At 52.6% G+C, this 282,600-nt stretch overlaps 10 protein-coding genes and 1 long non-coding RNA gene across 19 annotated transcripts; 4 read left to right on the forward strand and 7 right to left on the reverse strand.

Moving 5' to 3' along the window:
* Positions 1-46,947: 46,947 nt before the first annotated feature.
* On the reverse strand, positions 46,948-55,825 carry LOC130682121 (acetylserotonin O-methyltransferase-like). Its single transcript, XM_057496252.1, is given in 3 exon segments — positions 46,948-47,515; positions 54,050-54,214; positions 55,645-55,825. Coding segments are annotated over 3 exon segments (609 nt in total). The 3' UTR covers positions 46,948-47,252.
* Positions 55,826-63,084: 7,259 nt separating this feature from the next.
* On the reverse strand, positions 63,085-71,956 carry LOC118935925 (A-kinase anchor protein 17A). Its single transcript, XM_036932569.2, has 5 exons — positions 71,799-71,956; positions 69,578-70,355; positions 68,668-68,816; positions 65,821-66,061; positions 63,085-64,768 (listed from the first exon to the last, which is right to left on the reverse strand). The coding sequence occupies exons 2-5, from the start codon at positions 70,337-70,339 to the stop codon at positions 63,854-63,856; spliced, it is 2,067 nt and encodes a 688-aa protein (XP_036788464.2). The 5' UTR covers positions 70,340-70,355; positions 71,799-71,956; the 3' UTR covers positions 63,085-63,853.
* A 19,732-nt stretch (positions 71,957-91,688) lies between these two features.
* On the forward strand, positions 91,689-131,408 carry LOC118935926 (P2Y purinoceptor 8). 2 transcript variants are annotated; one of them, XM_036932572.2, is made up of 2 exons: positions 91,689-92,222; positions 125,243-131,408. In XM_036932572.2, exon 2 carries the CDS (start codon positions 125,277-125,279, stop codon positions 126,348-126,350), a length of 1,074 nt encoding a protein of 357 aa, XP_036788467.1. In that variant the 5' UTR covers positions 91,689-92,222; positions 125,243-125,276; the 3' UTR covers positions 126,351-131,408. The 2 variants fall into 2 exon arrangements, with proteins under 2 accessions (XP_036788467.1, XP_036788469.1); XM_036932574.2 differs by lacking the exon at positions 91,689-92,222 and adding an exon at positions 109,979-110,152.
* On the reverse strand, positions 129,572-133,451 carry LOC130682096 (uncharacterized). Its single transcript, XR_008995400.1, has 4 exons — positions 133,358-133,451; positions 132,675-132,786; positions 132,391-132,450; positions 129,572-129,700 (listed from the first exon to the last, which is right to left on the reverse strand). It is a non-coding gene; the product is annotated as an uncharacterized LOC130682096 (long non-coding RNA).
* A 179-nt stretch (positions 133,452-133,630) lies between these two features.
* On the forward strand, positions 133,631-150,827 carry LOC118935952 (probable bifunctional dTTP/UTP pyrophosphatase/methyltransferase protein). Of its 3 annotated transcripts, none has more exons than XR_008995399.1 (13): positions 133,631-133,822; positions 135,026-135,157; positions 136,355-136,402; positions 137,666-137,730; positions 138,048-138,109; positions 139,332-139,440; positions 139,982-140,336; positions 142,433-142,595; positions 144,299-144,483; positions 146,203-146,360; positions 147,122-147,265; positions 149,661-149,783; positions 150,476-150,558. XR_008995399.1 is itself a non-coding variant. In XM_057496221.1 (13 exons), the coding sequence occupies exons 1-13, from the start codon at positions 133,730-133,732 to the stop codon at positions 150,748-150,750; spliced, it is 1,887 nt and encodes a 628-aa protein (XP_057352204.1). In that variant the 5' UTR covers positions 133,631-133,729; the 3' UTR covers positions 150,751-150,827. The 3 variants fall into 3 exon arrangements, 2 of the variants coding, with proteins under 2 accessions (XP_057352204.1, XP_057352205.1); XM_057496221.1 differs by having other exon boundaries at positions 146,203-146,335; positions 150,476-150,827; XM_057496222.1 differs by lacking the exons at positions 133,631-133,822; positions 135,026-135,157 and having other exon boundaries at positions 136,374-136,402; positions 137,607-137,730; positions 146,203-146,335; positions 150,476-150,827.
* A 3,748-nt stretch (positions 150,828-154,575) lies between these two features.
* LOC118935944 (ADP/ATP translocase 3) lies at positions 154,576-157,686 on the forward strand. Its single transcript, XM_036932610.2, has 4 exons — positions 154,576-154,802; positions 155,423-155,909; positions 156,483-156,623; positions 157,123-157,686. Exons 1-4 carry the CDS (start codon positions 154,692-154,694, stop codon positions 157,278-157,280), a joined length of 897 nt encoding a protein of 298 aa, XP_036788505.1. The 5' UTR covers positions 154,576-154,691; the 3' UTR covers positions 157,281-157,686.
* Positions 157,687-158,738: 1,052 nt separating this feature from the next.
* On the reverse strand, positions 158,739-178,324 carry IL3RA (interleukin 3 receptor subunit alpha). 3 transcript variants are annotated; one of them, XM_036932612.2, is made up of 12 exons: positions 177,740-178,320; positions 175,022-175,112; positions 170,228-170,346; positions 169,112-169,235; positions 168,497-168,629; positions 168,113-168,285; positions 165,900-166,015; positions 164,030-164,056; positions 162,820-162,934; positions 160,011-160,116; positions 159,144-159,225; positions 158,739-158,952 (listed from the first exon to the last, which is right to left on the reverse strand). In XM_036932612.2, exons 2-12 carry the CDS (start codon positions 175,083-175,085, stop codon positions 158,878-158,880), a joined length of 1,134 nt encoding a protein of 377 aa, XP_036788507.2. In that variant the 5' UTR covers positions 175,086-175,112; positions 177,740-178,320; the 3' UTR covers positions 158,739-158,877. The 3 variants fall into 3 exon arrangements, with proteins under 3 accessions (XP_036788507.2, XP_036788506.2, XP_036788509.2); XM_036932611.2 differs by having other exon boundaries at positions 175,022-175,117; positions 177,740-178,319; XM_036932614.2 differs by lacking the exons at positions 158,739-158,952; positions 159,144-159,225; positions 160,011-160,116 and adding an exon at positions 161,309-162,177 and having other exon boundaries at positions 175,022-175,117; positions 177,740-178,324.
* A 3,503-nt stretch (positions 178,325-181,827) lies between these two features.
* On the reverse strand, positions 181,828-195,768 carry LOC130678835 (granulocyte-macrophage colony-stimulating factor receptor subunit alpha-like). 3 transcript variants are annotated; one of them, XM_057496231.1, is made up of 10 exons: positions 195,239-195,768; positions 194,994-195,123; positions 194,263-194,447; positions 193,061-193,200; positions 189,536-189,559; positions 187,541-187,676; positions 186,034-186,133; positions 184,920-185,001; positions 183,033-183,113; positions 181,828-182,865 (listed from the first exon to the last, which is right to left on the reverse strand). In XM_057496231.1, exons 1-9 carry the CDS (start codon positions 195,414-195,416, stop codon positions 183,036-183,038), a joined length of 1,053 nt encoding a protein of 350 aa, XP_057352214.1. In that variant the 5' UTR covers positions 195,417-195,768; the 3' UTR covers positions 181,828-182,865; positions 183,033-183,035. The 3 variants fall into 3 exon arrangements, with proteins under 3 accessions (XP_057352214.1, XP_057352213.1, XP_057352215.1); XM_057496230.1 differs by having other exon boundaries at positions 181,828-183,113; positions 195,239-195,767; XM_057496232.1 differs by lacking the exon at positions 189,536-189,559 and having other exon boundaries at positions 181,828-183,113; positions 195,239-195,767.
* An 11,660-nt stretch (positions 195,769-207,428) lies between these two features.
* Positions 207,429-218,733, reverse strand: LOC130678895 (granulocyte-macrophage colony-stimulating factor receptor subunit alpha-like). Its single transcript, XM_057496245.1, has 9 exons — positions 218,304-218,733; positions 215,322-215,451; positions 215,052-215,224; positions 212,108-212,241; positions 211,793-211,822; positions 211,005-211,140; positions 209,480-209,576; positions 208,554-208,635; positions 207,429-208,291 (listed from the first exon to the last, which is right to left on the reverse strand). The coding sequence occupies exons 1-9, from the start codon at positions 218,362-218,364 to the stop codon at positions 208,196-208,198; spliced, it is 939 nt and encodes a 312-aa protein (XP_057352228.1). The 5' UTR covers positions 218,365-218,733; the 3' UTR covers positions 207,429-208,195.
* A 676-nt stretch (positions 218,734-219,409) lies between these two features.
* Positions 219,410-227,143, reverse strand: LOC130682122 (granulocyte-macrophage colony-stimulating factor receptor subunit alpha-like). Its single transcript, XM_057496253.1, has 3 exons — positions 227,042-227,143; positions 221,851-221,952; positions 219,410-219,561 (listed from the first exon to the last, which is right to left on the reverse strand). The coding sequence occupies exons 1-3, from the start codon at positions 227,100-227,102 to the stop codon at positions 219,410-219,412; spliced, it is 315 nt and encodes a 104-aa protein (XP_057352236.1). The 5' UTR covers positions 227,103-227,143.
* Positions 227,144-250,184: 23,041 nt separating this feature from the next.
* Positions 250,185-269,570, forward strand: LOC118935961 (cytokine receptor-like factor 2). Of its 2 annotated transcripts, none has more exons than XM_057496283.1 (8): positions 250,185-250,389; positions 258,177-258,276; positions 259,599-259,762; positions 260,847-260,980; positions 262,630-262,792; positions 263,556-263,661; positions 265,253-265,337; positions 268,271-269,570. In XM_057496283.1, exons 1-8 carry the CDS (start codon positions 250,278-250,280, stop codon positions 268,544-268,546), a joined length of 1,140 nt encoding a protein of 379 aa, XP_057352266.1. In that variant the 5' UTR covers positions 250,185-250,277; the 3' UTR covers positions 268,547-269,570. The 2 variants fall into 2 exon arrangements, with proteins under 2 accessions (XP_057352266.1, XP_036788555.2); XM_036932660.2 differs by having other exon boundaries at positions 250,187-250,389; positions 258,174-258,276; positions 268,271-269,569.
* The last annotated feature ends 13,030 nt before the right edge of the window (positions 269,571-282,600 follow it).

Below are 282,600 nucleotides of genomic sequence, written 5' to 3' on the forward strand. Positions count from 1 at the left end.
GGGTTCAAAACGGGGACATCCCCTCCACAACTGCTATTTCAGAAAAATGCAAAAAGGGACGTTTCTCTCAGAGTCTGTATAAATAAACATCTACCCACTAGTTAACAGGGTGGGGGGGGGTATATCTCTATTCTGTACAAACACTCCCAGAAAGCAGAAACGGCAGAAATAATTTTCACCTCCTGGTCTCTTTCAGGGTGAGGACCTCTTGCCAATTCCCACAAGGTTTTTAGTTTAGGTTCTTAGCATGTGTGTTTGTTTTTGTAATCTGGGTAATAGTGGTTCATAATATGTTTGCCATCTTAAACTGTCCATATAAAGACAGTAATTTTCGTCAATAGGATGGAAGGAAACATTGGGTCCCAGAAATGGGGAGTTGCTTCCCCATTTGAAGTAAATCGAAGTCGTTCACCTGGACTACAGAACAAGAAGTAGAAATCACATCATGTCCAGAAAGACATTTGACAGATGTCAACATTCATTTATGTTAAAAACCAAAACAACCTCTTCTCAATGTAGGGATAGAGCTGAAGGACGGAGCGTTTCCTGATAGGCTCAGGGGCAAGGCCAGGAGACCCGCTCGTGTGCCTAAACATCCCAGCCGGCGCAGTCAGGGGAGGAAAAGAAAACGCTGCCGATTGGCAAAGAAGAAAGTGAACCAATTTTGGATTGCATGGATCATTGCTGTTGCTTTTCCATGTTCAATTTCAAGGATTTATGCTATTATTTCCTTCCTTCTATTTGCATTATTAAGCCGATTGTCTACAGAGAAAATCTAAAAGTACCTTTAAAAAGCTATTAAATGTAACATGGGAGTTTAGCAAGGATGTAGCATGGAACAAAATCAGTTTACGAAAGTCCATTGTATTTTTTCTATACCACCAGTGAACAATTAGAAATTATGGTTTAAATACCATTTATAATCCCATCATAGATCTAAGCATTTATTATTAGTGTTAACCTCTGAAAAAGGGTGTGTAAATTTTATTCACAAAAGACCAGAAAGCACTGATTAAAAATAAAAAAAGAAGAAAGCATAGGTCTATGGAAAAGTGTGCTATATTGGCAGATGGGGCAAGTCAATATTCCCTCAAATCACCTGTAAATTCCATAGAACCACAGTCAAAGTCCCAGCCGATGTATTTGAAGAAATAAATAAACTGACTGTAAAGTTAATAAGGAAACTCAAAAGGTGTAGACTAGCCCAAAGAGTTCTATAAAAGAACCCATTGCAGAATTGAAGCTATAAGAACATCACCACAACAAAGCTACAGTCATGCAAACAGAGTGGGACCCCCCCCCCCACCAAATCATAATCACACAGCAATTGGATTTTCCACAAATGCCAAAGCAATTCAACTGAGGAAATAAAATCTCTTTAACTAATGGTCTTAGACCACGGGCCATCCACATGTCCAAAATTGGAACATTGGTCTGTACCTCACAACGTAAAAGAAGTGAACTCACAACAGGTTATAGACCAACATGTACATCCTAAACATAAAATCCTAAATACATAAAATCTACACAAGAAACAAACACGCACAAAAAGAGGAGAAAATCTTTGCGATGTTGCACTGGCCAGAGATTTATTAGATAGGACCCAAAAAGTCCCCTCCGTCCAAGGCATCGTGCACGTGGCCTCGGCCTGAGCTTTCTAGAATACTCTGATCTGGGCAGGTCCCTCCTGTTTGAAAGCCCCTGAGGAATTCCCATTATCTGCAGCCTGAAGCCTCAGCAACGAGCCTGGTGACCAAGACCCTTTTGCAGGAGGGTCCAGCTGGCCTCTGGGGGTCACCTGCTGGCTCTTCTCTGCTGCAAGCCTACGCCGTCCCCCGCTAACCTGCTGTCTACCAGCCTGTCCTGCACCTCAAAGGCGTTGCCCACCCCTCCTCCCTCCCCGCTCCGAGCTGTCGCCCACCACACTCAGCTGGACCTCTCCTGGTCCCTCTGGCCATCCCTCTTCCATCTTTCTCACGGGTTTCATGTTCTCCAGCCCCTTGGTGGGAGTCCAGGTTCCCCCTCAACCCCCTCCCCGTTGCACGGCAGGTTCCCTCCGTGGCTGATGGCACCCGTGCTCAGGTCTCGAGCACCCATGCACCGACCCCCTCATCCTCACTGCCGACCTCTCATGGGTTCTGGCCCCACGTATGGCGGTGGACAGTGACGCATCAGATCGCACACACACAACGTTTGCATGTCCAAAACAGAATTCACCTTCCCCACCCCAGTTAGATCAGCCGTCACCAGGAACTGGGGGTGGGCACAGTGGGGCTGGCGATAAAGGAACAGAGGGGCACATTTTGGGATGAGGGAGGTACGCTGTATTTTAACAATGGTGAAGATTTGCAGAATTGTCTACATTTGCTGTCAGAACTCCCAGAACTCTGTTCCCTAGAATGGCAAATTTTACCATTCCTCCGTAAACCTCAGAAACTTTGGAAAAACCTTATGCAAATGTAGAGGTACAGAGATTTGAGCTGAACATTTAGACCAGCAAATATTTGCATTTGCACCCCTCGCCAGGTGAAGGACTAATTCAGTGTGGGTCCGGAAGACACCACCACCCCAAACTCAGCACAGGACCACCCAGACTGGGGTGATGTCAAAGCAATTACCCTACTCCCTTCCAGAACAGGAAGCCCCAATAGAAAAATAAATGAACAGGTGATGGGATGATTCACTGCAAATCTATAATTAAAAAGACCAAAATGTATCTGTGACTCTCTTCAAACACGTTTGTTGAAAGTATGAAGCAGGGAGGGAAATAAGTATCTATTTAATCCACAGATGAAAAGGTTTCCAAAACCAGTTTTACATGATAATAGGCAAGAAATATCAGTTGCTCCAAGCAAGGACCTTCATAAATGGAAAGTCACTTTGAATAATGCCCCATATGAATAAGGCAAAAGTTCCAGACCCTTAAAAAGGTTGCACTGAAATGGTTAGTTTTCACATCCAAATAAACATGATACCGGCACGATTCTGGGTCACTGTCATGACTGGATGTGCGTGTGGTCAACAGTGTTTGATCCGCTGTGCCAAGTCCTTGCTGTTTTTAAATATTTTAAACAGAAATTGGCCACTGAGAAACCTCTCTCTGAATTCCCCACCTTCCTTCACACCTGTGTCACTTTAAATTCTGAACCCATCTATTTTTAAATAAAGGAAAAAGGTAGTTAGTGAAGAGCAACAATTAGCATACATCCCACATTTTATATGTACCAGGGACATATTTTATATCTGCAAATGTTCCGTATCAGCAGGACAGGAAATCCAGTTTCCTTTAGGGGGCACAGCGGCTCCAACCCCTTAAACATAAGCCCTCAGGATTCCCGGGTCCTGGGGATATGTTCATCGCTTATGGGATGACCTATAGCAAGGGAATGCGATGCTGTTATTGCCATTTCCACATATTCTCTGGCAGAGAAAGCCCTTTGTCATTTGGGGCAAATCATCTTTGGTGTCCCTTAAGAAAAAGCAATGTTGCATGCTTAAGATTAGGAACAGAATTTCCAGTTTTGTCTTTCACGTGTGTGTGTGTATGTATAACCTGCCACCACACACACACACACACACACACACATTTCTCATCTATAAACAGAGCCATATATACTTTTACAAATGGATATAAATGTATCATCTATCTGTTCGTCGTATTAATGTAGCTATCATCTATCCATTATGTCTACCAATCAATAAGTCTATTATCTGTCAATTAATCCCCTATTATCTATCTACCTATCATCTACCTGTGTATCAATCAACCATCTATTTCTATCCATCTACGTATCTATCATCTATGTCTTTCCATCTATGTGATCTACCTGCTGCCACATGACCACACATCAAAGCATTCGATTCACAGTCCCTGTGCAGGGGGTGTCTTCCATGGACCCCTGAGTGCATCCTCAGAGGACAGACCATGTAAAAGGTCACAGTGAACTCAAGAACAGCCCGAGTGTCATGAGTATCTAGGAAGGAGAGAGGTCTCAGGTTTGGGGAGAAAGGGTTTGGAAATGATTACCTAATGGGTCTGGGGTTTCCATCTGGCTGATGGAACTAGTTAGTGGGGTGGTTGCACAGGATCACAAACATGCTTAATGTCACTCATGAAAATGCTGTTATGTGTTTTTTACCATAATTTAAAAGTAAATAAAATCATGAATTAAACAAAACACATACTCTGTATGTCCCATTTAATATAATAATGTAATTGCTTAAAAGCCTCCACAAAGCTCCTATTTGGAAAGTTACCCTGACTTCTCAGCTCTACACCTGTCCTCCTTGACAGGTGAACCCAAAAGAACATCTGTGCACGTAGCACCTCCTGGTGGCAGGAGGCCCTAATTGCAGGCACATACCCACATTCAGACCAACAGCAAAGCTGTCCTTACCAACCAACCCCCTCTCTTGTAAAACGACGCCTCTCTCCTTTTGCAATGGGGGTGGGATAGAAGAGGGACTTGAAAAAGGGGTGACATTTTTTGAGCAGCTTAGGAACGAATCAAAGCTTTCCAAAGAATTGCTTGGCGCATCCCGCTATTTGAAGCATGCCTGACACCTAATAGAAACTCCAGGCTCCCCCACCATACAGAAGCCACGGTTTGCACCCATGGCACACGAAAGGAAATGTGCCATTAAGCCAGACTGAAGTACCGTCAACATGTCATATAAAGGGGTGCTCTCTTTGTGCATGCGTTCTACCCATCGACGCATCCCATCCTGAACATACTTAGGGAAAAGGAGATAAAGTTTCCCTTTTTTCTGCCAAATAGCAATATCTCACATATGAAGAGATCAGGAATTGCACCGAGAGTAAGACACCTCGCTAGCTGTTTTCATTTACATGACCATAATGAAGACTGTGACCGTACGCCCAGACCTAATAGAGTTCTTATCTTACAAAAACAGGCACCTTCGAGGGTTTCAATTTTACTTTCTTTTTATAATCTCTCTCTCTCACCATCAATAAGCTATCATAGCACAGAAAACAGAAACGCCTTTGCAAAAAGCCAGTGCAGAGAGATGCAACACTTCTGTAAACCTGTCTTCCAGATCACCTACTGCACATAAATTGCGACTAATTCTGACACATTGTGCAGTTCCTTTTCAAACCTACCTATCGCTTGGCTCTGATTGCATTAAGGCCCCAACCTCCCTTTGAACTCATGACTGAAGTAAGCCTTAGGTCAGAGGTACTTGAAACCCCTTGGGATGCAGCGACTCTGATAAGAAGTCACAGGATGGCATAAACCATATTAGTAAGTGCATTAAAGTTGACAGAGCCTGGTGTAAGCTTTGCCTCATTGGGACTGTCCAGTAGGCAAGGGCGGACCATTATCCATTCCCATTTTACAGGCGAGAAATTAGGGCTCGACAGAATGCAAGCCTTCACCCAAGCTGGCTCAATGCCATGTGCCCTTCAGGGAAATCATAGCACTGCACTTCACCTGATTTACTGACCCCCGTGCTTTTCCTGGGAGTCAATGCATGTTCAATGAGTCTGGCGAGGCACTAACCACCACTCTGCCTAGACAGAGTTAAAGAACCAGCCCCTCCTGACATCAGCCCGGCCACCAGTCCTCTATGAATCACACTGCCCAGGGGAGAACTTCACTGTACCCCATGGACGCCATCCCAAGGAACAGCTAAGGCCAACTTCCACTGAGGCCATTTTTCTTTCTCCCTGCAAGTTTTTTTCTCTGGGCTCAAAAACTCATTCTGCCTCAGGTGGTTAGCTAACCTCCTGAGGGTTTACGTGGTGATCTTTCAGTCAGTCTCTCTTGAGGTGACACTTCACGCCCAGCCTTCAAGAATGCCAGTGCAGGGCCAGCCTGGCGGTGTGATGCGTCTCTGTCCCATCAGATGACACATTGGCACTGACCGGTATGCAAATATGGGGCCTAGAAGAACCGCAGAGTCCGAGCCCAAATTCCCATTGTCTCCCTTTGTCGTCTGATAGATACAAGAAGGGTGCCTCTGGGTGGTCAAAGCTATCACCCCATCCAGCTTCAGGGGGCTCCAGGCAATCGTGAATGTTACCCTGACTTATAGATGCCACACTCCAGTCTCTGCCTCCATCATCGCATCTGTGCCCAAATGTCCCCCTTTTTTTATGGGCACCAGTGATGTTGGATTAGGGACCCACCACCCTCCAGGATGACCTCGTCTCAGCTAATTACATCCACACTGACTGCATTTCCAAATAAGGCCACATTCAGAGGTATGGGGGTTAGGACTTCTGTGTCTTTCGGGGTGACTCAATTTAGCCCATAACTGCAAACTGCATCCCCTTTCACCAGGGCCTGCCATGGGCATCCCACCTTTCTCATCAGGAGGCGCTGGTTCGGAGCACATCTTTTTGAGCTTCATCTGCACATTCCTGGACAATCCTCAGTATTAGGCTTAGAAGGTCTGAAACAGGGATGTACACTAAAGGGTTGATTTGGCGTTTAGCCTCGATCCCCACCTTGGGAGGCCACCTCTGAGCCCTTAGGATGTCCTGTCTGATAAGGGTGTCTGTGTACCTGGGGGCCTTCAGCCACTCCAGAGAGTCCATGTGATTGATGGTGGGGCCTTTGAGGCATGGGATCTCAGTCTGAGTTCTGGAGGGTCTGGACACTAAGGTCAGCAATGTGGGTGGTCAGCCATCTCCACAGGACCAACCTTCCAGTAAAAATGCAAAACACCAAGGCTTGGTGAGCTTCTATGGTGGACGGTTCTCCATGAATACTGGCACAGTTCATTGCTGGGCAGATTAACTGGGCGCATTTCCATGCCTCCCCTGAGACAGAACAACAGGAGCCCACGTTCGTCTCCCCTGGGCCCTGCCCCATGCATCTCTTCCTGTTTTGATGTTCTCATGTGCATCCTTTCACGGTGATAACCCAGAACCGTAGTGAACCACGGAGCCTGAGGGGGGTCATGAGGACCTCCCCACACTTCAGCACAAGGGGCATTTCTGCAGCCTGGGGCTTCCAGCCTTCTCTCTTCCCCCCATCTGTAGACACCTGCCCTTCCAGTGACTACGTCCTACTGCTGAGACAGGAGACATCCCTGTCCCAACAAAGGATGACTTACGTCCAGAAGAAAGCTAGACTGGAAACTCTTCAAGGTCACGAAAGCCGTGAAGTGGTTAGTTGGCCACATGGAATATCGTAACAGCTTTTGAAGACAGGAAACATCCTTCTATGGCCAACGTCAGCTGGAGATCAATGATAGGACCAGGGGTCAAAAAGAATCTCAGGGGTCTCCTGATACAAACCCCACCTGAAAGCCATAAGTGATCCCATCCATGTCTGTGAATCTGTTTGCAGGGGAGTCTATGTGCTGTGAGCTTGCATGCCTTCACGCCACTCATTATGGGTCTAAATTGATTGTAAAATGGAAAACATGGTACTGTATCACTTAGAAAATATCTGTCCTGATCTGTGAAGGCAAAGTAATTTGCTTCACCCAAGTGAGATACAAGAACAAAAATACACATAAAAGAACCCTTGGTGAGTCCAGCGGCCCCATCATCTGTGTAGATAGGACACTTTGTCACACATTTGCTATTTTGTGAGCTTTATATTTTGAGCTCTTAGCCGGGTCTCTCTGGAACTGTTCCCCTGCATAATGCAGGCGCCATGACGGGGATGGGAATCAAATTGTGAACGACACTGACCTTCATTATGCTCAGTACAGAACCAGCTGGATATATTGGAAGCTCTCCTATGGATTCCAAAGGATGTCAAGCTGACCCACACAGGCATAAAGGTTTACCAAAATGTCCTTAAGATGGGACCCTTCACATGAGCTTTTATAACCAGTGTCAGGTAGTTAAATACGTTCGCACACAGTCATGCAGTGGCGTCCCTGTTTCCCGTACAGCAAACGTGTTCCTCCAGGCCGGTTCTTTCACTGTTTCCACAAGTAATTAAAGAAACGCAGGGGCTACCTCATGACCTGCCATCAGCGCTGTGATGATCGACAATTGTTTTGGGGCAAACAGGGAGTCATTACATAAAGCAGACGTGCGCGTGTGTGGTCAGCCCTATTGATCAGATAACAACCTCCTTTCCCAAAACCTCTGTTCTCCCAAAGCGTCCACAGCCTCACAGGGCTGCTCAAGACCTCCAGCCGTGATCGGGTTCCACTCTCAGCCTCAGCACCTCTGAATACGTTCACCGGAGGTAGTCGCTTCAGTAACAATGTTCAGAAAGGGCCGACCAGTACTAAGAACCCATGTGCAGCTGAATGAAGGTGAGTGTCCCTGTGCCACCTACTTCTCGCCTGGGCTTCCCTCTGTGGTCAGGCCACTCTCCACAGACGTCGCATCAAGCCCCCTCTTTTCTCTAAAGCAAGTCTTGAAGACCTTCCACTCTGTCTAATGACCCCACAAGACCTCCGCCCTGTCTTCCCATGGCTTCCCCTCTGTGTGTCTGTGTATCCTGTCTTCCTTTGGGGACACCAGTCCTTGGGTTACAACCACCGTACTCCGTGATACGACTTCACCTTGACTCCTTTACTAAATCTGCCAAGACCCTATCGGTCAATAAGGTCCCAGTGACCGTATGGAGAGTTAACACTAAGCACAGCATTTTGGGGAACACAGCTGTCTCCAGGACAGTCCCTGGCTGACACCTACATTCATCCTATTGCTTCCGTACCATTCACTGGTTTCCAGGATCTGATCAAAGGCCAGTCACAAAAACAGAGTTTAAAGCAACCCACGCCTGCTCAGGTTACCCTTTCCCGTGAGCCTGCGCAAAACTTCATGCCTCTCCCATGACCTTCCTCCTTCTACGTCCAGCCACATTCAGAGGAGAAGCGAGACCCCGGGGCCACACACAGTCATGGAGACCCTCATCGTCACAATGCGGTGGTTTCTGGAGCTTTTAGACCGACAAGGTATTGTGGGTGATGGCTAAGCCTCTGTGCATCTGGGATGTCCTATGACTCTGCACTTCCCAGAGGACCATGCTAGGCCAAACACTTACTCTTTGGTGCTCTTATCTATGCCCCTGCCCTTGAGGAGAAGTGTCATCCAGGGTAATTTATGTAACTGGCAGCCTGCCCTACGTTCCTGATATTGCATTAATTTTGGCAAATGCACGTAGAATCCCATCAGGGTAAGGCTCCTTCCTACTTGTCTGTTTTGTTTTGTTCTGTGTTTTGTTTCGTTTTGTTTCTTTTCCTTGAGACATATCCTGACCGGAAAGGACATTTCTTGGATCATTGCGTACCACAGTTTTCTCCTAAATCGGCAAAGACCGGTCAGACAGCCTGAGTAGTTCTTACCAGCGGGAACATGGTATTCTTACTGCGTCAGCCCCAAATGGAAGCTCCTGTTCTGTTATTTCAAAGTCATTTCATAAATGAGTAAAGGAAGGACACAGATGTTAAAATTGCTTGAAACCATTATGATATTACCGGGGAGATTCACCATCTTGGGCCTCTGGTTCAGGAAATCAAACAGAAGACTGATATTCAGGAAACAATCATATTTGTCTGTAGGTCTACAGAGATCAGAACACCACATTTTATGAGATTTCAGGTCAAGAACTACTTTCAGCAAAGCAGGTCCCATTGGCTAATTTGGTCACTGGTCGGTTCCCTTTGGCCCTGCGTTTTATCATCCGGTGGATGGTCCTTGAGAAGGTGAGAGGTTCAAGTGTATTCAGAGATGCTTATCTAGGGATGTGCAGGGGCTGGTTCTGTATTTCCCACAGGAGCGTTAAAAACACAAGCATCCCATGAGCCACAGGGCAGTGATTAGCACTCAAAAATCATCATAATTCCAGAGCATGTATTAGATTCTGATGCTTCTATAGAAATGGCCACACATGTGCGGTTTAAAACCCCAGGAGTTAAAACTTCTCCCGGCTCTGGAAGCCAGATGTGTGAGGTCCAGGTGGGACAGGGCTGAGCTCCCTCCCCAGGGTCTAGGGGAGACTCCTTCCTGCCTCTTCCAGTGTCTGGGGGCTCCAGGCAGCCCTGGGTGTGTGGCGGTGTCCCCCCCCCCGTCTCTGCCTCCATCTCCATGTGGCTTCTGTTTCTTATGAGGACACCTGTCATTGGCGTTAGGGCCACCCTCAGCCAGGAGGACCTCAGCTCAGACCCTGCACTTAACCTCACCTGCAAACACCGTGTTTCCTAATAAGGCCCCATTGACAGGCTCCTACGATCGTGACGTGCAGAAGGGCGCACAGCACAACCACGTACAGTGCCCCTTCCTGCCCATGCTGCTGGCAAAGTGAACTTTGCTGCTTTCCACGTCCGTAGGGCTAGCATCGTGGCCTCCTGGGGAAGGGCTCCCACGTATAGGATGAGGTCCAGATGCTAAGCATGCAGATCATGGGGAGTACTAAGTGTGCTGCCTCACCTGGCACAAACCCTGGCTTTTCCAGATTCCCATATGGCTGTGCATGTGGGTCCCTTTCCCCCCATTCTCAGAAGCACATGTGTCTTCATTCTGGCTCCAGCGTCCTTGAAATCGGTATGGCTGGGGGGAATGCGCGCACGCAGGTGAGCTCTTCGGCTGCGGGTGGGTGGGAGCCCAAGACCACTCCCAGAAATTAGGGGCTATCAGTAAAAGAAGCAGGTGGTCCCTTCCAGCACTGTGGGGCTTCCCTGGCATTTCTGCAGCCTCTTTGCAGACAAAAATCCCACAATATCGTGAACATAGGACAAGCTGCGATTTTTCTGAGTTAGCAGGATGGGGACACGCGGCCCACAAGCCCAGGAGCAGAGGTCCTGAGACCCCATCTGCCTGCCCTCCTCCTTCTCCCAGACCTGGGTGGGATTGGGGCATCCCGGCACAGGGCCAGCCTCTCTCACACTCCCTGTGTGGCCACGAGCATCTCCTGCGTCCAGCTAACAGAAGGCTGAGCTGGAAACAGGACATTTCAGCACAACTTGGAAACGTGTTGATGACACCAGTGAAAATAAGCCTTATGATCGGTACCTTGGACAGGTACCTTCTTTGGAGATGTGTGTACCGAAGAACTGAATAAATTCAGTTTTGTTTTAAAGGAAGAGGATGCAAAAAACAGGTAAAGATGAGTCAGGAAGTCCAGTGGCATCGCTCGGACCTTGATGAGCAAATCGTCACCGAAATCATTCCAGCTGTCGGAGCTGAGAATGTGCACAGCACGGTGGCAAATGAGCCCCGTCAGTTTGAAGTGTATCGAGACATGTGCATGAAAAGTGTAAAAAAGGGAATGTTCTGAAATCTTACAGTTCTTATGTAAGAGAAAGTGGATGGAGACGTCCCCCCAGGGTGTTGGTAGTCCTAAAGCCTTCTATAACATTATCCATAAGGAGTTGGGGCACTCAGAGAAATAAAGACTTCTTACCCCATCAATAATAAACAGATCACCAGCCAGGATGGATTATCTTCCTGGCACCTGCGTCAATCAGACACATTCGTGTTCACAGGAAGCTAAGATCAGAGAGCATACTGCCAGAAATTGTAAGGAAAAACAGACAGTAGCAGGCAAGGGAATTAATAAAAAAACATTACTTCCCTGCATCCTGCCATGTTGGGATATTTCTCGGCTTTTCAACATTGGCCATTTGTTATTTTCTCCTAAAGAAAGAAAATGATGTTCGTACATTTCTTTGCATAATTTTATTTCTCTTTTCTAATAAGGACCCTGAATGATGTGTGTGTTGTTGACGCTTGCCCGAGCCCAGCGCCCTAGAAACAGTGAGGTTTGGAACCTTCCCACCTTGTTCTGTTCTGAGAAACAGCTTCCCACTAAGAACCCCCCATCCCATGACTCAGATAAGACTCTGGGATGCAGCCAAGAACCAGACTCGATCCTTAATCACCGCCCTATAAATGGGGTTCTCGCTGGTTGCCAGTCAATTGCAAACAAATGTTTTTTGCAGTGAATTCCCTAGTCTTTTTTTTTTTTTTGGTGAACAGGGGTGCTGCAGGCGAGACCCCTGGAAATGGACTTGCTGTTTCAGGGGATTTGTGCATTTTTAATTTCACAGAAAAGCGTCAAGTGGGCTTCAGCAGCTTACGTCCCTGACACACACACTTCTTGACCCTTATTCCCGGGAACCGGCAATATCACCAGTTTTCTTTTCATGCTTGCCAAGTTTGTGGGTGAATATGGCCTCTTTAAATCTCATATTTCTCTGATTGTCTGGCACACGACCACCGTTTTACCAACACATTGACCATTTTTCTTATTCTTCTTTTGATATTAGGTAGGGAAAACGTGTTTTTTAACAAAAGAAGCAAAAGAGTTATTTTCAAAAGAAAAGCTGGCCCAGCGTGGATGCCCTCAAAGATGCTTCCCGATCTCAGAACGGTGGGAGGGGGGTTACCGCATGCAGACGGCCCAGCTGCCCCTCTGAAGTCCACCGCTGACCTGTCCCCCAGCACCCAGACCAACACACAAATATTTAAAAATGCTATTGTGCCAATTGTTCTGAAGCATAGGAAATCATAGTAATTGAACAGAGACACGGCTCAGCCAGACTGGGGTTTGGAGAACTTTGAGAAGATGAGCCCAGTCCAGAAGTGAAAGCTTCGTGTGCCCACAAAACCACCCACGTTCAAGATGGCAGGCCCTTGGCAAGGGTCCGAGATGCCACAGTGGGTTCCATTTTATTTTCAAAGCGTACCCTTTGCACATTTTCAAGATGGTCCTGACGGAATTGCCTGACAAGGACTGACCCCCCCACCCCGGGCAAGTCTTGACATTCACGAATCATGTCAAAGTAGATTTCAATCACTTTGAAATACTTTACTGAGCTTCTGTTAGAAGACATGGCACTGGGGGAAGAGGTGGGGTCTCAGGGGCTCTCTCCCTTTCTGCCCTCCCCCAGTGTCCCGTAAGTTCAGCAACGCTGGAGTGGGGGGAGTTTCTCAGTAGAAGGCACCCCTCACTTGCCCCCCTGAATGTTTCTGATTGACCATTTCATCTTTCCAATGAAAGGAAACATCCTCAAGTCCCCACCTAGAGATGCACGACCCCGAAACCGAGCCATCCCACCTCTGGGTAGGTACACACCCCACAGAAACACCCACAAAGGTGCCCCAAAGGGCGTGAGGGGCTGTGCACAGATTCTGTACCTGCCGCATGCCCAGGCAGGAAGCTGCCCAAATGCCCGTCGACATCGGAGGGATAAACACTCTGGGGATGTGCATCGTGAGCGTCCGAACAGGGATCTCAAAGCCTGAAACTGGGCAGAAGAACCCAACTCCCCACCCCAGAAAAAGCACATTCTCTCTAATTTATTTATGTAAATAGGGAAAGGGTGAAAACCGTCTGCAGGGTTGGAAGTCAGAGTAGTGGTGGTGGGCATGGGGACTGTCTTCAAGCATGAGTGGGAATTCCGAGGCCACTGGTGACATCACTGTGGGTAATGTCCAACTGCCGAAATAATATGGAAAATGATATTGCCTCTTGCAGGAGCTGCACCGTTTAAAATAGTACTATTTTATTTTGATTAGAACAAGTGACACAGTAGAACTTTGAACAGAATTGGTGTGTTCATGTACCTCCTCCAAAATGCAGACATGGAGATGGGATATTTTGTCCCATATTTTCCAGATAGTTTCCACAAATAGCCTTCTGTGCTCTGAAGACCTAAGAACGTTTTCTGCAGGCGTGTGCTCTGATAAGGTATAAAAGAGTTCTCTCCGTGCATTCCCACCGAGGGGTTATCACTGGTTTGCATGAAATAGAGAACAATTCCTGTAACCAAGGATAAGGTGACCCTGTTGGGCAGTTAAGTGAATTAAACCAGACACCAGTGTCCTCTTCCAAGCAAGGGGGGGCGGGGGGCATGCTCCCAGCTCTGCCTTCTCCATCTGCACACAAAGGGTAGTAAATCAGATACCCCAGCAAGATATTAGCCTCAGAAGTACATGATCCTGAGAAGAAAGTCCACGGAAGCTACATTGCCACGAGCATCTGGTCGAACTGGCATTCTGTGCAGGACCCGCTTGAGGAAAAAGGCAGACTGGCTGGGCTTGGGGGGCAACAGAGCAAAGACAGATGAGGCTAGAGCCTCATCTCCCCTCCCCACGCCCCACCCACACGGTGCTCAGCAAGCTCTCCGTTTGGAACTTACGTTTTCTCTCTTAGGAAGTCAACAATAGCATTTATCCTCAGGGAAAAACACACACACCCGCATATGCACACACACAGCAGGTGCTGGAGTGGGTTCATTCTATATTCTTAAGGATACGTTAATACAGTTGGGGGCTCCCCCCACCCACCCAAAAGATGCTTCAGGAGACTGTGTCGTTTGCAAGACTAAATTTATACCTGCCACACATGTCAGCGTGTTACTCTTGCCTGAAGTCATAATTAAAACATGACAGAACTAAATTTGCGGCTTCCATCTGCTGTGACCTTAAAATTTGGCAAAGCTTGGATCCTCCCTTGGCACACGGAGTGGATGTGTCTCTGCAAGCCGGGTCCCTCCCCTGACACGGGCAGGCAGCCTGTCTGCTGAAATGAAGAAGTGACCCCTTGTCTGGCTCTCTGAGGCCCTCAGATCCAGCGGGGCCATCCAACGGAGACACGTAGCTTCTCCTGATAAATGCGCTGAACCTCCCAATCTGACATTTCCAGGAGGTAAACAAAATCAGCCGAGCTGTCTGCGCTCCCCAGAGCAGCTTGGAAGGTCTCTGCTACCTGCCTGAGAGATGGTGACTCAATGGTTCGTACAACTCGATCTATTCCAAGGGCGGCCGAGACGCAGCGAAAAAGCTGACCCTACAAGCAACATTAAAGCTGCACCTCGGCCCGAGGTGTGTTTCATTGCCTCTGAACACAGCAGATGAAGATTATTGTGAAGCCCAGTCTGTTGTCTCCCTGCATTCTGCTCCAGATGGGCACAGCTCTCTGCCAAGCAGACCGAAGCTGGAATTCCAGCCGTGTTGTTCAGTTTTCCAGGGCGGCATGGTGGCGGAGTCTGCACACTAGCAACCTTGGGTAATAATGCTGGGTGTATGATGGGGACGCTGTAAAATTAAACAAGCCAATACACTTAAATGAAACGCTTGGGATGGCCCCTTAGGCCGGGCAAGAGCTCCATAAATGTCAGCTACCGCTGTTACTCTTTTTGTTATTCATGGGAAGATGCTGCGCAGCCCACCGAGTCACTCTGAGCTGTAAAACCCATCTGAGCTGTTCCTGCCGCAAAGAGAGTCAGCACCTCAGACTGATGGTTGTTAGAATTGGAGGGTGCCTGCCCTTGCTTCTTCTCCCCACCCTGTCTTCCTCTGCCTCCCTTCTCCCCGGTTCTTGCAACGTCAGGGTCCTGCCACCCAGACCCATCGCCATGACGCCCAGCAAGGCCTGCTCCCTAGTGGCCGCCCCTGGGAACTTCTTCCTTTACCCACCATGTCCGTGCAACCTTCCCACTGAAAGTCTTCCATACAAACAGCCAGCATGAAAGCGTGTTGGAATGAGTTGTTTAACTCAATCCCCCCTGAAAGCAGATGCATTTTAGCTCATGGGGCAAGACCCTGGGTCCCTTTGTGGATGTTTTCGGTCTGGAATTGTTTGAAGGGCCCTCGAGGCCCAGCAGTTTTCAGCTCTGGTCTCTCTCTTGCCTTCTAGACCTAAGCAATGCTCACACCAGTGCAGCACACACAGAAACATGCCCTTGAGCATCGCCTCCTAGGGGTTTTGGCCTCGTTGTGTCCACTCTGATTCTAGACCACCTTGAGCAGGCTGCCTGGGAAGCAAAAGTAAAATGGAGCTGTGGCCTCCTTGCATAATATGATTGGGCAAAACACTGCACAGGGATAGGAAGGCAGAAAGAGCAATGAAACCTAAGGGTCTATCTTCTTGGCTAGTATTTCTGCACAAAGGGGACATGTTCATCTTGTTAACAGATAGCTGAGCCAAGCAACTCAGTGGAAAGCAAGCCACTAAAGAGTGTATTGGTCAGGACAGACCAGGTGGCACGGTTGTAACAAACATCCCCGAAATGTCACTGGGCCACCTATGACCGAAATCTCACGCTACCTGGCCATCAAAGGGAGCTCCACACCATGACATCTTAGGACCAGGACACAGGTGATGGAGCAGCCTAGTTCTGGAACACGGCCAGTCCCAGAGGAGTAAGAATAAGACACATGGAGAACCAGGCACCAGCTCTTTGAACCACAGATAGGATGTGACACACCTCACTTGCACTCAAGCTGTGCTTCATGGTGGCACCTGAGGTCAGTGCCGTGTGAAAATGTGATCTTTCTCAGCTAAGGCCACCATACTGGTAATTGATTAAAGAATCTCCTGTAAGGACATAACCAAAAAATGAGAAACACCCTCCTACTCACTATATCCTATTAGCAGAAGGAAAGGATGGAAGCCCCAGGATAAATCCAGCAATACAAGAAAAAATGCCATCAGAAATGAATGGGCTCTTGACTGAGAATTTTCAAGGGGAGCTTTGTGCCAGGAAAGGGCTATGAAAATTCAGTATCTGTCTTTTATGGGATTTGGGGGAATAAAAACATTCCGCTCTATGACATAAAATCCAAGTAATAAATGTGCTCTGGAAGAATCCCCCATCACACTTCAGGGATTAAAAAAGAAAAAAATAGCTAAGCCGAACAGACGTCAATCGTATAGCCAAACAGCCCTCCTCAAAACACCACGCTCTTACAAATTTTAATGCCCCATATTTTAGTGCCGTTATACTAAAGATGTCAGGGGGACGTGAATTTTTAGTTAAATGAGCCTCGTAAAAATGCCGTGCAGCTTATTAATCCTTGTCTTGAAATGGAATCTAGCTTGAAGATGCATGCTTGAGGGTGACCTTTCTTTAAGGGACAGTAGGTTCCCTGCAAACCAGCAGTCTCCACTTTTCTTTAAGTGAAGATACAAAGAAGTGGGGTCCTGATTTCCAAATGCACCCGCAAAATCTCCAGCTGAGTACTGGTGGAGTGTTTATTAAAGGAGTGTATTAGTTTGATTAAGCTGCCATAACAAAGGACCCCAGACTGGGGGGATTCAGCAACACACATGTATGTCCCCTGTCCTGGAGGCTGGACCCCAAGATCCAGGTGTGGCCAGGGCTGATTCTCCTGAACCTCCATCCTAGGCATGTGGACACCGTCCTCTCCCTGTGTCCTCACAGGGTCGTCCCTCTGTGCGTGTCTGTGTCCTCATCTCTTATAGGGACACCACTCCTGTGTGACCAGGGCTCATCCTATGACCTCCTTTACTCCCCTACTTAAGAACTCCATCTCCAAATACAGTCCCATTGGGAGGTCCTGGAGTTTGGATGTCAGCTTATGAATTTGGGAGACACAACTCAGGCCATACTGGGCAGCAAGCAGCCCCAGGGGCCCCACAGTGGGATCAGGCGACCTCAGGAAACCTGAAAAATGTGCACAGCCATCCCTACTCCTCTCCTTCTACGGCGTGGCCTGCTGTCCTCATTACTGTCTCCTGTTGGTCCAGTTTTTCTCTTCCAGTCTGCAACCCTTTACAGGGTGCTTGGGGAGAACACAACTGTGAGCCCTTGTCTGAAAAGGCAATGTCTGGGATATTTGCACCCTCAGAGGGAGAGGGGTGGTTCCTGCAGACTTAGAAAAGGGAAAAGCAAGCCTTCCCAGTCTCTGGGACCAACATGTAAGGATTTTGTGTGATGCCCGGCAGAGCTCCAGACACACGGTCAGCTTGCATGAAAGGGAGCTGTGATCATGGACTCCCAAAGGGTAAAACTGTATGAATAAATACTGAATTTTCTCCTAGCCACCACCCACCGTCACCTCTGGCTCCGTGCATGGGACGCCGAAACACAACATCGACACAGCCCTTGTTAAGCCTCTGCACACACAGGGGTGGCGCCGATGAGCAAGAAACAGGAGAGGGAAGGGCCTCAGGGGTGGCTCTGCCGACTCTGGCGAGGAAAGAAACCCGAAGAAGAACCAGGAGGCGGGAAGGAGGGCTTTCACCTTGGAACGCGAGAGGAGTGGCTTTTCTCTGGTCTTTTCTTACCGTAATGAGATGAGTGGTGCCCCCCACCCCCCCCACCAAATATGTGTACGTTCTGATGACCTTGTTAGGAAATAGGGTGTTTGCAGATGGGGTTCAGTGCAGGATCTGAGATGAGGTCGTCCTGGACGAGGGTGGCCCTAAATGCAATGACGGGTGTCCTCGTAAGAGACAGGAGAGGAGAGACATAGACACAGAGGAGAAGCCTTCTGGAGATGGAGACAGAGATGGGAGGGATGTGGCCACACACCCAGGGCCACCTGGAGCCCCCAGATGCCGGAAGAGGCAGGAAGGAGCCTCCCCTGGAGCCTGTGGAGGGAGCTAGCCCTGCGGCAGCCTGAACCTCAGGCGTCTGGTCTGCAGAGCTGAAGAGCTCACATGTCTTGTGTTAAGCTGTGTAGTTTGTGGTCATATGAAACAACCACCCCAGGACACCCCCGCACTTACCTCACCTGTGCTCTTACTCGGCTCCGTCTCCCAAGAGAACTTAGTCCCTGGAAGTAACCATGGTTATTACCAATCTAAGGACTTTTGATGGGATGCAGGGTCTGCATCTGCTCAAATCTGCAGCAAGCCGCATTAGTAGCCATTTTTGCAACGATGTTCTCAAATGTCACCCTTTGGTACCTTCACGGAAGGTTTTTTATGGGCTCTGATTTTTCCCGTGTATCAGCACATAGTTTCCTGCCATGATGACCTACTACAGGCTTGGTGGCTTCAAACACACGTGTGTATGATGTCACACGTGTAGAAGTCAGCTGTCCCATGCCAGTCTCCCTGGGGCAAATCAAGGTCTGAACAGGGCTGGTTCTCTCTGAAGCCCAGTGGAGAAATGGTTCCTGGCTTTCTCCAGCTTTTAGAGGACACCTGTGTTCTTTGGCTTGTGGACACATCCCTGTGACCTCTGCCCCCATTGTCCTGTCTCCTTCTCTGACCCTGACTCCCTGCCTCCTTTTATAAGGACCTTTGTGATGACATTGCACCCACCTAGACCATGCAAGACCATCTCCCGTGTCCAGAGCCTTAACTTAATCACATCTACAAAGTCCCTTTTTCCTCTTAAGGTAACAAACATACTTGGGTGCTCCAAGCATTGGAATAGGAGGCATCATCGCACCTAGCATGACATCTTCAAATCATTTTTTTGCAACGGAGTAATTTCTGGTCTTCAGTATAACAATATCAAGCTTTTATAGGGCCACTTAACCTGAACAGTTTTCTTAAGACCCTGCCCTTTCTTCAGTGTAATCAATACATCATCCTTAGGCATGAGAAGAGAGGATTCATTTGAAATCATTTTTCTTTCTTTGACTGTATTTGCATTTACTATTGTGATATTTTGTATAGTCAAGTCATCCATTACTAGAGCATTTTGTTTATTTGTACATCAAAAACACCATGCATTCGTAAAAGAAAAAACAAATGACTGCAAATAATTAAAAATTATATGTCTCCCTTTGTTTTAATTCTTAAAGAAATTAGACGTTTTCTTCCTGTTTGAGGTTTCTGGATGTATCTTGAACATGTTCCCCTCAATATGTCAGTTGATTCTTTCAAATAAACATACGCATGTGTGTTCCTAGAAATCAGAAAAGAGACAGCGCCTCATTGGTGAAGGACTTCTTCGGAAAGAGAATGCCGTGGTGGACAGCTTCCTGTTTTTCTCTGATGCAGATGTAGGGTGCTTTTTGGGATCCCCCTGCATTCCGGAGCAGCAAGCTTGTGTCTGCCCTACTATCTCAGTCCCAGGGCACCCCTATGGGCTGCAGCCCCTGTCCAGGTCTTTCAGGATCAATTATTCATCAAACAAGCTCCCGGAACATTTCCCAACAGGAGGCTGGAAGCCCTGAGCCACCCAGGCATCCTGCAGGGGGAAGGATCACACCTTGACCTAAGGATTTGCTGATGCAGTGGAGAAAAGCGGAGAATCCTATTTTCCTTCCTGTGCTGTTATCTGTAATGAGCTGGGATTTGCGGGGGTCCCCAAAAGCTCTATGCCATTGAGATGACCTTGAAGGAGGAGGATGCTGTCACGGGAATTCCCCATATGCTCCACAACCTCCTTTTCTGCCAGGCTGGAACCCCTTCCAGGAATATAAACGTTACCATAATCACCATAAAGCTTCATGTTTGGCACATTTGCATTTTAACGGTGCACCTCAAGGCCGACCTGAGAAATTATGGGAAGTCAGGCTCTCAGCAAGGACGTCGCTTGGGGTTCAGGGAGCTTTTAAATGGTCACAGTGTGAGCAATTATGTTTCTTTCTTTTTTTTTTAACAACAGGAACACTTGATGTATAACAAAAGTCTCTTTAATCACATCCAAGTTCTTCTGGCTGCAGGTCAATGTTAGTGATGCGTGAGCAGAAGCTGAAGGAGTAAATATTTTTTTGCTTTTATATTTTTGTTAGGATTCTTGTCCCCTGGAAGGTGACTTGGGTCAAATAGCCAAGGGTCTTTGCAGCACATTTCATTTGAAAATATTACCTGGAATTTCGCTGAGGACTGAAGAGCTTTGGGGGGCACGTAAGGGCAGGCAAAGCATGAGAGACCCCCAGGAGCTGAGCATAAGCCATCTGAGGATAACACAGGGTCCGTCACTGGCAGCAAATAACTGTCGCCATCTCTGGCCTCAGGATCGCTGTGTACCTGCCTCCTTAAAAGAAGGTTCTGAATACATTTTCCCACTGGCAGACCCGGACACCCCAGAATTCACCCTTTTTCTGATGCCCGAGCACTGCAGAAACAAATGTCCCATCCAACAGGAACGACCTTCTGATAGAGACGACGTGGGATTATGCGTTCACGCATCGAGGGCCCCGTTCTGTCTGGACGCGAGAAACGGCAGAAGCAATAGGTACCAAGAGCCGACGCTTGGTCCCATCTCTTGCGAGTGTCACTTTATTCTCAGTACCCCTGGCTGCCAAGCCTGCAGGGCCTTTCCCTGCCCCAACCGGTGTCCTGTGTCTGGACACCAGCTGAGCAACCTGCTCTTTATAACTCAGTCCAGATGCTGTTGGCTTGATGACAATGTCCAATCCACAGGCTCAGGGCTCAGTCCTACAAAACTGCCCCATTTCAGGTGACAGGCCCCAGTCCTGGGCTGTCCCCTGTGCCCGGTGGCTCCTAGAACTCAGCAAAACCCTGTACTTATTCAATGGTCAGTTTATCATAAAAGCACACAACCTGGGAACAACATAGTCACAGCTGATTCAGCCTCCGGAAGCTCCCCTCTCCCTGGAGGTCAGAGGAGGAGCTGGAAGTTGCCAGCCTCCAATCGCACGGTGGCCCCCTTGGCCACCAGCTGCACCTGAAGGCCAAGCAGCAGCCACTGGGCATCTTGTTAGTGACAAAAAGATGCTATCACGAAATCCTGAGGGTTTTAGGACCTCCATGCCAGAACTCAGGGCAGAGAATAAAACATGTTTCTTCTGGTGTCACTGGAGGGGAAGGCCGTGGGACACAGGGAGGCCCCACAATTAATGAAGGCTGCCCTGTGGGCATCTTCAGGGGCCACCTCACCAAATCCCAGTGCTCTGGAAGAAACCTCACTCTTAAACCTCACACCCCAAAACTAAATCTGCCAAAGGAGAGTTCCCTGGGTGTCAGGCTACCAGAAGAGAGAGCCTATCATCGTGCGTAAGACTAAATCCCATGCAAACACCCGGGGGACTTTGCACAAAATACACTCGCCTGCGGCAGCCGCTGACTACACCCAAAAGCAGGGAGCAGGCAGAGGAAGGGGGTCCTCTGGAGACGGAATCACAGGTGTGAGCTGCGTATGTGTCTGCGTGTGGTCAGGGCAGGCCCCTATGTGGCCCACACAGCCTCTGGGGACAGAGGTCAAGAGGGCCGTGGTGGACTTGCTCTGCTGATCAGCCCAAAGTCAGATTGCACAACTTGTGCGTGGGTGGAAATAGGAGGTATGTTGTGACCAGGGAGGAACCGTGGCTCAGTGAAATATGCAGGCAAACGACTCCCCGCGGTGGCTGACTCCCTATTGCACACATTTTGGTGGCAAGTCTCCAAAGACAGGCAGCCCAGGAGCTGGGTGTCTACGATGGCAGCCACCCACTGCTGGGGACACAGAATTTGCTGTGAATTAGCAGGGACGTCCCCAAAGACTGTCACCCTAGGTCCTCTCCTCTGCTGCCCCCAAAACCTCAAAAGCCACATCTGGGTCTAAGAATCAGGAGGAAGTGCTGTTCAGCAGAGGCTGTGCGAGGTCTGTGTCCACATCTCTCTGGGAGAAGCACTCCCAGCCTTACACCATGCCTTTGCTGGCTCAGCCGTCTGGGTGTGCTGGCCCAGATGAAGGCCAGGTGCAGGCTTGGCAGCCAGCAGGGCTCCGTAACCCAGAAGGCTCAGCTTGGCTCCTGCGGGTGAGAGCAGGGGGCTCCCCATCACAGGCAAATGCAGCAGGAGGACGCACATCTGAGTGTCCAGTTGTTCCACCCAGTGGAGGGGTGAGTCAGACCTGCTTCTCAGGGACTCGAGAGGGAAGCCGCCCACCATGTGTCAGACAGAAGCTGCAGAGCCGTAAACCTGCATGTAGCCCGTCGACCACACAGAGGAGGAACTGGCGTGTCGGGCCCTCTGGTGTCTCCCTGATAAGTCCTCACAGCTCATCTGAGCATCCCCAGAAGGTCTCCTTACCCCGTGCTCTGTGACCATGTAATTCCTGTCGCTTTGCATACACATCAGAGCGCAAACAGGTCCTGCTCCAGCCCGCCGGAAGCGATGCTCTCTCCAGACTCAGGGCCTTTGCAGATTCCAGGCGTCCCCTCTCCCTTGCACTTCCCAGGTGAGCCGTAGCAAATCAGATGGGTGAGGGCCAGACTTTGGCTGGGTGGGTGCAAACCCTGAACCTCAAAACAGAAGGTGCGTTGGGTCCATGTTGCAGACTTACATCAATGGGCTTAAATCAGTTGTGCACGAGGACATGCTCAAATTGTGGCTTGCATCAGCCACCTCATCGGTGAGGGAATGGGCCGGTTCACATCACGGATGGAGGCCAGCAGCCTGGCCCCGTGAGCAGTGGGGCTAAGCCATGTTAACCTGCCCGCACGAGCCCCCTCAGCCCTTACTGCCCGGAAGGGAGTGGTCGGCCTTTGGAACGTGCAATACCCCCAAACGTTGGAACCTATTTCTGGAGCTGCTCAGGGCCAGCCCAGATGCCTGCCACTCTGGGCCAGGTGGACCCCCAACTCTCCAGGAAGAAGGGATACGTCAAATCATTAGAGCGTTTGGTTTCTGCATCTTGCATCGGAGTGACGGGCACCTGTCTTCCTTTCCATAGCCCTGAGCATCCCCCCTTCTCTGCTCTGGTGTTAAGAGTATTATTAGTAGAACCCTAAGCACATGATCAGGGATTGAGTTTCTTCTGTGGCCACATGTTTACTGGGCACGCCACTTCGGGTCGGGCTTCAGCCGAGGAATGCCCTGCAGTGAGAGCGTCAGCATCCCATTAGAAGAGCAACAGTGAGTTACCCACTGCTAAGAAACACCAGGATTCAGGCGCGGCCAGGCGAGGCACCACCCTCAGACAGAACATGAAACAGGATACCTCCCCTGCCCCCCCAAAAAAACAGTGATCAAGATAAATAATGCATAGTGTGATATCTTTCAAAATTGCATGAATCCCAGCATTCTATAAAACGTCAACAATGTGAATAACGGCAGGGACTCCCCAACCCTGGCCCCACGGACCCCCCGCCCCAGTCTGGGAGAACTGGGGTGTCCTACTATGGGAGCATGCTGACCTGCTTTATCTTATGCAACATGGGGTGGAGCCTGCCACAGTTGTAAGGTCTGAAAATGGTATCTGGGGATGACAAGCTGGTGATCTACCTCCCCTATCCTGAGACAAGCAGCAACAGCACATCCCTGCCTCCGAGCAGCAGAAAAAATGGTAACAGGAGAAAGAAATGGTGCCTCTGCTCCCCGTGGGGCTGGCATGGGGGTGCTGGGTCAACCCGAAGGCCCCTCTGGGAACTGGCTCTCATGCCTGGCAGGTGCAGCCAGCATGGACACTGGACTTGAGGGCAATCCCTGCAGCCATCTGCTCGCCTCCACCCTCGGGCAGGCGTCTGGGATGAGGACCGACGGGGATGCACTGCATCCTCAGACTGTGTGAGGATGCACCGTCCCCGTCAATCCACAATTAGATGGGATGAACAACCCATGTCCCCAGCCCTCTGCTCAGCCTTCCCAGCCGCCTGGTGCTGAAATCTGGGTTCAGAAGCACCCCTCCAACCGGCTTCCGCCACATTTATATTCATAAGGAATTATCTCATTTGACTGTGGAGGCTGCCACGTCCAAATGTGGGAGGCTGGCGGGCTGCAGACCCAGGGGGAGCAGACGCTGCCATTTGAGTCTGAGGACCGTCTGGATGCAGAATTCGTGCTTTGTCAGAGAAAACTACTGTTTTCACCCAAAGGCCTTCAACGGCTTGCGTGAGGCCCACCCACATCGTGGTGGTTTCTTCTTTTCTCACCATCTACTGACTGTAAAGCTTTGTCATTTGAAGGACATTAAATTGCTGGTGATCAAACATGAAATGGGTTCCACTCTGTGCAGAAAACTCTCTTTCTCGATGGATAAGACCATTTCCAGACACACTGGGCATGAGACATTTCCCCATGGCCTCCTTGGCATGATGTATGTCGACACAGAGGTCTGAGGTCACAGGAAGCAAGCTCACATACGTGCCCAGGCCTGTAGCCCTGTGATTCTCCGCCCACATGCTTCCCCCGGTGTCCCTGCAGAAGAGGCTTCTCTGGAGCCCTTAGAAAGCCTGTTGCTGCTTCTCCTCTGCAAGGATCCGGGTCTTTTCTGCATGGAACAGCATGCAAGCTCTCCACTAGAACCCCACCCTTCCATCTGCCCAGAGCCCCCCTCAGGCAGAGCAAAAGCCAGTCTGTCAAACCAGCACCACCACCCGGGGCCCCTGTGCAGCGTCTGTGGCTTGTCTGAAGTCCCCGGGCTCACAGTTGCGCTGCAGAGGTAGAAAAGGATATGCAAAAATGGAAAAAATGCCCAATGTAGTGCAATGGACCGTGCCTTCGGGATCGAGCTGTGTGGAGAGCTGGGCTTGGGGGACAGACCTCGACACTGTATGAGCTTCCTGTAGAGACTGTAACAAATGACCAGCTGCTGAGGAGCTTAAAGCAACAGAAGGTGCTCGGGAATCGGAGTCAAAGGTCTGAAATGAGTCTCAGGGGCTCAGACTCCGCGGCGGACAGGGCATGGCACTGGAGAATCCATTTCTCCTGCCATTTCTAGAGACGCCGACCTTCCTTGGTTGTGCCCCCCCTCCGCCTGCAGAGCCAGCAGTGGGCAGCAGGCATGTCCCCTCCCTTCTGCGGAGGGACATAACAGTCCCATGCTCTGGGGCACAGGACATGGGCATCTTTCCCTGGGGGAGGCAGGGGGCTGGTTCTGTCGACCACATGCAGTAACAGACACGACTCTCTTGGATGCCCCATTGTACGCCTTCCAGCCATGCATGGGAAGATGTACAGGAATGTATCGATCTTGGCTACATTTTCTAAGCTAAGGAATCATTTTGCTAAGATGTTTTTTAAAGCCCCAAACTTTGGAAATAAAGTAACACCCTCAGAACTACACCTCGTGTCCTTGTACCCTAAAGCAAAGCGTTCCCCCTGTTCTGACGGAGACACGCTGCATTCACACTGAGCGGGCGCGAGAGCAGCCAGCTTTCAACCGCAGGTCGACCTCTGCAGTCGTTAACTAACGGTAACCTTCATAGACCCACCATGAGCCAAAATGAGAGAGAATAAAATTCCTGTGTGAGTCGTTTTGCAAAATCGAAGAACTCACATGGAGGAAGGTGTGGGCGCCGCAGAAGCGATCCCGCGTCCTGATGGAGGAACCGGTCCTCGCCTCCCAGAATTTAGGAGCATATATGTGTTTAGAGACCCATCTGCAGGTTTTATTTCCATGCAGGGGCAGAATCCAATGTAGTGAATAAGCATTTTCCCAAAAAATTATAATCATACATTTAACATTGAAAAGATGTGATAAAAGCACTGTTAATATTTTAAAGCAGGATCAGTATTAACATTCTGTTTCCGGGGCTGTTAGCTAACAGAATAACCCTCGTCTTTGACAGAAGCCCGGGCTTCTGTGTGTGACACTGTGGTAACTCGCGAACGTCTGCAAACATAAATCCTTTAGAGACAAGACAATGACCGCAGGGCAATGACAATAACGTGCCGCACCCGGACCCCGACCCACTTGGGGCTCGTAAATTCTCCCTGCCTTGTGCGCTGGACCGTCCCTCGCCTTCTGCAGCTGATGGCTGTTTTCATGGGCATTGTGCTTTTTAGGCAGGTGCTGTTTATAAGGTCTTTTTCTCTTAGGAGGTAATGATTTTGCCAACATTGTCCTAATTAATCTCTGCCAAATCTCAGCCACTAGGTGACTCGTGTTAGCATACTCTCTGAAATATGTGGACCCTGAGGGTAGTAAACAGCTTACAGGCCTAGACTAATGCATAGTTGCCCCTAAATCAAGCTTTACAGCACAGGCCTGCCTGGCCACGGAGAGACGGCCATTCGCAGGCAATGCGGCTGCACCAGGCTCGGGGCAAATGATGAGAAGGTGCAGTGGATGGCCCTGTGTGAGCTCACAGGTGCATGCATGCACATGCAAAGACAAAGAGACAGACACACAGACACGGATGCATAAACGCAGTCACACAAATACAGACATATAAACATAGACATAGATGCACACACAGACTTGGAAACATACAGATGCACACACACAGATAGAAACACAGACACACAGATATAAACACGGGTGCATGGACACAGACACATTGACCTGATGATCATACACAGATTCACAGACATAGACACACAGACACAAACACAGACACACAGATGCATGCACACAGACACAGATAGAAACAGACACACAGATGCATGCACAGACAGGCACATAGACATAAACATGCATACACAGATGCACAGAGGCATAAAAACACAGGCACACAGATGCACATATACAGACACACATAGACATACAGACACACACAAATATAAGCATAGGCACAGTCAGACACCCACATAAATGCAGGCACATGTACACACACACACACGTACACACAAATGTGGACATGGACACACAGCATCCGGGACCACCCCATCCTCACATGCTTCCATGACATGGAGGGGACTTTATCCTTCCAAGGTGATAGGAAGTTGGTCAGAAGCCCAGAGCCTCTGCTGTGCTTTGGGGTGACCAGTAGGTAATAGACCCACCTAGCCCCTCCCCAAGCAATTTCCTCACAGGCACATAGCTGCATTTTCCAGGGTCCACAGCAGAATGTGTGCACCATGCATACAGTAAATGCTCAACTGTGTCTGGTGAAACAAAGACACCAAGCTAATGAGAACATAATAGTGGGTGCGTTTGGGGCTGAGCAAACCACAAGTGACAGGAATGTCAGTTACTGAACTACGGGCTGCCCATCAAGAAGTCCCTGGATATCCAAATGTCACAGTGTGGCTGTAGTAGCCAAGACTGTCCCCAGAGGGCCTCTAATGAGATAAAAGAAGGCAAATGAGAGGCCAGAGGAGCAGGATTCTAGCTTTATGAATGTCAGTGAGCTCCACAATCCTTGGGGAAGCCAGGAACTCTGCAGGGAGGGGACGCCAGGGACTCTGCCGGAAGAGGCCCCCGGAGCCCGGCTTTCTCATTTCCTCAAACTCACAATGCCCATGGCTTCGCTTGGATCCTGTTCACATCCTTACACTCATAAAATTTTTCACTTTTCTTCACATCAAAAGTGTCCTCATGCCTGCTAGCAGCTGCTCGCACATCCTGCCTTCACTTTCTCAGGGTCCCCTTGACCCCATTCCTTCAGGGGACCCAGTGCAAAGGGGAGGTGGGCTGGGGGAGTGCCTGGAGGGCAGACACCTCAGGATGAGGGGATCGTCCCCAAGCCGTCCCCAGAGAGTTAACCTAATGTCCCAATCTCAGCGTCCCGTGGGAGCTCGGCCACTGAAAGTGGGAGACTGTCTCATGGGCGCTGAATGAATGGCTCAGACACCCACCATCCCTTTCCAAGGAGAACCCCAGGTTTTAGGGGGGAAAGTTTCTACATGTGTTGGTGCACTAATTGCATGTGAATCATGGGAATTCACCCAAATACAATGTGTGTTCACGTACTACTCAGAGGAGGGAGTTCGGAGTGGACCTGCAGCCCCTCAGAGTGATGTGTCCAGTCCTGGCCCCTGCAGCCAGAGAGCAGGGCTTTGTTTGGAAACAGGGTCTCTGCAGATGGGCCTAACTGTGGGATCTGAGATGAGGTCCTCCTGAGACGAGGGTGGCCCTAAACCCAGGGATGGGCGTCCTCATCAGAGACAGGAGAGGAGAGACACAGACACAGGGGAGAAGCCACATGGAGATGGAGATACAGACGGGGGGGACACAGCCACACGCCCAGGGCCGCCTGGAGCCCCCAAAAGCTAGAAGAAGCAGGAAGGAGCCGCCCCTGGAGCCTGGGGAGGGAGCAGGCCTTGCCCCACGTGGACCTCAGAGCCCCATGTGGACCTCAGAACCCCACCTGGACCTGAGAGCCCCACCTGGACCTGAGAGACCCACCTGGACCTCAGAGCCCCACCTGGACCTGAGAGACCCACCTGGACCTGAGAGACCCACCTGGACCTGAGAGACCCACCTGGACCTGAGAGCCCCACCTGGACCTCAGAGCCCCACCTGGACCTGAGAGACCCGCCTGGACCTCAGAGCCCCACCTGGACCTGAGAGACCCGCCTGGACCTCAGATTCTGGTCTCCAGAGCTGAAGAGAATGATTCCTGTGGTTTAAAACTCCATGTTTGTGGCACTGTGTTATGGTCACCCCAGGGCATTTATAAAGAGAATATAATCTTTGAAAAAATAAATAATGTAAACTGCTAGTTAACAAGCAGAAAGAAAAGCTTGTTGGCACACAAGACATTCTTCCCCTTGAGTTTTTTGAGGGCCAAGTTATGTCACACACCTTTCCTATTCTCTGCAAACAAAGAGAAAAAGAGGCGCCCATTTAGCACAAAATATGCCAGGAAGCCACTTTGTTGCTGTTCGCTGACAGTCACCTCAGCCATTTACAACTCCTACAATGTAATTGCAACGGAGGAAAAAAGTACTTTTTCCTGTACTCTCTTAGGTTCTGTCCTGAGCCATGTGAATTAACCTGACAAAGGACAGATTAATGGGAAAAAAGGGTCTTTGCAGAGGTGATTAAGTGAGGGAACTGAGATGTCCTCCTAGATGCAGGTGCCCTAAACCCGTGACCGGGGTCCTCACAGGAGGCAGAAGAGGGGAGACCAATAGCGGAAAAGCCACGTGGAGACGGAGGCAGAGCTGGGAGGGATGCGGCCACATGACAGGGATGATGGGAGCCCCCAGAAGCCTACGCTATGTTCCAGATGCATACAGGGCTTCCCAGAAAACCAGAAATGACCTCAAAGCAGTGGTTACACCTGGGGGCTTATATCCCGTTTAAAGAAGTGACAGTAAGTGTGAGGAGAAGTGACAAGACAAAGGAAAAGGGGGTTGAGGGGCTTCCAGGGGAGTTAAACTACAGGAAGACACATACTTGGGGGCAGCTAAGGATGGATGGGGGTTATTTCCGTCAAGCCTGCTGTGCAGACCCCTCTTTCCCTTCGTTTGCTGTAATGATTCTTGTCTCCTCTTCCTGGTGTCAGGAGGGGTGGGGACGCCTTTGCCAAGGACAGGAACGCCTGCGTTTGGGCAGATGGGGGGAGGGCAGAGAGCTCTTTGCGCATTGGCCGCTTCTCCGCCCTTGGCCCCAAATAACCCTCGTGCACCCTGGGCTGATGCTCCTCATAACAGTGTCTGAACTAAAAGCACATCGGGGTGTATATGTGGGGACAGTGTGAGGTCCCCGTATGCCACAACCTCCGAAGACCGTGTTCCTAAAATCCAATGATAAGAACAAACAAACAAGGCCAGAAAAGGAAGGTGGATTCTAGCTGCAAAACAAGGCCGCTGGGCCCCTGTGGGAAGTCACTCTGGCTCTCGTAGAGCCTCCCTCTGGGCATCTCCCCATGGGTTCTCACTCTGACCTTCAGAGCCACAAATCCTTCCTCTTCGTGCATTTACTCACTTGATCGATAACTCCCCACTCCACCTCCATCTTTCTGCAAAGATCCGCCGCCAGGAGGCAGCCAGTAGACACCTCCAAAGTACGATGCAAACAAAGCCATCCCGGGACTGAGAACTCTCGTGGGTGAGCGTGAGAGCCGAGCCCTGGGCCCCCAGCCGAGGGGAGGCGGCTCGTGCACGGAGAGCGGACGTGCTGATGTCGGGATCCGGGTTGGCCCAGGGCTTGCGTGCTGATCGCTATGATGTGGACGTCTGAAGGAGGCAGGTCCATGTTTCCCTCCATGTTTCTTTCTCAGAAATGACCTGTCGTCCCTGCCATGGGCGCTGAGTGGGTTGGCGGGCAGGGCCCTCTCAGCAGAGGAACTGACGCATCTCGGGGGGTCTATGAACCCCGCTTTCTCCAGCTGGTTCTGTATGTGTCTGCGGAGAAGAAACTGGGACAGAACCCCACTGGGCTCTGGGGCGAACTGGGGCTTGGATGGAGGGTCCTGAAGGGCAGGCAGGCTGTCTGGCTGGAGCCAGGGGTTACCTGCTGGCCAGCATGCGGGCGCAGTTCCAGCAGGTGTGGACTCACCTATCCGGGAACTTGGAGGTGGTGTCAGGGTCTCTGACGGCTGGTGCTAAGAAGGCCTGAGCTGCCCTCTCCAGGCCCTTCGGGCTTTCGTCCCCACCACGGCCTTGGAGAGCGGGCAAGGGACACCTGGGAGGGGTCAGAGGCCCACGGCTGGCTGGCAGGACCTCCCTGTGGTGGCAAGCCACCCCTCACAGAGAAGGTCCGGATTGGCCCCGATTCCTAGGAGCCCCGAGGCCAGCTGCTAGCTTGTAGGAGGAACTAAATGCAGCAGGCGAGCCCCATGGAAGGAGGGGATTTGCACATGCAATCGCAGGGGTCCGCAAAGGCCAGGAGACCAGTTGCCAAATGTGTGTCCAGCCAGGCCACTGGGGTCCCACTAGGACCCCCTGCAGTGCAGGGTCAGACCGGCTGCCGTGGTTATAATTATGTATCTCTATTTATCGCTATAAATTATAACATAACTGTATATGACTTATTATTATAATCATAACCATGACTATGATATACTGTATACATAATTATATATTATAAATATATTGTACGTTTTATACAATATTGTGTATATATATATATATATGGGGTATTTGTAGTAATACATTACAACTATATGATGTATTCTATATTATAACTATTTAATCACATAATAACAATGTTATCATCTACAATTACATTATATATTTATATTTTAATCTATACAGTATGTTACCATTGTGTATGACGTATATTATTATACAGTTACATAGAATTTGAATGTATAATGTTATATATATTATTCTGTACAACATACCACATTATATTACAGAATAGAACATATGATAGAACAACATAAGGGTATAATATATTTTTTACATATTTATTTTGATATGATTTATCCGCAAATCATATTACGTTATGCATTTCCTATGTTATATGATTCATAATTAACAAGTCACGAACACAATAAAAAGGGCAAAAATGTTACTTGAGACCCTGATGCATCCATTTTTAACTCTGTGGACTTTCCACCAAGGTACGTTACAGGGTTGAAAACTCGGGGTGAGATAGTTGCTCCCTCCCTGAAGGCTTTGGAGCCTCGACGGCCGCCTAGGATGAAAGGACACGGCTGCGGGGGTGCCCGGGTGGGTCCGCGCAGAGGGGGTGAGGTCTGGAGGGTGGGGGAATCTGTGGCCTCAGCGCTCCCCGAGCACCTCCAGCAGCGGGGGCCTCACCCCTGTGTTCTGTCCCCGCCAGCCTTCTCCCCGCCTGACGCCTGCACAGGCTGCTCCCCCCGACGCCCAGGCTCCTTCCTTCTCCCACCGACCCCACTCCTCCTGGGCTGACTAGCTCTGCTCTGCTCATCCTGGAGCCAGCCAGGGACAGTGCCGTCCTGCCCTCCTTTCTACCTAGATAGAAAGATGATAGACACATGATGGATGGGTGGATGGATGGGTGGATGGGTGGATGGGTGGATGGATGGATGAGTGGGTGGGTGGATGGGTGGGTGGATGGGTGGATGGGTGGGTGGATGGGTGGGTGGGTGGATGGATGGATGAGTGGGTGGGTGGATGGGTAGATGATAGATAGATAGATGATAGATAGATGATGGATAGATAGATAGATAGATTGATAGATGATAGATAGATAGATAGATAGATGTTAGATAGATAGATAGATTGATAGATGATAGATGATGGATAGATAGATGTTAGATAGATAGATAGACAGATAGATGATAGATGATGGATGGATAGATAGATAGATTGATAGATACATAGACAGATAGATACATGCATAGATGATAGATACATAGATAGATAGATAGATAGGTGATAGATATAGATAGATGATAGATAAATAGATGATAATGTAGATAGATATAAATGATAGTAAAGTAAATGGATAAATGGATAGATGGATACATAGTCAATAGATAGATGATAGATTAGATGATAGATACATAGAGAGGTAGGTGGACAGATGATGGATATAAAGAGAAAATACATAGTTAGACAAATAATTGCTTCAAACTAGATACATAGAGCTGATAGCTAAACAGATTGATAGATATAAAGACAATTAATATATAGGCAGATTAGAGAGAGATGATGGGACATAGTGTCCCTCCCGCCCTTTTGGGCTAGCCAGCCCCTCCCCTGACTGCACGAGGCCCACTCACGCTGGGGAAGGCCGCCTGCTGCCCCCAGCCCACTGGTCCCAGTGCCCATCTCGTCCTGACAGCCCCACAGATACACAGTCACGTTTGAGCAGGTATCTGGGCCTTGCGTGGTACAATGAACAAGCTGACACATGAACCATCAGCACGAAGCACCCACAGCAGGCACATGGAGGGGGAAGCACAGAGGGGACACTTCGGGTCTCTCGCTGGTGGAGAGCTCGTGGCTCTGGAAGCATCAGCCCGCATGCAGACGTCCACGGGGCTGCGCAGTCCTGCCCCCAGGGATGGCGTCTGAGAGCGCATGACCCCAACATTATCCAGCGTCTCCGTCTTTCTGATTTCTGGAGCCTGTTCAAAACACCTGTGGTCGTGAATCCCTATCGAAAGGTGACATGACATTTTCAACCAAGCACTTTGATGGCAAATTGTTTTGCTTACGGAAAAACTCCCCCCAATATGTCAACATGCAAAATTCCATACAAAACCCTCTCTTTTCCATCAGGCAGAGTCACCCATGGAAACAGATGCATCACAGATGGACTGTGAGCGACTCACTATTCTCTCTGCTCCACCGAAGCCCTTAGAAACCCTACATATTAGAAGGGGCTGAGGGCTCAGCACATTGGCAGGTCAGCTGGGAATATCTTGCCAACTGACAGGCGTTCCTAGGGGAATGGGTATTTCCTTCCTGGGAAATAAAGCACATTTAAAGCAAACAAATCCATCACTCTGAGCTTTCTGAAACCCAGACTGTATTTACAGGCAGGACCTGAAGGGAAAATGATAAATCTTCCTGTCTGCTGCTGGGCTGAAGGGCCCCGTGGTCCCTGGAGGGACATCAAATTCATTGTTGGGAAAGAAGAGAGAGAAGGTTCTGCATTCTCAAGGGCGATAGGGTTGTTATTAAATGAAAGGCTGGAAAATATGTTCCCCCAAGTTTTGGCAAACCTGAAAATCTCTGGAGCAAGAATCCCCAAGTCGTTTCCCAAAGCATCACGTGTCGTGGTCTCTCCACAGGAGAAATCCCAAATGCTTTGAAATAAAACAGGGAGAAAGAAGGTGGCCACGTGCAAATGGAGCTTAAAAAAAGAAGGTGGACTTTGGTGAACGGGTCCTGAGTCGGAGGGAGACGGTGCAAAATGCAGCAGCCCGTTTGGGAAGGATTCCTGGAGCAGCTGAAACGGGATCACAAGCCAGGCGGCTTTTTATTTTTAAAACCACAGGAATGATCACCCCCCACCTCTGGGTCAGCACGCTGCAGCCATAACCCAAAGCCGAGGATAAGCCACACAGACGTCCGTAAAGAACCCCACAGAGCATGTGTTGTCCACACCCCGGGTGTGGGGCGGGGGGGTCCAAATTCTCTTATTTTTAGGAATGCTTTCTCAGTTTCCAAGTTTCATAGGATGAGCATTAATCTCATTCGTCATCGGAAAAATACTGTGCGAGCTTTTATTTTAGGAAGCGTAAACGGACATCAGGCGAGCAGGGTGGAAGGCTGGAAATAGGACAGAGTTGATTCTTGGATACAAGGAAGAGTCAGGATCAAAAGCAGACAGTGAATGGGAAATTCCTCCAAGAAAACCACACATCGGGGAGCCAACATGGCGGCGTGAGTAGGACAGTGGGAATCTCCTCCCAAAAACATATATACTTTTGAAAATACAACAAACACAACTAGCCCTAAAAGAGAGACCAGAAGACGCAGGACAGTGGCCAGACTGCAGCTACACCAGCGAGAACCCAGCGCCTGGTGAAAGGGGTGAGATACAAGCCCCGGCCCGGCGGGACCCGAGCGCCCCTCCCCCCAGCTCCCGGCGGGAGAAGAGCAGGCAGAGCGGGAGGGAGACGGAGCCCAGGACTGCCGAACACCCAGCCCCAGCCATCCGGGCCAGAGCGCAGACACAGTATATGCCCAGGGGGCCCTGGATACTGGGAGAACAGGGGGTAGACCTCAGAGCGGGTGCTGAAGCTGATGCCCCTGTGACAAAGAAAAGCGGGGGCTTTTTTGAAAGTCTTAAAGGGACAGGGACTTAACAGCTTGACGGAAACAACCCAGGTCACAGTACAGCAGCTGGAAATTACAGGGAAAACCGGGTGCACTAACCCCCTGGGCAACAGCTCTGAGACCCCTCACGGAGGCAAACAGTCAAGCAGCCCCCCCATCCATCACCCCACCGGGCGCTGCAAAAGCAGAGAAGCAGCCTGAGACAAATTCCGCCCACAGAAAGGGAAATTTCTCCCTCCCGGCCAGGCAAGACACAAAGACCCACTGTACACGCAATTACCCAACACAAGCCACTAGGGGTCGCAGTTGCCCCAGTAAAGAAAGGCCAGTAGTAAGTGAAAATTTTGGCCCTCCCAGCTGACAGTCAATAGCACCTGTCAACATGAAAAGGCAAAAAAATATGATTCAGACAAGACTAACCCAGACAGCTTCGGCATCTGCTACATCTTCCCCTGAGAAGGAATCTGGGGAGATAGATTTAGCCAGTCTACCTGAAAAAGAATTCAAAACAAAAGTCATAACCATGCTGATGGACTTGCAGAGAAATATGCAAGAACTAAGGAAGGAGAATTCAGAAATAAAACAAGCTCTGGAAGGACTTCAAAACAGAATGGACGAGATGCAAGAGACCATTAATGGACTAGAAAACAGAGAACAGGAACGCAGAGAAGCTGATGCAGAGAGAGATAAAAGGATCTCCAGGAATGAAAGAATTTTAAGAGAGCTGAGTGATCAATATAAAAGAAATAATTTAAGAATCATAGGCATTCCAGAAGAAGTAGAGAGAGAAAAGGGGATAGAAAATGTCTTTGAAGAAATAATTGCTGAAAATTTCCCCAAACTAGGGGAAGAAATGGCCTCTCAGACCACAGAGGCACACAGAACTCCCATGACAAGGGATCCAAGGAGGGCAACACCAAGACACATAATAATTAAAATGGCAAAGATCAAAGACAAGGACAAAGTATTACAAGCAGCCAGAGAGAAAAAAAAGGTTACCTACAAAGGAAAACCCATCAGGCTATCATCAGACTTCTCAACAGAAACCCTACAGGCCAGAAGAGAATGGCATGATATACTTAATGCAATGAAACAGAAGGGCCTCGAACCAAGACTACTGTATCCAGCACGAATATCATTTAAATATGAAGGAGGGATTAAACAATTCCCAGACAAGCAAAAGTTGAGGGAATTTGCCTCCCACAAACCACCTCTACAGGGCATCCTACAGGGACTGCTCTAGATGGGAGCACTCCTAAAAAGAGCACACAACAAAACACCCAACATATGAAGAAGGGAGGAGGAGGAATAAGAAGGGAGAGAAATAAAGAATCATCAGATTGTGTTTATAATAGCTCAACAAGCGAGTTAAGTTAGACAGTAAGACAGTAAAGAAGCTAACCCTAAACCTTTGGTAACCACAAACTTAAAGCCTGCAATGGCAATAAATTCATACCTTTCAATAATCACCCTAAATGTAAATGGACTGAATGCACCAATCAAAAGACACAGAGTAATAGAATGGATAAAAAAGCAAGATCCATCCATATGCTGCTTACAAGAGACTCACCTCAAACCCAAAGACGCGCACAGACTTAAAGTCAAGGGATGGAAAAAGATATTTCAAGCAAACAACAGAGAGAAGAAAGCAGGTGTTGCAATTCTGGTATCAGACAAAACAGACTTCAAAATAAAGAAAGTAACAAAAGACAAAGAAGGACATTACATAATGATAAAGGGCTCAGTCCATCAAGAGGATATAACCATTATAAATATATATGCACCCAATACAGGAGCACCAACATACCTGAAACAAATATTAACAGAACTAAAGGAGGAAATAGAATGCAATGCATTCATTCTAGGAGACTTCAACACACCACTCACTCCAAAGGACAGATCCACCAGACAGAAAATAAGTAAGGACACAGAGGCACTGAACAACACACTAGAACAGATGGACCTAATAGACATCTACAGAACTCTACATCCAAAAGCAACAGGATACACGTTCTTCTCAAGTGCACATGGAACATTCTCCAGAATAGACCACATACTAGGACACAAAAAGAGCCTCAGTAAATTCCAAAAGATTGAAATCCTACCAACCAACTTTTCAGACCACAAAGGCATTAAACTAGAAATAAACTGTTCAAAGAAAGCAAAAAGGCTCACAAACACATGGAGGCTAAACAACACGCTCCTAAATAATCAATGGATCAATGACCAAATCAAAATGGAGATCCAGCAATATATGGAAACAAATGACAACAACAACACTAAGCCCCAACTTCTGTGGGACGCAGCAAAAGCAGTCTTAAGAGGAAAGTATATAGCACTCCAAGCATATTTAAAAAAGGAAGAGCAATCCCAAATGAACGGTCTAATGTCACAACTATCAAAATTGGAAAAAGAAGAACAAATGAGGCCTAAGGTCAGCAGAAGGAGGGACATAATAAAGATCAGAGAAGAAATAAATAAAATTGAGAAGAATAAAACAATAGCAAAAATCAATGAAACCAAGAGCTGGTTCTTCGAGAAAATAAACAAAATAGATAAGCCTCTAGCCAGACTTATTAAGAGGAAAAGAGAGTCAACACAAATCAACAGTATCAGAAATGAGAAAGGAAAAATCACAACAGATCCCGCAGAAATACAAAGAATTATTAGAGACTACTATGAAAACCTATATGCTAACAAGCTGGGAAACCTAGGAGAAATGGACAACTTCCTAGAAAAATACAACCTTCCAAGACTGACCCAAAAAGAAACAGAAAATCTAAACAGACCAATTACCAGCAACGAAATTGAAGCGGTAATCAAAAAACTACCAAAGAACAAAACCCCCGGGCCAGATGGATTTACCTCGGAATTTTATCAGACATACAGGGAAGACATAATACCCATTCTCCTTAAAGTTTTCCAAGAAATAGAAGAGGAGGGGATACTCCCAAACTCATTCTATGAAGCTAACATCACCCTAATACCAAAACCAGGCAAAGACACCACCAAAAAAGAAAACTATAGACCAATATCCCTGATGAACGTAGACGCAAAAATACTCAACAAAATTTTAGCAAACCGAATTCAAAAATACATCAAAACCATCGTACACCATGACCAAGTGGGATTCATCCCAGGGATGCAAGGATGGCACAACATTCGAAAGTCCATCAATATCATCCACCACATCAACAAAAAGAAAGACAAAAACCACATGATCATCTCCATAGATGCTGAAAAAGCATTTGACAAAGTTCAACATCCATTCATGATAAAAACTCTCAGCAAAATGGGAATAGAGGGCAAGTACCTCAACATAATAAAGGCCATCTATGAAAAACCCACAGCCAACATTATATTGAATAGCGAGAAGCTGAAAGCATTTCCGCTGAGATCGGGAACTAGACAGGGATGCCCACTCTCCCCACTGTTATTTAACATTGTACTAGAGGTCCTAGCCACGGCAATCAGACAAAACAAAAAAATACAAGGAATCCAGATTGGCAAAGAAGAAGTCAAACTGTCACTATTTGCAGATGACATGATACTGTACATAAAAAACCCTAAAGACTCCACCCCAGAACTACTAGAACTGATATCGGAATACAGCAAAGTTGCAGGATACAAAATCAACACACAGAAATCTGTGGCTTTCCTATATACCAACAATGAACCAACAGAAAGAGAAATCAGGAAAACAACTCCATTCACAATTGCATCAAAAAAAATAAAATACCTAGGAATAAACCTAACCAAAGAAGTGAAAGACTTATATTCTGAAAACTACAAGTCACTCTTAAAAGAAATTAAAGGGGACACTAACAGATGGAAACGCATCCCATGCTCATGGCTAGGAAGAATTAATATCGTCAAAATGGCCATCCTGCCCAAAGCAATATACAGATTTGATGCAATCCCTATGAAACTACCAGCAACATTCTTCAATGAACTGGATCAAATAATTCAAAAATTCATATGGAACCTCCAAAGACCCCGAATAGCCAAAGCAATCCTGAGAAAGAAGAATAAAGTAGGGGGGATCTCACTCCCCAACTTCAAGCTCTATTATAAAGCCATAGTAATCAAGACAATTTGGTACTGGCACAAGAACAGAGCCACAGACCAATGGAACAGACTAGAGAATCCAGACATTAACCCAGACATATATGGTCAATTAATATTTGATAAAGGAGCCATGGACATACAATGGCGAAATGACAGTCTCTTCAACAGATGGTGCTGGCAAAACTGGACAGCTACATGTAGGAGAATGAAACTGGACCATTGTCTAACCCCATATACAAAAGTAAACTCAAAATGGATCAAAGACCTGAATGTAAGCCATGAAACCATTAAACTCTTGGAAGAAAACATAGGCACAAACCTCTTAGACATAAACATGAGTGACCTCTTCTTGAACATATCTCCCCGGGCAAGGAAAACAACAGCAAAAATGAACAAGTGGGACTATATTAAGCTGAAAAGCTTCTGTACAGCAAAAGACACCATCAATAGAACAAAAAGAAACCCTACAGTATGGGAGAATATCTTTGAAAATGACACATCCGATAAAGGCTTGACGTCCAGAATATATAAAGAGCTCACACGCCTCAACAAACAAAAAACAAATAACCCAATTAAAAAATGGGCAAAGGAACTGAACAGACGGTTCTCCAAAAAAGAAATACAGATGGCCAACAGACACATGAAAAGATGCTCCACATCGCTAATTATCAGAGAAATGCAAATTAAAACTACAATGAGGTATCACCTCACACCAGTAAGGATGGCTGCCATCCAAAAGACAAACAACAACAAATGTTGGCGAGGCTGTGGAGAAAGGGGAACCCTCCTACACTGCTGGTGGGAATGTAAACTTGTTCAACCATTGTGGAAAGCAGTATGGAGGTACATCAAAATGCTCAAAACAGACTTACCATTTGACCCAGGAATTGCACTCCTAGGAATTTACCCTAAGAATGCAGCAATCAAGTATGAGAAAGATCAGTGCACCCCTATGTTTATCGCAGCACTATTTACAATAGCCAAGAATTGGAAGCAACCTAAATGTCCATCGATAGATGAATGGATAAAGAAGATGTGGTACATATACACAATGGAATATTACTCAGCCATAAGAAAAGGGCAAATCCAACCATTTGCAGCAACATGGATGGAGCTGGAGGGTATTTTGCTCAGTGAAACAAGCCAAGCAGAGAAAGAGAAATACCAAATGATTTCACTCATCTGTGGAATATAAGAACAAAGGAAAAACTGAAGGAACAAAACAGCAGCAGAATCACAGAACTCAAGAATGGACTAACAGGTACCAAAGGGAAAGGGACTGGGGAGGATGGGTGGGTAGGGAGGGATAAGGGGGGGAGAAGTAGGGGGGTATTAAGATTAGCATCCATAGCGGGGTGGGAGAAAGGGGAGGGCTGTACAACACAGAGAAGACAAGTAGTGATTCTACAACAGGTTGCTACGCTGATGGACAGTGACTGTAAAGGAGTATATAGGGGGGACCTGGTATAGGGGAGAGCCTAGTAAACAAAGTATTCGTAAGTATTCGTCATGTAAGTGTAGATTAATGATTAAAAAAAAAAAATGCAGTTCCTATGTGGTGACCTCTAATGAGTTCTACACAATAATATAAAGGACATATAAAAGTGTAGGCAAAGGGTCTGTTTGTGTTTATACAGAGGATCAAAGCCTAATTGGGCTACCCCGAAAATGAACTAAGAAACGATATGAAAGAGAACTTCCAACATCAGCACTCTCGGGAAGACTCATGCCAGAAGAAGATCATCAAAAAACCCCAACAAAGATCCACGCACTGCTACAGCTGTAGATGCACTCATCCCACCAGCTCCTGGACTTGCCATGGGAATGAAGGAGATATCTAAGCTGGCCTGTGCATACAGTAAAACAACAAATTTGACTGGATCTATACTGTTGGAACTCAACCAAGAATTAGGAGAAGTGCAAATTGTAGCGCTCCAAAATCTTACAACTACAGACTATTTACTGTTAAAAGAACATATGGGATGTGAACAGTGCCCAGGAATGGGTTGTTTTAATTTGTCTGATTTTTCTCAAACTATTCAAATTCAGTTAGATAATAACCATCATATCATTGATAAGTTTTCACAAATGCCTAGGGTGCCTAACTGGTTTTCTTGGTTTCACTGGAGATGGCTGGTAATTACAGGTATGCCTTGGTTATGTAACTATACTCCTATTATGTTAATGTGTGTGCGCAATTTAAGTAGTAGCTTAAAATATATACATGCTGAAGTTACTCTACAAGAAGATATGTCAAAGAAATAATCAATCTTCCCATGTTTTCTCCCGCCTGCTACTTCTATAGCTTTTCTTCTTCCTTCCTAATTACAACGAATTCTTAAATAGAATTCGTGCCTCATATCAAATTTACCGAGTATCATAACTCCTCCAAGTGGTAAAGATACCTCAAGACAAATGCTGGGCATAGAAGCCACAGGGCATAAATATGCAAAGAAATAAAAAGCTAACCATTTCAAACAATAAGGCTTCTCTCTCACTTACCAACTTAACATTTCCCTGTGTGGCCCCGGAAGATGACTGGTTAGCCAGAGACGGGTAAGATTCCTCAAGGGAGGAACAACCTAAGACAGGCACAGTCGCAGGGGGGCCATCAGGTGAGAAACTGGGGATCAACAGAGGTGAGGCTTAGAACCTCACCCCCCCTGTTCTGAGAGAAATCTTCTGCATATGTGGATGTTTTATTGCCCTTGTCTAGCTTGGATTAACACATAGTCTACAGGCACACACCTGATCATATACATTTGCTCTCTTACAACACTAAACTATGTTTTCTACCTTTATGTTGTATCTACCTACCACTTCAGCATCTTATTAAAAATAATAAAGAGAGAAATGTGGTATCCACATATAAATCAAGTATAAAAATCAAATGTGTATTCATATTTGAACTGACTGTTTATAGTTCATAATGCATGAGCAAAACCAAAAGTTTCTGTGATGACTGCCCTTGTACTGTTCACCATGTAACTTATTCACTATGTAAGAATTTGTTCTCCATGTAAGAACTTGTTCGTTATGCTTCAGAAGATTGGAGACTGACGAAAATTAGGCTTGGGGTGGATTAATGATTGTGCATTGAGCATTGACTCCCCTATACAGAATTTTATTGTTGTTAACAACCATTTGATCAATAAAAATGAGAGATGCCCTAACAACAACAACCAAGAAAAAGTACACACTTCCAATTGTAAAATAAATAAGCAACCGGGATGTAATGTATAGCATAAGGAATATAGTCAAAATATTGTAACAACTTGGTATGGTGATAGCTGGTACTTAGAATTATCATGTATATAAATGTTGAATCACTGTGTTGTACACCTGAAACTAATGTAATGTAATACTGTGTGTCAACTACCCTTCAATAAAAAAAAAAAAAAAATCGTAAAAAAAAAAAAAAAAAAAAAAAAAAGAAAACCACACATCGGGCCAGGCATGCCATGGAGAACCGCCTTCCCTACGAAGGGAGGAAAGACAAATGAAAACAGTGCTCACCTGTCACGCCGAGGTGTTTCTGGGGGACGATGCCGCAGAATGGACTCTCTGAAATGACCCGCAGAAAGCTTCTGGGGGGATGTTTGTCCAGATACGGGATTTCACAAAGCCCTCTGCCCCTCAGATCTGACTAGGAGGTGAGTTTTCCATGAGGGTTTCTTGACCCCGTCAGGGGGAAACCAGTCCCAGTGTGGGGAGCTTCCTGGGGGTTACGTCCATGTGGGATGAGCAGGCCATTCCCTTGACCACCCTGAGGTCCCCACTCTGTACCCCAGCCTGCATCTGGCTTGTAACCGGTTTCCTGACTAAATGAATCGGTGAATCAGGGAATGAGGACATCCCCGTGTTATTTATATTACCAAAACGTCAGAAATATCCTACAAAAAGGGAAAACGATTCAATATCTTGACAAACCAACTAAAAATCACATTTAAGGAAATTTTCAGAAGGTGTAGAGAACCATAATAAAACAGTACTACATCAATGTGACCGTTCTGTTTTCTTTTTAACCCGGTGCCTAATAAATAAATAGACCAATGATAACTGGAGGCTGCCTCCAAGTGCTGCAATTTTTAAATTGAGTATCTTTGCACTAACTTCTGATAATCTTCAATTTTTGTTTTAAATTGTAAAGGAAAAAAAAATCCTACATTCTTCCAAACTGCGATTTTGGTTTCTTTCCCTTAGGTTATTGATAAATGTATCTGACACCTACTTTATTTTTTTTTATTAAGGTATCATTGATATACAATTTTATGAAGGTTTCACATAAGCAACATTGTGGTTACTACATTCACCCATATTATCGATGCCCCCCATACCCCATTGCAGTCACTGTCCATCAGCGTAGTAAGATGCCACAGAGTCACTACTTGTCTTCTCTGTGCTACACTGTCTTCCCTGTGCACCCCCAAACCATGTGTAGTAATCATAATGCCCCTCAATCCCCTTCTCCCTCCCTCCCCACCCACCCTCCCCCACCCCTCCCCTTTGGTAACCACTAGTTCCTTCTAGAAGTTTGTGAGTCTGCTGCTGTTTTGTTCCTTCAGATTTGCTTTGTTCTTATGCTCCACAGATGAGTGAAATCATTTGGTATTTGTCTTTCTCCACCTGGCTTATTTCACTGAGCATAATACCCTCCAGCTCCATCCATGTTGTTGCAGATGGTAGGATTTGTTTTCTTCTTATGGCTGAGTAATATTCCATTGTGTATATGTACCACATCTTCTTTATCCATTCATCTACTGATGGACACTTAGGTTGCTTCCATTTCTTGGCTATTGTAAACAGTGCAGCGATAACCATAGGGGTGCATATGTCTTTTTCAAACTGGGCTGCTGCATTCTTAGGGTAAATTCCTAGAAGTGGAATTCCTGGCTCAAATGGTATTTCTATTTTGAGCTTTTTAAGGTACCTCCATACTGCTTTCCACAATGGTTGAACTAATTTACATTCCCACCAGCAGTGTAGGAGGGTTCCCCTTTCTCTGCATCCTCCCCAACATTTGTTGTTCTTATTTTTTTCCATGCTGGCCATCCTAACTGGTGTGAGGTGATATCTCATTGTGGTTTTAATTTGCATTTCTCTGATGATTAGTGATGTGCAGCATCTTTTCATGTGCCTGTTGGCCATCTGAATTTCTTCTTTGCGGAAGTGTCTGTTCAGATCCTCTGCCCATTTTTTAATTGGGTTATTTGCTTTTTGGGTGTTGAGGCGTGTGAGTTCTTTATATATTTTGGATGTTAACCCCTTATTGGATATGTCATTTCTGAATATATTCTCCCATACTGTGGGATGCCTTTTGTTCTGCTGATGGTGTCCTTTGCTGTACAGAAGCTTTTTAGTTTGATGTAGTCCCATTTATTCTTTTTTGCTTTAGTTTCGTTTGCCTGAAGAGATGGGTTTGGGAAACAGTTGCCCGCTGACACCTACTTTATATGAGAGCTGGACTTGATACCCCCAGGTGTGCCTGGGTGTGTCTACCTGGCCATCTGTGTGCACCCAGGCCCTTTGAAGGGTCCCAGACTCTGCACATTGTTAAACTGTGTCCCTTCACGAGGCAACCCAGCTCCATGGACTTGAACTCAAGTCTCTCTTTCCATATTTTTTAAGTCCTTTGGATGGATTTACATTCGATATTGTGATTTGGGGTCCTGTAGAGTTTAGATAAAAGCTGGGATTCCCCATTTTGGCCACGGAATGCTTACCCCACAGCATGTCAACACTCAAATGCAGACACGGAGCCCGGGGTGTCTTCACCTGGAAAAACAGAGAAATGTGGTGTGCCTTTGGAGACAAGTCACACCTCGTTTCTCTTCCACATAGAAATCGGGCAACTCCTGGAGGGGTCACGCGACTGTCAGACCCCACACCCCACCTCTGTCACCACCAGACTCATAGCCCAGCTCTGCCACTCACCTCCAGGAAGTCAGCCACTCTGTGCCTCAGTTTCTGTAAGTTGGAAGTGAGGATGCCCACCTGCCCAGGGAAGCCGTAGAAAACAGCGAATCTTTCAGGACATGGAGGGCTTGAGCACCGTGCCCAGCAGAGCAGGCACCTTATGGCTGTGAGCCCTTCAATTATTATTTGTATTAATTCCATCATTCCTAGGGGAAGTGCTTTCTGAGCTTAAGAACCTTAGTACGTTCTTAGGACACGCAGGTGGCATATGTTTACAGACAAGCCAGAGCATTAGCAAAACCTCAACACAGCAATGAGCGTACCACCTCTCTCTGCGAGGCGTTTTTGTAAGTTGAGACACACATGCACGGTCGTAAATACAGATGGAGAGAGACATCCAGACCCACATGTGGGTGTTAGAAACAGGTGTTAGGGATCATAGAATCATGCCCAAACACGTCATATAAACATACGTAACACGGGGTGTTAGCACCCTGCTCCTGTCTCCACCGCCTACCTCCTCAAAGATAGGAGGATGGTTTGAGATGCTCCGTGGTTATCCCATGGGGTGCCCCCCCAGGGCAGCTGCCTTCTGTGTAAGGCGATGACATGTCCCCCCTTGATCCCCAGTGCCCATGTGAGGGAATCGCTCCGCATCCTGGAGGGGACACCGGTGGGGCACACAGGACCCGCGGTGATGGGACATCATCTGACCATCACAACACCGAGGGGCAACAGGGCAGGGTGGGGTGGGGGTCCCGACAGCAGCTGCAGGGCCCAGACGGATGAGAATCTAAGATAAACAGCAAGTTACAGGGGAGGGAAATGAAAGGAAGGGCGGGGGAGATGGACGGGTCACCGTGGCGACTTGGGGTTGTAAAAGCTACGCATAGGCGTTTTGAGAGGATGGGGAGGCTGCCTGGGCAGCAGGTGTCTTTAGGGCAGCATTTGCTTACAAAAGACCATCTCCCACCCCCTCCCCATCCTCATGGATTTCTGGAGACACACGGGTGGACCTGCAGGCCGGCGAGACAGCGAGGTGAGGGCGACCCCTGCTGTCCACTGTGACAACAGCTGGCTCACACCCGGTCACTCCCGCGGGAGGTGGCTTCCTGGAGGCGACACCCTCTCCCCAGGGACCCCCATCCCATCTGCTGAGGCCAGGCCCACCTGCCTTCAGTGCTCTGAGGGGGCTGAGATTTTCAGAAGGACCTCACAGACGTCCCCATTGCCCAGCACTGTGACCCCGTTACCGGGTGCTGTGGCCCATCCCCCTCTCCCAGGTGCCCTGTCCTTGGGGCCCTGAGCCAGCTCCCTGGGGGACTTTGCTTGGCATGCACTGGCCCACCCCTCTTGCTCTGCTCCCATTTGCAGGTGTGCCCACCTGGCACCCACCTCACACCGTGCTGGGGGAAGTCTGAGGCCACATGGGCGCACTGGCCCACGTGCCACCCTTCCACCCTCCTGCTGCCCTGGATTGAGAAGCAGGAACTCCACCTGCGGCTCACGGGGGAGGGCGGAGGTGCCCTGTGCGTGCAGCCAGCGCTCACTCTGGCCGGCCGGGACATGAGGGCCATCTGTCCCCCGTTCCCATTGGTCTCCCACAGTGACCGCCTGCCCATCCTGCAGAGCCCGCACACCGCCTGTGTGGCACCGCCTCTGTGCCGAGGGGAACCTGCTGGCACTTGTGGTGGATTTGTCTTAATTACCGAAAATCCTACATAACGTACAATTTGCCACATTCACCTTTCGGTTTACTGGGGAGGATGTTAGGTATCTGGGGAATGGTCTTACTATTAATGACATGTTTTGGTAAAGCAGAATTTCCACCCACCTTTCTCTGGGGTGCGCGGCTTGGGCACTGCAGGGCGCTGAGTGACATCCCTGACCTCCACCCTGCGTGCCAGGAGCCCCACATGCCCGTGCGTCCCCACAAGATGAGATGACTGACACGGCCAGTGTCTGCAGGACCCAAGCTCAGCCCAGCAAGAACAGCAGTGTGGATGGGTTCCGAGCATCATGGGGACTGAGGACGGACCAGGCTTTAGAGACCACCCAGTCCCCTCCCGTGGCTTCTGCATTTATGTACAGGTCTACCTGCCATGCTGTGGCCGCGAAAACAAACGTCCACCCCGGCACATGCAGTGGCTGCATCTAAGACAAGCGTGGGAGGCTGAGTGACCCTGGTGCATGTCAACCTGCCGCCTCCCCTCCCTGGCCGAGGCTGCGCCCAGGAAGGATTTGGCTTTAAGCAGCCTGGCGGGCCCTACGCATGATGCACATCGATGTCACGGGTTGCATGCATGTTATACAGGACAAAGTCCACCAGGTGACAGGCAGGGGGTAACGGTCAGCAAACACCCCGAGCCACCGGCTGGGCGCCCAAACCAAGAAGCATCAGCATGACCACCTCTTCGCACCTGGGTGGGAGCTGCAGCCACGGGGGGCTAACTTCCTGGCCAGGATGGCCCCATAGATGCCCAGGGGGCCCCTGCTCTGGGGGTTCCAGAAGCCAGCGGATGCCAGGAAGGAGGGGAACTGGGCGAACGTCCTCTCCCGGCCCCCCATGTGCACCAGCATGTTGAGCTAGTACAGCTGTGTGGTGGGGGGTCCCCACACTTCCACGTCCAGGAGGCTTCCGATTACAAGGACGTCACCGCCTGGGATGGGGCGAGGCAGGCAGACGTGAGGACGGATGGCCGGGCCTGAGGACCTGCGCCCCTACTCCGGTCCCTTACAGAACCCTGGCCCCACCTCTCCCTCCACCCAGGCACCTTCCATCCTTATCTGCAGGATAGACACAAACCGAACACCCTTGTCCCTTCCAGGAAGGTGGCCTTGGGGGCCGGCCAGCTCTACCCGGTGACCAGGGGCATTGTGCAAAGCGCCCCCACGCCACCATGCTGGCCATTCAGGGCCTAACCAGGGATGGAGGAGGCAGTGGCCCTGCACGCACAGGGCTGGCCAGCCATGCTGCCTTCACCTTCAGGGGAGTATGAGCCACTCCCACGTTGAGATGGGCTGGACACGGCTTCACAAGCCCCGGGGGTGTCGGCTAAGAGCCATGTGACCATCATTCCCAGATTTCAAACAGGAAAAATTCATTTTCCCCACAAAGACCTAATGTCCGGGGAGTGTGGAGGTGTGGACATGGGGTCAGGGTCTGGGGGAATCGTCTCTCACTGGACCACTTGCCTACATGGTGTTCTTGACCACTATGTAGTCTCAGGTGTGAACCTTCATGTACTGTTTAGTGTAGCGGGAATTTGCAGAAACACGGATGCATAAAGCATAAAGCAGCTGCCGGCGCGGCCAGGAAGAGAGCAGGTGGCAGACGTTCCATGGGCCAACTGCTTTATGCGCTGATGGGATGCAAGTTAAAGGAAGTCTTATCAGCATTCTCAGTACAGGCAAGCAAGATGCCCCAACCCTTCGAAAGTCAGCATGGAAGGGAGGATGTGAGGCCTTGGCAGGCCTGCTGGGGAGTTTCCTGTTTGGGCAGAATAATGTACAGCTGAACACCCAACGTTCACAATTTGAAAAGCAGATGTGGAACTTTGTGGTTTCTCTTATTTCTTCCTCCCTTGTTTGGAAACAAATCCTCAAAATTATTTAACATTCCATTTTCTCTGAAATCTCAAATGCAAGCATCCTGACCAAATATGAAGATGATTTTCATATAAATCTCAACCCATTTTACTGGGCACTCGATCCTCTAACAAAACACAATGAAATATGCCTTTAAAAAAATTGTCTCAAACAAGATCCTGTATTATTGGTAGTGATTTGCAATGATACAGTGACTCTAATAGAGTTTCCATCAATAGGGGGCTGGTGGTGTGAATGTGGGGATGGCCGTGGGCAGAGCATGGGGGGCACAGGAGCGGCAAGGAGGCTCCTTACATGCAGATCTGGGGGGTTCTCTTGGCTGCTTGTCCACGAAAAAAGCCATGTGCAAGGTGACAAGTAGAGCATGTGACATTGCTGTACCAAAATTTATCCATATATGTGTACACATGTATACATGCACACATGCTGGCATGTCCATGTATGTGACACACGTGTGTTACACATATGTGCACATGCATGTTGCAAATATACACATATACACACAGAACATACAGGTGTGCATACATATGTACATATAATCCATATAGACACGCATACATGCATATACATTATGCACATATATTGCACATAAACACACACAATGCACACCCATGTGTGCGAATACATTGTGCATGTTTACACATGCATGTGCATGCACACATTTGCACACATATGTGTGGGGGGTGAATGCATGCACATGCATTATGCATGTGTATATACACAGACACAGAACATATACATATATACACACATGTATATACACATGTACATATACACATAGGTGTATGCATATATATATATACACATATACACAGACATATATATATACACATCCGTATATACAGATGTATGCATATACACAAATATAAACAGGCAGATATGTGCATGCATACACATACCCACAGATGTATACACGTTTGCTGTTTTTTATAATGGTTTAAGTTTTATTGCATATAATTCACATACTATAAAATTCACCCATTTTAAGCATACATTTCCATGATTATAATTTATCCACATGGTTATGCAACTATCACCACAATACTGTTTTGAATCATTTCATAACCACAAAAAGAAAACTCATGCCCATTTGCACTCAATCTCCAGCTCAAGGTGACCACTAACACACTATCTCTGTAGATTTGCATTTCCTTGACATTTCATATAAATGAAATTGTACAACATGTGGTCTTCTCTGTCAGGCTTCTTTTACTTAGCCTAATATTTTTGTTGTTGTTTTCTTTTTTTTTCCTTTTTTTAAATTTTGGTATCATTAATATACAATCCCATGAGCAACATTATGGTTACTAGATTCCCCCCATTATCAAGTCCCCCCCACATACCCCATTACAGTCACTGTCCATCAGTGTAGTAAGATGCTATAGAGTCACTACTTGTCTTCTCTGTGCTATACTGCCTTCCCTGTGCCCCCCTACATTATGAGTGCTAATCATAATGCCCCTTATTCCCCTTCTCCCTCCCTTCCTACCCACCCTCTCTAGTCTCTTTCCCTTCGGTAAATATTAGTCCATTCTTGGGTTCTGTGATTCTGCTGCTGTTTTGTTCCTTCAGTTTTGCTTTGTTCTTATACTCCACAAATGAGTGAAATCATCTGATACTTGTCTTTCTCCGCCTGGCTTATTTCACTGAGCATAACAGCCTCCAGCTCCATCCATGTTGTTGCAGATGGTAGGATTTGTTTTCTTCTTATGGCTGAATAATATTCCATTGTGCATATGTACCACCTCTTCTTTATCCATTCATCTACTGATGGACACTTAGGTTGCTTCCATTTCTTGGCTATTGTAAATAGTGCTGTGATAAACATAGGGGTGCATCTGTCTTTTTCAAACTGGGCTGCTGCATTCTTAGGGTAAATTCCTAGGAGTGGAATTCCTGGATCAAATGGTATTTTAATTTTTAGTTTTTTGAGGAACCTCCATGCTGCTTTCCACAATGGTTGAACTAATTTACACTCCCACCAGCAGTGTAGGAGGGTTCCCCTTTCTCCACATCCTCACCAGCATTTGTTGTCGTCTGTCTTTTGGATGGTGGCCATCCTTACTGGTGTGAGGTGATACCTCATTGTGGTTTTAATTTGCATTTCTCTGATGACTAGCGATGTGGAGCATCTTTTCATGTGCCTGTTGGCCATCTGAATTTCTTCTTTGCGGAAGTGTCTGTTCAGCTCCTCTGCCCATTTTTTAATTGGATTATTTGCTTTTTGTTTGTTGAAGCATGTGAGCTCTTTATATATTTTGGATGTCAACCCCTTAACAGATCTGTCATCTATGAATATATTCTCCCATACTGTAGGATGTCTTTTTGTTCCACTGATGGTGTCCTTTGCTGTACAGAAGCTTTTCAGCTTGATATAGTCCCACTTGTTCATTTTTGCTTTTGTTTCCCTTGCCCAGGGAGACATGTTCATGAAAAAGTTCCTCATGTTTATATTCATGAGATTTTTGCCTTTGTTTTCTTCTAAGAGTTTAATGGTTTCATGACTTACATTCAGGTCTTTGATCCATTTCGAGTTTACTTTTGTGTATGGGGTTAGATAGTGATCCAGTTTCATTCTCTTACATGTAGCTGTCCAGTTTTGCCAACATCAGCTGTTGAGGAGGCTGTCATTTCCCCAATGTATATCCATGGCTCCTTTATCATATATTAATTGACCACATATACTTGGGTTTATATCTGAGCTCTCTAGTCTGTTCCACTGGTCTGTGGCTCTGTTCTTATGCCACTACCAAATTGTCTTGATTACTGTGGCTTTGTAGTAGAGCTTGAAGTCAGGGAGCATAATTCATTCCCCCTGCTTTATTCTTCCTTCTCAGGATTGCTCTGGCTATTTGGGGTCTTTTGTCATTCCATATGAATTTTAGAACTATTTGCTCCAGTTCATTGAAGAATGCTTTCTGTATTTTGAATCTGTAGATTGCTTTAGGTAGATAGCCATTTTGACAATATTAATTCTTCCTACCCAAGAGCATGGGATGAATTTCCAACGTTTGCTGTTCTTACAAAGTCAGCACTGGAAGCACAAACCCAACACCCAGGATGAAACAGCTCACCTACAAGACCCAGAGAGGAAGCAAATCAAGGGGTCAGGATACAAAGCTAGACTCTTCCTCATAGGCCTTTTCAGGCGGCTTTTAGCTTTTGAATTACATGCATATTTTGCTCCTTCAAACATTAAAATGCAAGCAAAAAGAGAAGAAAGAAGCTCTAACAAAGGGAAAGCCAGCCAAGGCTGACAAGCCAGTCTGGGAGGCGAGTGAAGATCACTGTTTTAGGGAGTGACCCCGGAGCACAGACCCTTAACCCACACTCATGGACACGTCTCAACAAAAGTGTGCAGAGAATTTGCAGGCCCTGTGGGGCAGTTACGGTGTGTAGGAACGTTGGTTTGGGTATTTATCTGAAACAGCTTCCTGGATCTTGCAGGATAAGACCCACATGTAACACTGATGGGATTAGGACCCAAGGCTCTTGCCAGAGCTCAACAAACAATTATAAAGTGAAGAGCTTAACGGTCCCTCTACAAACTGAGCATGAATCGGACAGGCAGCAAGAATCACTTACTACTGAACCACTTCTGAGCACTTGACTATATAAATAATGCATGATTCCACCCTCGTAGGAAGGGGTCTAGACACACCAATGCCCCAGCACTGGGACCTGGATTCCACAATGTCTGAAAACACTTGCTCATGAACAGGACCACAATGTCCAGGGAAGGGGAAGGCAGGGAGCCTGGACAGGGTGCTGTTCACCAGCTGTCCACCCAGAAAGCAGGAGGCCCCTGGAGGTGGCTGGGCAGGGGTGATGGAGCAAAGACCCAGACCCCAGCTGGCATGGGCATGTCACAAAGCTAAAGGGAACTTCAGGGTAACTGTGCCCCAAGGACACCTGCAGATGCCACCACCATCCCTGTGTGCTTGTCAGAAACGCAGGCTCCATTCCACCCAGATGCCCTGGGTCCGAACCTCAGAGGGTGGGGACCCAATAACTGAGTCTCGGCAGGTGCCCCAGGGACCTGGAGAACCACGGCTCCACCCACCCACTCCCTCCTCTGCGCCTTTGCTAGTTGGCTGCATATGGGGAGGTGCTGGGAGGGCTTCAGCCTTCAGGATGCGGAAGGAAGCCCTTCTCCACCGCCCCACGTGGGATTTCCATTTTCTGCCTTCACTTGCTTACAGGGCACTATTGAAACAAGGATTAATACTCTTGGAAGCCCAGCAGCAAAGTCTAGGGGCACCTGCTCACCCCCAAGGTCACAGATGACACGGAACAGTGATGGGTCAGAGGCGGTGAGCACACATCTCCCGTGGACGCTCCAGGCCTCCTGCAGGTCTCACATGCACTTTGTACTGAGCCACTCACCCTCCAACCTGGTGTGTGAAAGTATGCTTGTCAAAACTATGAAAACCCAGAGAGGTCGTCAGAAACCATCACACAGGTCACCCCCTGCCGAGCCAAGAGCTGTATCCTTCGGTCAGCCGCCAACGTGCGCCCAGCTGCGGGAGCCGTGGAGCATGGCTGGAAGGCATCGTCTTCCTCTGGAAGCCCATTTCCACTGGAAGGGAGGGCTGGGAGCGCCGAGCAGCCCCAGGAACACCGCATCCCTCCCCATTCTCTTCCTACACCAGCCCACAGCCAGATGGAAACTGAAAATAGCCCCTGATTCCTCACCACCTCGGGACTTTCATGGCAGAACTCCAGGCACCCCCAGATCTCTGTGCATGTGTGCAAAGAAGAGCAACCACCTGACCTATTACCCGGGCAACCGGCCGGATTGCAAACTGCACCTCATCTTGTACTCAAATGGTGGGTTTGCACATCATCACCCAGAGGGAGGATTGACATGAGTAGAACCACAAACTCTGGTTTTTTAAACTATCGATTCTTTCTGTGTTTGCTCTATGCACACACAGATTCATCCGTGGAAGTATCTCAAAGATCAGCACATTGCGGTCCGAGGGGTGCGGATGTTACGTGCAGACGGCATGGGAACCTGTGCGGAAGCCCAGGGCAGAGCCTGTAGGAGGACGACCCTCTCCATTGCACCGACAGTACCATCTCTCTGCCCCTGGGGTGAGGCTCTGAAGCCACTAGGACCAGCCTGAGGGTCCAGCAAGGCCCCGAGAGATCCGGGGGGCCTTCTGTGACTTGCACCCTTGGGCAGAGATCCAGCAGGCAGCCCCGGGCTGTGTCTCACATCTATGGGATCTTGGAATATAAATATGAAGTCAAATGATGCTTATAAACATGAATACATGTCGTATCGATCGTATCCTTTCAAATTAAACTGGCCCCCGTGTTTCCCGGTGGACGTACTGTCGGCTCACAGTGTGGCTGGGCTGAAATAACTAAGAAGGACAGTGTAGAGCATTGGTTCCCAACTGGAGGCCATTTTGCCACCCCCTGGTACCCTGGAGACCACTGACCCGCAGGACTTCCTATCAGGATACATGTACACTGAGCGAATTCATCTGGGGAAGGAGAACAGGACCTGGGGGCCCAAGCGTAGCCGTGTCGGGTCTGGTTCTGTGGGAAAACTGGCCCTCCGGGTGCTCAGAAGCCTGGAAGGCAGCCCAGGGAGCCTGCCGACCCGCACAGCCCACAGCCCATGAGGTGCCTCCAGCACCCGTAGGTGGTCCCCGCCGTGGACAGAAGCACGTCGCACTGGCAGGTGGGGCTGGCCCTGGCCGGGTAGGTGCTGGACAGCTCGGTGTTGGGATACAAACCTGAAAGCAGATGAAAACAACAGAAAAGGAGCCGTCAGACTGCTTATCTGTGCCGCGTGGACGCTGCCACCAGCACCATGGAAACGTGGTTCTGACCAGCGAGGAACTCCCCACAGCTGGGGGCTTATCCTGAGTGAGCAGAGAGGGACCTTCTGGGCAGACCCCCAACAGCAACTGCCCTGGCTGGGGGTTCTCTCCACACCCACCTGGGGGCCTTGTCCTGACCCCAAACAGCGGGTGTCCTGGCTGGGGCTCCCACCCCTCCACCCCCACCTGGGGTAATTCATCGTGACCCCCAACACCAGGTGCCCTGGCTGGGAGCCTTCAACCCCCCATCCCCACCTGGGGGGCCTCATCCTGACCAAGGATGCCCCTCGGCAGGTCCGAGCCATGTCTCCAAATGGCCACCCCAGTCGCCAAGCCTATGTCCCTCCTCCCCACTCGGGACCAGCGCCCACAGCTCCCATTGTCCCACAGGGGATCCCACTGCAGTCCTGTGCCTGGAGTGGGCCGTCCCTCCTAGGACAGGCGCATGGCTTGCCCTGCTCAGAAGAAGAAGGCCTCCTGTCACCTCTGAACAATCAGGGCCACTCCTTGGGGCCCCAGAGGCAGAGCTCACAGAACCAACCGGATCCTCTCCAGTCATCTGCCTCCAAGCTGAGCATCCCAGGGCCTCCCGGCCTGGACACCTACGTGTCCCCTCACCCGGGCTGGGCATCAACAAGAACCAAAGGCTCCAGACCCAGAGGGGGAGCCGCCAAGGAGAAACATCAGGGTCAGTGACGGTGAGCCGGCTGCTGGCTCCGGAAGCCTCTGCCCGGATGTGGCACACCTGCCCCTGTCATGCCGGGCACACACTTCCCCTCTTCGTGCACTGTTTCTGGACTTTGCCAATCCCCAGGGCTACAAAATTCTAAATACACCCTGACCCATCATCACAGCACTCACAATTTAAATTTCACAAAGTAAGGACATTTCAGAGAAAAGAAAAGCTAACATCACCCTACTTCGTAGGAGAAAAGCCACTTCAACACCCACATCGCAGTATAATCTCAAAACGAACGGCAGCCCTTCCGTCGGACAAATTTGGCTTAATGGGAAAATGACTCCCCTGCCTGTTTTCCCAATGGGGACTGGTTCACGGCGTCTGTGTGCACAGCAGCACGTGAAAATCCCTAGAACCGGGGTCAGCATGCTGCAGCCCAGGTGCCAACTCCGGCCCACCGCTTGTCTCTGTAAATGAAGTTTTATAGGAACCCAGCCATGCACACTCATTTACATCAGGTCTCCGAGCTCCAAGGCCCCCAGAGCAGCTGCTGCTAAGACCACATGGCCCACATTCTGCAAACACTGACTCTCTGGCCCTTTGCAGAAAAGGCATCTGAGTGCAAACTTCAAACGCCTCCTGTAAAATGCCAAACAACACCTACCTTCTCCTCTCCGCATTTCTTCTTGGTGCAACTTCAGGGATGCACAGGCGTCCAACAGAAGCTCCGTCCCGTGGGAGCCGGTGGCCAGACGTGCAGCCATCGCCGCTGAGCCAGGCGGCTCCGGGGCCTTGGGGAGCAGGTCGAACACCCCCAACTCACAGGCAGCAAAAAGCACGTCCATCCAAGAGAGAAGCGCACGCACGCAGCACCAGCAGCAGGAGCTTGGAATGCGCTTTCCGAGAACCTATCCTGCTAGCGGGAAACGGGATGGACGTGCTTCAAAACATCAAACAGAATGACCACAGGAACCAGAAATTCTACTTCTGGCTATACACCCCCCAAGACTGAGACTAGAGGTTTGAGCAAATGTTTGCACCCTGGTGTATCTTTAAAATGTGGAATAGGACATCGACTTTGCTCCTAATATAAATGCACCACCTGGCTCTTAGTGTGTTAGTAGGTTATTGCTCTACCAGAAAATGTTTTCACGGCTTTAATTCTTATCTTTGCATAAACTTTGTCTGCTTTGTAATGAATGTTTTATCGTAAGCTTTGAAAACATTGTTCTGAGATGCTGGGTGTCAGTTGGCCCCGTGCCCCAGGTGACCAAGCCTGTCCCCATTCCTGGACTCCGTCCTGTGCCATCCAAGCATGTCCGATGTACTGTTCTCGCCAGCCTCCTACCTGGGAGACCGTGAAGCCGTTTTGAATATTCGGTCAGGAGCTGGTGGGCCTCTTCTTCCGGGGAACTTTTGTTTCTTCACAACAGGCTGGCTTGGAGGGCCCCCCGATCTCCTAGCTTCACGGAGTGTGGGTCTGTTAGCAAGCGGGGGACGGCTAGCTGCTCAAGGCCACTACCAGAAGGTCCTTGCAGGAGGCCAGTGGTGAGCCAGAGACAGATCACTCCAGAAAATCCCATTGGCCTAATTAATGGGGTGACAAAGCTTATGGGCGCTTTCTGGTGTTCTGCTCAGTCCATCTGTCCCTGATGGCACACAGCCCTAAAAATGCCTGAGACCCCTAGCTGTCACCGTTACTTTGTCAGCTGCTGAGCTGATCCAAAGCCAGTAGGCTCACCATCACCAGCGCTGGTGACCCCCTCCATGGATGGAGCCATCTCTGCGCCCCTTCAAACGGGGAGAGAAGGGCATGTGTGCGTTAACTTCCTGGGGCAGCGTAACAAATGACCCCAAGTCAGGGGCCTTAAAACCACAGCAACCGGCCTCTCCCAGCCCTGGAGAGCAGCCGTCTGAGGTCCAGGCAGGACAGGGCTGTGCTCCCTCCACAGGCCCCCAGGGGAGGCTCCTTCCTGCCTCTGCCAGCCTCTGGGGGCTCCAGGCAGCCTTGGGAGTGTGGCCACATCCCTCCTGTCTCTGCCTTCATCTCCATGTGGCTTCTCCTCTGTGCCTGTGTCTCTCCTCTTATTTCTTATGAGGACACCTGTCATTGGGTGGAGGGCCACCCTCATCTAGAAAGACCTCAGCTCAGATATTCTTCATTTCACCCCATCTGGGGTCAGGACCTCGACATGTCTTTTGGGGGGGCACCATTCAGCCCACCGCAGAGGGGGACAGTTTGCCAGATATTCGTGACTTAGGATCTTTAAACACTGTCTGAAATGATGCCCTTCTGTGCTTTCCATACCAGCAAATGCTATCCAGCCTCTGCTTGGGCCAACCCACTGGGACACAGGTGGCCAACCAGGGCAGGAAGGTCCCTAGGGGTGCAAGTCGGTTATTCACACAGCTCACGAAAGGAAGAAATGTGTTTCTGCAGGGCTGGTGGCTGGAGCCCCGAGGAGGGGGGCTCTGAGACAGGAGTGGTTCCCCAAGAGCATGTGCAGGGCCAAAGTTCACGTAGTGTCACCCGGCTTCAGGAGGGCCTTGCCCCGGATCTGATTTCATGCGATGTATTTTATTACTGCGTTCTCCTTTTACATTTATTTTTATTTTTAAAGTATTTTTTCATTTTATTTTTAATTCATTTATTTTTTTCACTTCATTTACCCTTTTTAAATCATCTTAGAATTCAGTTTAATTTGATTTCGTCTCTGCGGGACGGCAGCCACCTCGGCGCTGTCCAGGACACGGTGACCGGCCGTCGATGGCATTTGCCTGGTGGGGCTGCAGGTAGCCCCTCTCAGACGCTGATCTACAGGGCTGTCGGATCACCGGGGTCTTGCTCGAGCCGACGACTTCAGGAGTCAGGTGGAGGGTGGAGATGGGGGCCTCATGGATGCCATTCCAGGCAGGCACCAGGGCTCTGCTTTCAGAAACAGTCTTTCTTGAAAACAAGTTAAAAAAAAAAACAAGGAATTTAGATGTTGGGCGAGCGAGCACCACCGAGTGGACCTGCTTTCAGGAACAGCATCTCCCTGGCCAGCCAGGCCCTCTATGGTCGGCTTTGTGCCAGAAGAAGGCAGAGGCCAGACACAGAAGAACCCAGTCGGCGGGGCTGAACGGGGACACCAATGCACGCTGACCGGAGTTTTTAAAAGGCGAACCTACCTCATGGCTTTCTCCTGGGGGAGGCCAAACGTTCTTGAGCCCGACCGTGGCGATGGTGGCCTAGCTCTCAATATCCTAAAACACACCAGATGGTATGCTTGAAGCAGGTGGGCTTTAGGGCATGTGGGTTACAGCTCACACGTGTGGGAGGCGAACAGGGAGATCCCAGTTTTTCCTCGGCTTCTGAGTACACAGGAGGTGAGGGCACTTTGGTTGCATTCACATTGGTAAATTCTCAGCCACTGGCATGAGCGCATGGGCAAAGTCTCCAAGGGTCGCGGTGCTGCATGCCCGCAGGACGCAAAAGTAGGGGATCCCAGATGAGGAAAACCGTGGTTCCCACAGAACAACGCCCTCCGGGGTGAGTGCCTTCCCCACCGTGCACGTGGGACCAGCACATGTCCTGGGAAAAGGTTTAGGAACAGTTGGGGTGAGCTGGGTCAGTCTGATACCTCCAAGATCCACCCTGGCAGGCCCGGGTGCCCTGCATCAGGGAGATGGGCTGTTAAACACAATGGGGCTGAGGCTCAAGTGAGCAGAACCCCAGGGCTGGTGGAAGTGGAGCAACGTAAACAGTGTTGCTGGACTGCCTGCCTCAATTCCAAAACGCACCTTCGCCCATTTGCCTTACATGTGAACGTTTCTGATGGGGCTGGCGCATGGGGTCATACAGTGTCCCCTGGAAAATGCCCACAGCCTAGGAAGGCCAGATGCATCAGGAATTGGTTCTTTGCAGGTGGGAAAAAGTAAAGATCTTGAGGTGAGCAGAACACGCCAAGCAGAGATGAGGCAGCCGCCCCCCACCCTCCCACCCCACCGAGCTGGACAGCCATGCACACTGGCCATGGGGGTCCCAGATGGCGGGAGGGGAGGCGTGTCCTCCGACTTCTCCCCAGAGCAGCCTCGGGGCTCCACATGGTAGCCCCCTGAACCAGGCAAGGCTTATCAAAGACCGAGGCGGACAGGGAATTGGAGTGAGTCACCTCCAGAAACCAAGAAAAGAGAAATTACTGAAAAAGCCAGAACACTACACACTGAGGTTGTTCTCAGGGTGAACTTCCCATTTTACCCATTTTAGAGTGAACAATTCAGGGCCTTTTAGCACAATCACAAGGTTGCACAATCATTCCCCTCTCTCTGGTTCCAGAACAGTCCACCCCACAAGAAGGCCTCCCCAGCTCTCCCAGCTGCCGACAGCTACGAATCCTTGTTCTCTCTGTGGATCTGCCTGTTCTGGGCGTTTCCTATAAATGGACCCCCCCACCATGTGTCCCTGTGTGTATGCGTCTCTACCTGAGCACTGCAAGCTCAGGTCCATCAATGCTGTGTGCCTTTCAGGGCTGCCCTCCTCTTCAGGGCTGAGTAATGTTCCCTTGTGTGCATGGACCACATGTGCATCCGTGACACCGGTTCCCCGTTTATGGCCATTGTGAACGATGCTGCTGTCAACGTCTGTGCACACATTTTCATCTGAACACATTCTCAACTCTTGTGGGTATAAACGTAGGGGTGAAAAAGCTAGGCCACAGGGTAATTCTGTTTAACTTCCTCAAGAACTGCCAGCCGATTTTCCACAGCGGCTGCACCACTTTACATTCCCACCACCAGTGCCCAGGGGTCCCATCTCTGCACGCCCTCGCCTGCACCTCTTTCCTATTATGAATAGGGTTTGTAGGGCCATTCCAGTGGCCGTGTGTTAGAAACAATTCTAACATCAGTTTCACACATTCTATTTTCAAACTGATTTGTTGCTAACACACATTAAAACTGCAGAAAGGCTGATGTTTTTGGCTGAAGAATGTGCTTTTCTTCTTTTTCCTCATTGGAAAACACATATGGACTTTCCTCACTGAGCCTGCCAGTCGTGGGCCAGGAGGGTCCCAGCAGGGGCCAGAACCCTCTGCCTGGGAGTTAAATTTTTTTTTTTTTGGTATGATTAATCTACAATTACAGAAAGAACATTATGTTTACTAGGCTCTCCCCTTCACCAAGTCCCCCCCACATACCCCTTCACAGTCACTGTCCATCTGCGTAGTAAGATGCTGTAAAATCACTACTTGTCTTCTCTGTGTTGCACAGCCCTCCCTGTGTCCCCCACGCACTATACATGCTAATAGTAAGGCCCTCTTTCTTTTTTCCCGCCCTTCTCCCTCCCTTCCCACCCATCCTCCCCAGTCCCTTTCCCTTTGGTAACTGTAGGTCCATTCTTCGGTTCTGTGATTCTGCTGCTGTTTTGTTCCTTCAGTTTTCCTTTGTTCTTATGCTCCACATATGAGTGAAATCATTTGGTACTTGTCCTTCTCCGCTTGGCTTATTTCACTGAGCATAATACCCTCCAGCTCCATCCATGTTGTTGCGAATGGTAGGATTTGTTTTCTTCTTATGGCTGAGTAATATTCCATTGTGTGTATGTACCACATCTTCTTTATCCATTCATCTACTGATGGACACTTAGGTTGCTTCCATATCTTGGCTATTGTAAACAGTGCTGCGATAAACATAGGGGTGCATCTGTCTTTTTCAAACTGGAGTGCTGCATTCTTAGGGTAAATTCCTAGAAGTGGAATTCCTGGGTCAAATGGTATTTCTATTTTGAGCATTCTGAGGAACCTCCATACTGCTTTCCACAATGGTTGAACTAGTTTACATTCCCACCAGCAGTGCAGGAGGGTTCCCCTTTCCCGGGAGTTAAATTTTAACCAAGAGGAAGAGCCACAGGCAGATAAGAAGCCACATGTAGACATGAGAGGGAACGACGGTCATGACGGTGACCCAGTGCTTGTGGAGGAGGCTGGGGCTGCACTGGGGGAGGGGTGCTGTTGTTTCTGACTGTGTCAGGGAGACCTCCACACCTCTCTGCCGGGAGAGCATGCGGTGACCCAGGGAAGAGCAGCCCCAGGGGATGGGTGGTAGGTGCCAAGGCCCTGGGGCTGGAGAGAGGCTGCGAGCCAGGCTGTGCCTACAGGGGTGCAGTCTCTGCCACACTGAGCAGCTTCATCCTGCTGCTGTTTGGGGATAAAACTTGGGGGCCTGAAGAGGCAGAGAGCCCAGGGGTGCCTCAGCAGGCAGGGGAGAGAGGGTGCAGCCCGGGCAGGAGAGCAGAGAATAGGGTGGGGAGAACAGTGCTGCCATCAGCTCCAGATGGACTAGACTGAGTGACCCTGTGATACCCGGCTCATGAGAGAATCCCACAGGCTGGGGGCAAGTCCCACGGGCTGGGGGCAACTTGTACAAGCTGGGGGCTTATGCAGAACACACTTGGATCTCTCATGGCTCTGGGGCCAGGAGGCCCAGGTCAAGGCGCCAGCAGGTGGGTGTGTGGTGAGGCCTCCTGCTCAGGGACGGCATCTCCTCACTGTGTCCTCATGTGGACAAGGGACTGGGGCTCTGTGGGGGTCTCCCTGTAAGGGCCCTCATCCATCGTGAGAGTTGCACCCCGTAACCTCACCACATCTGAGAGGGCCCATCCTGACCCCACCCCGTTGGGGGGGTCACGATCCACACGTGGATTCTGGGACACACTCAGCCCATGGCCCCCCCACACCAGGATGCAGCCGGTAGCTGTCTGTTGTGGGCTGATGGGAGTGACATCCTTAGGTGCAGATGGGCTGCACGCCGGCCCAGGAAGGGCTGCCTGGAGGAAGAGGCTGTGCACACAGGGAAGAAACAGGCAGGCACTAGTCCTCCAGGAAGGCGTGACAGCCCTGATGGGCACACCCTGGTGGCTGTCACACAGGCAAAGCCTGTAGACCCCAGGAGAAAAGCGTTACACTCAGGCTTCCGCAGACACAGCCACCCGCAGCTGGGCCGGGCAGCAGAGGGCAGAGCTGAGGGTATGCACGGGGAAGCTCGGCGAATGACGCCCAGGGACACCAGAGAACCTCAGGGCATGACCCTGACTCCGTCCACCAGACTCTGTGCCGTAGGTCAGGGTGGCGTCCTCAGCTTTCCGGGACCCCACAGCCAACGACCCACAAGGCCATGCACCCCTCCTCCCCGCTGGGCGCTACCCCAGCATGGGGATCCACCTGCCCCATCTCCACCCCCGGCCAGAAGCCCCCTGGCTGTGGAGTCTGAGCTGTGTGGTCTGCGTACCCCTTTGCTCCCCTGGGCACAGATCCCAGCTGCCCACTTGCCATCACGCTGACCCCCTCGGTCCCGGGACATGTGTCCATCACGGGACACGTGTCCACCACACGTCTCCAGCTCAGGCACACTCGGGCTGTGCCCGAGCTAGAGACTCCCTGACGGCACAGACCCCGACCTCAGAGATCCTCTGACCTCGGAGACAACATCACCTGAGGTCACCTGACCTCAGACCCCCGGACCCCGGGTGACACCTGGTCCCAGGGTCCTTGTGCGCTGCCAACAGCTCAGACGCTCAGGGCTGGGCAGCGGGTACCCTGGTGTGGCTGCACAGGAGGACTGAGGGCCTTTCCTAACCCCGGGGGTCAGAGCACACGCAGGGGCCCACAGCTCAGCTGGGGGCGGGAAAGAAGCCATCCACAGCGAGGTGGGCCCTGGGCCCCGTGGTGCTGCGAGTCGGGTGGGAGGCCCCAGACTGGCCCCCATACACCGACAGGTCAGGAAGCCTAGATGGACAGGAGGTCACACACCTGGGTCCGGCGGGGCCACGGACCATGGCCACCCCATCCCCAGGCAGGAAAGAACAAGTAATTCCCCTTTAAGTTGGCCTTTTAGGTTTGGATGGACTAGTAACCTTGTGACCTTGCTAAGAGGGGTGCCCCATGAACACATGGGACGCCTCTGGGGAGCCACATCTCCTCCTCGGGTCCCCAGCCTGAAACACGCCGTGCGAAGCAGCAGTTCTGGGGGAAGTGAATCATTTCCACCCGCTCCAAATCCTCTCAGCCAGGCTCCAATCGCTGACGCAGCCCCAAAACTGTAAGACACACAACTATGGGAAAGTGTGTTCACTGGAAAAGGGTTTTATTTCACCATAAAAATGCAACCTGGAATGAACACCACCTTTCCTAACGTGAACGTTACAACTACTCTTAAGGACTTCTGAGCTTTGCTTGGAAAAGCAATTAATTATAAAATTTAACAAGTGTGCAGCCTTAAATCCCTTTTGAAACGTTCCAAGTAAAAATAACTTAGCAAAACAGCTCTTTAAAAAAACCACACACACGCTACCCTTGACTAGGAACCAAAGCTTTTCACCCGTTTTTAGACCCAATTACTTGAATTCGTGAGAAGTGAACGTTTCTGAAGGTGAGGGGGCGTCCAGCCCTGCACCCTGAGCCCAGTGGCAGCGCCTTGGGTCGCTCCCGGCGGGATGTGGGCCTCCTTCACTGAGGACGCAACGGGCCTGACCCCTCCGTTCCTTCCGCGTCCCAGACCAGAACTGCTTCCCAACCGGTGCCAGAACGGGGAGAGCAAAGCGCCAGGAACAGGGCCTCCCCCGCCGCTGTGGGCACGTGCAGCCAGGCTGGTGGCAGGGGAGCGCCTCGGCGTTCAGATGCTCGGCTGCGGCGCGGGGTGGCCTGGATGCGCCACCGCCTGCGCGGCCTCCTGACTTACAGGGCGGTGCGAGTAAAGCTCTCCGTCAACAGTTTTCTGGGTAAAGTAAAGCTAGCGGCCGCGGCCCCCGGAGGGCGGCAGCGCGCAGGTTCCTGGCGCCGGCGGCTGGGCCTGCAGGATCCAGATCTGCGCAGGCCCCGGCCTGGGGCGCGCCGGCATTACCTGTTCCAGGTGCTGCGGTGGCGGCCGGTGGACCCCGAGCGCGACCGCTCGCTGCGCCGCTGGCGGCTACGCTTGCGGCCCGAGCCGCCTCTGCGGCCCCGGCTCCGGTCCCTCCGGCCGTGCCGGTCTCCACTGCGCGACCTCCGCGAGCGCGAGCGATCCGGGCTGCCGCTGCGCCGGCGGGGGCTGGCGTCCTCGTGCGCGCGCTTCCTGTGCGCGCGCCGCTCCCGCCGCCCGCGCTCCGCACTGCCCGCCCGCGGCCGGCTCGCCTCCCGGGGCCTGTCATCGGCGCTGCGCTCCCCGCTGGCGCGGCCGCGACCCCCGCTGGGCTCCCGGTTGCACTTGTCTTGCTCGGAACGCGCGTCCTTCCTGGGCGCGCTCTGCTCGCTGGTGGCGGGCGGGCCCGCGGGCTGCTGCTGGTTGTCCGGAATGCAGGCGAGCACAGCCGGGCACCGCTTCTCGGGGGAGCCGGCCCGGCGCGGGTCCTGCGCCTGCGTGCCCGGGGCCTCCTCGGCCACACGCCCGTTCACGCCGCTGGGTGCGCGGCTGCCCTCCGGCTGGGGCGGCGTGTCCTCGGGCGTCCCGGGGCGCGGCGGGCCCGCGACAGATGGCAGCACGGCGGCGCCCACGCAGCCGGCCGACACGGTCTGCAGGATGTCCAGCACGGGCTGCAGGAGGCCTGCGTGCGCCGCTGCGAGCTCGTCGTGCGTGCGGGGGTCGTCGGCCCTCTTGCTCAGCAGGATGCTCAGCAGCCGGGCGCGCAGCTCCTTCTCCTTGCGCTGCAGCCCCAGCGCCCGTTCCTTCTCCTCCTCCACGCGCCGCAGCTCCGCCTCCTGCAGCCGCCGCCGCTCCTCCAGCTGCTGCAGGCGCAGCGACGCCTCCTTCTGCTCCTGCTCCTGGGCCTTGGCCGCCTGCAGGACAAAGGGGCGCACATCTGAGCCCCACCTGCGCCCCACCAGACACTCCGAGGCGGCGCCGGGGTCTGCGGTGCCCCGCGGCCGGGGCTATGGCCAGAGGTCCTGGCCAGACCCGGCCCGCCCGGCCCTGCACGCCCGGGGCCGCCACGCATCAGAGCGAGCGAGGAGCCCCCGCACAAAGCTGCCAGGCCAGGCCTGGGCGGGCGTCCCAGGCGGGCCGGGCCCTCCAGGTGCCGCGGGGCCTGCGGGAGGGTCCCAAGCAGTCACCAGCGGCAGGGAGCTGAGATTACGGCGCGGACACACGCTGCCGCGGCCGCCGCAGGACGTGGTGGCCTAGCCTGGGTTAGTGTCTTCAATATTCACCATGGAACAAGAGCTGAGCGGCCACCTGTCTCAGCACGCCTGCCATTCTCCTTCCCGGGACTTATCACAACTGTAAGTAGACAACAGGTTATGGGGTCACCCCGCGCCAGATGCCGGGGCGCGCGGCCCCCTGAGCAGGAGCTCCGGCCATGTCCATCCACGTGTCCTCGACCCGGCTGGCGGGAGTGCCAGTGGCCTCCGGGAGGAGCACCGGGGCGCATGCCGCACGGCCGACAATGCCTGTGGCTGCGGAGGCGGCGCTCCCGGCTCTGTGGCGCACGGGCTTTCCCTGGGCCACCCCTGTACCCGCCAGGCTCGGCCCTCGTCCTGCTGCCGCGGCCGCTGGCTGGCAAGGGTCAGAGCAAGGCTGGCTGTCCAGGCCACGCATCTGCGGCGGGAGTCGAGTCCCGGGCCTGGGCCCCCTGGCGAGCTCGCCCTCGTGGCTCCGGGACTGGCAGCCCCGATCCCGGTCCCTGGAAGGCTGAGGGCAGCCCTGGGCACGTCTGCGCAGTTACCCGGCCCCTACGTGCTGGAGAGGTGCGCGCAGAGCCCCGGACGCGGACGCGCAACACCCCGCCGGGAGGCAGTCCCGCCCTGGGCTCCGGCAGCAAGTGGCGGCGGACGGACGGGACCGCCGGGCAGAGCGCGCGCGGGGCCACCGGGGCGCGCGGCGCGGCAGGTACCTTGGCCCGGCTCAGCAGCTCCGCCACGAGCCGGATGGACTGCAGGTTGCGCTGCGACAGCACCAGCTTCCGCTCCTCCAGCCGGATCTTCCGGTGCAGCTGCTTCTGCTCCTCGGCCTGCAGCCGCTCCAGCTTCCGCTGGCTCCGCCGCTGCGCGCGGTCCCGCTGCTTCTGCTCCCTCCGGCGCAGCTTCTCCTCGCGCTTCCGCTCCCGCTCCCGCTCCTCCAGCTCCTTCTGCTTCCTGCACAAAACGCGCGCAGGGCGCCGTGAGGCCGAGGCGCCGGGGCCCGGTACGTGGGGGGTGGGCGGCAGGCCTGCCCGCGCCTGGCACTTTAGCTCATCCCCAAGCAGACTTCGCTGGAACCCGAGGAGCGCGTGTCCGCGAGGGTGAGGGTTTCTGCATCTTTCCGGGGGTGCCCGCCAAGGGGTATCCCGAACCCGAGCCCCTGGAGGAGCCTGGCTGACGGCAGCAGGCTGGGTTCTGAACCGGGTTCCACCTACTGGTGCCCCACAGCCATGGGATGCCAGTCGCACAGAGCTCTGCCCGCCCAGGAGGCAAAGCCTGTCTCGGGGGACCCCGCGTGGTGACAGGGGCAGCCCAAGACCTCCCCCTGCAGCCTGGGCAGGGGCCCACAGGGCACACCGGGCAGAGCGCAGGGACCCCCAGACAGGCTTCAGTGCTGAGACGACTCCCAAAGCCCCCAGGGGGTCAGCGGGCTGCGGAGAGCCCGGGCCTCCCTGCAGAGGCACTAGGAGCCCAGAGCAGGGACTCGGAAACCCAGCGCCCCCAGAGGCCAAACAGGACCACGCAGAGGGGGCCGGGCTGACCAAGCCACAAGGAGCCACAGGCCACAAAGCGGCGCACCAACAGGCCCCTGGCAGGCGTCCAGGCCCCAGGCTTCCAGATATGCACATCTCAAGGGACCGCAGCCCAGCAGGACCCGCAGGAGCAGCTGACCATCCCGCGGACATGAAGTCCACGTGCAAGCTGTTCCCTACTGCAGCCCAAGGCCCGAGGCTCACGCTCCAGCCTCGGGGACGCTGGGCTGGCTCACTGCAGGCAGACTCAGGCCACCAAGGGCAGCGGGCTCTGGGGCCAGCCTGGCTCCCACCACAGGCAGCATCTGTCACAGGCCTGCCCCTCAACACTCTGGGGCCCCTGCCCAGGTCAGGGAGCCCATCCTTCCCACGCCTCCCGGCCTCAAAGGCCACAGGCATGGTCTTCCTACCCCAAGGAACAAGGACACTTGACCTTTCCTGCGTCCATGAACAAAGCCTAGAGCTGCTCCGATGTTCTGTGGGGACACCTCTGCAAGACTGACGCTGGGACTGCGGGTCACAAGGCAGGACAGGGCCCCAGACAAGGGCCAGCTGGGCTGCACACAGCACAGGGTCCACAGACTGAGCCTCCAGCCACTGCTCGTCCTGGGTGGGCTGGGAGCTGCCAACATGGGCACGTTCCACGTGGCATTAAGCCTCAGGGGCCCTCCCAAGCCCACTGGCGAACCCCCATGTCCACACAGGGCCTGAGTCCACAAGGGGGACCTCCTGAGTCCTCACAGGCTCCTCCTGAACCTGCAGACCACGTGGGCCCCCGAGTCATCACAGCACGCCTCCAGCCCAAACACACTGCCCCCAAGTCCTCACAGACCCCACCTGAACCCCGGAGCCCACAGACAGCCCCCCAGGAAGTCCTCCAGCTCCTGCCATGCCTGTATGGAATCCCTGGAACCTACACCAGCCCCTTCTGAGCCCCTCAGGAGTCATCACCACCCCCCTTCGCCCACCTGGAGCCCTCCAAAGTCCACAAGGGCCCGGGCCCTGCCGAGTCCACATGGGCCTCCCATGTGCTGCCCCATCAGAGGGCGGCTCTGTGCCCAGCACCTGCCACGTCCTGGCGCTCCTGCGGGCTCCTCTCCCCCAACTACATCCACCTGTACACACATTACTGCCCGGTCCTCTCCCAGTCAGCAAGCAGACTCCGGGAGCGATGTGGGGCTAGGCCAAGCGTGGTTGGGACCACTGCCCGGGCATCGGCCCATGGAGCGGAGATCCAGGCCACCAGCTGCCAACACAGCTGCATGGGGCCATTACTGCAGTGGTGAATTGGGCCAAGCAGACAAGTGCCCCCAGCAGGGGACATGGTTACACCCATACACAGGACAGAGACTGCATGGGGCAAATCCACTAACTCCAATACGTCTAACGTTCACAAGATGGCAGGACGGAAATGCGTGTGGGACACAGGCACATGCCAGCAGGACGCCCCGACCGCAGCAGTACGTGGAACACAGGCAGTTTCTCACTTGCTAAAACTTTGGTCGTGTCGTTGCCTAAGTCATATTTGCAACACCAAAAGACCGACTATGATAAAGGAAAAAACCACGGCTGGGTCAGCCTCTGGGGTCTGTGCCGCCACGGAAGGCGGCCCGAGCACCACCCTTTCACATAAAGCCTGGTTGCCATCTGCGCTCTGCTTCCCTGTCAGCATGGCCTCTGCCTCAGTGCCAACCCGCAGGATGGCCAGACGCCCGCTGTGTGTGCAGGACACAAGGACAGTGCCCACGGGGAGGCTCGGCAGGAAGGCAGGCCAGGCCCCCTGCACACGCCACATGCAAAGCGGGCTCCCCGGGACCAGCAGGGTGCACGCAGATGACACATGTGGATGCACAAGAACAAGCACACGCAGACACAGAGATGCACACACGCACACACGTGCACAGCCACAGGCAGATGCAGACACGCACACAGACATATGCACACACACACACCAATGCAGACACCCTCAGATGCATGCACGTGCAGACACTGATGTGTGCAAACGCACACGCGCACGCACAGGCGCACCTCTCCTCTGCACGCTGCCGCTCCTCGGCCTCCTTCTCCCGCCGCTTCTGCATCTCTCTTTGCTGCTCCAGCTCCTGCAGTTTCTGCCTCTCCAGCTGCCGCTTCTTAATTGAGGCATCACTCAGGTGTTTGGTCGCATCAAAAGACACCTTCAAGAGCAAAGCGGAGCAACAGACGTTACCTGGGCACCGTCCCACACACAGCAGGCTCCCCACCCGCCTCACAGGCATTCTGGGGACTGTCCACTGGCCGGGACCCACCCTGCAGACCCACGGAGGCCCCGGCACTCAGGTGCTTGGCACTGAGCGTCCTCCCCTCCCCTGCCACCCCTGCAGGAGTGCCAGTGCCTCCCCAGGGAGCAGGAACCGCCACCAGGCTTAATTGGCCTCACCCTTTATTTCAAGGAAGCAAGCCAGCCCTCTCAGAAGACACGTTCCCTCCTGCAAGCAGGGGCACCCCCATTCCATGACCCACCCCCTCAACCTTGCCGCACAGGGCATCTGCCTGCCCTACACTAACCAGAGCTGCAAGCGGGTCCTGCCACAAAAACCTGGCTCCCCTACCAGGCTGGCTTCCTTGTCACCGCAAAGCCACCCCAAATCAGAGCCCACCCCAGCCAGACAGACTGAGCCCTCACGGAAGGACGTTCTCTTGGCCTGAACACAGCTGAAGTTCACATGGAAGTGGCCCTGGCCATCACCTTCCCCACTATATTAAAATACTTGGGTCCTTTGATGTGTCCCTAAGAAACAGATTTTGTAAAAGCCAAAGGGTGGCCTGATTCTCTACCTCTGCACCTGAAATCCTGGGCACAGGCCTGTTGCAACTGCAGCCGTGGGCGGCTGCCAGAGCCTGGGAGGTGGGGGGGGGGGGGGGAGGCGACGCCGACACAGGCCGGGCCCGGGCTCACCTTGATGTTGCAGGCCACCGCCTTGCCGTCCTCGCCCTTGTACAGGAGCTTCATGCCCCGCAGGGCGCTCATGGCCTGGATGAAGCCCGCGTACTCGCAGTACTGCACATACGCTTCGAAGTTCAGGTGCCCGCCGAAGCTGAAGGTGTGGAAGTTGCGCCCGGTCATCTCCTCACGGTAGGGGTCCAGCATGGGGATGTCCACATTCCGGATCTCACCGAACTTCTCGAACACCTTGAGCAGGACCTCCTCGCTGGGCTTCTCGGAGCCCGACTCCCGGAGCGCGAACCACTTGCAGGGCAGCCCCTCCAGATGGATGGTGTCCGGCCGCTCCCCGGGCAGCGTCTCGTTCATGTCCTTGGCGTCGCGGAAGAAGGAGTCCCAGTCGTGCCGCGTGGGGAAGTCGATCTTGAACTCGGCGGCGCGCACCTTGAGGATGTCGGAGAAGCCGCTCAGCTTGATGGTCTTGCCGTCCAGGCAGGCCAGGAAGGACTTGACGAGGCTCTTGTTCTCCACCTCGCCCTCGAAGCGGATGAAGTCCATGGTGCTCTTGGAGATGCGCAGCGTGGAGAACTGGTGGTTGTGCACCATGCCCTTGAGCCGCTCCATCACCTCCCAGTTGGAGATGGACTTGCCCGGCTGCTTCAGCTGCGGGAGGGCCACGCTGATGGTCATCTTGGTGATGGGCTTCAGGTAGAGGCCGTAGGGCCGGCACAGCTCCACCGCCTCAGACGTGTCGTGGACTATGGTGGCCGCGGCCATAGCCGGCACGTGGGGCCTGCAACAAAGGCACACAGTCGGGGTCAGGAGGAGGCCAGGGATGGGAAACGAGGCTGCCTCTCTGCCACGTCACAGAAGCTAGAAGCTGCTCTCTACCTCATGAGAAGCCATCATCACCTGAGAGTTTGTTTTTCTTCTTAATCACAGGAAAGGGGGAAAAACGGGGCTGACAAAAACTTTTAAGAACAGCTTAAGGCCAAGCCTGTGTCAGCTCAGATCTACACCCAGTGCCCAGCAGCAGCTCTCCCCTGGCCCTGCAGCACGAGCAGGGCTGGGCTGGCTTCCTACCCCGGTAGGTACAGTGGGGAGAGGCGAGGCAGCCCGCACAGCTCCCGGGAGGCTGTGGAGGCCCCGCTGGGGAAGGGACAGGGCAGGAAAGGGCTTCTGTGACGGGCTGAGGAGGAGGCCCTGAAAAAAAAAACAGGAAGGACGTCTGGGCTGAAAACAACCAATAACCCAGGGTGATCCACGTTAAACATACAAGGGCCTTCCCTCGACGGGGGCTCCAGCCCCTTGGCGCTGTTCCTCCCCCACCCGCTCTAATGCAGGCAGGTCTTCCTGGTCTGAGAAGCCGGAACTTCCAGAAAGCCAAGCTCCTGAGAAGAACCTGACCCACAGAAGCCCAAATAACCCGCCCCCAGCTCTGCTCACAGGCTTTTCCTGCCAGAAGACAGACAGGGGAGGGGCCCCAGGGCAGGACGGTCCCAGCAGGATGCAGGAGCCACCTGTGCGGGTCCAGGGTGCTTGCGAGGGGCTCCCGCCCGGCTGAGACCACAGCCCTGCCCCCAGGACGCTAAGGGCCGCGAGGGGAGCCCGAGCCAGAGACCTGGCTGCCCACCCTGGTCACCTGGCTACCCCCGTTTCCACAGCACTTCCCCCATCCCTTCGGCTGCCCTGATACCCCAGGCAGCACCTTCGGCCTCCCTACCTCCCCCAACCACCCACTTCACCTGGGTAGGTCTGTGCACCTCCGGGCACCTACGGCCTCCCTCTCCCAGTTTCCTGGAATAGCCGCCCCTTTACCTCCCGTTCCTGCACCCCGGCCTCCCTGGCACCGCCCAGTATGAGGCCACCCTGGGTCGCCAAGGCTGTGCCCCCAGCCTCCGCCACCCCACACCCTGGCAGGCCCTGGCTTCCAGGAACCCCCATCCCAGTATCCCCCGGGCCCTAGTCCCTGCAGTTCCCTGGACCTTGCAACTCCTCTACTCCCCAGTACCCCAGTCCTTGCAGCCCCCCCGGGCCTGAGTACCCCCGGCCTTTACAGCCCCGGGCCCCGGTATCTCCGGGCTTCCCGGTTTCCCCAGCCCTTGCGACCCCCGGCCCCAGGGGTCCTCGGGCTCCCAGACACTCCAGCCCTTGCAACTTCTGGCCCCCAATCCCCCAGCCCCGCGCCCCCCGGAAGCCACGGCTCGCGGAGGGACGCGGTCGCGTGTCGGCTCACCGGCGCGGGGCTCCTCCTGCGCCCCCCGGCCGCCGCCGCCGCCCTGGCCCGAGCTGGCCGCCCTCCTCCGACGACCCCGGCAGGTGCGGCCTCCCAGTCCGGCGCCAACACCGTCCGCGGGAGGGGCCCCAGACACTACCCGCCGCCGCCCGTCCCTATGACGTATTTCCGCTTCCGGCGCCCGGGCTCGCGAAAGCCGCCGCGCGGCGGCCTCAGGTTTCTCCGGCCGGCTAGGACCCGCCCTCGAAGGCGGGACTTCCGGGGGGCCGGGGTTTGTACTGCGCGTGCGCTGGCGTTCACCTTACCCCGCACCCCGCGCTGTGCCCGGGGCCTGCGGAGGCCCCACCTGGGGCTGTTGGTGCGCAGCCCCGCCTACGACCACGGAGGGGCCGGGCGGCTTTTGCGCCTGCAGTTACCATAACTACTGCCCGCAAAATAATAAGACCTAATTATACGTTATCTGTGATCTAATAGCACATCTATGATTTGGTTATTTTTATTTATCTTGCATAGTGATTAGCTGTGGAATATAGCTGTCTTATACCTATATGCAAATACACAATGCATACACTGCTTTTATATGTTTTAAATGGCACATTGATGAAACTTGTTCTTATAGAATTGGCAAAATTTAAATGTAACGATATAATACATTTTACATATGATGCATACTACAGTTTCTGTACAATTGCATAGTTGGGAGCAAACAAATTTCAATTGATTAAGCTCCCACATTATGCCATGTGCGGCACAAGGCATGTTCCGCTGCCCCAAATATGCCAGAAGCCCCCCAAACCGAGAAGCTGGAGTCGGAACAAGAGCACAGACCTTCTGTTGTTCAACACGGGGTGAAGGTGGGTGAAGGGACCCTGATGTCAGGTGGAGTTTTAAAAACAAAGGTGTTTTGTGGGGTATCTGGTAGGTACGAGTCACGTTCCTTTAATACACGGCCCATAGAGCAAACATGGTCAAGATCACCACCTGGCAAGGAGGAAGCAGAGATTCCAGGGTCTCCAAGGAAGGGGAGCACTCGGAACCCAGACAGGTTTCTCTGTGGCTGTGTACACACCTTGGCTGTCTTTGCTTCCCTTCTCGTGCCTTGGGGGAACACGGAGATGGGTGTTTGGTGTTTTCAAAGCTGATTGCATATGAATGGTGGGTTTGCGTCCCTGCAGAACTGTCTAATTTAGAAACTTTTTTCACTCTGCTCCCCAAAGCATTTGCAAAGCAAATTAAGACTTGAGATAGTGGCTCCTCTAGAAACAGTGAGACTAAGAGGGGAGTATGATACTTTGGGAAATGGTCAAGGAAAATCCTTTTACCTTTTTGAGCAAGACACCCCTCCTCTGATTGCACTGCAGAAATAGAAAAAGCAAAGCCCCCCGTAGATCCGCAGCCCTAATCCTTTGTCTTAGGGTGGTGTGCGCATGGCTATCCAATCACTCTCACTGGGTGTTAACAGAGCTGTGAATATGACAGAATGTGATTCCCAGGGTTAAACGGCAAAGGAGAGGGAATTTTGCAGTTGTAATGAAAGACCTGAGCAATTGACTCAAGCTAATTAAAAGGGAGATGCTCTGGGTGGGCCTGACCTAAGTGCATGTACACAGCAGAGAGATTTGTAGCTGCCTGGTTGCGTCACAAAGTGAACAGCCTTCTGGAAAAGAACCACTTTGCCAAGATGAAAGGGTGGCCCCCAGGAGATGAAGGTCTCCATGCTCCAGCCACAGAGAACTGGGAATTCTCTGAGATTGGAAGACAGCCTGGAGTCTCAACTGAGACCTTCACCCCTGGCTGGCACCTTAAAAGGGGCCTGGTGAGTTCTTGAGCAGAAGACCCAATTGGTACATCCTGGACTCCTAACTTAACGCAAACTGTGAGATGATAAATGTGTGCTGTTCACAGCCACCAAGTTTGTAGTACTTTGTTACATAGCAGCCAAGAACTCATTCATCTGGAATAGACATACGGATCCTAGATCCCCCACTAACCGTGCAAAACTCCTCGATCCCGTACAGAAAATTATTTCATCTCTTCGGGTAAATAAGCACCGACCTTCCGATGATCACTCTTTATTTCCTGGGGCTGCCATAATAAAGTTCCACAGTGGGGTGATTTAAACAACAAAAATTTATCCTCTCACCCTTCTGGGGGCCAGAAATCTGAGAGCACGGCGGTGGCAGGGTTGATGCCTTCCTAGGCTGTCAGGGAGGACGTCCTCCTGGCCTCCCTCCCAGCTTCCAGTGGCTGCCTACCTTCCTGGGGCACCCTGGTTCATCACAACATCACCCCTGTCTCTGCCTCATTTCAGCTCCACCACCTGTAACACATCCGACTTACCTCCGCATGTCTCTGTCTTCCTCTTCTAAGGGCACCTGTCATGTTGGACTAGATCCCTACATACATCACCACGACCTCATCTCACTGTGACTGATCATGGCTGACACAGGTCGCCAGCTCCACGCAGGCATGCAATGAGCTGGTACAGCCGGAGAGACCAGCAAATGGCATGTTGTTTCTGAACGCAGAGCCAGTCCAGTTCTGGCTTCCGTCCGTATTGGACACTTCTGTCCAGGTCAGACAATTCGCTGCTTTTTATCACTTTGACCCAGATTCAGAGACTCCATTAACCTAATCATACAAGAAAAATGCCTGGCGATGCATGTGGATTTATAAATGCATGCCTATATGGACGCATGTATCTACCTACCTGTGTATTTATCCATCCATCCATCATCCGTCTACATCTATCATCTTCTATGTATCTATCCATCCCCCTACTTATCCACTCAGCCACCCACCCACCCACCCACCCATCCATCCACTCATCTGCCCACCCAGCTATCCACCCATCCCTCCATCCATCCACCCCTCATCCATCCATCTACCCACCCCCATCTCCACCCACCTTTCCATCCACTTACCACCCAGCCATCATCCTTCCATCTTCCTCACAAATCGATGCCTCTCCAGCCTTTGTCCAAAACAGCTCTTTCCCACCAGGTGGCGTGCACACCACTTGAAAGCCTACGGTGGGGAGCTCTGCCCTGTTAACCCCCTAAGTCTAGCCTTGAAGCCAGTGGCTTGAGCATCATCAGTTCCCAGAACAATCATGAGCCCAGTGCTTTTCCAAGAACATTATCCTGTTTATGAAATGCACCCTATGCCACTCGTTGTCTTACTAGAAAATTATCCCAGAACTTGAAATGCAACAGGTACCTGTGAACTCAACAGCATGATTAAAAAAAAGAAAAAGCTCTTATCTTTGAAGTAGCCACATTGAGTTGGAGACAGTGAAGGAGGGACAGACTCCCCCCTACAGGTCTGGGGTATGTTAATTAGTCTGAGTTTCAGGAGGAAATTCCACATGACCTATTAATTACCATTTTTAATATGCCCCCATTCTCTGTGGACTCAACCATACCACCGCTGGCAATTGATCCTATGGAATGATTCCACAAAGGAATATATGAAGCTATATTATTTATGCATATATATATATATATATATATATATAGTTGTATGTATGTGTGTGTAGCAACATACACAGACACATAATATATATACACTACACATATATGTATTCCCTGCAGGCTTATGTGTGATTAATGATTCTGGCAGCATTTTAGACCTGAAAATTGGAAACAGCCCCGGTGCCCACGTAGAGGAGCTGCATCAGCTGTCATGACACACCTACGCTGAGTCAGGTGAGTGCGTGCTCATCCCACAGGATGCGTCACGTAAAGACAGTGCATTTCACACGCGTTGTATGTTCCGAGTGTGGTGGTGGTGTGATACTTGGCAGTGACCTCGGACTATGGGGCCCGCAGTGTGGAGCAAGGGGGTGCAGCACTACGAAGATGGAGAGAGGGGGTGACGGACATTAAAGGACTAGGAGCTAAATCCAGGATGTCTGGTTGGATCGCAGGGGTCGGGGCTGGGGGATAAGAGAGACCATGAGGTCCCAGGCTCCAGCTATGGGTGAGGTCAGTGGCATGAACTGGATGGGAAAATCAACTGGGATAAGGGAATAGTTGGGGGTAGGAAGGAGGCAGGTGGGTTGAGTTGGGCTGACACTGGCTTGCAGGCATCTGCAGCCTTGATGAAGCTTCCCAGTAAGGGCAGGAGCCAGGGCTGGTCTGAGAGCAGGACAAACCATGACATGGGAGCCACCACCCTAGGACAGAAGAAGAAGAAACTGTGCACAATCCACCCACCCACCCATCCACCCACCAATTAAGTTATCCTTCCTTCCTTCCTTCCATCCATCCATCCTTCCATCCACCCATCCATGGAATACTGCCAAGCAGGGAACCTCACCTGGCCCTTGACCTTCAGTTATCGCTGCTACTCAATCACATACTATCTACACAGCTAAACTTTAGCCTTTAGCCCCTCCCAGAGGTTCAGGATAACATCTTCAGTCTCCATTTCTTCCTGGAGGTTGGAACCCACAGGGCATGTCCCAAAGCCCTCATCATAAATCACATCATTAAACAGTCCAGTGGCCGAAGCCCGCAGGCAAGCACAGACAGGACAGCACCTCGCAGGGCCTGGAGATCACGCCCTAGGAGCCAGGGACAGAGACCAGACCACCCTGTGTCCTGTGAAGTCTTCATCACACAAAAACAAAGCTCAGGATGCTGCAGTTTTTGGTAAGCGGTTCGAAGGAAGATGTGAAAGGGTGATACCAACCTTAGCAAGGGCAGGGGTGAAGGTGGCAGCACAGCTTGTGCAAGGAAGTTGAGGGAAGCCTGGCCTCTTGGTACCGAGCAGCGTCCCCCACACACAGCCAGGTCCTGGGAACCAGGCTGAATATGGCCAAGGACTTCCCATGGGGGAGATCATAGAAACCTCCTGCAGAATCCCCAGGAGAATGGAGTCCTGGGTCGGATCTAAGCGAGGCTGAACAGTACCATCCGGTCTTGGCATCCTAGGTGGGGGCTGTGCTTGCCTGTTGCCGGATTAAGATCAGTTTCACCTTTTACTTCCCTGCGTGTTCATGGCCTGTCACGCAATCCTACAGAGAGACATGGTGTTTCCTGGTGTTGAGTGTTTACCTAGTGTACTTTTCAGCCCATTCCAAGATAGACCCTGTATTTCCACACGGTTTGCTCCTGAGACGCTTCCGTGAGTAACGTGTCTTCACGCTGCGGTGGCTTCTCCGCGATTTCTCACCGAGAAGAGTGGAAAATCAGATGCTGTGAAGATCACATCAAAGGGAGGCCCAGGAACAGGAGATAAAGACACAAAACTGAGATTACAGAAGTGTCCTTCCTCTTAAGAGAAATGATGCCGTCATGTTTCCCACCAACGTTCCGGTGTTCCCTTTGCTCGAGAGGGCAATTGGGGTGTAATTCAGAATAGGGTGTAATTGTGCCAGGCCAGGGTGAACCACACCAAGGAGGAACGTAGCTTCTAGAGCAAACTGCAGAAATGGACCATCTGGAAGTTTCCAGTGGCAGGTGACAGCAGGGGGAGACGCAGGAGACTGGTCCTAAGAGGAGGCTTCTAACGGATGAGGCCAACCAGAGTGACTCATGGGCAGCACCCAGTCCTGAGAGGTCACTGAGAATCCCAGTGACTAGTTCACTAAACTAGGACCCAGTGTTAGATTACTGGGCACCTTTGATGTCTCCACCCACCCATCCTTCCATCCACCATCCATTCACCCATCCATCCAACCACCCACCCATCCAGCCATCCATCCACCCACTCACCCATCAAACCTGTTTATATTTCTGCTCTCTTAACCTCAACGAAGGCACACTCATCAAAAATAATCTCAGACTTCCCTTCTTCGCTCACCTTATTTTCAATCAATTGCCACATTGCACAATTTCCCTTGATAAGGTGACCATCAGCCCCCACAATATTTAATTCATGTCACCTCCCTTGTCCTGTCCTTATTTAAAATAGTAATGTTCCATTCACTGCGGACATTTGCATGATGTGTGTTGTTTTTAAATATTGCACGACCTCGTCACCGTTACGGGGAACAGCGTCCGGAGGGCTTATTTGGGGCGCTGCCCAGGACACGTGACGAGCTCACAGGGAAGTTGCCTCTCATCTAGGATTTCTGGTATTTTTTTTAACCCCAGAAGCTGGAATGCCCCACCTGGCTGGCAAGTCACCCAGCGTTCCGGGACTCTAGGCCCCCACATCCTGAGGGCCCTGCTCATACGTGCAGTGTCTATGGGCATACAGTTCCCCAGTGGTGAGGGGGGTTGGGTGTGGCTGGCTGTTTATTTCCTGCCTTCTGATTCCGTTTCACCTTATCACTCACCAGGCACCGTGCATGCACAGTGACAAACCTGACATGCAGAATCCCAGGGACATGTAGAGCTGGAAGACATGCTGGCTTCCACATCCCCCTTCCTTCCTGCTACATGGAGGGGCTACACACCCACTGTGCCCCGGGTCTCTCCACAAGCCAGCCCGTTTCTGAGTGTTCACCGGACCTCCCTCCTGCCCCGGACCTCTGGAGAAATGCAAGCTGACCTTGTGACTTTTGTCTCTCCCCTGGAAAGCTGGCAGAGACTTTCCCCAGCAGGCTAGGTCAGCTTGCACAGAGGGACAGTAGTGCTTGCTGCATCTGCTGGTCAGCGAAGCCAAACATGAGCATGACCTCCATACCGGGAGGCTTGTCCACAGACACATGGCCTCCTCCTCAAGCTCAGGAGGGCAAGCGCTTTTCCCAGTGAACACTCCCAGCCTTGGTGCTAACACCCGCAGGCCTGCTGTCTCTTCGTGAAGGCAGTGAAAGGAATTTATCAATCTGTCCTGTTGCAGTTGGCCACGTTAGCCAAGTCCATCGTGTTTCCCATACACCTTGTAGTGGTGACTTTGTGCCTGGACACATGACCTTGGTTGGCCTCTGTGGGTAAAATTGCAATATTTCCAGAATCTCTCTCCTGGCCTTAGAGCATCTCCATGTCCATAGGTGTTTCCAAAGGGTGGGGTGGAGAGAAGTAGTCCATCTCCATATCAGTAGGTGATTACAATGGGGAGCAAGGGCATATTTGGACAGGAGAGGTTCAGTGGGGTCCCTTTTTGCACCTGGGTTTCAAGAGACACAGGCGAGCAGAAGTGGACAACTGCTTGTAAGCAATAAATGGGTTTCTCCCACTTTATTTCTCCCTTTCACTGATTTCGACTTCAAAGGTCATTGGCCCCAGGCTGGGAATATATTTAGCCCCCTACCGGAGTTACATCCTCCCAAACGACATCTGGCTGCAACACGGAACCCTCCCATGGGACCACCAGGGTGTCCCAGGGGACCCCATGCTGCTTTGTCCTCCACGCCCTGTACACGCAAACACAACAACACGGGTGCATAAACAGACAAGACTCCAGCTTATCAGGGCGTAGACTCACTCGTGGTGTGTTGACTAAATGACAGGACTGTGTTTCGGGTGCCTCACGGAAATGAAAAACAGTGACTGGCTACATAAAACTCCACACGAGCCATTTCATACCATCTGTTAGGTTTTTGTCAATAAGAGCAAGCACGCCAAGGGTTGGGACTGGGGGTCCTATCACGTGGACCGCCTGCAATGGTTTCCACACTGTCCCCATTTTGGGGAAGGCTCAATTGCAGAAGGTATATGAGGTAGGCAACGGGGAGCCCCCCTCCCCAGCTCTGGTCCCAAAGAAGTCAGCTTGGTGGTTGAAAACCAGGTCTTTTTCTTTATTGAGGTGAAAGTCACATCACAAAAAACTGACCATTTTAAAGCAAACAACACAGGGACATTTGCACAATGTCTGGTTCTGGAACATTATCCCCCAAAGGAGAACCTGCCCCCACAAACAGGCACTCCCCACCCCTCCCAGCCCCTGACAACAATGAATCGACATTCTGTCTGTGCATCTGCTCGTTCTGGGTATTTCCTGTGAACAGATCCCACACCACGTGTCCCTGTGCATCTGTGTCTCTTCCTGAGCACCGTGGGGTCAGGACCATCCACACTGTGCGTGCGTCAGGGCTTCTCTCCTTTTCAGGGCTGAGTAATATTCCATTACAAGACACCCCAAGGAAAGAAAAACAGTTATTTTAACTTTAAAGTGGGGGGCATCTGCTAATTTTTTAAAAGCTGGATCTGTTTTGAGTAAATGTCCTGGGGACACAGGGGCCAATAGCATCCCTTCACATCCTTCTAACTAGTTCGTTTTTGTCTGTGTACCTGTCAGATAGGAGGCACAGATAGGGTTTGTTCTTTGCCTTGTGTCTGCATTTCTCTTGGTTATTCTCATGGTCCGTTCCTTCCACACAGGGTTTTTCTGCTGTCATGCATAATAGGAGCAAAGATGTGTCGACTTCACCTCTCAGCTTATGCGATGGTCCACTTGGCTGGGCCACAGTGCCCAGTTACGTGGCCAAATGTTATTCTGGATGTTTCTGTGACGTTATTTGGTGGATGAGATTAACATTTGAATCAGTGGACTTTGAGGAAAGCGGATTGCTTTCTGTAGTGTGGGTTCCACTTGTCCAATGAGTGGAAGGACTTATGAGCACAGAGATAGATGGACCTCCCCCAGACAAGAGGGAATCTGCCAGCAAATGGCCTTTAGGTTCAAACTGCAAGTCCTCTCTGGGCTTCCAGCCTGCCGGTCACCTGCAGATTTTGGACATGCACCTCCACCATTACGTGAGCCAAGTCCTGAAGATAAATCTGTCTGTATATCTCTCCATCTGGTTGGCCCAGCTCCAGTCAGGTGTCTGCATGCAGTGTCCACGTGGTGCTATCAGCAAATCTGCCAAAGGTCAGACTCCAGACTGGGGCTGGGGTTTTCTTGGAGAAAGGTGCTGTTGTGGGGTGAGAGGGCACCTCCACCGTTTCTGCTGTTGGGGCAGGGGGCCGATCCCTGTGCCATCCTGTTTACTAGAGCAGCAACCCCAGAGGGGTTTGCAGGCATGTCTGACCCTATAAACCCTAGTCCTGCAGGCCTGTGAGGAGAGACCTCCGTCTGAAAGACATGGGGAAGCTGGAGACCTTGGAAATACCCCATAGGCAGAACAGGGGTCACTCAGAACAACCTTATCCTTTCACCATAAATGCACCACGAGGAATGGAGGACAAACTGTGACAAGTCACCACCTCGGGCTCACATTAAAACCCATGGTGAAGGCAGTAAAACAAGGATGGGATGCCACCTAATATTAAATCCACCAGGAAGAACCAAGCTCTGGGAGAATACAGAGGTAAAGAATAAAGGGATAAAAGATGGGGCAGGAGAGCTGTGTGGACGTGTACATGGATAGCATATATAAACATGGTACCACATCTGTGCATGTCCATATGCACAACTCATGTACACATAGGGTATCAAATCCATGCATGTCCATCATATGCACAGATATATACACATATCAAATATGTATAAGTACATTATCACATCACATGCATGTCTATCATATTACTTATGTGATATATATCATATCTATGCACGTCTCTCATATGTATGTGGGTAATATATACATATATTCCTATGCATGCCTATCATAGCTACTATATCATATACACACTGATGTATGATATTTGCAGCATGAATTCCATGAAGGAGACAAATAGATCAGAAATAATAATGAGAGAAATAATAGAACAAAATATGCCTGTACTGGTAAAGCTGTGAGGAGCAAGATGCCCCCACCCTGAATGTATGAATGGAAAGACACACACAGAAGTTCTAGGAATTTTTTTTTCTGATACTGTAGATAAAGAACATCCTCTGCTACCCTAGAGAAATAAGCAGACAATTTTACAAAGCAATATATCCTCCGTCATCCCCAGAACAAAATACCCAAAGACCCGAACAGAGAGGGCGGCGCAGTTCTGACAGGGAAAACGTTTGCAGCCCCAAATCCTAGGCTGGAGGCCTCTCACCTCCTCTCAGATACACAAGATTAAAGAGCTAAAGATTCAAAATAGGTTCTTTATATTTCCTTTTCCAAAAAAAAAAAAAAATCACTTAACTCTAGCCAGACAAGAGAAGACTTTGAAATCTAGAATTTTAACATGGGACGCTATGGAACAAAATAATTGGTAGTTAACCATAAACACTAAAAGGTTGATTAAAATGTTTTTAAATGTGCAACAGACAATACACATATGAATATATGTATTAGTTAGTCTAGACTCATATAAATACAGTATGTTTAGAAATACAATATAGAGAAGACCAAGGTTAAAATACAAGACCCCTAATGGCCTTGCAGAACCAATCTTGGGTTCAACCCCACATGCCTCGCCGCTTGACAGCCCCAGGCTTCCTCACCCATCCCCACCCCACCGCATGTCTGGGGTCTCCTCACAGAGATCAGAGCACCCGAGACACAGAGCCACGTTAGCCTAACAACTAAGTGTATTCACCTGCCCTACAGACAGTGTGCGGAAGAGTGGCCCCCAAAACCAGGGGCAGTGAGTACATTGATTGCTGGATGAAAGGACCACGGTGGCCAGCTTCTCATCCACACAGGGCTGCAAACGGGGGACGGGGTGTGTGAACCCCTGCAGATGCCTGTCTGGTCCGTGGTGAGCAGCCTCTTCTCATACGGGCATGGTAAGGGTGTAGAGATGCATGCATGACCGCCCCAGAAGCCAGGTGTGACCAGGTGCCACCAGGGCGGCTCCCCCATGGCCATGTGTGCCCGCCAGGTCCCAGGATAGAGGGGCCGCCAGGAGCTCAGAGCGCTGCAGCAAATGTGCCGTCCCTGGGTTCACACTCCCTGGCTGGCCTCCATTGCCTTCCTCAGCTCGTTGCCTAAGGAGGGAGAGGATGGGGAGTGACGGCAGTGAGCCCAGCAAGAACAATCCAGTGAGAGTTCAGCCAGAGACGACCCAGGAGGGACCCCCTGGGCAGGCTGCTTTAGGGCGGGGCTGCCGGCCTTGGGGCTGACGCCTGGGCTACAGGGCTGTCCCAGTGGAGTCCTGCGCCCTGCAGGTGTGATAGAAGATAGACAGATGATAGATAGATAGATGATAGATACATAGATACATAGATACATAGATAGATGATATAGTTTGATAGATGATAGATATAGATAGACAGATACATAGACAGATACATAGATACATAGATATATAGATAGATGATACAGATTGATAGATGATAGAGAGATAGATAGATGATATAGATTGACAGATGATAGACAGAGGATTAATATAGATTGATAGATGATAGATGATTGATAGATATAGATAGATAGATGATGGATAGAGATTGATAAATGATAGGTATAGATACATGGATAGTTTGGCTATATGATATATAATTAAGTTAGATAGATGATAAATAGATTAGGTAAAGGTAGATTAGAGGTCATAGATTGATATTAATGACTGATTGATAGGTAGAGATGATAAACTGAGACTTGGGGCAGATGGCAGGTACATGGTGACTCGACTGGCAGACAGGCACAGCCAGGCTCCCCGCCTGGGTTTGGAGCTGGGGAACAGAGGTCTGATAGGCAGCAGGAGGCCCATCTGCCTGGTGTGTTTACCTTGACAAACAGGCATGAGAGGTGAGCTGGCCCAGGACTGACCCCAGAGGGAAACCCCAAACCACACAGGGCGTGGGTGCTCTCTGCGGGTGGGCCGGCAGCCCCAGGATGCCTCAGGATCAACCTGCTCATGGCCCTAAAGCCAGCCTATCCAGGGCAGACCTGGGGTGGGGGTGGGGTACAGGCCTGCAGATGTTGGGGAGCCCTGGGTCCCCCCCCCAGTGCTGGGTGCCTCACTTGGGGGCACACAGGGGCCCCGTGGTCAGTCCCGGGACCCGTGTCAAGGAGTCAGGATAGGGGTGAGCACAGAGAAGGCACAGCCAGCACCCAGCTGCATGGGCCCCAAACCCTGTTTTCCTGATTTTCACTGTGCGTTGGATGGACGCATGTTACCACTGATGGACCAACACAGATACACCGTTACGAACGCAAGTCCTCTGTCACTCACATCTCCACCGTCCCCTAACGCCCTCTTTCTATCCCTGGACACCACCCAGGACCTGCATGACATTTATTCACTTGATTCCCAACCAACACAAGAATAGACCCAGGATAAGAGCCGAGACCCAATAGCAAAGGCAGAGGTGTGAGGTGAACACCAGTCCTCACGTCCCGCCTTGGAGAGTTTAGTAAACTGGCAACCCCACTGCCCAACTTCTCTGGGATGCCCTGCCCTCTCTCTCTCCCCACTGTTTCATACAGACTGCCTCTTCCCAGGCCCCCCTCTCCATCCTCAGGTCATCGGATGATGCAACTCGTGCCCAAGTGTGGAAGTGTCCAGAATTCTTTCTGCAGTCCGGGGGGATAAGCCATTGTTAGGGGGCCGGCGCTGAGGAAATCCCGTTCATAAAGGGCCTTAGGAATGTTGATTTCTGTTGTTGCCAAGTCCACCAACGCTCGCTGCTGCTGTCTCCCTGTCTGCTTTCTCTCTTAAATCGTGACTATGGCCCAAATCTCTCTATGGCAATCACGGGACCACAGCTATCTCTAATTGTCTCAAGGGCTCTAAGATTTAAGGGGTCTGGGAAAAAAATCCTGTGTTTGGGGACTGACCAAGGTTACAGTAAGCCTAGAAATGTAGATGTGATTTATGCCTCTCCTCACCTGGTGAGGGGAATAGGGCCCAAAGGAACTCTTGGGCTTCTCCTAAAACCTCAATGCCCGTTAGCCTCACAATAATGGCAGATTATTAAGATCCTACTCATGAAACATGTATCTGCGGTGCTAATTGATAGCCAAGAGATGTCAACAACCTGAGTGTCCATGAACAGACGGGTGCATAAAGAAACTGTGGGGGTGTCTAGACCTGGATATACTATTCAGCCTTGAAAAATATGGCAGTCATGCCATTGGTGAGAACACGAGGGACCTCAAGGGTGTTATGCTCAGGGACGTACGTCAAAGAAAGGCAAATTCTGCATGCTCTGATATATATGTGGAATCTAAAATAGTCAGACTCGCAGAAGGTGAGAGTAGATTGGTGGTGGCCAGGGATAGGCAGGCGGGGGAGATGGAAAGATGTCTCCCCAGATTCACTCATTAGAGTGGCCCTAAATGCAGTGATAGGTGCCCATGTAAGAGACAACAGAGAACTACAGACACAGAGAAGCCATGAGGAGACGGAGGCAGAGACGGGAGGGATGCGGCCACACGCCCAGGGCTGCCTGGAACCCCCAGAAGCTGGAAGGGGCAGGAAGGAGCCTCCCCTGCAGCCTGGGGAGGGGGCACAGCCCTGCCCCGCCTGGGACCTCAGATGTGTGCTCTGCAGAGCTGGGGAGGATGGTTCTCGTGGTCTAAACTCCCTATTTTGGGTCATTTATGAAGGCCAGCCTGGGATGTTCACACTGCCAGGTATTTAAAATGTGCAAGCTTTCAAGTTTCTGTGCATGGGGAGGAATCAGGAATCTGGAGACCCTGAGTGGGTGAGCTACAGGAAACAGCCAGGCCTGTTCATTGCTGTCTGTGCATCTGACTTTGCTTTGTGTCTGCACCTCTCCCTGAGCACCGCATGCTCAGGTCCATCCCCGTGGCCCACGTGTTAGGGTTTCCCTCCTTTTCACAGATCAGTGATGGTCCAGGTGTGGGGGACCACGTTGTGCACATCCATCCATCCGTCCACAGACCTGCGTTTTCTCCTCCCTTCAGCCACTGTGGACACCCTGTATTGCCCCATTTCTTGACAGATTTAGCAAAGAGGGGAAAACAGAGCAAGCCGGTCCCTCCTGGGGGGCATATAACGGGCATGCATGATTCCCTCTGAGGCTGGAGATTATTTACACGCCGACACCTCACAGCATGGCTCCGAGCGGGTGCCATGGAGAACTGAAACTACTTGCCTGACCCTTCTGTACCCACGACCTTGTTTTTTTCTTTCTTGAGGTTTCATCACTGCCAACCTCTGGAGGCAAACGGCAGCCCCCAGATGGGGAGGGCCAGATAGGCTGCGGCGGGAGGCGCAGGGTGTGTCTCTTCTGTTTCTCCTGCATCTGCCCGCCCAGCAATAGGCCGCCCAGGGCTGCAGAGCACCCACAGACATTGCTCCCACAGATCACGGGCCTGCGCCTGCTGTCGCCACCTCTCGGGGAGTCAAGTCTGCTCTGAAAGGCAACAAGTCGAGGCGAGCGTACTGGGCACGGGGCTCTGGACCCGCTGTGCGTCTCATCTTTATGGCATCTCCATTCCCCCACCACACTTGGGGTGACCCACCTGCCTCCAAATGGCACCAGTGTCTACCCTGAGGTGGGCTCCTCAGTGACAGACGGACTCCCCTTTGTCCTGTCTCCTGGGGCTGGGACCCCCATGTGCCCGAGTGGACAGCAGATGCTCCACTGTCCACGAGCCTGGGGGCTGTGCTGAGCCTGACTGGCTGGGCTGGTCACCATGGACCCATCATGCATCCTAAAGTGATCTTCAGCCCCGGGTCTGCCCAAACCCCACAGAGAGCTGTCTTCTCCCTTCTCCTGGTTGGGTATGACATGCGTGGACAAGAGACTGCTGCCCACATACTTCCCCCTCCAGATGCTCACAGAACAAATGGCCCCTTGCTTCCCAGTCACACATTGCAGGACGGAGTCTGTGGAGCACCTGGGGTGCTGTTTCCGTATCCCATATGCAGAACCCCTTTCCACTCTGCACTCACCCGTCCGTACCACATGCCATTGGGCGACTATCCCAGGAAAGGCTGGTGGTTAAGAGAAACTGGATGCATGCAGGTGCCTGCCTTCCCAAGATGGCATGTGTCTGTGTTGACTCCACTGGCTGGAGGGTCAATCACGGCACAGGACCTCTGGACCCTTGGGGCTGAGAAGATCTTTGCATCCAATTGTCATCATTCCTGATGGTGGTCTTCTACAAGGTCACAGCAAACGCTGAGTGAACAAATTCTGAACCGTCGCCCCTTGGGACCACACAGGGTCAGGTTCCTGCAAGCCTCCAGTCCCCACGTTTACATCAACCCATCAGTACAAAACCTTGTTTTATGGTGTCTCATTGAAAGATGCATCTTTGAATGCGCAGTGTTGATCCACCCCCAGTGGCTCGTGGCCAGCAGTGCTGGAACTTGGGTCTGGACCAAGTTCATCCGATGCAAGTATTCTCTCCATTATGCACACGCCAGCTTTCTCAGGACACCAGACAGCATTTCAGCTCTATGCTTCGGGGGGCATTTAACCCAGAAAAGTCACCCATCCAAAGCAGAGAAATGCAACAGCAATATGGTGCTACCTGAACTGCAGAATGGACAGTCACTGACCGTCTGAGCGCAAACAAAAATATCCCACCCCACCTGGGAACGTATCCAGCTGGCAATCCACGTATTTCGCTGCTCTGTGCATGTCCACAGATGGCCAGAAATCACCACAAGTATTCATGTTGGGGTTGAAAATACATGTTCACAAGCCCACAGGTCTGCCAACGGTGAGGATGGATGTACCTGCCCACAGCTGGGAGGGGCCGTGCGGGGTCTAGGCCAGCTCTTGAGTGGCAGGGACAGGAGGCTGAACAGTAGATTCCAGACCCGGCTTCTTGGAGGAAAGAGGTGGTCACAGGAACTTTGTGCGTGGGGTGACATCAGGCCGTTCCTGCCCAGGGACCTCACAGCAAGCCCTGACCCCAGGAAGACCCACTACAACCTGCTCTAGGGACTGTGACCTTCCATACCAGAGCTGAGAAGGGACGTGTCCCTGAGACAAGGCCCTAGAAAACTGGGGCCATCAAGAGCAGATCCATCCACAAGCAGGCCTCAGGGGCTGGTGCCCTGTGCCCTTCTACTCCCTCTCCTGTGGGAATAGAGGGGCACCAGCATCTGCTTCTGATGGAGCCCGTGAGCTTCCTGGGGCCCATGAATCTTCCACACCACACCCAGTCATGAGGTTCGCCAGTGTCGACGGCAAACAAGCACCACTGCTGATGATGTGGAGAAATCCGAACACTCATGTCCAGCTGGTGGGAAGGCAAAATGGGGCGGCTGCTTGGGAAAAACCTGGCAGTTCCTCAAATGGTAAACATAGAGTTACCACATGACCAGCAATTTCACTTCTGGGTATATGCCCAAGAAGATGGGAGAAATCTTCACACAAAAGCTCATAAATGTGTGTTCGGGGCAGCACTGTGACCAGCAGCCAACCGGTGAAAACAACCCAAGATTCCATGGATGGATGATGGAAGGGTAGGCAGAGGGTGGTCCATGTGCACAGGGGAATATTACTCAGCCCTGAAAAGGAGGGAGACCCTGACACGTGCACAGCGTGGACGGACCTGAACACACGGTGCTTGGGGACAGACACAGACACACGGGGACACACAAGGTGGGATCTGTTCACAGGAAACGCCCAGAACAGGCAGATCCACAGACAGACGTGGATTTGTGGCTGTCAGAGGCTGGGAGGGGTAGGGAGGCCTGTTCGTGGACGTGGGTCTCCTTTGGGGGGTGGAATGTTCTGGAACCAGATAGAGGTTGTTTTTGCACAAAATGAGAATGTGCTAAACGCCTCTGAATTTTACACCTTAAAAGGGTGAATTTCATGCTGTGTAAATCTGACCTCAAGACACACACATGAGTGCACCCCCACTCCCAGGGAGAAGACCCCTCGTCCACGCTGTCCCATGGGCTCATCCTCAGCGTGGGGCTCCCTGGGGTCTGAGGTGGTCCCACCCCTTCTTCCCCATCTGCCTCTGAGTCCCTGGGATCTTGGATCCCACAGTCGGGCCCACTGAGAGGACAGAAGTCTTAGCAAGCCAGGGCTCCCAGAGGACCTGTGTCTCTGCCACCTGCCCACGTCCTTCCCTTGCCTGCATCTCCTCCCGGGCGGCCGAGTGGGCAGGAAGCCTGGGCCCCTTGGCACGCCTGGCAACCAGCCACCGCAGGCAGGAAGCCTCAGGAAGGTGCAAACGTCTGCTCCATGTCCAGGCCCCATGGGGCTCACCCTCTCTGCCTCTGACAAACAAGACGAGCAGGAAGACTGCGTTTAGCATGTGGCATCTCAGAGGGGTGGGGTGCCAGGGGGTGCGGAAATGTCCCAGCAACTGGGTACCCAGACAGGCATCGTGGGGGCAGCCCCTGTGTGTGAGCATCCCAGGGCGGCCATCACAGATGACCCCAAACTGGGGGCTTAAGCCACAAACGTCATCTCTCCAGTCCTGGAGACCAGACGTCTGAGGGCCAGGCGGGGCAGGGCTGCACTCCCTCCACAGGTTCCAGGGGAGGCCACTTCCTGCCTTTTCTGGCTTCTGGGGGCTCTGGGAGGCCCCGGGTGTGTGGCCGGCTCACTCCTGTCTCTGCCTGCTTCTCCATGTGGCTTCTCCTTTGTGTCTCTGACCCTCCTGTTCTGTGTCTAATGAGGACACCTGTCACTGCATTTAGGGTCACCCTCATCCGGCACAACCTCATCTCAGATCCTTCCCTTAACCCCATTTGCAGAGACCCTGTTTCCCATTCCCAGGCTCTAGGCCCAGGATTCGGGGTTCACCATTCAGCCCACCACACTGTCCTTTGAGCAGAGATATTTCCCATGAACCAACCGCAGATCGTCCTGCCAGATGAGAGGACGTAGTTTGGGGGTGCGGAGAACTGCCTGGAGCCTCAAGGACAGGCAGGCAGTTGAGAAGAGGGGGCGACTGACTGAAGTCAGGGCAGCTGACATGGAGAATGTCCAGGAAGTGCTGGGAAGCCTCTGACCACACAGTCATGGCTATGATTATGGTCATCTTCCTCCCAGCTTGCCAAATGCTGACCGGAGGAGAAACAGGTCAGCTCAGGTGTCTCAGGGTGCATCCATGCCCAGGAGAAGCGAACACATTCTGGACAAGTGAAGTCCCCTCTGTGTCCAGTGTTCATCCTCAGCAGACCCTCCAGAACCCCATCCAGCCCTGGCCACACTCTCTGTGATCTAACAGAAGCCAGGTCTGATCACTGCTGCTTGCACCCAGCCCCCGTCACTGAACATGCATCTTTGAATGTGCATCTGGTAGACACTTACTTCCCCGACATTCCTAGCCGTTGGAGGTTGCTGTGAACCCGGTTCTGACTTATATAATAACAGGCAGTTGTCAGGAGGGATACTGAGAAAGATACTGGTTCCCAGACTCAGAGGAGAGCAGGTGGACAGACCTCTTTTCCTTTCCCTGCTCCAGACATGTATGTGATGTCTGGTACTGTGGCAGCCTCTTTGGGCCATGAGGCAAAACAAAACAAAACCAACCAACAAACAAAAACAGTAGGTGGTGGAGAAAGATAAAAAGAGACAAGGTCCTTGGTGGCATCATGGAGCTGTCAGCCACACCCTGGAAGGCTCATTCATGCATTTCCTGATAAGAAAAAAATCTACAGAGTTAAACCAATGTCTGTGTTTGTTTGTTTTTGTTTTTTAATCTCTTGCTGTCAAAAGCCTTGTTAAGGAATCAGTGTTTGGGACATGCTTCTACAGCTCTCAGTCCTATGTCTGGATATGAAGACTCCCCCCAGTTGCCCAGGAGAAGGGGGTCCCTCTGCCTCCATTTAGGATCTGGGATACAATACACATCCAAGATGATCTTGCCTTTCTGAAGGCACCTCACTGTTCCTGCTTGTCCCGGAGACCCATCAGGACTGTGGGTCCTGTCCTTTTTGCCTGGGATCCCAGTGATTGAAAAGATTAATTCTCAACAAGGGGAAGTACCCCCGAGGAAGCCTCAGTCACCAGGTAACACTTCCCCATGGTCTGTCTAGACATCCTGAAACCTGCCTTCAAGCTGGCTCTGTTAGGGGTTGGCCTGCCTCCCTCTTCCCCACAAAATTATCTCAGATTGCTCAGCCCTGACTTAGAGGGGATCCTCTTGAAAATGCAAACTGTGTGTAACCTGATCAGGTGGAGCATGTGAACATCATGTGGGATGGGAAAAATTGTGTGCCCACCTCCTGCCAGACTTTTATATTGGGGTTCTGAGCGCCAGGGTCCTGGAAACAGGACGTTGTTTGGAAACAGGCCCCATTTGCAGATGGGATTAAGTGCAGGGTCTGAGAGGAGGTCGTCCTGGATGAGGGTGGCCCTAAATCCAGGGACAGGTGTCCTCATGAGAGACGGAAGAGGAGAGACACAGACACAGAGGAGAAGCCACATGGAGATGGAGGCAGAGACGGGAGGGACCCAGCCACATGCCCAGGGCCACCTGCAGCCCCCTGAGCAGGAAGAGGCAGGAAGGAGCCTCCCCTGGAGCCTGTGGAGGGAGCAGGCCCTGCCCCACCTGGTCCTCAGATGTCAGAGCTTAAGAAGACACATTCCTGTTGTTTACACCACTGTGTTTGTGGCTTTTGTTACATCAGTCCTCGAAAACCAATACTGTCCTCGATAAGATCACTGTCTACCTGTCAGGATGTGAGTCCCACGGGTGTGGACACGCAGCAACGTGGGACAGAGAGGAGGGAGGTGCCTTCCCATACAGGCATGTCCGTCTGTCCGTCTATGGCGTGGGCTTAGGCAATCTGCTCACTGTGGGTGATTTTCTTTCGTCCCATACCTGCCCTGATGACGTGTAGGATGGTGGGTCTTAAACGCAGCTAGTGGTGGAGGCGTTGGCGCCACACAGAGGACGCGGCCCTGGTCACTGTAGAAGGTCTGGGACGCTGACCCCAAAGGGCCAAAGGGCCTGCGTCAGCCTGGAGCCTTCAGCCTGGGCTCTCGACTGTCAAGCATCCCTGACAGGTCCTCAGGGGCACCGAGCAAGTGAACCAGGAGCCCCCGGGGGGGACATGAGTCACCCCCGCCCAGCGGGCTGCTCGCGTCTGTCCTTGTCCCAAAAGATGCCGCTGTGCACACGGCTTTAGAATGTAAACGGAAAAGATGTTACATTAGCATTTTTTTTAATTAAAAAAAAAACAGGAATTGGTTCTGTCTGGGACCTCCCGCTTCAGCTCACCTCCCGCTGTCCCACTGGGAAGATGGTCCTTCCTCCTTGCCCAGCTCTTAGGGTTTGCCCCGTACAGGACACTTTTGGGGGCTGCAAGCTGTCCCCAGAGTCTTCGGGAAGTCACCCCGTGGTCTGAGGCTCTCCATCTGGCACCCCGCCCCAGACAGGACCGCGTGAGCCTAGTGGAAGGCGGGGACCCCACGGGTCTGGCCCTGCACAACAGCCAACAGACAGTTACACAGGAAATTTCATAACGGGTTTCCTCTTACCTTTGCAGAGTCCCAACCGTGGCCACGGGCAGCTTGGAGGTGGACCTTCAAGAATTTGCATCTGGCAACAGCACAGCCATCTCCTGCCATGCCCCACTCGACCACACTCCAGAGACACGGAAGGGCCGGGGTGACAACTGCCATTTGCTGACACGGGCAGACGCGGAGGCCCGGCACATGCCAGGGCTTCTGCAAAATACGCCGACTTCCTGAGACCCTCTGGGAGGCGCCGTGCAGTTGGCCTTGTGACCCCATCGGTGCAGCCTGCTCTGGGTGAGTCCTCTGCTCTTTACTCAGGTGCACTGTCAGGAGTGGGGCAGGGGTCCGAGCAGTGCAAAGGTTGCAAAGGTTGCAAAGGTTGGCGGGGGTGGTTGCAGACAGAGAAAAACCTCCAGTGAGTTTACAGCCACTGAGCAGGAAAACGCTCCAATATCCCAGCCAATGAAGACACCCTGGTGCAAAAACTCATTCCGGAAAACAGCTGTGCACAGTGTAGCCTGCACTGGGTGGGCGGACGGGAGCCTGTGTGCTCAAAGCCACCATGGGGCCCAAGCTGAGCAGGGGGCCGCTGGGTGCCCTGAGAGACTGCAGCCGCGTGCGTGGGCAAGAGTCTGCAGAGACACCCAGGGCTTGGCGCATTTGCAAACCCACCCAAAACAGTCTCAGAGAAGGTGAGCCCCATGCTGTCTGGGGGCCGCTTTGGGAATTCCCAGCCGGCCATGCAAAGGAGGCCACCTGGTGTGCTCGGTCGCCCTCGGTGGAGAGGAACTTCACCGCGTGGTTGTGCTCCCACCCCGAGCGGAGGCTCCTCTGTCCTTGCTGCCCGTGGTCCGTGTGTGGTCGGAGGCACGAGCCTGATGCAGGGACGCAGAGGCCCCCAGGCCGGGCACAGCTTCGAGCCGGTCGCCACGCTGAGCATGTGTGCATCACCCACTAGAGGTGGGCTAGCCGCCCAAGGAAGGAGATATTTTTCTTTGGAGATGTTTCCATGCTGGAAGAATGGTGTTTTCATCGGGGCATTCCCCACCCCGGCGTGTGTGGAAGGAGGGGGCTGTGCCCGTGGGACGTTGGCCCCGGTATCCTGGCTGATAAATGGGACCCACGCCTGGCCCTCCAGGCTGCTTGGGGGCTAAGCTGCTGTTCTCGTTTCTGAAACATCCCGGCTTCACCACGTGAGCAGAGGGAGGAGGCTGGGCAGCTGGACTCTGACCCGGAACCCCTCCCCAAGCACACCTAAGGGCTGTGTTTCCATCTTAGGTGAAAGCAGGGGGTGGGGGGTAAGCCATGGGTTAGCGACAAGGCTCCTGGGGACAGTGGGTAAACACCAGCGCTCACCCACCTGGAGACGCTGCCCCTGGGCCTGGCAGGTGAGCCCAGCCTCCCACATCCGGTGCCACTTCCCCCAGCCAGCCCTCCTCCTTGTCCGTGAGCATCGGTGCTGGCCGGCCTTTTGTGGGCTTGGGGCCTCGTCCTGCATCCCTGGGGCAGCAGGTGCATGAGTGAACCCAAGAGCACCTGCAGGTGGGGTCCCCCAGAGTGAGCCCGGCCGGAGCCCCAGGCAGGAAGCAGCACAGAACTGGGGTCTGGGGCTTGCTGACCGACGGCAGGGCTGCACGAGGGGCAGGGTCCGCGGTGCCTCTCGATGGCTGGAGGCAGGTGGCATGGCCCCAGGTGGGCCGGGCTGTGTTGACTATGGTGCTGTGCGTGGCGCTGGCCAGACCCCCAGACAGACCCCTGTGTGGGTGGTAGGCTGAGAGTGGGCACCCCAGGCATCGAGCAGCCCTGGAGGGGGGCCTGCATGCTTCTGTAGTGGGGTGGCATAAGCAGGAGACCCCTGATGGGGTGGGGATGCAGGAAGTGTGGGGGTGAGGGGCTCTCGGGGCAGAATCCAGGGTCAGATACACGGGACCACTGCTTGGCCCGCAATGTGGCACTGGTGACGTTCGGTCCGGGTCCCTGTGTCACACGCCATAAAGTAGGGTGAAACCCTGGTCACACCCACCGCATGCCAGCAGCACCCCTCCCCCAACAGGGGGACAACCAAAGGTGTCCACAGACATTGACCAGTGTCCCCCAGGGGGAGGGGCAAAGTCAGCCCTGGTCGTGAGCCACACTGCTAGGTGATGGGTAAATGACAGGTAGATCATAGGTAGATGCATAGACAAAGGATAGACGATAATGATACTTGATAAACACAGAATAGATCAACAGATAAGTGATATAGGGTGGATGATCGATACGTCCAGATGGACGGATAGATAATAGCTGGATGATGGACAGAGCCTCTCACGTCGGCTCAGGGCATCTCAGCGTCTCGGCACTCCTGACACGGGGTCCGGGTGACCCTGGGGTGGGTGTCCTTTTCACTGTGGGGTGCTGAGCGGCCTCCCTGGTCTGCACCCCCAGAAGCCGGGAGCAGCCCCTCCAGGCCATGACCCCAAATGTGCCCAGACTGTGCCACGTTCCCTGGGTGGGGCAGAATCGCCCCCAGTTCAGAGGCACTGGAGGAACACATTAGGATGAACCACACACAGTGTGGCACCCAGCTGGGTGGAGAAGCAGGGCCATGTCCCCTTGCCCAGGTCTCAGGAGGAGGAGATCTGGGCTGGGCCCGGACGCTCGGGGCCGCCTCCTCCTGTTTCCCAACCTTTTGCTGTACATTCTCGCCGCCATCATAAAACGATTAAAATGAAAGACACAGTGATAGGGTGTGAATAAGCTTATGTGAGGGTCAGCAGACGGAGGCCACATCCTGAGAAATGGGCCGGGACTGACGCCCCACTGTCCTGCACTAAGGGCCCTGTGGTGTCTGTGCTATCCCACAGCACCCGATTCTCTGCCCAGAACTAAGCGCTTGTTCCAATAAAGGGCATTTTTCCTAACAAAATGGGAACACTGGGAAGACTCTTTTATAATGTCTTGTGCAGCAGGGATGTGGCTCCTGGCTGGCTGGGTCACTCGCTGCCAGGACATGACCCATCTGCCAGGATGTCATGCCCTCTGAGCACCCTGAGGTCGGAGCCCTGGGGGTCCGTGTGTTCATTTCCCATGTGCATGTGCTGGGGGTGGGACAGGACAAGGCCGCCCCTACAGTCAGGATGGGGACAGGCCAGCAGGCAGGCATGTGGAATAAGATGGGAGGTCACCCATCAGGCATGGCCACAGCGGATGCATGGGAAGGTGCCTGCGTGGACTGGGACCCTGCAGATGAGAGACCGCAGGAAGTCACCATAGGCTCAGTAACTGGGCGGATGGATGGGTGGGTGGGTGGATGAATAGATGATGGTTGGGTGGATGGATGGATGGATGGATGGATGGATGGATGGATGGATAAAACAGGGAAGAGGCTGGTTTCAGTTAATCCCTCCGAATGTGTTTCTTAGGTAACAAATTACCACAAAGCGGGGAGCTTAAAAACACCGGAATTCATCCTCTCTCAGTTTTGAGGCCAGACATCTGAGATACAGGCAGGGCTCTGGGGTCCAGGCAGGCAGGGCTGCACTCCTTCTGCAGGCTCTGGGGACACTCCTTCCTGCCTCTCCTGGTTCCTGGGGGCTCCAGGCATCCCTTGGCCTGTGGCCATGTCCCTCTTACCTCTGCCTCTGTCATCACTTGGATCTCCTGTCGGTGTGTTTCTGTGTCTCTGTGCATCTTCTCCTCCTCTTATAAGGACACTTCTCACATTGGATTAGGGCCACCCGAATGGACTCATCCTGACTTATATCTGAATCACATCTTCAAAGATCTTATTTCCAAACTACAGCCACCCTCACAGGTACCGTGCTTTAGGTCTTCAACATATCTTTTTGGGGGACACAATTCAGCCCACAAGATCCCCACAAATTCTTTGCAAAACCCTGCCCTCTCCATCCTAATCAGCACAGGAGAGAAGGTATGTTGGACAGGTCAGTGCCTGGGGTTCCCCACTCAGATGCCCCACGCTGTGGCTCATCCCAAGTCTCTCACTAGATCACAGATGCCCCTATAGGGCCCCTGGAGAGTAGAGCTGTCCCCTCGGCCTACCACGTCCTTGAGCACCTGCACAGGGTCCACCCATGTCCCTGCTCTGCAGAAGGGACAGGGGAAGACAGCTAACATATACGGCAAGCCTGCTACATGCACTGGGAACTCGGGGTACTCTCCAGGGCTGTCGTGGGACCCTCAAATCAACACTGCAAGACCCAACTCTACATTGTCAGCCTGGTGCAGATGATGGAATTAAGTAGGGCAGTGATAAGGATATGATGAGTAAGGGATTCAAATGCCAAAATCTCAGTCATCAAAATAAATACTGATGTCTTATCTTTTTTAATGTCTGAAAGAGAGACCCACATAACATAAAATTTGCTATAGTACAATCCAATGGCATTTATCACATTCACAGAGTTGTGCAAGCCCCTCTATCTAGTTCCAAGACACATTCATCACCCAAAGGAGACCCCGTACCTATTAACCATCATCCCCAGTACCCCTCCTGAAGCCCCTGGCAAACAGCAACTTACAATATTTTTTAGCATAAAAAGGAAGGAAGTGTTGATAACACTCTACAATGTGGATGAACCTTGAAAACATGATGCTGAGCGACAGAGGCCAGACCCAAAAAGTCACATGGCATATGATGATTTCACTCATATGAAAGTCCAGAATAAACAAGGCAATAAATAGGATTTTCCTGCAGCATTTTAATGTATGCAGATTACTGCTAAAATCTCATGATGAACCAAACATTAACATTTTAGGTAAAGAACAGGGCTACCCAGAGCCCTATTAGACACGGAAGCAAAAAGGAAAAAAATGTACTCCTCCCCACTAGACATCATCCTATGAGTTATTTTCATGGTATATTTTTGGTAGAACAGTTAAGAGTTGGGAGAAGATTAGAACATTAAACAGTAGGTATATTGAAGCTCACAGTATTGTGTTAAGTTTAAACAGTTTATTGATACCCAAACTAAAATTTACAGTAACAGTTTTTCTGGATTTTGTGGGGGTAAATGCATCAATAATATTTTAAAACCTCTCTACTTTAATATTTTTGGGGAAATTAATTGTTGAAATACATAAGAGCAGGTATGTAGGGTGTCATTTTCCCCATGCCTCAGGCAAGTCCTACATGGCTCCACATGGAGCTGAAGCAAATTCCTGCTGCCAAACAGAGCCTGGAAAGCATCTGGCCAAGTCTGGGGCATTCCCTTCCCAGCATGGACCTCCAGGCAAGTAGAGATCAGCAGAGGCTCCACACAGAATTAATCTGTGATACTTTGTTACAACAGTCACAGGAAACTTATACCGATGATAGTGAAGATACAAGTGAAGGCATGTGGGGTGAAACCAAAGCAGCCAAAACAGGGAAATTCATAGCCTTAAAAACATTCAGTGGAAAAGAAGACAGACTGCAATTCTATGGCCCAAGAGCCCATCTCAAGGCAGAAAAAGAGTTTATTTTTTTAAATCCAGCCAAAAGAAAAGACAGGGAAGGAAATGATGAAGAACAGAGATTAGTAGAACAGAAAAAAAATTAATGTGCCATAGAGAAAAATCCACAAAAATAATATGTACCTCATGGGGTCATTTTAAGCTTTGAAATAACATGGACCTGTTCTGTTCAGGATAAATGCCATTCTCTTTGGAGGTTCACCTCAAATCAGATGGGATCCCCAGTTCTAGGTTCTGAACTCAGGTGGACTCACAGAACCCTCACAATGCCCCCAGAGAAAGCTGTCAACATCACCATTCACATAGGGAAACTGAAGCCAAGTGACATTCCCAACATCACCCAGCCAGCTGTGGTCTACACTGCCTGCTATTATTATTAGCCTTGCTCCGTGCATGCATATTCTGAGTCATCTGTCTGATGACTATTTAAAGCTAAATCCCCGTCCATGTAGGGGGAGATGGCAATGTGCTAGGACTGCATAGAAGTGGCACTTGCACAACACAGTGAAGCCACCAAACATCCCTGTACCATTTATTTTAAAATGGTGAATTGTGTGTATCTCAGTTTTTTAAAAGAGAGACAGGAAAACGTAACCGATGGCCGGGCACTTACTTCCTCATCCTGGGCTACAAACCGTCTTTGCAGGACTTGTCATGAGCCAGCCGTGCTGGGTCTGACACATGCTGAGTCACGCTCGCAGGAAGCCGGCAAAGGGGCATTCCTGAAAGTCGCACCACAGGATGCCCACCCAGGGCTACAGCTGGCCGACTTCCTGCACCAAACACAAATCCCTTCTAAATAAGCATTGCCATTGTCCATGGGTAAATCACGGGCAAGCAGGGTTCTGCACCTGGGGCCGAGTGCAGCCTATGTGTGCGCCCTGTGGCAGTGTCTTCTGGCTCCAGCTTTGATTCCTCGTTCAAGCCAGCACCAGGAAGAGATTCCTCACCCTCGGTCACATGCTGGCTGTTCTGCAATAGCAGCAGGCTTTGTCTACACCACCGTGGATTAAAAATGCATGCATGACAGAGAATATTAGGGACCATAGGTATTATCAGGGACACATGCCTCATTCCCCACCCCTCAGGGCTCTCATTCACATCACAGTGACTGGCTGAGCACGCTCCTCCCCTGAGAATGTTAATGGGCTGTGTGCACCCAGTTGAATGACCCTACTGTAGAGGATTTGGTCCATGTGCAAGCTTGGCACCCAAGGGTCCACGTCCCCTTTGCCTTGAAAGTGGTTTCCTTTTCTCTGAGAACATCAGACAACTTCTCTAGAGCCTTATCCTGTGTCCTCAAACCCTGGGCGTGGAAGCCTGGCTCAAGGCTGTGTGCAGGGGCTTCCTGCAGGGCACAGGGTGGCTTACACAACACCCATTGATTCTCACAGTTCTGGGGGCTGGAGGCTTGAGAAGGTGCTGGCTGGTTCTGTGTCTGCTGCGGACCCACTTCCTGGTCACTGCTTTGGACGAAGCAGGAGTCCATGGAAAGTGGTGGCCAGTGGCCAGTGAGTCAAACAGAAAGGTGCTCACTCTCCAGGCATTGGGTTTAGGGTTGACCAGCCACCGTGATGGACCCAGGAAGCAGACTCACACAAGGCAGGACTTTTGGAGCTAAATGGGGACAGCCCTGGGAAAGGGGTTACAAGTGATCACGCTGGGGTAGAGGGTTTAAATATTGTCCCCCCCAAAATTACTTCCACATCCTGGCCCCAAAGAACCTGCGAATGGGACCTTCTTAGGAAACAGGGTGTTTGTGTGCAGGTGGGATGAAGTGCAGGATCTGAGATGAGGTCGTCCTGGGTGAGGGTGGCCTAAATCCCACGACAGGAGTTCTTATAAGAGACAGAAGAGAAGAGACATAGACAGAGAGGAGAAGCCACGTGGAGATGGAGGCAGAGACGGGAGGGATGCAGCCACACACCCAGGGCTGCCTGGAGCCCCCAGAAGCTGGAAGAGGCAGGAAGGAGCCTCCCCTGGAGCCTGTGGAGGGAGCTCAGCCCTATCCCTCCTGGACCTCAGACTTCTGGTCTTCAGGGCTCGTAGAGGACACATTCCTGTTGCTTTAAGAACCCTGGTGTGTGGTCCTTTGTGAGGACACCTCAGGACACACATGTACGACATTGTTCCCTGGACAGAAGGCCTACAAACCCTGTGACTTCAAGCAGCCTCCACGTGCCTGTTACTGTTTCTCTTGGTTTATCTGCAGTGATGGACCCCGGGTGAGGGGCCATGAGGAAGGCAGGTGGAGCAAACAGGCCCTGATAGACTCAGCTGACCTTGGGAGAGTCCCTTTGTCACTCTGTGCCTCAGTTTCCCCCCTTGTGCAGTGGTCCCTTTGAATGGCCCAGGCATGTCCAGGGACCCCACTCAGGGGTGCTATGTGACTGCAGCTTAAGAAACCCACCTGGTTCAGCAGTGACCAGGACTGCATCTCATCAGCTCAGCATCCCTGACATGCAGGGTGCTAGGGCTCCATCAGGTTTCTGGAAACATGCAATGGTGTTATCATGGAAAATCAATCTGTTGTATCAATCAAGGGGGTTATGACCTCGGATCTCCCCACCCCACCCCAAAGTGTGACAACCAGCGACAGCTCCAGACATTGCTGAGTGCCCCTGGGGGCCCCAGTTGCCCTTAGCCAGCACTCACCCAGCTTGAGCATCTCATCAGTTGACCTTCCACAGCCCTGAGGGACACGGGGGCTTCTTGTGGTCTCAGAGAATCATACTGACCCAATCATCTTGGCCAGAAAAATCATCATATGTTGTGTGGAATGGAATGCATCACAACCTGATAACCATCAGCCCTGGGCTCTTCCCCCAAACCCACAGGGTGTTTGTTCAGGGGTCATGTGGACAGTAAACCTGGCATAACCCCTTTGTAGGAGTGGGTGGCCAGGAACCCCGGGGCCACCATCTAGGATCACGACCTGGGCCAGGCACGGTCCGGCCTCACGGTAGGAGGTGGGTGCGTGGTACGGCCCGGCAAGGCTATGCTTCTTCCTTGCAGACCTTAAACTTCGCCAGCTGTGTATCTGACTCTGGTCACACAGTGGCCTCATGACCTAACCTCAGGTTCCACTTCCATCAAAGATGAGCACCACCACTTTCTCTCCATTCCTCGCAGAGATGCTGTGATGAACGGGAGCCGGTAAGCCATGAGGCTACACAGATATGAGGCGTCAGCCTGGGAAGTGAGATCGTGGTGCACCGTGAGCATCAGCCGTGGGAGGGAACTCAACCGGGCTGTTTCCAGCGTCCGCCTGGCTCTAGATGGGGCACTGCCACCTGCTCCGAGCCTCCGTTACGGGCATGTCTCTGCTCCAGGCCTGCTGGGTTACATCAGCTCTGAGCCTCTGTGACAGCACATGGTAAATTAGGAAACATCAACTATTAGCCCAAAGATTTTCCAGTATCAAAGCTTGGTGGGGTCCCGGATCTGGTCCAAAAGGAATGGGGGTTTAATTTCTCCAGGACTCAGAAGGCCGAGTCCTATCAGGTGAGCTCTGGCATGGCCTCTAGGACATGCCCAGAGCCCCCATCTAGGATCCTGCCTCCCTTTCTCCACTTTTGAGTCCTTCTGGCTCTGCTCAGAGGCGGGTGGTGGGCTGCACAAGAGCAGGGGCCTTCTGCAGCTTTTTGGTGCTGGGACAGGGATGTCTGGGCCCGCATGGCTTCTGACTTGAACACCAAGGGACTCACTCCCTTAAACCTTGCCCAGGACCAAGCTGTCCTTCTCCTGGGCATTTTCCAGCTCCTGGCACCCCCAAATCTCCATCATTTCCAGCAAAATTGCATCTTGCTGTCCTCCAACCCCAGTTACGATCTGCTGCCCCATTCACGCTGTGTGTTTGTTCTGGAAAGGCATGTCACCTAGGTTCTGGGGGCCTGGTGGCAGGACAGTCAGTTGGTTCTGATGTGAGATGGGATGTGTCTTGGGAATGCAAGCCAGAGGTCAAGCTGCGCTCTCTCTGCATCGGAAAGAATAAGCAGCACCACCCAGGGTGGCTTCTCTGCAGGTCTGTGCATTCGTCAGCGTCTCCGGAGGAACAGACTGTGGAAGTGCGTGTGTGTGTCAATGTGGCTGGGCCACTGGGGCCCAGGAATTTAGTGCATTGTGATTCTGGGTGTGCCTGTGAGACTGTTTCTGGAAGAGTGGACTCAGGAAAGTAGGTGGCCCTCCCCGGTGTGTGTGCACGCGAAGGGCATCCATGCTCGGATCCCTTGAAGGCTTGACTGAATGACGTGGGGTCATGGAGAAGGTAGCTCTCGCTGCCTCCCTGAGTCTCAGTTGAGACAAACGTCTTCCACCCTCAGGAACTTATGACACTGGCTTTCTTGAGTCTCTGGCTTGCAGACGGCAGGTGGCGGGACTTCTCAGCCTCCATAAGTACGTGAGCCAAGTGCTTACAGTAAATCTCCTTAGGTATATGCAGCTCCCATTGGTTCTGTTTCTCTGAAGAATTCTGACTAGCACAAGGGCCAAAAGGAGATACAGATGGTTGGTAGATAGATAGTATAGGTAGGTGGGTAGATAGGTGGGTGACAGATAGATAATAGATAGATTGATAATAAATAGATAGATAGATAGATAGATAGATAGATAGATAGATAGATAGATAGATAATAGATAGATGGATAGAGATAAATAGATAGATGATGATGATGATAGATAAATAGATGATAGATATAGATAGATAGATAGACAGACAGACAGATAGATAGATAGATAGATAGATAGATAGATAGATAGATAATAGATAGATGGATAGAGATAAATAGATAGATGATGATGATGATAGATAAATAGATGATAGATATAGATAGATAGATAGACAGACAGACAGACAGACAGATAGATAGACAGATAGATAGATAGTATAGGTAAGTAGGTAGGTAGGTAGGTGATAGATGATGATAGTATAAGAAGGTAGGTAGGTGATAGATAGATAGATGGTAGGTAGATAAAGATAAAGTTGTAGGTGGATGGATACATGTATATCTGCATAAGATAGATGAATAGATGTTTATCTATCTAGGATTAGATAGATCATTATATAGACAGGGGATAGATTGATAAGGAGAGAGAGACAGAGGGATGTGTTTTAAGGAGTTGAGTCACAATGGAGGAGGCTGCCAAGTCCCACTTTTGCAGGGTAGATCAGCAGGCTGAGACCAGAGAAGCGCTGAGCCTGCAGCTGGAGTCTGAAGACCATCTGGAAGCAGAATCCCTCTCCCTTGGGGGAGGCCAGTCTGTTTTCTCTCAAGGCCTTCGACTGATTGGATGAGGCCCACCCACACTATGGAGGGCCACCTGCTTTACTCAAATTCCACCAGCTGAAATGTTAATCCCACCTAAAATTAAAATACCTTCACAACAGTGCCAGATTGGTGTTTAACTGCATATCTGGATACTGTGGCCCTGCTAACTTGACATGTGACACTCACCATCATAGTTTGATAGAAACCTACTTGGCTGACATCTGGCTCCCTGGCCACCTTATCATGCTCAGGGCTGACTCTGCCTCTCGGTTGGTCTTGGGTGGTTTCCAGGGTCCAAGCAGCCCCCTGAGGCTCTGCTCTATTATCCATTGGCCCTGCCGTCCAATGTCCAAGTCTTTGCATGAACAAATCTTTTCATTTCTTTTTGCCCCCAGTGTTTTTGAGCTATAATTGACATATAACATTGTATGAGCCCCAGGTATACAAACTAATCATGTGACACAGGTATAGAGGGATATGGCTGAAGAAGGAAATTGAGATGCTCTGTTGAATCTTGATAACATAGTTTTCTGTTCAAAAGGTTAGAAATGAGAAACAGCAAAATCATGCAATGCTTAAGAAGTCTTATCAGTGGAAGAAATGAAAAATTACAACTGCTTGTTTTGCAAACCTCTTCTCTAAAAATAAAAAATCTAACTGATAATCCTTTGCATGTCATGGTCATAAGCCAAAATGACATCTTTAGCTTTGTCTGCAGAGATTCAACAAATGTTTCAGGACAGAGTGGCTCAGTTTTTCAATCCCCTCCCCTTGGCAAATGATACAAAATCCAGCAAGTAGATATTGGACATGGTCCTTAACACCCCAAGATATACATAAATACCCATCATGGGATCTTTGCCCTTTTCTTCACAGAAAAATAAATATCTGCTTTGCATAATCTTATCGGTTTCACAAAGATCAGCCCACTGACGTCCACATCACCAGGAAACAAGCCCTACTTCTCGAGACGCAGGCAGAGCTCATGCAGATCCCCTTCTGAAACTGCAGAAAGGTCATGCTCTCTCACAAGGCTGTTCCATGTTTCCCATGCATTTACCACCACACGCCAATCAAAGCAATTTCATTGAGGACTCTTTTTGCACATTACCCCTTCCCCTTGAGTCCTGGATTATCTCCTCCCTCTCTCTCCCAGAAGCTGTAGGACAGCAAGGTCTTCAAACTGGGATGCTCAATGCAGCAAACGCCATCCAGGAGTCCCCGTGCACACTGGGCTGTAGAACGACCACCGTTCAGATTTTGTACCATTCAAAAGGATCCTAGCACCATTTGGGTTCATATTTAAAAGTCTTTTATTTTTCACCCCATCCAACTCATGACCACAAAAATGGAATTTTTTTTTTCAATCAATGTTTAGATCCTCTGCATATTGAATGTAAGCATAAGAAAGTTAAAGAATCCTGGGTGAACAGGAGAAAAGCGAGCCCTCTTCCAGGAGAAACCTTGCTATGGTACATCTCTCCGCAAACAAAGGGACACCCACCTTCTTAATATTCAGCTCCGGTATTCCCAAACCCCCAGGATCCCACGTCCCTGTCCAGGAGGCACCTGTTGGGGGCAAGAGGGGCTGAATCAGAAATCAGGTACTTGAGGCCCGTGCAGGTGAAGCACCATATTCAGTAGAGTGGTGGCAATACTGATGTTTCCAGCTTCTCACCTTCCTCTTCTCCACCCCCAAAAGAAGGAAGAGATGCCAGGTGGACATGTCGATCATCGATGCTCTCCCACATGGTGAGATCTCTTCCTGCTATTTTTAAGATTCATTGGTGAATCCCACAGATGAAACTCTTCTACTTGTTTTCTTCACATGGGCTATGGATTCCTCCATGAACTGACAACCACTTCATTGGACAAATCATAGCATATTTGCTCCAGTGATAGTGAGTCCTCATCCTTTATGACCCTGGAAAAGGTGGGAAAGAGTCAATGCCCACTAACAAAAATGAAAATAACATGCTGACTGCAGGGCCGCTGCACATTCAGTCATAGGGGATGTTCCTTCGTGTGAAAGGCGTGGGAATCTCTGGACCATGATTCCCCTTGTTCAGGAAGTAATGTCCAATGAGTGTGGTACGTTTATGTTTAATAATTTTGTATCAAAGTATTTAAGATAATTCTGTTACTTGGATCAACTTTGATCACCATGACTACTTAGAAGAAATGTTTTAGCAGGTAGAATCTGAGGGTGCAGGAAGTGAAACACATCCTTACATTTTACATTTCAACACACACACCTGTGTTTGTCATTGGGCCTTGGTTGGGGGTGCTAACCAAAAAAACATCCCAACATAGGTGCATGTGATGTACCATTAGGATCTGTGGAAATGGTGGAAATGAAATGCAAGGTCAAGGAGAGACAGCAACCATGTGAAATTCTCCAGTATTTCAAAGGAGTTCCTTCGTGGGTCCATTGAGTGGAGATGGGGTCTATAAAACCGATAAGAGTTCCCTGAATACCTTCAAAATGGTCACCCAGCAGCTGTCTGTTTAAATAGCAATGTTCACGGTGGGTTGGCAATTGTTTGCATCTTTTGAAATGTAAAGTAGTAGCTGTCAGTGTCAAAATCCTTTTCAAGGACACAGGAAAGCCATTTGTACTAGTTCCTTGGGTGGTGGAGACAAATTCCCATAAGCCAGGGACCTTAAAACTACAGAAATCATCCTCCCCCAGCTCTGGAAATGAGACATCTGAGGTCCAGGTGGGTCTCTAAGGTGCAAGGGGGCTCTGAGGTCCAGGTGGGGCAGGGCTGAGCTCCCTTCACAGGCTCAGGGGAGGCTCCTTCCTGCCTCTGCCAGTGTCTGGGGGCTCCAGGCGGTGTGGACTGCAGCCACGTCCCTCCTGTCCCTGCCTCCGTCTCCATGTGGCTTCTCTGTGTCTGTGTGTCTGCCCTTTTGTCTCTTATGAGGACACCTGGCATTGGGTTTAGGGTGGACCAGGATGGTCCTCATCTCAGATGCTTGACTAATTACATCTACAAAGACCTGGTTTGTAAATAAAGTCACATTCCGAGATTCTGGGGGTCAGAATGTGGACATCTTTTAGGGACCACCTTTCCACCCATCACTTCATTGGAGGCCATGCATCAGGGTTTACTGGGTAAAAGCTTTGAGTGGGAGCTCACTGCTGTAGGGCCAATGGAGGGAGGGCTGTCCCACAAAGGGGTGCCAGGTTGGGACACGGGGGTGGGTATGGCAGCAGACACGCAGGACACACAGCCCTCTAGCAGGGCATGTGACAGGGACGCAGGCAGAGCTCATGAAGTTTAGTGAAAGAGGAAGCAGCCGCTAGCAGGCTGGCGCTGGCTGATTGTCACCAACACAAAGTCCATGTGAGAGGTGGGGGAGGGGCAGGCTGAGGGACCCAGAAGAGGAGAAATAAAGCCATTCTCTTTGCAAGTTTCAGTTGGCGATGGTGATGTATTTCCACCTGCGACAAGCCCGAGACTGACCTTTCCACCACTTGCTGTCCAGTCACGGGAATCACCGTGCAAACTGAGACAAGGCGTCTGGGAAGAGGTGGCCCCCACCCCACACTCAGCCAGCCCAGGACACTTACACTGTGGTCCAAGCACAGCCCCATGGCCACATTAAAGGTCAGGGTTAAAAATCCCCTCCTCCCACAGGACAAAACCGAGATTCAGCCTCCCCCACGCTGGACAACAGCCTAGAGCCTCACCAGGGCTGCACTGGGGGACCACTTCCCTCCAGGGGGGCGCTGTCCCGTGCACTCTGCCTGCCTTGGTGCCTGCTGCCAAGAAGGGTGACCTGCTTATCACTGCTGGGGACTCTCCCAGTTTGTCCCTGAAAGTCCCTTCTCCTGGGAAGCCCCTGGGTCCCTGCAAACCGGGCTAGTTGGTGCCCACAGCTGAGAGCCACACTGGTGTCCCAGGTGACTCTGACGTGCCACGGGTGTGGAGCAAAGTGGTGGCCAGGCTGACAGCACAGGGAGGTCAGGGGCTCAGGCACATAGCTGGGGTCCTCACTATGCACACGGGGAGGGGAATCCTCGCCATGCACAGGAGCATCCTCGCCGTGCACATGGGGTGGGGGGTGTTCTCATGCACACAGAGGTGGCTTCCTTGCCGGGCATGTGGGGAGTGGAGCTGAACCTGAGAGAGGCATGGCCGAGCACTGGGAGACGGGTGGCCTCAGACCCCCAGAACCCCGTCTGCTGATTGACACCATGGTTCCCACAGATGGGAGCCTGTTTCAATCTGTAGACTCCAAGCTGCCCCTAAGTTAAAACTGCACCAACAGCATTTAGGGTCCCTCCCTCCTGCCTCCCTCTTATACCTGCTGGACCCTGCGATTCCGCGGACCCCTCCCAACATGCCCCCAGGATCCTCTCCCATCTCAACAGGCAGCGATCTCTTTATCAAGCTGTGCACAGCAAACAAACAGATCACACTGCAGCCAATGTACCAATTCCCCATTCCCCGCCAAGGGTAATTAGCTTTCTTTTATCTTATTTTGGTTTTGTGTTTTTTCTGGTAAGAATATTTGAGATCTGCCTTCTTCACAAAGTTTTAAGTGCACAATCCATTGGCACGATGTTGTACGGAATATCTCTAGAAATTTTCATCTTCCCACACTGAAACTTGGTCCCCATGCAAGCGTCCTTCCCCACCCCCTGGACCCCTGTCCGCTGTCAGTCTCTACGGATGTGACAACGCTAGGCATCCCCTAGGAGTGGGATCCCATGGTGTTTGTCCTTTGCGGTCTGCTTATGTCGCCGAGCAGCGTGCCCTCAAGGGTCACCCATGTAACATCTGCCGGGATCGCCTTCCTTTCTAAGGCTGAAAACTATCCCGTTGTACGACAGACCACATTTTGGTTATCGCCTCATCACATGATTAGATAAGAGCCACCTTATGCTCTAGTGATCCCAGTTCTGGGTGGATAGCCAAAAGGGTTGAAATTGGGACCCAAGAATCAGGGCACCCCCACCCCCCCACCCCAGGCCCCAGCAAGACGGAAGCAGCCACCATGTGTGCACCCACAACGCTTCGGTGCCCAAATCCTGCACCGTCTGTGTGAGCTCCTACCTACCCCAGGCACAAAACCATAAGCCCTACTTGTGGCCCTACAGACTTTAGGGGACAGAACCAGGCCCATGGGACATAGCACCCGACAGGGGCACCAGCACCCTTGCTGGGCCCAAGTTCCCTAAGTCGTGTCAGCTTGCCACACCCTGTGTGCCTCCCTGCCTCACCCGTGAGCCCAAGACCCCACCCTGTGCCGGCCACCCCATGCCGGCCCCGCCAGACCCCTCCTCTTCGTGCACTCCCTCACCAGGGCCTCTGAGAAGCCTGCAGGGACCCAGGAGGTGTGGGGTGGGGGGACCTCCCTGCTCCTGGCACCCTCCCCAGGCTAGACAACCCCCCACCATCCTCTTATAGCCCTTATTTCCCTCCCCTCCTCACCCACCCTGCCCACACATTCCCTGGGTGGTCATCTCTGCCGGGGGTCCTGCATAGCCATGGAAGTCTAGGAGCCACGCCCTGCCCCTGGGAGGCCCCCCTCTCCACAAGATGTCCAGGTACTAGTGCACAGAACCGGGGCAGATGTTTTGTTCCTTGGCAAAGGGGAAATGACGTGGAGAGGGTCAAGGCTGCTCATGGGCAGGCCTTGGGACAGGCAGACAAGGCTGGGTTATGCAGGGGACCCAGTGCCATGCAAACACCCCTTGCATGAGGAAGAGGAAGGTGGGATGGAGAGAATCAGGAGGAACACTGTGGGGCTGGCTTCGCAGGTGGGCGGAGGGTGGAAGGAACCCAGCTCGGCCCTGGATGGAGCCCAGGGGGGTCCCGTGGGGCTCAGCACCTCACAGCTGCTGGGCAACCAGGGCAGCGTCCCGCTGGTTTGGCACAGGTCTCGCAGGCACCCGGCTGGACGTGCCCGTGGGCGATGGGAACAGCATACGTTTCAAGTAGGAAAGGACCGTGGGTGGCTGTGCTTTTAAAACTGGGACTTGCATCTCTGAGGACTTCTCTCCGCAAACGCGGATGTTAGAATTCCACGAGGGAAGTTGTGCTGAATTTCACAGCCTTCTCGTGAAGGCCATCCACGTACCGCGTTGCTCATCCTGGGCTCGACCTCAGAGCCTCAGGCAGCTGCCTGCTGACCACACTCGGGTGAGGTGGGTCCTGCCGCGGGGCCCTCCCCTTCTAGGGGTGCAGCCGGCCGGGGACAACGGCCCCAGGAGGCGGGTTTCGGAACCGAGCAGGGCCTGCGTAGGAGATGGAACAATTCTCAGAGGGCAAATAATCATGCCCGGGGGCTGCTTCAGGGGCTCCCCAAATCCAACGTGGAGAATCGTCTCTTATTAGCATTTTGCACGCTGTATATGCTCACATCTCACCTTAAAACCAAGGCAGGGAGGCAAAAAGGAAGGCAAACCACTTGCTTGTGGACCCAGCTGTCTTGCAAGGAAGGTTACTCTAAAAATGTTGCTCTGTCCTCCGCCTGACCCGTGGTAAGGTGCATCTTAGTGTGCAGGCCCCAGAATAAAGCACCCTGGACGGGAAGCTTGAACAACAGACATTTACGTCCCCCGTCTGGAGGCTGGACCCTGAGGTCCAGGTGTGGGCAGGGCTGGCCCTCCTGAACCTCCCCCCTGGGCGTGTGGACCCCGTCCTCTCCCTGTGTCCTCAGGGGGTCGTCCCATTGTGCATGTCTCTGTCCTCATCTCCTCTTATAAGGACGCCAGCCCTAAAGGATCTCTCTATGACCTCATTTACCTCAATCCCCCCATTATAGACCTGTCTCCAAACACAGCCCCATTCTGAGGTCCTGGGGTGGATGGACCTCATGTGGATTTGGGGGGACATAATCCAGCCCATAACAGAAGGAAACCTCAGAGAATCTGTCACCATCCAGCTGTTTCTGTGAGCATAAGGAATGCTCCTATCACCCTCTAAATGAGGAAGCTTTTAAAGAGTTAATATTAACATAGCTGGTTTTTAATGTATCTTGAAAACTTAACTAATGCTTCGTATATTCAAAGGAAGCTATGCTTCAACTGGCTGTCTTTTCTTGTCATCGGCTAAACCCTCATGAACTGGTGTCCTGCTTTTATGGAGATGAAACATTTTTATAACATGTTTTTTAAAAATGCATGTAAGAAAATATGTGAAATCCCCTCCAGGGACCTGCCTGGGGCCCCCCTTCAAAAGAGGAACCTGTTCCATCCATTGTGGCCCAGCTGGGACTCCGCCTCCCTAACCTTTGTGCATTTAATTAAATCGGCACATGACAGGTTACCGTTATAAGCCGCCCACTGGGTCCCTGGAGGGTTGGGGACTGTGTCAGACACGGGTCCGGTGCGGGGACAGACTGTGGGGTCCCCCGGAGAGTGGGCACCGCCCCACAGCTCGGAAGCTTCTTCCAGAGGAGGCAGCCCCCTCAGCACCAGGGGGAGGGTCCCCACCGCCCGGCTCAGACCAGCTCCACGGGTCCAGCTCACCTAGGACCGCCACTGTAAGTCCCGGGACCCAGAGCTGGGCAGGAAGCCCAGAGGCCCCCAGAGATCCCGAGGGTGGCAGGGCAGACCCAGGCGATGGGCACAAGTCTGCACCTTGCAAATGCCGTTCCACAGCTGGGAAAGGGGTCAGCTCACCTTTCCCGGTGGTGATGTTTTAATGGGCGTGCCAAGATCCCACACAGTATGGGATATGCACGGGGGTGCTGAGGCTGCACAGAAATGAGGGCACTCGGGTGGCAGACCTGGCCGTGGCTGAGCTCTTCAGCCCAACTCATGTCAAGACACTCGGTAGGGGACATGGCAAATCATCCTGTGCTGCAAGCCTGCCTGCCTCAGTTTACCAACTGAGAACACCCTCAATACCCGCCTTCCGCTTCTCCGGTTCTTGTTGGTCGGGGTGGGACGATGTTGTTTTCGTTTCATGAATAATCATTGTTAACTGGACAAAGTGCTGACTCTGCGCCAGTCACCCTCATGAGGGTTTTGTCGTGCGGGACTTTCTGCACCCCGAGGTAGGTGCTGCGTCTCTCGTTCCTGTTTACTGAGAGGGAAACTGAGGCCTGAGCTCAGGAAGTTGCCCACGATCCACACGCAGAGGCGGGCAGAGGTGGGTGGGTGCAGGATGGCCCATGCATGTGGCTGCCGTCGAGGGGCCGCATGCTGGTCAAGGCAGGACGTGGGGGCTCAGAGGGGGCACTTGGGCTCCTAGCAGGTGAATCCTAAGTCCTTGGGTGACAAGTCATAGGAAGGAATTGTGCAGGCTTAGGTCAACGTGGAAATTGTCAAATTAGATAATGAGAAATTCTAGAGATTCAGGCATGGCTGGATCCAGGCACTTGGATGGTTGTCAGAGCCTAGACTCTCTCTTGTTCTTTGTTTCAGGTCCACCTTCCTCTGCCTCCCTGAATTGTAGGCTTTAGTGTCTCTTGAGGATGGCTGCTCATTCTGTGTGGAGGGAAAGAGGGTCCCTGGGAGACTTGGTCCCCCTTTTGACAGATCAGAACTCAAAGGGAGAAAGAACACCCTCTCTCTCCCAGCACCTCTTGAGGGTTCTGATTGGCCCTTCCAGGGTCAGATGACCACCCTTTGGACCAATCCCTATGGACAGAGTGATGGCACTCTGTGATTGGCCTGCTTGGGCCTTACTTTTGTGTGATTGGCAGTCCGGTGGACCACAAAGCTCAGAGAGCAGCCGGGGAACTGGGCTGCAGGCCACCTGGATCCCCTGTGCAGGGGAGGTGGATGCTAAGATCTCCGTGCAGGGGGATGTCAGGAGAGGTGCACACCAGGGTCCCCTGTGCAGGGCAACCTCAGGGGAGGTGGACAGCACGGTCCCCTGCACAGGGGGACATGAGGGGAGGTGCATGCCAGGGAATCCTTGCAGGGGGCAGCAGTTAGAGCAAGAGCACCTAGGCATGTCCTGTCCAGCTCTAAGCTCAGGACACCTGTCTGAGACCCATGCTGGGCCTGCAGGAGAGGGTCCTCACCTAGGCCCGAGCCAGCTCTGATCAGTGTACATGCCCACAGGTGCCTGGCAGGGTGTGGGGTGCGTGCTGCCTCGTGGGAACAGAGTAGGCAGGCACCCCCAGGACCATGGTGGATGGCTGAGGGGCTGTATGGGACGGGGAGCCAGCAGGAACACAGCTGGTCCCACAGGTGTGGCACAGCCCGTCTGGTGCCAGGTGGAGTACCATCCGAGCTGGGCACGGCCAACAGATTGTCTGTGTCCTAGACGCCACCAGGGAAAATCCAGCCAGACTTCATATTCACAGCCGCTTTGCAGGGGCGGGTCTCTGCTTCCCACCTGGGTTAGTAAGCATGGGGGCCATTCTGCTCTACCAGGTAGCGACCCAGGTGGGTGGGGGGGCTCCTGGGGTCTCGCTGTCCAGCCTGGATGTGGGGACCCTGGTGCCCCCTGTACCTCATATGTCTCTGCTTTTGATGTGTCTTCAGGCCTGCTGTTCACACCCTTCCAAGAGCAGGTGTGAACTCACCTGGCTGACGAGTGAGGTCAGTTTCCCAATCAGGGAAAGCCAGGCCTGACTTTATCAGTGGGTGGGTGCAGGTCAGGGTCCGGACCTGACCCCTTCCCCTTCTCAGGGGCACATACGGTGGCCCCAGAAATCCCCACTGGGACAGCCGGTGATGAACCCCATAGCTGGACTCGGCCTGGGGCACGGGCCTCAGCGAGGTAGGCGTGTTGGGCTCCTGTGTGATGGCAGAGGAGGTGTGGCATCTTCCATCCCTGGTCAAACAGCTCTGGGCCTGGGTCCCGACCTCTCAGTCACCCTGCAAGCTCCTGAAGCCCGCTGTGCCACGGTTTCCCCGTTTGCACAGTATGTCTTCGGTGGGAGGTGCTAGGAGACACCATCTGCATTCGTTAATGGTGCTGCGCCCGCAGGGGTGGATGGGGTCGAGAAAGCTGGCTGGCCTTCTGCGTCATCCCCAGGACGCAGGGCCTGGAAGGAGGCCGTCTGTGACCTTGGAAAAGGAGGAAGCCAGAACAATCACAGCCTCCCGGGAACCTTGAACCAGTAAACAGCGGCTTCCTGGATGAAAGGGTTATGCAACAGGCACCCGTTACCAGCCCTTCCTCTTGACCCGGGCCTGCAGGAGATTAGCTCGGCCGTGGAGACCACAGGGCAGAGGACGTGGGCGGAGGCTCCAGACACCCCTGCCGTGACCCCAAGCGTGAGGACTCTGGAACAAAGGGCTGAACGTGTGATGACTACGTGGGGTGAGCAGGCAGCGGAGGATGCCGCTGGTAAGGCCGGCTGGGACAAGGGCCTCCAAGACAAATGCTTGCACGCTTCTCCCTGCAGTCACCATTGTTTTTTCAAGACACAATTCGCAGAGCAAACGATTAACCCTTTAAAAGGAAACGACTCAAGGGTATTTAGCACATGCACCGTGTTGTGCAAACACCAGCTCCATCTGCTTGCAGATCATCCTCATCCCCATCAGCAGGCATGCCCCACCCCTCCCAGCCCCTGACAGCCACGCATCCACGTTCTGTCTGTGCATCTGCCTGTTCTGGGCGTTTCCTCTAAACAGGTCCCCACCCCGGGGTGTCCCTGCGTGTCCGCGTATCTCCCTGAGCACCGTGGGTTCAGGTCCATCCACACTCTGTGTGTGTCTGGGCCGCCCCCCCTTTTCAGGGCTGTGTAATACTCCCATGTGTGCACAGACCCCATTGTGTGCATCATCCATCCGTCTACGGACGCCAGGTCGTTTCCACCTTTTGGCCATTGTGAATAATGCTGCTGTGAACACACGTGTCCATGTGCATACATGTGTCTGTGTGGACAAACGTTTCAATTTCTCTTGGGGTCATACCTCATAGCAGGATTGCTGCGTCCTATCATGAGAGACAAGTCACCTTAAGTGATAAGTCGCCAGTTTCCATGACGTAATTTGCAAACAGCAAGAGTGAATCCTAGTCTTTGCTCAGGGAGCGCCTACCGGCTTCCCACTTTGTATGGCGTCACCACATCACATCTGGAATGGTGGGGCCTCACCCAGGGCCACCAAGAGCTGCTGTCAGCCCCAGTCCCCAGACTCCTATTGAAACAGTGACCATCACATTCAGTGGATTCAGGACTTTCTCCTGTGAAGCCCCCACAAAGTGATGTGTGTCGATGAATCCGTTCAGTCTCAGAACAGTCCTCTGGGAAAACTCCTTTCCTCAGTTGCATAGTGTCCCCCTAAAATTCACATCTGCCCACAACCTCCCACTGGGACCCTATTGGAAATAGGCTCTTTGCAGGTGTGATTGGGTTAAAAATCTCAAGATGTTGTTGCCCTGGATGACGGTGACCCTAAACCCAATGACAGATGTCCTCATAAGGGACAGAAGAGGAGAGACAGGGTCACAGAGGAGATGCCACGTGGAGATGGAGGCAGAGATGGGGAAGTCAAATAGAGAATAAGGTTAGATAGATAACCACAAATAGATAATAGATGGATGATAATGATGAATGATGGATAGATGATAGATAATAGATAGATAGATAGATAGATAGATAGATAGATAGATAGATAGATACAAAGACAGTAATGCTAGATAGGTGATAGATTAGAAAGATACATAGATAGTTATGCTACATGAGAAATAGATGCACAGATACATAGATACATAGATAGTAATGATAGATGATAGACAGATAGATAGATAGACAGACAGACAGACAGACAGATAGATAGATAGATAGATAGACACAGAATATAGATGATAGATAGATAGATAGATAGATAGATAGATAGATAGATAGATAGATAGATAGATACAAAGACAGTAATGCTAGATACGTGATAGATTAGAATGATACATAGATAGTAATGTTAGATGATAATAGATACACAAATATGTAGATACATAGTGATGAGAGACGATAGATAAATAGATAGATACATAGATGATAGATAGATAAATGTTTAAATAATAGGAAAAGATGGACAGATGGGTGGGCAGTCAGGACAGATAGGAAGCAAGGTTAAGCACATCTCCCTCAATTGTTACCCCCGATGGCCTCATGTCAACACACCGTTTATCGTCTTATTTTAAAAAGACCTCACCTGTGGATCAAACCTCCCTTCAGAAGGAAGCAGCCCCGCTGACACCCTGACTTCCGGTCTGCAGAACCCCGAGAGAGAAAGTTTCCATTGTTTTAAGCCCCTGACTCAGGGCGATGGGTTCCAGCAGCCACAGTTCCAAGGTGGCACCTGGATGTCCAGGAGGAGGACCCTGCTCCAGGTCACCCGGCCTTACCAGGGACCGAGCTGGGCCTCAAAGCGGGGTCTTGCTGATCACGTCTCCGACCCGGCCTGGGGTCCTCACCAGCAGGCCATCCTGCCTCCGTGGGCACCCTGTGGGGCTGGCACTCTGTTTCACATGGAAAATAAGTGTAAATGGGTCCGTTTAGGGGATTTTCCACTGCCCCCACCCCCAGGTCACCACCTCCAGTTTTTCCTCCATTCATCTGATGACACTGTTTTTTGGATTAAACACATTGAATTGTGTCTGTCCCTCAAAAAGATGTGTCAAAGTCCTGAGCCCTGGCACCTACGGTGGGATCTTATTTGGAAATAGGGTGTTTGCAGATATACATTAAGTGAAGGACCTGAGATGAGGTCGTCCTGGGTGAGGGTGGACAATAATCCAGTGACAGGTGCCCTTACAGAAGTCAGAGAGACACAGACACAGAGGAGAAGCCACGTGGAGACAGAGGCAGAGATGGCAGGGATGCACCACACGCCTAGGGCCACCTGGAGCCCCAGAAGCTGGAAGAGGCAGGAAGGAGCCCCCCTGGAGCCTGTGGCGGGAGCTCAGCCCTGCCCTGCCTGGACCTCAGAGCCCTACTGGACCTCAGACATCTGGTTTCTGGGGCCAGGGCAGGACGATTCCTGTTGCTTTCAGCCCCTCAGTTTGAGGGCGTTAGCTGTGGCAGGCCTAGCAGCCTGATGCACACATTGGCAACCTCCCATTCTCTTGGTGGGCACAGTTATGCACTGGCACTCAGCAATCTAATAGAAACCGGATCCTTCCTCAGCACCGATCGATGTATCTATTGCTCTCTGGTATCCACTCATGAATCCCTCATTTTTCCCCATGGCTTATAATTCATGATGTGTTTTCAGGGGGTTTGAAGCTCGGCTGCCCAAAGTTGCCTGTGGGAGCCCCTGCAAGCTGCCTCCAGCGTCCCTGTGACATGTCCACCCCCATCCTTACTTCCTGGCCTCGTATGAAACCCAAGGCCCTTGGGCAGCCCCCAGACGCAGCCCTGGAAGCAGCAATTTCTCTGACTCTGAGCCGTTTCCCCTAAGCCCTGCATTCCCCTTCCTGTGGGGGGCCAGGATTCCCTACAGAAGGGTGGCACCCCACTTACCCAGCTCATCTCCACTGAAGAGTTTCCAGTCTCTCCACTTGTGGGGATGACTCATCTATGCACCCGTCCAGTTGTTAGGGGGTCAGTGTTTGAGTTTGTATCTCAAAACGCGTGTTCGTCTCATTGGTAAACCAGACAACATGCATGACGGTCAACACCTCAACCACTAGCAAACGGCAGGATCTTTCTCACATTTCAGATGAAAAACGGAGTCACAGATACGAGACCCACAAGGCTCCTGTCATGTTGCTGTGGGTCATCTTGCACCGTCTATACGGGGTATGCTCCGCAGCAGAGACCCTTGTTTGAGGCTGTGTCCCATGGCTGAGGGGGGGGACCCTCCTTAATGTTGATGTGTGCTCGGCCCAGCCTGGAAAAAGCCCGTCTCTGACCTTTTCCACTTGAGCCTGGAGGCGGTGGGGGGTGGGGGGAGCGTTGCTCTCACATTTCACCTGTGGCACTTGGTGGTGTCCCAGAGGGCTGGCTGTCGTGCCTTCTTTGAAAACATCCTTTTCTGGGTTCCTGAGCTCTTCCTAATCTCACAGAGTCTAGGTTTCACCCAAGTCTGTCTTCATGGGCTCAATGGGGAACTTTCCACTTGAACAACAGACATGTTCAAACACCCTCTCAAAAGCACGGACATGTGCATAGGACCAACAGTGGGTCATACCTAAGGGTTCTGGCCACCGGGGGTCTCAGTCTCAAGGACGAGGAAAGAAGCCTGTCTTTGTTTGCTGGCAGGAGTTGCCTGGCTGAGATTCCGTGGCTCCTTCTCAAGGAGAAGGGACTGGGGTGGGTGGGCGGAAGGACGATACAGGGGCACAAAGATCCTCAATCATAATATAAATGGGTCACAGGGTTGGTAGCACAGCATGGAGAATATAGCCAATGACTCTTCAACGTCTCCCTATGTTGACACATAGTAACGGCACTCGTGGGGCTGAGGATTTAATCATGAGTGTTGAAACAATGTGTTGTATACTTGAAACTATTATACTGTTGTATCTCAATGATGCTTTAATTCTTTTTTTAAAAAAAGGGGTTCCCTGAAGCGGTTTTCTGCTTGGCAGCTTTACCGGACACGTTGTTTGGAATTGCATAAGTAAAATCATCGTGATTGTGGTTCAATGTGTCCGTGGCAGGTCCATCCATGCCCAGTAATGTGGAGAAGAAATCTGAGTGGCTGACTTTAGAGAACAGATACTGGTAAATGGAGCATGCATACCACCCTCAACCTTTCTCTCGTCAATCTGTTAAGCAAATTTCCCCAATTTGTTAAGAACCATTGGCACGCAGGTTCCGTCACGGTCAACGTGCTATAATCTCCCTCAATGGCTTGCTTGCAAATTCCTCTTTCCTGGCACGCCCTCAGTCCCTGGGTCCGCTCAGTTTTCTTTCCCAGAAGGGTGCTTCCCGTGAACTAATGCATCCACACAGCACAGCTTCCTGGTGCACAGAGACTACGGCTGCAGCTGTGCTTTGCTCGTGGCTGAGAGGATCGTGTGCGTGGGGTGCCGTGTGAAAATGGAACGCAGCCCCCAATCATGCAAGAAAAAAAAAGTTGGGGGCTTCTTGCTCTTTCCCAGAAGCAGGTATCTGGCTAGCTAGGAAGTGGTGGGGGTGGCAGGGGGGGGTGCCTCCGTCTGAGAAAAGGGTGCAGATGGCAAAGAACATTGAACACGGCTTCTGTCTTACAGGAGGCAGAGATCAAAATCTGTAGCATCTACCCGCGTGTGGACGGATGACGGCATGCAAATCACCCGTAACTGACAGGGCACCTTGATTGTGCAACAGAGAGGAAAGTAAAGCCGGCAGATAGACGGCCGTTTGTGCTATGGTGCTCAGGGGGTGGGATTTTCACCTGTGATCTGAGCAGAGAGACGCCTCCTCCATGCCCGCCTGCACCAGCGGCTCTATCCTCACTTTGAAGTGGGTAGAAGGGAGTGTTCGTTCACCCAGAGGCGGTGCGGCCGTAGTGGGACTCTCGGGTCTCCAGTGAGAGGGAATGCTCAGGAGAGGCGTGCAGGCATCGAAGCCATCCTGTCACACTTAAGATGATGGCAGCCTCCAACGTGACCGGGAGGCCACCGAGTGTGCAAGGGCCGTCTTGTAATGCCCAGGGTTGGATGCGAACCGCCGTTCCACATCCTCACCTGTGTTCAGTGTTGCTGGTGTTTTTAGATCTCAGGCATTCTGTTCCCAGTGCAGGGGGCATCTCACCGAGGTGCTGATTTGCAATTCCCTGAGGACTTGTGATGTGGAGCATGTTTTCATGTGCTTCTTGGCCACCTGTGTGTCTTCTTTGGTGAGGTGTCTGCTCAGGTCATTTGCTCATTTTTAAGTTAAGTCTTTTCTTTCTGTGTTGTTGAGTTTTAAGAGTTCTTTGTATATTTTGAATACTGAGTTATTTTTCTTTTTCTCCAGCTGTGTCTTTTTGCAAACATTATCTCCCCATCCGCACCTGCTCTTCTTATCGTCTCACCGGTGCTGTTCGCAGAGCAGCAGTTTTAAATTGTGATGAGGTAGCTTTATCCATTATTTCCTTCAGGGATCATGTGTTTGGTGTTCCCTCCAAACAGGCCTCATCGTAACCCAAGATCATCTGGGTTTCCTCCTAAGTCATCCTGGAGGGGCTTTATATGTTTGCATTGTACATGCATGTGTGTGAGCCACTGGCAGTTAATTCTCCGTGATGGGTGTAGGGTCTGTATCTAGATTCAGTCCTTTGCATGTGGATGTCCAGTGTTTTAGCACCATTGGTGAAGACACCGTCTTTGCTCCATGACATCGCCTTCGCTTTTTTGGCAAAGATCAATTGACTCTATGTAGGTAGGTCTATTTCCGGGCTCTCTCTCCATCGACCTCCTATATTGTTTAGCTTTGTGGTAAGTCTTGAGGGCCTGTAGCGTCAGCCCTCCAGTCTCCTTCAATATGGTGTGCATGTGTCTTGTCAATGGGTTTCAGCCCCGGGCAAGTTCACTATGGATTCAATGTGACCAAAGAAAATGACAGCAAAACGTTCTTGGGGTGTGAAAAGGTTATACCCAACTTTATTTCCAGGTGGCAGGTCAGTCACTAAAATCCCGTTCACTCAGAGCAAGTCTGCATGCAGCAAGCCGGTCTCTCCCCTTGCCTCTCAGCCCCTCTGTCCTCACAGCCATCCTCTGGGCCCCTCTGCCTGCACAGTCATCAAGCACAGCCGTCCTCTGGGCCTCCGTCCTTGGCGCTGCCACCATTCCAGCCTCTGCTCTGCTCTCCTGCAGCCTTGCAGCCCTGCCACCGTGTCGCCCCCAGAGAGATATAACAGATATGGATGGATGGATGGATGGATGGATGGATGATAGGTATCATAGATGGATGGATGAATGGAAAGACATATAGATAATAGTAGACAAATGATAGAGATGGATGGATGGATGGATGGAAGATGGATGGACCCGGGTCTGTGTGCAAATATACCCTTTTTTTTTAGGACACTAGTTCCATAGGTCCGTGTCCCATCCTATTCCATCTTAATTGAAATGGCACTTGCAAAGACACTATCTCTAACCGTGTCATTCTGAGGTACACAGAGTTAGGACTGCAGCTTACGAATTTGGGGGATCCCCACAGCGATATCAGGACATGACATGGTAGCACAGCTTCCAGTGCTGCCTGTGAGTTGCCCACAGTTGTCCAGATAACCCAACGCACCTTCCTCTCTGGGGGGGGGGTGCACCTCAACCATCGGCCACATCTTCGGGCCCTGAGCATGGAGGGGGTCCCCCAGACGAGGCTGCTGGTGAGGGTGCATAGCTTCTCCGGGGTCCAGATGCTAGAATTTCTAGGTGTAATAGTCACATGCCAAACCAGTGGGGTGCTGTCTATACCTCTGGAGGCCGGGCCTCCTTGGGGGGAGGGGTCTTCCTCCAAGAACGTCCTCAGTCCAGGCGGGTTCGTGGCTAAAGCCAGGAGCCTCACCCCGGGACATGTTGAGGGTCAGCAGCTGCTCGCTGGAGGCAGGGTCTCAGAGGGCTGCCCTGCTGGCGGTGTGAACTTGCAGACCCACAGGCAAGTCTCTTGTGATTGATGCTTCTGGTCAATGCAGTTCTATCTGCTAAGGGGCAGGCAGGAGCCCAGGACATACTGCAAACAGCGCTTAGGAATATTCTCCTCCCTGACCTGTGCAGTGGGCTGAATGCAGGCTTCTGGAAGACATGTCCACGTCCTGGCCCCAAAACCTGGAAAGGGGACCTTATTTGGAATTAGGGTGTTTGCAGGTAGGATTAGGTGCAAGATCTGAGATGAGGTCCTCTTGAATGAGGGTGGCCCTAAATGCAATGTCAGGTGCCCTCACAGGCACAGAAGAGAGACACAGACACTGAGAAGCCATGTGGACATGGAGGCAGAGACGGGAGGGACTAGCCACAAGCCCAGCGGGTGAGCTCGGTTCACCGAGTCCATCACTGCACGTCTGCAGGCCATGCCTGTAGGCTGGTGGTTGTCCCAGAGGCAGGAGAAGTGGAGCCGGCTCTGGGCTGCGCTTAGCTAGGCAGAGCCGCTGGGAGGTCAGCCCACGTGTGTTGAATGAATGCCTGAACGTTCTTCCAGCTGATGAAAGGCACCATGCACTTGGATGCTCTGGCATCGCCTGGTGTCCAAACAGGACACCTGTAGGACTGAGTCCCCCGGGGCTGCCTAACAAAGCGCACCAAATAGCGTCATGCAAAAACCCGCGGAGCCCAGAGGGGACACCAGCCCGTGCTGCATAGAGTGGGCCCATGGCTTCCTGGGCTGGGGACCCCCTTGTCCCCACAGCGATATCAGACCTGGGACAGCCGCCAGTGCTTAGGAAGCAGCAGCACAGCAGGTCCAAAAGGAGTGGTCTCCAGTCTGAGTCACCGCTGCTGTGCAGGGGCTGCCTGCCGCCTTATTGATGCCCTTAATTAAGACTCACCTCCACCGAGAAGAAAGGACCACCCCACTCAGCCTGTGGGCCTCCAGATGGTGGGGGGGTGCCGGGGCTGCACACAAGAGATACACAGCACTATTCCCAGTGGCCAAAAAACGGGGACAACCCCAATATCCATCAACGCACAAATGGATAAACAAAATGCAAACCAACCTTCAAAATGGAATATCACTCAGCCCTGAAAAGGAGGGGAGCCCTGACACACGCATAGCGTGGATGGACCTGAATCTACGGTGCTCAGGGGGAGACACAGACACACAGGGACACACGGTGTACGGATCCACTCACAGGAAACTCCCAGAACAGGCAGATCTACAGACAGATGTGGATTCGTAGTCGTCAGGGGCTGGGAGGGGGTGGGGGTGATGGCAATGGTGGGCAGGATTTCTTTTAGGGGAAACTAAAATGTTCTGTGTTTGCATTCAGCTGAGGGTGGCACATGTGTGAATATATTAAAAACCACTGAATCGTACACTTTCAACAGGGGAATTTTATGCAGTATGCAAATGATACCTCAATAAAGCTAAGTATTAAAAAAAAGATGCATGTACTCACAGGCCCATGGACAGGTGAGTGGGTGGGCGCCCTCAGAGCTGCACGCATCTTACAATGGGCATCACCAGTCAGGCCTTCCCACTGCGGGCGCGCCTGGTGGCCGGTCCCCTTGCTCCGGGCAGCTGCATGGCCATCTTTTGCAAGAGCCGCGCCTGCTCCCCCCTGTGCCTCGCTGGGCTGCTTTATACATTTTCCGTCCTGCCGCCCACCCCACCACCCTCCACCTGCCGGGTCCAAACCGCAGGTGCCCGCATTTCGGCAAAGCTGGGTCTGTTAGGGGTGATTTCTGTATTAATCACTCGTGACGCTTAGCAGCTGTCTGTCCTCTGGGCTTCTGACACCCTGAGGCTACGTGCCAGGGCCCTAGAGGGCAGAGGAGGCTGCCTGCCAGGTCCCCAAATGCCACAAATGAAAACGAGAGCCAGCACTCATGGGGCTCCTGCAGGGGTGCATTTCTTCCTCACCGGGCATGGCACCTCCAGTGGTGCATGGTGTGCAGATGCCTGCCATGGACCCATCCCCACTGTGGACACGACCCCACCATGGAAGTGCCCCCGCCATAGACAAGTTCCTAAGGCACGGAGCCGTGTCCTGACTCCCTGTATGTCTTCCTACGTCATCAGTGTCCCTCCCTTCAGTGTGTCCGTCTGCATCACCAGTGGGGGCCTGAGAAGCACACATCTGCTGCACCCCTGAAGCCATGGGTGGGCTCCTAGGGCCCGGGAAGCAGGCCCACCCCACAGATAACTATAGGAGTCACACTTGAGTGTGCTCTACCAGAGCAGAAAGCGCAACACACTCAGAGCGAAACTCAGGACTGTTTTTAAACCTGCTTGAGGAAGCTCTTTCCACAGATGTTGGTGACAGACGGACATCTACAGTGGAAGAAACATCAGCTCAGGCCAACGGGCTGAAATGTGAGTTTAAATCTAGATGTGTGCAGGCCTCTGTGGCACGTGGACCACGTGTTTCCTGCTGACATCCTGGGAGCAATGTCCTCATAATGAAATGCCAGTACCCAGACCGGCTGCCCTTGGGGCAAGTCACCAGCTGCCTGCACAGCCCTGGGAGCAGAGGGCATCTCTGGGGCTCCCATCCATGGTGGACAATGAGCCAGACACGATGCCTGTCCCATAGTGTGGCTACCTGATGCCCCAGTGAGCCCCCAGCCCCACGCCCTGGTACCAGGAGCCCAGGCATCCTGCATACACCCAGATCAAAAGCAGAAGGAAAACCTCAGCCACCTGAAAATAGAGCCGTAACCACCCACCACCAGGCCTCAAGCGAGAAGCAAGGTGGGAAAAACTGGCCTTGGCACGGCCAAGCAGATCCCCAGGGTTCCTTCCATGTGGCATTCGCTGGACTCCGCCAGAGGAAGCCCACCCCGGGCTCACTCACACCCTGCTGACTGTTCCTCTAATGCTATTTGCACAGCTTGCACGTCTGGCTCCTGAGCCATGCCCACGGTCCCCAGTGAGCCTGGCAGCAGAGCATGGAGCCACACCCATGCCAGGCCCCCTCTGCAAATATGGACCTAACCCACTTGTGGACCGATGCTGTGGACCCGCTCAGGAACGCGTCTGCTCCGGGATATGTCTGTCCTCCGGGGCTGAGACTTGAGGTGGTCTCCTGTCCCCATCTGCATTTGCCTGGTGCTCCAAGGGACTGGTGCTACGATGGAATTAGCCAAGTAGGGCTTGAATCAGAGCGAATGTGGGTGAGAGAGAGCACACGGGAGTCTGTGGGGGAAGGCGGGAGACGTCCCACCCGGATGCAGTGAAGAACAGAGGTGAGGGAGGGTGGGGTGGGCGCTTGCCCGCTGAGGCCCCAGGAGCCTCTGCAGGGCATTGGGGGGGAGGGTGCTGGGCCACGGGCACCCTCAGGGGAGGTCCTGTCCCACTGCTTCTGTCCTGACAGAGAGCAGCTGACGGCCTGGCCTCCACACAGACCTTTGGGAGGGTGGTCAGACGCTGGAGCAGGGGCCACATAACGTCGCCGCCCTGTGGCTGCCCCATGGGCCCTTAATATGAGAGTCAGCCCAGACTTATTGAGCATCTAGTTACTGTCCCCCAGCACCCACAAGGCCCCCTGACAGATGGTCCCCTCTGTATTAGGGCCTCCAGAGAAACAGACATGGGAGAATGGAGCTATATATGTACAGATATAAATGCAATGGGGTATATATGCCATAGGGTGTGTATGTGTGCATACAAACATGCACGTATACACATAGGCAGCATGTGTGTGCGTATACACATACATGTACACCTATGCCACGAGATGGACATGTATATATCCATATATATGCCATAGGACATGAGTGTGTATGTATACATATATGCACAGAAATGTGTGCGGTAGGACAGATAAGTAACATATATGGGTACATATGGGTGCATATGCATGTATATAAGCACACACGAATCTCTATAGGCACACGTGCATATAAATATAAAATATGTACACATAAAGAAATTTATTTCAAGTCATTGGCATTGTGAAGTCCGCAGGGCAGGCGGACAGCTGGAAACCCAGGCGGCGGCTGACGTGGCCCTCTGGAGGCAGGGTTCCTTCTCTGGGAAACCTCTGTGTCTGCCGGCCATGCTCGCAGCTGATCGGACGCGGCCCACTTCGCAGCCAGCCCCCGTGCCCGTCTGAGTGGGTAACTGGGGGCCACAGCCACACTGCGTGGACATGCTGTCTTCCACCCCGGGGGGACTCAGCCTGCTCAAGGGCGTGGTCTTCCCCCTCCTTCTGTGGCATCTGCAGGGCATCCCAGGGGTGGCACCTGTGGGCCATTGGCACAGAGCAGAGCGCTTTCCCCAGGGCCTGAGTGGACCCTCCCCCACCAGGGCAGGCTGTGCAGGTGCTCTGCCCCCTCTGGGTGCTGGAAACACCCAGCAGCCCACCTCCGTGCTCCCCTTTCTGGGGTTTTCTCGTCCTGCCTGCGCTCTATGATGTCTGCAACAGGAGGATCCACGTCGATCATTGAAAAACCCACCTTTGGGGGAAGTTCAGAGCTGCCCTGGTGGTAGGAAAGACCCAGACTTCGTAGAGAGCAAATGAGCAAAGCAGGGCTCAGAGTCGTCATGGAGAAATTCAGCTGTAGCTGCAAACAGGTCAGCTTGCAGGATTAGTTACCTGGTAACTTTGTGACCTTGAGCTGTTGCCCGCCCCCAGCAACCTCATGGCCCCAGCATGGAAGCCCCTGCACCGTACCTCACAGCACATTCCCTGTGCTTCCAAGCTGCTGGGGCTGTCGGCAGTTATAGAAAGAGTCCCACGTCCTCTGGCCCTGACAGTGTGATGACTGTATATGCCTGAGGGGATCCGACAGACCGGAGGCCTCTTCCGCACACCCCCGGTGGACCGGCAGGTCTGCGAGCCCTCAAAGGCCCAGCATGCACGGTGCGGGGCCCAGGGCAGCCTGTCCACAAGCCCACCCCTGCCTCTGAGTTTCAGCTGATTCTCATTTGCCCTTTATGCTTGTGCATGAGACGGGGTTTCAGGATTCAGCTCCTATCAGGTGATAGGGGATAAGAGCAGGTGGGAAGCCTGGAGGAGGGGGCACCCGGGGAGGAACGATGGGGAGGCAGCCGGGAGGCGCTGGCTGGCCCTACCTCTCTGCTGGGTCGTCCGCAGGAGCCCAGCAGCCCGCCCTGTGCCACCCTCACCCCGAGCCCCTTGCCTCGCAGGTGCGTCCCTGAGCCCCCGCGTGCGCCCGCCGCCATGGACATGAACCTGACGCAGCCGGACAACGCCACCATCCTGATGCTACGGGACCCGGCCATCGCCGTGGCGCTTCCCGTGGTGTACTCGCTGGTGGCCCTCGTCAGCATCCCCGGCAACCTCTTCTCGCTGTGGGTCCTGTGCCGGCACATCGGGCCCAAGTCGCCGTCGGTCATCTTCATGATCAACTTGAGCGTGACGGACCTGATGTCGGCCAGCGTGCTGCCCTTCCAGATCTACTACCACTGCATCGGCAACCACTGGGTGTTCGGCGAGCTGCTGTGCAACGCCGTCACCGTGGCCTTCTACGCCAACATGTACTCCTCCATCCTCACCATGACCTGCATCAGCGTCGAGCGCTTCCTGGGCGTCGTGTACCCGCTGGCCTCCGCGCCCTGGCGCCGGCGCCGCTACGCGGTGGCCGCCTGCGCCGGCATGTGGCTCGTGCTGCTGGCAGCCCTGTCGCCGCTGGCCCGCACGGACCTCACCTACACCGTGGAGGCGCTGGGCATCGTCACCTGCTTCGACGTGCTCAAGTCCACCATGCTGCCCAGCGTGGCCACCTGGGCCGTCTTCCTCTTCACCCTGTTCACGCTCCTCTTCCTCATCCCGTTCGTGGTCACGGTGGCCTGCTACACGGCCACCATCCTCAAGTTGCTGCGGACGTCCGACCCGCACGGCCAGGGACAGAGGCGGCGCGCCGTGGGCCTGGCCGCCGTGGTGCTCCTGGCCTTCGTCACCTGCTTCGCGCCGAACAACTTCGTGCTCCTGGTGCACATGATCAGCCGCCTCTTCTACGGCAAGAGCTATTATCATGTGTACAAACTCACCCTGTGCCTCAGCTGCATCAACAGCTGCCTGGACCCCTTCGTGTACTATTTTGCATCCCGCGAGTTTCAGCTGCGGCTCCGGGACTACCTGGGCTACGGGCCGCTGCCAGTGGGCAGCCCGGACACACGCAGGGACAGCCTGTTCTCTGCCCGCACGCTGTCCGCGCGCTCCATGTCCAGCTGCCACGCCGATGAGCTCGAGGCTGGTCGGTCCTGCCTCAAGAGACAGGAGAGCGTGTTCTGAGCACAGCTGCCAGGCACAGCCGGAAGACAGCAGGGACGTGACTGCTTCCATCTCACCCTCCCACCACTGCCAGGGGGTGCGGCTGGGTCTTCCGGGAGATGGTGGAGCGTGCTGGGCACGCGTGTTCCCGTTCCCCGAGGATGGCAGCCGGGCCCGCCCCTGGCTGAGGGCGAGCGAGGGTGCAGCCAGCCGTCAGTGTCCCCCACAGGCCCCGACACCCTGCCCGCCGGCCACCTGCCTCGTTCTCCAAGCCCCCTGCTCAGCAACGGTGCAGCGGCCTGTCATCTCCCAGCCAGGCAGACCCTGACCTGGTCTTCATTTCACCCGTGGTCAGCCCGGTGCTGGGATTCCCCAGACGGCAGTGGACGGGCCCTGGCAGTCCACGTGCTGCAGGGGTTCACACAGCTCCCCCAGGAGCCAACCAGGGGCACCGGCAGTGTCCAGTCGCTCTGCCCTTGAGCGCTTATGCTCCACTTAAATGGCACAGCTGCTGCCCCACACAGCGAGGACACCCAGGGGGGTGTGGGACGGGCCCCCAGCCTGGCCTAGGGTCCTGGGTGGACGAGGACCAGCTGCAGCTCCATATGGGAAGGACAGTGCCTGCTGCGGCTCCATGGGCCCCCTGAGGCCCTTTGGGTGCAGCTTGGCCTGGGGTTCCCTGCGGCCCGTTCTCGGGCTTCTGCTCCCAGCCCAGACCCCTGGGCCACTGCACATTCCCCCAGGCTTTTGCACTCACTGGGGTGCGTCTGGCCTGACTTGCAGGAGTTTCTGGGGACCAGGCACCTCACAGTACCACTGAGCACATAAGCCAAGAGGTGTGTCAGGAGCTGAGCACCTCTGTGCCCACTGGCTGGGGCCACACAAGGACAGGGCCACCCCCATCTTTCCCATGCCCAGAAGACACTGGTGCCAGCCCGAGTGCCCATCTTGCTTCAGGACAAAGAGGAGCCCCCGTCCCTGAATGATCCCCAGACAGTGACTTTCCTGGAGCCAGGGACTTACCTGGAACGGCAAAGTGCCTGGCGCTTTGCTCAGTAGAAGTGGATGCAGGGTGCTGGGTCCACGGCTTGTCTGGGAGGGGATAGCCCTAGAGCCCAAGAGACAGGAACTGGGAGAGGCTGTGGGTCAGGGGCTCAGAGGCCTGCATGCTGGGGGGGCGGTGCTGCAGGGCAGGCAGCCTCCCCACTGTGCATGGATATGCTGACACAGTGAGAGTGGCAGCTGGAAGCCTAAGAGCGGCCTGCTTTGGCCATTCTTACATTACAAGGAAAACAGGCTTCACTGTACTGGAGTGAATAGTGACCCCCCAAAACCACATCCACCTGGGACCTCCAAATGTAACCTGGATTAGGTGGCCCTAAACCCAATGGCAGGTGTGTTCTTAAGGAACAGAAGAGGAGAGACACAGACAGAGAGGCCATGTGGAGACAGAGGTAGAGATTGGAGGGACCTGGCCACATGCCCAGGGATGCCTGGAGCCCCCAGAAGCCACAAGAGGCAGGAAGGAGCCTCCCCTGGAGCCTGTGGAGGGAGCAGGCCCTGCCCGGCCTGGATTTCAGAGCCTCGCCTGGGTCTTGGAGCCCCGCCTGGGTCTCAGGCACCCCATTTCCAGAGCTGGGGAGGATGATTCCTGTGGTTTTTTATAGTTTGCCCAGTTTGGGGTAATTTGTGCCCCAGGACACACACACACATTTAATCCACTCTGAAATCGCAAGGCCGTGATGCCGGCGGATACAAAGCTGTGGCCCCTGGTGATGGCAAGAGGACCCCCATGCCCAGCACCGGCTCCCTGGCAGCCTGGCTTCCTGGAACCCAGACCCTTGGGGTGGAGGCCTCTTGGAAGGACAAAGCATGCCGACTCCTGCAGGGTCGGCCATCGGTGAGTCGCACTGTGAACACCATGCACCGAGTCCCCCCAGGAGTCCTGATGTCATGGCAACAGCGGCATCCATGGGCACCTAAAGTGTGCAGTGTGCATGGCACATGCCCGGACTGTGGTTCTGGAATGGGCCTGCAAAGTGGATGTGTCAGGTGCCATTCTCTTCAGACCCCCAGAGTTGAGGGTTTCCCCTTGCTGGTGTTCCCAGAGAGCCTGAATCCCACCCAGAACCTTCACCCATGGGCTCCCCCATCCTCAAGACCACGTGGCCAGGAGCTGAACACTTGGAATACAACCCACATCCTGACAGCCTTCGGGTGGGCCACGGCCCCCCTTCCCACGTGGCTGCTCGGCAGTCTCACATCCTGCAGCTAGAATGTCCCCACGGGGACGGCGTCCCAGACAGCTGGTCCTCAACGTGCCTGTGGGGACAGCACGTTAAGAGTCACAATAGGAAGCTTCTGAGGGGGACCAGGACTCACCCGAGGAGAGAGAGGGGATGTGGACTTTCAATGCAAGGAGCAACATCCCGGGCTGTTCCCAGCCATCCCAGCGGTGAACCCTAGAAAGCAACGTGGACTGGGCCCCACCCAGGATCAGAAACCCTGAGCCAGCAACCACCCCGCACCCCGGTCTGGGTGTGGGCCTGGGTGCATCAGATGCACAAAAGGTGTGAAAAACCTCAAACCACCGCACAGAGCATGTCTCGCCACCTGACTGCCGAGGAAGCCTGTCTGCTTTATGGTGCTGTCGGGGTGTCAGATCCTACAGAGGACCTGCACGCAGGTGACAGTCTAGCATTGTGTCACCGGGATGGCTGGTATTAACTCCACTTGCCTCTATTCCGCCATCACCACGGAGGGCTGCTGACGTTTGCATTCCCAGCCCCGCAAACTGGGGCCCCTCATTTCCCTGAGGTTATTCAGGGTTCCTACAGGATCCTCCAGTGCTGGGAATTTCCTTCTCTACATGGCGACTCTGCAAGCAGGCAACCTGCCCTGGGTGTCTGCCCGCTCGCCTGAAATTCCAGGGCTGGTCTTCTTCCCCGCTTCTGCTTATGATGATGTGTGTGTGTGTGTTTTCCCAGAAATGGACTCCGTCTGTTCAACCTGTTCACCGTCAAGGGAAGTTCAACACATTTTTATTTACATGCACATAAAAAAAGAAAAGAAGGCGTGGTCCTTTGATTCAGCTCCTGGTAGGATGTACAGACAGATGGGGAGGTGGGTCCTCAAGTGCCCAAGGACGGTTCGTGTGCAGGGGCAACAAGGTTCTCTGACTTCTGAGACACCAGTGTTCCCAAGACGAGTCCTGTCTCACATCTGGACCACGCGTAGCCCTGTGCCGGGCCCCCAGAACCTCAAAGACAAACCTCTCCAGGATCGGGTTACCCCAAAGCATACAGCGTGCAGGGAGCAGCGCTGGGCTAGGGGACATCATGGATTTTCCCGGGGGGATGATAGCGCTGTGACTTTATGGAAAAGAGATCCTAATGGTTAAACATATATTTGCAAATTTCATGGGTTAACGGATGTGATGTTTGAGGATGACTTTAAAATGCCAGAGCGAACCCATGCACGGACACCCATGTGTATGCCCATGTGTACACACACGCATGTGCATACCTACAAACGCATGTATGCATACACACACACACACACACATTTCAGGGAACTGGCTGAAAGAAACATGGCAAAGCGCAGGTTGCTGATAAACGTCCAAAAAAATATGGGCTTTCTTATATAATTCTTACTTTCAGCATATTTGAAAACACCTGTGCTTAAAACAGCGACGTGGTGCGTTGGAAAACGTCATGCAAAGATACTGATTTTTGCAAAGCATTTCGCTGAATACCAGAAACATTCAGAAAGAAGCAAACATTCCCAGATCAACCTGGCTGGGCTTTTTCTCTCAGGTTTTTTTTTAATTGTGGGAAAATTCATATAACATGTAGTTGACCATCTTAGCCATTTCTAAGGTGGAGGATTGAGGGGTGAAAAATGCCTTTGTGGGGCTCTGCAGCCATGCCCACCATCCACGTCCAAAACTCATAAATCGGAAGCCTCGTCCCCCTGAAACACCATCTCCTCACCACCTCCCCAGCCCCTGGCGCCCAACGTTCTGCTTTTCGGATGTGACCCTCTAAAGACCTCCTATGACTGGAATCATGCAGAATTGGATGTGTGTCTGGCTGGTGTCACTCAGCACCATGGTCTGCAGCTCCATCCACACTACAGCTTTGCTGAGGCACCACTGACATGCTGCAGAATTCACCCAGGTTACGTGTGCGTCCAGTGAGCCTCCACACATTTGTCCAGGTGTTCCAGCACCCCTACGGTGCAGCTCTAGGATATTCCCATCACCCCAGAAGGATGGCTGATGACTCTTTGCCCCCATATGCACAGCCAGCCCCAGGCAAGCCCGTGGGCTCTCTGCCAGCCCAGATTTGTCTTTTCTGCTCGTGTGACCCGTGCGATGCTGCATCTGCTGGCTTTTCCTCACCATGATGTTTACGGGGTTTGTCTCTATTCCTTCGTCTGGGCTCCCGTGGCTGCATGGCTCCGGGTGTCTATCACGCCCCAGGGAACCTCATTCCTACATCATCCTGGTGGTCTCTCTATTGTACGGCTGCTGGTGTCAGGTGCCCTCGCAGAGCACGCCAACCTCCCACAGTATGAGGACCCCTTTATCGCAGTACAATGGGGCTAGTGCTGGGTCTATTTGCTAGAGGGGTAAACCGAGGCACACAGAGGTGGACAGATGCACCTGGGGGCTGGGAGAGCCGAGATGTGAACTTGGCGGCTGTCCCAGACCATGGCCCCACGCCCGTGGGAGCCCACGGTTCGCCCATAATTCCTGCCTGAAATCCAGGGCTAAGTCCCCAGTTGAAAGCGTTCCCACCATTTCTTCCCTGGGGTCCTGGTGCATGCCACTGAATTGCTTTCCGGTTATAAAGGGAGAACCACCAAAACAGCAGCCTGCTCCCCTCCCAGCCGGCAATCCTGAGAAAGAAGGAAGCTAGAACGTGTATGGAAGATGAACCCCCGCTGGGTGTACTGGGGACACTGACCTTGCACCTTCCTAGTAAGCCTCCATCTCAGGGACCCTCCGTGCTATTCTGGTAACCTCCCTGCAAATCTAAAACCATTGCACAATAAACCGTCTACTTTTTCAAAAAATTAGATGATTGGCATGTGCATAGAGCTAAATAGAAGCATTGGGTACGTTGCTTAATCTCACACACCAGAGATTTTGCTCAGTCGACAAAGGGGCGAATCTCCAACACGTTGATCATCCAATAAATGTTTTCCTAGTTTGACTTTGAAAGATCTGCCCTGTGTCCTTTGTCCTGATAAAAATTCAGAGCCACCTCGGGTGGCAGTAAAGAAATGGGAAGGGTGCCCTGACGCACAGCTGATGGGAGGGGAATTTGACACCATTTCTAGAGTGCAATGGGGAAACTGGTGTTTATGGCTTAATCGTGAGCTCTCCCACCAAGTACTCTTTGGCACTCCCCAACAAATATTGGGGACATGACTCAGTTATGAAGATTCTTCTATTCTCAAATGCATTTGAGGGAAACGGGAAGCTCAGCCAGTGGGAAGTTGACTCTGGAAACATGGGGAATGTTTGGGGGCAGGCTGTAAGCCAAATGGAAAAATCAGAACCCACTGTGAGGGTGTGGCTGTGGCTTCCCCTTGGCTGGGGAAGAGAGGGTCAGTGTGGGGGGCTGGGGCGCAGGGGTGGCAGACAAAGGGTAGGCATTTGTGTCCTGACCTCCCAGTTTACAGCCCCTGTGTGGAGACAACGGCAGGGACTGGCAAAGGAGGCCTCCATACCTACTCCACGGCAGAAAGGTCAGCAGCCAGGGGACCCAGCATCTGGCCCCTCCTGGCTCTGGCCACCATCCCAGCCCCCAGCCCCAGGATCCCGTATCTGTAACATGGCATAGTCTGTGAGCCCCAACATCTGGCTCGAATGACCTTCCCAATGCCTTGTAGGGGATCACCCAGCCCAGAAAGCTAAGGGAAGAAATGGGAGGGACAATGCCATCCACATATATCATAGGATGCCACGTGGATACATGCACCTATACTATACATGCACAGGCACATGTACACACGTCCACATGCATGCATGCAGATATAACAGTTTACATACACGCTTGTATTCATGTGGGACAGTGTCGGGGTCCATAAACCAGAGGGGTGCTCCTGGCATCTGCGGGGTGGAGACCAGAGAGGGTGCTGTGCACCCCACAGTGCACAGGATGCCCACCCCAGAGTCATCCGCAGTATGAGGAACTCAGTCTATCTTCTACCATCCATCCATCTACCGGCCTATCATCTATCCATCTCCTGATCTGTCCCTCCACCCCATCTATATTCTATCATCTGTATATCTACCCGCCTGTGATCTATCACCTGTCCATCACCCATATGTACCTGTCCATCATCTACCTATCGTCTGTGCTGTGACAGTGGGGACCGTCCCCAGGAGCCCGTGGCGCTGTGGAGACACATGCTGGCAGTCACACGGGCGGAGAGGTACCGCCATCTAGTGGACGGAAGCGGGATGGGGCTGAATGCCCCGCAGGGCACGGCCATCTCCAGAAACTAACCACCCAGCCCCCAAGCCAGCAGCTGAGGCTCGGCCCTGACCTCGCATGGCACTGAGTCTCTCGGTCTGTTCACCCACGTGGCAGAGCTTCTCCCCGACGACACCCCCTGGGACACCCTATTAGCATCCCACCCCATCTGTGTTCCGGACCCCCACCTCCGCCCTGCACCGCGCCCCAGGGGACCCCCCCCCACGTGCACACTCCCCACGGGGACACCCCCACCTCTGCCCTCCACCGCTCCCCAGGAACCCCCCAACGTGCCCCCATCCACGGGGACCCCCACTTCCACCCTCCACTGCGCCCCAGGGAAACCCCCACATGCACAATCCCATGGAGACCCCCACCTCCACCCTCCACAGCGCTCCAGGGACCCCCCCAACGTGAGCCCTCCCACGGGGACCCCCCATCTCTGCCCCAGGCGGCCGGTGACCCCCGCTTCCACACCCCACGACTTCCCCGCAGAACTCCCGCCCCCCACGGCCGCCCCCGGGTCCCCCGCAGCCCCACCTCCCCGGTCCACAAGGACCCTCAACTCCGCCCCCGCTCCGCGGCTCCCAAGGCCCCGGGTGCTGTGACTCTGGGGACAGCCAGGCCCGCGTCCCCGCCCAAGCGCAGTCCGGTCACGCGAACTGGCGGAGGCGGGGCCGGAGGGGGCGGAGCCAGGCTTGTGCCGGGGGCTGGGGGCGGAGCCGGGGGCGGAGCCGGGGAGGGGCGGGCGGGGCCGGAGGGGCGGAGCCAGGCTTGTGCCGGGGAGGGGCGGAGCCGGGGCGGGGCGGAGCCGGGGGAGCAGGGCTTTCCGGGCCGCGGCGCCGGGAGCGGGCGAACTGGCAGTCTTGGGGCCGCTGGGCCGCGGGGCCGGGACGGGCGTGCGCGGCCGCCATGGTGCTGTGCCCGGTGATCGGGAAGCTGCTGCGCAAGCGCGTGGTGCTGGCCAGCGCCTCCCCGCGCCGCCGGGAGATCCTCAACCAGGCGGTGAGCTCCGGCCTGCGGGGCCTAGTGGGGCCGGGGGCTGCGGGGCCTGTGCGGGGCCCAGTGCCGGGCACCTACTGACTGCGACCCCCGGGCCTGTGGGTCCTGCTGACGGGTCTGGTGGTGAGAGGGGGCAGTCAGGCCAGGTTGGGGCGGGGGGTCTCTGCAGCAGGCCTAGGGCTGGGGTCTGTAGGTCAGGGCCCGTGAGCAGCGGCGGGGGGTCTGCAGAGGCAAGGGAAGGAAGGTTCTCTGTGACCTGGAGGCCACGGACTGTGGTAGGGGGTGTCTGGGCCCTGCCTACTGACCCAGGGCCCTAGTGACCCAGGTCTGCAGTCTGCAGGAAGACGAGCGCCCTGTGTTCCCGGGACCAGGGTCTTGAGGCCGGGCTTGGTGACCTGTGGCTTGGTTGGCCCGAGGGCTGCCAGGCCAAGGCCGGGTGTGTGCTTGAGCTTGACCATCCAGGAGCCGGTCGTGGGGGAAGGACAGAGCCAGGGTCGGGGGGTGGGATCATGGGGGGTCACGCACGGAGGGTTAGCACCTCCAGGAGAGCCGGCGGGGTTGGGGACAGAAGGGGGCCGGGCTCACAGGGCGGTCCTGAGGCCCTGGGGGTGCCGGAAGTACAGGCAAGGGGGCTTCACGCGGGGGGACAGGGCAGGTTGGAGCCAGCCAGATGCCCAGTCGTGTGCCCTGGAGACCAGGACGTTACCCTCTGGGCCAGGGCCCACTTTGCTGTCCCACCTGAGTGTCCATGCCCAGTCCCTGCAGGCACCATCCAGCTGTCCACGGGGGGAGCCACGGTACAGCAACCACATTTCCCCCTCTCACCCCTGTCCTTTGTGTCCACTCTGCTGCACTTTGTGTGGACAGTGTACATTCAGCTGCCTGACGTCCATGGGGGTGAAGGACACCGGGAAGCCCTTTGGCCTCTGGAGCTACAGGCCCGAGCACCCTGGTCCAGCTTCCCTGATGGCCGCCATGTCCTTGGCAGCTGCATGAGCCCAGGTCCTCCGGCCAGGGCTACGCGGCCCCAGCCAGGCCCCTGCGCCTCACCAACGAGGAGCTGGCCCGGAGGTGCCCAGTGAGCAGATAGATGTGGGGACCGAGCCCTCAGCTGGGAGAGGCCCCATGTCCCATGAATCGTGCATGGGCTTCTCCACAGCCTGGGGTCTTCCCAGGACCCTCAAGACGTCCTTCCTCCCGTTCTAGGGTCTCAGATTCGAGGTGGTTCCTTCCAGGTTTAAAGAGAAGCTTCATAAAGCCTCGTTCCCCACCCCTTATGCCTACGCCATCGAGACAGCCAAGCAGAAGGCCCTGGAGGTCGCCAGAAGGATGCACGAGGCAAGGAGCTATTGCTTTTTCAAAGTTCTCTTGCTGTGTTTTCAGGTTTTCTCTGTACGTGTTATAAGTAAGGACCATTTACAGGATGCAGTTGATGCAGCTGGGTATTGCTGACGGTTTCTATGTGGCACGCTGTGATAATGTAATAAATGCCACATACACGGAGAGCCCATTGCTGTGTCGGTATGTGAGGCACCATTAAAATTACTGCAACAGTGTCACTGTAGCTAATATACTTTATGACTCGGGGCTACTGTGTAATACACTGTTGCCATTAATATAACAGCATCATTTATAATGTAGAACTAATACGCCTTGCTTATGGCTGTGTGTTACTTTGTAGCAAACTTATAATTAATGTAATGGCATCGTTTATGATACAGTATTAATGTAGGTTAGCCGTTACTGTCTGCTACTATGTAATACATGATACCTAAGTCATCATTTACAATATACAGTCAACAGTAGCTTATCTACTATGATATTACTGTGTAACATGCTGTTGCAATTAATAAAAGAGCATCATAGATGATACAGGATGCCCACAGCTTATTTATTGCTGTGTGTTGTTTTGTAGTGAACTATTATAATTGATACAACACTGTGTCGTTTATGATATACAGCTAATGTGGCTTATCTATTACAATGGTGCTGCCATATAATATACTATTGCATTAGTATAGCATGTGTGACAAAGTAGATTAGCTTATCTCAGTTATTATATAATGTACTGTAATTAATCTAACAGTATCATGACAGAGAATTAACGTAGCTTATCTGTTACGGTGTGTCAAGATAACATCCTGTCTCAATCTAGATAATACAGTAAGTACACGGTAGTCACTGCTCTGTTAAGTATCGGTATATGAATGAGTGTCAGTCGATTTTCAGTAATGGAAATGCTAGTATTTAAAGCTAATTTTAAGGTTCTGTACAGATTTTAGATGAGTATGTCTGGCTCAAGACTGAATTTCCCACTTGGATTTATTTTATTGTCCAAAGTACCTTTTCTTTAACTACATCGAGCGGGCCAGCAACGCTTGGCCTTAATTCAGGATAGCACAGAGGGGTGTTGTCCCCAGAAGTGGCCACACAGACCCTACGGGCGACAGTCCTGCGCAGTGCTGACCCCTGCAGGGTGGGCACCCTGGGGCTGTAGGAACATCACCTCTAAAGCTGAGTATGGATTTCTTGCAGAAAGACCTCCGGACCCCTGATATTGTCATAGGGGCAGACACGATCGTGGTGAGTCACCCCTCATGGCCCCTTTCTACACTCTCATTTGGTTTGCGTGTGCTTGTGAGGGCGATGAAGGTGTGCGCAGGGCTGGCTCCTGGTGGCTGCCAACAGAATCTGTCCCCTTGCCCTTTCCAGTTTCTGGGGGCCACCGCAAAAACCTGGAGCCCTTTGGCTGCGAGACACACCATCCAATCTCTTCCTGCACCCCTACATGGCCTTCTCCCCATGTGTGCGCGTCTGTGTCCTCATCTCCTCTTCCTGTAAGGACACCCCAGTCCTGTAGGATGCGGGTGCACCCTACTGCAGTACAAACACATCTTAATGTTAGTACATCTTCAAAGGCCCTGTTTCCAAATTGCATCCCATTTACAGGGCAGGGGGTTAGGACCTAGGCGTATCTTTTGGGGGGACACCGTTCTACCCATGACAGGGTTTTGGCCCCTGTGAGTTACGTTCTGCCATGACCGGTCACACAGGCCTGTCCTTACCACAGTGGGAGCAAAGCGTGGGAATGCTGCCCTTGAGGGGTGAGCGGCCACCACGATACCTGGGCCAGGCACCACCCATTTGAACCTTGAGAGAGTCCAGGGTCAGAACACGCCGGATGGGGCGACTCCAGGCCCCATCTTCCTGCGGCTCATGCCATGCAGCCCGGCTTGATGGTACCAAGTGCAGGTGACAGTCTGTCGCTGGTCCCGGTGGTGGTGGGGGACCTGCACATGGAAGTCTAAAATCAAACAGTGCCAGTTCCTCCAAGCATTACACACAGAAGCACCATATGATGGAGCAGTTGCAGTGCTGGGACTGAGCTTGGTCCCCCAGTCCGCATGCTCAGGCCCTCAGCCAGGACCTCACGATGGGGCTGTACTTAGACATGGGGTCTTTAAAGAGGGGATCCAGGTAAAGGAGGTCGAAGGGTGAAACCGGATCCCGTGGTGTCCTTGTAATAAGGGGATGAGGACAGACATGCACCGAGGGATGACCCCATGAGGACACGGGGATCCCATGGACAGCAGTGCCCATACCAGGCAGACCCACAGGCTGAACGTGGACTCGTGGTCGTCCACAGAGGCGGTCGAAGCTGGCAAATGGGGACAGTTACAGGGGCACGAGAACAGTCAGGACCTGGACAGAGCAGGTGGTGGCCCTACGTCGTGAATGCACCAAATGCCCTGAACTGTTTCAAGGGCTGTGTTTTATGGGATGGCAGGGCGCATTCACAGACGTGGCCTGGGGGCACGGCCCTGTCCCTGCCCGCTTCTCCTGCAGACGGTCGGGGGGCTGATCCTGGAGAAGCCGGTGGACAAGCAGGACGCCTACAGCATGCTGTCCAGGTGGGTGCCGCGTCATCTCCCGGGGAGCACTGTGCCTCCGATGCAGGTGGGCAGGTCCGCCGGGCACATGCCACGGGAGGCCAGAGCCAGCGTCTGGGACTTCCTTGCATTCACTGCTCCCTCCGTGCCCCCTCACCTTCTCAGCACTGTCCCTGCAGGCCTGCCTCCGTCCAACCGCCACTGCCCAGGGACTTCTGCTCCCGACAGAGAGGTGGTCAGTGTCCTGTGGGTGGCCGCCTCCCTCAACCCCACCGGGAGACAGCAAACAGCCCTCTTCCCACCCGTGTGAACAGCACCACGCTGTTTGTGTCTTGCAGGTTGAATGGGAAGGAGCATAGCGTGTTCACGGGTGTGGCCATCGTGCACTGCTCCAGCAGAGGTACGTGGCCTGGCCACCCTGGGAGCACAGGGCCTTCCCAGTGACCTGGGCCCTCGGGGGCTGCTTGGGCATGTTCCCACACGAGCCCAGCCCTCCCGTCCTGCCTGGGACGTCGGGACCCCGCGTGCCAGCCTCAGGGTTCACTGCGCGCCACGTGTAGTACCCGCCCCGTGCAACCTGCAGGGATGTCGCACACCTTAGGCCCTGAGAAGCGGAGGAGCGGGGCCCACGTGATGCTGGTGTTCCCTGGCCCCAGGGCTCCCTGATTGCTTCCCTGCAGTGGGCTTAGCAGCCACAGCTTATCTGCTCTGCCCTCTGGGTCCCTCTTGGACTTCAGCCTGGAGCCCTTGGGGATGGAGCACGTGCTGGAGTCAGAAATGGTGCCTCCACCCACCCCCGTCTCTGCTCTTCTTTCCTGTCTCTCCTGGGAACCAGACCCTCTAACACTGGCTATGGTGTGAGTGTCTTGGGGCGGCCGTAACAAAGGACCACACGGTAGGAAGCTTAAACCACAGGAATTATCCTCCCCCAGCTCTGGAGACCAGACGTCTGAGGTCCAGGAGGGGGCAGGGCAGTGCTCCCTCCACAGGCCCCAGGGGAGGCTCCTTCCTGCCTCTTCCAGCTTCTAGGGGCTCCAGGCGGCCCTGGGTGTGCGGCCGGCTCACTCCCATCTCTGCCTCCATCTCTACATGGCTTCTCTGTGTCTGTGTCTCCCCTCTTCTGTCCCTTATGAGGACATCTGTCATTGCATTTATGCCACCCTCATCCAGGACTCCTCATCTCATATCCTATACTGGACCCCACTTGCAAAGACCATACTTCCAAATAAGGCGCTGTTCCCAGGCCCCACTTCCACATGAGTTTTAGGGACCCCACTCACCCCAGGACAGCTGGAGCGATGGAGTCTCTCAGGGGACCACTAGGCATGGCCGCTGTGTGGTGCTCAGAGCTTTCCCAGCCCCACAGGCCTCCAGCTGATACCAGAAGTTCATTCCCAGAAGCAGACCTGAGTCCCTGTTTTCTCGGGGCCTGTGTTTCTCCTGCTTGCCGAGTTCCTTATCTTTTATTGTTTCTTGTCTAAAGTGAACGTCCACCCCCCCACACACATGAAAGATTAACATCTGAATTGCGTGCAAAGCCCAGACGCACTTCCCCAAAGTGCAGAGGCCCCAGTGTGGGGATCCAGGCTGCGTACCCCCACCCGGGGGCTCTGTCCTTGCAGACGGCCAGCTCGAAACGAGCATCTTGGAATTCCACGAGGAGACGATGGTGAAGTTCTCGGAGCTGTCCGAGGAGCTCCTGTGGGAATACATCGACAGCGGGGAGCCCATGTGAGTCTCCACTGAGGTGTGGCCCTGAGCCCCACCCGCCCACAGAGGATCAGGCGGCCCATGGCTGCTCCCAGGGCCTGCACCCCACGTGCCATGCTCAGTCCTGTAAACTCGCCTTTGGGTCTCGTGGGAGGGGACCGGACTTCCCGTTGGCCAGAAGGGTCTTCAGGGCCCCTCATTCCTCCATAAGGAGGTCTCAGCAGAGGCCCCCCGGGGCCAGGGATGCAGCCCTGCAGGCTGGTGCGGCCAGCCCGGGGGTTGGGGCCTTGACTGCAACCCACAGACCACACACCAGGCCTGCCGTGGAGGGCAGCTTCCCCTGCAGCCACCCTGCACCCTGTGGTTGCCCACAGTAGGGACAGGAGCATCAGATGGGCTTTCACCCGGAGCCCATCTCCCTAGTGTGCGGCTGCCCAGGGTGAAGTCGGCTGGGTGGGTGTCTGCTGGGATGGCAGCACCCGCCACGGGCCTTCTGACCCCGGGGACGTCAGTTCCTCCTGTAACCCAGTCTCTTCTCTCCGGCCCTCCTCGCCGGACCCAGGGACAAAGCTGGCGGCTATGGGATCCAGGCCCTGGGCGGCATGCTGGTGGAGTGCGTCCGTGGAGACTTCCTGAACGTCGTTGGCTTCCCCCTGAACCACTTCTGCAAGAAGCTGGTAGAGCTGTACTACCCACCCCGCCACGAGGACGTCCAGCGGACCAAGCACGACTCCATCCCGGCTGTGGACAGCTTCGAGAACCTGAGTGACACGGAAGGTGGCGGCTCGGATGAGGGTGGTGGCGATGCAGCCCACGCTCGGGGCAGACAGGAGGCGAATCATGACAGGACGGCCGAGAGCCCGCCACCCTTCCCGACCGAGCTTCTAGAACTGATAGACGGCTTCAAAGCTTCAAAGGTACCTGTGCAAATGTCCAGGGGCGGCTGTCACAGGTGACCCCAAACTGCGGGCTTAACCCACAGGAGTCATCTTCTCCAGGTCTGGAGACCACATGTCTGAGGTCCAAGCAGGGCAGGGCAGGGCTGCGCTCCCTCCACAGGCCCCGGGGAGGCTCCTTCCTGCCTCTTCCAGCCTCTGGGGGCTCCAGGCGGCCCTGAGCCTGTGGCCGTGTCCCCGTCTCAGCCTCCATCTCCACGTGGCTTCCCCTCTGTGTCCCTGTCTCTCCTCTTCTGTTTCTTATGAGGACACCTGCCATTAGACTTAGGGCCACCCTCATCCAGGACCACCTCATCTCAGATCTTCCCCTTAATCCCATCTGCAGAGACCCTGTTTTCAAATAAGGCCCCGTTCCCAGGACATAGGCATATCTTTATGGGGCCACTGTTCAGCCCCAGATGCGCCCGGCTGATAATTGTGCCTTTGTTCAATGGCTTGACACAGAGATAGTGACTTCCAGGAAGACGGGGGGCAGGTGCCTGAGCCCCAGTTCCCTGGGCTGAAGTGCTGGTGTGCGAGGCAGGTGCTCGGGGCCGCAGGGACTGTGTTCTGTGCCTGGCTGGAGCAGGTCTCGGGGTAGAGAGTGAGCAGTGCCCCTGTGACCCCAGCATGGGGCCACCGTATGGTCCTGGAAGGCCTTGCCACAGCCCTGGGAGGAAGGCCAGATCACTAGCTGGTGGCAGCCTTAGGTGCCCCATGGCCCAGCTGGCCAGGTGGCAGGCGGACTATGGCACTGGGTCAGCAGCAGCCTGGAGGGCAGACAGGGTCAGTGACTGTGGCCTTGGGATCCCAGACACTGCCCCAGCCAGAGGCTCTGCCAGGCATGTGGGCACCAGCCTGTGCCCACGGCTGCAGCTCCGATGGCCCTCCTAGTGGACATGTGGTTCAGCTGCTCACGGATGCTTCTGAGAAGTGCCCAGGCCCGACCGGACAGCATCTGGGACAGAAGCCCATTCAGGCAGCCTCTGCCGTGTCTGCCACGGTCAGGTGGGCCTCAGCCCCTTGTGCTCCTGTGCACCTGCCTAGCTGGCTCCCATCATCTCTGGCTCCTCCCTGTGAGGCCACCTTCCAGCCGCTCCGGGCTCCTGGGAACGTGGGGAAGCTAGGTGGCCATCTCCCCTGCCACGGCTCTGCAGGGTGATGTCAGCGCTCACCTGGGGAGGTGGGCATGCCGGGCGGGGGCTCAGGCTGTTGGACTGGGGGCCGCCCCTTGCCATACTCCACCCCAGCCACCTCCCCGTCATCTCTTTGCCTGGAGGAGGATGTATAGTGGGTAGGGAAAAGGGAGGTCATACTGGACTGTGCCAGAGCATCTCTGATTTATATACAAATGGTTAAAACCACTCTGCAGGGACCACACATCACAGGACTGGGCTCTGCTGTGGTTCCAGGTTGCTTAACCATCTTCCATCATGTATCTATCATCTATCTATGTATCTATCATCGATCTGTCTATCTCTGTCTGTCTGTCATCAATCTGTATCATCTGTCTGCCTGTCTCTCTACCCACCTACCTACTGATCCGTCTGCCCACCTACCAAGGGAGGGTTACCCATGTCCCCCGAGGGCATGTATCTTGAGCAGCTTAGACACACTGTACCCTGGTTGCTGGCCTCTGTGTCCAAACACAGTCCCTTTCTGAAGTCCTAGAAGCTGAGGCTACACAAGCATCCCAGGAGGACATGGTCAGCCTCCAACAGGGGCACACTGATTTTTCTCCCATGGATGCTTTTTCTGCTTGACATTCATTGATATGTTTTTACCTTGTGCAAACCTTGTAGCCAGAGCCTCAATCCACTAAACTCTGCAGAAGCAGGATCAACTGATGAGTTAAATACTTTTTTAAAATTGAGGTACTTAGAGTAAAATGCACAAATCTTGCCTGCATCTTGTTGACTTTTGGCACGCGTGTACACTCACGTGACCACTGCCCAGATCGAGGTGAGTTACATACTCCACTGTGACAGTTCTGATCTCCGTCTTTGGAGTCCAACAGGAGTGAAAAGTATCTGATTCATCCTATAATAGGTCTCCCTGTACTTGTGTCTAACGGACAGGCCCTGTTCACGGCTTGCAAGTTGAAGGTGTTTGATTTGTTGAAAGATGAAGCCCCCCTGGGGGCCCTGGATGTTGCACTCAAAACCAACACGTCTGTGTGTGGAATCGGGCGGCTGCTGGATGTCTGTGTGGCCCTGGGGCTACTGCAGAAGACGGAGAGAGGTAAGGGGTCTTCTTCCAAGGTGTCGTGCCCAAATCTTGGCAGGTGGAAGGAAGCGAGTTGTAGAGTAAAGGTGGCCTCTGAGCCGAGGCAGGGCGGACCTGACCGTCCGTCCCTCTGCCTTCGGACGGCTTTTCCCCAGAAGGTGAGAAGCAGGGGCGGATGGGAGAGAGGAAACACAGGCAGTTGTGTGCATGTGTTACAAGAAAGAGAACAGCTTTCTTATGGGCTGTGGTGTTAAAAGGCTTTATCGGTCAGTTCACCAGAGAAACAGACCAATAGGAGATACTGTGTGCACCACACAGATGTTCATTTTTACTTATTTATTCAGATGAGATGGGTGGATACATAGACACACAGACACACAGATATGGATTGATAATAGTTGACGACACATAGATGGCTGACAGGAGATACAGGGGCTGGCTGGCTGGGGAGGTAGAAGGGTAGGTAGGTAGGTGACAGGAGATACAGGTGGGTGAATGGGTGGATGAATAGGTGATAGAGGTAGGTAGATGCGTAGGTAATAGATGGAGACGAATGGATAGATGGTAGCTCATAGTTATGGACGGACAGATGACAGGAGATATAGATGGATGGATGGACAGGTATGTAGGTTGATAAATACGGCAGGTAGATGTAGATGATAGATAACAGATACGGATGGATGGACGGATGGATGGATGGATGATGGGTGAGATAAATGCATGGATGGATGGATGGATGAAACTGTGTCTGCTGAACCAAACAGAACCCTTGTGTGGTCTGTGGGTGGTCCCTGAGCTTGAAAGGCAGGAGGCGGAAGTCCCCAGGCAGGAGAGACAGCTTCCTTTCTGGGACAAGGGGGAAAGTGGGGTACTGGTGGAGGCCCCCCAAAGCTGCCCTTTGTACAAGAAGTGTGCGAGTCTGTGCTTGAGATTTGGAGCGTAGGCGCACAAGGCCCTGCCCATCCAGCTCATTTTAATAATAACCTCTGTTGAAAAAGAACCAAAGGTGGAAAGAGGCTGCCACCTCCGAGCTTAAGCTGCGGACCCTCCGAGCTTCTCATAACGCGTGTTGGCAGACGCCTTGCACGGGGCCCCAGTTGAACCCTCTGGACAGCCTGCTTGTGTGAGAGGCGGGTGCGCAGGGGAAGGACCCTGGGCCTGTTGGGCTCTTCAGAGAAGCAGAGCCCTCATGGGTCGGCCAGGACACGGAATTGGCCCCTCCACCCACGGGGTGGCACATCTGGAGTCCAGAGGGCAGGCCGGCCAGCCGGCGGGAAGCCCCATAGATGCTGACACTGTAGTCTGGAGCCAGGATTCGCTGTGCCTCAGGAAAATGTCACCTCTGCTTTGAAGTCCTTCAGCTGGTTGGATGAGGCCCACCCGCATTCCCAAGGGGCATCTCCTTTACTTAGCGTCAGCTGATTGCAAATGCCGATGAGTCTTATAAAACACCTCCACCTTGACATCTAGCCTGGAGTGATGAGGGACCGTAGGCTGGCCAGGTGGCTATTGTAGAGCCATGGGGGAATCGCCCCCGTGGGACCATCAGCCTGTTTGGGGGGACACCTGGGCCTCTTGTGAACCATCACCCTGCTGAGCTGCCCCCGAGTGCCCACTTTGCCCCCATCAGATAGACGATGCTTATGTTCGGTAAGGCCAGTTGTGGGGCCTGCCTGCACGTCCCCGCTGGGAGCTGATGCGTTGCACCATCCTTGCAGGGTACAGTAACACAGAGGTGGCAGACCTCCACCTGGTGTCACACGGTGAATATTCTCTGCACGGCTTCGTCATGCGCAATGACAGCCACGCCTGGAATCTCTTCACACACCTGGAGTTCGCCGTCCGGGAGGGAGCCGCCCAGAACCACAGGGCTTCTGGGGAGAAGGCGGGAGACCCGTGTCAGGTAGGGCGAGCTGAGATATTCCTGGGCACCCCACCTGTGTCATGCTGAAGAATCCAGGGGTACGGGCCCCATGGTTGCCCCGTGGGCTAACCGGAACCTCGTAGGAAAGCCCTGAGCAAACGTTTGCCTTCTTGGCTCTGGGGATCCTGATGGGAAGGCAGTGTGAGCAGGAGGGTTGGTGGGGGATGGCGCGGGGGTGTCTGGCGGCCACAGCTCCGGCAACCTTGTGAGGGTCAGGGTGGGTTCCACCCAGAAGGAGAATTGTCACAGGAAGGGACTCGGGTGTGCTGGACACAGTGGCTTCCCTCCGTGCTGTCAAACCGAACAGACCTGCTCGGCTCAGCCCATGGTTTTCAAACTGCCCCTGCCTCGTCTCCCGCCAGCCCTGTGCACCTTCCTCCCTGGAATCTTCTGGGGCGGGGGGTGGCGTGCAAGGCTGCTGGGCACCCCACTCCCAGTGAGGTGCCCTGGAGCACGTCAGACGCCCAGGCCTGGGAGGACAGGGGCCCCAGCCATCTAGTGGGAAAGGATTGGGAGGGGAATGCAGGTCCTGGCACTCACCCAGAGGGGCCTGCTTGGAACAGTGTTGCAGAGGCAAGCGGCCTGGGGGCACCAGGCCCCACGAACCCAGCAGGCGGGTGGTGCCTGCAGCCACAAACCCCGGTGAGCCCAGACCCGCATCCAGGATCCCAGATCTGCACCCCTGCTGGCCAATTATTCCCTCCTGCCCCAACCCAAGGGCACGGCACATGCCCTGAGCTGTCGTGCAGATCCAGGCCCCATGCAGCACACACTCTCTCCACACACTGGCTTCTCCCCAGGACTTGTTTTTCCTTAATTGTCCTTATATGTTTATTTTATTGGGGTAAAATTCACAGGATGTAAAACTTCCTGTTGTAACCACTTTAAAGTGAATGTTCACCGTGTCATGCAGCCACCCCATCTGGTTCCAGAACATTCCACCCCCCAAAGGAAACCCTGTCCCCAGGAGCAGGCCTCCCCACCACTCCCTGCCCAGCAGCCATGAATCCACGTCTGTCTGTGCACCTGCCTGTTCTGGACATTTCCTATGAGCGGATCCCACCCCGTGTGTCCCTGTGTGCCTGCGTCTCTCTCCCGAGCACCGTGGGTTCAAGACCGTCCACGCTGTGCGTGTTTCAGGGATTCCCTCCTTTTGGGGGCTGAGGAATATTCCCGTGTGTAATGGGCACGTGGTGGGACACCTTCTGGTTGCTCCCCGGCCCCCTGCCCTTGTCCCCACAGTGATCCTGCCCTGGGAACCTGGAGAATGGGGCCCCAAGCTGTCCCCTGCAGGCCTTCCTGGTAACTGCCTCCCCAGACCTGGGGACCCCAGTCCTCCTGCGCTGCACAGTGGGGGACTTGGGCGAGGAGTCCTGGGTCTCCATAGTGCTAGCCGTAGGGGAGCTCATCTCCTGGTTTTTCTCCAGTGACATCCTTTGTGGGCAGACGAGAGCCTCTAGGGTGGAAATCCCAGGAAACTAAAAATCGGGCTCTGAGCGCTAGCGTCTGTCAGCTGGGCGGACTGCAGTGGCGCTGCCCCCGGCATAGCCCCAGCCCACAGAGCCGTGCCAAGCAGCCCTGCCCCATGCCCCCGCCAGCCCGGCTCTGCCCTAGTGCACCAGCCCAGGAGCCATGCCCAGCAGCCAACACAGGGCACGCCGGGCCATGCACCCGCCAGCTCAGACTGTTGTCCTTTAGGACCTCCGCTGCCAGGCCAAGGATATGCAGCTGCAGTTCATGCAGGCCATGCATGGCCTCGCCAAGCTGACCGCACGCCAGGTGGCCACAGCTTTGGACCTGTCTGCCTTCACCTCCGCCTGCGACCTGGGAGGTGCGCTCACCCCTGCTGAGAGCAGGTGCTAACGAGTCTGTGTGTGCCCTTCCTGGTATTTGGTCAGATACCTTACTGGCTACTAAGACTTGTAAAGCAGGTTTCTGTGTTTACCAATCAGCTAAGGACCTAAATTTGGCCACGGTGGATACCATGCTTAGGCAGGTAACACCGAATGCTGCGAGGTCCTGGGGATAGCCAAGGACCCCTCCCCTTCCTTGTGGTTGCTGGGGAGGGGAGAGAACCATGGAGCCCGTCTGCCCCCGATTCATCAGGTCTCATTATGCCTCACGTATCCTCCACCCCATCCCAACCCAGGCTTATTCCAGGACAGCAGACAGGGGAGGAACAGACGCCTGCTCAAAGGGTGTAGCAGGTCGGGATACCCGGGGACTCGCATGCTGTCAGCTCATATGTCCCCATTCTCCACACCCCCTTCCTCCTGGTGGCCCAGAGTTGCTGCACTGGCACCAGCCATCATGTCTATATTCAGAAAGGGGAAGGAAGAGTGTGGCCCCCCACAGAGGCTCTCTAGGGATCCCCCTGTGAGTGTGGACCCACCAGCCCTGCGTCAGTCCACTCTGGAGGTCTTGGCCTTAGGAGGCCCCAAGGCTTGTGTGAGACACCAAAAGTCTCTGCCACCAGCTGGCTGCATTTCACACTGCAGGCTGCAGTCCATGTTCTCAAACGGTGTTTTGGTTTTGCCTAATTTTCCTGTGGAGGCTCTCTAAGGGTTTCGTAAGTGCCGGAAGGGTCAGGTCGCAAAGTCTGTTTGCATTCTTGCAGGCTGCACAGGCGCCCTCGCCCACGAGCTCACCCAGGAGTACCCACGTCTGACGGTGACCGTGTTCGACCTCCCGGAGGTCATCGAGCATGTGGCATGTTTTCAACCCGACGGCCAACAGGCAGAACGGGTCAGCTTTGTGAAAGGTAAAGCTCCTCTCTTTGCCTTGGGTCATTGCCTGGCTGGCCTTATTTTCCTCTGATACAGTGTGTGTGTGTGTGTGTGTGTGTGTGTTGTGTGTGTGTGTGTGTGTGTGTGTGTGTGTGTGTGTGCGCGCGCGCGCGTGTGTGTGTGTGTGTGTGTGTGTGTGTGTGCGTGCCAGCCTTATTTTCCTCTGATACAGTGTGTGTGTGTGTGTGTGTGTGTGTGTGTGTGCGTGCCAGCCTTATTTTCCTCTGATACAGTGTGTGTGTGTGTGTGTGTGTGTTGTGTGTGTGTGTGTGTGTGTGTGTGTGTGTGCGCGCGCGCGCGCGTGTGTGTGTGTGTGTGTGCGTGCCAGCCTTATTTTCCTCTGATACAGTGTGTGTGTGTGTGTGTGTGTGTGTGTGTGTGTGTGTGTGTGTGTATGTGTGTGTGTGTGTTTGCTCTGTGTGGTTTCCTGTGCATGATGTCTGTGGGTACATGTCTGTTTGCACATGCAGGAGCAAATCACAAGTCACATGGACGGGGCATGAGGTTAGCAGCGTAGGAACTGGTCAGGGCGAGAGAGTCGGTGGGGATGGGGTGTGGTGAAGGGCAGCATTGTGGACGTCCATGAGCTACACCAAGACGGTCTGAGGTTAGACCCAAGGAGGACCTTCTAGGAGGCAGCCCTGAATGCGCAACGGATTGGAAGGAGGCTCTTAACATCCTGTAACCCATTGGTTACTGGGCTCAGCACTTCCCCAGGACCCCTTGATACTTCTGCTTAAAAAGAAGGGCAGTCCATGGCTCCGCACTACCCCATGGCCTGGGCCTCAGCAAGGGCCACAAGGTGACCAAGGCTGTGCGCAAGCCAGGGCACAGCCGCCACCGCAGCTATGTTCGTGCAGGCCGTGATCCGAGACGTGTGTGCAGCTTCACCCCGTATGAGCAGTGTGCCACAGAGCTCCTCGAGGTCTCCAGGGACAAGCAAACCCTCAAACTCATCCCCAAAAAGGGTGGGAACCCACTTCCATGCCAAGAGGAAGAGAGAGGAGCTGAACAGCACCCTGGCAGCCAAGGACTGAAGCCCCACCCTCTGTGTAGAGCAAAACCTTTACAGAGAAACAAACAAAATTGAATGCATAAGTGAGAAAACTCAGGGAACATAAGTACTGAATCATCTTGCAAGTTACATCTACCACTTAAATTAATAAAAGAGCCACTTTTGCATTCAAAAAAAAAAAAAAGAAGGGCAGGGCAGTCGTCCTGCTATGGGCTGAACTGTGGCCCCAAAACTCACATGCTGAAGCCCTCACCACCAGGGTGATATACCTGGAGAGGCTTAGGGTGAAATGAGGTCCTAAGTGTGGGTCCTGATCACATACGACCTCGGCCTTGTAAAAAGAAGAGAGACACGAGAGATCTCTCCCTCTCTGTCTGTCTGTCTCTGCACTGTGTGAGGACGCAGAAATGGATGTGACTCTGTTACCACGGCCCCGAGCCCACTAAGAAACATCCTAAAGCTTTGAGTCCAGGAGAGAACCGTGAAAGCTCTGGTACATGTTTGCTGGGTGTAGGAAAAGAAAACACTAAAAAAAGGACAGCCTGCCATCCTAGGGGTCCCTGGAACCACCTGCCATCCTAGGGGTCCCCGGAGCCCTCCAGGACCCGAGCGTGGGCCTCTTGTCTGCAAACATTGCCCCGGTTTTCCTCTACCTGCCCAGGGTTCCCTCTACTCCAACACACACTTTTTTCTGTCTTGTTTTGCGTGCATACGTGGGAGCTGCAGCTCATCCTTTGTGGAATGAGGCAGGGAGACGGGTGAAAAGCTGGGAAGGTTTGTGTGTCCACAGGCGCACGTGGGCAGCCGTAACAAATCCCTGTGAACAGGGGCATTCATGTAACTGGAGTTACCCTCCCCTAGCTCTGCAGAGCAGATGTCTGAGGCCCAGGCGGGGCTCTGAGGTCCAGGCAGGGCAGGGCCACGCTCCCTCCACAGGCTCCAGGGGACACTCCTTCCTGCCTCTTCTGCCTTCTGGGGGCTACAAGCATCCCTGGGCATGTGGCTGGGTCCCTCCAATCTCTACCTCTGTCTCCACATGGCCTCTGTGTATCTGTGTCTCTGCTCCTCTTCTGTCCCTTTTAAGAACATCTGTCACGGGATTTAGGCCCGCACTCACCTAGGAGGATCTCATCTCAGATCCTTCACGTTCATCACAGCTGCAAAGACCCTGCTCAGAAACAAGGTCCCATTCTCAGGTACTGGGTGGACTTGAATATTTTGGGGACATGGTTCCCCACAGCATAAGTAGCATCTCTCTATTTCGGCCATTCTGAAGAGTGGCACATCCGCCTTCCCGTAAGGTGGACCAGTTCTTATGTCCCTGATGGATGTAATGCATTTTGTCATCACACCAGGTGACTTCTTCAAAGACAGCCTTCCGGCAGCAGATCTCTACATTCTGTCCAGAATCCTGCACGCCTGGCCCGACGACCGAGTCCATCAGTTGCTGAGCCATATCTCCAGCCGCTGCAAGCCAGGTGAGAGCAGCCACTGAGTTTCCTGATGTAAAACACAAAAGCAGTTTTTCATTAAAAAAAAAAAAAAAGAGTGAATTTTACAAAGAGCCCATTGCCCCACCCAGCCCTCGGGTTACATCTCCCTGAGCAGCCCCTTGATTTGCAGGTAGTGGTGGCAACTTTCTGAACTTTATGGCAGAGGGGCCCCAGCCTGCACTCGAGGGCCACCTGAGTGTCCTTGTCCCAGCCCCCTAGAGCCAGCGGTGATGTCCAGGGTCTGCGGCGGTGGCACTGTGGCTCTGTCCCCATGACCAGATTCCTTGGATCTTTGCCTACGTGGTGAATTCCTCAGTGGCACCAGCTCATGGCTGCCCACAGGAGGCCAGACGGCCTAGGCAGGTCCAGGCACCCCTGAGCTGAGTCTAGGTGTACGTACAAATGTCCAGGTGTCCCCAGGCTGGGTCTAGGCTACCCCATGTTGGGTCCAGGCACCCCAAGCTGGGTCCAGGTGCTGGGTCCAGGCTCCTCCCAGGCAGGTTCTGTGACCACTCTGTCTCCCCACTTCTCAGTTTCCTGCTCCCTCCGTCCACTGTCCCTCCCCTTCCCAGGCTGGTGGGCACTGTCCTCAGCGCCCTGCCCCTTGGAGCTGGCTGTGACCCGGGGACCCCGCTGCACCTCGGGTGCGACTGCAGCTCCTTCTGCCTCTCCCTCAGGCGGTGGCCTCCTGGTGGCTGACGTGGTGCTGGACGATTCGGTCCCAGGGGCGGCACGGGGCGCCCGGCGGGGCCCACTGCAGGCCCTGAGCATGCTGGCGCAGGGCGAGGGCGGACCGCGGAGCCTGGTCCAGTACCGAGGCCTGCTGGAGCAGCACGGCTTCAGGGACGTGCGGGCCGCGCAGGCAGGGGACACGCTGCTCGTGGTCCTGGGCACACGAGCGGTGTCGAGAGGCCCCCAGGAGGCCACCGGGCCACCTGCTCCCACACGGTGACCACCGGGGAAGGCATTCCCAGGAGAGCTGCAGCCAGTGTGTGGTGTCCGCGAACAGATTAAAGAAGGCGTGAGCCACTTGTGTGAGTCCGTTTGTGGGGTCCCCAAGTGGAGGCCCCTGAGCCTGCACACCAGCCAAGCACGGTGGCGAGGGAGTCTGGGGCCGCCCCCAGGTGGCTGTCCAGGCTCTACCCCAAGGTGCCGCTTCCCTCCTTGTCCCCATAGGGAAGCAGGGCCCTTCCAGCCCAGAGACGATCACACTGCGTGTGGTAGCTTGCACACACACACACACACACACCAGGGACGATCACACTGCGCATGGTAGCTTACACACACACACACACACACACACACACACACACGGGCAGTACAGGGAAGCAGGGCCCTTCCAGCCCAGGGACGATCACACTGCGTGTGGTAGCTTGCATCCCCCAGGGCCCATGAGACGTACCTCGACTTTCCGTGATGTGTCTGTTCTCTTTGGCCTAAATACAGTGCATCTGTTGTGTATGTTTCACATATGGTTGCACCAGTATATTCCTATATATACTTAAGAGTAATGGTTATATTTATTTATCATACAATTATACATGTAAGACACAAGCATATCATTTTGGAGGGACTCCACCGTTTTTTTTTAAAGAAGTCACAAACTGTGTGTCCGTGAGAGGCCGCGATAGAGGAGGAAGGAAATTAAAGTGGTCGCAAGGGCTGTGCCGTCCAGTGGGGTGCCCCCAGCTCCCTCTGGGAGAACAAAGATGAGGGCACCAGGCCTGACTGCCCCCATCCCTGCATGGGCTGCAGGGGAGCAGCAGCAGTGGGCCGGAGCACCGCCTGACCCAGGTCCCTTCCTCTGCCTGCCCGTCCCCTTGCCCTGGGCTGCGGGTGTCCTGCCAGCTGGGCCATATCCGGTGTGAACCCGGCCAGCTGAGCTGGGGTGACACCGATCAGGTCACCTTGGGCCACTCGCCAGCTTCCTTCCTGTCCCAGGAGGGCAGGCAGGTCCGTGCAGGGCACCTTTTCTGTTCCAGGCAGGCTGGGAGAGTGAGTAGGAAGCCAAGACATGCCTGGTGACAAATGACCTGGGTTCCCAGCACATTGCACACCTGCTCTCTGGCCCACCGTGGTGTCCAGAGCTGTCTAAGGACACCAGGTCTGTTAGAAGTAACCATGCTTCTAACAGAGGCACTAGCTCATACACCCTGGAGGAACTCAATCCCCTTTCCCCCAACCACCGTGAGCCCAGTGGGCAGGGGCCCCAGGCGGGGCTGAGTTCCCACGCCCACGAGTGTCAGGAAAACTGAGTCCCCACCCAGGGGGCACCCAGGTTTGAAAGTCACAGCCAGATAATGCATCAAAGCCCAGGAGTCCTCAGATCTCTAGCTGTCCTGTGTCTGCTGGGACGTTTTTGTCGTAAAAAAATCAGAGGAAGTTTATTCATTTATTAGGAATACCGGGCAGGTACAGTACCCCGGGGGCAGAAAGCCAGCGTCTGGCAGTAGCTTGCACGCCAACACCGAGCAGGCGGCTGTATTAAATCTCAGGGTGCTGCGGGCTGAGGAATGGGTCGCGGCCCCCCCCCCCCCCCCCCCCGAGGCCTTGGCTCTGAACCCCTCGGGGGACACGCCCTCCTCGCCTTCCCCAGGCAGCCCACCTGTTTCTCCATTTCCAGCCAGGTGTGCCGTCTATCTGGACCCTCCTTTCCCACTTCCAGGTGTCAGGCCCTGCTGCCCTCTCAGGTCAGCCCTGGTGAGCATGGGGGCTGTGTGCCCTGCACACACCTGACACAAGGAACAATCAAGTGTGAGCTTAACACCCACGTGTGTACTTCATCCGGAAAACACTCGAACTCCACTTGGCCATGAGAAAGAGGCTCGTGCGTGCTTCCTCCATTTCAGAGGCCTCCTGGAACACAGCCTGTGTGCTGGCCCTGGGTGGCCAGGGGCCCTCGGGATGCCCATAGGACCGAGCAGACAGCGTGGGGCGTCCTGTGCTTGGGGAAGGGAGCGGATCCCTTGGAGGTCCGCTGCCCCCACTGGTGTGTGGGGAACGGCCTATCCCGTGGCACAGGCTGTAAACCAGAAACGCGGGGCCCCAGAGCTGGGCAGCTGGATCCTCAGTGAGCAGTTTCAGCGCCTGTCTGGGCCGGCCCACTGGGCAGCAAAAATTGTCCTCTGGGGCCCTCCAAGCCCAGACAGGCACATCCCATTAACAGCCAGCCAGATGAGGTGCTTTTCTAAGTCCCCACCCCTGTGGCCTCTACTGCAGAGCCCCATGGCTGCAGCTAATAAGTCGGCTGGGCCACCAGGGACACTCCGTCCCACCATCATCCTGGGGAAGCCTCCAGAAGGTGCCAGAACCTCCCTGGTCCTCCCTGCAATCCTAGCAGGACCAGACCCTGTCATCCTGTGGTCTCTGGGCCGCTCCCATTCCGTGCAGCTTCAGGCCCAGTGCCCTTACCACCCCTCCCTGCAGGTCAGTCCAACCCAGGAAGGCATTTACAAGGACACGGGTCGGGGTTGGGATCTGAAGCAATCGCAGGCTCAGGGCGTCCGCACTGTTGTGGGGGCTCCACTGCCCGGCATTCATCCGTCGCCAGGGACTCCACCTGCTAGTGGGGATACTGGAACTCCCCAAAAAAGAAGGGGGAGCAGACAGAAAAGAGGAAAGAGAAAGGTACAGTAGGAGCAGGAGGTAAGAACCTAGGAGGGAGGGAAATAAAAACGCCTGCTTCTGGGCTGCCTCTGAGGGGCTTTCGTGACAAAGTGCTGCGTCTACCCGCTATTCTGTTGGGAAAATTCACCCACTGATACACTTAGACCCCGGGGCGTTTGGTTATAATTCCATACAAAAGCATTTTCAGAACTACACCACCTCAGGTGCCTCCCTTCCAGGCATGTCCTCCTGTGGGGGGGTATGAACGTGTAGGTATGTGCGCGCCCACGTATGTGCATGTACTTGCGTGCGTGCACGCATGCCTGCAGGTATGCATGAGCACAAGTGTGCGTGTACGCGTGTGCATGAGCATACATGCATGTATGCCAGTGTGCGTGTGCTCCACCATGTGTAGCATGTAGCAGCGTGTGTAGGTGTGCGTACATGTGAGCGCAGGTGTGACCGCGGAGGGCCGCACGCTCCTACCGCCCCCTCGGGGACCGGCAGACCACCAGGCCGAGGCCGGCGGGACGGGAGAACCCGAGACTGGGCGGGCAGGGCGAGGAAATGTGCGGGTGGGCGAGCGCTGCCGTCACGGGGTCAAGGCCCGGGCGCCGGTGCGGCCCACGCGGGCCGACAGGCGTGTGTCCCACGAGCGGGGGTGGGGGGGGTCGGCGCCTGGGGGTCGAAGGTCAGGGAGGGGTCGGCATGGCCTCCTGCTTCGAGCTGAGCCCGCGAACGGACGGGAGCCGGGTGTCCAAAGGGTGGAGGTGTCACAGGGGCGGGGTCAGCGATGTGGGCTCCGGGTTCTGCCGCACAGCCATCCCCCGCCGCCGCCGCCGCCGCCCCCCGCTGCACCCGCCCAGGCCTAGACACGACCTTCACAAGGTCACCGCTGCCACCGATAACCGGCCCGCAAGGCGCATGGGCGGGGCCCGGTTCCCGACATGCCTCGGGGCATGGCGCGCCGGAAGGGGCAGGTCGTCGGGGTGCGGCACAACCAATAGGCGCGGCCCGCGGGAGGGCGCGGCGGGGCGAGGCGCGGATGCCGGCATCCCGCGGGGGCGCGGCTCGCGGGAAGGGGAGGGGCGCAGGCGCACGGCTCAGCCAATGGGCGCGGCAGGCGGGGGCGAGGGGCGTGGCGTCGGCGCTTTAGCGGCTGCGCGCTGCGCGCCCCGTCCTTTCGGTCCCGGCGGTGACAGGGCTGAGCTAGCGGCGCCCGTCTCCAGCTCTCCGCGCCTCCACTGCACTCCGCTGTGCGCCCGCTGCACCGCCCGCCCCCCCACCATGACGGAGCAGGCCATCTCCTTCGCCAAGGACTTCCTGGCCGGAGGCATTGCCGCCGCCATCTCCAAGACGGCCGTGGCCCCGATCGAGCGGGTCAAGCTGCTTCTGCAGGTGGGGCGCCTGCGCGGGCCGGGGGCTGCGGCGGGGCCGGGAGAGCGGGAGGGGCAGCAGGCTGTGCCAGCCGTGCGCACCGGACCAGCGGGTGGGCGCCGGAAGTGAGAGGCCGCGCCGCTTTGTCCGGCTCCCGCTCGCTTCCGGGGGCGGCCCGCTCCCGTCACGTGGTCGCAGCTGCATGCCCAGGGGCGGGGCCGTGACATGCGCGCGTGCGCGCTGGACCCGGTGCTGGGGGTCTTTTGGCGCAGGCGCTCGTGGGGGCCGCCTGAACGTACCCCACCCTGAGCGGGTCACTGGGGCCCTGGTAATCCCTTTTACTGGACACGGGTGTTCCCCCCTCTTCACTGGACAGTGCGGCTCCAAGGCAGAATAAACCGCTCTCGCAAGTCGTGAAATCGTTACGATTACGACGCCAATGGCAACACTGTTGCCTGGCCGTCGTTTGCAGCGCTGGAAGCAGCACAGTCACCACCTGTGAAAACAGGTTTTTGGAGGCGCGAGCTCATGGGACGCTCCCAAGGTCACGTGCACGATCGCGGTGTGCAAAGACACACCTCATAGCCGCCTGTCGGTATTTGGCCCAGGGCCCCGCGTGACCCTTTTCACCTGCCCTCCAGGTGCAACATGCCAGCAAGCAGATCGCGGCGGACAAGCAGTACAAGGGCATCGTAGACTGCATCGTGCGCATCCCCAAGGAGCAGGGCGTGCTGTCCTTCTGGAGGGGCAACCTGGCCAACGTCATCCGCTACTTCCCCACGCAAGCCCTCAACTTCGCCTTCAAGGATAAGTACAAGCAGATCTTCCTGGGGGGCGTGGACAAGCACACGCAGTTCTGGCGGTATTTTGCTGGCAATCTGGCCTCTGGTGGGGCGGCGGGAGCCACCTCTCTCTGCTTCGTCTACCCCCTGGATTTCGCCCGAACCCGCCTGGCGGCGGACGTGGGCAAATCGGCCACGGAGCGGGAGTTCAAAGGCTTGGGCGACTGCCTGGTCAAGATCACCAAGTCCGACGGCATCCGGGGCCTGTACCAGGGCTTCAACGTGTCTGTGCAGGGTATCATCATTTACCGGGCAGCCTACTTCGGCGTGTACGACACGGCCAAAGGTAAGCCTTCTCCTGGGGCTGCCAGAACAAGTAGCCCAGACCGGGCAGCTTAAAAGAGAGACGTTATGTCCCCCATACTGGAGGCTGGACTCCGAAGACCTGGTGTGGGCAGGGCTGAGCCTCCCTTCTGGCACGTGGACCATCTTCTCCCTGTGTCCTCATGCGGTCGTCTCTCTGCATGTTTCTCTTCTGATCTCTTCTTCCTATAATGACACCAGTCCTGTGGGATCAGGGCCCATGGTATGACCTTATTTTGTCTAAATCAGTTCTTTAAAGACGTTTACAAATACAGTCTCTAGTTGTTTTGAGGGTGGGAGCTTTAGTGTGAATTCGGGGGGACTGAGTTCAGCTCCTGCAAATGAGCACAAAGGTTCATTTGAGCACAAAGGGCGGGCTTTTGCCTCTCGAGCACGGCAGGTTCCCTCTGCAGTGCCCCCTTCGCAAGGCTCGTTCCTCCCCTGCTCCACAGAGGCCACTCTGGGGCCCCAGCCTGAGCCCTCTTGGCCTGCAAGGTCGCCTGGTGCTGGGATCTGTGGTTGGGGTGCTGGGGCCTCACGCTGTGGTGCCCCACAGGCATGCTCCCCGACCCCAAGAACACCCACATCGTGGTGAGCTGGATGATTGCGCAGACCGTGACCGCTGTGGCCGGCGTCGTCTCCTACCCCTTCGACACCGTGCGGAGGCGAATGATGATGCAGTCGGGGCGCAAAGGAGGTACCTGGTCTTGGCTGTTTACCGGGGTCTAGGGGTACCCAGCAGCACCTCGAGTGGTCTTCTGGCCCAGCCCGTAGGACGAGTGGGGCCATCATATGAGGCGCTTCCCAGAAAGATTTTGGACATCGTGTCCATGAGTAGGCTGGCTTCGTGGGGACCTGGCCGGTGACAGGAATCCTCCCCAAGTGTCACTCCTGTCTCCTGGCCCTGTTGGGGTGCCTGCCTGACCTTGACCTTGTCTGCTGTAGGGGTCCTGCACTGACCAAACGTGGGCTCTGCAGACTGGGCTTCAGTCCTGCGTGAAGTCTCTGTCCCACTAAGGGCCCCAGCAGCGCCCTGAGCCTAGGTGGTGGTGTCCAGACTCGGTTTCCCTACTGCGTGGAAGCTCTAGGTTATCCAGGTGGTGGCAGTTGGGGGGTCATTGTCTGCCGCCTCTCCCGTGGGTGGCTTCATGCATGTTCCGGAGAACTTCCCAGTGACCCGCCCTCTCCCCCTGCAGCCGACATCATGTACAAGGGCACTGTCGACTGCTGGCGGAAGATCTTGAAGGACGAAGGAGGCAAAGCCTTCTTCAAGGGTGCGTGGTCCAACGTGCTCCGGGGCATGGGGGGTGCCTTTGTGCTGGTCCTGTACGACGAGCTGAAGAAGGTCATCTAGGCGTCCGCCTGCCTCAGGAGCCCCGGGCACCGCGTAGAACATTTAACTCTTAATGGACCATTGACCTTTGAGAAATTCCAGTGTCCTGTCCCGGCCAGCCCCTGAGTGGGGTGGGGAGGGGAGGCTGTGGGACGGGCTCATTGTGAAAGCGACCATTGCCTCCCCGATTCCATGCATTGATTTTGGGGGACGTATCATGCCGTCTCCATGGGTCCACAGCTGAGGCAGCTGCGCTACAGAACCTACAGTCCAGGTGCTGGTGGGACCCAGTGTGTTTAAGTATTTATTTAAAGAAATCATGTCTCCCGTTTGTACTTAAGCACTATCCTCTTTTGCACAGCCAAATATTTGCAATTATGTTCTATGTCGGGCATTCTGCTGCAGAATAAAAACAGGACAGAGTTGTCGTGTGCCTGACCTGAGCGGCCGTGCAGGGGTGGGCACATGGAGCAGCAGGGTGGGTCGACAGGGCCTAGCAAAGTCTGGGCACCCCGGCTGGGGAACTAGCGTTAGGTGGCCCTCCAGCAGCTGCATAGATCTAGCCTGGCCACCCACCACGGGGGCATTAACACTGGCCCGAGTTCCTGCCGAGGAGCTCAAAGCTGCAGGCAGCTAGGTGGTCCACGTCTGTGCTAGTCTGGCCAGAAGGCATCCACTGCGAAGTGGGTGTGTGCCCGCCCAGGCTGGAGCATCTTGCAGCCTTGGCCAGTGTTCTGTGCATAACAGAGGATGGGCCCCACCCAGGCTGCACGGGGATCCCTGACCACTTCCTGTAAAGTGTGGGCTGGGGTAGAAAGGCCCCATGACTTCTGGAGCGGCAGGCTGTGCCAGTCACTCTGTGAGAGCCTTGTGCAGGTAGCGGGTCACCTGATAAAACGCCAGCCACTGGACAGGGCTGCTTTTCTCAGTCAGTCTGCCTTGCACTGGACAGTGACTTCCACCCCGTATGAGCTTCAAGTGTTAATGGTACCATTCGGGGAGACGTGCTTCGCATGGTTCAGGAAAGCCCTGGTTCCTCTGTGGACAGCAGGACCACCTGTGGGCTAACAGTTGGGTGGCTCCTGGGAGGGAGGGAGGGCTTTGTTAGGAATTACCAGCACCACCACCATGGGTGGTGGGTACATCGTAGGAGCAGGGCCCTGCCGGCTTGTGTCTCGTGCCCCACCCACAGGCCATCACAGGGCTGCACCCCCTTTCCTGCTGCCCAGATGCTCTGTCCCATCTGCCGTCCCTGGACAGCCTCTTCGGTTTGTGGAGGGTGGGTGTTCTTATCACATAGAACGTGTGTGTCGGGCAGCTGACGGCCCAAGTGCAGGGAGGAAGTACCCAGGGCTGTGAGGGGCTGCAGGGCCACTGAATCCCAGACGTGTTAGAGGGCATCTGGGCCCAGCAGGTTTCAGGAGGAAAGAGGGTCCGGGGCCTCGGGGTGAGGGGCTGGATCCCCCCTCAGGCCGGGAGTGAGTAAAGCGCTCTTTATTGAGGGGTGAGCAGGAAAGGAGGACTCGTTCCAAAGCGGCAACTCCCCATGAAACATGTTGGCGTCTCTGGCCATTACGTCCCCTCGGCTGAGGTCCGGCAGAAGGGCCGAGTGCCAACTTCACGTCTCCCCCACGACCTGCACCTCGGCCACAGCACAGTCCTCCCGGCTGTCCCTGCCGGCCTCCCAGACCATCTGTGGGCAGAAGGCCCCACTGAACGAAGGGCTGTAGACCAGGGAGCGTGTGCGCAGAAAGCCGGGACCTGGCTGGGCCTGGGTCATGGGGGCTCCTGGCGTGCCTGACGCCTGGCAGCCCCCCAGAGAAGCGCCCTATGGGCTGGGCTGGGCTGTGGCTGCCTGGTGCCCAGACACCCGCAAGGACGTACCATCTTGTCGCCCTGGGAGCTGTCCCCGATGGGGTCCTTCACGCGGGGGATGGGCGGGAGGAGCCTGCGCATCACCGAGTACCTGGGGAGGGGAGACTGATGTGCTCCGAGTGCAAGATGGGGGCGCGTCATCGGGCCACGCACGTCCCCCACCTGCCACGGCCACCCGGGGGAGAGCTGGGGCTGGAACCCCTCCGGAGGGGCTTCTCTGCGCCCCCGCCCACCCCCCTCGGGGCCAGACAGGCAGGGACGAGCAATCAGGGTGCCAGAGACGCGGAGGTCTCGCGCAGGGCTGCATCTGGAGACCCCCTCCAGAGACCCACCTCTGGGTGGTGGCCCCACCGCCACGGCCACTCTCCCTCGCAACAACTCCCAGTGGAAGCACATGGTGGCGCCTCCACTCCTGAAACCAGCTGCCGTGGGTCAGGCCCCAGGGCCCGGCTCACCCACTAGACTGAGCGCGGGCTTTGGAAAGGGGCCCTGGCCGCAGCAGTGGCGGTCGGAAAAGGCCCTGATGGCCCTGTCCCTGGCCGGCTGCCCGCCGGGTGGGGGCAGGGTCCCCGAGCCACGTACCGAAGGATACGGAGGGTGGGGTCTGGGCAAGATGGGAAGCAGTGGGGACGTGTGTGTGGTACGCGCCGGCGAGCCTCGCTGCACCCCGCACCGGCGCCCCAGGGCAGGAAGGAGGGAGGGGGCCCCAGGATGCCGCCCTGGGGCCTGGGCTCCTGGTGTCCCCGGGGCTGAGGAGCCCGCGCGGCCGAAAGCAGGGCGGTGCACCCGGCTGGAGCGGCTGGAGGCAGGGGCTGCGTGTCACCCGCGCTGCCGAGGCGCAGGACGCCGGCCAAGGGACCCGGAGGCGACGCTTACCTCGTGCAGATCAGGAGCACGAGCCCCAGGGCCAGCAGTGTGACCAGCGCCAAAAGCGACGGGGCCAGCCAGGCGCGGCTCAGGGCCTCCTCCTCAGGGTCGCACTCTGGGGAGGAGGGTGGAGGGGCGCGTCGGGCACGGGCACGGCGGAGGCACCGCAGCGCGGGCCCGTCCAGCCGGGGACAGCGGCCATGGCGCGCCAGGCGGGCAGGCCCGCAGGAACCACCAGCTGAGCGCGGTCCCCACCTCGCGCCCCCTGCGCCCGCGGCCGCCCTTGGAGAATCACCGGCCCTTTCCTGCTCAGCGCCGAGGGCTCGGGCCGCCCCACCCTGGAATTTACAGTGCCCATCATGAATTTTTTGCATGACTTGTGATTTTTAAAAAAAACGATTGCATTAAAGATTTATCTTGATGACTGAGAGTTTGGGCAACAGCGAGCTCCTCGAAGCCAAGCAGGGCAGGCAGCCCCAGGGTGGTGGGGGGCAGCTGGGGAATGAGTCCCACAGGGAAGGCAGTGTGAAAGGGGCCGAGGGAAGGTTCAGGTGGCCTCAGGGCCCTCGACCCAGGTGTCCTGAGAAAATGCACGTGTGTCTTAAGGTATCGGCAGCCTGCCAGAGTGATGGCCAGGAAGCCTGGAAGCTGGTCCCAGAGGGAAGCCGGGGGAGACAAGGCAAAGGGGACCTGGCATCTGCACACCCCTCCCCTCCCAGCACCCCCCAGGCCCACCAGAGGGGTTCCAAACCCCAGGGGCATATTGCTAGGAGTCTCTCCTATGCCCTGAGGACCTTGCTCAGAAAGGTCCCTAGGGCCTGCAGGGGATGCTTTTGGGCCTGGGGTACTTTAAGCCGGGTCTGCAGGAATCCCAAGCACCACCTGACCCCCAGGAGCTCAAAGGACTGGGTCACCCAGCTTACAAATAACCCAGATGTGGCTCGGAGGGCCTGCAGCCCCGCAAGCGGGGAAGAAGGCCTGAAGCATCTCCCTCAGCCTTCAGGAGGAACTGCCCTGCCCACACCTGGATCCTGGACTTGCAGCCTCCAGAACCGGGAGATGGGGAGTGTTGAAGCTGCCCACTCTTGGCTGATCGTCAGTGCAGCCCTAGGAGTTAATAGCTCTGTATTACGGTTTTAACTAATTTTGTACCGACGTGGCTGGGCCGTGGTGGAGATTTGGTCAAACACCTGTCTGGATGTCGCTGTGAAGGTATTTTTTTAGATGAGATTAACATTTAAATTACTAGTCGTTGAGTCAAATGGATTGCCTTCATAGTGGGTGGGCCACATCCAACCAGTTGATGGCCTCAAGAGAAAAAGACTGCGGTCCTCCAAGGAAGAGGGAATTCTGTCTTCACACTCCAGTTACAACATCACCTCTTCCCTGGGTGTCCAGCTGCTTCGTGTACCCACCAGGTTTTGTATTTGCCAGACCCCCAATTGCATTAACCAGTTCCTTAAAATGAATCTCTCTATCTGTCCCAAGTAGATAGAAGTATGGGGATAGCTATAGATGCTCATCTGTGGGTAAAACTGAAGCATATCCAGAATATCTTGCCTGTCTTTACAGCATATCCATACCAAATGGGCGTTCCTCAGGGGTGGAGAGGGGTAGTTCATCTCCATATCAGGGGGTAATTACCTGAGCAACCCAGGGCTCTTCTGAACCTGAGAGGCTGGGGGGAGGCTTCGCTTGCTTCTGCAGGAGCAGGAGGGAGGCAGCCCCCGGACTGCAGTTTGTAAGCAATAAACGGGCTTTAAATTTTATTTCTCCCTTTGACTGATTTTGGTTTTAGAGATATTTCTTACCCCATGATTTCCTCTCCTGGATTTCGCATCCTATTGGTTCTATTTCTCCAGAGAACCCTGAATTACAGGGGTCAGTACAGAAAGGCCCCTCCCTGCCTCTCGTGTCTTCCATATGAGCCATGGCAGGTGAACCTCAATGTCCCATGGGATGTGTCTGTCCAAAGGGGCGGCCATTCATCTGAGGGACACGTGGAGCCTGGCGTGGAGCAACGATTCTGGGAGGCAGCCCGGGGGGCCTGCTTGCGCTGCTATGTGGCCGTGACGCAGGCACCCTGCTCTCTGCAGCAGATACCTTTCAGCGTGTAATAGAGGGGCTTTGCAGATGTAGTCAAGTAAAGGTAAGGTCCTCAGGGACGAGGGTGGCCCTAAATGCAATGAGAGGTGTCCTCATCAGAGATGAAGAGGAGAGACACAGACACGGAGGAGAAGCCACGTGGAAACAGTGGCAGAGACTGGAGGGATGTGGCCACACGCCCAGGGCCTCCTGGAGCCCCAGAAGCTGGAAGAGGTAGGGAGAAAGAAGCCTCCCCCGGAGCCGGTGGGAGAGGAGTTTGTGGTACTCAGTTACAGATGCCCCAGGACACACACGCAAAGGGTCTCAGTCTGCTGACCAAGATTTCCTGCTCTGCCACCTCTGGACCAGACTGTTTCCGGGACCTGGGAGTGGGATCTGGCTTCAGAAAGTCAGGGGACGTAGCAGCTCTTCTCCTGGGCAAATCGTCAGGCCCACTGTCCACAGACAGCTCGGGGGATTCTTAGCCAGACAGTCTTGCTCTGTCCACCCTCTCCCTCCCCGCGGGGTCAGGACAAGATCACCCGTCACCTCTGAGCCCTCCTTGGGGACACACAAGTGGGGGGAGCCAAGCTCCCCTCCTTTGGTGTCAGAACACTGAGAGGTGGCGATGAAAAGCGGGTCCCAGCTGGTGGCCGGCGTGGGGCGATGCCTTCTTCCTGAGGGGCGGTGCCCAAGTGTCCCCCCCACCAGGAGAAGCAAGCGGTCCACTCACCAAAGCGCTGGGTGGCGCTCCACTCGCTCCAGACGTTCTGGAAGCCTCCCTGGGCTTGTAGCCTCACCGTGTAGATTCCGGGGTTGTAGAGCACAAAGGAATTTTCTGAGACCAGCTGTTTAAAGGAAAACAAAGAGGAAAAGGTCAGTGCTGGTGGGTGGGGAGTGAAGAAGGGTGCCCTGTAAGAGTGCAGTGTGTTCCCCCTAATTCCTCCGTGGGAGTCCCGAGCCTCAGGGCCTCAAGGCGGCCTTCTTTGCAAATAGGGTTGATGCAGGCATCATGAATTAGTTCAGAAGAGGTCAGATTGAGGGGTCCCTAACCCAGTAGGACTTGTGTCCTTATAAAAAGGGATATTCGGGCACAGACGCACAGGCAGAACACCATATGGATGTTGGAGGTACTAGGCAGTAAGCCCAGGGCCACCTGAGGCCCCCAGAAGTTGGAAGGGGCAGGAAGGAGTCCCCTCTTGCGTCTGCAGAGGATTGCAGAGCCCCGCCTAGACCATGGAGGCCCGCCCGGGTCTCAGACGTCTCGTCTCCAGACCTGGGGGAGGGTGAATTCCTGGGCCTAAGCTCCGAGTCTGCTCATGTGCCTCCACTGCCTCAGGGAGCTAAGACAGGCCCCCCAAGATCTCTTCCAACCCACCCCACTCAGAAAGAGCACGAAGATGCCTGCTGCTCAGTGGGTCCGGGGCCTGGAGCCCCCTGCTTGCTTCTGCCCAGATGCTTGGTGTCCAAACAAAAATGTGCTTCTTGACCCCCAGAAGGTACATAAGGCATGGCCACCGCCAGCAACGCCAGGAACACTGGTGTTGCCTGTGGGGTCTCGTGCAGTGCATGGGGCGCTGCACAGTGTTGAATGGTGGCTGCCCAAGAAAGACGCATCCCCCCCGAACCTGGGAATGGCACCTTATTTGGAAACAGGATCTCTGTAGATGGGATTAAGTGCGGGGTCTGAGATGAAGTCATCATGGACAAGGGTGGCCCTAAACCCAGTGACAGGTGTCCTTCTAAGAGAAAGAAGGGACACCCAGACACAGAGGAGCAGCCACGTGGACACAGAGCTTCATCTCAGAGCCGTTTCCCATCTCTCGGTAGCTGCCTGAGACTGTTTTATGGGGAGTGCCGCCCGCTCACGGAGTCCGGCGCATGGGAACCGGATGGTCAGAAAACTGAGCAGACCACACTCTGCACATGCAGGGGACACTCACGTTCTCCGTGTAGGGAGGATCTGAGCCCTGCAAGACAAAAGCAGAAAGAGGCATGTGCTGCCCTGGGGTCCTGGATCCCTGAGGAAAGGCCCTGACTTGTTTGAGTAGTTTTAAGGCACAGAAAATTGAGTACAAAATGATCAGTGCCTGAGTTTGAATAATAAATAGTATATATAAAAATAGTGCATATAAATACAAACTGAGTAGCAAATGTCGATTAACTAAAAAATAATCTTAAATAATACAATTATTACATATCAATGACAATTCCATAAAAACTGAGAAATGAATAAAAATAAAAGTAGTCGCCTTTTTTTGAGTAATTTTAGGTCTACAGAATCATTGAGTATAATCTCTAGTGGAGTATTAATAATAAACATAATACACAAGTTAAGTAAAGATAATAAATCTGAGTATAAAATGCCAGTTACCTCAAAAATATAGTTGGTGTTTTAAAAGTTAACAGACTGGATGCATTTTGTCTTTTGAGTTTACAGAAAAATTAAATATACACAGCAATTGAATATAAATAATGCATAAAAATAAACATAGTAAATAAGTGAATAACTGAGTATAAAATACCAATTAGCCCAAATACTTTGGTCACTGTCTTTTACCTTATAGATGTCAAGTTTTTTTGAGCAGTTTTAGGTCTGGAGAAAAATTGAGTAGTGTTGGTAACTGAACATCACAATAAACATAAACAATATACAAATAGATAAATAAAATTATATATATATATATATATATATATATATATATGTAGATTACTGACTAAAATTCCTCAACATACATGGTCTCTTTTAATGAATAGATCTTTTGAAACAGTTTTGGGTTCATAGAAAAATTTGCTATAAGTAATTATCAAGTATAAATAATACATAACTAAGTAAATATAACGAATAAATGTAAGTAAGTATAAAATACCAATTAGCCCACAAATACTTCACTGTTTTCTTTCAACCTATAAACTTTGATTTTGCATGAAGCAAACCACTCACTTGAAGAGCCTGGACAGATGTGTGCCCGGGAAGCCATGGCAACCATTTATTTCTGTCCCCCCAAGTTCCCTCACAGCCCGTGAGATGTCTGCCTGCCCCACCATGGCCCCAGACCCCTGGTGGGTCATGCACCCATTCACACTTTCTGTGCTTTCCTATAACCGGGCTCACGCAGCGTGCCTGTCGGTTCTACCTTGCTCATCCTTCTGTTGGGTTCTTCCAGTTTTTGACTATTTACAAGTAGCTGCCATGAACGTTCCGGAACCCGGTTCGCTGGGCTTCAGATTTAATTTCTCTTGGGTCCAGACCTAGCAGGGAACCTCTGGCTCTGACACGTTGGGGTTTCCCAAAGGGGCGTGGCCCCTTCCATTCCCACAGTTTCAGACCAGAGTTCCAGCCATGTCTCGGCCCCGCTGGCCCTCAGTTTCGCCAAGTTTGTCATTTTAACCTGTCCGACGGCACGAAGTGGCCTATTCTTGGGGTTTTCATTTGCATCTGCCTGATCACTAACTCTGTCCACCTCTTCATTGGTCGCTCACGTATCTTCTTTGGGGAAGTGACTGTTGCGATGTTTTGCCAATTTTTTAAATATCATTATTTGTCCTCTTAGCACTGATTTGGAAGCGTCCCCTATCCATCCTAAATATAGGTCTTCCCCAGGCATATGTGCTATGCAAGTATTTTCTACGCATTCACCACTTGCCTTTTCGACTTCCCGGGGCATCTTTTGAGCTGATCATTTAAGTTTTGCAAAAGCCATGTTTTTCTCACGTCTGTGTGTGTGTGTGTGTGTGTGTGTTTTATCTGTCCCCAGAGTCCCACAGGACAGATTCTAGACCTCAGAGGACCATCGCGGAGCAGGCGTTTACCTTTCGTATTTGAAGTTTATAGACAAATCTGTCATTGAAGTGACTTGCCATTTTCCACTCCATGACAGAAAGGGATTTATTACACCTTGCTGTGATGTTGGGGAGCCTCAGTCTCTCTAGAGGGGGGAAAACATGTTTGTGAGCGAAATACATCCAGATTTTCTTCCTGGAGATATGTTAAAATAGGCCTGCTGCCAGTTCAGGGGGAAAAAGAAGAGAAAGTCATTAAAGAAGACCCTCTCTGGGCCCAGGCTGCTGACAGGGCCCGGAGCAACACTGTTCTGTCCCCGTCCCCACAGCCCAGGCGCCGCAGGTTCCACTAGTCCCGGAAGAGGAAGCCTCCTGGGAGTGTGGGGCCTCTCTCCTTGCCCCCATGAGTTCTGCTCAGCACAGCCCACTCCCACCCCGCCAGGAGGGTCCCCACAGGCTCCCCCACCCTTGGCCGGGCTCTGGACACCAACAGGCAGTTTCTGCCCTGCTGCCACCCCACCTTATGTAGTGGCTCCCCTGAGACCCTCCTGCCCCCCACAGCTCTGACCACACTTGCTGGGAGCCCCCCCCCCACAGCCCTAGGTGAGGGAGCGGACTATACCCACCCGTCCCTCTGGCTTTGGAGAGGGTGGCTCCCCACCCACAGGCTTGAAGGCTTCGGTCAACGTATAACACGCACCGTAAGCAGAGCCTCAGGCGTGGCTCTTGGAGGCCAATGGCTCTGTGTGCAAGGAACAGCCAGGGCCAGAGGGGAACCACAAGCACTTCTAAAGAGCTCTGCAGTGTGGTGAACAGCGTGGAGCCCCCAGAAGGTATGGCCACTTCCAATCTCATGTACCTGTGCACAGGTCTTTGCAAGTGTAAATAAGTGCAGCGTCTGAGTTGATGTCCTGGGTGAGGGTGGCTCTCAACCCAGGGACAGGTGGCCTCACACGAGATGGAAGAGCAGAGCCACAGACACAGAGAAGCCACGGGGAGATGGAGGCAGAGACAGGAGGGACGTGGCCACATGCCCAGGGCCGCCTGCAGCCCCCCGTCACTGGCAGAGGCAGGAAGCAGCCTCCCCTGGGGCCTGTGCAGGGAGCAGGCCCTGCCCCGGCTGGACCTCAGAGGTCTGGGCTCCAGGGCTTGGGGAGGATGGATTTCTGATGTTTTGTGCCTGTGTTTGGGGTCATCTGTTATGGCTGCAGTTGGGAACTAAGAAAGCTCAGGACCTGATGTCCCAGTTTCCGTGGCAGCACCTGGCACCTTCTCAGCTCTACGCCCTCCACACCCGTTCCCAGCCCGTGCGCGCACAGAGGCATGTGTGACCAGTGTCCCTGCACACGGCCCCAGGCTTGGGTGGGGGCTCTCCTGACCCCACCTTGAAATCTGCTGGGAGCCAGCCACGGACGCCGTGCGGCCGGGGTGGGACCGTGCAGGGCTGCAGGCTGACAGCAAAGAGTGCCAGCTCGACTCGGGGGCCACAGCACCCCTGTGATGCGTGTTTTCCACCGTTTCCGTGTTTTTTGTGTTTTCACTGGCCTCGTGGGCTGTGTGCCTCCTGACTGCATGTGGGCCGCTGGGGGCACCCAGGGGTCGGGCAGCTTGAGGCTGTCAGTGCGGGGTAGGGGTCTCATTTAAGGAAAAGAGTAGGATGCTGCTCTGGAAGGTCGTTTTGTGCTACAAAAACCCATCGGTGTATGAACACAGAGACTTGAGGGGGCCATGAGTGCAAGGACCCCAGCCTCACGGTCAGTCCACCCGACGGGGGCCACAAGGGGGTATGGAAATAACTGAGGGGCAGGCAGGTGACTCCCTGAGGCCCAGTGAGCGGGTGGCAGCTGCCTTGGGCCGAATGTGAGTGTCCCTCCTGAATCCACACGGGAAGCCCAACCCCCAGGGGGTGGCATGGGGAGGGGGCCTTTGGGAGGGATTAGGATTGGCTGATGTCATGAGGGCAGACCCCAGGGTGGGATTCACATCCTTATAGGAGACACTCCAGAGCTCAGTTGCTCCGTGTGAGGACACAGAGAGGGGGTGTCCCTCTGCAAACTAGGAGGAGACCCTCCCACCCCTCGCCAGGACCCCAGTTGGCCAGCACGAGATCAGACCTCCAGGACCATGATCAACAAAGGTCCGCTGTTTAAGCCACCCTGTGGGGTGTGGGCACAGCCACCCGAGGAAGGCCCAGCCTCTGAAACCCACGGGTGGGCCATCAGGTGCCCTGGGCCCCAACTCACCAGTTTCCATTAAGTCCACCCAGAGTTCTGAACAGGGGATGCTGGAGCCCCTGCTGGTGCCCTTTACCAGGAAGTGGAGCTCTTTGGGTAGCCCGGTGACATTGAAATAACAGCGGACGTGTGTGCCCCTCGGATCCTCTCCGTAATGTAGGCACTCCTGCTGCGCATACGTCCTGGGCAAGGAGGGCACATGCAGGAAGGAAGAGGTAGGAACGAGCGCCCCCTGCAGCCTGTGGAGGGAGGGCCGCCCTGGCCCGCTCAGACCCCAGAGCCCCACCTGGACCTCAGACGTCTGGTCTCCAGGGCTGGGGGCGGGTAATTTTCCCCCTGTCGGTGGACCTTTGTCATAAATGCCAAGGGCCCCTGCCCTGCACCCACACCTACTTCAGGTCCTCCATGTAGAGGCAGTACTGCACGTCATCCGGCGCCTCCGACCCCACCACCCAGTGGCATGTGAGGAAGTCCACGTCATGGACCCTGCAGTGCAGGTCTTGGGCGGCTGCTCTGGGGTTACCTTCTGGGTGTGCAAAGAGGAAGAGAGAAACCGGGTTCCTTTTAGAGCAACACGGAGATTTTGAGGCCCTTGTGTATTCCCAGGCAGATGTAAGGAAGTTCACATCCAAACTTAAGAACGAAAGGATGTCCAAATGGTGTAAAAATTGTAAAGTGCGGGAAATAGAGACACATCCTGTGTGTGCTTTCCAAACACCTTTTGAAACTGTGGGATGGTGTGTCCACCAGGACGCTGGTGTGCCCGTGCTCCAGATACGGTGCGTTCCCATCCCTGAGAGGACCTCTCTGAGAGGACTCCTTATGGCCTCACCCACCTCCCTCCCGCCCACCAGCATCCATCCTGCATTCCTCCGGTCGGTCACTTCCAGATCACAGCAGTGATGTCACTGTGTTGGCCCTCCGAGATTGTCTGTATTTATTTACTTTAATTCCACTCAGCAATGGACGGAGCACAAGCAGAAACCCAAAAGAGCATCGTCCACTCACCTTGCATAGGATACAAAATCGACGTTGAGAACAGCTGACCTGTGGTCATGGTGACAGTGACACTGTAGTTTGTCATCTCACAGGAGGGAACCATGTAGAACTGGCAGTAACGGTTGTTTTTTGCCTAAGACACATAGAGCAACTGATTAATTGCTGTGCAACATTTGCTTGGACCACACGGTGACCTGCTGCTGTCCTCTCTTCCCTGAGACATGACCTGTCACCTTTGAAAACCTGGTGCTGTTGTTCAATTCCAGCTTGTCTCTGCATAAACTCTGTGCACATGTGGCTCCGGAGAAACAAACATGGAAAAGGGAACAGAAACTCACCAGGGAACTTCGGGAAACACAAGGCTGGACAACCAAGTGGCCCCCGTCTTCATGAGAACAAACTGCCCTCCACCTACCTGCGAGGGGCAGGGGGCCCAGGCGGAAATGGCAACATGGACCAATCATCTGAAATAGTCTACAGTTTCTTCTACTTCTTCTGTACTTGGAAATTCTGTAGGTCTTTCCTACATTCGATTTATGTGGATGTATGCTGTGAAGTATGAATCCAACTTAACTTGGGCCCCTCTTTGAAACTGTGCTGGCCCTATTATCTCCACCAATTGGAAATATCACTTTAATCACACGTCACATCCCCCCAAATGCCTATTTCTGTGTCTGGATTGTTGCATGCCTTTAATTTACTGCAATTGGAGGAGACCCTGTTTATTCTCAAGGAACCGACAAGTGCTTCTTCATCACGAGATATGTGAATGATCCACATTCTCACCGCAACCTGCCCGGGGATGTTCTCAAGATCTCCGAACCCCAGGGACAATGCGGTAGGGGACCCGGCAGCGGTTGCCAACAGGAACAATGTCCAGAGCAGTTCTGTTCACCTGCACATGGTTCTCTACCTGTGGTACCTCTTCCTGTTTTCACACCTGCCCTCACCAGGGGATCCGTCTAGCACATCTCACAGAGGATGAACCCCAAGCTGCTGAGCCTGTAACTGACACCTTCCCCCTCCGACCCCATTTCCCTGCTAAGCCTTTGGGCTCAGCCCAGTGCTGAGGTCACAGAAAGAGCTGGGAATGTCTAGTGTACTGGAATGGGGATGATGGTTTACCTTTGTGATATGACCTGAATGTACGGCACACTCAATCTTGGAAACATTTCCATTGAGGTTCCAGGTCAGGGTTCTATTTCTTGGCTCCATCCTTAAGTTCATAATCGGTGATTCTGGATCTGAAATGTGTATAGGTCACAGTCAGGAGAGACACACAAGATGCTTCCACCAGTATCTCAGCGGGAGGCTTTCTGCCACCGGACTAGTGGACCTCCTTGGGAAGCGAGCTGTGCGTGGACACATTTGCCAGGGGCTGGCAGAGGGCATGCATCAAAAGTGCCCTAGGGACCCCATTAGCTTTCCCTCTTCATGATGGGAAAAATGCCAGCAAAGCAGATCACTTCTGACCTCCCTGTCGGTGTGAAACTTGGTGCAGCCAGATACCTCCCAGAATGTTATTTTCACTGACAGCAAACTGTAGCTTAGATATTTGTCTCAAAGACGCCCACACAGACTGCGATTCTGGAATAGTTTGCAAATCTCAACAGCATTTGTATTTTTTGCCCTACTTCATAAAACAGGATGTTTTTGCCATACATCATACGTAATGTACTTATTGTTACATGGTTCACGGACTGTGGGAGCACGTGTGCTGTTGGAAAACCTCCCACATAAATCCAGTTGAACAGTGTTCACATATAATCGAAGCAAATAAGCTCTTGCCTGGGGGCCACCAAGGAAAGGGGCCTCTATCTGCAGCCTGCAGGTGCCGCTGGATGACGACGAAGACGCCATGCAAGTGCACTTTGCCAATAACTCAGAGCTATAAAGATGCAACAGATACGACTTCAGGATTATCTGTGGCTCTCATTGAGAAGATTTAGAGGAAAGAATTATCAACTTTTATATATTTTATAAACTCTAAGTGTCATGACTAGTTAGTAAGGTCCACAGCTTTAGTTTGAGAGGTAAGACCAAATCATATGGATGTTTTGGTTTCTGGCATTACTTTCTCCTAATCTTAAAAAAAAAAAAAAACTTGTGTAGGAAATTATTTTATAAGTTGAAAATGTAATTCTTAGTGGTTTCTTACACCTCAAAATGTACATTCTGTTCCCCCAAAACACTGCCAATATCATTAACACAGACATGATTGATAGAGTAGTAAATACAAATGTCAGCATATTTTTATTATACTATACATAGTTTTATTATAGCATATTTTAAAATAAACATATTTACATAACAGTTTTTTTAAAAATCTGGGATACAGACACAACACTGCGTAGAGGGAAATTTATAGGGTTCAATATTAGCAAAGAAGCATTTAAATCTGATAATCTGTTTCCACACTAAGAAACTAGAGAAAGAAGAGCAGAGTAAATGTAAACAAAGGAAACTTCATTCAAGATCCCAAAAATAATAAAGGGGGAAAAAAAAGTCAATGAAACAGAAAATGGGAAAACAATATAAATTATGAAGTAAACCAAAAAGGTGGTTCTCTGTATGGATCAATATAACTGATAAACCCCGAGGTAAGCTGATCCAAAGAAAAGAAAAAAAAGGAAGAAAATGACTAATTTTCTTGGAATGGAATGAAAGGCAATGGTCCCATAGATGTTGAAACAATAAAGGACAATTTGAACAACTGTATGTTCTGTTCAACAATATACGAAACAAAATTCTTCAAGGATATTAAGAACTAGGAAACTGGAATAGCCTTACAAACATTAGAAGAATAGAATTTATAATGGAAAACTCTCCCACAAAGCAGCATAGGGCACAGATGATGTCGCTGGTGAATTCTATCCAAATTTAAGGAAGAAATAGTATCATGTTCACAAACTCCAAAAAAAAGGTCCCAGGAAACATCTTCTGACTGATCTTACAGGGTTTTACCATTATCCTAATGCCCAAATCAATATTGTGAAAAGTAAACTAGAGGCCAACATCCCTATCACCATAGACCCAAAATGCCTTTGCAAAAGATTAGTACATAAAACCCAGCAATGTGTAAAATGGGTACTAATACCTTATGACCCAAGAGATTTACTCTTGGCAAGCAAGGTTGTTTTAACCGTCAATGTAATTCACCTTATTAAAGGAAAACAATGAGCTTCTCAACAGCAGCACAAAAATATAACTGGCAAAATTTGACACCCCTTTGGGATTGAACGCTCAGCAAACTTTTTAATTTGGAGTGGAAGAAATTTTAATTTTGAATGGAAGAAACCTTCCTTATCCTGGTAAATGTATGAAATGCCTGTGAGTTAATTCAGACGCAGGGGTTAAAAGACTAACCCCTTTTCCTTAAGACTTGAACAAGACAGGATACCTGGTTTCAAAACTTCTCTTCCGACATGTCCTGTACCCAGGGCCCCTCTCCTGCAAATTACGCTTTAGGGGCCTTGGAGGAAAAAGGACAGACTTCAGAGGGCATGGAGTGCTGCCTCCAGCCTTCTGGTCCTTGAAGGCAAATCGCTTCCCACCTGTGGTCAGCGAACCCAGAGACCCCATGGGCCTGAAGGGACCACAGAGGTGGCAGGGACCTCTGCCCCAGGGCTATAGCTGGAACCTGGAGTAGAGCCCAGAAAATGCCCATACCTGAGGAGGGCAGCCTCAGACGGACAGAAACTCCTTCCTGCATCTCCCGGGCCCTCTCATCACTGGGTGAAACTAAAACATCAGACAAAAGCAGCGTGTGGCACTCTCAGTCCTGACCCATAAACATACCATATTCTGGTTCTACAAACCCCTCCAAGGGCACAGCCACAGGGCCAGGACCCCGGCTCACCGAAATAAATATGTGGAACCTCCTGGTAAGAGTTGAACTGTGTCTTCCTCAAATTCATGCTGGAGTCCTAATTCCCAGGACCTCCGAATGGGACCTTATTTGGAAATGGGGGTCATTGCAGAGGTAATTAGTTAATGTGCGGTCATCCTGAAATTGTGTGGAGCATAATCCAATATGGCTCATGTCCTTCTTCAGTCGGGGGGGAGTTTGGAGACAGACTCGCACACAGAGGAGAAGCCACACGGAGACAGATGCAGAGATGGGAGGGACCACCTGCAGCCCCAGAAGCTGGAAGAGGCAGGACGGGGCCTCCTCTGGCACCTCGAGGGAGCGTGGCCCTGCTTGCCTGGACCTCAGAGCCCTGCCTGGACCTCATCTGGTCTCCAGAGCTGAAGGAAGATGGATTCCTGATCATTTAAGCCCCCCAAACTCTGGTGTTCTGTTATGGCCACCCAGCCGACCGAGGCAGCTGCCCCAGGGCACTCACACATCCTTGCCCGCCCACCACACACACCCACATGTGAATTCTGATACTGTTTGAGGAAGGAACCAACCTGATGGGTTGTGAAATAGTGGGGCTGTCACCGCAGCTGACACCATCATGACTGATGCAATCCCCAAGCCTCGGCCGCAGGGTGGGTCTGCTCCAGGCCCTGCTCGGCCTGTGGCCTGCAGCTTGGCACACGGCCGGTGCCGGGGGACCGGGGACTGGCTTCCATGCAGACACCCGTGGGCCAGCACAGCCAGCTGGATGGGGAACAAGTGGTCTTCCGTGCCATTTAGGGGGTCTCCCCACCTTGGGGGCCCCCTCGGGAGATTCCCAGCTGCAGGTCCATCGGCACACACCTGTTGCCTGAGGTCAGTTGGACGCTGACAGTCCAGTGTGACCCCAGGCAGGTCAGAATCCAATCTCCACATCTCCATCGCATTATCAAATCTCACCGTCATGTATTGAGCTGTTTGATTATGCGCTGTCATCAGGGTCGGGAAGCATAGGAGCCGCACGGAAGGTGAGCGGACCCTAGTTGCCCGGCCGTCTTAAATCTCCATTTAAAGGTGAGGAAAACAGCATGGAATTGTTGCCCCAAACACTTTTCCTTTCAGGTTACTAAAGATCTCTTTTACTCTGGGAGATTTGACCTATAAATTTATTCACATTGAGTGCAAGACCCATAAACGGGCTTGGGTGGGTCTTTGAATCAGAGGCATCCCTTCTCTGACAGGCCACAGACTGTGGTCTCCATCATCGGCCATGGAAGGAAAGCCTCTGCCCATCCCAACGACTGTGTCCGAAAACGCACTGGCTTTCCAGCAAGGGATGTGATGCCCAGGGGTCCGTAGGAGTGTTTGCTGGCACTCGGTGCCCTGTGGCTCTTAAAATCATGGGGCTTTGAGTGGCTCTGTAATCAGTGGGGCAACAACATTTGCTTGTCTGTCTCTCAGAGCTGGAGATGTCACCACTTTTCAGAACCCCTGTTATAGAACACCAGTCCTGCAGGCCAGGCGTCCAGGACAGAGCAAGTCCTTGGTACCCCCTGGCTTGTGGCTGTGCCTGTAGATTCAGGTGGCTTCTCCGTGAGTGTGTACCTGTGTCCACATTTCTCCTCCTAAGGACACCAGTCCTGTCAGACCACAGCCCACCCTAGTGACCTCATCTTACGTGGACCTTACTTCCAATAAGGCACATTCACGGCTTCTGGAAATTAGGACTTCAACGTAGTCACTGGGTGGGGACACAGTGCAGCTAATAACCAGGTCTTCCAGTGACTCCCCAGGAACTGGGTGATTCCCTCGAACACAATTCGCCACGAGCGTTAGAATACCGCACGTTGGGGAGTGATGGAGCCGAGTCCCGGAGCTGCCCACGCCCAGGGTCCTGAGCCCATCGGCCTCCATCCACGTCTGGCTGTGACCGCATGGAGGGGTCACGGTTCCTGGGAGCAGTCTGCATACCTCGTACAGCCTCTTGGGAACCCACACAGCCTCCACGTAAACCGTGGAACGTTAAGCCAACCCCCTGAGAGACCCAAGGGCACAGATATTTCTCCATCCCGGCTTACCCTGATTCGCGGGCAGCAGAGCGGAGACTGGAGCCAGAACCACGGACAGCCAAAGCCAGGCCATGGTGAGCGCAGGTCCCGTGGAGGAGGGCTGTGCTGGAAGAGAGGGGACTAAGCGCCAGGGCTGCGGCTTTGGGCATGAAAGGCCCAAGGGCGCTGGGTGCCTGGGGAGCGCCGTGCTCAGACCCTGAGGAGCTCCTTCCCAGAGGGAAGGCTCGGGCATGTGTGCACGTGCAGGCATGCGTGTGCATGTGGGTATGTGAGCATGCATGCGTGTGTGTGCGCACATGTGTTTATATGCATCTCTGCGCGTGACTGTGTGCATATGCGTGTCTCATATGAGTATGTGCGTATGAGTGTCTGCGTGCGCCTACTGTGCATCTGCCTCCCAGTGTGTATGTTGCCCGGTGTTTGAAAAGCTCCTGCCCTGGGTTTTGGCTCCGGCCCCATCCCGAAGCCAGGAAAGTGCACGCCGGGCCCACCAGGAAACTTGTGACCACAAAGTGGTGGAAGGAAGTTTAATTAAAAGTATGAAATCAACACAGACCCAGTTTCCTGAACGGACCAAGTTACCGTAAGCGGCCTCGGTGGGGCCCCATCATCCAGCCCGGAGTTTTCCCAGACTCTCCACGAAACGCCCTCTGCAGGCTGGCTCTCCCGGACCTTCCCCAGGTGGCCGGTCCCCACTGGGGTCTCCTGACGGACCGACATTCCTCCCAGCCCAAGTCATCTTCTGCAAATAGCATAGGTGCCTTGGGGACCAAAGCTTGGTGCTGCCCCATAAGCAGGGGTCCCCACAGGGAAGCCTCAGACCCTCAACTGCCTTGAGGACACTCCCTTCACCAGAGACGCAGGCCTCTTGTATCCTCAGGACCCTTCGCGGAACATCCCACCTGGAGACGGGCGTCTTGTAATCAATTTGTAATGCAGGGATTGGGGTCTGGAGAGCAGGGCACGAGGCGCAAGGTTAAGGGCATGTCCACAGGTCGTCATGATAAATAACATTTCAGTGCAATGTTTATAAAGGGTGAAAGCAACAAATCCATGATGAGAAAAAGACAGAATTGGGAGCCAGGTTTCATGAGGACAGCCTGGGGCTTGTCTCCATTGCATGCAGACCAGCCCAGGTGCTCTGGAGGTGCCCCGGGGGGAGGGATGCCTGTTCTGGCTTCTGTGTGTTGGGGGGGGGTAGTCACTGTCCCATATGGCATCTGTCCTTGCTCAGAGATTAATGCCCTTTAAAGAACGCAGATGCGTGAAGCACATCAGGGTATCCTGTTCCAAATCATTAACAGAGGAGTGGGCCTGGGGAGGGAGGCTGGGCGGGGCCAGGGGAGCAGGGGCGGTGGGAGGTGGGCAGGGGCTCAGGAGCCTTGCAGCCTTGCCTGTGTGGGCGAGGGGACAGAGCCTTTGTGTGCCCCTGCAAGGGTGGGGAGATTGTGGTCAGAACGAGGCTCCCACGCTGAGGAGCCCCTCCCGGCCCCCACCCCCAGACTTGGAGGGGACCTAGTCCCGCCAACTTGTAAGACATACAAGGCTCCTGCGTGGTCCGGACTGCAGCGCTAAGAATTAAAAGACATACCCCGAGACACTGGGGTCTGCAGAGAGTCAAATGCCGTGGGTCCACATCAGGGGTGGGGAGCCCCCATTCTGATGGAGCCCATGGCCTGCCAGGGGAGAGGCCGGGGCTGCGTGCCTCACTGCCGGTGACTCCCCCTGTGGTCTGGCACCGTCGCCTGCAGGACCTCAGGGCTTCCAGGGCCCATGAGTGGGTATCCCGGGCAGAGGCCCAGAGGTCTGTTTTTAGAATGTGTTTGTTAACGAATACTTTTATTGAGATGAAATTCACACCTGTAAAATTTACCATCCTACAGTGAACGACACAGCTGCACTCAGCATGTTTGCCATGTCATGCAGCCACCCTGTCTAGTTCAAGGATGTCCGGACCCCCATCCCCACGAGGAGGCCTCCCCACCTCTCCCAGCCCCTCACAACCACAAATCCACATTCTGTCTGTGCATCTGCCTGTTCTGGGCATTTCATGTGAACGGATGCACCCCCGTGTGTCCCTGTGTGTCTGCCTCTCTCCCTGAGCATGGTGCGTTCAGGTCCACCTGCACTGTGTGCGTGTCAAGGCCCCCTTCTCTTCAGGGCTGAGTAATATTCCCAAGTGCGCATGGATCACACTGTATCCATCCACCCACTGATGGTTATTAAGCCCTCCAGGACATTGCAAGTCTCCCTGGGCTTTGAGAACCATGGATCCTGGGGTGGCAAGCCCCAAGGCTGCACTGCCTGTGGGGAGCAAGCCATCCCCCACCCTCAGACCACAACACTCCTATAGGAATAGCACCAGACCCTCGTGTGTGTGTGTGTGTGTGTGTGTGTGTGTATGCGTGTGCATGCATTTCCCAGATTCCACATTAACAGAGGTGAAAATGTGATAAAAGCTCATTTTACTCCTATATGTTATTTAACTCATCACTGACAACCTATTCCCCACCCAGCTGTGCCCACCGTAGGGATTAGTGACATGCTGTGCAACCTCATGCAGCCTAAGTGTGAACCCGGCATGCGTTGCCCATGGAGGGCACCTCTCAGCTGGACGGAGTCCCGTGCACATGTTGGGCACCTCTTGTGGGCCGTCTGCGTCCTCCAGGAAAGCCCCTGAACCCACCTGCCCACCCCACTCTGCCCACCCTGATGTCAGGGTCTTACCTGGGTGAGGGCCGCGTCCTGCGTGAGGCTAACAGCCCCGCCTGGCTCTCTCGTGTCCGGCTGGGAGCCTCTCTGACCCCAGGCTCCTCTCTCTGTCTTCTCTTCCCAGCTGTGGTGGAGGAAGTATCCCCAAAGAGAAACCAAACCCTCTTTTTCCTATTCATTCAGCTTTTTATAGCGTCGGGTGGGGCCCCACCCCTAAAACCAAGACCCAGTGAGGGTTGGATGTAGCTTGTGACCTGTTCCGGGACCCTTATCTCTGTCCTCACTGCTTCAGGTCAGCAGGAGGACAGCCGCTCCGCCTTCCCTGGAATGGCCACCCTTTCTCTCAAAAGTGTAATTTTCCTGCTGCCGTTTCTGTTTGCTTGTTCCTCTTTGTTACAATCCTAATTCCTGCCCACCATCCGAACCGGGAAGGTCCACTTCCTGGTGGAGGGATGAATGGCCGGCTTCCCTTGGAAGTTGGAAAAGCCCCTCGTGCCCTTGGGGACACGGTGTGAACTTATGTCTCTGAGGAGGCAGCCGCCAGGCCACACTGGGTCCAGCCCATCCCCTGTAACGGGGCCGGCGGCCGTCTGCTGTGTCCACTGGCCCAGAGTCTCCTGAATGTCCCCTGCTCCCTTCCTGTCTCCTTCCTTCCTATTCATTCCCTAAAAGGCCAAATCAGAAAGGAAAAAAAAAAGCATGAAAAGTATGAAAGCCAAGTCTTCCGTGAAGGCTGTGGGGAGGCCCAGCGCGCTCCGTGCAGACCCTGAGGCTTGCAGAGCGGGGCGCTTGTCTGGAGGTGGGGTGTCGGCAGGGCCAACAGTAGGCCGGGGGGCTGCCGTCTGCTCACCAGGGCCGGACCCCAGGTACCCCTCTGCCGGCAGCTGTAACCCCAGTGAAGACGTGGGGCTTAGACCCCAGAGGGTCTCTGGCCAAGGCGGGGCACAGGCACCCGCCCGAGAAATGGGAGGCGGCTTCCCATCTCTCTCCATGGAATCCCGTGGTACCGGCAGCGCCCTCTGACCAGCGCCCGTGCCCACCTGCTTGCGGGGAGCCTCCCAGGCATCTGCTCAGCCCGCTGGGCTGGAATATGAACCAACAGCCAGTGGTGACTGGATTTCAAAAGACTGAAAAGCAAGACCTACAAACACACAGGGGCCCAGGGGGAAGAGCTTCCACGTGAGCATGAATCCAGGCCTGGATGTGCCCATGGGGACAGGTGGGGAACGGGAGTGGGTAGGTGGGGCAGGGGCAGGCACATCTGGGCAGGGGGACAGACCCAGAATAGGGCCCTTCGGACCACAGGAATCACCCTCCGCCAGAGCCCGAGGTCCAGGCGGGGCAGGGATGTAATTCCTCCATAGGCTCCAGGGGGCCCTGGGCCTGCGGCCACGTCCCTCCCATCTATGCCTCCATCTCCGTGTGGCTTCTCCGCTGGGTCTGTGTCTCTCCTCTTCTGCCTCTTACAGGGACAGCCTGCCCTTGCATATAGGGCCACCCTCATCCGGGACGTCCTCGTCTCCAACCTTAATAAATCACCTTTGCCACTTAAGGTGATTTCCTCCAACCTGAGGTTGAGGGCGTGTGGTCCCACTACAGAGCTGCCCAGTGCCCCCCAGCCCTCCTCCCAGTTGCACCTGGCAGAGGTCCTGGGGTCAGCCTGGGATGGATCAGGCGGGGAGAGTCAGGGACTCCGGGCCCCACACTGCACCCTTTGCATGTGCCCAGTGGGGCACGTCTCTAGCTCGGGGATGCAGACTGCATGTCCCAGCTTCCCTGGCCCTCCCCGGGGGCTCCAGGCAGCAGAGCCCAGGGGCCGGCCTCCTGGAGTCCTTTATTTCCCCAGTCAGGGGTCTGGGAAGGACCCACAGTCCCTCTCCTCTGAAAACCTAGGCAACAGAGAAGGCAGCACCCCTCCTGGGATGCCCCCATCCACTCGGTTCTCACCGAGCCCCGCCGCAAAACATCCCCTGGGCCTGCAGCGCCAGTTCCTGGGAAGAGGCTGGCCACGTCCTCCGGGTCAAACAGGCCTGGTGTCCGTGACCCCGGTCACTGCCTGCGGGATTCCCCCCAGCTGAGGGGCTCCCCTGGTGGACTTCTCACAATCAACACATCCGGCCACACGCTTGGCCAGCCCTCACCCGGAATGGGAGGCCACCCTTCGCTGTAAGATTCCCAGCCTCCTGCTCGGCAACGAGCTCCCCGCCTGCTTCCCCCAGCGCCCAGCAGACCCAGGCAGGCCTCAGACTGCACCGCCCGCTGCCTCCACGGTGTGTGCCGGGGACACTCAGGGCTTTCTGCCGTTTCTCCTCCCTGATGGAATAAAATATTTTAATATCTGTCCTGGGGTGAATGGTGTCCCCCCGAGACTCAAGCCCACCTGGAGCCTATAACCAGGACCTTATTTAGAAACAGGGTCTCTGCAGATGGGATTCAATGCAGGATCTAGGATGAGGTCGTCCTGGACGAGGGTGGCCCTATACCCCGTGACGGGTGTCCCCACAAGAGACAGAAGAGCAGACGGGCTTGGACTGACTGCCAGGTTCTGATTTTTTAAATTTAATTCCATCCACAGCAATCAGAGGCTCCTGGGGTCAAGGCCATCCTTAGAGCGGGAGCTTGTTTTGCAAGTGAAACTTATTTCTGCTTCCCCCAGAGGTGGTCGTAGCCGTGGCTGCCGCGTCCAGGAACCTCGGCGCTGCATCAGCCCGGCCTGGCTATCGCACACACCACCTTACCAGGGTTTGCAACACGGGTTCCTGGGCCACAGCGATAACGGTTCCCTCACTGGAAAAATGTCCTCACCTTTATGTCCTTGATACCGGGAAGTCTTTCGAAAGATGCCCACTCATATCCCTTGTTTATCTGCCCCATGCCCCCAAGGGGCACAAATTTTGAAATTAAATATCAGCCACCATCGCCTCTGGCGAAATGCCCATTTCTTCGTGGTTTTGATTTAGGACCGAATGGAGCTGTCCCAGGTAGTCGGAGCAGGCCGCTCCCTGTGGGTGTCTGCGTGGACGCCTCCTGCATGCCTCCCAGCCTCCCTACCTGCATGCCCCATGGGCTGAGGTGGTGCCAGGCAGTGGTGTCTCCAGTCCACAGCTGACTGAGGTCTGCCACCTTGGGGTGCCGTGCACCGTCTTGTCCTGCAACCCCTTTGGTCATCCTAAAAGGAGTGTGTGTGCATGAGTGTGAGACTGGAGCATGTCCGGGACTGGAGCGGGGCACCTCTTTGCCTGGATCTATCTGCCTGGCACAGCTCCTTGGGTGATTACCTACTACAGCTGCATAGGACCCCATTGCAGGGCTGCATCCTCATCTATGGGGTTGCCCCAAAATGCCGTGTGCTGCAATGCGGCTGGAGGCTGTACTGTGGGTGGGGCTCCCTGAGGCTCACAGGAGGTGAGTGGTGTATGCGTTGCCAGCTGAGGACCCCTGTCCAACACCCTCTGGAGGTGGAGCCTGGGCCACGTAAGAAAGGGACAGCGAAGCCAGACTCCAGGACCATGTGGACAGCAGGGTGGATGGGCTGGGAGGCCAGACCGGAGGCTTCCAGGTCCCTGACGGAGAGGTGCGTGCACCTGGACTCCCGAACCCAACAGAGATGGGGAAGAGGGTCTTGGTGCAGTCACCCTCCTTCCCATGCAGGCCATGTGCCCTGTGAGAGGGTTGAGCAAATGCTGCAGTTGCTGATACTCGACCTCCCAGCTCTGACGCCCGGATGGAAGGACCTCCCTCCCCAGGCTCGGCTTTCCCCTCTGCTCTGGGGACCCTGGTCCCAAGTGGGGGTGCCTGAACTCCTGGCACAAAGCCTCTCCTGTCCCTGGAGCCCGTGGGCAGGATCCTTCATGCTCCCGGATGCCCACCCCACCGCCATCTGTTTTCTACGTCTGAGAACCACTTCTGTCTCCACGGTTTCCTCAGCATGGATGGCGGGTGGTGCAGAATCCCTTTGAGGACAGTCTTGTGGGTTGGGCTTCTTTAATATCACTACAGTTTGCACAAAACCAGCTGGACTGAGGTTGATAGACATTCCCTCTGGGTAACTTGGAAAATCAGGGGAAAAATACAGACAACATAAAAAAGATGATTGAAAAAACAGCCTCAAGTCTGAAGGGCAACACCGCGTACATTCTGGTGTGAATTCCCAGGCACCGATGAGCAGATGCATGTGGGCACGGGTGTGCCATTTCCCCTGCATGGAACTCCCCCTATGTGCTGCACCACGACGTCCCACCCTACTCAAAACACATCGTGAATTCTTTCCTGATGAGCACACACCCATGTTGGTGACCTGCCACCATTCTGATGCAGCCTGCACTGTCCTTCTGAAACAAGTCCGTGCACACACATGTAGCTGGGTTTTCATTTTAGGACAATACATGGGACTCCGTGCATGGCAGTGTGTCTACACCTTGGCTGTGTGCTGGTCGTATCTGATAGATCAACCTGAGAAGCGGGTGGATGGCAGCCGTATTTGACATCGGGCCTGGGGTACAGCTGTGTCTCCATAACTGGGGTGTATGACGAACTTTCTCCCGTGTCCAAAAGCTTTGATTTATCTCATGCTTCCCGTGGCCGGTGGGGTGCCTGGCCATTTAGGTAAGTGGACGGTGTGGAGGGGAGGGTGGCACCTTGATTTACACCAACACCACGGGGGAGCCCACCTGCCCTGGGGCACACTGCCTTTAAAAGCAGCTACAGAATGGATTGAGCCAGCCAAAGAGGGGTGGACAGCCTGACGTGGAGGCAGACCCGTCAGGAACCATGATTCTCTGTCTCCTCCCACATCATTGGCCCTGCACCTGCTCACGGCTGGGTGGCACCCTTCCAGAATGGCTCACATATGCCTATGCACCAAAGAGGGGCTTTTTAAGAACCCGATCGTCCGCACGTTTCATCACATTCACCAGCTGTATCCTGGCGACAGGTGGCCGGCAGTGTCCCCATTTCCAAATCTCTGCCCTTATGGAGACATCGATTCTCTCCCTGGACGCTCTTGTCTGCTTCCAGCGGCTTCCTCGTCACGGCGGCACGCAGCCAGCATGGTGAGCGTGTGGGGCTCTGTCATGGTCCTGCCCCCTCTGCTGGGCTCCTGAGAAGCAGTCGGGGTGGCCTCCCATAGGTGGGGCACGCAGCTGCCCGGCGTGGAAGTGGAAAGTCAGTAAAGGCTGTGGGGCTGGGATTTGGTGGTCGGGGGGCAAGTTACATCAGAAACCATTTGCAGGTGGGGTGAAAGGGGCACAGAAGTGATATGCCCGGAACTGGGGGGATGCTGAACCCATAATCCCTGCATGCCCCTCACCAGTCACTGCGTCTCCTCCACCAGGAGGATGTCTTCGGGTTTGTGTGAGCCTGGCGGCGGGCTGCCCCCGTCCCAGGACACCTGAAACAGAGAAGGCGCACGCTGGTGAGACCCCTTCCAGGGAGTCCCCAGCTGTGTCATCTAGGGAACAGCGCTGAGGGCAGCGTGAGGCACAGTGACCCAGTGCAAACAGCCCAGGTGCCCATCACAGATGGAGGGCTAAGTAAACATGGTGCATCCACGCCCAGGAACATCACTCAGCCCTGAAGAGGAGGGGAGCCCTGACACACACACACACAGCGTGGATGGTCCTGACCCCATGGTGCTCAGGGAGAGATGCAGACACACACGGGGTGGGATCCATTCACAGGAAATGCCTGGAACAGGCAGATGCACAGACAGACGTGGATTCGTGGCTGTCAGAGCTGAGTGGGGTGGGGAGGCCTGTTCGTGGGCATGGGTCTCCTTTGTGGAGGTGGAACGTTCTGGAACCAGAGGGGGTTGCCCACACAACCCGGTAATGCACTCAGTGCCCCAAGCTGTTCAGTTGGAACAGCAAATTGTATGGCTTGTGATTAGATCACAATACAGCTGCTTAAAAACAACCCCCCCTGCCCATCACTGCCTCATCCATGTCTGGGGTGCCTGGAATCAAGATGGAGAGATGGACAGCTGCCCCCTGGGACAGACAGACACCTCCAGTTTGGGATAAGTGGCCCCAGCCTTGCTGTCTGCTCCTGGAGACCCTGAGTGCGCTCTGTTCCTTCCTGACCCCCGTGGTCTGGCATGAGCCCTGAACCCCCCTCCAGAACCCAAGCAGTTTGCCCCAGCCCCCACACGATGGCTTCATAGCTTGGGGGCCTCTGCAAACTGAGGGTGATCCTGGCCGGTGAGGTGGAGAATCGGGCTTGGGATGGCACGTTTGCAGGCCCATGTGGGAGCATGACGGGGCGTGATCAACCGAGTAAGGACCCCGAGTAAGCACCCCGATATCTGCCCTGGGCTCTTACTGAAGCAGCACTCCCTGCACCCTTCACCTGGGAGCTGGGTCCTAGATGGAGTCAGGGGTCATGTGTGCAGAGCAGAGGAGGTGCTTTGGCTGGGAGCCTGGATGGCAGCTCGTCTGCACCTTGGTGTCTGTGTCCCTGCAATGCTACATGAAGGCACTACGGCCAAGCCCACTTTGCCCCGATGCTCCCCTGGACCCTAAACTCTGATGCCAGACAGGCAGACTTCGTGGGAGCCCAGGGCAGCCGGACGGTGCAGCCAGGGAAGGCTGCCGGAGTAAATGGGGGCCAGAGGCTCTATCTGGGGCACCTCTCTGCTCCTCATGGGGGAGTGTGTGTGGTGGGCTCAACGGAAGACCAGGAGGGGCTGGGGCAGATGCCCCCAGGAGGGTCCCTGAACCAGCCACAGGTGGGTGTGTGCCTGGCTGCCCCCAGGGAACCGGCTGTCGTGCTTGATTGTCATCCCCCTGGAATTCACATCTGCCTGGAACCACAGAAGGGGACCGTATTTGGAAATAGGGTCTCTGTGGATATGACTGGACAATGGAGATGAGGTGACCCTGGGGGGTCCAGGGGCCCCCACAAAGGGTGACAATGAGCCAGCCGAGGGCTGTCAACAAGCATGAAGCCCTGGCCCCTTCCTCTGCCCTGGGAACTGTTTCTCTCCAGTGTCTCCGAGTATTGTGCTGTTCTTGTGACGCCAGGATGGCGGGACCTCTCCGGGGAAGGCAGCTGCATGGCAGAGCCCCACCCTCCCTTCCACCCTGGTGTCTGCAGGCACTGTGTCCCCAGGGTGGCCCCCACCTCCCGGGACACCCGGCCTCCTCCCATCTGAGTCCGGGGCTCCGAGACAGTGGGGCCAAGCCTGGGCTGCGCTCACCTCCAGGTGGGGCGCGAGGCTGCCCGTGACTTCCCTGTGCACCTGTGGGATCGGGGGCAACAGCCTTTGCTTCAGGGAGAACCTGGTGAGAAGAGACGGAAGGGGAGGCGGCCCCATGCTCAGCAGCCTGAACCGGGGGGCCCAGGGCCGTGCCCAGGGATACTGGAAGCTGGCTTCCTGCATGGCCGGGGGTCAGGACTGGGGCCCAGTCAGTGGCACAGGCTGGCTTCCCGGGCTACGGCTGGGGACCAGCCCTAGGAGCCCACGTTGGGGGCCCACTCGTGGACCCCACCTGGGGACCCATCTGGCGGTGGGCAGGGCGGCTGGTGTCCTGGGGCCACTCACCTCCACATACACCTAAGTGTCCCCGTGTGTCTGGCCAGCCGCTGAGGCCAGACTGGCTCACAGGGCAGGGATGCTGATGGCCGAGATGGCAGGAAGCCGGAGCTCCCACCCACCATCCAGGGCTGGAACCCTCCCCCCATGCCAGGGGCAGATGCAGCCCCCAGCTGCCCACTGGGCTGCACCGGGCCTCTGCCTCTGTCCAGCGCAATCCTGCGGCCCATGCGGCCCCCAGACCCTCGGAAACCTCTCCCTCCAGTGCCTGCAGGCGTCCCCCACACCTGGGGGTTCTGCCCCAGGATGTGCAGGCACCGCCAGACTCCAGTCTCCCCTGGTGGCCCCTGGCTCTCCAGGCCCCTGTGGGTCCTCCTGGCCAGGTGGCCCCCACCCCCACAGCTCTGGGCCAGGGCCACGCACTCCGGGCTCAGACCCACCCACACCACTGTCCCTCCTGTCACTGTCCCCACGGTACTAGGAAGGCCATGGGCACCCAGGAGGGATGCCTACTGTGACACTAGGAGGCACTCCTAAAGGAGGCGGATCGTGTGCAGGGTGGGGGGCATCGTACCCGAGGACACGGGGCATCCTACCCACAGGAGCCCAGCCCCGTTAGTCTCTGTGCATCCCCTCCCCGAGCCCTAAGTGACCTCAGACCCACTTCCTGCCTCTGGGTTTGCCCTTCCCGGCCGTTCTGTCTGGGGGGGTCCAGTCAGTGCGGCCTCTGCGGCTGGCCCCCTTCATACCCAGGCGGGGTCCCGGTTTGGGGGCAAACCTTTTGCAGAGGAACATCAGGACCGTGACAGTCAGCACCACCCCCGCCACCAGCCCGGCCAGGGCCACGGTGGTCCTGCTGGAACGCAGCTCTGTGTGGCCTGAGGGGAGGAGGAGCAGAGGGTCAGGAGGGACCCAAGGTCATTGTGGCACACGTCAGCCCCTCCACGCCCGCCATCAGACCACAGGTAGGGGGTGTTCTGGGGGGAAAGCAGGGCCGATGTGAGTACAGCGCTTCTGGACACAGGGCCTGAGGGAGGTGAGGACACTGTGAAGAATCTACCCTACCCTGCATCCAGAGTTGCCCCGCCCACCCCTTCTTGCTGTCCCCTTCGCCCCCACGCCCTGCTCACAGGAGTGGCCCAGCAGATACATTGCCACGAGGGCTTGATGCGTTCCCTCTTGGGGCACATTTACTTTCCACATGGCAGGGCACAGCCAAAGGAGTGAATGAGGAATGGTGAAATGTCAAGGGACAGAGCTGCTTTTCCATCGCAGAGGAGGCTTCCCCTGGGGAACTCTGACTAGGCTTTGCCGCCTGTACCACGTCTGCGAGCCATGAACCTGTCCTCTGGGAGGAAGGAGGCTGGCACATGGATTCGGCAGCTCCTCCCAGGTGGGGCTGCTGGGCAGCCTGTGTAGGGTTTGAGCATCAGGCAGATGCATACTTGGAGCTCATGCCCAATTGGTCCTGGAGGGATGCCAAGGGGCCCCTGGAGAGAGGCGCTGGACAAGTCCCAACCCTGTGGGTTTTTTGCAGGTCTGAGCAGGCAGGCATGTTGGGAGACTGCATGGGGTCTGTTAGCTCCACACCCTACATGTATGGGGACAGCCAGGGGCTTTTCCTGCTACGAGTGCTTCCAGGTGATGGCGACTGTCACCCCTGCAGGCCCCTCAATTTGTGATAGCCCCTTCCTGCCCCATAAAGGAGGAAGGCATGACAGGGTACTGTGGAGTGGCACTCCACATGGGGCAGAAAGTCGGAGCCCCCTGGCTGGCCCCCCCTGGAGGTGAGCTCCCTGGGTTGGGGGCAGCCGGCAGCCGGGGTCTTAGAGACAGACCACTGGAGTGGAGACAAAGATGAGAGGGGCTTGTGTCCCTGAGGCTGAGGGAGGGAGGGGATCTCCCTACAGGATGAGCCCAGAAACATGGGAGGGGGGTGCAGGGGACCAGGACAGGCTACATTTGGTGTGCTCAGGCACAGAGCCACCGGCAGGAGCTGCCCTGGGTCCCCTGTACCCAGAGGGGTCACAGTGGGCTCAGTGGACCCCCAGGAAGATATGTCTACATCCTAAACCCCAAAACCTGTGCCCTGGACCTTATTTGGAAACAGGGTCTTTGCAGGTGGGATTAAGTGCAGGATCTGAGATGAGGTCATTCTGGATGAAGGTGGCCCTAAACCTGGGGACAGGTGTCCTCATAAGAGGCAGAAGAGGTTGGGCAGCGGGACACAGACCAAGGCCCTCTGCCCATCCCATGTGACACGGGAGTTCCTGGCACACACTCACCGAAACACAGGGGCGAGCTCCACTCACTCCAGAGCTTGTTGTGCATGTACCTCACTCTCGCTCGAAAGGTACTCTCAGCCCTCATGGCAGAGCTGGGCAGCAGGTACACATTTTTATCCTCCCCTCGTTGGAAGATCTTGAAAAGAACAGAGCTGCTGTGACCGGCATTGGTGACAGCTTCAGGGGGAAGGCGGGAGGTGTGACAGTCCTGTTGGGATGGAAGTGCTTGGACAGAAGAGGCCCGGAACCCGGTGGGGGCGTGGGCCCTGCCTTCTTGGTCACACCTCTGCGCCTGAAGGAAGTGCGGTGAGGACCTGTGCCCTGGGGATGTGGGCCCCACAGCACGGTGGGTGTCACAGCCCTCCACCCATCCCACTTGGCGGGCACAGCCCCCACACCCTGGCGTCCTGGGACAAGTGCGTTTGGAGTGGCTGCAAGAGTGAGATGACCGTAGGGGGACGGCTGGTCAGGAAGGGAAGGAAGGAGGGCCCTGGAGGGGTCTTCAGGGCAGGAGGGGATCATGCATGGATCAGAGCTGCTTCCTGAGAGGTCCCAGCCCCTTGTGCCAAGCTCCCCGTGCAAACTCCTGTCTCATTGCCAGATGCTGCCTGGGGGCCAGGTCTGCTAGGGGCCAGGGTTGAGTGGGACAGACGGGTCGCGCCCTCCTGAGTGTCTCAAAGGCCATGACGTTTCCGTGCATTTGGAACTTTCTTATTAAGACAGACAGTGTTCCGAGTTTGCACAACCAACAGGCGCCAAGAACAGTCCTCGCCCTCCGTCTGGCTCTGAGCACCGAGGTCGTCTCTTGCACGCACATGTGTGTGGCCAAAACCTTTTTTATCAGCTGTATCTCTCCTTTTAGACTCAGCAGATCCCACCCCAGCCACACAGCTCCCGGGCAGCTGCCTGAGGGGAAGAGGGGGGCTGGGAGGTGCTGAGCCAGCCCACAAAATAACGGAAGCTGAGAGTGGCCCGGACATGCCGCCAGCCACTAGGAGAGCCCCCGGGCAGGGGGAGGACACATGTGTTGGGGGTATGATGCTGGCACTGGGCTGGCTCTCAGGTATCTGAGCAACAGGTGGCACCCAGAAAAGACAGGTATGTCCCCGGAGCTGGTGCCTTCAGACACCTCTGTGCCTCTTCTCTCTGGGCTACTCCTGGGGTGGCCTGTGGCTCAACCTCTCACCAGCAGAATTGGCACCACCTGGGATCCGGGAAGACTGAAGGATGCCAGGTGATGGAACAAAGGGCACCTGTCGGGGGATCACTGCCCTCTAGAGGCTGAGGGGATGGTCACCTCTGTGAGTGTCCTGGGGTGGCTGTCATGACCACAAACCGAGGACTTAAAACCACAGCAATCCTCCTCTCCCAGCTCTGGAGACCAAACTTCTGAGATTCAAGCATTCTAAGGACCAGGCGGGGCTCTGAGGTCCAGGAGGGGCAGGGCCGCCTCCCTCCACAGGCTCCAGGGGAGGCTCCTTCCTGCCTCTTCTGGCTTCTGGGGGCTCTAGGCGGCCCTGGACATGTGGCCCCATCCCTCCCGTCTGCCTCCGTCTCCACATGGCTTCTCTGTCTGTGTCTCCTCTTCTGTCTCTGATAAGGGCACCTGTCATTGCATTTGGGGATTTGGGGCCCCACTCATCCAGGAGGACCTCATCACAGATCCTTCACTTGTTATATTTGCAAAGACCTTATTTCCCAAACCTGGCCCCATTCCGAGCTTCCAGGTAGACGTGTCTTTTGGTGGGATGCTCTTCAACTCACTATAGTCTTTGAACGGAAAAGGTTTAAGGGGCTGCGTCTGGATGAAGGACGTTGCTCTGTCCATGGGGTTGATGATAACCGGCTACTTGTGCTGAGTTGCAGGCATTCAAGAAAACACAGCTTCTCAATCTGAGGCTAAAGTCTCAGGGGACCCTGGGCCACAGGGTGAGGGCTGTATATTGAGGAACTTCAGGGCCTGTACATGCATTTTTTATAGAAAGGGGTACTTACAGGATCTATTTTAGAGTTGCTGCCCTGTAAAAATGAAAGCAAAGGAAAGATGGTCAACGGCTGTGTCTTCAGCACTGTATTCAAATATGGGAACCTGCCGTGAACCCTAGAGTTGGTATGAGGATCATTTTAAGTTGAAGACAGTTGAGATTCTACAGAAGCAGAAAGAAGCCTTCTCAGAGCTCCCTTTATCTGGTTAAAAGCAGAAAACTCTGTGCAGGGAAAATGGAAATTCCACAGGCAGGTTCTCACCTGATCCTAATTTCGCCCGTTGTATAAGTGGGATGAAGTAATACTTTGCCTACTGCACAGGTGCCTACTTGCATACCTATTGGCAACAAGCTATTTACGGCCAATATTGCTTTAAGAAGAGGTCTACCTGGTGCTAAGAGAAGAGAGAAGCAGCAGAGCCCTGTGCTGGGAAGAGAGAAGGGAGTTTAGAGAAGACAGCGGGAGGGAATGGGGGACGGAGCTAGGAGTGGGGGTCGGTGCCCGGGGCAGAGATGGGGCCAGGGCCGCAGGCTAGACGGACCTGCCTCTGGGTGAACGCCGTTAGAGTGAAGCAGGGTAGGAGCCCGTATTTTTTACGGCCAGCATTCCGCTGTTGTTACTCAGTCTCAGAATTCGTAGTGAGCTTGCCCACAGCTGGCAACACCCTTCACCTGGCGTGACACTCGGGAATGAGGAATGTTATAAATTCCCTCTTCAGGGAGATTTCATTCCCGGAGGGAAGGCGAGTGTAACTCTCATAAATTCCATCTCCAGGAGAGTTTTATGCTGGGAGGAAAACAGAAAGGATCGCTCATACCTGTATCAACACACATTATCACAAACTGCCTTATATCCCATTTGTTCCCCCAGAAACCCATTCTTTTGTCTTTCCAAAGAAACCCATTTGTTTTTCTTATAGAAGAAGCCTTTTCTGTCTTCTTTCTTTTCCCCTAGTTCAGTGGATAAGCCCCTAACCGTAGCTATTTAAGAGTCACTTCTTTTGTGAGCTTCCAAATGCCTGTGAGTAAACTTTGCTTTTTGCCCCGTTCTATTTATTTATCTGGGGTTTGATGATTTAATTTGCATGCCCCCAGGAAAAGGCATAAGTGGGTAGAGGGAAAGTTTTTCCTCCCAAACACAGTTCTCTTCTTGTGCATTTACTTCCAGCTGGTGAATTTGCTCTGACGGTGTTAATGAGTGAAAGGGAATGTGTATGAGGTCAATTCTGTGAGGTCATCTGTGTGCAGTTACCTGTGTAATGCCACCTGTGTGCGTGCTGGGGAGGAGGCTGTCAGCAGGCTGGGTCAGACACTGCAAATTGTAGGAGGCCACATCCAGGGCCCGACTATCACCCAAGACCCAAACCACACCTCTTGGAAGGGTTGTAAGGCACGGAGGGACACAGCCTCATCTCCATTTTGAAAGAGCCCTGTAACCGAGTGTTTCACACCTGGCGTGGGCCTTGGGATCACCGGCAGAGCTTTGGAAAATGCCCCATGTAGTGACTTCAAGGGCCTTGGACAGAGGCTGGTGGAGGCTAGGGCTTGACAGATGTGGAGGGGATAAAAGTGTACCGAAAGGACAGGGGTGTGGGACAGCAGACTCCAGGGCTGGGGATGGGCCCTGTGGGGAATATACGGTGACCTGGGGGTAGTGGCTGCCTGGTGAGCCATGCATGAATGTTCAGAACATTTATTCATTGAGCACATATTTACTGGGTGCTAGGCACTGTAGGCCTATGTATGATGACAGTGTGCTGCTCTAAGGTAACTTGCCTTCTGCAGGTAAGAGGCAGAAAGCACAGGAATTCAGCCCCTCAGCCAAGAACATTTAAGGTAGGGACAATTTCAGATCAGCTCTGGGAAGAAGAAAGACAAGAACACACATGTGCAAAGGCACTGGGGTCTGGGGTGCTGAGGACTGGCTGCTGCAGCTGGGGCCCAGGGGGTAGCCTGGGAGAAGGACATGTCAGGTGTGCCTGATTAATGTATGCCATTAACAGCCAAGCAGGAGGGTCTGGGATGAGAACTGGGATGAGGGTATGAGCTTGAGTTTCACATCCACCTCTCACTCTGGGTTTGGGATGTGGGTTGAGGCTCCAGGCTGTGGGGAAATGGGAATGTGATGTGACCAGTGGGAAGTCCCCACCTTCCAAGAATCAGCTCTTCCAAGTCCATATCTGAGGTTCCAAAATCTCACTTCATACAGTGGGACGAGGGGTGCGGAAGGATGGGGACAGGTTGAAGACTTGGGCTGGCATCTGTGGATTTCCCATGAGCTAGCTTTTCAAGACCATTGTCAGATTTTGTTTCAAAAAGTAATGAAAAGGCTAAAAGCTGTATGATTCCAACTATAAGACATTCCAGAAAAGGCAAAACTATGGAGACACTAAAGAGATCAGGGGTTGCCAGGGTTTGGAGGAGGAAGGGATGATAGAGCACATAGGACTTTTAAGGTGGTGAAATACTCCGTAAGATACTATCATGGTGGCTACACATCAGTATACGTTTGTCCAAATGCATAGAATGTCCAACACCAGGATGTGTCAGTGTAGGTTCATCGACTGTGACAAATGTCTCACCTGCTGGGGATGCTTATAACAGGTGAGCCTTACATGTGTGAGGGCAGAAGGTACATGGGAGATCCCTGTATCTTTTACTCAATTTTGTGGTGAGCCTAAAACTCTTCTAAAGAACAAAGTCTCTTTCAAAGGCAAAACAAAGTTATGAAGGACTTGCAATAAACAATCTGAAAATAAAATTAGGAAAACAAGTTCAATTACAACAACATCAAAAAGAATAAAATGCTTAGGAATACATCTCATGAAAGAAGTGCAAGACTGTACACTGAAAAGGACAGAACATTGCTAAAGAGATAAAAGAAAAAAATAAAAGGAAAGACATCCCATGTTCATGGATCAGAAGACCCCATCTTGTTAACATGGCAACACCCCCAATTGATTGATAGATTCAATACACTATCGAAATTGCAATGGCTTTTTTTTTTTTTTTTGTAGAATTGCACAAGCGGATCCTAAAATTTGTATTGAATTTCTAGGAATGCTGAATTGCCAAAACAACCTTGAAAAATGAGAACAAAGCTGGAGGCACCACATTTCCTGATTTCAAAACTTACTACAGAGCTAAAGTCATCAAAACAGTGGTAGTCCTGGCATAAAGATAGACACAGACCAATAGGATAGAATAAAGAAAATCATCTCAAAATGGATGAACGACCTAACTGTAAAAGCTCTTAGAATCAAACACAGGTGTTGGCTGACCTCATGGCACAAGGGTAACGCATCTGACTCCAAACACAGGTGCCATCTTTGTGACTTCATCATATGGCAAAGAAAAATAAATAATTGGACTTCATTTAAAAAAATGACACTTTTATGACAAAGAGAAGCTAAATGACTTAACAAAGGACAGCTTTCTGGAGCAGAATTCCACTCTCATTAGGAACCATTCTACCTGAAACAGGAGAAAGGGGGGCACACGTGGTCTGTGGCTCCCAAAGATTTGGGGTTCTTACCTTTTTTTGAATGTCCAGTTCGTAATACAACATATGAGTTGCAATGTCAATGTCAAATCTTATCTTGGGATTGTCCCACTGGATAATGTGATGTGATCCATTGTCATAAACTGTGATGTTTTCTGGTGGGTTATACTTTTCTAAGAAAAAAACACAAATGGTGCAACAAGTTATAAATCACAGAGGAGTTGTTCGCAGGAGAATTAGCTGAAGGTGTCTTGGTAGTCACATGTCCCATTCTCTTTTTCCTGCATGAAAGAGAAAAGGCCACTGGGCCTGGGAAACAAGACCTCGGGTCAGCTGAGTGTGCACCTCAGGATGTTCCCTCCATTCTGCACGAAAACCCGCCTGACCAGGTACCCACCCTCTGCATCCATGTTGCAGGAGTGCTGAAACCTCTGGCAGAGAAGCCAGTAGGTTAGACCTCCCTCCTTCTTCATCCCTCACCTCCTCTGGGATGCTCTACAAGCCTGGGGACTTAGGTTACCCGGCATTTACAGGGAGCCAAGAAAACAGGCTGATTGGGGTCATCTTGAGGTCATCCAAGTGCATACTGATTATTTTGACTGAAGGCAACTGAGAAACAACAGATGCAGAAAGACGCCTTCCTGGGGCTTCCCTTATCTGACTAAGAGCAGCAACTCGAGAAATGAAGACTTCCGTGAGTCCGTTCTCTGGAAAAGTTGTGTGGCCAAGAAGGCTGCCCTGTGTCTTATGGAGAAAAATACATATATTACATGGTCTTTGTTCAGGCTTGAGTTCAATGTCAATGCATCAGCAATGTACATTAAATTAAGGGTTTTTAAATAGAGACGCACATAATATAAGGTTATGTATTGATGAGTCGATGAAAATGTTGTGACCAGAGGCTAACTTTGTATTTCCTCCTAGGAATGATTCAGTATTTGCTAAGTCAGTGTTTGCGGGGAATTTAGAGGACATCACAACCATAAATAATGGGAATGGCTTCTATCTGACATCTTTCATGAGTGACACGAATATGTGCCTCTCCCGTATCCCACCGAAAGGGGAAGCCATGACCACCCTGCCTTCTTCTTTGAATAGTTGCTGAATCTGGATCCTGGGTCTTGCTCAAATGGGGCTGGTCTGGGAGCTGGCATCCCATACCACCCAGCCCTGGTTCAAACCCAAATGCAATAAAAGCTAGACAGGGGCTGATGCAAGGTAGGAAATTGTCTTACCGATTCTATAAGCTACAAACGGAGTAAAGTCCAAAAACTGGACTGCCGTCTCTCTGCTGGTTCCGTTCACCAAGAAGAAGTAATTATCTGTGCTTCTGGGCTTTCCGAGTTTATCGAAATGGCAGCCCACGCGTGTCCCCGTGGAGTCTGTGATGTAGTGGGGGCATTCGGCCTCCTCCTCGTCCCTGCAGTTTCCAAAAAGGATCAAGGAGAGGCCGGAGTGTGAATCATCAAACACAAAAATCTCTCCTCAATGCAGAGAACCCTCTAAAGAGGCTGACAATGTTATTAAATCTGTAAGTTAAATGAAAATAACATTCAACGTATCAAATCGAAACATTGGTTAAAAAGGAGACACTTTTTATCACTGAAGCAGGAAACCAGTACGTGATGCACATCTGGGACAATCGGCTAAGAGATTGGGGACGTGGGGAGAGGGCGTCTTTATGCAGAACTAAGATGATGCAGGCCGTTCCTTTCATGCTCTCAAGATAAAAGTGGTCGTTTCCCATCTCTTAAGGACCAGAGGACGGTTTGCATTCAGGAGCCAGGCTACGGCCAAAGTTTCTCCTCCCAGGAGATGGGGAAGTGGGCATCTTCTCCCTGGATTTTTGGGGTACTTCAGAGAGATGCCCCCCCCGGCCCTGAAATGTGGGGCTGGCCTGTGGCTTCTCTACCAATGAACCCCATGGCCCAGACTGGCCTTAGCCGCTCAGAGGTGGCCTGCTTACGTGGAGGCCCATGCGTAGAGGTGGTACTGGACGTCGGCAGGGGCAGCCGGGCCCGGAGTCCAGCTGCAATTCATGAAGCGGACGTCGTAAATGAAGCAGGAGAAGTTCACAGCACTGGAACCTTCCTTGCCTGGAAGACATCAACCCATATCCTCCACTGCTGCACCCCCGCCCCCAGCACAAGCACCGCGGGGTCCCTGCAGGTCCTTGCAGGAAAAGTGGGGTACCGGCTGAGGCCCCGTCACCTGGGTTGGTAAAGTTCAGGGCATCCTGGAATGCAGTCCCAGCAGAAGTCACGTTCACCATCAGGGTGGCCCCCCTGTGCAGCACAGAGTTGGAAAATACACAGAAATAGGTGTTGTTTTCTTTGACCTGGAAAAGAACAAATAATAGACCTGCACTTCGGGCCCCCTCGGGCCCCATTCTGTGCTGCAGGTTCCACGAGAAGACCTTGAGGGTGGCCCTGGGGTCACATGTCACTCAGCCTCCCTCCTGGAGCCTGCTTCTCCACCAGGTTTCCTCCCTGGCCTGTCGAGCCCCGTTTTGGCAAAGAACCCTGCTAAACAGATGATGGAAAAGCGCCCCCACCTCTGACCCTGTTGGGGAGCAGACTGCGCCGGCTCACAGAGTGTCGGGTGCTCTGCTGAAGTCAACTGACAAACAGCAAATGCCCAACGAGCGGTCTGCCCTCCTCTAGCTGCCTAAGATCAGGGCGTAGATTTCCCTATTTGAAGGTGCCCTGCACCCCACAATCTGCCTCCTCGTGGGGAGTGAGTCTTATCACCGGGGAACGAGGCTAAACTCGAATAAGTGTAAAGAAGGCACCGAGAGGAATGTATGTGACACGTCGGTGAAACAGCCCTTATCTTGCATCAGGTACTCCCCCCAACTGTAGACATGGAACTCTGAGCCACAATTTGCGTGCACCTGCCCAGGGTGCCAACCCCCCGTCTGCAGTGTGGGGCCCAGAGGCCCAACCTGCTCTCTGCAAGTCAGACCTTCAGGAAGCTGGATCGCTATCTCCCCGCCAATCCAGGAAGCTAATGGTTGCCCCCCGTAAAATCGCCCCCCAATGGCCTGGGCTTGATTGACCACTGGCCGTTTCCCTCATCTTGTCCCCATTTCCAACGTGGCGTATGGATCGTTCTGAGCTGGACACAAACTGAGAATCAACAGGTGTCAGAGGAAGCCTCTTGGAGCTTCCCTTTTCTGGCTAAAAGCAGAAACTTCTAAGAAATGAGCACAGCCAGGTCCTGTGTCTCTGGGGAGGTTTTATGGCCCTGAAGACAACGGAAGTTCAGCACCGAGCTGAACCTGCACCGGCAAACCTTACTAAAGTAACCCTTCTTTTCTGGTAGTTTCCCGGTATATCTGCCTACCCACAGTTGCGGCCCATGGAAGCCTAACACGCACTTCCCTTTGTCTTGTCACATCACGGTGTATTGCTCTTTGTTTAAAATGGTACAAGAACTGTCAGGTCAACCTGCTTTATTGGGGGGTGTTCTCTTCTGTCTACAATGCTTCGCTGCCACCATGCCATGGAAAAGTTTTAAATCATGTAAAATGTCTTTGCCTTTTCCTCCAGTGAATCTGTCTTTTGTCAGTCTAATTTGCAGGGCCTCAAGGACCCCCCCTTAAGAGTGTAGAGGAGGTGTTTTTCCTCCCCTGCCCCACTATGTAGCTTTCTGATTTGGAGGCTGTGCCAAACACAGCCAGTAGTGGCCGAGTCCCTTCCCAGAGCGAGTACTGTAGTAACAGCCTCTGCGTTTACGTCCACAGGTTTTAAGGCTCATTTAGGGATACGGCTCTTTTCTTTGCCTTTCACTTTCTGGGTTGGCAGGGGATTTGCTTTATAACTCTATTTCCCCAACTAGTGTCCCAGGGATGGAAGTTGGGGGGGGGGTGCGTGTGGGGAGGGAGCGTCACAGACCCCTGTGGGATGCGGGCATCAATGGAGACGTGAAGAGCCGTCAGACTCCAGTCAGGCCTGCATTCAGGAATCTGAAAGGGGCTTCTGGATGCACCCCAGTAACAACGGGGGCAATTCCAGATTCCCAGACTCTGTCCCTGGCGCAAACCGGGCCTGGGCTTGGTCCCCCACCCTCCTTCCAAGATGAATCAACAGGCTCCAAGTAAGGAGTCCAGGAAATGGTTCTGCCGTGGGAAATAATAGCCAGGATTTTTTTTCTAGAGATAGAACACATTCAATGCCCATTTCTATGGAAACACATTCTTGTGAAAAGGATTTGCTTCAGAAGAAAAATAATAAGAGCGGTTCCCTGGAAATCCTAACACAAAAGGAAACGTAGGATTTGGAACAAAGATGACAGAAGAGGAGAAGCGGATGCGGGCTGGAATGCGGACCGTTCTGAGAACAACACTTACGAATCACAAAGCAGGAAATGCCAAAGCAGGAAAATCTGTGATTGACATATAAATCAGGATGATTGACAGCCTTAAAACAGCAAATGGAAGCCCGCCGGTGTGGGTCAACCTATTCAGAGCCAGGGGAAAAATACCTCAAAAGAAGTTGAGGTACAGCTGAGCATCGTGGTGCCTGAGAAGAGCAGAGAAGGACCTTCTTAGGTGAGCAAGGACTCACAAAAATATCCCAGTTGTGCCCTCTAAGCCTGAATGCAAATCTAAAAAAGGAAATTAATTTTCCCCAGTTCCAAAAAGGAAAGAAAATGCCCTGATTCCTCTCCCGTTGGCATTCCCTGGAGAAACTTGCATTGTCTTGGCTCTCAGGGCCACCCTGAGATGCATGTAGAGCTCTTTAAAAACTGGACCTCTGGCCAGTTTGGTGTCCCAGGAATGTCTGTGTCGGGGTCTTGGGGGGACCTCATGCAAAGCGAACATCAGTTAGGGGTCCTACTTCCCGCCTCTTGGAGTTTCTGCCCCAAGAGGTAACTTCCTGGTTGTCAAGAACATGAGAGAAGGCTTAGCTTTCCTACCTGTGTGTGAGGGATGCTACCTGCCTGCCCGGAGGGGAGGGGAGGTTCTGCCTGTCTGTGCAGTGTCCTGGAAGATGGCCTGCTGTGCACGGTCCACCCTGGTTCATGCTTCTGCAGTGACAAAACTATTTTCTGTCTCTTCTGCCTTTGTGCACAGGTCTGTGGATAGGTGGGAGATCTCGTCTCATTTACTTACGTATTTATTTATATACCGAGTTATTTCGTTGCTCTGTGTTGAGCCTCTGCCCTAGCCCCCAGCTGATTCTCCCGAGGGCCAGAGGAGAGGGGAATACAGAAATGCACGTTTGAGGAACCGCCATTCAAAGGCTCAGCCCAGGCCTGGCTCTGTTCCCCAGGAAGCCGGCTGCTCTCTGCACTGGCAGAAAAAACACTTGTTTCGAATTCCACCTCCTCCAAAACCCAAACCTGTGTGCCCCCAGCAAAGAAATGCCACAGCCATGTTTTCTGAATTTTCCAAAAAAGAAAACCCTGGTCAACACTGAGGTTGAAAAAAAGAGGCCCTCAAGTTAAAAAAAAAACACGATAAGCAATCCCCTATGTAAGTCTTCAGAAAGGAGGGGGTCACAAGCCGTGACTCAGATAAAAGGGGTCGGGAAGGGCCTTGGGAGCATCTTACCAGCCTCAGCCTCAGCCAGCCAGCCCATTAGAAACATTAGAGCCCGGCCCCTGCAAAGAACTAGTTTCTCTTCTGTAATTTCTCCAGGAGCATAAACCCTTTAAACAAATCTGCAGAGGCTGAAGGAAACGGAAAGATTAGCAGCAGCCCGATGCTGCCCCATGCTGGGGGAGCCAGGAAGCGGCTGGAGCCTAGGGTCTAGGGGCCCACAGAATGCTAGGAAGGGCACCCAATGCCTAGGCAAAGAAAGGGCCCAGCGACTTTACAGACTTGATCAGCCGTGTTTGGGAAGCAGGGGTTCATAAGCACCATGCCCACGGCTCACAGAAAAGTGGCTCCCTGCATAGCTCGGGAGGGGAGTGAATAAAGAGCCATTCCACTAAACACACAGTAAACCCCAAACTATCATCTTTACGGACTGAACTCTGTGGTCCTCTACAAAAGCCCTACTGACACAGCCTTGGGTTTATGTCCCTAAGGTGAGGACGGCGTAAAGAAACGGGTTGATGCGATGGCACATGCAGGACGTCCATGGGGAGAAGGTGTCAGGTCAGCAGCTCCGGCCCACAGGCCCGTCCCAGGGAGGCTGTAGGTGTACAAGGCAGGGGGGACTCACCTGTGGACTTTGCATGGTGGGGGAGCCCTGTGGGGTGTCTAGTCTGCATTCCTGCTCGGTCACGTTTCTCACGTAATTCCACGTTAACATCCTTGTCCTGGAATCTAGCTTCATGTTGATAATAGGAGACGTGTCCTCCTGGACTAGAATTTAACGGAATGAACACTTAGTGGAGATTGGGATGCTACCCCCCCTTTGTCCCCCCCCACCATTGACCTTATAGTTACCATTGAGGGAAGGCATTTGGCAAGCATCAGGGTGGATGGGTATGGTTTTTGCTGTTTTATGGAGGCCAAATTCACAGGGGCATAAAAGTAACTGTTTTAAAGGGAACCATTCAGGGACACAAGCCCATGAAAAGATGCTCAGAATCATTACTTATTAGGGAAATGCCTGTCAAAACCACAGTGAGATGCCGCTTAGCCCATAGGTCAATGCTAGCAATAAACACACCCAGGAAATAATTGTGGGAGGCAATGTGCAGAATTGGAGACCTTGGTACCCAGGGTGGGAATAAGACGGGGGCTGTTGTGTGTCTATCTCCTTGAGCAGATTCTTTTGCAGGCATTCAGGACAGGAGAAGGGACAGGGCTGTCCCCTTTCAGGGGGGCCAGCAGTGTAGGATGCAGGGTGGGGCATGACCCTAAATCATGGGGGAGTTTAATTTTCCCTGTCGAAAAAATGGGGAAAAGACCCCTGCCCCAAACTTCACTATTTTTTCAGGATTTCTCCCTTTGCTTTTTCCACACATATACAAACATTTCCAATGGCTACATATCAAACTATCTTGCAAAGCCACAGTAATCAAACCAGCATGGTACTCACATCGAAACAGACTCGTAGATCAAGGGAGCAGAACAGAAAGCCCAGAAGGAGGTCTCATATCTGTGGGCACCTGGCTCTCAAACCCATTAGGTCATGGGTGGTAGGCACCTGGCTCTATAACCAGCTGAGACCTCTTTCTGCATGGCTAACTCTCAGCAGGCTGGCTATATGGCATACCTGCTTCTGGTTTTCTGCTTCCTTTACAATAAGATTTACTTTTCTCTCTCCCACCTCTGTGCTGAAGTTCTCTCGGTTGGCAGGTTTTAGTAATTTTTCCCCATGTAGGCAGAAGCTCTACCGCCTCAGGTGGGTTTGGGGATGAGGGCTGGCATTATAGGACCACCCTCACCTTTGAGTCCCTGACTGGGCTGGAGGATAACTGCTCCCCTCCCCGCCTCAACCACCAATAGCCTCTCACCAGACCGGGCATTGGAGCACGTGCCTGCACCTACCTACCCAGCTGGGGGTCTCTGCAACATGCTGAGCTCAGGAACACCAGAAAGCTTGTGAAATCCAGTATGGCTGCCATGTCCCAGCCCTGCAGCTGGACCTAGGCATGCACAGAAGAGACACCAGGTCAGAGGTTAGATTCCAACATGGGCAGGAGCCCTCCCTTCTCAGCACCCCTTCTAGGGTTATCTCCGGCAGTTGAAAGGGCTCTGGGGTGGTTCCCACATCCCTATTTGGTCTGCAATATCCCACTGGAGTCTGGTGTGTGGCTACCATCCTACTCACACACCCCGGGGTCACCTGTCAAAATCAGATCCCCTTGACCTGCCCCTCCAGAGCATCAGTAACTTAACACACAGCTGTGATGTCAACATTGAGCAACCTGGGATTGCAGAAACATTTTCTGGGCTCTTTGTGCACATCCTTCCCCACCCACCATCCTGGCCACCACCGGTGCACATTCCTGTAGATTGTAGGGCAGTGGGGGGGCCCATGAAACATCCCAGAGTTGGTATCAAGATTATCTTAAGGTTCTCTTGTCATAAATAGTGGCTGAGGGGAGAGAGAGATAGGCCCCAGTGAAAAGAAGAAGGGATGTAAGATGAGGAAGCCAGCTGACTGCAGCCACTTTGGGGTATGAGGCAACTCTGTCATGTGCTGAGCCAAGCCTCTTGGGCCTGCCCTTTTCCTCTAATCACAAAGGTCCAGTAGCAGGTGTGTGGTATGGGCCATTCTGCCTGCCCATGTCTGACCAAGGATTTTCGCTGCCTCATGGCCCATACCTTCCTGCTAGTGGGCTTTTAAGGTAAAATGAAGTCATCAAAGTGAGTCCTGATCCCTTAGGACTGGTGTCCTTATAGGAAGAGGGGATGAAGACACAGACACGCACACAGGGACGACCCCCTGAGGACACAGGGAGAAGACGGGTCTATACTCCCAGGAGGGAGGCTCAAGTGGGCCAGCCCTGGGTCTCAGAGTCCAGCTCTAGGATGGGGGACAGTAATGTCTGTGGTTCCAGCCACCCTGCGTGGGGTATTTGCTTCAACTGCTTGAGTTAACACAGCAGAGCTGCCAGGAATGCAATGGAAGGTGGTACGGTGTGAACGCCCAGGGCATCTCTTCACCAGCATCTGCATAAGGCTTGGAGCAGACAGTGGGCACCACTGTCTGCTGCATTAGGTCCAGCGTGCGGAGCCTGGGGGAGGAGCCTGCCTTGCTGCATGGCCCAGGTGTGGCCCTGTGGGCAGCCTGGCTGTGGGGCTGGCAACAGTGGGGGTTTGTAACGCCCAGGAGTGGGGTGGGGGGCACTGGCTAAGGCAGCTGCAGACCTGACCTCTCCCCAAAGGCAGGATGGTCAGTTTTAGGGAGTGAACTGCAGCCAGAGGTCACGAGGGTGCTGCCTGCATGTGGATGGGCTCCCAGATGCTCCCGCCACCTGATGGCATCGGGCCGTGTGGACAGAAGTCCCCGTGCTGTGTCCTGACCCCAGGGCCCCCTTGAGGAACCAGCTGCCCTCTTGAGTCCTGAAGTCCTGCATTTGTTCATGAACTTCACGTGCGACGCTTCTGCATGCTGTCTCGTTGTGTCCCAGAACATGTGTGCGTGTCCACGCCTGACGGCTGTGGCAAAAACTCCAGGGGACAGTGCCCGGACGGAGCCTTAAATGCAAACTGACCAAAGCTTCACCCACCAGCTGTTCTGAACCCCCGTTTCCCTCCTTCTCTCACAGGGGGATATGATTCTTGCTCCTTTGGTTATGCCCACGGCCACCCTTTTTAAGAAGACTCTCCTTGAACCGTGTACAAATTTCCAGGCGTTTGGAGGCAAGTCGCTGCTGGCCCCGTGCACCTTCATGGGGCAGAGGGAGGCAGGATCCCACAGGCTCTCAGATAATCGCCAACTCCCCCTCGTCCGTTCCTGTGCGTCCCCACCCATGCCCCCCTCCCGTGGGATGTTGAGGGAACCCTAAGCTCACAGGTCACAATTACATCGACACGTGCTTCTGAGCCACAGGATGCTTCAAAAAGCAACCGCCATGTCCTGAACACACCGAAAACTAACCCTTAATTCAAAGAGGTTCCTTTCCGCATCAGGCATCTCTGTCCTTTCTTCCTTGGGGTCCCCAAAGACACATCTCTGAAGAGGCGCTCCCTCCGTGCTTTGGGGACCTGCCCTGTGTGTCCATCCCCCCTGCATGTGGCACCCTGACACCTTTTAGCAGAGTCCACGTTCTGTGAATTTGTTTCTGACGCTGGCCGCTGCTTTTCTTAGCTGTCAGCTTTTTGGAGGTCACAGGAATGAAGATCTGAGATTTCAGGGTGCAACCCACTGGCAGTCGGAGGGTCACCCATCATCAGAGGCTACAGGTCATGGCCTCACCTCGCGCAAGGTGGAGGGACAGTGGCATCAGTTCAATCCTGGCCAGGCGAGACCCCACAGTCTTTCTGGGACCTCCCTGGGAGCTTGGGGGAAAAGGCACCTTATGGCCGTTGGAGCTTGCACCCCCACAGGACCTGGGCCATCAATGGCAGGCATGCTGGCTTCTGAGACCAACCATTGATGACTTTAATATTGAAACAACCCAAAGGGAGATATTTCGTGTATAGGTAAGTGTGCAAGAAAGGACGCAGACGCCGTGTACATATTGCCAGAGGCCGGACCTCTTACGCTGCTGCAATGGTTTGTAAATGCTTCGTGGCTGCCTCCGGAGCCCCTTCTGCCATTCCTCCCTGTCAACCAGCCTTAGTTAAATGCCCACCCTGCCTTCCCATGAACGACTGGTACTGCTTCCCTCCTCCCCACCACCCCCAACCATCCAGCAAGCCCACCCGGCCGCGGGACTCTGCAAAGCAACTGACCTGAAAAGGGGACAGAGTCAGCTCACCACTTGTCTCCCCGGGAACTTCTCTCCTGGACTGTTCTGATGGGTTTTAAAGGTGTCCTGTTGCCTGGAGGGTACTGGACGCTCCAGGGGCCCCTCTCTCGTCCTGTAGGCAGCTGGCACAGTATCAGCCACAAGGACAGGGAATGCGACAAGCGTCAGCTCTCTGTGTGGCCATGCCCCCTCCCCCTCTCTAGCTGGTATCTTTTTAAAGAGCCGGTTGCATGTCAGCACCTGTCAGCTGAGTGTCCGTCACCATGCGTGGCCAGGCCAGGCTTATCTCGGCCGGACAGGAAATGTTCTAACCCAGCCGGGCGCCTGACTCAAGCAAGCAGCCAGCCCATGTTTTGATCAATGTTGAGGTTCCCCTTTTTCCAGGGGGGAGGTCTCTGGCTATGGGGCCACCCGGTCCCTCGGGGTGCTCGGGGCCATGGGGGCTCCATCCTCTGTCCCACGTCCTGGAGATTTCCAGCCACCATCCAAGCGTCTGCATGCCTTCTTTCCTGCCATGGGCGAAGATTCCTTTCCTAGGTCCCGGGTTCTCCTAAACATGGGTGCGATTTTGGTCCACGTCCACGTCCCTGAGGGTGCCCTGAGCTGGGCCCTGGTCTCGGCAGCTCCTGGGGTGCCCCCACAGCCTCACCTTTAGTGTAAAGTGACTGTCTCTGCCTGGCAGCACACACCTTCCTCCTCGGGAAGCACACATCTTCTTCGTTCTTGGAGATTTCTGGGACTGGCTGACCTCCACCCGCCCCGAGGGGATATAAGCCCCGAGAGGACATGGTCCCTGCATCCCAGTCCCACCCAGAGCAGGAACAAAGGTGTCCTGTGAGCCAGGAATCTGTCCCCAGGTGTCCAAGGAGATCGTGGTTTATTCAGCCTGCTACCCCGGCACCCAAGCCCCAGGCTGTGATGAAGGACTTGGGGCTTCCGGCCCCTGGAATTCCCACAGCCCCCCGGAGAAAGAGCTGTTTCAATCTCAGTTTATAGATGCAGTGGATAGAGCACAAAGAAGTCAAACAAGTGGCCCAAGGCCACAGAGCAGGACAGGAGGACCCCAGGTTTGCATGAGAGTCTGAGCTCAGCCAGGTGCCAAGACCCAGAGGGGCTGGGGATACAGGGATCCTCCCAAAAGGCCAGATCTTAGGGGCACCGCAGGAGAACCTTGCTCCCGATGTCCCTGGGGAGGCACAGAGGAGGGGCATGGAGGAGGTGACCGCCGGGATGGCGTCAGGGTCATTTCTGATGCTGGGGCCCCACGTACAGCAGATTCTCAGCTGCAACTTTTGGAAAAACCTAATTAAACCCAGAAAACTTTCCCACAGATGCATGAACAACCCTTTTGCACAGCCAGGCTGGAACCCCAGTCTATCCACATTCTCCAGGTGAACTGCCATGTGTCCTCAAGCTGGAGGCTGTTTGGGAGCGGTTGTCACATGAAGTTCATCCCAAATGCACCTGCTGATGGGGAGCCCACCTGGGTTAGGTAATTGCCTCACCAGAGAAAAAAATAAGCCCTCCACCTTCATGCCAGGACCTGCATCGCACATGTGGAGCCCGGAGCCCACTGACAGCTGCCTTGACATTGAACCAGGAAAACGAAAAGTAACTTCTCTGAATTTAATGTGTCTTTACAAACCTCGCATCCTGGGGTTTCAGTGCCAAGATGGGTGTATGCCAGGGGAGAGGGGTGCTGGCCAAACCCATCCTGGGGTCTGCTATCCGAGGGCCTGGAAGGCAGGATGAAGGGTCCTGATTTTAAATGGTTGCACCAAAAATTAGACAAAGGAGGACACGTGGTAGGGATGGCATTGGTCTGTGGAGCCTAGAGGTCAGCTGGTTTTCAGAGACCAGTGTTTTTGGGCACGTGCTGGGGGCAGGGGAGGAGCTGAAGGCGGGTTGGGGCAGAACTCGGGGCAAGGGGCTTGGGCCGGGGGGGTGGGGAAGCCACACTCATTAGCAGGCTGTGGTGGGTGGAATTGTTCACATCCTGCCTCCAGGAACCGGGAAAGGGAGATGACCCGAAACAGGGCTTTGCAGGTGGGATGAAGTGCAGGATGTGAGGTGAGGTCATCCTGGGGGAGGGTGGCCTTAAATGTAATGACAGCTGTCCTCATAAGAGGCAGGAAGGAGCCTCCCCTGGTGCCTGTGGAGGGAGCGCAGCCCTGCCCGGCCCGGACCTCAGACGTCGGGCCTCCAGAGCTGGGAGGACGAACGTGTGATGTGTTAGAGCCCCATCTATGGTGGTCCACTGTGGCCCCCACACGTGTGCCACGCTGCCCTGCCCGGCCCAGGGCCACCCTGCCTACACATCCAGAGGCAAATTCTCCCACAAAGAGTCTGGCTTCTCCCCTTCCCAGCCAGCACCTCCCGTGTTCCTGGGCCCCTGGCAGAGGCAGGAATTTTTCTCTGCCTCCCTCCAATGCCCCTGTGGCCCTGAGAGCCTAGGACAGAGCCCAGTAACCATCTGCTGAGCACGCACGTGAACTGTCTTTGTGGGGACCTGGTAGGGACGTACGGAGTTGTGCCAAATGTGAAGCTGCCCCAGCAGGCACCTGCTCAGTCATGGCCTTTCCGGGGGGAGACGACATGAGACGGTTGGCCTCACCCACACTGCGCCCGGCTCATCCTGTTGAGCAAGGCTGTGGGCAGCACCTTCTGGAGACACCGCCTCTGTGGCCATATCCCAGACAGACAGCACAAAGGTAGCGTCACACGAGCCACAAGGAGGGTCCGTGCTGTGCTTCTCTGCCTGTCTGGCCCAGCACTGGCTGCCCACGCAGGGACGGGATGGTGGGGCCCTTCTTCCAGAGACAACAGGACATGGAATCAGGAGCCCTGGAGGCCAGGATGCAGTGGGGGCCTTGGGCAAGCACGCCCATCCGTGCACACCGTGTCCTGGCAGGGCCCTCATGCTGCGTCCGACAGGGTGTGGGGCTGGTCCCCAGTGGGGCCCCAGGAGTCCAGGGGCACGTGGCTCTGAGCGAGGGGTGTCTGGTGAAACAGGTTTCTTATTCCCCTTGTCACTTAAACGCAGTCAGTGGCTGCACTGCCAGGCACACAGCTCGGGGCCTTTCTCTGTGTGCCTGGCATATGATGGGCTGTTTGCTAGTGCCAAGAACCCACGCTCGGAGTCCCCAGTGCCTGCCTCCGACACCAGTTTCCAGCCCTGTGCCGCCCCCCTTCCATTTGACTGGTCAGCGGGAAACTAGGGCTTCCACCCACCCCCATATCAGGGTCCCTGGATTGCCAGCCCTGTTGCTAGACTTGGGAGGAGACTGGCTCGGTTCTCCAGTTTATCAGAAAGGATGCAACTCCAGGACAGCCAGCCAGGGGATGCACAGGGCGCAGAGCTGCAGGGGCCCAGGGCCTCCACGGCTGGCCTCCAGCGTGAGTCCTGGGGTCTGAGAACAGTCACCATTGCCTTTGTCTGTATGGCTGCACCAGAGTCTTGTCCATGACTCATGATCGGCAGCCCCCTCATCGTGTTCCCTGAGCCCCCACCCCCCATCCGCTCCCATCCCTGATCCTGCATGGGAGCTGAGACCCCCCACTTTGTAGACCCTGCCGTGCTGACTGCATGAATGTGCAGGGTGCAGAGTGTCTCCACCCCCTTCTGGAGGGCTCTCCCAGGCTCGGAAGCCCCCTCTCACCCATTGCTGAAGCCCCCTGCCCCCATCTGCCTCCACGCTGCTGACATCCTTAGACTCAGGGCCCATGAGTTTCTCCAGCCTCAAGACTTCAATTGCAGAGGTACGTGTGGGCCCGGGTCTCTGCAGGCTGGGGGTCCGGGTCTGGGCGTTCCCCTGGGGACACGGGCTTTTGCACAGTTCCCACCCTCCTTCCCTGACTCCCCTCCCTAACCCCCCAGGACTCTGGCTGCATCTCCTCCTTGGGCTTTGGCCCCTGGACCTGCAGGGCCGGACCAGGAAGCTCTGGAAGCCGCTGTCTGCCTGGTCCACAAGCGCCCCTGGTGGCTAGTGTTTGACGAACAGACACGGGATACACATGGGGAAGGCCAAAGGTCACATCCCAAACCCAGACCCCAGGTAGGTTCTCTCTCCACCTAAACCCCACGCCCCGGGGACGTCTCTTCCCTCTGAAGTCCCCTGGCACCGTGGCATCAGCTGTCATACTGCTGGGCTATTGTTCTCTGGCACGCTCAGTGTCTGAATGGTGGCCAGTTACTGCTCGTGGGGGACAGAATGACACCCCCAAATAGTCCGTGTCCTCACCCCTGCTCGTGGGGGACAGAATAAGGTCCCCAGGGATGCCCATTTCCTCACCACCCTGTGTGTGGACAGAATAAGGTCCCCAACGACTCCATGTCCTCACCCATGAGTTTGTGAATATGTGACCTTACGAGGCTAAAGGGAATTTGCAGAAATGACAAAGTTCAGGATCTTGAAATGGACAACCCTGGAATATTCGGCTGGGCTGACATGGTCACAAGGGTCCTAATATGGGGAGGTGGTGTGTCCACGAGCCATGAGATGGTAGATCTGTGTGGCGTCACATCACTGGGTTTGGGCCATTTGTTAGCAAACCCATCGTCTGCCTGACAGCAGCTGATGGTGGGAGTGGACAAGCAGCGTGTCCCCACTGGGAGAGCCGAGGCTCTGTGACCAGATGCGACCCTCTGTGAGGAAGGTCCCCTGCTCCCCAGGGGACAGAGAGGGCTCATCACCGGGTCGGGATCAAGGATGTGGAGCAGCCCCTCCAAATGCAAGCATCTTTGCAAAAATCACTGTTTTAAGTACAAAAATGGAAAGCTATACAAATGCTCAAAACAGAACAAAAAATGGCTTCCAGAACGTCTGGGGGTGTGGGCATGAGAAGTCAGGGGCTTGTGGGGGCCTCCGTCACTTCCTCCACGGTTAAGACCTCTTCATTGTCCCCTCTGCCTGCGCTGGGTGGGAACTTCTCCCAGATCATCTGAGGACAGAAAGGACGGGTGTCCGCTGGTCAGGAGCCCGTGGGCAGTGGCCGGCCAGAGCACAGTAAGTGAGGGGTGCTGAGATCCGCTGCACCTCGGATCTCATCTGCCCTGGGACAGCTGCTGACGGGGTGGGAGGGTGGAGGAGGTGCTAAGGTCCTGGGGCCCGTGACGCTGGGGTCCCTCGGCTGGGCTCGGACACTACAGGGCAGCCCCAGGGTCCCTTTCCCCTCCGCCATCCTGTTCCCACCCTGTATGCACCTGCTGGTCGGACTGATGGTTATCCGTCAGTTTATCTTTGATCCGTGGAATCGGTGGAAACAGCTTGTACTTCCCAATGACCCTATGAGACAAAGACGGTGTGAGGGGCAGGCCCAGGGGCTCAACTTCCTCTTGCACCAAAGGGGCCGCTCTGCCGGGCCTCGGGAGAAGCATCTGGGCTTGTCTCTTCAGGACAAGCATCGCAGGTGCTCGGACGGCAGCCTCAGATCTCTGTGCAGTGCCTGCCGCCGAGAAGTGATTGTCCTACGCACGCGGGGTTTGCTCGGCAGCCCTGCCGTGGCGCCCCCACACCCTGCCTGGTGCTGACCCCCTGGTATAAGCCTCCCACAGGGGAGCCTCCTGACAGTAGGGGTGGACGTGCCTCTGCAGGCTGGGATCCCAGGAGGCCTTCCAGGAAGAGGGCAGGCTTTCTGGACCCCGAGGGTCCGGTAAGACATATGGGGGCACATTGATGGCTGGGGGTGGGGTGGCGCTGGAGGGAAGGGGATGCAGCACAGGAGGCCGATGGGGACCCCCGTGAGCGCAGCTGACCCTGAGGAGGTGCCATGTCCGGCTGCAGTGTGGGGCCAGGAGGGTGGGCCTCACATGGCCCACGGCACCAGGATGGGACCCCGTCTGCTGCCCGCCGGACCACGTGGCTCAGTGGCTCCACCACCGGCCGTCTGAGTTCCACCCAAGCCCCGCGCCGGGCCGCTCTGTCATTCTCTGTTGCTCCAGCTCTCTGACGTGCCTCCCTCTCCAAGACAGGTTTTCCGGTAGAAAACCCATGGACGAACCCACTGCTGGTTCCTCCTGGACCTTCGGCAGGCGCGTTTCTCCTGACGGGAGAAGCTGGCAGGCCTGCGAAGGAGCCTCTCTCGTCTCTCTCATCTGCAGGGCTGACACCAGCCTCTTCCTGGGGTTACCTTTTTAAAAGGCAGCCGAGCAGCAGGGCGCACGCGAGGGTTCCCAGGACCACCAGCACATACACATGCACGAGGCTGGCTTCTGTTTCCTCGGAGCCTGCGGAGAGAGGGGGACCCACCAGCCCCCTGGAACAAACTGTCCACACATGGCTAGCTCACCACATTCCATATTTCCCTTCCTTTACTAAGTTTTCCTTAGTTCCTGGCTACAGAAAGATGCTCAGACCAGGAGGGAAATCTAATCAAAGGTGGTACCCAGTCCTGAAACCATCAAGAAGATGCTCACGACACAAACCAACCCCATGAGAATGAATCCCAAACATATAAAATACTCTGAGCCCATGACTCCCCAATTTAAAGATGGACCGAACCGCCCCCCTCTCCAAATTTCCAGGCAAACAGTTTAAACAAAGTTGACTCGCATCCACGATTAAGCTTTTACTGTTGCCTATCAACTGTAATATGCGCTTTTTACATTAATTGTTTTTATAATAGGACACATTTTATCTGTTTGTATTTAAAACTCTCATTGACAAACACAATTCTATCCAGGTTGTTTTTAACCAATTTTTGTGTCTGCTCTTGTGGGAGTTTTCTACACGGACAGATAAAATGTGCCCTGTGTTGAAAACTCTATTCCTGGAAATGTCTGATTTTTTTTTTCCTTTTTTGTCCCTTTTTAAAGCCCATTTTTAAATTGAGTTGTTCGTGTTCTTGTTGGCTACTCAGAGTACTTTCTATATGTTGGATCCTTGGTCCCTTATCGGATATACGACTTGCCCACATCTCCCGTTGCATGAGTTGCCTCTGGAAGGTCTGCGTGTCCTTTGCTGCACAAAAGTTTTGCATTTTGATGAAGTCCGGTTTAACTATTTTCTTTTCTTTTTTTGTGTCTGCTTTCAGTGTCACAGCTAAGAGCCCACGATTGCAAGTGGAATGTTGCAAATATATTCCTTAGCTGCCCGTGGTCATTTATGATTGATTTCCTGCTGAATTAACTATGTCAGATCAATTTTACACTGGCCGTTACCAAAGTCATTCATCTTGAATCAGGAAAACCAAAAATACTGTAGGCATCACCCTAGTGGCTGAAATACTACATTTGAAAATGTGGGGAGGGTGAGGGGGTGCCGGTAATGTAGCTTCCAAGCACATGATGGGTGTTACAAACATCTAACTCCTTGCTGGCTTGTGAAAGTCAGTGGTAGGAAGCCTGCCGGGTGTGTCTGCATTAGTTCTCTGGACGAGTTCTGTCCTGATGAGGAGGAAACAGCCGCAGAGCTGAGATAGGTGTTCCCTGACCAGGAACCGCGGCAGGTGGCTGTCGGGACCAGGACCAACCGATGGCTCCCAGGTGGGCAGGCGCCTTAGGAAAGAGGCTAGGTGCCTGCCCTCCTTTGGAGTCACCTCATCAGCCTTTGCGGAGTCCCCGGGGAGCGAGGCCACCCGAACACCCCGGCTCCCTGAGCTCCCCGGGAAGCAGCTCCCAGGTCACACTGGGCAGTGAGTCCCTGCAAGCACCTACCGAACTCCACGGGTCTGCTCCACGCGCTCCAGTGCTGGATCCGCGAGTCTGAGGTTCTCACCCTCACCGCATGTTTCCCCCTGGGCTCCGGGCTCGGAAAGTTGTATTTATTTTCTGCGTCACCAGACACCTCAATCTTTGGAGGAGATGGAAAGTAAGGGTTGTCAGCTGTGCTCAGACAACGAGGGCGTCAAACGGCACGTCCAAAACAGAGGAGAGATGAACACGCTCTCCCGCCTTTATAGGACACCAAGGCCATTCTGTAAGGGAAGCAAAAGCTATTGTTCATTCATGCTACGCGGCTGCCGTGCTGTCCAGAAATAGGTGGTTTATAACGTTAACACGTGTCTCTGTGTACGGAAGGCTCGGGAGGAATGCTCAAGTGCAAAACAATGACAGATCCCTCCATCCACTGAGAAAACCATTCCTGGGGTCTCAAGGATTGTGAACATACATGCTGAAAATACGTAGCAGCCGCAGCAGGAGAAACAGGCCAGTAGAGGGGGGAGGTCCCACCTACTGATACTCAGGTAACCCAGTTAAAATTCCTCACCAGACGGAGGAGGATTCCGAGCTCACAGAGGTCCTGACCCTTGATCAAAAAGGGCAACAATGATCTACAGGTGCTCTGGAGGAAATAAACCTAAATCTTAAACCTCAACGTCATCTCAGAGTTATGCTTGTCCCCAGGCATGGCCACCATCTGCCAGGTGTGCATGGTGTGTGTGTCCATTTGACTAATGGACAGTTACACCATAGGGTGGGTTGTGGGTCAGAGTTCCACTCACCAGCTGATTTCCACTATGTTGCATGGTGCTCTAAAAAAAAAAAAAAAGGAGGGTTCATTTTTCTGCATTTGGGTTTTTTTTCCCAGGTTCTGCCTCATCTCCCTTTGATGCAGCTGGGAAACCAGGATGGCCAAGGGAGGGCTGAGACCCCCGTGCCCGTGGTGCTGGACTCCGCCTGCCTGGACGGTGGGCGCCTGTACCAGGAGGAGCCCTGTGCTGCTCCATTGTGCCCCGTCTGAGCCACTGCCCGCGGCCCGGCCCTCCCATGGCCCTAGGGTTGCTGCGGTGCCCCCAGGAGGAATGGCATCCACTTACCTGCCTCTGAATGTCCAGCTGGTACTGGAACTCCCAGCCGGTCAGGCTCTGCAGGGTCCTGGGCTTCTCCCAGCGAATGAGGCAGTGCGATTCGTTGCAGTGCACGGTGACATTGTGGGGAGGGCTGTATCTCTCTGCAATGAGGACCCAGGTCACACCCCTGAGCTGGAGAGCGTCCTCTGGGCCATGCAGGAGAGCCCCGGCTCTGCCAGCCAGCTCCAGGAGGCCACCGGGAGGTGCGGTGGTGGGGTGGGGTGTTGGAGGGGGCCGGCTCCCCTGGGGATGAGCACCAGGCTGCTCTGGGGGGGTCCGGAAGACCTGGGGAGGGAGGCGGTGACGCGCTTGGAGGGATGCTCCTTTGACATGTCATTAGTGGCCTGGAGCAACCTACGGATCAGCAAGCCTGCAGGTAGAAGACAGGCTGGCTTTGCAAGAGACTGTGTGGGCACAGGGGTCCTCCTGGAGAGGCCAGCCTGGGACAGAGCCCTGGAGAGAGAAAGAGCTGAAAAGAAGGGCTGATACCAGGATGATGGCTCAGGATGGGAAGAGGTGCTTAGGCTCTGACAGACGGTTCCAGATTCTCAGGGGGGATGGAGGAGGTCGCATCTGTGCAGGGCTGACAGTGTGCACCTGTGAGCCGGCCAGCAGGCTGTGGGGAGGGGCCGGCGTACCCAAGGCAAGGGAAGGGGGTAAAGACGGGGGTCTGGGGACATGGAGTCCTCATGGGGCTGGTAAAGGCATGGTTTCTGGCTGGGGGAGTGGAGGCATGTCTGCACAGGTCAAGGAGCCCGTCCTTCAACGGTAAACAGACGTCCGCCTGTGGCCGCTACAGTGGCTTCAGCAAGAAGCAGGATGGGAGTTCTGCATCTGGTCCCACCCTGGTCAGCAGCCATTCCATCCTAAAACGTGAGCCTTGGCTGGAACCCTTTCAGGGACTCTTGGACATGGCCGTATGAATTCCCTTCCTTGGGGAAATCTACATTTCCACGCATCTGGGCATATATTTCACTTTCAGATTTCGAGGCACTGTCCCAGCCTGCACTTCTGATCCAACTCCTCCTTGGGTTCAATTTATTTGCTAGATCAGCTCCCAGAACTCAGAGGAACAGTTTACCCATTAAATCCCGGGTTTATCGTAAAAGGATGTAACTCAGGAACAGCTGGAGGGAAGACATGCAGGGGGCCAGGCAGGGGAAAGGGGCACGGACCTTTCACACCCTCTCTGAGCGGCTAAGTTCCCGAATCTCCACGCCTTCACCAAACCAGAAGCTCTACAAACCCTTTTAGTTTTATGGAGGCGTCATTTGTAGGCTTGACTGATTAAATCCTTGGCCACTGGGATGCATTCAATCCCCAGCCCTTCTCCCCACCCCGGAGGTCAGCGGGTGGGGCTGAACGGTCCACCCTCTGATCCTGGGCTTCGTTCCCCTGGCAACCAGCCCCCTTCCTTGGGGGCTTTCTCAGAGTCACTTCTTCCCATAACAAAAGACACCTTTGTCGAACTCCTTCACAGGAAATTCCAAGCGTTTTAGGAGCTGGGAGACAGGAACTGGGACAAAGAGCAAATATATATTATTATAAATTACGATATCACAGGATTGCATTTTGCATAATAGTTGGATTTCTTGGGTTAAATAAAAATGCTAGGAACATGCGGGGAGAAAACAGATGGGGATTCTTTTGGCAGGAGGGTGGCCGGATTAAGGCCCCGGGAGAGGTTTGTCCTGCAGTGAGGAATCGCAGACAGCAGGGGGCAGGCTTGGCCAGTACACCTGCCCCTGGCTAGGGACACGCCTGCGCAGCTCCCCCAACAAGTGAGCCCAGAGGCCGGGGGACTCGTGGCCTCTGAAGGTTAACCCAAGAGTTGGCATTTGCTGAATTTTCCTCTGCAAATTCCCAATGACATCCACCTCGCCCTGCTCTGGGAGTGGGTGGGATTAGCCACGGGGACCTGGGAATTCTTAAGGGATCCTAACAAGTTACCTGAGCACCCAAGGAGCACCCAGTAAGCAATCTGGGAACCTCTGAAGCCCAGCTGGAGGATCTGGTCTAGAATCTGCTTGCTTGCTTTTCTGGGGGGTGACTTTCTAATTTGGGGACATGAATGACCGAGTCCCCCAAAATGCAAGAGAAAGCTGTGCTGCTACCATATGGGGCAGGTCCATGAAGCGACCAGCACCGCCCCCCACACCTACCTAATCTTCCCACTCTTTGGTCCTGGGGTACAGGGGCTGCATATACAGGCTGTGTTAGTGCCAGACCCCTGGGGGCTCCAGGGGGAGTGGAAGGGCCCTCTTGTTCTGAGGGGTGGGAGCCCACCCACGGTGCAGTCTCATCTTGTCACTGCTTTTGATTCAGAGTAAAAGGATTGGGGAGACACTGTGGCCGACTTCTGTCCTGGGTATGTGGCCATATTCTTCCATAGGACCAAAAGGAACAAGCAAACGGATGCATCCCTAATTTTGGCAAACTCTAAAACAAACAAGTGACATGAGTATATTGTAGTGGCTTGGACACTTCTGTCCACCCAGAACCTCAGAAGGTGACCTTATTTGGAAATAATGTCAGACATAATTAAGGATCTTGAGATGAAGTCAGCACGGATTAAGGGGAGGCTTAAATCCAATAACTGGTCTCCTTAGAAGAGGAGACACACAGACACAGAGGAGAAGCCTCGTGGAGATGGAGGCAGGGACGGGACCGGTGGGTCTACACAACAAGGATTCCTGATGTCACCAGAAGCTAGGACAGAGGCAGGGAGCAGAGAATCTTTAGAACACCCAGAAGGAAGTAACCCTGACAATTCTTTGCTTTTGGGTTTCTGGCTTCCGTAACTGTGAGACAGTACATTTCCATCACATTAAGCCTTCCAATTTGTCGTTTGTTACGACATCCCAGGAATCTGGTGTATTAACCACATTAAATCACAAGTCCTTGTCCTCACCTATTGCCTTTAATGACAAAATGGAATCGAAGAACTGGATTCCTGTTCTTTGACTGGTACCATTAACCAGGAAATAATTATGAAAAGTCAATCCTGAGAGGTCTTTGAGGTGACATCCCACGTGGATTTTCAAGTCGTCTATGTAACGAGGACACTCTCTTTCAATTTTTCTCCTGTAAGATTCCAAATACTTTGGAATCAGAAGATTCAAGGCATTTCACCCCCCTTCCCTGTATTTTTTATGGTTTTGTGCATGAGGTCAATACTTACCTGGAGTCTCGTATATATAAAAAATATTGGACATCATCGGGGGCTGCTTGACCCTTTGCCCAAGTGCAGTTCATGAAATACGCATTGTAGATGAAACAGGAGAAGTTTTGGGCAGCTGTGCCCTCCTCACCTGGGAAAAGGCAGAGATAAAATATGTTATGCATGAGAATTAAAAGGGGATGGAGCAGATGGTTTCATGGTTTGAATGTCTGCCAAGCATTCCAAGAAAAATAAATAGATATCCTTAAACTCTTCCAATAAATAGAAGAGGTAACACTTTCAAAATCATTTTATAAAGACAGCATCACACCGATGCCAGAGCCAGACAAGACACAGGAAAATTACAGACCAAGATTCCTAATAAAATCATGAACAAAATACTAGAAAACCAAATCCTAACAGCACATTAGAAGGATTGCATACCATAACCAGGTGGAATTTATCCCTGGATGCAAGGATGATTCACCATGTGCAAATCAATTGGATTTGATAATCAGCTACATTAACAGAATGAAAGAGGAAAAACCACATAATCATCTCAATAGCTGCATGAAAAGCACTTGACAGAAATTCAATATCCATTCGTGATAAAAACTCAACAATTTGAGTAGAGAAGGAAATTACCTTAACATGATAAAGCCTACATATAAGAAAAGCCTACAGATAACATCATACTCAATGGTGAAAAACTGAAAACTTTCCCTCTAAAATCAGGGACAAGACAAATGTACCTTCTCTTGCCATTTCTATTCAACATAGTACTGGAAGTCATGGCCAGAGCAATTAGACAAGAAAAAGAAATAAAGCCATCCAAACTGGAGAGGAGTAAGTACCATTCTCTCTGTTTACAGATAATGTGGTCATACATGTAGAAAACCATAAAGACTAAACAAAGAAAAGTTATAACTAACCAAAAAATTCAATAAAGTTGTGGGATACAAAATTAAGCTATGAAGATCAGTGGCATTTTTATTCACTAACAACGACCTATCCAAGAAGGAAATTAAGAAAACAACCCCGTTTGCTATAGCATCAAAAAGAATAAAATAAACAGTAATAAATGTAACGAAAGGTGTGAAAGACTTTTACAATGAGTGTTATAAAATGTTGATAAAAGAAATTAAAGAATACGCAGATAAATGGAAAGGCATCCCATGTTCATAGATGGAAAGAATATTGTTAAAGTAGCCATAGTACCCAAAGTGATGTATGTATCACTTCAGTCAAAGTCCCAATGGCATCCCTTACAGAAATGGAGAAAAACAACCCCAAAATTCATACAGAACTGCAAAAGACTTCAAGTAGCCAACGCAATCTTGAGCAAGAAGAACAAAGTGAGAATCAGTACACTGCCTGATTTCAAAATATATTGCCTATCTACAGAAATCGTAATACTGTGGGACTGGAATAAAAATAGACACATAGATAACGGGACAGATTAGAGGCTCAGGAGTAAATCTGCACACTTACACTCAACTAATCTTTGACAGGAAGGTCAAGAACACACAATGGATGAAAGATTGCCTGTTCACTGAATGATTGCGGGAGAGCTGGATATTCATATGCAGGATAATGAAACTGGATTCCTATCTCACACCCTATACAGAAGTCAAGTCAAAGTAGATTAAAGACTTAAATATAAGACCCGAAACTGTAAAAATACTAGAAGAAAACATAGGAAAAAGGCTTCTTGTCACTGGATTTGCAATGATTTTTTGGATATGACACCAAAAGCACAGGCAACAAAAACAAAATTAGACAGTTGGGATTGCATCAGACTAAAAGCTTCTGCACAGCAAAGGAAGTAATCAGTAGTATGTAAAGGCATCCTATGGAATGGCAGCAGTTATTTGCAAACCATAGATATCTGATCGGGGGTTAATATCCAAAATATTTAAGGAACTCAAATAACTCAACAGCAAAAACAAACAAAAAACCCCAAATCTGATTAAAAAACAGGCAAAGGGTCTGAATATTTATTTTCCCAAAGAAGCCATACAAATGGTCAACAGCTACATGAAAAGATGGTCAACATCATTAATCATCAGGGAAATGCAAATCAAAACCACAGTGAGATATCAACTCACACCTGTTATGATGGCTGTTATCAAAGAGATGAGATAATAAGTGTTGGCAAGGATGGAGAGAGAAGGAACCTTTGTTTGAGAATGGAAATTGGTGCAGCTATTATGGAAACCATGGAGGTTCCTCAAAATAATCAAAATAGAATTACCATGTAATCCAGCCATCCAACTTCTGAATCCAAAGGAAAAGAAATCTGGATCCGAACGTGATCTATGCACCCTGTGTTCATTATATAGTTATTCACGACAGACAAAACATGAGCAACCTAAGTATCCATACACAGGTAAATGGATAAAGAAGATTTTGTGCATATATAGAATGGAATATTATGCAGCCATAAAAAGAAGAAAATCCTGTCATTTGGGACAATACAGAGCCACCTAGAAGATATCATGCTAAGCGAAATAAGTCAGAGAAAGACAAAGACAAATACTGTATGACCTCACTCATATGTGGAATCTAAAATAGACAAATTCATAGAAACAGAGAGTATCATGGTGGTTGCTGGGGGTCAGGGTGAGGGATGGAAGATATTGGTCACAGGGTACAAAGGTTGTTTTATAAGATGAATGTATTCTGGAGATCTAAAGTACAGCATATTGTTAACATATATAGTTAATAATAACATACTGCTTACTCATAATTCACTGAGAGTATATTTCAAACACAAAAAATAATAAAAGAAAATGGCAAGTAGGTGACAAGATGGATATGTAGATGGCTTGATTGTAGTAATTGTTTCTCACTGTATATGTATATTAGAACATAAACTTCTACACCATAAACATGCATAATTCCCGCGTGTCAATTATATTTCAATAAAGTCGAAAAAGGGGAGATCCAACTCCATGCAAGTGGGGGGGGGGTGCAGAAGGGTCACTGTGATGTTTTCCTTACCTGGGTTAGGGTAGACCAGCTTTTCTGAAATCAGTCTTTGGCTGATATTTGCTGTAACCATGAGTGTGACACCTCCATGGAGAGAAGAGTCTGGAAATTTGCAGCGACATTTTTTGTCCGTAAGCTACAAAGTTAAAACCAGCCAGAGAATTAGGAAAACAGGCTTCTTTCCACTCAGCTTCATGTCCCTTGCTCTTACATCAACCCTGTGACACCATCTGCTTCCCCTCGTGAAATCTCCCCCATATGCCTTTTCTGGGGCGATGCCTTGCAGGCCAGCTTGAAGGTGGGACCCCAACCTGATGGCCTATAGCAGCATTTAGAAGGTCGGAATCCAGCTCACATTTCAGGGATCCTGTTAAAGAGCAGATTCCTATTTGGCTAGTCCCAGATGGGGGCCTGCGAATCTGCATTTGTAACAAGCTCCCAGGGGATGCTGGGTTACCACGTTTGAGCAGCAAGATCCCTCATCGCTTTACACTTTGTGGAGCTTAACGTACCCTCTTTTAAGTTATTGAGTTTTCTTGTCCTATCTCATACCCACCAGCCTCCCACAGGCTTCATGCTTACATTGTATCCAAGTCCGTATATTTTCACTGAACTGTCAGGACTGTTGCCATTTCTGTCTGAGGATTAAGTCTACCATGTGGGTGATCTCTGATGGATCAACTGACCAAAGGCTGCCCTTCCATGCAGGCAACGCAGGAAGTTCCCCTAAGAAACACCCGCCGAAGGGGAACAGAAGTCTGTAGGTCGCAGAATAACCATTTGTTTTTCTCCGGATCACTACTGTTGGAAATTACATCCCACTGAAAGATATCCCTGAGAATTCTGGGAGCATCCCAGTGTCTGCTTGGGACCTATCCCTGCTCCCTGGGTCTCTCCTCCTACCAGCCAGCCCCATTTCCTGTCCCTTGGGCAGCTGATTGTCCTTGAGGGTCCCACCCCCTTAAGTCCCTGTAGCTTCTGCTGGGTCTGACCTCACAGAAGCTCTGAGCTGTGCATCTAGAGCTGTCATTCTTAGACATGTCCCCAAGTCATGCACGTGTGTTTCATTTGTACCTGTTATCTTGTTTCTAGATCGACGAGAACTGCGCACATCACAGTCATCTTACCATTATTGCAATTGGTCCTTTTTCCTTGTGAAACATCACACATTCCACGTAGGTGGCATTTTCTTGGCAGTCCCAAGTCAACGTCATTCTCCTGGGGTCGAACTTCATCTTTAGACTGGGGATCGGCTCTACTGCTGGAAAATCTGAAAGATGTGGTTACTGGATGCAAAAATGACTCTTTTCCCATCTCCACTCCCCCAAACAGACACGTCCCATGTCTTGAAAGCAAAGATCAGGGCTGGGACAAGCTGTCGCCCCTTCTCTGCTCCCAGGCGGTCCCAGGACATTGGTGCATCCTCAGAACCACCTTCCTTTCCATCTCTCCTAGCCCTTTCTCCAAGCAGAGATATCTACTGTGGAAGTCAACAAAGACCAATCAAGTGGAAACAACCAGACTGTATTCAGAACTGGCTATTGTAAGGGACTCCGCCGCCATCATTTGCATTTAGCAGAGTGGGCCGTGGAGTGGGCAAGTTTTATAGTGGACAAGAGGCAGTCTGGGCTGTGCCCCGGCCGGAGGCTGCTGGCCTGGAGAAGATGTGGGTGGCTAACTAGAAGCAGGGTATCCTAACTGACTGGTTAGGAGAGCATTTTCAGCTCTCTCTGGTTGATCCTAAGTTGGAAGCAGAGACAAGACTACGGAACCCATCAGTTATTGATCAAGTCCTGGGCATTTTGGACTGATTGTTCCAGAAGTTATGCTAGCTTCCTGGATTGTTCTAGAGATAGCAATCTGCTTCCCACAAGGCGGACTTGGGGCCAGCGGGCTGGCTTCCCGGGCTGGTTACTGTAGACAGGGGGTTGGTTCCCTGCTCAGACGGCTGCAGACATCGTGGGCTAGGGCACTGCTTTTACGATGGCCTGGCCGCTCTCTGCTGTATATTCACTCCACTCTGCACAGCGTCTCTGTGCGGTGCCTCGCTCTCACACTTGTGGACCCGTGCGCCCCTCGCAGGGACCACCTGTCTCCGGGTGTCCGGGCCCTAAAACCCGATGAGTCACCTCCTCGGCTTCTTGACCCTCCTCCCTCCCCAGCAACCCCATGGTCTCCCACAGGCTTAGTCCTCCCTTCACATCAAACTTCTGAGATGAACAACATCGGTCCCCAAGGCATCTACAGATCTTGGACCTTCCATTGTAACCTGTGGGTTCCATAAAAGCTCTCGAGTTCACACCCAACTAGGAACACCCTGAACGGTCAACAGACCTCTGGGAATGCAGATACACTGGAATAACACTTCCTTCCTGGTGTTAGCGAGCTCCTGCACCTGCCTGCCCCCAGGGACTCCAGAGCTAGTGGAGTCGATCCTACTCCATGTGCAGTTCCCAATAAGTCCTCATGCAGGACAGGGAGGCAGCCACCTCACCATTAACCTGTACAGTGTCTTGGGAGAGCTGGGGAGGACAGAGACAGGGGTGCACACACCATCCATATTTTCAACTCAGACAGAACCACGTTTGGAAAGACGTATGTGGGTTTGAGCTCGCACCAGCTGTGTGACTTTCGGCGGATTGCTTAACCTCTCTGTTCCCTGGTCTCCATTTCTGCTACATAAAGCAATCACGTCTCTGCCCCAACAAGGCTGGTGAAGAGCTGCAAAAGCGAACTGTACTCCAGCAGTTCCCAAGCGGTCATTTCAGGAGCCGCAGCCCTGGGGAGGGTTCCCTGATCGTGTTCCTTGGGGATCATGGCGTCCCTGTCCAGCCCCGGGAGCCGCTTGTACATGAGCTTCCTGCACCTGCATGAACTCCTGCCACCAGGTGAGTTCCACCTGGAGGGAGCCTGCTGTCTCTAGGACCTGACCCTCCACCACGGTCCTTGTTCCCCACACACCACTGGTCAGCACTGATTTTTTAACAGACAGCAGCCCAGGAAATGCCTACTTTCAAGACAACCCACCACCTGAATTCCTTCTAAATTGCACTTTCTACACCCTTTCTCCTTCCTGAATCACCCCTGATGTGATCAGTCCCCCCAGGCCGTGGTGATTCCTGCTCCCTCCCCAGCACACTGTACCCAGTTACTGTGGCCTTTGCCCCCTGCCAGGATTCCAGAGTCCTTACTCTTTTCATCTCCTCTGTCCTTCTGTTTAAGTCACTCAGTCCCTCCTGCAACCCCCTTGCTGGGCGACACCCCTTTGCCCATGGGTGGGGCCAGGAGATCCTTTGATGCAGGGCTGACCCGGTCCTCATCCCGGCCCCACCCTTTGAAGACGGTCATTAGCTTCAGTCATGGCTGAGCCTCAGTTTTTCCGTCTGCAGAGTGCATGGACATTTATCAGCCTCCCCAGAAGCGGGTGAGCACGCCAGCCAGCCGACCCCACGTACGCAGGTCCCATGAAATCGGACACAGGCATCGGCATGAGTTCCCACATGGCCATGACATGGAACAGGGCGGTGAGGAATGGGGTCCAGCGCTTGGACACACTTACCCCAGTGCTCCTGGGTCAGAAGGGACGCCGGGTGCAGAAACAGAGACAGCAGAAAGGCTGTTGCCAGGGGGCCCACGGGGCTGGCCGATGGAGAAGGAAGTGCTGCAGGGAGAGAGGCATGTTTTGAGGAAATCGGCTCTCATGGGGGTGGGGGACTGGGGGCAGACATCCCAGCCATGTTCTCCTCATCCTCAGGGCGATGTTCACGCAGGGGCAAAAGCATCGCCCCCTCCAGCGTGGTGGCCAGCCTGAGGTCACCGTCAGCTGCCGAGGGGCTGCAGGTTCGGGAACTGAGAGCCTGTCCTGAAGTGTGGGCACGGGGCCACCTTCCTGTCACCGCCTGCCTCCCTCAGTCTGTCCCTTGCAGGAGCAACTCCCTGGCTCCTAGGCACTAAAACGCCGCGCACCGTGGCCGAGGATCAGGTCCCCGTGCCGGGAGCGTGTTTCAGTGGGCTTCCCACCTCTCCACCCCAAGATACTGTGAGCCCCCAGCCATAGCTGTTCCTCTGTCCCCAGGAAATGGGTCCCCAGTGCCCCGGGGCTCTGCACACGCATTTTACACGCTGAGCGGAGCGTCTCTCCGGAGCACACTGTGCTAGAGCAAGCTTCTGCTGACGGTGGGACTACGACAGTTTGGGATGTCATATGTAAAAAAAGTAGGCACACAAATCACTTGATTATTCCCTGGTGTATATTTATAAGACATATCTAATTGATAATATCTATCTTTACGTACAATTTTATATATAATATGAGTTACATGTAAGTAATGTCTATTCCTACAACTATGAATGGTCTTATAAACAATACACAAGGACATTTTGTAAACTGATCTGTAGCCTCTCGATGCTGGGAGCTTGTGTATCTCGGACCATTTTCCACGATGTGTTCACTACGTCATTCTCATCCAACGAGGGAGGTATTGACATGCACAGGAGGAGAGGCAGAGAATTGGCCCCTTGTGTGGTGTATGCGCGGTCTGAGCGCGATGTGCATGTACAGCCTTCGCAGAGCGGGACCACGCGGGTGCTTTCCTGCCCCTGAAGGGAGCTGTGCCCCATTGCCTCGTGCTGTGGCAGCGGATTCCCACTACATCAGCCGTTTCAAAACCTGTGCATTTGATCTCCTATGGTTCTGGGGGTCACAAGTCCCACAAGGGTTGCATGGGGCTCAGATCAAGGCGTGGGTAGACCTGCTTCCTTCTGGAGGGTCCCAACAGAGTTGGCTTCCTCGTCCGCTGCAGCGTCTACAGGTGCCTTTGGGCTTGTGGGTCCCTCTCTATCCTGATGGCTTGTCACGCCCACCTCTGCTTCCTTCATCCCATGTCCTCCTCTGCCTTGGACCCCAGCCTCCCTCTTATAAGGACGCCTGTGATGACACGGAGCCCAGCCAGATAAGCCAGGATCATCCCCATGGTGAGGTCCTTAACTGAATCGTATCTGCCAGTCCTCGACCACATGGAAGGCCACACATCCATAGCGCATGGGGTTGAGGATGTGGACAACTTGGGGGACATTATTCCATTCAGCACCTGGGAATTTTTAGGGACGTCATTCTGTCCACACACGAGGAGAAGGACATGGACATCTTTGGGGACCTTGTTCTGCCCACTACATGGGGATGAGGATGCCGGCATCTTTGGGGAGATTAGTCATTTCTCAGTGACTCTGATGCCCAATCTCCCCTCCAGGGACCAGCCTTCGTCCCCCCACCTACTCCAAAGCCTGTGTGACCTCAAAACCAGGAACCGATATGGCCGACTTCTCTCTTCTGGAGAGTCAACTTCCTGAGACGGAGTTTCAGTATCTCTCCCTGACGGCGTGTGTGGGGATTTCCTCTTCCCTGGTGAGCCTTCCCTGTAAACCAGCACGTCGTCCAGTATGAACCTTGACTGGCCCACGATTCCGTAGGCCTTGAAGCCGTGGCTGACCCACAGCACTGATTTTAAGATATTTTGGGGGAAATGACAGGCACTCTGTTTCTCATTGCTCTGACTTTCCCGCAGGAATTGGACTGGATTTTGGGGAGTGGAACAAGAAATGGTGGGTCAGATTTCCATCCTGATATTGGTGGATATTTAGGGCAGTGAATTTCCTCTGCATGATCCTATAATGGTGGATATACACCCTTACGTTTGTCCAAACCCATAGAATGTGCAACAGCCACAGGGACCCTGTTGCAAAGTATGGGCATTAATCAATAATAATGTGTCAATACTGTCTCATCAGTTGCAACAGATATAGCACATTGCTGCAGGGTGCTAATAATAGGGGAGGCCATACACAAGGGCAAATGGGTGTATAGGAACCCCCAGACTTTCCGCATAATTTTTCTGTGAACCTCAAACTGCTCTAAAATACAGTTCATTAAACGTGTTTTTAAAAGCACAAGCACAAAAGCCAAGTGCCCTCATACAAAGCCACCTTCAATGGGACCCTCAGCTTGGGTTTGGGGTGATGGCCCCAGGTCTGAGCCCCCTTCCCCTAATGGCATTTAGGGCTGTTGATACTCCTGCCATGAGGTTCTATGTCCCTGAATGTTTCCATCTTTCCGCGCGTGTTTCCTTCCTGCTCACCCCTCACGTCCACATGCGCTTTTAACGCTTGACCTTTCCTTTGAGGTTCCCCTTGTTTTATGGGACATGATCCCGTTTTCTGTAGTTTCTTCACATTCACGGAGGAAACCTCTGGAAAGCTGACTTTTTGGTGTATTTGTTTCCTGGGGGTGCAAATTTGCTTCCTACCCTCCTGTGCTCTTCGCTTGTAGATGTTTCCTTGATCGATCCCTTCCCTACTTAGTCTTGTGCAGTGTCTGCCCAGGGGAGGTCCAGTCACCATGCCCCCAATGCCCTCGCACATCCCGTCCCCCCTGTCACTGCCTGACTGCCCATCTCAGACACCTGCTCACGTCAGTCACACCCCAGTCCCAGGTGCTGACTGCCCACCAGCACCAGGCTACCCTCACCTCTTCCTGGACCCTTCAGCACCTGCCTCTTTCTCTGCCTTATCTGTGGAGTGAAGGGTGGACGGTCTCATCTGGATTCCAAAGCCCTTTCTCCCCCTGGACCTGTCCCACCTTCTCCACCTTGTCCCAGCTGGAGCCCAGTGGTGGAGAATGTGACCACCTCCCCAACCCATGTGCATGCGGGACAACCCCCAGCCTCAGATTCCTGCCTCCCAACCTCCCTGAGCCCGCCTCCTCCTGCAAAAACCTCATTTACTATCAAAGAGGAAATAAAAGCCACGGACCAGACTTATTTCAACTTCCCTTACCTGCCAGCCCCCCATCCCTTCTCGGCGCAATGGGGAAGCACCAGCCTTACTCCACCTGTGAGCAGGATCTGCCCCCCCAGCCTCTTCCCAGGTCTGGTCAGCAGCGCTCGGCGCCGAGGGGCCTCCACACTGCAGCCCAGAGGCCGTCGGGGAGGACCCTGTGCTCATCTAAGCCCACCGCGCTCTCCCTCTCTGCTTGACTTGCCTCCTCTCTGCTCTGCTTTTCACACTTGCAGTTTGTCAAGCGCCCTGCCAGTGGGGCTGAGCTTCCCCTGATCAGGGGGAGTGTGGGTGGTGAGGCAGGGCGACGTGGGGACCGCATTCTGAGGCTCCCGAGGTCCCCATCTGGCCACACGTGCTCTTGGCATCCATCCACCGGCCTGTGAGCTGGCATCTCCTTCTTAGGCCCTTCCGCCGCACCTGCTGGCGAGATGCCCTGCTGCAAGTGGCCGCGGATGCCCACCCTCTTCACGGGAATGGGACGCCCTACACTATGGCATAGGGAAACTTGGCCTTGGCCAGACAGTTCCCCATTCTTCTTCCTCACAACCCCGCTGGCTTCTTGCTCATCATGATGGAGCAAAATGGCAAACTTGCCTTTAAAAAAGCAACTGAGTCATCCAATACCCCAAAGCAGCAGGCACAGGGGTCCAGAGTCAAACAGTGCTGTTTGGATGAAACCGCTAGTCATGTTGTACGGCTCTTGGCCAAGGACCGTGACAAGCCCTCCGAAGGGCAATTTGGGCACTGCATGGAATAAATGGCGGGATGATTCATTGGGTGCTGGGGTATACCATGACCGGGTGCTGTTTACTTCCATACCCATCAGGGGGCAGCTCCCGGTGTCCGCACAGACGTGGCTAGAAAACTGGAGTCCAGGGAGGTCTCCCTGCTTCCTTTCATTTATTTTTGCCTCAACTTAAAAAAAAATCCAAGCAAAATTCACATGGTGCCAAATGCACCCTTTTAAAGCGCACAACTTGGCAGCCTTTAGCATTTCTGCAATGTTTCCCCATCATGCATGTCTTGTTCCAGAACATTCTCATCCCCCCTCAAAAGGGGACCCCATCCTCATTAAGCCACCCCTCACTGTTTCCCTGCCCCAGATCCCTGGCAATCCCCAATCTCCTTTCCGTCTCCATGCGCTCTCCATTCTGGGTGTTTCCTATACACAAAACCTGGTATCATATTTTTGCTGGTGGGTTGACTGCCTACCTACTTTCTCTTCTTCTTTCAGTTCTCACCAGACTGAGTTCTCTTCCTCTTTAGATTTCAGCTTTATATAGCTGTGGCCTGGAAGGAAGATGCTGGGCTCCATCTCTTAGTGCTTCTCCAACTCGAGGCACAGGAACCACAGCTCAGATACAGGCTCTGACTCTGCCCACTGGGTGAGGTCAGAGACCCCAGCGGTGCTGGACGTGGGGCACCTTTGCACGAGGTTGGATTCCCAGCTCACGGGGGCCTGGGGCATGCGGTCAATCTCGATTTCACGGCTCTGCAGGTGACTGCTGCGAGCTCTGAGATAAGCTGCTGTCAGCAGAATGTCTGCCCAGATTCCCCTTGTGGATGACTGCTTGCATGCACCACTTCTGAATGCATCCGAGTTTGGGGGACCACGTCCAAACCAGGTTTCAATTCTCACATGCACAGGCTGGCATGAAAAACTCAGCACACTTCCCATGCAAGCCAGCTGATTCCTAGGCTAATTCAGACCTGCCAGGGAGTGCCCCCCCAGGCTCTTGGAGTCACTGCCTGGGTACCTCCTCAGCGGGCATCCTTCATCATCGAGCAGTCCCCATTTCCAACCCCCAGGTCCTCACTGACCTGGACCACGAGCTGCCAGCCATGGAAGCTGAAGGAGGAAAACGTGCTGTAGTGACCCGACACATTTGAGGACCACAGGATGGGAGCCACCTTACCCCACTGCGCCAGGCTCCCCGTCAACCCGCTGTCCTTCGCTGTTCCTTGGGGCTCCAACATTGGGCTCTGACAACCCTCTCCCTGGTCAGTAAGTGAGCATACTGATTACCTTGCAGGGGCATTTCAGTGCAACACTTCCTTTTTTTGTCCTTATTCCCTCCCCCTTCCTGCGGCGCTTTCTCACTACATGCAATTGGGAAACCTGTGTGTGGTCAGTGAGTTCATTGTGAAGCCTAAGTCTTCAGTTCCCAAGATAGTCCCCTTTGGATGGCTAAGCTTCAGTGGGAGACACACACACACACACACACACACACACACACACACACACACACACTCTCACAACCCCCTCGTGCTGCCTAAAAGTGCTGGGAGAAGCCAAGCACAGAAGACATGTGTTGAGGCACCAGCTCTCAGTGCCATTGCAAAGCCCGGGGAGGGGATGCTCATAACGTGGAAGTTTTCATTGGAACTGTAATGATAGCAAAGGTGAAGGGCAGATTGGACAGAATATGCCTCTATGGTTCCCTGTTCCTGAAGGAAGGACTCCCTTCGGCACCAGCAGAGAAGGTCATCTTCCCTAAAATCTCAAGAGCACAAGTTCCCCAAGTCTACTCCAACTGGTGCCAACTTGGAGTAATTTATCCGACCTTCACCAAGCACCTCAGGGGAGAAAACCTACCGGAGTTGCAGGGAGCAGGTTTGCAGTTCACGCTGGGACAAGGCTGAGCAGAAGAGACCTGGGGACTTCGGGCACACACGCACTTTTGGATGTCCCCTGGGGGGGTTCTCTGCAGGAGGAGATGGGAAGAGTGAGTTAGCCAGGGGGCACGGAGGATGTACTGACTCCCAGGGGCATTACGGGACAGAGCTGGTGCACATGGGCTATGGAGCATTGGGGAGAGTGGTGGGCATCTTCTCATGACGAGAGGCACGGATGCAGGCTGGGCTGGAAGGTCACCCGACAGCACATGTGGGTTGGCAGTGTCCCGTGGAAGAGAATAAGGCTCACCGTGGTGTCTGTTCTGAGCAGACTTGACGAACCACCTGGAGAGGTCATGCACACATAACCTTGTCTACGTTGAGGCTGAAGTGAGCAGAGAATCACTGGCCCAGGGCATCCCTCCCAATGGCAGTGTCTGTGCTGGAGAACCCTCCCTCCCTAGCGGTCTCGGGAAGCTGAGGAGCAGAAGACTGTCCACACAAGACGACACCTCCGTGACACTCACTAGGGCTTCAGGGTTGATGAGATTCGGGAATGTTGGTGCCTTATCAGAGCTGCAGAAATAAGAGGACCTGGCACAGGGCGTGGACTTAGGGGAGGAAAGGCAGTGTTCAATCTTGGTGTGTTTAAGTAACTTCCCGGAGGAACCGTGAAGTGGGACAGCTAGCCGGGAGTTGGAATCAAGGGAGAGATTTGGAGAACTGATGTGAAGACGTTGCACTGAGCTTCTTTCCTGGAAGGAAGGGTTGCCCGTCATTTATCATTTGAGTCTCTGCAGCATGGAAAAATCCCAGAACACACTTGTGTGGTAAAGAGTTAACTTAGCAGACCTGGGTTGTCCACACCCTGCCCATTGCAAAGAAAGGTCTGACCCTTGGCCGACTTCTGGGAGGTCACTTAGGAGCCCTTGGACGTCCCTCCTGATAAGAGTGCATTTGTTTGTCTAGAGCCTTGGGCCAGGCAGGAGATTCTATGCTGCAATGCGACTTAGGGTAGGGCTTTGGGTCTTGCCACATCAGACCTCTGGAGGGACTGGTCACTGAGGAACTCAGGTCAGTCCTGTGGGTATTCCCATGTTGTGTGACTCTGACCCCAGGCAAAATCCTGGACACCAGAGTTTGGTGAACTTCCCTGGCTGGCAATACACCATGCATGTTGTCACACATTGTTGCTGGGACAAGGAGGCATGTCCACAGTTCCAAGAGGAGAAGATACCTGTAAGCTCAAGTCTCTGGTCTCCTGGACTTTGTCACAGGCACATTTTGCCTTTCCTGATTTTAATCTGCACCCTTTCATTGTATTAAACCAGAACCATGAGTGTAACAGCTTTTCTGAGTCCTGTGGTTCTGTCTAGAGAATCATTGAACCTGAAGGTGTCTTAGGGAACCCGACACAATTCCTATTTACTGCTGTGCAGGCACCCATCCGGCCAAGCATGACACACACAGAAAAAGCTAACAACTAATGGGCTGAACAAGATGTGTCTTGGTGTGGGTAAAATTGTAATATTTCCAGGATATCTCAGCTGGCTTTAGTGCATCTGCATATCAACAGGTGTTCCTCAGGGGTGGAGATTAGTAGTCCATCTCCATATCAATGGGTAATTACCTGGGCGACCAAGGGCTTAAATGAACCTGAGAGGTTGAGTGGGGGGTGGGGGGGGTGCTGGCTTGCTTCTGCTGGAGCAGGAAAGAGAAATGGCCCCAGACCACAGTTTGTAAGCAATCAACGGGTTTTACACTTTATTTCTCCTTTTGAGTGATTTCAGTTTTAGAGGTCTTTTGTCCTGGGATTTTCTCTCCCTGGACTTAACACCTGGGACCCGTGCTTTCCATCTTCAGCTATTTGCTCCTGGGCTTTTCCAGATCTGCTCAGAGTTCCCCCCAGGGTGTGGACAAGGGAAGGGAGGGTGAGGGATACCCTGCCTGGTCTTGAGGAGCTTGGTAGGGTCCTGCTGCACTGCCTGGGGAGAGCGTGGAGGATCTCAAGGAGAATGGGGGTGGGGGTCAACTGCAGTGACCACGATCCTACTAGGCAGCTGGTGAGGAGACCCCGCAACTTTAACAAAACACACCAATCATCATTTTATTTGGGATATGGGTTTTTGTTTTTGTTTTTTCCTGATGCAATAATTCGTAACCTTTCTGTAGGCTACTTCCTAAGAATTGGATGTGGAAGTAGGTGGGTATAGCGCGGCCTTCCAGGAACTCAGAATGCAGGCAATGTAAGCCTGTTCCCTGCAGCACCCATCCATCTTCCTTGGCACTGTCACTCCAGCCAAGCAGATGTGGAGGGCTGGACGTCTCTCAGGGCCTCGGGGCTGGTCACCACGGCTGGCGTTGCTGGATGAGAGAGAAGTCAGCTCCCGTCACGCACTCCAAGGAGCCCATTGGTGCCTGACGTGCCAGCAGTGACTCAGAGGCCACTGCCATCTTCGCTGGGTGCCCGCAGCTCATTTCTACATGATCAAGTGCCTGACACAGTGGATGAAGATGCCCTCATACCCTCCTCTTTCATCTATGGGATGAAGTGAGCAAGGAAAGAAACTTAGAAACACCCAGGCCTCCTGAATGGTCCCTTTCCCTTGAAAAGAAAGAAAAAGGACAATTTCTCAGGCGCACATGATGAACAATCCATCCTTCCTTTGATGGTGGTGATGATGGCGATGGTGATAATGAATTACCATCATTCTAAATGGGCAAATTAACAGAACTCTTACATAGGGGCTCCCACATCCCATACTCGGGGCCACCTTCTAGGGACCACAGGTTGGTCCAGAATCCGAATCAATCAGAATTCTCCAGAGAAACAGAACCGGTAGGATGTGTCTGTCAGTAGAAGCTTTATTTTAAAGAACTGCTCACACAGTGGTGGAGACTGGCAAGTCCCAAATCTGCAGGGTGGACCCAGAGGCTGAGACCCAAGGAAGACCGCATGTTGAAGGTCAAGTCTGAAGGCTGCCTGGAGGCAGAAGTCCTTACGAGCATCCCGTAGTGGTATGTGCTGTACTTCTAGTGTCACAGCACATCATGGACTGTCTGCTCTCTTCACTACTGGGCAGTGATCACCACCCTTTAATCAAAGTACAGAACCAATTCCAGAAGCCCCAGAACCCGTTCAGAAACTTAGGATGCTATTCCTTGAGAAGCACTCTCTACCCCCCAGAAGCTCACAAGTCCCATATCAAAGGGAAGCAAATGCCTGTGTGTACTCGTGTGGAAATTGAGGCACTCTGGGTGCCTGGGGGACCCCTCGGCTGAATCACCATATTGGGGGTGTCTGCGGGCAGAAGGCAAAGGGAAAAGAGTGCTCCAGGAACCCGGAATAGCACAGACAGGAGGCAGTGCCATGCTTCAGGATGCAATGGCCCACGTCCCACAAAATTCACTTAAAGTGTATAATCCAGTGGTTTGGGGTACATTCACCGATGTGTGAAACTGTCACCACTGTCCATCACACAACATTTTTAGCCCATCACAAAAGAAACCCCTTACCCCTTCAGTATCCCCACTGTACACTGCCTTCCCCCAGCCCTTGCAACCCTAACCCACTGTCTGCCTCTATGGATTAGCTTGTTGTGGATGCTTTATATAAACAGAGTCACCCCCGGTGAAGTCACTTGTGACTGGTTTAGAAGAAGGTTTTTGAAGTTTTTCCAGGTCGTGGCATGGATCACTGCTTCATTACCTTTTTAAAAATCGAGTTGAAATTCACAAGGCAGAAAAATTAACCATTTAGGGAGGTATCATTTCTGGCATGAGGTACAACTTACAATATTGTACAACCGTCATCACTACCTACTTCCAGAAGATGCTCTTCACCCCAAAAGGAAACCCTATAGCTAGTAAGCTGTCACTCCTCTTACTTTGCCCCCCCTTGCCCCTGGCTACTACTTACCTTCTCCAGCTTTATGGGTGTCCCTGTGTTGGATATGCCATATAAATGGAGTCATGCATTATGTGTCCTTCTGTGTCTGATGTCTCTCAGGGAGCATGGTGTTTTCAAGGATCGGCCACATTGTTCTGTGTGTATCAGGATGCCCTTCCTTTTCTTGGCTGAATAATATTCCCGTATGCGGCTGGACCACACTGTGTTTATCCATCCGTCCATGCGCGGGCATCCTTTTGACTCTTGTGTGCAGTGTTGTTGTGGACACATGGGCAACAAGTTTTGCTACGATGTATGTTTACATTTCTCTTGGGTATATGCCCGATAGTAGGCACAAGGGGCCATATGGAAACTAGAACAGAGGCCAGGTCACAGAGTCTGGAAGTGCCGTCACGGGTCAGGGGGCTCAACGTGGGTGAAACAGTCTGGTACCCACGGAAGGCGGACTGCAGGCACAGCTGGATCAAGGGTCTGAGCTCCCCAATGTGGCCATTCTCTGGTGTCCTCAGGGTGATTTTCCTGTGGCGGTGGGGGTTTCTGGCAGCCCTCAAGGCTCCGGGCTCACTTGGCCATAGCAGCAGTGGAAAGAGAAAGGGAGAGGTGGCGTCTTCCCGTGACCATGGTTCCGGGTGAGGGGGCACTGGCTAGCTGCTTGGATTCACGTTCCATGTCCACCACCCAGACAGAACCGATTGACCATAGACCCCTGTTGGAGCTGTAAAGCAGGTGTGTTTTGGGGGGAAACCAATAGGCATGTATTCATGGGGGCTAGCTGGGCAGATTTTCAGACTCACGCATGCAGAGCCCCTTGGGAACCTTGTTTGTAGATTATGACTCAGTAGGTCTAGGCAGCCGAGATTCTGCAAGACTGGCAGGCCCCTAGGGGACACTGTGCAGCTGGTGCGTGGACCCCTGATGGTCACATTCACATGCCCTGCCACCACCCCCATGGGGAAGCACAGGGAGGCATTTAAGGTGTTGGCAGTGGCGGGGAAGACGCAGGAACAGGAGCTGGGGAGGAATATCATTACTGAGAGTCACTGGTGGGTGAGCTCAGGGCATAAAAGAGAACTGAGGGGTCCCGATTGTGGGTCTTGGGTGTGAATAGGTGTCCTTAGTCATGAGAGGGTCTCAGTGATGGGCTGCAGGGCCAGAGGTGGAGAGTCAGTGTGGGGAGGTTGAGTGGCAGGGGGCTTTCGGGCTGGAGGGTCCAGCAGGGTACAAACTGAGCTCCACGGACTGGGCATTTGACTGGGCACAGAGGAAGATGAAGAAGAGAATGGGAGCCCAGAACGCCGTGGAATCCAGGGAGAGAACGGCAGTGTCCGAAAGTGTGTGCAGAGCCGTGAGCTTGGAACATGCAGGCGTAGGCTGGGAGCCGAGCTGAGGAGAGTCCAGACCAAAGACGGGTGGCAGCTGTTAAAGGAGGTCAGAGGGGGACAAACACACGCTCACCTCCACACAGACAGACGGGCACGCCACACTAGAAACACACACGTCTGCACACGCAGCATGTGAGCTGTTCTGGGCTTTTCCGTTCTCCTGACCTGAAGTTCTCTCTGAGACGATGCCATCTGTGGTCCTGAGCCCCCCTTCTGTTCCTTTCCTTAGAGTGCAAGCAGGTTTCAGCAGGGGGGTGGGAAGGGGCCAGGAGCTTGGTGGAGGAAGTGAGAAGGGCACCCCAAACTCCCAGTGTCCTGTAGTTCTCCAGCTGTTTCTTGACATGGGGGATGAGAGACACCGTGAACACACAGGTCACAGGGTGAGCCACCAGGCCCCTGGGCAAGGAGGGATAGGGTGATAAATTAACCCATTAACTGAAGACAGGGGTGCCCAAATTAATTCTATCACATTTCTGTAACAAAATGCATGTTTCGTCCACATTGGCTTACATAAAGGGACTATTGAAATGGTGAATCTTTCCTAAAATAAAGATCTCCCTTTTCGTATGTAAAACCAGATGATACTTCGGGTCAAATACAGTAAGAAACATCCAGGTGGGAGAGGTGGAGACCCACCCTTATGCATACAACACAATCTGTTTCCACATCTTGCAGTTGGTCCATGGTAAGAATGTTGCATCTATGTTGTCCCAACGCATTATCTCTAAGTATTATTCTAGGACTGAGGAGTAACGCCTTTATTTAGACCGGGTTGCTACACCCCGTGTACTAGGGTGCACTCAACAATCCCATGGACTGTCAGGAACATCCCACAGGTGAGGGATTCCATCCGTGGTAACAGACACCACTGGGGCACCCCGGGGATGATTCTGATTTTTCTGGGGTCTGTTGGGTGAAGAGCTGGTCGCAAGGAGATGGGGCATGCGTTGTGTTCATCCCCGGAGGAGCTGATGAGATGCCACCTACCCTAGTCTGTGTCTCTGGGGAACCCTGAGCTGTACCCCACACTCGTCATGTCATAACTCTCCCAACCGTCAGTGCCTCCTCCCCAAAGTGCTCTGCTCTGCCTGCCTCACCACGGATGCACGAATGCCTCGGCTTTTATTCCTGGTAATGGATCTGCTTTTTTAATCAATGGAGACAACGTCCATTTCCTGAATGGCTAGGATGTGACAGGCACAACCAGGCACAGCCCGTCCTGTGATGTTCCTGATTCTGGCCGAGGGCACAGGGTGTCGGATACCCGGCCAAGCCTTCCCTTAGTCTTTGCTTTACTCCTGGTGCTTAGGGAAGGGCTGCTGAGAGCTCAGAATTGGGCCTGCACGCTCCCAGTCGTCTGCATGACCCCGAGCAACTGTGCCTGCAGGAGCCTGTCTGAAAATAGCCCTTCTTTGGGGAGTTCTCAGAACATAATCTCACTGCATCCCGTGCTCCAAGGTTCCCAAAATCCTGGGGCGGTAGCAGCTAGCCCCCACACTGTGCAGATCCAAGTGCACACAGAGCTGGTGAGGGGGACTTTCCTGTGCCCAGAAGCTCAGCAAACTCCTGCCCCCTCCCTCTGCACTTTAATGCCCTCAGCTGCCTGCAAGGCTGCTGCCCTTTATGACTCCTCTCCGAATGAATTCCTTCCTTCCCCACACTCTTCCGACCTGCTGGAGGATTCTTTCTCATTCAGAGGCAAGAACCCTCCCCGCCATCCAGGCTGAGGCTTCACCGGGTGCCCAGCTCCCAGCCATAGAAGCAGAAACTTCTTGTGCCAGGAGCTCAGTGCTTTTAGGCACCATCTGCAATGGCTCCGTAAACCCTTTGATTTCAGAGATTCCTTGTCCCTTGAGTTTTTGCCCTGTCCGTCTGCACTGAAATAACTCCCTGGCACAGCTCCGCTGACACCACTTGGTAAATAGGGAAGTGGGGACATTTCCTCAGCCTGGTGCCCCTCCCTTATAAAAACCCAGCTGACAGTGACCTGGGGTGTGCCAGGAGGAGGGGAGAATGCGGCGTGCTCCCTAAATGGACGCGGGATCACTGCTCCTTTACCTTCCTAGCGTGCACGTCCACGCCCGCCACCACGGGGCACATGAACAGACCTGAACCTCGCGGGCCAGAGCTTGGGGAGAACTCTCCTCCCTGTGAGGTCTGCCTGCTCACTTATGCACAGAGCTGGGGTCCTGGCCCACGGTGGACCCCTGAGCAGGTATTTTCCCATTTGCTTTGCACTGCAAATCCGCCTTCCCCCGACCACCACCACGGAAGGCTGCACTTACACTGTTTTGCCCAGATGACCTCCACCAGAGGTTAGTAATGTGGAGGGAGATCTTGCTCAAACCCCACCCCTGCCTCCAGGATACACAGGATGATGTCCGGGACATTTTCGGGTGTCACGCTGGGGGCTCTGCTCCTGGCTTCTGGGGGTGGTGGGTTCAGAGACATGGTCTGCTGCTCAGCACCCTACAGAACCCCGGACTCTCACCCCAGAGTGTGGTATGGACCCAGATGTCTGTGCTGCAGAGGCTGAGAAGTCCCAGCCCTTCACACTTGCCAAGTTGCCCTATCCAGCCCGCTGTCCCCCTTTCCTGGTCACATTTGTCCTCCCTCCCTGCTCACACCCTCCTTCCAGAGAAGAACGGAGGGGGCAGTCCTTGTCACGCTTCCAGAGAAGGGCAGGGCAGAGGGCAGGCGGGCGGCCACTCCCACTTGAAGCAGGGACCGGCAGCAAGCTTTCTGGGGCGGGTGCTGCCCTGGCAGGTTGTGACATCTCCTTTCCCAGAACTGCTAGCGGATACTGTGAGACGTGTTTCCAAATAAGCTCCAGCGGGATTTTGTAACTTCCTGATGGGCCACGTGGGCCTCAGAGCTTCCTGGGGAGGGGGCAGTGGCCCTACCTCCCCGCCACCCCAACCCCAGGGCCTGTGAGGCTGGGCCAGGTTCTGCAGGCTCACCTGCTTGGTGGGTTCTTCCTCCCTCACCTCCAGGGCACGAAGACGAAGCCTCACTAGGGGATGAGCTTTGAGTCTCAGAAAACAGCAAAGCAGAGATGCCCCCTCTTGGGCCAATAGGTCACATCATTTGTTTGGAGTGAGAGGCGGCTGAGCTCTCTAGTTGCCTGACTGCACAACCCTGCCAAAGACAGTCTTACGTGTTACCCATGAATTTCTATTTTATATATAACATGTTTATGCTATGCATAACATAGATCATGCATGTATTTATATTTAATGCATAACATTTATACTATGCATAACATATGCATTCATGCGATGTATAAGGTACATTGTATATATTGCATAAGTCTATAATTTCTATTATTGACAATAATTTGTTTACATATGTTACATACATATATAGTCATATATATGTTCATATAATAGAAAAATCTACTTTTAGGTGATACACATTATATGCAATATATATTGCATTACATATATGCATAATATATCATGTATATATTATATATTACATTTATATTGCATATTATGCAATATGTAGCCTATTATATATTTGTATTTGTTTGATACATCGTATATACTTTTATATATTTTATATGCATTACACACATTCTATCTACACTACATATATCGATATGCATGTTATATGATGTCTAATCTGTGTATTTATACTCTGCATAAATCTATTCATGCATGCATTTATATTTTATATACAACATATATATTTATACTATGCATAAGATACACATTCTTGCAGTTTATACTGCATATTGTTTATATACATATGTCTATATTTCTACTACATACAATGTATACTTTATGGAATACCTGCATTACATTTTATATATTACATACTTATACAGTCATAAGTACACTTATGTAACAGAAAATCTACTTTTACGTAATACACATAATACATGGTGTTACATATCATATGTGTAATACATCATGTACATATTATATATTACATACACTTTTATGCAATATGTAATCTCATATATTTGCATTTATTTTACATCATATATACTTTATTTTGTATATATTACACATATCTATATGCATTTATTATATGATATCCAATCTGTATTTTTAGGTAATATGTATCTACTATACTTTATGTAATATATACATTCTTATACAGTCATAAGTATGCTTATGTAACAGAAAATCTACTTTTAGGTAATACACATAATACATGTTGTTATGTATCATATGCATAATGCATCATATATATATTATATATTACATACACTTTTATGCAATATGTAATCTCATATATTTGCATTTATTTTACATCATGTATACTTTATTTTTTGTATATTACACATGTTATATATTACACATATCTATATGTATATATTATATCTAATCTGTATTTTTAGGTAATATGTATCTACTATATTTTATGTAACATATAATATATACATTGTATTTTATATAAAAAGTCCAAACCTCAGTATACATCTTAGTGACTTTGACCAGTTTAACCTTTGCAAGAATCACTCCACATAAAATCTGTATTTCTGAGACCCTTCCGGGAGCCGCTAAGGGCCTCTCCCACTCTCCCAGGACTCTCTCCCTCCTGCCTGCCAGCCCCTGCGTCTCCTACAACTGTGTCTGGAGCCCAGGGTTGAGTCCTGAAATCTCTCGTCACGTGACCTTGTCTTCTGGGGCCTTCTGGGTGGCCAGGCTCCAAGTCTGAGCCATTTCCCATCCAGAGACAAAGCTTATCCACCCGTCCCCCACCCCACCACCATCCCTCTAAAACCCCCAAAGTTCAACAGAACACAGCATGAATTACAGAAAATTGCATTTCTGGCAAATGTGAGAATATGGATTTTCAGGCTCTATCCGGCATAAAACTTCGTGAAATACGGTAATCTTGAGACCACCATGACTTTTCGGCACATTCTAGAATTCTAACAATAAATCGTTGCACATGATTTCACAAGCCCTTATAAATTCCCAGCTCAGGCCGCACTCTGTTTTTGGTGATTTTTTTTCTCAAATGGTCCCCTAGCCTGGGAGGTGGGGAGAGTCCTCCCGGCCTCTTCATGTTATTCATAGCCTGATGAGAATACGAGGGTAAAATCATATGCAGTTTCCTTCCATCGTATCACCCTTGCTTGGGTTTGATCTTGATTACACCTCAAGAAGAGGGGGAAAAATATATGTGATTCTGCAATATGATGTGATATAATTTAATGATATTGTGTATATAACAAACCACAATAGAGTATAAATGATTCCCTGTCGTGTTTTAGAAAGATGGGCCAATGACCGTACAGCCAGGAAAGTCTGTGTGGATAAAGTACTGTGTGACAAGACTTGTTCTTTTTTCTCCCCCACTCCCTGTAATTTGTGACTATAAATTAGGCAAAGGCTGAGTATTTCCCAACAGTTAACCTTGAACAGTGCCTCCCCAGAGGCTGTTGAAGCCCAGACTTTGGACTTTGGACTTTGATTCCCAGTGGCCCTGGTTTGCCTGCACCACGTCTCAGGCACGTCCCTGCCGTGGGTGGCTTCTCCAGCCCCTGGGCAGCCCCCTGGCCACTGTCCAGCTACCTCTGCAGACTTAGGGGGGTCCCGCTTTCCCTCCTTCCCTGGGGTCTCCTGGATGCCAGGCGGGCTCTCTCCAGCTGCCCCCCAGTTGAACCTTTCCGTTCCGTGTGGTGCCAGGCGCGCCAGCCTGGGGTTTCCAGGGAGTGTCAGTGACCCCTAGCGGCCAAAACTTCCACACCCAGGCAGGGCCTTGACCCTGGGGGACGCCCCGCCCCCGGCCTGCGGAGTTTGGCGCTCTGGACACAGACGGTCCCTGCAAGGGGGCCCGGCGCCACCTGCTGGCCATGCCCTGTATCTGCGGGTTGGGAGACCCCGGGAAGCGGGAAGTTGACTCGTCAGTTTCCAGGGGCGGTGGGACTGATGACACCCTGCGGGGCAGGGCTGCGCTCCTTCCACGGGCCCCAGGGAGGGTCCCTCCTGCCTCTCCCAGCATCCGGGGGCTCCAGGCGGCCTGGGCCCGTGGCCGCGTCCCTCCCGTCTCTGCCTCCAGCCCCACGTGGCCAACCCCTCTATGTCTGTCTCTGTTTCGTCTCTTATGAGGACACCCGTCACTGGGTGCAGGGCCACCCTCGTCCAGGGCGACCTCACCCCAGATCCTGTACTTAATCCCATCGGCAGAGACCCTGTTTCCAAATTAGGGTCCATTCCTGAGTTCAAGGGGCTCAAATTTCAACACATGGGTTTTGGGGACAGAATTCAACCCACGGGGTGTGTGTGGCACGGGCAGAACAGCTGTGACCCCGTTTCCAGCCCAAAGCCTCTGGGTGCCATCCGGCTTCAGGTGACTGCAGGCAGGCCTGGCAGCGCCGGTCTGTGACGAGAGGTCCAAATCCTGCGGGCTTGGGGTGGGGGCTCCCCATTGGGGCTCTGCCTTGGGCTGGAAGTTCTGGTCACTAGGGGTCAGTAGGCGTCTCTGGAAACCAGGAGCTGGCAGGCTGGGCTGGGAGAGGGGCTTCCTGTCCTGGGCAGTGGCTAAATTGCTGACCCTGGAACTGTCCTCCACCGTGCCTTGTGGGGGTTGGCGCCCCACGCAGCTGGGGACTGTGGCATCTGGGTTTCTGCCCCTGTCTGTGCCGCCTGGGGCACCAGGTGTCCGGCTGACCCAGGAAGCTTCCTCAGGAAGCACAGATTTTCCCAAACATGCGCATACTCCCCCTTCCTGGGGATGCCCCGTGACGCCAGCAGCGGAGAGACAGTTTGCGGCTTGTGTTCCCGGTTCCAAGTGTCAGCCAGAGCCGGGAATGACTGCTGTGCTTGTGATGAGCTGTGTGCAAGGGGACACTCAGCCCCCTTTGGAGCCCAGCCTGCGGCCCCACCCCGGTGGGCTCCCTGCTGGGGGGCACCTGCCCCACCCCAGAGGAGCCTCCTTCCGAGCCCCCGGCTGGAGCTCGGCTCCGTTATCTTTCTGGCGGTTGCAGAACCGGCTCTGAAATGGGTTGTCTTTTTTTTCTAATCTAATAGGAGATGAGCACCCTTATCTCTGGGGTGACCTTCTCTGTGGACGCGGCTATGGAAACTCCCTCCAGGCTTCTGCTCCCAGAAATCTGAAGGGCAGAGAGAAGCAGGGACCTCGAAAGACTCAGGGGGCTTTTACTCCCCGGTCTCTTGGGTGGGACTCCCCAGCTGGGGTCAAGAACGCGGACACGAGTCTGGGGGTGTCTCCGGGCAGCCCTCGGGTTTTCCTGCGGTCTTGCCCTCAGACCACAGTCCCTCTCTGGCAGTACCGCTCCTGGCCCACCCGCTGACTCTGATCACCCGGTTTGATTGCATGTCAGGGGGACTCCCCGCTGTGCCCCAGAAGCAGCAGCAGTTACCTTTGTAATGTGAACGCTTTTCCAAGAGAACCCGTGGATTTCTCACCAGAATTCTGACGATTCACAGTCACCCCCAGAGACACCCAGTCTCACCCAATTTCCCAGACTCACCCCAAGGACCCCAGGCTCACCCCAAATTTGTAGACTCACCCCAGAGTCCTCTGGGCTCACCCCACATTTCCACCACTTACGCCAGAAACCCCCCTGCATTCACCCCCAATTCCCAGACTCACCCCACAGATGCCAGACTCACCACACATTTCCATCATTTACCCTGTTGTTAAACCAGAATCCAGAGACGGCCATTCAAGACCCTTGGTATCCAGGAAGGGCACGTCCCCTGTATAGCTTTCCCTCCATCTGTGAACCCCCATCCCCTTAGCGCCGGGACGGCCTGTGGGACCTGAGCCCGGGTTTTCTAAACCAGGAAAAGAAAAGTTCATGGGGCTGCTCTGGCATTTCCGAGCGCCTTTTCTGAGCCAGCAGATTAACCTCAGCATATGGTTCTGAGGGCTCCCAGGCCGGTTTCTGCAAGTCAGGCTTTGGGGGAGGAGGGTAATTCCCCCCGACGGCAGAGTTCTCATGCAGAATATTTATTCTCAAGGTAAAAAGAATTTCCGTGTCAGGAGACTGACCCCTTTCCTGTATTTCCTGCATTTGGGCTGTAAGCACTTACATAAGTTAAAATGCATATGTGTCCAAAATGTGCAGCCAAGCATCTCACTAGCTGCTAGGAACAGGCTGGGACACCAGAACATTGGTCCCTTGGAGGTGGGGGGAAGTCCTGTATCATGATGCAAGCAAGGGCAAAAAAAAAAAAAGGCAGTTTCTTGGGGAAAGGAACCCACCAGTCCCACACCTGTGCCAGCATTAAACCCTGGGGACAGATCTCAGTTGGTGCCGCCTGAAACCTTTACCATCAGGGCTCTTTAAGAAAAGTGGTCCTCATGAACTAGGAAAGCAAATGTGCGTTTGGAATGGGAAAGAAAGAAAGGTGGAAATATTGAAAAGCTGACAGATGTCACAAGCCCTCCAGCCTTCAGGAAAGCGGGTACCTGATACTTCGATGTGACAGCCGCCGGGCATGGCTCCGTCATGCCTCTGCATAGATCAGCCTCTGGCTCCGACTGCTTCTCTTCTTCATGCAGCTCCCACCGTGCGCCACCCCCGTAGCCTCTGCCATGGGGGATGGGTCAGGACCATGAGCCATGGGGACATTTGCAGGTGATACACCATGGGGCTGGCTAGTGTCCCCTGAGCTAACCGTGGCTGTGGCCCCAAAGCACGCAGACACACCCCACAAAGCCCCACCCCACGCCTCCCAGGGGAGACACCTGGTTGGCTCCATGTGGTCTCACGTCCTGTTTTGGCCAATGTCACCAATACAGAGAAATACTCTGGGTCCTCCTGTTCTCGTAACACCTTTGTGCAAACTCACACAATGTGCACCAAGATAGGTTGCTTGCTTAAACTGCTCTCCAATGTCTAGTTAGTAATAATGCATCCTGTAGGGATAGCACCTTAATCACACACTGACACTAATGAATGGATAATCACAGTGTATCAGTATCGGCTCACGGCTTGTAAACAGAAGCAGCTCAGGAAAGATGTGAAGACAGGGAACCACGTGTGGGGTGGGTGCATCTGGGAAGTCCTTGTACTTTCCCGTCAACTTCGCTGTCGACTTAAAACTGCTCTAAAAATAAAGTTTAAATTGAAATAAAACCCACTTCTGCAATTTCCCTCCACACGGCTTCCTCTCGGCCTCGGGAGTCTCTGGGCAGTGTGGATGCCCCGTCTACACATTATCTGCCGAGTTCCTCTTTGCATCCCAAGATTGGGAGCAGACTGCGTGGAGAGGTGAGCCTGGGGCGGGCAGCACAGGGGACACTGGCCTGGGCTTGCCCTTATTATTCTTAATGAGGTTTGCGGACAGCGTCACGGTTCCCTGTATTTCAGGGGGTGCTGGCCGGGCCCCGGGAGAGTGCTCAGCCAATGGGGTGCATCCAGGATGGCCCGCTGTGGGCACAGGGGGCTGCCCATCTTGGCCCTGCTGAGCTCTCCACCTGGGTTCTGCATTCTGCGTATATGCACATCCATGGAGCTGCTCCCTTTGGGAACAGGCACTGCTGGGCAGACCTGTCAGACTGAGTACACGGGATCTTTTTTAAAATGCTGCAGGAGAAATTCTCCTTAAAAAGTGCACCATTTTAAGGATACAATCGGATGGCATTTAGCACATGCATGATGGTCAACCATCCCCTGCCTCTACATAGTGTCCACCACCCCAAAGGAAACCCTGTCCCCAAGAGCAGGCCTCCCCAGCCCTCCCAGCCCCTGACAGCCACAAATCCATGTCTGTCTGTGGATCTGCCTGTTCTGGGCATTTCCTGTGAACGGATCCCTCTCCGTGTGTCCCTGGGTGTCTGCGTCTCTCCCTGAGCACTGTGGGCTCAAGTCCATCGTGCTGTGCGTGTGTCCGAGCTCCCCTGCTTTTCATGGACGATGTTATCATAGACCTTTCCACATCTGAGAGGGTCGAGCCTCCTTCCCAAGAACTCAGACTGAGTGCAGGTTCCCAGACACTGTGTCATTCCCCTTCCATCCAGACCACACATGGTGCATGCCTTTGGGAATACGCAGAGGGTCCCACGAGGGTGCGGTATGGGCGGGCCTGGCGGGTTAGGGGCTGGCTGTCGGTGCAGGACTGTTTGGGGCCCTGGGAAGAGCCCTGGCCAGCCGGGACGCTCAAGGGCTCCTGACCAGGCACAGCTGCAGTGACCCACCAGTGCTCACCTCCCCTGAGGCTTTGTGCCCATCACAGAGATGTGCCATGGCACTGAGCCTACAGCTGAGGTGTTAAGGGTGAAGAAGGAAATCGTGATCCCAGTAACACACCCCTGAGCTGGCAGGGCACTGACATGCCCCCAAACTCCACCAAGGAGATTCCACACCTCTGGATGCGGGGCGACCAGCTCAGTCTGCCTGAGCCAGCCTGTCCGGTGTGACCACCAAAAGATGCCATTTAAATCCTCAGTCCTAGGCAAACCGGGCTGTGGGGGGCTGTCACCATCCCCAGAGGCTTACTCCTAACCCTTGGCAAGATTCAGGACCCCAAATCCAGACCGAATCCCAGAGAAAACCTCCCAGACATTGTCCCCACCCTCCATGCCGCGACCCCTCCAGCGGCAAACAACCTTCTCCTGGCGAACCCGGGAATACAGGTTATGTGTAGACAGGGTGTTTGGTTACCCTGGATTCTGCAACATTACATTTTCCCTGTGGACTGTTCCCTGGGGCAGGTGCAGAAGAAATTCCCTTTGGTTTCGGGATTTGCATAGGCTCTTGCCTGTCCCTACACCTCGGCTGACCTGGTCCCTATTTCTCCTGTGCCATGTGGACAGTGCTTGCTGACCAAGCCCACTTTGGGCCACGGCACCGGGTGGCTCGGTGGAGGACCTGGTGTGCATTCTTTTATCTGACAGCCACTGCCTACCTCCACTGCAGAAGATGAACATGCATCCAGACCTCTCCTTCTGCCTGAGCTGCCTCGTGCCCCACCGGGCAGAAGGGCTGATGTTTGTTCCCACCTTTAGTGAGGATGATTGACAGATGAATTGGTAAGGTATTTAAATCTCACACTGCAATGATTTGACAGATGCTGAGCAGATTCCCATCCAGCTAACGGACGCACCCCTCCCTTTGCAGTTGTCTTTTCTTCTCATGGTAAGAACACTTACCTTCTACTCTCTTGGCAAATCTCAGTTGCACGATACAGGGTTTTGTGTCAACTATAGTCACCACGTTTTACGTCTGATCCACAAGATCTTATTCAAATGGGAGTGTGTCCCGTCTGACCAGCGTGTCCCCATTTCCCCCATCTCCAGCCCCTGGAAACCACCAAGTTAACGCTGCTTCTATGACCTCCACTTTTTCTATTTTTGTTTTTTAGACTCTGCATATAAGTGAAATAAAGCAGTTTTGGCAGTAGCTGTGTTTGTCTGGCTTGAATAACATGCCATGTTGTGTGTGTGTAATAGATGCATAATATTTTCTTTCTCCACTCACCCATCAGCAGACGCATTGTTGCCCTGTTTTGCCCAATGCTGCCGGGAACACGGGGGTGTGCCTACCTCTGCAAGATCCTGATTTCATTTCCTTTGGATGCACACCCACACGTGGGATTACTGGACCCAAGTGTGGTTCTATTTGTAGTTTTTTGAGAAACCTCCGTACTGCGTTTCATAGTGTGTTTGCACCACTTTACATGCCCACCAGCAGAAAGGGGCTCCTACATTTCTCAGAGACTCCTCAGCCCAGGGCTGTGAAGGAGATTAGAAATGCCACACCAAAAATATGCCTCTTTGGTATCAAGATTATTTTAAACTTGAAGGCATTTGAGGTTCAACAGATGCAGAAGGAAAAAACAAAACAAAACACTTCTTGGAGCTTCTCTTACTGGACCAGAAGCAGTAGCTTCTGAGAAATAAGGCTTTGTAAATTCCTGTTTGGGGCAGATTGACTCCCAGAAGGGAGAGAGCAATAAAACCTACCCCAAATCCCTGCTCCAGGAGAGTTCATGTCTGTGAAGGAGGTGGGAAGACCACATACATCTGTGTGGACAAACATCATCACAAACTTTCTTTTGTGCTCCTGAAAGCCTATTTCTCTTTCCAAAAATGACTTTGCTTTCCTATAACTGCCCTTCCCCCACCTCCCCATCACCTATTAAGGTAGGAATATAAAAACTAAATTCTAACCATCCCTTTGAATTATACTCATCACTGATATTTTCCCAGTTGTACGCATGCTGCATGCATAAACATGATTTCTTCTTTCCTATTTACCTGTCTGCTGTCAGTTTAATTTGCAGGCCCCCAGGGATGGAACCTAACAGGACAGAATAAAAAGACACTTTCTCTTCCTTTCCCTGTGGCTCATCTGCCTTCAGAGGTCTCCACCCACTGAGGGTCTTGCAATGTCTGCGTCACGCACAACTCCACGCCGACGGTCTGTTCCGGCCAGTTCTCTGAGAGAATGTGGGGCAGGCAGAGCTTTACCGTAGCACAGTGTAACTCCGGAGTGGTGGGGGGATATTTTCCCAGCTGGGGGCAAATAACCTTTGAAGCTGAAATCAGGCAAAGGGAGAAATAAAGTCTGAGACACCCATTTATTACTTACAAAGGGGGACAAAGACTTGAGTTACCTAATGGTTCCCACAGTTTGAGCGAGGCTTTCCCTCAGAGCTGAGCCTGACAGCAGGTCCCTGCTGTGACATTCTGTGCTCCAACGCGTTTTCACCATTACATCTTGCAGAGGGGGCAGATTTAAAAGTAGAACCAGGCAGAGCAAAGATAAGTGAGCACCTCGCACCGTATGTTTCCAAAACAGTTAAATTCGGGAGGGGCCCTGGCGATCTCTAGAGATGGGGTCAGTTGCAATGAACACATCGTCCCTTGAGTTCATAAGGGGTAAGGGTTCTTTTGGAAAGAACGGTCACTCTAAGTGAAAACACATCATGAGTGCGGAGAAGCCCAGGTGGGCCTGAGTTCTCTGCAGGGACTCCCAAGGGGAGAAGGTGTTTGGTTCTCTCTTCTTGCATCTGGGCTGGTCTGGAACTCCGCCGACTGACGGTGGCAGAAGGGACAGGCGTGGGAGTGAGCCATCTGGAACATTCCACCAAATGCAAATTCCCCTGAAGGTTCCAGCCATGCAGCCCTGAAGGATCCTTTGAGAATATTGCATTGGATGAAGCCTCCACTTGCCTACAGCCCCGGCTACTGCCCAGTGGAACCACTGAGTACCCCCAAATCTCAGAATCAAGAGCGATGGAAACAGGCTGCTGTTGATTTAAGCCACTGAGTTTTGGCGTGGTGTGTTGGGCATCCATCCGTCACCAACCTAGATGGCCAAAGTAATACATACACACAGGACTGGGGAAATGTGGGGTGCAGAAGACACAGAAGCCCAGACCTTGTCAGTCACCTTCCACCTGCTGTGTTACAATCTACATTCTATTTTTCCTGGGGTGCTGACTCATTGCACATGTCTGCTATTGTGACATGCAGGCCGCACTCTAAGGGTCTGCGTGCGGTTTTGAGCAGAGATGGTGAAGACGAGGAGGTGGTATGGATGATAATGTGTCATTTCCGTGAAAGGCGATAGTGGCCCCCAGGCTCCAAGTGGAATGAATCTCCATTCCAGACCGGGAGGGACGAGGAGCCAGCCTCAAGCCCCTGAGTGTTTGGTGCAGGAAGGGAAGGGGGACAGGGTAAGAACATAGGTGGTGATCCCGGGAGATGGCCCAGTGCAGTGACCCTGCTCTGCCCACGGCATCACCATTCCTGGGCTTTTCCAGCCCGAGCAGCAGTGAGGCACTGGAGAAATGCTCCCGGTCTTCCAGGAAGTTCTGGGGGACATTATGCATTGCAAATGCATCCTCATCATGCACCTTTGGTGCTTCCACAGTGTAGACACTCTTCTGCACGTCCTTGACCCCACAAAATCCAAATGTCACCCCCTCACTGTTCCTAAATCAAAGAAGACCCCAATCAAGGCCTGCCACCACGTCTGACCACACGTCGGCCACCCAGCCATCTCTCCCTGTGTCACCTGTCTGCTTTCTCCCTTTCATATGATGTAAAAATCCTGAAATGAACAATCCCCCTGGGCAAGGTTCCCTCTGGAAAAGGCTAGAGGCACCAGCTTCCCTGGGGTTGGGGGACATTTTGGGCCAGAACTGGAGGAGGTGCACCTGGCATCTGGGGGTGGAGACCAGGGAGGCTGTTCAGCACCCCACAGTGCACAGGACGCCCAGCCCAGGGTCATCAGGACCCAATTGCCAGTAGTTCTGACACGGACAAAGCTTGCCTTTGTGTGAAATTCTGTTTATCCCTCTATCTATCTGTGTATCTGTGTATCTCTCTACCTATCATCCATCTGTCTGTGTATCTTTCTGTTGGGGGTTGACTTAGGTCGCCTCGTTTCTTGCCCCACTGCAACAAGGAATCGAAGGGCAGAGACCCAGCAGTGAAGCAGAATGCAAGTTTTATTTGAATGCATGCCAAGAGGGGAGGGGGCCAGAGTCAAGGTAGGCAAAGGCAGGTTTAGTTGAACAAAGGTGAGGAAGGACAAGTGGACGAAAGGGAAGCTCACCGAACTCCTGCTCGGCACAGGGCAAACCGCCTGCCAACTCCTGAAGCCAGTGTCACCCGGTGTCCAGTGTCTCCTTGAACCTGCACGGCATGGGAACCCAGTCCCTACCCCCCCAGGATTTGGGGGAGCCACAGAGCCCTGGATGGAGTGAGTTTATATTCTGAGAACTTCCCAAAGGCAAAGAAAGGAGACTTTCAGGCAGGCTACTGAAGAGCATGATTCTACGGCTGCAGTCCTGTCTGGGCCACCCAGGCCACGGGAACTTGCAAACCCCAGATCAGAGCTCCCAGCAGCCCCTCCCTACTCATCTGAAGTAGGACAGAGAGAGTGACACGCTCTAGGAAAGGCGAGTGTGGGTAACCTCAGAGAGGAGGAGGTACACCAAAAAGCTGGGATTCTGTCTTTTAAGGAGTTTCAAGAAGGGGATAAAGGCAAAGGGTCAGGGGGCATAGGCTTGTCAGGAGGTCTCATGATGTCTATCTCCAGTAACAGACAATATGTCATTGTCTGTAGCCAGTCCTCTAGGTAATTCTGTAGAATAAACCTTTTGTTCTTCTCCAAGATTTTCCCAAGCACTGGGAACACATCCGTGAAGACTGCCTGCCCTGCCTTAGGATATATGTCATCGGCTGACTACCAAAGAATATGTTAGGAATCTAACCTCCCAACTCTGCTCTTAGCCTTAGGATAAGTCCCCCGTTGTTCCCACTATGCTATTTACATCTCAGCATTTTCAGGAAAATGAATCACAGTGCTTGGTCCCCTCTCCGTCCTTTCTCACCTGCAGTAGCTACGGCAAGTCTCAGGCTCAGCCCGCATCCGGGTCCTGTGCAATCAGCTCACATCGTAAGGGGTGTCAACTCTGTGATTCCTTTCTGCTTTCTGTCTCTATCTGATTAGCCCCCCGAGTTCTTTGTGGACCTCACAGTCCTTTCATCCCACTCATATCTGTCTTTCTGTCTAACATATCTATCATCTATCTTTCAGTCCATCTATCCACCCACCCATGCCTCTATTTATCTATTCATGTATGCATCTATCTGTGTATGTATGTATCTATGTATCATCTATGTATCTGTCCATCTATCTAACTATCCATCTATCTATCTATACCTACTTATCACCTATGGTGTCCACACCCTCCTCCCCATGCAGTGGACAGAATAATGTCCCCAGACCCCCACACCCTGACCCCCCATTATCTGGGAAAGGGCTTTTGCACATGTGACTAAGGATCCGGAGATGGGACATGACCCCGGCTGATTCATGTGGGTCCCTAGGTCCTCATCTATAAAAGGGCGGCTCGAATGTCCCCAGTGGAGAAGGGATGGGACGATGGCGGGGCTGGACGGGCATGGGACGTGAGCCAAGGAGAGCGGGCAGCTTCTGGGGGCCGAAAGGGCAAGACAACGATTCTCCTGGGAGCCCCCAGAAGGAACTGGCCCCGCCACACCAAAATTTCAGCCCAGCGAGACCAGGGCTGGTGTTCTAACCCCAGAACGATGCCCAGGGAGGAAGAATCCTGGGTCCGGGGCCAAGAGGGCCCGAGTGAGCCTGCCCGCAGTTCTTTTGCCGCTTTTCGCCCGTCTGACCTGCTCGCAGATTCAGGAAGGGGCTGTGCCTAAGTGCTCTGCAGCTCTGACTCAGTGTTCATACCATTGTTATTTCTGGAGAGGGTCCCTGGGAGCTCACTCCCAGAGGCACATGCTGGCCCCTGACCCTCAACCTGGGCTTCCTGTCCCCAGGCAAAACACGCCCAGTCACCCGTCTCCATCCCAACTCCTGGGACCCGGTTCTCCACGTGGATTCGGAACGTCCCCAGCTGGGATCTCCCATACCAAGCTCACTAGCCTTCAGGCCTGAGACCAACAGGAGGGGGGCCACTCACTCCCTGTCTGGATCACCCCCTTCCGCCCCCCGTGAGATAGTGGCTGCAGGAGCCCTGGGGGGCCACACTGTGGAAGCCAAGGGCAGGCCGCCCCCAAATGGGCCGTGCTGGTGAATGGATTACCTGAATGAAAGTTTCCTAAATTTAACAGCCAGCAGCACCCTGACCCTCCTTTTTGTCTCCAGAAGGCAGGAAATAAACCTCCATGTCAATGGTACATTCCGGGTGCCGGGAGGCATCCCGTCCAGAAGCAGGGAATTCAGGGCTGAGAAGTTCACCACCCAAACCTTGAATTATCGGTGTTACCCTACCCCAAATCCTGCTGAGATTTCCTAACTAACTGAAGTTCCAAACATACATTTCTCTTTATCTTGTCAATTCCTCAAAGACTCATTATCCCTTTGTCTACAACGTACAAAACCCGCCTGCCTCAGCCATTTCTTCAAGTCTCAGTGTCGCAGTTGGGTGTCGGGCGTTTTTGATTAAACTTTGGGGTGTTTTTTTTTCTCCTGTTAATCTGTCTCCTGTCAGTGTAACTCTTCGACCAGCTGAAACAACCTCAGAAAGAGGAGAGAAGCCGTCCCCTACACGAGCCAGCGAGCATGTTGACATCTTGACAAGCTTTCCAGTGCAGATACTATCAGCCTGTATGCAAAAGAGATCCTGCTGTGTGTGTGTGTGTGTGTGTGTGTGTGTGTGTGTGTGTGAGTGTGTGTGTGAGTGTGTGTGTTTTAACAAGTCATCTTTTAAAATTAAGCTTGACTCTTGTTTCCTGTTCTCATTTCCCTAACTTTCTGCCTTTTAAAAGCGGGTGACCTGCGCCTAGCAGTCCCACAGCAGAGGCTCCGAGCAGGCGTGGATGCCGGACGGGCGGGCTCCCCTGTCCGGCATGTGGGTTGTCTTTCCAGCCCGGGTGGCCACAGCCGTGTTCCTGCTGGGATATTTCATAGCCTTGGAGGAAACAGACCTGGGTAAGCCCTGCTGGGGGACTGGTCACTTTTGTCCTTTATTGGAACACCCCCTACCTTTCTGTCCCCCTCTGTCTCTTTTGCAACAGTGACATTTTCTTTGTGAACATTCTAGCATGTTGGTGAAGGTCTCCGAGTCTCCAGGCCCTGAGGGTGCCTGTGGCAGGGGACCTTGCGTCCCCTGGGAGCCGTGCCTTCTGGGATTGACAACTGTCCCCTTGCTGCCTGTCCCCAGAGCCTGACTCCTGGGCTTTTCCAGAAGATTGCTGCCAGGCCACACACCCGTTCCAAGCTTTGATTCACAGTGTCCACAGGAGAGGCAGACAGGGGCAGGGTTTGTGGGCAGGACCAGCTGAGATTTGACTTTCTAGAGGCACACATGGTAGCCGGTAACTGCACTTGGGCTACCGTTAGTGTCTGCGCTGTCCCAGACTAGCCCTTTGCTGAGGTTACTGGGTTGTAAATTGGATTTCCAGTCGATGCCCCCTGCAGGCCCTGGATGGGGGACCCCTGGGCCAGGCACCATGTGATTCCCCACAAATCAGGCTCTCTGTGTGCTGCAGACAGAAGGCAGGGGCTTAGGGTTCCCTGTCTTTTAAGCTGCCTGCTTACCTGCCACTGACTCCCCCTCCTGGACGCCCCCCATCTTGGAGTCTGATGGAGGGAAGCACGGTGTAGACCCTTTCTGGATTCTGACTCACTGGAAGTCCAACTAAAAGAGGACTGGGTATAGGATCACCGGCAGACGGAGGCCCCAATCAGGGACTCATGCCAACGCACTCAGAGCCTTTCTAGAAACTTCTTAGAAAACGTTTACCTGAGTTTACTAGAGGTGTGGAATGTGCTGTGACCTGACCACAGGGGTCCCAGGGTGGCAGCCAGGGGAAAGGCCCCTGCTCTGGGCTGACCCCGTCAGGAAGCCCCCAGCCACACACGCTGTGGGTGTGTCCAGTATTCAGATAATCCTCAAGGCCATTTGCTGACCGCCTGCATGTGCCAGGATCACATTCGTGGTGTGTGGGGCAGAGCGGCAAGGCAGATGAGGGGTGGGGTCGGGGCAGAATGGGGGAACCCAAGATAGGCAAGGATGGAGGGGCAGCAGAGCCCGGGTGCTTCCCTAAAACGGAGCAGGGACTCCGGTGTGCTCGGGCAGGAGGCGTGGGGGGCAGTGTGGGGCCCAGGGAACCTCAATTCTTGGTGGCCTTAAACGTGCTCCTCAGGGGAGGCCTTTGGTCTGCACCCCTTGTGTGCACCTGCCATCTTTACGGCCTGGGGGATGCAGGGGGACTTCAGTCTGTCACAGTGTCCAGGAAGCCTGGCAACCCAGCATTCATCACCTGACATTGTGGATGGTGGTCCTGAATGCACCGTGCAGGGACCCCTGGGGGCACGTCCATACCGCACAGGTGAAGGGGCCCAGCGCCTGTCCAGTGTGGCTGTGGACACCCATCAGCCCACCTTGTCACACTGAGGATGATGTAATGAGGTCCCAAGTACACAGAGGCTTCTGGGTATTTTCCAGGTGCCCTTGTGTGTCATGAGCCTTCAGTTCTGGGCTCAGCTGTGCCCCCTAGAAACATACCGTCAAGACCTAATCCCTGCAACCTCCAAATGGGACCTTGTTTGCAAATAAGGTCTTTGCAGACATAATTAGGTAAGGTGACGTCATCAGGTGGGTCTTGACCCAATGCACATATAAAAGGGAAATAGAGCCTCTTGTGCAAACCTGAGAAGCAGCCGTGAGGAGTTGGAGGCACAGACGGGAGGGACGCGGCCACACACCCAGGACAGTGTGGAGCTGCAGAAGCTGCAAGAGGCAGGAAGGAGCCCCCCAGGAGCCTGGGGAGAGAGCAGGCCCTACCCCGCCTGGACCTCAGAGCCCCACCCATCAGGACCTCACACATCTGGTCTCCAGAGCTGGGGGAGGGTGATTCCTGTGGTGTAAGCCCCTGTTGGTGCTGACAGGCAGCCAGTTATTAGCGGCATCCCCGTCCTCTGCCCGGGAAGTGGGTAGGCACAGGGTGGGCTGGGACAGTGGACACCCTGTGAGCCGGGGCCATCTTCCCTCCAGCCGATGAGCCCCCAGGAGAAGAGGATAGATGTACAGGTGGGAGGTGGGGGTGCGGGCATCAGGAGACTTCTGAGGTGGCAGAGGGCAGGGTCCCTCCTTCTGCATCTCTGCCTCCCAGCATAGTTCCAATTCCCTTTTGTCAGGGACCCACCCACATGTGGGGGCTCACAGGCTGGTTCCCGAGCTGTGCATCGTAGCTTTCAGGACAAAGACCTTCATTCGAAGGCTTTGCCGTCCCATTCATGCCTGGGCCTTGTCGTCTTTCTAATGGCTAAGACTTCTGACAGCGTCTCATTCCGCAGGGCTGGGAAATGACCTAACTGCCCATACTGAGGTTTCCCCCACGACCTAACACACTGACCTGACCTTATAGGTTAGCCCCTGAAATACCCAGCTCCCTGTAGGTGCACAGGCACTTGGCACATGCAGCTTCCTTGTGTGAGTCATCAACCACCTTTCCTGTATATTTTTCACTGGGAGGCTGGGTCTAAATTTACAAGGAAATTCTTGGTATTTAAATCAGAGCCCCGGAGTTTGCAAATGCCTTCCTCTCCAGATTTCCTATAGACTGTGTTTTTCTAGGAAGAAAAAAAAAGGAGGATTACAAAATTTAAGGCAGCTTTACAAAAGATCTGGGCATTTCAGTGTTTCTGGGTTCCCGAGATGCTGAGCTGTGGGCCACAGTGGTCTCCCTGCTGCCAAGACCTGCCCCGTGGGGTCCCTGCTCCCTGATGAAGGTCAGAGTCTCCCCTGAAAGGGAGAAGTCCCCCAAAGTGGGGGCCAGGCAAGAAGGGAGGAAGGGAGATGTTGTTTTTGGTAACATGAATTTTAGAACATTTTTATCACTTCTAAACACTAGTTATCATCACCTCCTGACAGCCACAAATGCACATTTTATCTGCAGATCTGCCTGTTCTGAGCATTTCCTATAAATGGATCCCACACTGTGTGTCTCTGTGTATCTGCATGTCCCCCTGAGCATTGTGGGTTCAGGTCCATCTATGCTGCGCATGTGTCAGGGATCCCCTCCTTTTCAGGGCTGAGTAATATTCCCATGTGTGCACAGAGCACAATTTATTGACTTTTAGAGTTTTGCTCAGATAGCTTCAGGTTGCCTGCATGATCAGAAGCCAAACAAGAAAGGAGAATTCATTCCAGCCATGTCTCAAGGCAGACAGTCCCAAGCCTAGAGTAGGAGCAACCACTGCAAGAGGGGTCCTAACATGCCCAAGTTAAATACAATCTTTAAAATTCAAAATTAAGTTGCGTATCCTTTCTAAAAAATTACAGTAAAATATACATCACATATGATCTGCCCTCTTAACTTTTTTTCAGTGATCACTCAGGGGCATTAAGGACATTGTATGTTGTACAGCATCCCCACCATCCTTCTCCAGAACTTTCCATCTTCCAAAGCTGAAGCCCTGTCCCCATGAAACCCTCCCTGAGCCCCTGACCCCACCCTCCACTTTCTGTCTCTGTGGATGTGATTCCTCTAGGGACCTCCTAGGTGTGGGATGGCACAGGACTTGCCTTTTAAGGTGCTTATCTTGATAATGGAGTAATTGTTCACCAGAGTGTTCATGGGGTGGGGGGTCTTCAGGATGGTGGGGACTTTGAACATAATGGCACTGTTGATAGATGGTGGAAATCAGTCCCCAAAAGACCCCTGTCCTCTCTTCCTTAGTACAGTTGGCTTTTATCACAGGGGCTGCCTATTAAAGGCTCTTTGGTACAATTGACAGTTCACGCCTTCACCTCTTTGTCTCCAAGAAGTGCCTAACATCCAGTACTATCAACAGGTGCCCTCGGAGCAACAACAGTGCTGGTGGCCCTGAGGTCATTCTGTTGAAAAGCAGATGTTCAAAGTTGGGGCCCATAAAATTGCAAGAGTGAGATGGTGTCTTTTAGTGTGAATGGTAATCCCAGGGTGCTCATAAGCCCTAGACAGACGGCCCGGGAGGGCTGGTCATTCCCACATAGACCCATCAGGATGTTCCTGAGGCTGTCCGAGAAATTGAACCAAAATCAAAATCTCTTGCCAACTTCCACAAAGGTGGGAGAGAGAGAAAAACCATTTCATGCTCAAATAGGCAGGAAGCCAGAATGGGTTATGCATCCCATGTAATCTGCTGACGAGATTGCAAAGGCAGAAACCCTTTATAGAGCTAAATCCATACAACCTGATCCACAGATGTTCTCAAGATAACCAATAACTGGTTCTCCATTGGGGAACCTCCTGTCACCTTTGGCCATACACAGTCTTTCCTAAGTTCACTTGGTAATTGCAGTGACCATCTGGGCCAGCTAACCGGCTTCATGCAAAGGAAAACAAACTTCTATCTTTAGGATGGGGGGTAGTTTTACAACTTGGAGCCAGACCCTTACCCTCTCACGGAAGGTGGGAGATGGGGGCCCCACCTCCCTTGATATTTGCATTTCTCAGGTCCTGACAAAGATTTTCCTGGGTCCTACCTCTAGCAAAAAGCTTATTAACTTTTAAAAGGTTGACGCATACTTCAAAGAGATGGAGAAAGAGCTTACACATTTTCTAAGGTGAATGCTCTATGAAAACAGAGGGGAGACCCCTCCTAGTTTCAAAGGGGAGAATCAAGTCTCTTATTTTTAATTTTGATCTGCTCTTCTAAGGCACAGAGTTGGGCTATGGACAAAGTGGGGCCGTCAATGTTTCCTTTCTGTTTTGCAAATGGCACCTGAGCTCTTTATGAAGGGCTGGCTGACCTGGAACCTACTCAAAGGTCCAGCTGCAAGAAGAATGCACTTTAAGAGCAGCTCTGTGACAATATGAACATGTTTTATAGGATGGATAGGAAGCCCATGCCTTTTTCACCCTCTTTCTCCAATGAGTCTGTTGCCCACCCCAGTCCCATTCTTCACCCACATGTGGCAGGATGGCTGAGTCCGTCAGGGGCAGTTAGCAAAGACTCAAACAAGGGACTTCCTTTTATTTTCCCCTTTCAAGTCGGAGAGCCCTTTGCCTCCTGTCCTTGCAGCTGACGCATCATGTGGGGGAGTCAAGGAACCACGAGAACACTTCCTGCTTTCCTGCTGGGGAGTCTGGCTGTAGGCCCCTGACCTTTCCTGCAGAGGGAGGTCCAAAGCTCTGACATAATATTTGCTGAGGACTGAGCTCTATGCCTCCCACCCTGGACAGTGTCAGGAAGGCATTAGCTGGAAGGACTGGACCCTGGTTCCTCTTCTGAAGGTCAGGGATTTCCAGAAGCTGGAACATCCTCCCTGAAATCTCTGCCATCCGTTTCAGGAAGCCATGGGTCACAAAAAAGGGGCATTGATTTTGTGGTCAGTCACACCAGGAACAATTGCCAGCATAGAACAGAAGGATTCTGTACACCTCAGGCATTAGAAGGACTTGGTTAAGAACTCAAAGAATGTTTATGTCCTTCAGTTTTCAGCAGTTGTGATAGACTCAGAATCCCATAATGGGACTTTTTGCAGAGAGTTCAATTTCTCCTTTATTTTTCTTCCCCACCCAATGCAGTGTGTCTGTGTCTTCTCTGAATATTTTTCTTTAAGCTCCGTACAGGGTGTCAAACAGATTTCAGAAAAACTAGCATGAGGAAAATAGTTGAGAACAGTACAAAGAAGACTTGCTGGAGTTTCCGCTGTGCACCAGGTTGTCAAAACACGGGGAACTGAGAGCCTGAACATCTAAACACACATTGACCAGATCGTCTATAAAAGCAGAACCCTGACCCACACAACCTGCCGCAATCTGTCCAGGAAACCAACCCCTTGATCAGTGACCAAGAACGTGTCTAATGTTTGTCCCTACATCCACCTTAGGGCCAAACAGAGAAAGCCAGATACGCTCCTCTGACCAGTCACACAGGACGGGCTGCTTCTAGGTGACCCCTCTAGCTTCCCCGTGTCCCCGGCTTCCGTCAGGGCACACCTGAGACTTCCTCTTATCTACTGTAAATCTTTCCTGCTTGCCTTTGAGTCTCTGCCGAATGTAAGTGATGGTGGCTGACTCCCTTGCTACAGCCAGAGCTGAGTAAACAACCTCTGCTTTTTCCTGTTTAGGTGCTCTTTGTCACTGGTCACTGTGGTCAAAGAAAGATCTTGGGAGAGGCATTAGTGAAATACAGTATGGATTTTGGAAAATAGGTTGAATTTGGATTGCTCAGGGGTCAGGATGAGGAGACATAGTTAATTCTGGACCATGATATGGAGTGTGACACCGTGAATACTTAGCAGGTCAACTATCCATCCCCAAGACCTTCCAGAAGGGCTGAGCAAACTGCTGGGGCCAGGGTGTGTGTTTGTACCCTACCCCAGGGCACCCAGCAGTGAAGATAGAGTGGGTGTCTGACCTGGGAACTCCCAGACCCTCCTGGTCAGTACTTATGAACTTGTGTCCATTCACCTCCCTCTCACCCACATCCTGGTGAGTGTTAGAAATGTGTCCATCCACTCATCCGTCCACCCATTCACCCAACTACTGGTCCATCCATCCATCCATATCAGCTATCTATCTATCTATCTATCTATCATCTATCTATCTATCTATCTATCTATCTATCTATCTATCTATCTATCTATCTATCTATCTATCTATCTATTATCTATTATCTATCTATTTATCTATCTATCTATCTATCTATCTATCAATCATCTATCTCTCTCTATCATCTATCTATCTATCTATCTCTATCTATGTATCTATCTATATCTATCTATCATCTATCATCTATCTATATCATCTATCTATCATCTATCTCTATCATCTATCTATTTATCTATCATCTATCTATCTATATCATCTATCTATCTCTATCATCTATCTATCTATCTATCTATTATCTGTCTATATCTATCTATATCATCTATCTATCTATCTATCATCTATCTATCTATCTATCTATCTATCATCTATCTATCATCTATCTATATCATCTATCTATCTCTATCATCTATCTATCTATCTTTCTATCTGTCTACCTATCAATCATCTATCAGTCTTTCAATCTATCTACATATCTATGTATCTATCATCTATCTTCCATCATCTATCTATCCTGGGATTTTCCTTCTAATACTACAGAGCCCATTCTACCTTCCCTATTTCCAGATTTGTAGCTCCCTCTTCTGACAGTTGGAAACCTGCCTCTCATTATCCACAATAGCATTGCATGCTCGCCCAACCCTAGACTATATACCCATGAACTACTTTCAGAATGGCTAATCAAGACCTCTACAAAAACCAAACCTACTAAAACCTAAGTAACTTTGAAAGCAAAGACTGAAGGACTCACCTCAGCTTGTCCTTACGTTGTCATATGTGGTGTTCTGAGTAAAACTATGAGTTTGGTGGATAAAGGACAATTTCCAGTGCTTATCTGGGTGCCCACAAAAGATGGTGTCATTGGACATACAGTTGGTCATCAATGTCTGCTCCTTGTACTAATGGATGGTCATTACCTCTTACAAACATTCGAAGGAAGGCAGTTGTAATCTTGCTGTGGACTATGTCTCTTGGGGTAATTGACCTGACCAACCATTATATACCCAGAAACTCTTCCTGATATAACTGATGACTGGCTTGTTTGCAAAAATATTGGTTTTACCTATTCCTTTAAAGCACTGCATCACTTTTTATGACACTGCCTTACAAAATTTCCAACTGCTTTCAGCATTGCCTAAAAGAATACTCTCTTGGTTTCTTTTTACCCAGAAGAAGAATTACAGCTTCAGATTATCAACTTTAATTATGAAAATGTTTGGGTTACTTGGAATGCAAGCAAATACCCTGGTACAAATTTGACATTTTTCTACAAGTAAGTACCTTCCAGAAGGGAAAAGCATGTTCTTTGCAAAACTATTTCTTCTTCTGAAACATCATAAATTGGGAGGGCCAGGAAATAAATGTGTGAAAAATCAGAATACACCTCAGGGCTTACCACAACCACAATCACGGATTCCCAAACCTTCTAATCAAATGATGATGGACTCTTACTCGAAACCACCTAGATTCTTACCAGGACAGTCACAAAGTGCCATGTTCACCAAGTGCCCTCTGCAATGTCTTAGAAGAGGTGTCTTTCCCTGGAGCTCTGCCGCTTGAAGCATCTGCTCTGCAGCCACGGCAAAGACAAGCGTTTTGGGACTTTTAATGCCAGGTTACCAGGGGGCCACCTTCCAAAAATGTGTTTCCCTATTAGGCACTTATTTGCCTTGCTTTACACACTCAAAGGCATGAGTACACATGTGGGAGGAAAGGTTTTTGCAATGAACGTTTCAATTCTGTGAATAGCAGGTGTGTGCTGTGTGCTTCCTTCTTTGTAGTTTGATGGCACCTGAGATAAACAGGAAAAGGCACAGAGGAGGGAAATTTGGGGATGAACTTGTTTGGAAAACAAGCCTCAGAAAAAAAAGAAAGTGCTGACTTTGACTTTCCAGGTGGTCACACAGATAAGTCACTTGAGTTTTCTCTGAGTATCTTGTTTCTTCATTCATACAGGGGGTAATTCTTAGGTTTGAGGTCTTAAGAATGGAAGATAAACTGGACTTAGGCTGGGTACCATGTTTCTTCTTAATATTGCAGGCAAGCCTCTGAGAGACACCGAATCTTGGTACATCCTTATTGAAGTGCCTTCTCAGCCTTTGGGGACTTCTGGTGGCCCTGGGCTTGTGGCTGAAACATCCCCTTCTCTGCCTCTGTGGACACATGACATCTTTCCTTTTGTCTCTGTGTACCCTTTTCTTTTCCTATTAAGGACACCTTCACTGAATTTAGGACCCAGCCCAATGCAGTATGATCTTATCTCAACATCCTTCTCTTAATCGCATCTGCAAAGACCTTATTTCCAAATAAGGTCCCGTTCCCAGGTTCTGTGGATTCGTATGTGGACATGCTTTTTGTGAGCCACAGACCAGCCCACTGTGGGAGCCACTGAAGGCTGCGGACATTTGAGAGAAGGGTTGAATTTCTGTTTAGCCAGTGGTCACTGTACTTGTAAGGGAGGGCCATTTATAGGAGCATTGGGGGCCCCCAATCTGAGTCTGAGTCAGAGATGGGAGCCCAGGAATGTCCCCGAGTCATACAAAGATGCTATTTTCAAAGACTGTCTAGCTGACTGGTTCTCTTTTTTAACCACAGATTGAGTAGTGACGACGAGTGTGGCCAATGCCCTGACTACATTCACCGAGAAGGTCACACTGCTGGGTGCCTCCTTCAGGCAGTAGAAGATGAAATTCTGCATTTTTACATCTGGAATGGAACACGGCTTCTTCTCTCCAGGGCTCAGTGGACTAGCACTTACCGTAAGTACCAAGAAGAGAACTCATTGCTCATTTACCTCTGTGGCCAAGAGCCCCACTCCTACCTCAACACGGAACAGTTTGGCCTTTTAGAAAGATCCATCTCAGTGCACTCACTGGGCAGGGGTCCATCTTCACTGAGCAGGTGGGCAGATGGTCCTGGGAAAGCTGTGATTTGAAAGAACAACCACAGATGTGGCATGGACCTCTTCCTTCCAATAGAGGGAGAGAAGCGCCTTTTTACCTCTGATCCCACCCTTTGGGTTTTCTTAGGTATTTTGAGGGTTGGCTGTCAAACTTGGCTTAGGAAGCACTGCACCCACCAAGTGAAACCCTCTCTCCAGAAGATGCATTCTTTGTTGTAGATTTCTGTAAGTTAGCGGTCCTTTTTTTTTGAGGAATGACATGTGACGGGTCTATCCCAAAATTTGATGAACACTACGGATCCCCATCTCATAAATCCTGTGTAGACATTGTAGGAGATTCCCAGGTCTGCCAGAAACTAGGTGGCTTAGAATAAACATTTATTGTCTCGTTCTTATGGAAGCCAGAAGTCCACAATCAGGGTGTTAGCAGTGCTGGATCCTTTTGGAGGTTCTGATGGGGAATTTGTTTCATGCCTCTTTCCTACCTTGGGGAGATGCTGGTAATCCTTGGTGTCCCTGGGTGTGTGGCTGTGTCCCTTGTGTCTCTGCCTCCATCTCCTCTGTGGCTGTGATTCTGCTCTTCTTATAAGGACTCGTGTCATATTCAATCAGGTCCACCCTACTCAAGTAAATCTCATCTTATCTTAAATAATTACATCTGTAATGATCCTGTTTCCAAATGCAGCCCAAATTCTGGGGTCCTTAGAGTGAGGACTTCAACTTCCTACCTTTTCGGTAGGGACGCAATTCATTACAGATACACAGGGATTTTTCACACAATTTCAAGGAGTTCCTTCCATGGCACATGTACTAGTTCTTGGAACTCTGGTTAAAACCTCTGCCATACAAGTAGTAAGGATGAATACACCCCAGAGTTCAGATGGTACTTGGGATGTTTATCTTTGTAAAAGGGGCCATCATTGGGCTGTTTCTTCTTCTAGTGAAACCCAGCTCCCCAAAAGATCTGGCCTTCCAGTGGCACCAGGAAGCAGTCACGGTGACGTGTCCTGATCTTCTCTACAAAGATCTCCTATATGAAATGCAGTACAAAAGCATCTTTGACACCGAGTGGCAGGTCAGTGGGGGTGGTGTCTTCTCAAGGCAGGTGTGATCATCCCCAAGGTGCTAACTGTGGGGAGACGGACAGACACAGAGACAGGATTGAGGTTTAAGGACCTGCTCCTTCTTCTCTGGGAAACGTCCCCCTGTCCTCTTAAGACTTTCAACTGATTGGACGAGGCTCACCCACATTACGGAGCAGCTCAGCATTAGCTGATTCGATGTACTAATCATGACTGCAAAATACCTTCTCAGTGACATCTAGACTGGCATTGGGCTGAGCAGATGGACACCAGGCCTGGCCAAGTGGACACATACAAAATTCACCATCATCACATCCTCCCACTGGGTGATCACACCCCATACCATCCTCCATTCTCTGTATACCTTTGAAACACATGGGGGCACTTTCTGGTTCTGAGGATGTGAGTACAACTTATGGGATAAATTAAAATTCCATGAGCTCCCTGGGCTCACCATTGTCTTCCGATAACTAAGGGGCTACCATGCAAACTAGAAATGAAGTTCCTTTCAAGAGTAGTACTGAGGGCCAGTGGGAAGATGTATAGGGCATGGGAGCAATCACCTGGCATCACCTGGGGTTAGGTATATAAGGTGGCACCCACTCCTGGATGTGCCCCAGGGAAGTCGCGGTCCACTTGGAGGCGCTGTCCTAAAGATTAGGGTCAAGCTCTACAAGACTTGTAGGGGAAGTGTGGATGGGGGCCCCTGAAAACACAATAGCCCATCTCCCCCTCCAGAGATCTGTTTGCAAGCAATTCCTTTTCTCCTTTCTCTCTCCTGGCTGCCTTCCTAGTGGGGTAAAATCACTGTTCAGCAAATGAATGCAAATTAGAGCAACAGGCAGACACTGTAGTTTGCCAACATAGCATGCCCGTAATAAGCCATAACATTGTTCAATGGCGTTGCACATCACACCCTTGAAGAGCTTATCAAAGGTCCTGGTTCTGACCTATTGATTCACTTTTTGGACATGGGCGCTAAGGAAATCATACCATATGTGAATGAGGCTTTACACACAAGACATCTATTGAAACATCATCTAAAATAAATACAGAGCCCTGGGGACCACCAATATGCTCCCTAATGGGAGAAAAGTCAAAGAAATTATGGTTCTTTGATTTTCATTATGGTTCTATAAAACATATTAGAGCCATCGGAGGGTGTTTTAAAGAATATTTCGTGTTATGAAGCAAAGTACCCACTAAGACATTGCGTTATAGCAGTGCTTCTGGAAGGAAAGAAATAATGCCAGTCTGTTTGTGGTTATAGCTCGGAGTTAGAGTAGAAAAGCTTTGGAATTTCCTCTTTTGCCTTTACGTGTGTGTGTTTTCCATAGTTTCCAATGCAAATACGTTACACTTTCTTACTGATAAAAAAAAATGATGACATTGTTTAAAGGTAGAACTTGCCCCAAAGTCATTCTTGAGAAGCATTTGCAGTAGTATTTGTTATAAATCACTCCTCTATTCCTGGAGGGCAGCGTTGGGGGGAACTGGCACTGCTCTGTGTTTTGAGGGTAGAGATCTGGGCAAGAGAACAGAGCAGAAGTGACCTCCTAAGGGTGGGAATCTGTGTGAGTCCTTGGTATGGAGGCGCAGCGTGGGGTCCGTGACGGATCCTCGCGTTAGTCTTTTTCTCCAGTCCGCAGAGGAGAAAACCTGCAATGTTACCATTCAGGGACTGGATGCTGAGAAGTGTTATTTGTTCCGGGCCAGAGTGAAAACTGAGGAGCCCAGCTATGGCCCGGACACCTACCCAAGCGACTGGTCGGTGGTGGCACACTGGCAGAGGGGTGAGCTGAGAGGTAAGGCTTGTTGCATAGCAGCACCACACAGCCAGCGGGCAGCACCCGCTCCTTCAGGGAAGGGTGCATGGGGGCCCCTGGAAACACAGTGGCCCATCTCCCTCTCCAGAGATCAGTTCGCAAGCAATTCCTTTTCTCGTTTTTCTCTCTCCTGGCTGCCTTCCCCATGGGGCTCATTTTCATTTTTATTTCTGTTAGCACAGCAACAATAAGTATGAGTGTTGTTACATGTATGACATACAGATGATAGAAAGATGGAGAGGTATGTGTGGATGGATGATAGATAGATATCAATGATTAGATAGATGATAGATCATTAAATAAATGATTACACACATAGATGATTAGATAAATGATTACATGGATGATAGACGATTAGATAGATGGATGGTCCTTTATTAGGTAGATGATTAGATGATAGATGATTAGATAGATTATAAGATAGATGAATAGGTAGATGATTAGATAGATGGATAATTACATAGATGATTAGACAGATGGATAATTAGATAAATAGATGATAGCCCAAGCAAGCCCCGATACCCTGAAACGCCTTCAGTGCAGGCCGCCGAGGGTAGAGTGCTGCGTCTTCACTGCCTCCTGTGGGACTGCCTCTCCACAGCCGCCATCTGTATTTCCAGGGTATTTCCCCCTGAAATCAAGATTTGCCAACACTGACATCTATCGAGGAAGAAAAGTGGGTGTTGGAGCATGATCTAGTATCAAGGTGAAATCTTACAGCATGCATTCTGTTTGACTTTAGATTCGTGCATGGAGGAAAAGCATTTCCCAAAATTTATTTTGATTTCTAGCATGGTTGCCATCCTGACACTGTCTCTTCTCCTACTGTCCTTATGGAAAATCTACAGGTAAGGGTCACCCCCTTGGTCTTATCATACACACAGGTTGAGGGTTTTTGTACCAATAGCTCCATGAAGTGGGACACAATGAGAATTAGCTGAGGATATCCCCACTGCACACTTGGCCTACGGGACCTTACAAGAAAGTTGAGAGGAGCATAATGCCAAGGATCCAGGGTCTTCTGGAGTTTTCTCTGAGCAATATTCTTGTGCAGATCGTACATCACATGAGTGTTACCTATGAGAGCCTTACCCCACTGAGCTGTGTCTGCCTATCATGTTGGAGTGACAGGAGCTTAAAACACCTTTAATTTTTATTGAGCCTTACCAAATGACGCAATCTGATGGATGAAGTGGGAACAATTACACAAGAAAACCTCTTTCGGTTTTTAAATCATTATTCATAAAGCAGAACTATAGTTTTCAAAAACATTATATTAGTTTTCTTCATTGTCCTTCAGTACAACAATCTGATCACCATTGTTTCCATCTTTACTAAACTTACTATGTCCGGGCATCTGGCTGTTAATGACATTGGGAGGTCCTCAAGTCCAGGGTTGTGGCCACCGTCTTGGTTTCTTAGGATGGGATTTGCACAGCAATGACTGGAGGGATGTGTGGGGAAAGATGGACCACCAACTAGGACCTTTCAGGCTGGGTCTGATAGAGGCTGAGTCACAACTTCAGAGAGGTCACATCATAGTGTCATACAGCATAAGGGTGCTGCATTTAACTCGTGCAAATCGTCCATTCCACGTGATCTTATTTCTTTTGTCAGCTCAGACAGCTGTCACCAATGTGGTTCTCTGCTAGGGAGGAAATGAAGCAATCAGACAAGGGTGTCTGGTGTTCTGAATATAGTTTTACAGGGCTGCCATAACATAGGATCAAAGAATGGGGGGCTCAAGTCACAGGCAATTATTATCTCCCAGTCGTGGAGGCTGGAAGTTCAAGATCAAAGTGTGGGCAGGTCTCCCTCCTGGGCATGTAGATGCCATCTTCTCCCTGTGTCCTGATGCGGACTTTCCTCTCCGTACACATGCATTCCAGGTCCTGGTCCTTCTCTCTTCTTATAATGACACAGTCATATTGGGTTAGGATTATATGAGATTAGAACCCCTTCGATTCAGTACCTGAGACCTATGAATTAAAGTGACCAAAGATGAACAGAAAAGCCATACTTTTCTTTACGGATGTAATATGCTACGTGCACAAAAGAATCCCAGAAAGGAAGTGATGACCCAGATATGCTGTTAGTCTGGGGGGCTAAGATACCATTTTAATAATAGTCAATAAATTATGAACTGATTAGATAAAGAAAATAACGTGGTGCTGTCTTGGTGATAAGATTCGTTCTCTTCCTAGTAAAGGAGGAAGGGCAGATTTACAAATAGAAATTTTGTTTGCAAAAAGCATAATTGATGCCCTGACTTTGGGCAGATGGGATGGGGTGCAGAGAGCTCCTCCTATTCTTGACCAAGTTCTGAGTCTCTGCAGATGTGAATTGCGGCCATCCTTGGCTTGGAAGGAAGGCCCCGTAGGAAGCCCCCAGTCCTGCCGAGGGTGCTATTCCATCTGACCAGACTGGATGTCTTTGCAGGGTTAAGAAGCTCCTCATGCCAAGTGTGCCGGATCCCAAATTCACCTTCCCTGGGCTCTTTGAGTGCCACCAAGGAAACTTCCAGGTAAATCATCTCCCCGTGTGGCTTTGCTGTGTCACACTCGGATACCTGCCCACGCACCCTTTGTAAAACCGAGGTTTGTTCCAGTCACCCTCTTTAAATGCCCGTGAGCTTTTCTGGGTCTGAAAGCGTAAGCTTCATCGTTCTCTCTTTTGTTCAGAGAGACAAGATCTGAGGGTCTCCGAGGGCTGCGTGTTTTAAATCAGCCCCAGAGATCAGAGCCCTCACGGGATTTCCCAGCCTAATCACCCCCTCATCTCAGCAGGAAGTGGTGTTCTCAGCGTGTTCCCTTGGCACAGCTCAACACAAGCCATGAACTTCCGCTTTCAAGCATTTGTAGCTGTTATTTCATTTCATTCATTTCATAAATGCTTATAGAGGGCTGAGTAGGAGCTGGTGGGGAGTTAGGGACGAGGGGACCAGCCCCACTTCTGATGCTGGGCACCCAGGCATGGATTTTATAGCACAATGTCGTCAGGATGACGTGAGCTTCCTGACCCTGCCACCAGCTGGGGGGTGGGGGGGTGCAAACCACCACAAACTTATTTTCTGTCAGTTCTGGAGACCAGACGTCTGAGGTCCAGGCAGGACCCTGGGATCCAGGTGGGGCTGGACTGAGTTCCCTCCCCAGGCTCCAGGGGAGGCTCCTTCCTGCCTCTCCCAGCTTCTGGGGGCTCCAGGCGGCCCTGGGCTGTGGCCACATCCCTCCTGTCTCTGCCTCCATCTCTACGTGGCTTCTCCTCTGTGTCTGTGTCTCTCCTCTCCTGTCTCTTACGAGGACCCCTGTCATGGGATTTAGGGCCACCCTCATGCAGAAGGACCTCATCTTAATTCTTACATTGATTACCTCTGCAAAGGCCTTATTTCCAAATAATTTTCCATTTGCAGATTTTGGAGGTTATGAGTATTTATTTATTTTGGGTGGTGGGGAGGTTCCCCATTCAACCTACTACAGGATACAGGGTGGGTTTCAAAACTGCTTCTGTGTAGGAGAAGAAAACAGCACACGGGGAAAAGTTTCCCTCCACACTCTTAGTTTTAGTGGTTAGGCCTGCAAATGAAACCGACAAAAGACAGAGGAACAAGATTAGCAGGATAAAAAGGTTATTTCATATGCACATGAAGTCGGGGGTGGGGGGTGCTGTTCCCAATCAGAAGTGAAAACCCCAAAGGGGTGCTTAGACCCAAGGAATCATAGGGGGAAAATCTCAAACGGTGGAGAAGAGACAAGGCCAGAATTTCTGAGTGGGTGTGGGAGGGTGAGCAGGACATGCGTGGCTAACCACGGGGGCTTCGTGAGGGCTGTTACGCAGAGGGAAGCCTCTGGGACAGTGAGGGTTCCCTCTGCAGCTGTAACATCATGGACCGCTTTGCAAACGGAAACCTCCTTCATCAAAGGGAGACGCATGCCCCACCTGTGGGCAGCAAGGGCAGGCAGAGAGGTCCTCCCATGCTTGCTATTTCTTGATTGCCTAAAGCCCCAAATCATCCTCTCGCCAAAGAGGTTTGTCTGGGTTTGGGGCTGGTTTGTCTGGACCCTCCTCAAGGGAGAGGGGAGGGATGTATAGCAGCTTTTTCAGGAAAAGCTGAAATTTTTCAATACTCCGGGACCAGAAGGAGAGGCATCAGGGTGGGGGGTGGCCTGTGTGTGTGACGCCCAGTGCCCAGGAGAAGCAGGAATGCTCCCCTCCCCTCCCCTACTGACATACCTTCCCGTTGAGACCCCTCCCCTAATGCAGGTGGGCCCCAGCCAACATGCCGGGCATCACAGGCGATTGTGAGGAATTCACCATCGGGGGGTCTCCCTGGACCCCACTGGCTAATAATCCTAAAATGATTTGGGGAGGTTTCCTGGGTGGGTGGGGGGTGCCCCATTCAACCTTCTACAGGAGTAAGGCAGATGTCAAAACTACTTAAGTGTGGGACAGGGCACAAAAACACAGGGGCAAACATTTTCCTCCGCCCTCTTAGTTTCAGTGATTAGGGCCTGCAGATTAAATAGACAAAACACAGATTAACAGGACAAAACGTTTATTGCATGTGCACGGGAGGTGGGGGCTGCTCACACTGCTGCAGAAGTCACGTTCCTCTGCTGACGTGTTTAAGTAGCCACGGAGGTTTCTACCACACACGCTGGTGTGACAACACAACCAGGGTCTCAAACCATTATGGGCTTTGCTGCAAGGTCCTGTTGGGGAGGAAGAAACCCCCTCTACCCCTCAAGGTTCTTCTAGCTGGTCTAAGAATTAAATTGGCAGGAGACAGATGAACAGGAGAGAAAAAAAAACAAAGTTTAATGATATACATGCAGGGAAGCCATAGACACGGGCTTCCAAAGACAGGGAGAATGACATCTGTCTGTCATCCTGAACCCCGGGAGAAGGGGGAAGGGGTCTGAGACCCCAAGGAAATGGGAAGCAAGCCCCAGGAATATGAAAGAATACGTGTTTCATAGTCACATATTCGCAGGGCCACACAGTAAGAATGAGGGGGCACAGAGAGGAACTTTAACAGACTTAGCCACAGCCCTCCCCATCTACCACACACCAGTTTGCATTATAATACAGTTGTCTAAGGGGACCCCTGTGCTGGAGCATGACCTCTATCTAAATTCTCTTCATGCATTTGGGGGGGTAGGAGGTCAGTGCGTCTTTCTGAAGTCTTTGGCTCTTGATTGTTCTTAACTCTGAAATAATTTGCATGGCACAATGGCACATCTTGGGGCGGCCTGCCCTGGGTCCCCTACAATGTCAAACACGGGAGCTTTTCTATTCTTCTGTTACTGCTGGAGGGAGGAAGGTGGGCCGGGGTCCTGGGATATTTGCCTGGGAAGCATCTGTGAGGATGCCCGGGCTGGGAAGCCCATGAGTTGGCCCCAAGGGACTGGCTTGTTCACGGCTTCCTCAGGATTGAGTCGCAGTGTTTCATCTGTGCAGGAGTGGATCAAGGACACCCAGAACGTGGCCCACGTGAATAACAAGGAAGGTGTGGAGCAGGAGTATGTCTTGGAAGAGGCCCTGGTGGTCCAGCTGGCCAAGGCTGAGGCTGAGATGCCCACAATGACAGCCAGCCCATTGTGCCCATGGACAGGGGAGGAAGAGGACTGTGGCGACCCCAGCCAGCACTCGTGTCAGCCCCCCCAAACTGGCAAGGTGGTCTCTCTCGGGGGCTTTACCTTTGTGACAAGTGACAACTCTTATGTGATGTTATGAGGGGCTGCAAACTCAAAAGTCACGGTGTGGGTCTACATCAATATTATAGGACCCAGACGGACATCTCGGGCACTCGGCACTGCCACAAAGGGCGTATCATTCCGGGGCCACTGAAAACCCCAAGCACCCCACTGGTCGACTCCATCCGTCAGCTTTGATCTCATGGATACTTCAGGGCTGGAAGGCGGATGCATGGCAGGTGGAACCCAATTTATTGAGCTGTTCCTGGTCTCTGCTCACATCTCCATTAGCCCATGTTTTCATGCATTGTAAGGAAGCATGGCTGGGGTGCTCTGACTCCATTTTCCTTCCTGTAAGGCCCCCAAATCCCGCCCTGACACCATTTCTACTTATGAGCTATTTCTTGGCCCTTTGGTTGCGTGGCACATGATCCCAGCAAGCCAGGCATGCAGCTCCTGGGTGGAAAGGAACCCCACTTTACAGATGCCATCAAGCCACCAGCAATTGCTCGGAAAGGCAAAAGACCCCCATTTCAGCAATTGGAGCATTTTCTGCAGGAGACTCGAGTTCCTTCCCGCGTCCACAGTCCTGAGACATATTTGAGTTTCAACATGCTCTGCTCAGTCAACCGAAGCATCTTGCTTGTGAGTGCGTATCACTAGTTTTAAAAAATTGAAATAAAGCCAGAGAAGAAAGAATTGCCTTCAGACAGATCCTGGGCCATAAATAGGTTGCTGATTTCACATAGACAGTGGAAAATATTAGCAGGTTTCTCTGCTGAGGCTTCCAGTGCATATGTTTCTAGATGACTGAGATCTTGACGCTTCAGTCTCTCGCTGAGATTACCTCCTCTCTCTCTGCAGGATGCATGAAAAAAGCTTGGATTAGCCCCCCTCCCTGGATCCTGTGTGTGCGCTGCTGGGGAAATATAATTGAAACAAAAATAAACTCTCGCTGAAAGAATCTCGCTGTTGTTTTAGAGCTGAACCATACGCCCCATTCTGATTTCAAGATAAAATGGCTAATTTCCTCCTCACTTTAGGATTTAGGTTTTGCACTTTGGAGCCAGGTGGAATCAGGCCCTTCTCCCAGGGTGTGTGTGGTTCTGAACACGGCTTTTTTGCTGAGGCTTTGACCCGCTTGCTTATAGGGGTTCGGGGGCATCTGCTTTAAATAGCTATGATGTGCATCTGCCATACAAAAAGCCCAGACCATGCTGCTTAAACCAGAGACATTGTGTCCCCCATCCTGGAGGCTGGACTCTGAGGTCCAGGTGTGGGCAGGGCTGGGCCTCCTGGACGTGTGGACGCCGTCCTCTCCCTGTGTCCTCACGGGGTCATCCTTCTGTGTGTGTGTCCTCATCTCCCCTTATAAGGACACCAGTCCTATGACATCAGGGTCTGCCCTATGACCTCATTCACTTAATCCCCTCTTTAAAGACCCGTCTCCCAATACAGCCCCATTCTGAGGTCCTGAGGGGTGAGGGCTGCAAAATACAGATTTTTAGGGGGACAATGCACCCACATAGCTACCATTTAATCAAAGGAAGAAACAGTCATGCAGGAGGGAGGCGAGACCCAGGTGGGGTCCCTGGGAGTCCGTGGACAAGAATCTGCATGCACCCTCTGCTCCTGCCCCCAAATGGCATGACTCTGCTCTCCCGGGGCCCCCGGCAGAGCCCATCCGACTGAAACAGGAAGCCAGAGGGAGGCACTGCTTCCACCTCAGGACAGAATCGGGGTTACATCCTTGCTTCTCCCTGAAAAGCATCACCCTATTCTTCAAAGGGACAGCTTCACATTTGGCACTTGCTTATATGGACCCCCACAGGGGACAGGAGAGGGTTGGACATTACTTATGAACTCAGAAAGCAGGTCTTACGGCTGCCCCCATAGCCCCCGTGTTTAATGGGGTTGAGACACCTTACAGCCAGGGATTCGGGGTCTCAGCACCACCTGCCCTCAGCCGTACCTCCGAGCACGTTTTCGCCTTTACCCTGGGACAGCCATAGGGCGGGGCTGGGGCAACATGATGCTGCAGCCACAACTTTATTCTCTTAGGTAAACCATCTTCAAGTCAGTAGTTACGAAACATGCCGTGCTGGGGAGGGGTTTCCACACTGCAGGACGAGCCGGCTCCTGGGTCAGGAGCACCCCCCAAAAGGAGCTGAGGGCTGCAGACGGCCTGGGCTTGGAAACTGGGCATGTGACTGACGGGTCTGCACACACTCATGCCCACCGGCCCTCTACACGCACCTGGCCTGGTAGGAGGATTCTGGCTACAGGGACCAAGCAGGATACTGTTGAACTCGGGCAGGTGATCACACGTCACCTGGGGTGTGGTTCTGGGATCCCTGCAGGTGCTGAGAGGGCCAGACATTGAGGGTCAGGGTTCTCATTAGTGTGACGGGCAGGATTCCTGCTAAAATGGGGCAATGCAGATGGGAACTCGGAATTCCAGGAGTCAGGTATGATGCACAAAGAGCTTAGGGACCTGATGAGTCAGGTACGATGCACAAGGAACTCAGGGACCTGATGGGGTCTGGTGAGGGAGACACTCTCTTGAGTGCTGGCCCTGTCCTTGTCAATACCCCAGGGACACTGCAGGCCCACCTGCCCCAGGGGACCCCGTGTCCTGCCTTTTGCTGGGACCCAGTTTGGGGGAACATGAGGTCCTTCCTGGGAGGTGTCTTCAAAAGCTACTGTGCCTGGCTTCATCCAGGGAATGGTGCTTGCAGTACTGGGGGCCTTTGTGAAGGGACACACCCATCCCACTCCCCAGGGCCGGCTCAGCAGCTGGGGGCCCCAGGGGAGGTGGCCTACAGCAGATGGCTCTCTGCCTTCCTGTCGGGTGCCCTGAGCCAGGCCAGAGCTCTGGTGGAGCAGAGACAGGAGCAGGGTCCCCTCCACTCCAAGCCGACCTTTGCAGGCAAAACCAGCCGAAATCAGGGCGAGTGCTGTAGAGAGGGGTCGTGACTCACAGATGCTATGTCCCCGAGGTCTGGGTGGCTGCTCTGAACTCAAGGGACCCTGGCTGGCCCAGGCCTGGTTGTCGCCTCCACTGTGGTGCAGAAATGTTTCCAAGAGCACAGCGATGCATCACCCAAAGCTCTAGCGGAGAACCTGTGTGGCTGGTGGCCGCAGGCCATTTGGCAAGGCCAATGACGGAATGTTTTTGTATTCAGCTCAGACACGGAAGGAGAGATGCTCGTGCCTTTCTTAAAAGACGCCGTTGTCTCAGGATTGGAGAGAAGCCCTCACCCCCTTCCCCACCCACTGGGTGTCCCAAGGCCCCACATTTAGGGGCCCATGTGCTCATGTGGGAAATGAGGAGGCCTGATATGTCTGTGGGCCTCTTGAGCAATTTCACATGTGTTTATTCGCAAGAGTGTAGGAGGACAGAGCACACCAGCTGTCAGTGCATTCATGAGCTTTCAAAAGAAAGCAGAAATATCTTCCAAGAAAAGGGGCCACATCATGCACCTGAACTCAGCCCTGGGGAGGGTAAATCAGACAGCAGGTGCCTGCAGACATGTCAACACCAGGTTTTTTCTTTAAAAAAAAAAAATGAGATGATGCTAACGTAACAGAATTCAGCGCATTAAAGTATATACATGAGCAGCATTTTGTATAGCCATGACATCATGCATCCACCTCCTCTAATTCCAGAACATTCCGTCACCCCAAGTGGAAACCCTGCTTCCATGAGCAGGCACTCCCCACCTCTGTCAGCCCTTGGCAACGACCAATGTGCCTTCTGTCTCCATGGATTTCTCCATTCTGGACGTTTAAATGCAAGTCAAAACCCCAGGAAGATACCACTTCACACTCATTAGGATGCCTATAATAAATTCAAAAAAACTGAAAGTAGGTGTTCGTGAGGATGTGGACATTTTGGAACCCTCGTGCATGGAAGGCATATCAGTGGGGCAACCACTGTGAGAAACGGTCTGACGGTTCTCAAAAAGGTTAAATGCAGAGTCATCATATGACCCAGCAGTTCCACTCCTAAGAATATACCCAAGAAAAATGAAAAAGGTGTTTATGCAAAAGCTTGTATATCTGTGCTCACAGCAGCACTACTAAATACATGGTGTTTAAGGAATACACTCAAGTCTGAAGCAGCTAATAACTGCATTTAGAACAAGGAACTATCGAACCTGTTTTGCATCATGGACTCCTTGTGCATTGCAGTTGTAGAGGAGACAGAAATTCCCCCACCCTCTTATGTTCTCCCCCTGGGGGTGTGCAAATTAAATGGACAAGCGCCAGATTAACAGCAGCAGAAAAAGGCTTATTCCTATGCATATAAAAGTTGGCTCCTTACTTGGTTAAAGTTAGAGGATTATATACCTAACTTAGTAGGGGAAAGCGTGTGGGGGAGAAGAGGCTTTTAGGGGAAGAACAAACAGGTTTCTTTAAGAAAGACCAATTGGTTTTCAGGACAATAAGGAGAAATGAATAAATGTTTTGCTATTGGCTTATCTATAGAAATATGAGTGTTCTTTCCTTCTCTGTGGGCCCATAATCCTCCCTCAGGAGGAATTTGGGGTGCATGTTTTTTAAGCTCTTCTTCCTTCCAAAGTCAATCTACCCTGAAGTGTTTGGGCGTGTCTGATATTTTCGCGCACATAGATTTGTTCGTTCAATTCATTTGATGAATTCAAACTGACATTCTTGGCAAGAACGCTGCAGGGGTGATACGTTCCCCCTGGGTTGAGTGCTACACGCCAGTGTTCCCCAGTATCAAACTACTGTCCACTTGGTCTTTAATGAGCATTTGGTAGGGTAAGATCTTGGGGGTTATATAAGCATCCCACCGACGTCATCCACTAACCATAGCCCTTATTGGTGCTCTTCTAACTCCACCCCTTCTGCAGAATAATTTAAATGTATTCTGTCACTACAAAGAGTTTCCCCTTCTCCCTGTTGGTCTATCCATTTGTTTGTCACATCAGGTGGATGGACTCATGACAGCTCATCTTATTCAAAAAACCATGAACAGCTGCGAGGGCTCTGCCCCCTCTGGGTGCTACCCACCGTGGAGTCCTGGGGCCTTGGTATGGCCCATCCTGTCTGGGAACTTCCGTTCCAGCACAGAAAGATGCTCTCACCATGTGCCTCCTCTGTCCCAGCCCTGGAATCAGTTTTTTCTCCAAGAACCTTGATTCCTTAGAGTGGGAATCATTCTTAGAAATCAAGATCTGGGCCCTGTCTTCTGGAATGTCAGGGTTGCTGGGTCTTCTAGAAAAAGAGAGAGAGGGGGAAAAAAATGTGTGTGTGTGTGTGTGTGTGTGTGTATACACACATATACTATAAATACATATATATATTTCAGGTAATTTGAATACATATTCAAATTTTGTTGAATTTAAATATAAATAATTTAATTTAAATGTATTTATATAAAAAGAGACGTGAAACCCTCAATCTACAGAACCTTAGAATGGGACCTGATTAGGAAACAGGGTCTTTGTAAATGTGATTAGTTAAGGATCTGAGAAGAGGCCTCCTGGGTGACGGTGACCCTAAGTGAAATGGCAGGTGTTCTCGTAAGAGATGGAAAAGGAGACATAGGCACAAAGGAAAAGCCAAGTGGTGACAGAGGCAGAGATGGAGGGATGTGGCCCCCAATGCAGGGTGACCTGGAGCCCCCAGATGCTGGGAGAGGCAGGAGGGACCGTCCCCTGGGGCCTGTGGAGGGAGCATAGCCCTGCCCTTCCTGGACCTCAGACGTCTGGCCTCTAGGACAGAAAGCATAAACTCCTGTGGTTTAAAGCACCCAGTTGCAGTATTTTGTCAGGGCCACCCCAGGACACTCCCACCCAGATGATACCCCAATTCCAGCCCAGTGCCTCCACATCCCTTACACCCAGCCATCTTTCCACACGAGTAATTCCTTTCTCCAACAGTGAGTAACACAATGCCATCATCCCCATTAAATTCACTCCTTAGCTTAAGCCCAGCATTCACAGAAAGCAGGTTCATACAGCGTACGCCATACTGAAATTACACTTGTTCAGCATGTATGCGTGTTTAGAATTTAGCCATAAAAACATATGTTCAGAAATCCCTCGAGACAAATAAGTCCTCATTTTAAGGAAACCCTCCATCCATGTTTGGAAACACACATTGTCCTGTCCTATCACCCAGGAGACCAAAGGGAACAGATGCTTTTTCTGTGAGAACTTAAATTATACAAGAAGCCATTAGGTTTCTAATAGAAAAAAAAAAATTTTTTTTTTTTCCAGACATTTGCCAGGCATCTCATGGTGCCTCTGGTTATTTTGGAAAAATACATCGTAAAAATGTCTGTGTTTTGTTAGTATCACTGCGTACTACATTTTTTTCAATTAAAAAGAGTCCCCTAAGATGAATATTTAAAGGCTACACATTGTGCCTCTGTATACCTGCCAAAAAACCCAGGAATTTAAGAGGTGTTGAGCTTCATGAGTTGAGAGGCTCTGCGTCTTCAGTCAAAGTCACTTTTTGCAAGGTTCTTAGACGCAAACTGAAGTTAAACACACATACACGCACATGCACATATCCACGTTCTAAAAGCGCCAGATCACTGTGTAGGCACTCCTGCAAACAGTTAAATTTTATAACAAGCGAGCCAGCGATTTCCTATTCCGTGTTTACCTTCCTGGGGCTGGTGAGATGAAGAGCTCTGTAAACAGGGAATTTTCAATTTTCTTCAGCTCCGACCCGGACTGCACGTCTGGGTGGTCACTGCCTATCACGCTGAGCAATATGGGGTCCGGGAACCTCATTTAAGCAGAAGTTAAGGACTTTTTCATTTCTGCCTCATTTGGGTGCACACGTTTTGCATCTGAAACCCCCTAGAAGGAAAGGATCGTAAATGTCTCCTAGGAAGATTGTCTTTTGTGCAGCTATGGCCATTAGCTATCTCGTGCTCAGCCACGTTTTAGAAATTCTGGCTGGTCATAGACACCTCTGGATTCCTTCAAACATAAAATATGAATGGTGTCGATTGCTTACCTACATAGACCTCCTGCCACTGTTCATGTGCAATAGAATAATTTTTATAGACTCACTTACCTTCTCTACAAAGTTGTTCAAGATCTGAATTCCCCACATCTCCAAAATAAAAGATGCTACCTGCATTCATAGAAGCCTTTTGTTAATAGAGTGCCCTTCTGCTCTCTTATTTGAGCTATCTTTCCCCAACCCTGTGCCATAAATAGAGCTTTTTTCCCCTATTTCTTCCCCCAGAAGTTATAACCATTTTCTATGCATAAGTATGTGTTTATTCCACCAACTTTGTTTTGTATATACTCCAAAAGTATGTATATCACAGAGATTTAATTTAATTTTTTCCTTACAGATAGGCCATTGTCCACCACCATCTCCTGAAGGCTCCATTCTTTCCCTGCTGGATGGCAATGCCATCTGGACCTGAACAACATTCTCAATTATGTGGGGATGAATTTCTGTTCTGGTGGAGTTTTGGCCCATCGTGTCCCCAGTCCTTCACCTTTAAAGTCACTTTGGACTATAAAATAAATTAGTCACTGGGATGAAAGTACAGCATAGGAAATATGGTCAATAATATTGTAATATCTTTGTATGTAGACAGAGCAACTACAAATATCAGGGTGAACATTTAGTAATGCTAATAATTGTAGAATCATGAGGCTGTACACCTGAGATGAATATAAAGTAAAATTAAATTAAAAAACGTTAGCTTTATACATTGACACTCAGTATGGTAAATTTTTGTCTCTTTTTTACTTCTTGAAAAAGTGTCTTGGTCCTTTTTTTTTAGTATATCTGAATTATCTTTTCATATTTCTGAGAAATTCTATTCAGCTTTGACTAGAAATTCATTACATGGATCTAGGAGACCCTCCACACATAGATATGGTATAACTTTCCATTTGGGTATGTATCCTTATGTAAGAACATGCCATTTTCTCCAAAAAACAATTGTGTATCTCCTGTTAATTTTTTCCTGGCCATCACCAGGCAGAGAGGCTGTCCCAGCATCTAGTTACCAACTCTTGCTTTTGACTAACCCCTGCATCAAGCTCTGCACAGGGCCTGGGGGGCTGTGATTGGCCAGCACCAGTCACATGGCCAGCCCTGCATCCCAAAGGATGTTGTGTGGATGCAGGAAGTTCCCTGATCCCTGATGGGTCAATAGGGCATGTCAATGTTACAAATGTTCCCTGGATTGATTTGTGTGGTTTTGTTTTTAGTCATCTCAGAGTTTCCTAAGGGAGTTCCAGGAAACTTATTGAACAAATGGGATGAGGAAGCCAGATCAAGTAATTTTTATAGATGGTATGCACTTTACCCTCTTCTAGAGAGTAAAAGGCAAATCAGCATCAAAGGCTCTGAGAAGTCCTGCATTTCAGAGCTATTTCAACTCTGTTTCACCCAGGAAACCCTGTTTTGGGTAACATTTAATTATTGAAATGTGCTGAAGCCCCTGTTCCTTGTGACATAGTTTGGGAAGTCTTCCTTCTCCATCCTCTAATTGTCAGATACTAAAATGGTTTCCAATGTGTCTTCTGCCAACGGTTGTGTTGATGAATATATTTGTTAAAAAAAAGTCTTGATTTCAGACTCTCTCTAAATGACATTGCCAAATTGCTTCCCAAAATCTGAGCTTTGCTGGTGGGGCAGAGCTCACTGCTGCTGAAGGCTTTCTGCTAAAACAGAAGAGTAACTCCAAGAGGTGGATAAACAAAGGAAAAGGGATTTGGGGCTTCTTTGCTCAGGACGCAAGTTATGGGAAGGCCATCAGGAAAAGTATGACAAACAAGAGTGTTTAGTGGAGTTTGTTATGCAGATTCAGGTCAGAGCTTTCTCCATGGACAAGCGCTATTAATAGACCTTCTCTTCCAGATGTTGGGGAGGAAACATTTTCCTTCTACCCTTCAAGGTTGTTCTGGCTTGTCTAGAATTAAATTGACATTAGATAGATTAATAGGAGAAAATTTAACTTCATCACACAAGCAGAGAGCTCTGTAAGATTATGGGGGCCCCAGACAGTCAGGCAACGAAGGCATACGCCTTCCAGAGGTAAGGAGAAGGGGGTAGGGGTCCAAGGCTTCCAGGGGGGAGGAAGACCATTCGTAAGAAGAGGAGAAAGATTAGATGTTTGGTGAAAAAGTGCTTCCTGGGCTCCACAGAAACATGGCACAGAGAGGAATTTTAGCAAACAGGCTTTGCTAACTTCCTGTCTATACCCCAGGTCACAGCACACTGAGAATATTGATGGTGATTCTCTATTCCTGGAGGAAGTCCTCTCTAAATCCTTGTTTGGCTTTTAGGGGGAAGGTCAAAGTTCTTCCTGAATCTTCTGTTTCTTAGAAGGAACCAGCCTAAAATAACCCACATGCCAAAGAGGCACGTTTCGGGGGTGGTGTGCCCCGGTCCCTCCATGAGTCACTCGGAAGGATGGTTAGAAGGTGGGGCTTCTGTGCCATCTTGATAGGTGAAGGGGCTGGGGAGGAAGGCGCTTACAGGAAAACAGACAAGTTTTAGGAGAGATAAGAGGGTTTTCTGAGAACAAAGAGGAGATAAGAAAATGTGCGACGGTGTTTGTCTGTGCGGACAGGAGTGGTGTCTTCTGGAGAAGACGTTCGGGTTCTTCTTACTGCCTGCCCTCCGCCCTGACAGCAGTGTTTGGAGCCCTCTTTTCCCAGAAGTGGCTGCTTTCGGCCTGACAGCAAAGTGCTGAGAAAGCATCTTTCTGCACTTGTTTTGTCTCAAGAGTGCCTTTGGCTGAAGATAATGGGCGTGCCATCCCTGAGTCCTTGCGGGGGCATTTGGCTAAGTGTCTGTTTTGAATGGGTCTGACCCACTGTATTTGCGATTTCTTTTCAAAAGAAACAAGGGCAAACCTTTGCACCGGCCTCTACTCCTCCTGGGTGGGAAGGCTGGGACTCTGACCGTGGGACTGAGGAGGGCCAGGCATGGCCACCTTCCTGCCTCCGGGGCTTAAAAGCCACATGTGTACCGAAACTATGCCCCCCAAGACACACACACACTTCTGCCAATAATAAAACAATTACATGATGGTTACCATCCCAATGGGGCAGAGCACACAGGGAATAAAAGTGTGGTGGTGCTCTTGGATTAAAGAGAGTTGTGTGCATCCTCACCCCGGTCCTGGGCCGCTGCAGGTCCTACCAAGGACACATGCGGAAATGACGAAAATCCCTGGACAAATAACCCTTTCAAACTGGGCCACATCAACAGCATTATGTGTAAGAATCCAGAGATTCCTTTAGAGAAACATAGGTTAACAATGAGATACGTTAATAGAAGCATGGCTGGGAGGAAGGGTACTACTGAGACTTTTTAAAAATCAAATCAAAAGTGCTGTAAAAACCCCAAACCATTTCTGAGATGCTTCTAGGCCACCCCACCATCGTCCGTGGTCCCCCCAAATCTGGCTTAGAGCGCCTGCTTACTATGGGCACGCAGCCAGGTGCAGGCATACCTTTACAGGTAGACTCAATGCCTCACCTCCTTTGCAGAGAGGGAGGGGATGCCAGCATTTATTTTTTTATGAGACTGAATCCAATTGCAATTGTTCCCTTCTTAGAAAATTCTCAACCATTGCTATTTTATTGGAATACCCGGAGCTGAAAAGTGCACACTCAGCAGAAGGAGCGACTCTAATATCTGATGAGCTGGGAAATCCATATTCCTTCATAAGGACAGGAACACTGGTGGCCGTCAACCCAGCCTTGTCCCTGAAAAAGAACAGCTTCTTTGACATGTGGTATCCAGGACATTTAATAATTTTCTCTTTATCCCGAAAGGCTGTCCGGGGAGAGGTGTGAGTCCTTTTTATCTCTGACAGAGAAAGGTCTATAAATGAGGCTTCGTCAGACCCCATTTTGCAGGAGGCGAAGGCTTGGTTGTCAAAATGAAAAATGCTGTGAAAAACAGAAACCATTACAGAGACTGTGGGAACGTGCAGGAACGTGAGAATGACAGGTGTTTCTCTCTGGGTGTGTGTAATCCTGCTTGAAACCCTGGGGAAATGCCTCCCATCAGGTAATTGCACTTAGCGTTTCTTGGATGACTCCACACCCACGGTTCAGAAGGGAGTTTCAGGGGCCGTGCTCCCCAAATGCCACAGGGGGGCAGCAGGTCCCTGCGGCTTCTCACACGGCCCTATTCCGGTAACAAATGAAGTGTGGGTGCTTTTGGAGAACTCAGAGGGAGCGCTGAATGAGCATGCACCCCAAATGAAGTCACATCCCTTCCTCATGCTACAGAGCCCATCTGGGAGGGATTTTTCCAGCGGCTGATGATGAGGGACACGGGGTGACATCAAATATATCCAGAGCCACGCAGGCGCTGGTCAGTTCAGTGTTATCACAGGGAAGATGGGGTTTGTCCATGGATTCAGAACAGACGGAATTTAGTGATTCACCCTAGAGACGCCAGATCTGGGAGAATCATTTTGAAAATGGGAAATGAGCGTGTAGCAAGATGACTATCTTCACTGTTTCTGTCTAAATAAGTACTTTAAAAAGGGTTGCATGGAAGTGCAGGAGGGCGCTGGGGGTGGAGGTGGCTCTGGGTGCCCCTCACGCTGGGAGATGCTCACGGGGTTTCTCCGCGTGGTGATAGACGGGTCTTGCTGGGTACAGCCTGGCTGGCATTCACCTTGCTTTAAGCAGGATGACCTTGAAGTGGTGGAGGCGCTTCACCCACCTCACCACACTGCCCCAATGATCCTGCAGACAGCCCCAGAGGGTGGTGGCCCCGTGCATTGTGGAGATGGCCACTGCCTTACACAGACTTGTGCCCAAATGGCCTCTCCCTGCTCCCTTGCAAGCCCTTCTGCTAGGAGGGCTCTGAGCAGCAGGTGGGCAGTGGGCTGTGCTCAGCCTGGACTGTTCCCAGTGGATGCAGGAGGTGAGACCACTGCCAATAGCAGACACGGTGAGAGGTGTTTGATTTTGCAGGGCGGTCGGTCAGCCCCACCCAAGGCACAGCTGTGACAAACACTGTTTTCTTAGTATGGTTCAAAGGGGCACTGTTTTTTTTTGAGACCACTTGTGAGTTGGGGGGCAGGAGGGTCCTGCCATCCAGAGGTAAAACTTGCAGCAAGAATCAACAGCATCCATCAGAGCATTTGTGCAGTTCCTGATCCTCAGGGGACAACTGCCACGTGTTCCCTTCACCCCGAAGCAAAACCAGAATTGGTAACTGTCACTAGGTACTCAGTTGAGAACCGCGGGAGGCCAGACGTGACTCCAAGGGTGGGGTCTTCCCCTCTGTTGAGCGTGCACTTCTGAGCTCTGAGTAAATCCAAGCAACTAGTACTCGTTTCGAATTTTCAAGGAGGAGAACATTTGTGATTGGATTAAGTCTCATAAAAAAATACTCTTAAGAATCATGTAAAATTGGACGCCGCCTTTTCTGCATGCTGCAATAATTCCAAGGCTCCTTGTTTTTTGTCTGAAAAGAACACACAGCACTCTGATGTGTCATTGAACCAAACAGCGGAGGGCGAGTTTAGAATTTCATGGTTTAAGTTCTGAAATCTGGGGTCTGCTGTCATTTACCCAGTACAGGTGAAACCCGCTAATCATCAAGTTCCCTAGGTGGGATTTATGATTGTATAATTTCTTAACGCCCAAAATATTTCCAGTGAAAACGTTGTAGATTTGCTGCTAATATTTTTGAGTTCTCTGGTGATGCCTTTGGCTAAAGTCATGGAATCGCATTTTTAATATCTCCACGATTCTCTTTCATACGACTTGTTTCTGAAAATTTGAGCTACGCAAGTGGTCTGGGTGGCCTGGTGAGGGTGAAGCCACGTGGGAAGGAGGTGTGGGGCTGGGACAGAAGCAGGATAGGTGCTTGGGGCAGCGCGATCCCAGTGTCAAAGTCGGGACCAGTTTTTTTGTAGATAATAGGGCTTTGTGAGAACTTGAAACAGAGCCTGCTAAATTCCTGAAGCGTGGCTCCATGCATCAGGTTTTCAATCTAAACAATGCCTGACTTGAAGACTGCAGCCCCAATTGCTCCAAAGGCCAAATTCTCACAGGAAAAAAAGATGGTTTGTATTATTCTTAAGTAAGATTTTATTACATCCTGAGGGCGGCACTTATTTAGAGGCGGTTCATTTTATAGCAAGGGATATTACAATGAAAAATAGCAGAATCAAACGAATTTTTGCATGTGACATTCTTCTTTTTTTTTTTTCTTGCGGTAAAATGTATATAGCATAAAATTTACCACCTTAATCACTTTGAAGCGCACAGTTCTGGGGCATTAAGCACATTCATATTGTTATACAATCGGCCACACCATCCATCTCTGGAATGTTGTCGCCCTCCCATGTGGAAATTCTGTCCACATTCAACAATTCTTTTAGAAAATCTTAAAAAAAAAAATCGCTTAGAAATAGATCCAGGAGGGAAAATTCTCATGGGATCTCAGTGGCCGGTGGAGTTCCAAATACGTCCAAAATATAGTCATGGATGATTCAGATTTTGGGGAAGGATGTAGACTTCCTTAGTAAGGGGCATTCTGGCTGACATTAGAGACCAGAGTTTTTAGTGAATTAAATACCTCAAGATGGAGAATAAGATTATGTCCATAGAATTATTATCCCTGTGAACATCCTCAGATGCAGGCTTACATTTTATTCCCTCGGAAATGATAGTAAATAAAGCAATAGCAGGAGCATTTGGACTCCTGTGGGGCAGGGAATCCGTGCTGCACAAAGTCAAGACAAGATGAAAACGAATGCTGGGGCAGGTGCAGAAGTGGCTGAAGGTGAGAGATGACTTGTAACTCCGTGGAAGTCCAGATGGACGTGTCAGTGTGGGAGGAGACAGATAGGAAAGGACATAGCCTGCAAGCTGGCCCACCAGAAACCCTCCTAAAATTACCTCCACCGTGGGAAACAACCCCCCACTGTGTTTTTCCATGTCATGACCCATCACAATGGCCATCTTCTTTCATGCACCTGCTTGAGCTCGTCTACCTCCTTCCTTAGGATGGAAGACATGTCTGTACAATTAAGCATGAACCAATTTCCCCCAAGAAATATATAGGTGCCCTTCATTGCCCAGGGTGCTGCATGGC

Source organism: Manis pentadactyla, chromosome Y, assembly GCF_030020395.1.
Source record: "Manis pentadactyla isolate mManPen7 chromosome Y, mManPen7.hap1, whole genome shotgun sequence".
Classification (NCBI taxonomy): Eukaryota; Metazoa; Chordata; class Mammalia; order Pholidota; family Manidae; genus Manis; species Manis pentadactyla.

Bases quoted from the DNA above. Each gene is read 5' to 3' on its own strand.
- LOC118935952 (XM_057496221.1), top strand. From the start codon at position 133,730: ATGGTGCTGTGCCCGGTGATCGGGAAGCTGCTGCGCAAGCGCGTGGTG. The intron at 142,596-144,298 runs GTAAGGGGTCTT...CCATCCTTGCAG, and splicing joins ACTGCAGAAGACGGAGAGAG to GGTACAGTAACACAGAGGTG. The intron at 149,784-150,475 runs GTGAGAGCAGCC...CCTCTCCCTCAG, and splicing joins CTCCAGCCGCTGCAAGCCAG to GCGGTGGCCTCCTGGTGGCT.
- LOC130678895 (XM_057496245.1), bottom strand. From the start codon at position 218,364: ATGGTTACAGCAAATATCAGCCAAAGACTGATTTCAGAAAAGCTGGTC. The intron at 212,242-215,051 runs GTGAGGACAAGG...TCCTCATTGCAG, and splicing joins TTTGTCATTAAAGGCAATAG to AGAGATACAGCCCTCCCCAC. The intron at 211,141-211,792 runs GTGAGTGGAACT...TCTCCTCCAAAG, and splicing joins AACATAGTGGAAATCAGCTG to ATTGAGGTGTCTGGTGACGC.
- LOC118935961 (XM_036932660.2), top strand. From the start codon at position 250,278: ATGCCGGACGGGCGGGCTCCCCTGTCCGGCATGTGGGTTGTCTTTCCA. The intron at 259,763-260,846 runs GTAAGTACCAAG...TTCTTCTTCTAG, and splicing joins TCAGTGGACTAGCACTTACC to TGAAACCCAGCTCCCCAAAA. The intron at 263,662-265,252 runs GTAAGGGTCACC...ATGTCTTTGCAG, and splicing joins TCCTTATGGAAAATCTACAG to GGTTAAGAAGCTCCTCATGC.
- LOC118935944 (XM_036932610.2), top strand. From the start codon at position 154,692: ATGACGGAGCAGGCCATCTCCTTCGCCAAGGACTTCCTGGCCGGAGGC. The intron at 155,910-156,482 runs GTAAGCCTTCTC...GGTGCCCCACAG, and splicing joins CGTGTACGACACGGCCAAAG to GCATGCTCCCCGACCCCAAG. The intron at 156,624-157,122 runs GTACCTGGTCTT...CTCCCCCTGCAG, and splicing joins GCAGTCGGGGCGCAAAGGAG to CCGACATCATGTACAAGGGC.
- LOC118935925 (XM_036932569.2), bottom strand. From the start codon at position 70,339: ATGGCCGCGGCCACCATAGTCCACGACACGTCTGAGGCGGTGGAGCTG. The intron at 66,062-68,667 runs GTGCGCCTGTGC...CGTTTTGTGCAG, and splicing joins CGGCAGCGTGCAGAGGAGAG to GAAGCAGAAGGAGCTGGAGG. The intron at 64,769-65,820 runs GTACCTGCCGCG...TTTGTCCTGCAG, and splicing joins AGCTGCTGAGCCGGGCCAAG to GCGGCCAAGGCCCAGGAGCA.
- LOC130682122 (XM_057496253.1), bottom strand. From the start codon at position 227,102: ATGTTGGAGCCCCAAGGAACAGCGAAGGACAGCGGGTTGACGGGGAGC. The intron at 221,953-227,041 runs GTAAGGTGGCTC...CTCTCCCTGCAG, and splicing joins GGGGAGCCTGGCGCAGTGGG to CACTTCCTTCTCCATCGGCC. The intron at 219,562-221,850 runs GTAAGTGTGTCC...CACATCTTTCAG, and splicing joins TCTGACCCAGGAGCACTGGG to ATTTTCCAGCAGTAGAGCCG.
- LOC118935926 (XM_036932572.2), top strand. From the start codon at position 125,277: ATGGACATGAACCTGACGCAGCCGGACAACGCCACCATCCTGATGCTA.
- LOC130678835 (XM_057496231.1), bottom strand. From the start codon at position 195,416: ATGGGGCCCGAGGGGGCCCGAAGTGCAGGTCTATTATTTGTTCTTTTC. The intron at 194,448-194,993 runs GTAAGCAGGCCA...TGGAAACTGCAG, and splicing joins CTCTACGCATGGGCCTCCAC to GGACGAGGAGGAGGCCGAAT. The intron at 187,677-189,535 runs GTAAGTACCCCT...GTTCTTTTCAAG, and splicing joins GCAACTCTAAAATAGATCCT to ATCTTCCAACGAGGGGAGGA.
- IL3RA (XM_036932612.2), bottom strand. From the start codon at position 175,085: ATGGCCTGGCTTTGGCTGTCCGTGGTTCTGGCTCCAGTCTCCGCTCTG. The intron at 170,347-175,021 runs GTAAGCCGGGAT...TACACATTTCAG, and splicing joins TCTGCTGCCCGCGAATCAGG to ATCCAGAATCACCGATTATG. The intron at 158,953-159,143 runs GTACGTCCTTGC...TTCTGCCCACAG, and splicing joins GCTCCCAGGGCGACAAGATG to ATGGTCTGGGAGGCCGGCAG.